Source organism: Lepus europaeus, chromosome X (genome assembly GCF_033115175.1).
Source record: "Lepus europaeus isolate LE1 chromosome X, mLepTim1.pri, whole genome shotgun sequence".
Lineage (NCBI taxonomy): Eukaryota > Metazoa > Chordata > Mammalia > Lagomorpha > Leporidae > Lepus > Lepus europaeus.
In genome coordinates, this window is record NC_084850.1 from 130,121,148 (window position 1) to 130,369,596 (window position 248,449).

General features: G+C 41.9%; 1 protein-coding gene and 2 pseudogenes across 3 annotated transcripts; 1 reads left to right on the forward strand and 2 right to left on the reverse strand.

Moving 5' to 3' along the window:
- Positions 1-11,293: 11,293 nt before the first annotated feature.
- On the reverse strand, positions 11,294-207,727 carry CDKL5 (cyclin dependent kinase like 5). 3 transcript variants are annotated; one of them, XM_062183357.1, is made up of 19 exons: positions 207,657-207,727; positions 129,334-129,561; positions 126,381-126,415; positions 84,253-84,298; positions 70,626-70,762; positions 64,414-64,534; positions 62,956-63,015; positions 59,981-60,071; positions 56,169-56,358; positions 47,758-47,838; positions 41,022-41,173; positions 35,318-36,284; positions 31,332-31,433; positions 30,934-31,039; positions 27,305-27,428; positions 19,121-19,220; positions 15,567-15,689; positions 14,273-14,392; positions 11,294-11,685 (listed from the first exon to the last, which is right to left on the reverse strand). In XM_062183357.1, exons 2-19 carry the CDS (start codon positions 129,395-129,397, stop codon positions 11,299-11,301), a joined length of 3,006 nt encoding a protein of 1,001 aa, XP_062039341.1. In that variant the 5' UTR covers positions 129,398-129,561; positions 207,657-207,727; the 3' UTR covers positions 11,294-11,298. The 3 variants fall into 3 exon arrangements, with proteins under 3 accessions (XP_062039341.1, XP_062039342.1, XP_062039343.1); XM_062183358.1 differs by lacking the exon at positions 15,567-15,689; XM_062183359.1 differs by lacking the exons at positions 84,253-84,298; positions 207,657-207,727 and having other exon boundaries at positions 129,334-129,373.
- On the forward strand, positions 43,907-44,377 carry LOC133753658 (cytosolic iron-sulfur assembly component 2A-like; annotated as a pseudogene).
- Positions 106,890-113,120, reverse strand: LOC133753659 (gap junction alpha-1 protein-like; annotated as a pseudogene).
- Positions 207,728-248,449: the final 40,722 nt, after the last annotated feature.

Sequence of the window (248,449 nt, forward strand, 5' to 3'; positions counted from 1 at the left end):
CAGGGACCAGGGAGGGGCCCGAGCTGTTGGCCTACAGCTCCATTCTGCAGCCCATTCAGGCTGAGAGCCCCAGCTATGGTCATGGCAAGTGAATACATGGGCCAGGCGGCACGCCACGAAGCACTCTTCCTACGTTTAGGAACCCCAGATGACAAGAACGTGCTGGCATTTCCCTTGATCCAGGGCTACTGTTTTCAAGCAAACTGAACATATTTTGACACCAGCTGGGCCCAGGAGTCTGTCCCTGGCTGCTCTCTCTCCAACCTCTGCCTTGTAACACCCAAACACACTAGCTCCTGACATTTCTTTGGGAAGCAAAGGGTCTGGCCTGCCCCTCTTTTCCTGGAGGAGCTCCTTAAGCAGGGAGCCTGGGAGTTTGAGGGTGTTTGTCATCTCCCTGCTGTTTTGGGGCTAGCAGCTTTACATCTGCCATAGCACCTTGCTACTCTCCATGCCATATACCTGACACTGGAAAAATGCTTCGCCCTGCCCAATCTGTTCCCAAATATAAATGTATCACTTCAGGGCCAGGGGGTGGCGGACACCCATCCTTGGCCTCAGGACACATGGACAAATCCATCTGAAGCAGAATGTCTAAAGAGAGACACTTACATGGAAATTAACTTTTATCATGACAGATTATCAGAGAAAATGGCAGCAGCCCGAGTTAAGGACCTTCCACAACTGGCACATCATACACAGGCATAAATAAGAGTACAGTTTAGGTTAAAAAGAAAGTAACAAAACAGTGTGAGGCCAGTGTGAAGGTTCTCCTAGTAATTGTTGGAAATTTTTGTTTTGTAACTGCATTATTGAGATAAAGGTCACATACCACATAATTTTCACTTAAAGTACACAATTCATTGACTTTTAGTATAGTCAGTCATGCAACTATTATCACAATCAACCTTAAAAGATTTTCATCACCCCCAAAAGAAATTCTGTGCCCAACAGCCATCATCCACTAACGCACCTGCCCACCCCAGCTCTAGGCAACCTCTGGACCTTTCCTATAAATGGAATCATATGTAATTTTTTTGTGACTGGTATCTTTCACTTAGCATAGTGGTTCTCACTTTTTGGCTTGTTTATTCGAGAGGCAGAGAAAGAGACAGTCCATCTACTGGTTTACTCCCCAAATTCCCAGAGCCAGGCACTTAATCCAGGTCTCTCACATGGGTGGCAGAGACCCAACTACTTGAACCTGCTGCCCCCCCCCCCCAGGTCTACATGGTGGGAAGACTGGAATTAAGAGATAGGGCCAAGAATTGAACCCACACATTCCAAAATGAGATGCATGCAACCAGCACCTTAACCTCTAGGCCAAACACCCACCCCCAGCAAAGAGTTTTTAAAGTTCACCACTGTTGTATGTATTAGTATTTCATTTCTTTTCATTGCTGATTATCATTCCATTGTGTGGATAGACCATCTTGTTGGTTGTTGCCACTTTTTGGCTATTAGGAATAATACTGCCATAAACATACATTTCATTTATCTTGGATATACATGTAGGAGTGGAATTGCTGGGTCACATGGTAACTATATTCAACCTTTGGAATCACTAGTTTTCCAAGTGGCTGCAGCATTATACATTCCTACTAGCAATGTATGAGTTTTCCAGTTTCTCAGCAACACCTGTTGTTGTCTTTGATTATGACCATCCTAGTATGTATGAAGTGGTATCCATTGTGGTTTTGATTTAGAGTTCCCTAATGACTAATGATGTTGAGCATCTTTTCATGTGTTTACTGGCCATTTACATGTTTGTAGAAATCTACTCAAATCCTTTGCCCATGTAAAAGTCAACTTACAACCTATTGAGTTGTAAGAGTTCTTTGTATGTTCCAGATATAATTCTCTTATCAGATAGTTCATTTGCCAATATTTTCCTCCCATTGCCCCCTCACCCCCAATGAAGTCCTTTGGAGCATAAAATTTTTAAAATTTTGATGTCTAATTTCTTTTTTTCTTTTGTGCTTCTGGTGTCATTATCTGAGACACAATTGCCAAGTCCAAGGTCATGAATAATTACCCTTATGTTTTCTTCTAAGAATTTTATAGTTCCACCTTTTATGTTTAGACCATTGATCCATCTTGTGTTAACTTTTGTATATTGTATGAGATTGGGGGGAAAGGGTGGTCTAACCTCATTCTTTTGCATGTGGAGATCCAGTTATCCCAGCACCACTTGTTTTAAGGCCTTTCTTCCTCCATTGAGTGATGTTGGTACCATTGTCAAAATCAATTGACCTCAGGGTTTACTTCTGGACTCAATTTTATTTCCTTACTGTCTTCATTATTGTAGCCTTGTAATAAGGTTTGGAATTGGGGCATGTGAGTCTTCCAACTCTGTTCTTCCTCAAAATTGTTTTGGCTACCCTGAGTCCTTTGGATTTCCAGATGAATTTTAGGAACAATGAGTCAATTTCTACAAAGAAGTCAGCTGGGATTTCACATTGGAAATGCTCAATACCTCAAAATTTAATCAACAACAAGATACCAAGATCTATAAAAGATTTATCCGCAGGTCTCGGCTTATGACAACATACTGATTATTTACTTCATTCAATTCATGACAGAATGCATAGGAAGTAAAACTTCCACTGAGGAAAATCTGAGGCCCAAAGGGTCGTGAGGTTAAGCACATGAACTGTTTTTGCGGTATCACTTCTTTGTGGGGAAACTTCTGATTAAAAAAAAACCAAACAAACCTGTAATGTAGCAAAAATTCACTCTTACCTTATTTTAACATGTTTACTTTTATTTTGAGAAATGCCAGAATGTGGTCTACACTTGAAGATTTTTTTTAAGCTATGGTAAAACATATACAACATTTTTCAGATTTTAAAATAATTAAATGAAGGGTTATGAACAAGGAAGTAGCATTAAACCAATCTTAAGAAAAAAATCTGAGCGGATTCTGGTACTCAATGTGGGAGGAGGCGACCTGGACTAAGTAAAGGTATTTCAAAACAGAGATGCTGCTATGAATCCACTCTCAGAGCCCGTAAGACTGGCCCCCTACAATGAGCCTTTGAACAGTTGGTGACAGAAGCCCATCTTTTTGTCCAGTTGGAACGTGCTTGCTGAGGCCTGCTGACAAACAACTTTCAAGGGCTGTTGTTTCCCCTGTGATTCCAAAAGTAGCTCCAAGCTGGGCCACTGCTAACCCCAACCACTTTACAGGGCTGACATGAAGATCAGATAGGAAACATGCATCAAAATGCTTAGTGACCACTCACTGGGTTTCCTGTACTTGGCCTTCAAGATTCAGTGACATTCTTTCCCAACGTCAATGGGACTGCCAGCTGGGTCACCAATAGAACAATAAGGTTATAAAAGCTACTATTTAGTGGGGCTTTATATGTAGTGTTCGGCAGGTTATCATCTCATTAAATCCTCACAACAACCCTATGGATTAGGGATTATGACTATCTCCATGTAAAGATAAAGAAACTGAAGCATAAAGACATAAAGTCCCTTGCTTCAAGTCACACTAGATCTAAGTGGTGAAGCCAGGACACCACTCAGGCAATCTGACCCTGGATTTAACCATTTTACCAGAGTCCCTGGACTTCCAGTGACTTGTTTCAATGAAATGGCCATTCTCAAATCAATTCAGTAAGACCACTACTACATTCCACGTCAGTTTCCATACCTGGAGATGCAGTGACCACACTGCTTAGTAGTATTTAAGGGGATGGAATTTGCAGTGCACCTGTTCAGCTTCCAAACAGCCTTGCAACTGGGTGACCTTGGGTAAGTTCACATGAAGTGGATGAACCTGTTTCCTCATCTGTAAAATGAGGATAATACATAGCACCCACTTCATTGGGTTGTTGTGTAAAAGCAAATGTAATAACAAAAGTAAAACACTTGGCACTATGCCTGGCCATGGCAAATGCTATTAATGGATTTAAAAAAGAAAGAAAGAAAAAAAAAGGTAAGCCCCAGATAGTTTGATTCAGTCATGACAAAAGTGTAGCCGAAATCACAGCCCTAAGTTTCTATGCCACTTAAGGAAGAACTGGTTGACACAGTGCTTCTCAGATTACAAAGCACAAAGTTTTATGTCCCACACTTTGTTTAGAAAAAGAAAACTGAACAATAGTTCACATATAAGAGTCCACATAATTTATGTTCTGCTTCCCGTGACTGAGCATTTACTCAAGTTCACCTTCTTACCTATTTAGTTCTCAACTGGCAAAAGGGCCTTCAGTGGGGGTCAGTAGACCATGCTTTTTTGGTAAATAAAGTTTCATCCAAACACAAGCACACGTACTCATTCACATCTCAGCTACGCTGCTCTTGCACTACAAGGGCAGAGTCGAGTAGTGCCAACCGAGACCCTACTGCCCACGAAGCCCCCAATACTGGCCATCTGGACCTCTGCAGAAGAAGTGTGCAGCCCTTGCTCTAGCACAAGATTGACAGCCTCAAGGAGCTGTCCATCTTTGCTTTCTTCATAGCACCAGGCATGAGGTCAGCATCTCCTCCCATCCTCCTCGAACCACCAAGTGAGCAGAGGCGACAGACAACACTCAAGAATAAAAGAAACCAAAGTTTTCAAAATGCAGTAGGGGGAAAAAAAGCTTTATCAATAGAAAAAAAATATATCAGCATCATTAAGTAACAGGATTTGCCTTGCTTTACATTAATTTCTGTCCCTTAAACTGATTACAACTTCAAAGGCCCTTGATCCCTCATTTGAATTCGAATGTGTTCTTTCTTACAAAGAAGGAACTCAAATGGAGCTGCTTGCTGTTCAAAGGCAAAGGACCACAGTGCTCAGGATTGGGACAGGCCTGGCAGTCACATCAGTCAGTGCAAAATCTGCATTTTATTAAAGACATTTGGGAAGATCCATTCAAAAATACATTGTGCTCAGTAAAAATTAACCATTTCATGCTGATAATGAAGGTTACCACGGAGTAGATATTTGTATAATATTTACAGCAACAATAGAAATTTTACAGAAGTTTATAATGGAATACATGCCAGAAAAAACTTGATAAGATGTACCAACACATGATACAAAGAGTTATAGAAACACTTTACAAATGGTTCATAATTAGCTCGTGAGGAATTTAAGTATTCAACACTTTAAATTCAGTTTGGATTCAAAAATTAAAAAGATTAACAACCACATCACATCCTTGCCACAGTAAAAAGTATGGAATTACACTTTATATAATGGATTATAAAGTCTGTGCAATTAAGAATTTCCACTGATTCTTCATCTACCACAAATTGGATGTCACATCACTCTGGCTTAGCCCTAGTTTTGTTTTTCAGCATGAACAGGGCCTCATGAATGTCACCCCGTCCTGTGTCTTCCCAGATACTTCCTTTAAACTTACAAGAGATCGAAGAAGCTCTAATCGTCATCTAAGTATATACAGAATAACTACCTGAATTTAAAACGGCACAAAGCAATTCTTGGAGATAGGAATCTGGCGAAACTATTGTGTTTGGTTTGTTTCTGTTAATCACTCCAAGTTTACAGTGAGAACTTACTCCTTTCAATCACCGCATTACCTCTCTAGCCTGACTCGATCGGTGACCGAAGAGTAAACAAGGACAGGGAAACAGACTGCCCACTAGAGTCAACTGTACATCTCTGATGCAAATGGATTTTCTGCAAGCTTTGCTTTCCATTTTTGGAAAATCGAAGCCATGGTGGAGAACTTAGAAATTCTCCAGGAGAAAAAGCATCACTTGTTTTCATGAAACTCTCCGAGTTTGAACTGCAGCTTTTGACAACTCTGGCAATAAACACTTCAATCCCACGCAGGGACAAAAGTCAAGGCATCTACCTTTTCTATTCCTGGGTTTCTTCTGATTAGACCTGAAGCAGAGCACTAGGACAATCTTGTCTATGCCTGAAATGAATCAGATTAGTCTTTCGGGAAAGTACAATCCCCAACCAAAGGAAGTCCTGAGGAAGTCTTAGCAGTCTGTTAAAACAGAAGGGATGGAGCAGCAGATAAGGCCTCTTTCTCCCTGAAACTCTGCGCTGAAGAGTGGCGAACAAGGCAACTTCTAATCTGCATACAACACGGAGACTGATTTTCAGATTCCAAAGGAGGATCAAATGGGGTTTAGAGAGCTTAGACTTGTGGGAAATGAAGGGCCTTAGAAATGAAGCCAGTCTCACTGCTGCAGTTTTACTGGCCCTACAAATCCAGTGTGTGGACTATCACAAATTTTTTCTGGCGAAACAAGAGACAAATCTCCCTTCAATGTTGGAGTAAACCATTGATGAATGAGAATGCAAGGTAGGTCGTGATCATATTTAATAGCCTACAGTAAATATACAGAAAGGAGGGTCAGCGCCCAGAGCAAGGTGGAGTGAGGCCCAGGCCTAATGTCAATGAGTAAACAAAGCACTATGGGAAGTGAAGACTCACGTAGTAACTGGCTTGCACAAGTCTACCATCTTTTATAGTACATTCAATTTAAAAAAAAAAAAAAAAAAAGGGAATCACATGGGGCAGCAGGCCCAGAGTTTCCTGACTTCGGGTGTCCACAGATGAGGGGCTGCACTTTCTTGAGCGGTTTCTTACTCACGGCTTCCAAGGCAGAATTTTTTAATCAGCCAAACCAGATCTTAAAGATATTCTGAATCTCAGCTGGTCAAGAAGCAAAAGGAAGAAATTATAACTGCTCACAAGGAACTGTTTTCTTTTTTTATAATCTGGCCACTGAAGTCTCTGGGAGCACCTTCTTATAAGAGTCTGTCTCTGGAGATTAGGGACAGGGATCTTGCATGGTCTCTTCTGCAGGCCCTTTCAGAGAAGGCTGAATTGTTTTTGAAGCCATAAACAAATTTGCTCTGCCTACACACCTCGTTAGCGATGAACTAGAAGAGGCAAGGACATATTGCACTATTTTCTGATGTGGTCCAGTATATCACAACACACTGCCAGTCCACACAAGTATGAGTCTGTACTCACGTGGAGCTCCATACCCCTCTACAATGCAGGAGACAATGAACTTCTAGATCTAAAAGCAATGCTCTCTGAAAAACATGTTGTGACCAGGAGAGACTACGCAGACTGACTGAGTCACAGCTGGGCTCTAGCAATGAATGCCAAGGAGCCAGGTGAACAGAAATGGACAATTTGTCTATACACTTACAAGCAATCCTCTGGCCTTTAAAAAAAAGTTGTACACTTATGAATCATTCTCAATACATGGCTAGGAGAAAATAAATGGCTTTTTTTCCCTTATTTACTCTAAAAACTAGTTTAAGAAGTGGGGATCCTATGATATCAACTAAGAGGTGCTGGGAAGGGAAAATGGGCTAGCATTTCCTAGTGTAGTCCACTAATTTTCAGATTAGGATCATGCTAAACTGGCTGACTCTACAACCACAACATACTTTATAATACAGGCGTGACTACAGACTGACCAGCGTAGCTTTTAGCTTAGAATTAAAGTACAGGTGCATATGGTGAATCTTAAAGCAGGTTCTAAAACAGATTTAACCAAAGCATACAGCACAAATACTTTTACAACAGCCACATCACAACCAGCAATATAGACTTTTTTTTTTTGCTTCTAACCAGTCTGCCATATGCTAATATTTGTAAAGAGTTATTAAATGAGTTGAATAAAAAAAAAAAAAAAAGAAGACGACGACTCTTTCGGGAGACATAGCTAAAAGCCATGGATGCCTCACAGCAGTTGGTAAAAATCAAGCCAATCTGCCAGGCTGTTGCTTGCTTCTAAATATAAGCCTCAGGGCTCTATGAAAGAGTTTCTAAAGATGCTAACCTAGAATTTAAATTCTTAAATCTATAAAGTCACTGTGGTCTCCTCCCAAAGTATGCACCTTTTAGCAGGCCCAAGACAACGGAAATGAACAATAGAATGGATTCTAAGGAGTCAAGAATTGTGGCAGAAGATTGTTCAAGAGACTGGAATCGTTCAAGAGATTGAAGGAATCCTTACGTGCAGTTCTGAAGCCTGGAGAGAACAATGTCAGAGCCGAGCTCTGCAGACTGGTGGCCTTGCAATGGTGAAGGGCAGGGCTTCTTACCCTCAGCACTAGTGGTGTCTGGGGCTGGATCATTCTTTATTTGAGGGGGATGTATTATATCCTGTAGAATGTTTAGCAGCATCCCTGGCCTCTACCCACTAGATGCCAGTAGTATACCACCACCCTCAAGTCGTGATAACCAAATGTCTCCAGACATTGCCAAATGTGCCTGGAGGGCTAACATTGCCCCTGGTTGAGAACCACTGCTGCAGAAATAGCTTCCCCGAACCCCTTGGCACATAGCACTCCCTTTGGTCTTGGGCTCTAGACAGAGGTTCAATTTCAGATCAAGACTGAACAAGGTTCAGTTAAAGTTCCAGAGAAGAAAAACGAGGATGGCAGACAGAAGTAAAAACAGTGAAGCAGAATTTCTTTTCAAGAAGAGATCGGTGCTACGTCCATAAAACAAAGTAATTCATAAGCCTTTCTTCAACCTTTTTATTCTTTAGGGTCCTTCCTACTATGATGACAATCTTTGTGAGGTCAGTAATTCTTCATCAACCAGAGGGGAAAACAACAGTTAAAAAGCCAAGAGAGGGCCCATCAGAGCTGAGAGAGAACTTGACCGTCCCCTGGGCAAGCAGGAAGAGAATTACAAGGCTAGAAATGTGGATTGTAGTTCACTTACAGCTTACTGAGAATCAATGAAAAACCAGAGCAGACAAGAGCTGAGAAGAGGATAGAAGAGCTACCTCAAAAACGCTAGTTGCTAACATTGTAGATATTTTCTGGCTCAAATCCAGGAATGTGTGAAAAGTATGTATTGACTCATCAGTCAGGTTGACTTTGCTCTAGGTAGAAGGCAATTATTTTAGCCCTTCTTTGAAGAACCATCATTAATATAAATGTTCCGCAAACATCTGAGATCCCAGTGTTAGCAAGGATGACAACACGGGAAACCAGCCCCTAGGTGACAACGACCCTCAAATGCCATAGTGTGGCAATGGGATTGCGCACTTCCTAAGCGCACAGCACAGTGAGAAGTCTTTCCAGAGACAAAATTGTAGTTTCTGGTTTGCAAGGAGGGAATACAAGGTACAGATCTAGTACGAAAAAAGATGAGCTAAATATATACCTTGTCAGAGTCATTAGCATCCAGGCCAAAACTGCTGAGGGTCCACCTCACTTGTATAACCAAGCAGCTGCCTGGGAAAAGCCAGAATCCAGAGCTACCAAAACAGTACTGAACTGGTGAAAGAAACAAGATAGAAAAGAGCTAAACAGCATGCAAAACTATTGATCTGAATCAAATTGTTTCAATAGTACCCAGTTGAGTTTCATTTTAGTGCCTTATTCCACTTACTAAAGTTAAATAAAAAGCACCTTAAAATGGCCTCTATATATAATCAATACACATCAGTATAGTATTTATATAAAAATGTAATATGCACACAATTTAAGCTTTGAATAAACTAAGACCGTTTTCCTTACAATCGTCTTAATCAGCAGAGCTATGCTTCTCGAAATTGTGGGGAGAGTGAACAGTAAGCCAGCACATTTTGGTTATGGCTGACTTTGATTCAGGGACTGACACTCAGATTTCTGGAACAAGTAATAATAAATACTGACAAGTTACCTCTTCAAGGGCTGGGAGGGAACTTTAAAAGTCTTATTGCTAAGAGACTACTTCTAAAAATCCGCTACCAATGACAGGTGATGGTGTTGAGGTGACTGCTGTCAAGGAAGGCCCAGAAACCCAGGCTGTGACACCTGGGGGCCACAGCCTGCATCATAATAGGGAGCAACTTGGGAATTCAGAGATTGGATGGGGGAAAGGCAGGTCCTGTTCTGATGAGAGAGAAGGAGGGAGAGCGGGAGAGTGTACAGGTGTGCATGATGACCTTGTTATAAATGGACATTCCCAAGATGAAGAAATGGATATAGCAATTTTCTTTACATCTGCAATTGCTTCAGGAGCCTTTTAAATACACTAGAAGGAGCAACAACCAAAAAAAAGCGTTTAGAAATAGAAATGCCACACACCCCACCAGCCAAGAGGCTCCAGGCTAGCAGACTACTCAGGAGCATGGAGTTGGTTTCTAAGTTCTGCAGACAGGTGCCTCTTACAACCTCACAACAGAGACTGTTCACTGGCAAATCTTTGGTCTACGCTCTTCACTACTGCTAAGCAGAAGAGAACTTTCTCTCTACAAAGACCCACAAGTAAAGCCTCAGTCTGTTCTCATGTGCAAGTAACGATATCCCTGGACACGAACAGGAGCCAAGTGCCTGAGGACGGACACGAAGTCTGCTAGAATCCTCACTGGCCCATCTCACTGTCTTCCCCTGCAGGAATGGAGAGATGCTGCATTTCGTCTACTACCAAGGACCACGTCCAGAGGCTACTGCTGGGGCCTAAAGGTTGAGCAAGGTTCGTGCTGTTACAGTCACATGTAGCCACAATCCGACTCCCTTTATTAGAAGTATCATACTCACTTCATATCACAAATGTATAAAAATATGGCAGATAGTGTCATAACGATACTTTTCTTTAAAGGAATATATTTATAAAACAGACAGATATTTACCATATATATTTATATATAGAATAAAATACTCCTGATGCAATATATAAATGTTACTGTTTAGTTTTTATAGAAACTACTGTAGCTGTCCCACTGCTTCACAATGTTCCAAACAGCTCAAAATAACTTTACATTATAACAGAAAAGGTATGATTATAACAGTACAATATTAATTAATTATAAATAAATGTTACAAATCCTATCAAATATGGAAGTTTAGAAAACAATTTAAGACATACAGTTTATCTGCTAACCCTTCAAAGGGATATTCTTGGATTACAATAAACCCCACACTTAGTCTAGGCAGAAAAAAATATGTGGTAAGGGCATAGGTCAACATGGATTTTTCTACCCTTTGCAGTGCCAGGACGCATCCTGGCTTCCCCAGCTTCCACAGAGATTGCACTACAGCGGGAACGGAAGGGGGAGACACTGGCAGGAATTTCTGCTTCCTCCATGGCACACTCTATCCATTCTCACACAAGACCTGCGGGGAGCGGCGCTTCCTCAGCTACTCCCGTGGCTCTAAGATCCCTGACTAGCATTTGTGACTGTGAGGAGCCGGACAGCCCCACACATACAATATTGCACACACCTTCATAAAGCTGAAAATGCTGGCTCACCACCCAGCCCGATCCCTGGCCCACCCCCACCCCAATCCTCCCCTCTCAACTGCCTTGTGGCCCCGCCTCCCCCCACCCCCCCACCCCCCCCCCCCAGGACAAATTACAAGGCTGTCTCTTTTAAATCGTTCAGGTTTGGCATTCGGGAGCGATTTGTTCTGTTATAAGGGTGCCCATTTGGCCCACTCTTGGCACCCAGCTGTTCAGAGTAGGAAGGTCCCTCTGCGGCACCCCTGGTCACAGCGGACACGTGCCAACCAGGATCCATCTGACCCGGCAGCTGGAGAGTTGGCCTGCCCTTTGGCGTGGGCTCCTGCCGGATGTTGCTACTCCCACCAGAGGCCTGGCTCAGGGGGTGAATCCGAATTTCTGAGAAGGAATTTTTGGCTTGTTGAGTTGCTAAGGGCTGGAAGCGGGGGTCTGAGGAGGCCGGGTGATTGGAGGCTGAAGAGAGATGTAACAGCTTGCGCAGGGACTTTAGTGGCTGGCTCTGAAAGAAAGGATGAGAACGCACGGAGGATTTAATTTCGAGTAGCCCACAAAGCTGAGAGCAAACGGAGCTCCCATCTCAGATGACTGGGCACAGTCGGCAAAGGCAAGCACGTGGGAGGAGAGGCTAGACCAGCTGCATCTGCTCTTAAGGTTTCTTCAAACAAAATCAGAGTCATTTTCCTTCATGAAAGCAGCTAGACGCCTAGCGAAGACACCTGGAGCTGGCATGGCGCTGATCAAAGGCCCAGGCTCCTGCTAATTGGCCGCATCCTGTCTTTCTCATGGGTTCTCATGATTTGACCAGCAGGAGAAGGAAAAACAACAGGAGGGAGGTAGGAGGGATATGCTTCCCCTGTTGAGAAGCCTTCCCCAAAGCTCCACATAATGGTTCCATTTAGATTTCACCGGCTAGAACCTAGGCATCGGACCATAACTAGCTGCAAGAGAAGCTGAAATGGATGTGATGTTGCAATTGGGCAGAAATGAATTCGGCTAAGAATCGTAGAGCCTTTTTTATCCTTATGTCCTCAGTTTTCCCTTTTCCTTAATATTACAAAATCTGAACATTCCCCTTGCTGCATTTGTACTTTTTTATTTTTATTTTTTGGGAGTGGTGGTGGCAACACACAGTTTGGGCATTAATAATGCAAAGTACAGAGAAACAAGCAAAGATCCTACAGAACCTACAAGATAATTCCTTCATAGGAGGCCTTCAGTTGCTAACAGGGCTCATAGTGGTGCTACCTGCTAGCACGTCTGTCCAACACGGTTGCTGGCCAAAAGTACCCCAGAGGCCTGCACTGCAGAGGGAGACTGGCTTCCAAGCAGAAGGCCCAGTCGTGCAAGTGGTTCGCGTCTCACTAGCCAACTATTCTCAGGCAGCTGCTGAGCCTCCAGTTCCTCGGAGGTGAAAGGTGGCTCATTCTCTTCCTCTTCCTGCACCTGAGGGTGTGTCAGGGTCATTGTCAGAAGAGATGTGCATAGCACTCAGGCACTCACAACCAGTGCCTCCTGCTGGGCTCCGCTACAGCCCCAGCCTCCGCATGTCATGGTACAAGGGACTTGCACTTAAGGGCTTGGCAAAGTTGGAATAAAGTACTGAAGATTCCAAGGAACACCGTAAAAATTGAAGGCACAGAGCGTTGAACTCCAAGGTAAATGACTTGAGAAGTGACTCACGTAGAAATCATTCCGAGGGAAGTGTCTCCACCTCCACCTCAGTCTTTCTGAGAAATCTCTGAAGTCCCCACAGGGGGACCCGTGGCACTCTGCACACTGAGTGTCCCAAAACGTTTTCTTTGCTTTGACTGCTTGTTTGCTTTTGGCATGACAGCACAATGAGACTCGTGTGCTTTTTACAGACCCTGACGGCATGCACCTGACTAATGGAGTGATTATAATAATCCACACTGGGCTGGAGACACAAAGTTGCTAAAGGAGCTTCATGGCCAAAGAAATGCTTTCACAAAGAAGGTTCTAAAACCCCCAGTTGTTTTTCACTTTCTTTCTTTTTTTAAAATTGGGACTATAGCATCAGGCCCTCACTCAGAGCCATGTGTTCTTGGTTTGGATATGTTCCCAGTAAACTTGGATATGTGGTTCTCTACATTCCCTGTGCCCCTCAGTCTGTATAACAGAAGAAGAAACTACAAATGGCTGGGAAAAGAGAAGGGCCATTCGAGGAACTCCTGTCAGCCGCTTTCAGTAACAGCTTACAGTTAGAATGAATGGAAAAACCCAAGAAAGGTGAACCTCCACCTTCCAAGTCGCAGGTATTTGTGGTCATTTATAGGCACAAGTAACCCTACAGACTACAGAACTCATGAGGGCTGTCAGAAATTATAAAACACTGGAATAATGGCTTTATGAGATACTTCATATGATTAAAAACAGGTACATTACATTATTATGCTCCTTATGTGATACTGAAAAAATGCATTAAAATATTTCCAACCAAAAGAGCTGTTTAACAGAAGATAAACCTCAGTTATCTGAGAAGTTTGCTCATTCAGTTTATGCTTATTCCTCCTTGTGGCAGATAAATGTGTCTGTCTAACATGTAACTCCTAATGTAACTGTCTGCCTGTTTTCTAGCCAAAATAGTAAGGATTTCACAAGCTAGAGTTTTCTTTCAATAGAGCTTACCATATCTGTCTTTCACGGTCCAATTCGTTTGCTACCACCTTCACCACAAACTTCATCTTCCCACCATCTCTGCTGATCTCCCCCAACACTTTATGGCACGACTCACTTTTTACCAAGAGGTACGGTTCTTTAGAGATCTTCTCTCTCTCCTGCAGTGTACAGTATTAGAGGGCTGGGACTATGTGTTCTACGTCCCCTTCTCCCACCCCTCACCAGCCAGGTGAAACCCAATGGAAGCTTGCCTTTTTCCCAGGATAGGGGTTACTGAAGTAAGATTCATCCTGGCTCCCAAGATGCATTTGGCTATCAGTGAGTGTCCATTTAGGGGAGCTCTTGGTCTTGTAACATTGCAGGCTAAGTTACCTGCACCCAGCCCTCCCTTTAGAACAGACAGTCCCTACAGAGTCAGAAAGTCTGGGAGAGGAGCAGGCCCCACTTACTTGGGTCTGTAGATCCGAGATCTTCTCAGGGCGCCACTCCTTGGGTCTGCTGCTTGTCGTGCTAGCAGAGTGAATGGCTTTCTGTAATGTCAGAAGATCAGGGCCATCAGAATTGGGCACCTAGAGCAAAATATGGACAACGATTCAAAAGGCATACCAAGAAGCTCAGGTGAGATATACAACCACACCCAGGAGGAGTACCAAACCAAAAAAGCAAATCCAACCAAACTAAAACTCAAACAAAAGTCCAATTAAAAAAAGAAACCCAAACTCTCCCAGTGTTCAGAATGCAAGTGATGCTAGTTAAATTCTGCTGCCCTCTTAATAATTTTCCCTGCGTGAGGAAAAATTGGCAGATGTCATGCAGCTTTGTTAAAAACCTCAACCCTTAAAGCATTCCCATGCTGTTAGTTCTAGTTGCTGTAAGAGAGAGCAGTTAAATTGGGCTGTACCAGGAATTGCTGTCGTATCCTCATTTCATATTGCAGTTAGGTTATGAACCAGTTCAATAAAATAACATTTTTTTTTCCTGCTGGGAAAATGATCCAAACACCACTTTTGGTGGAACCAAAGAAATCTAGTAGGTTTTCAAGGAAAGCAAACTGGGGAAATATGGTTTGAATCATATTCCCAAACCCAGTAAATCCGGGTCTGGTGTTATACATCCTAGAGAATGCTGGAAATTTGCACCACAAATTCCAGATGAATGCAATTGGTCTATTCACCAATTCTGGTGAACAAAGGAGAGAAATGCCAAATGCCAAGTAAAAGCTGTGGCTTTAAACTAAGTGACCAGCAAAAGCTAGAGCCAGGCAAGGAAAGAGCACGTCACCAACTAAATGAAGCTGTTTTTTTTTTTTTTTTTTTTTTCATGGAGCCTGCTAGCTCACTCAATTTGGTCAATTCAACTTGGTTGCAAAGAAGAAAACTGTTAACCAAGTGTTAACAAACTTTGTGAGCCAAATGCAAAGATATTTTCTCATTATCAATGTCAATTTAATTCATTATAGGAGATAAGGGGTTTCATGAATGCTGTCTGCCAAGAATTGGCTAATCAGACAATCCAAACTAGCCTTTCACTAGTTTAGCAGATTTTATGCTTCGACATCCTTTAACTGGTTCAGAAGATCCAGAGTGTCAAAGGATTTATATCTCAGTGAATTTATGGAACTGGCTCAGGTACTTAACTAGCATAAAGAGAATATGACCCCATGAAAATAAGACATGCCGTTGTCATCAGTAAAACAAGTTTACTGGAGCAGTTTTCAGGGCTACCATACGTAAAAATGGGTACCATGGGTGGAGTGACTACAGGAAGCTTTTTCAAAGAAGAACTATGCTTTAAATGATTCTTTGAATTAAAAAGAGGGAAGAGGGATTTCTTGATGCTTGGATTCTCCCCGGTGGTGGAATCTGTCTGCAATATAAGATAAAAATAAACTAATTGCAAAAAAAAAAAAAAAAAAAAAAAGCTTTTATTGAAACTACTAGCCCTTGGAAGCCCTCAAATGATTAAACATTAACAGTCACTGAAAAAAATCTGTGTTGTATATCTAGAGGGGTTTTGTGTCATTTCTTACCTGGACTTAATGATGCAAATTTAAGACAAATACAAACTTTTTTTAAGGATATAACATACGGTCATGATCAGTACCTATAGCAGGGATGCCTAGAGACCTACACACATCTATTCACATGAAACTTACAAAACACCTAGGAATTTACTATCACAAATATGATTATTATAAAGAATTCTATATAAGGAGCTACCGAGGAACTTCAATCTTCTCCTAATTGTTAAGGGGGACTTTAGCAACTAAAAAAATCTATCATGCAATCTGTCTAATGGGGGGAGGGGGAGGAAGATACTGCAAATCCTTTTGAAATTGGTCAACTCTCGAACCAGAAAACATCATTTGGAAGAGGCATATATCATGATTGTGGGGTATCAACACTGAGTAAGAATCCTTGCTTCACACTGTTAGACGTATTTACCCAGTGGAAAATATCCTGCACAATTCAGATACTGCTTTGGAAGTCAAGAAACAGAAAGTTCAATCTATAAATTGAAGCATCATTACAAGTTGAGATACTAACTAACTAGGATACAATTACCAAGTTGGCAAAGTCACCATATGCTCCGAGGGCTTATGTAACTCTCTGGGTATGTAGCTGAAGCCAGATTTCCTAAGGCAGCTTCCAAATTTGCTTGAATCAAAGCAGGCACCTTTACAATACAGAATTATTTTGGGGCATCACTTTTCCCCGTTTTGGATTATTTCAATAGAGAAAACTAGAATGTGTGTGGCTGTGTATATAATGACTTCTGAGTAAAATCCCCCATAACTTTCCTGTTCTAACGAAAAGAACCCCAGGAAGAGTGTAGCTTCCACTGCTCAAGAGGTCTGAAGCGAGCTCCAGAGGCTCTCCACCGAAGCAGGCCCACGGAACAGACTATGCTTGGTACTCAACTCAGGAGAAGCGGTTCTAGTTCTCCCACCAAACTGTGTGACTTTGGAAAGGTCAAAACTTGCTTGAATGCAGTTCCTATACTAGTGAAACAAAGGGGTTAAACGAGATTTAGGATCCACCTCCACTTTAAAATGTCAGGCTTCTCCTTGAGCACTGGGTATCAGATTCCAAGTTTTGTGAATCTTATGCAAAGGCTACAATGCCTTACATCATTCAAAGCTTGTTTTATTTAGATTCCTTTTGCTGGGTTCTAGCAAGTAAAAAGAAAAAAAATTAACTTTAATTACGCTTAAAAGCTCAAAGAAGGCAGAGTTAACCCCAAAGCAGGCTTAGGAGCCTGAGGCATGGCAGGCTGTCCTGAGCACTCTTTGGAAATCTGACTCTAGAGCCCAAAGTTCTTCTATTTCTTTTTCTTTTAATTAAAAAAAATGCAGAGGTACAAACAACTTTGAGTTGGAAGGCTTAAGGCATTGCAGCCTGTGCAGAGATATTTTGTAGCTATTTTGTGTATTACAAATGAAACTGACGAAAACTCAATAAAAAGATTAAGTGGATGGAAAGGATGCTAGGGAACTGTACTTTTCCTATCTGCTCCAATCTCCAACACGATATAACATTTGACTCAAATCCTGAATGCACTCAGTCAACAGGTATATATACTCTATTTGTGCTATGGTGGGTCGGTGGCTGTAGGGTTAATGCTGCGCAAAGGCAGACAGACATCAAAATCTAAACCTATACACAAAAACACTCCCAATTCCTTCACCCTTACTACTTCCTATCACTTAATCACCTCACAATGGCTGTAGACCTGTGGTTAAGAATAAAAATCCTGAAATAAAAATGACAGTGGTCAGGAGGAGGTAGAGAAATACATTCTACAGTGATAAAAGCTTTATATTGGCACCTTAAATATTTTAAATGTTCCTAGGTTAAATCAAGTCTACAAGTATTTGTTCATCGAGTCTAAATAGCAAATGTAGTAATATCTGACTGAAGAGCATTTTGACTTCACATTGTTTTAAGTGAGCTTCAGTTAGATACAGTTTCTTAAAAGCTCATTTTAATATTATGCAGCCACTAAAATGAAGAAAGTGAAGTTTGTGTAGTACCATATATATATGTAGACAGATATACTATTAAAAGCAAGAATACAAAATTGTACTAAAATTATTACTATTACTTAAACTAAAAGAAAATCCAAAATCCCCCACCTTCTTTCCACAAACACATGCACGGGCTAAAAAGCTAGGAGGAAATACATCCGAACCCTAGTACTATTGTGGCAAGGTGTTAAGCTCAAAAATGATCTTATTCTCAATTTTTCTACAATGAGCTTATATTTATCTAATAATTGAATGTATGAAGTTAATAAGTAAGTGAAAGAAATAATCTAGGGAGATTAACACTGCTAGAACATCTGTAAGACAAAAATCTCTACTTTGGGTTATTCTACACTTTTTCACTATCTTCTCCCTCATTTTTACTTACCACTGAGTCACAATCTTAGAATTTTCATCCTGGAAAGGGCTTCAGAAACACGGAGTCTAATCAACTCATCTTACAGATGCAATCAATGAACTCCATCTGAACAGGCCATTTTGATTATGGCTCCTTCCTCTTCAAATACATGAGAGTAAATCATGTATGAAGTGAAACTAGAAGCACACATTTAAAATGGCTAACTCAACTTTGCCTCATCTGGAAGGTGTCAGAAAGCCAAGGGAGCGACTGTTTGCTCTTGTCACTAGCAGCAGAATCCTGGCTTGGGTGGTTGAGTGGAGTGAGGCACATGGTTCCCGGGAGCCAGCCCTTTGTTCAGGCAGAGCACTCGCAGGAGATAAGGTGGAGTCCTTCCCACAGTGCAATCACAGGGGAAGCATGTTCTCATAGGAAAGCAAGCCCTGAAATGTCACACACAATCTTCTCTGTGACTATATGGCCCAGAGACACACTTGTAAACACCGGAATTCTACAACTAGCCAGCTAAGAATAAGAAATGGTGATTACCAAAACCATTTCCTAAGTTTTTGTGTATCGTTAAGCCCCCAAAGAGAAACAAATCCCATTTCTTCATAGGTTTTTAAACGAATATAAATCCACATGAATAAGAAGTTTATTGAGAAAGGTTTAAAGTGCTCCCTCTCATCCAAATGAAATTTCTTCTATTCCTGGAGATTTTCTGCTAAATCCAGAAAAAGCTCTGGGAGATGAGCACAGTTGTACAGAATTTCAAAAAGAGACATACACAGTCTATGCATGTCAGGCCTCAGTAGGAAAAGAACTCACTTTGATTGCCATGTACAACGTGTAAAGCACCCACAGAATACAGCAGAAACATATGCCATTACATGTGGAAAGTGGCTATGTACTTACTGCTTGAGATTTCTTCTTTTTCTTTTTCATTGACCTGAAAAAGCCTTGCTTCTCCTTCTCCTTGAGTTGTTCGGAGTGACTAATATTTTCGGGACTTTTCCTAAATGAGAAGACATTTTTATCATATTGCTCTTCGATCATTTTCTTGCCAATGTGAAAATAGGAAGAATGAAAAGGCATGACACCAGGGTCAGACAGCCTTGTAGAGCCAAGCACACAGGTAAAGAGCCTCAAAAACAGCACAGGAGGAGCTGAATTTAATCAACCGTGGTTAATGATTATCCTTTGGCACAGGCTCACTCAAACTAGCAATTTGCGCATTATTACAAATGATCTGTAACTGTGCTGCAGGACCATTTTCCCGCTGTTGAAAACCTCAGAGCTAGAGATTCTGAAAAGTGCATGCTTAAAGGATGCTTTTTCAGTAACCCTCTGAGAGAAAGAGCAGAGTTTCCACACCTTTACTTTTCTATTTACGTTTTTAAAACCAGCCCCACAAGGTTATTATTAGTGGCTTGCCAAGATATGGAACCTAAAAATCAATGCTGCTATGGAAACATTATAAGTAAAAATGGTCTGAAACTGGAAATTAAGCCTTTTATCTATTCATTAAAATGAAATAAGAAAGTTTAAAAACTGCAGACAGCCCGAATGTTTTCCTACAAGGCACTCATGGAAAAAAACAGCTTCTAACTGAAAATACTGCCACAGAGCTAAATGCCACTGACACCACCAGGCATTTTAATAAAAATAGACGACATTAAAAGACAGGAAAAAGGACACCTTGGCCTCGCAAGCTGGCTACTTGTGTGTTAAAAGGAGACCTATATTACTTAATTTAACCTACACTCTTTTTTTTTGACAGGCAGAGTGGACAGTGAGAGAGAGACAGAGAGAAAGGTCTTCCTTTTGCTGTTGGTTCACCCTCCAATGGTCGCCGCGGTTGGCGCGCTGCGGCCAGCGCACTGCGCTGATCCGATGGCAGGAGCCAGGTGCTTCTCCTGGTCTCCCATGCGGGTGCAGGGCCCAAGCACTTGGGCCATCCTCCACTGCACTCCCTGGCCACAGCAGAGAGTTGGCCTGGAAGAGGGGCATCCGGGACAGGACCGGTGCCCCGACCGGGACTAGAACCCGGTGTGCCGGCGCCGCAAGGCGGAGGATTAGCTTAGTGAGCCGCGGCGCCGGCTTAACCTACACTCTTTAAAAAGCAACTCAGCTGGTGTTATTCCTGAAAACAATATACGACTGTGGAAAGTCATTTTCTCAAGAGACCGGATTTTTTTATTAGCTATTTCCTAAAATCAAGAGTGGCCAAAATGTTAAAACTGATATGATTAATTCAGATTTATGGCTTTAGAATATCATAACATGATGACATTACTAAAATATCTAAGAAAATATGAGTGAGGTAGCATTTTGCTCTAACTTGATTAAACAGGAACAAAGGAAGAAAACATCTATATAAACTTTTACTAATCCACATGATAGAAAATGTTATAAAAATACATCACATCCTCAAAGAATACTTTACAATATTACTAGGTGAAAACAGCAAGATTCAAAACTTTCTACATGGGATGTACCCAACCATATACAACAAGGTATATACATATACATAAATCTATATATATATGTATGTGTGTGTAGTTTTTAAAAGCAGGAGGAAAAGAAAAAGTCTTGTAAAAAGTCTTCATAGTTGTGAGTAGAAGGATTACTGATTTATAATTTCTTCTTTTTAATTTTCAGCAACAAATACCTACTACAAATATAATTTAAAGGGTTTTGAAAATTACCCAAAATCGATTTTGAAAACCAAAAGCAAGGGGAAGCTGGAGGGGAGAGAGAGAAAGAGAAAGGGGGAAGAGAGAGAAACAGGAAGTAAAAACTATGACTGTTTCAAGGAGCAACACTCATTCCTTCTTCGTAGGGGGAATATCAGGGAAGTAAAAACATGTAATACAGGCACACGTGTTCCTCAAACTCATTAGGACTTGCAATTTAAACCTCACCGAGACAGGACGTAAAAGTTTGATAATTCAACACAACCAATAAAGTAACTAATGCTGGACCTCAGAACAATGCACTTACAATTTTAAAAGCCAGAACACTTCAAACATGAGGGAATGGTTAGGAATGGGTGAGAATGGGATGGTGAAAAGTTCAGAATTTTTTTAATATGCAATATTATACTGCTGGGAGAAACACTTTTGTGCCCTTGGCAGACCAGGCCTAAGAATTTGGTCAAAGTTTCTCATAGTATGTACTTTTGGGATTAAGGAGATGAAAACCTCTTGTATGGGACCTAAAGACAGATTGTCCTAAATGAAACTCCATGCCGAAGCCTTTAGTCCCTGCAGGTGCTAGGGAACACAGAACGGTAGAGCTCACTGGAACCACAGAAGTACGACTCCTTGGATTAAAAGGAGCCTCAGAGAGCATCTAGTGCAACCAGCACTTCCAGAAGCGAACGAACGCCGTGCTTAGGATCCAGCTAACGTCCTTCCGTAATGGCGCCCATATAGAATATAGGAACACAACAGAATATTCCGATTGACGGGTAAACTGCCAAAGGCGTGCTGAGGGGAAGAGCACTTTCTGCCAGTCCAGCACATCTTTGAGGGGAACATGTTACTGTGCGAATGCTAATGGTGGCACCAGAGCAAATGAAGCCTTAAGCCGCCCATGCTAGGAGGCGTGGTGGATTCTGTGTGGGAAGAGAATGCATCCAAGATGAAGCAGAGAATAAGATGAAGCTGAGAGGCTGCAGAAGAGGAGAGTAAGCGAAGAGAAGGGGAGCAGGCAAGTCAGCTCAGCGCTTGCATTTTGGGTTGCTGCAGTGCTGGGTCCCCCACACACAGCGGAGATGGGCCTCAGACTGCTCTCTCCAGAGGCACTGGAGACCCAGAGTCCAGGGGGAGCAGGAAGAATGAGGAGGAGATATTTTCAAGCTGAAGCCGAGCAGAGATGGAAGGTCTAAGATCCAAGCAGAGAAAGAGCACAGAGGCCAAAAGAAAAAAGGAAATGAATTGCCCTTGAACGAGAGGTGGAAAGCTAGGAGTCAAGCTGAGGATGACCGCATGGCAAAAGACAGAGAGGGAGTCAGAGAGGAGAAAGGGAGGGAGGCACACATAAGGAAAAAACAAAGTGAGGGAGACACAATGCAGAAACATACGTACCCAGAGAATCAACAGAGAAACAGAAGGAAGAAGAGTGGGCGAGCCACAGGGCTGGAACGTGAAAAGTCGTGTAATGTACAAAGGAATGAAGGAGCTTTGGGCATGGGCAAGCGGCGCCATGCCAAATGCACACGAGTGTGGCAGGCACTCTGTCCTGCGTGCATGCTGGCCCACACCGCCTCACACTCACCTGGCACAGCCAGCAGCTGTGTGCTGAGCAGGCAAAAAGGAGCTGTGCAGGGGAAGGGTGAACTAGGGGTTTGCATAAATCTCAGAGATGGAAGATTTAAGACGGCTCACCCATCCAATCACCTGACCCATTATCTCGGGCAGCAGCTGTGATCAAAAGAGTACAGGCTGGGGCCAGCACTGGGGCATAGAGGATTAAGCTGCTGCCTGTGGTGCCAGCCTTCTGTATGGGCGCCAGTTAGAGTCCTGGCTACTCCACTTCTGATCCAGCTCCCTGTTAATGCGCCTGGGAAAGCAGCAGAAGATGGCCCAAGGCCTTGGGTCCCCTGCACCCATGTGAGAGACCTGGAAGAAGCTCCTGGCTCCCGTTTTCAGCCTGGTCCATTGCTGGCTGTTGCAGCCATTTGAAGAGTGAACCAGTGGATGGAAGAGCAATCTCCATCTCTTCCTTTCTCTCTGTAACTCTTTCAAATAAAATAAATAGGTCTTAAAAAAAACAAAAACAGTACAGGCAGAGGAGGCAGGGGACAAGGGGTATAAACAGGCACCTTCCCACGCAGGGCACTCTGACTTTATCTAATACAAGAGGTACCTCAAGAGGGTCAAGAGGAAAGACAGAATCCCAAAGATTCAAATAAATGAAAGAATTCAAGTGGTCTTAATCAAGAGTCAACCAACATGGACTGAGTATTTTACAAGTGCCAGGCCCAGTGTTAGCTGCTGGAGACACAGAGAACATTAAAACATTCACTTAAGCCACTCACAGATTCACAGAAAGTGGGGCAAGATAAGACCTAGAGATTTGACAGCTAGGGACCAAACAGGCAGTGGGGTCAGACAGCAGGGCTGGGACTTTAGCAGCATAATCCCTTGGGAGCATGGTAGAAGGTGGCTTGAAGAGATGAGGCGCATTATTCTGTGACACTTCCACCACCACCACCCCTTCTCTGGCAGTGTGACTAGGGTAGTTGGCCAGTATCTGAGAAGAGAGAGTCAGTGAATAATTCTATGGAGTAATTCTGCAAGTTATGGTACCAAGCACTGATGGATACCAATACAGTGATCACTTTATAAGGAAAAAAAAAAGAGTGGCACTACAAGAGTGAGTTATAGCAATTCTTCACTCATTGTAACTACTGGGATTTCAAATTAATTTGGTTGACTGTGTAAGCATCAATTTTTAAGCCTTTTGAAATGCTTTATACACTGACTTTTTAAGCAAAGTAGAAGCCATTTATTTTCTAACTATACACTCTACACGGATATCTATGATGTGTATGATTTTCCCACTAGAGGCCTGAGAAAAGACAGAAACACCTGCTGCTCTGCGCAGTTCATTCTCTGTCCGCACACTGTATTCTTACCTGGCACTATTTCTTGCCCTTACAACCTCAGTGCCAAACACTAGAATTGGGCATAAGAGAACAGACAGAATCTAAGTGAGGACGGAGGTGTCATCCTATCATAAAGATGATGAATCTGACTCAATAAGTCTATTTTTCATGTTCTGAGATATTTCTGGCTTATCTCCCAGTTCTTAAGTGTATTCTTAGTTGAGATAGCCAAAATAACAGCTCTGGATATTATACTACAGTATGTACTTATCACTTTAAAATATGACATAGTAGTTTGATTTTTCCATGACCAGAACTGGGGACACTGCATAAATATTCTCTTCTTGCCATCAAGGAGAAACAGAGTGGCCTTAGGTTATGTGCTAATTTGGGACTATCAACTCATTATGTCACCATAACAAGACTCTTTTGTGTTTTTGTAAGAGTTATCAAATGTGCATTTCTCTCACATATAAAGACTATGGTCAAACAATTAGAGATTTGTCTTCAAGAAAAAAAATCCAGGTGTGTCAAGTTTCATTTATGACTTAGACTAAGTTCAATTTGATACAAGAAGGAGAAGCATAATAGAGCATTATCATTAGGGGGAGTAGGAGCAAAAGAATAGGGTCAATTCATCATTGACAAACTGGAACTCTCTCAATTCTCATCACTACAATACTAGAATAAGGACGACCTGATGAAGGGTGGACTGAAGTTCAACATCGCATTCATACCTCTGATGCCTTTAAAACAACTGTTTTCTGGTTTCTACATATATCCATGAGTAAGCAAATTCTACTCAAAATGATACTCAAAAAGACAGAAATAGTACATTACTAATGCATACCTACATTCAGATTTAATTTGGGTTTGTCCTACCTAATTTTCACAGGACTACCTGTAGTTTGTAGTTGATAATCTTTTAAACCATCACCACTTCTTTATGTAATGACCAAGAGAGAACCAATCCTTTCTGTACTTCTATATTGTCACCATTAAGAAACTATTTTCATAGCTTCTCAAAGTCAACACTGGTAACTAAAAGGAGCTGTGCCTGTGCTTTTAGGTTAATGCCCAGCAGTCCTCCCTACATAACATGGGAGGATAAACAGTCACAGGAGGAAGAACATGCCAAAGGAAGAACATGCCGACTAAAGCGAAGGGAAACACCTGATAAGTCATACTGAGGTCAGATGACATAAATAGTAACTGCAGCCACTAACATTTTGATTGATTGACTTACTTGATAGGCAGAGAGAGAAAGAGAGCGCAAGTCTCCATCTACCGGTTCACTCCCCAAATGTGACAACAGTCAGGACAGGGCTGATGCTGAAGCCAGGAGCCAAGAACTTAATCCAGGTTTCCCATGTGGGTGGCAAGGACCCAGCAACAACATGGGCCACCACTACTGCCTCCCAGGGTCTGCATTTGTAGGAAACTGGGAGTCAGGAGGTGGAGGTGGGTATTGAATCCAGGCAATCCAATTTGGGAGGCAGGCATCTCAACAGATAAGGCTAAACGCCCATCCCACTGTGGTTAACACTGATGAGCGCTTGTGGTGCCAGGCCCTGTCCTACGTGCTTTTTATGTACTACCTCATTTAATTGTCATATGAACCCTATAGAGGAGGCATTATTCTCAGCCCTATTTTACAGTTAGGGAAACAGATAAAATCATATGGCTAACACTTGACATCGATCAAGATACTGTATTCCAGAGTCTAAACTCTTAGTCACTAATGTCAACTCTATTTCATTTAACAAAAAGGTAGTGGACTGGGGCTGGCGTTGTGGCACAATGGGTTAAGTGATGCCAGCATCCCATATGAGCACAGGTTTGAGTCCTGGCTGCTCCACTTCTGATCCAGCTTCCTGCTAATGTGCCTGGGAAAGCAGTGGAAGATGGCCCAAGTTCTTGGGTCCCTGCCACCCATGTGGGAGACCTGGATGAAGCTCCTGGCTCTTGGCTTCAGCCTGACCTAGCCCTGACCATAGTGGCCATTGGGGTGTGAACCAGTGGATTGAAGATCTAACTCTACATTTTGAATAAATAAATAACTAAATAAATGTTTTCTTAGAAGGTAATGGATATAAAGTAAGTTTATGTAGAAAAAGTATATTTATAGCTTTTGAAAAGTTATTTTTAAAGATTTATTTATTTATTTGGGAGGCGGAGTTACAGATAGAGAGAGGGAGAGACAGAGACAGGTCTTCCCTCCGCTGGTTCATTCCCCAAATGGCCACAACAGCCAGAGCTGGGCTGATCTGTGAAGCCAGAAGCCAGGAGCCACTTCTAGGTCTCTCACGTGGGTATAGGGGCCCAAGCATTTGGGCCATATTCTACTGCTTTCTCAGGCCATAGCAGAGAGCTAGAATGGAAGAGGAGCAGCTGGGATACAAACTGGCACCCATATGGGATGATGGCACCACAGGTGGAGTCTTAACCCGCCATGACAGAGCACCAGCCCCAATATTGTTGTTTTAAGCATTAAGTGATTTTCACATTAGGGCACAATAATACTAAAACTTTGATCTAACCCTGTAAATGTTACCAACACAAAGTCGTTCCTCTACTTCTGGCAACAAACAGCAGGGAAAGACACTAAGAGGCTGGTCTTAAGACTAAATTTGGTGATGTACCAATTTTATTCTCTTGGTGGAGGACTTAATGAAGTTCTATGAAGTGTACATAAACACCTCTTATATCTAAATAGGTAGTTTTTCATTCAAGCAGCTGGGAATAAAAGTGTACACTGTTATCGTAGAAAAAAGTCCTTACACCCCACACATATCTGCTAATGGAACTTGATATACATTGTAATTCTCTTTAGGACAAAAAAAGATAAAAGGATAAGTTTCCACATCATTTATTCCTCTGACCACCATTATACTTTTATGGTAGTGTAAAGAGCTGTTCCCTTATTTCTTTTTACCCTGATGCAAATCAGATGGTACAGAGGTAAATGCCAGGAGATTTGTAGTCAGAACCCATTTGGGTCTGAGTCCTGGCTCCCTCCTTCATGTTACAGGCTGTGCAACACCAAACAAGTTCCTTGACTTTTCTAAGTTTCAGTTTCCTCATTTGTAGAATAGCAGGAGCCTCTACTTCAAAAGATAATGGTGAGAACTGAGACAACGTATACAACGCACACAAAGCATTAAGAAAAGTATCTATATGGGGTTCAACGTCAATAAAGGGAGACCTCAAAAACCACCATTCATGACAGACAAATGCAAAGGAAAATTTATGAGATATTTATTGATCCGGGAGGTTTTTTTATTTTATGCAATATTTAATGTGAATGCTGAACTTGAAAAAAGTTCGCAAATATTGAGAAGTCATATTTACTGATCTAACAATCTTTCTTGAGAAAAGAAGGTATAACAGGAGAAAGAACAGCAAAAAAGCTTACATAAAAATTCTTTGAACTCTTAAATCTACAATTAGAAAAAAGAAGAGTAAAAAGAAACCAAAATACTCACCATGGATCAAATGCTGTTTGTCTTTTTGAATGGTTAGTTCCAGAACTGCTCTCAGATGGTAGGGAAGAGACTCTAGTTGACACATTATTTTCATGAAAAGAATTGTCTGGGCGTGGTGATGGCACTAAAAGAAAAAAATTAGTCCCTGATGTATAATTTTGGTCAAAGCAGTTCTCACATTATTCTGCATTTTCTGGAGCACACATCGTATGAATGCTCAATCTGCTTTTGCTATTACTTCTGTGTTTTCTGAGGGCGGGGGCATTCTAGGCAACATTCCTCCTCCCCCACTGCTTCCACATTAACCCGCAAAGGTCAGCTAATACCAGGCAATAGGTATTCAAAATAGAAACCTGAGCTGTCTGCTGATAAACTGGAGAACATATTTTAAACTATGAATATCATTACCCTCACCACCACCCCCTGCCACTCTTTTGACATTTTTTGAAGTTAAAGCTTTCTTACCATAGACTCAACCATGCAAAATCTATTCTTAGTCTCAAGTAATTTTTAACAATGTGAGCTGGAAGGTACAAGCCATGGTTTAAGTCTTGATGTTTGAGAGACAGCATCACTCACATATTTTTTAAACAAAATACAAAGAAATCTTATTATTTTCCCAAAACATATTTCTCTGAATTCTTACTTCAAAACTGAACAGAGAGGTGGGAGGTGTGGCACAGTGGGTTAAGCTACTGCTTGCAATGCCGGCATCCCATACTAGAACACTGGCTTGAGTCCCTGCAGCTCCACATCCAGCCCAACACCCCGTTGATGCACCTAAGAAGGCAGCAAAGATGGCCTAAATACGTGGGCCTCTGCCATCCTTATGGGAGATTCAGATTGAATTCCCAGTTCCTAGTTTCAGCCTGGCCCAGCCCTGACCTTTGTTACCAACTGAACCAATGGATGGAAGTGATCCAGCAGATGGAAGATCTCTCTTCTCCTTCTCTCCCTTCCTCCCTCTCTCTGTCACTCTGCCTTTCAAATAAATCTTTAAAAAGAAAATGAAAAACAAAAAAAGTGATAATGTATGGAAGTAAATACTTGTCTGTTTTGAAGGGGTGGATCGGGTGGGTGGTCACTAACTTTTTCTGTCTTTATAAGCTTGGTCATAAATCAGAATGTATTCCAAATCTCATCATAAAGAGAACAGGACTATATTAATAGACTATATATCAACAGAAATGACACCAATTCACTTGACTTTTGATCAGCAGGAACAAAGACAGGAAGGATTCCATAAAACAGGTCATTTCAATGATGCCACTCAATCTTCCTCTAGGACTTAGTGGTATCATTGAAATGCCAGATGTCTCTGGATGTTTCATCTAGTTAAAACTTTTCCTTCTATTTCTGAGGATTTTTTAAACAATATTTATTTATGTATTTATTTGAAGGGCAGAGTTACAGAGAGATCTGCCATCTACTGGTTCACTCCCCGAATGGCTGTAATGGCCAGAGCTGGGCCATGCCAAACCCAGAAGCCTGGAACTCCATCTGCATCTATCACATGGGTGACAGGGATCTAAATACCTGGGCCATTATCTGCTGCCTTCCCAGGTGCATTAGCAGGGAGCTGGATCAGATTGTGGAGCAGCCGGGGCTCAAACTGGCACTTATATGGGATACTGGTGTTGCAGGTGGCCACTTAACCTACTGCACCACAATGCCGGCCCCTATTTGTTGAGTTTTTAAAAATTAAAATGTTCTACGTGCCAAATCTTGAAGTGGATTATGAGGTAGACAAATGAGCTGTTTCTCTGATATTAACCAGTTTAAACCACTTGCAATCAAAATTAAAACTGTGTTTCCAGAGGTCCAAGACTAATTAATTTGCAACTCATTAGCATTTTATATTAAAGTATATTCTCCAGCCATCTATAGAAATAACAAGGGTATAATACATTTTAGAATTAAAACTTAAAACTGACAGCAGAAAAGGTTTTTGCTCATATATATTACAACATTTTGTTTTAATTATCTTAAATGCAAATTAAAAGTTTAGTCCCATAAGATTCTAAAGTAATCGTGGTATCAGAAATAAATAGATAAATGCATTACAAGGCACATTCAAGGCCTTATGCGTCCTCCACAGGGGGGTGGCAGGGAAGAGAAGAGCCTAATCAGTTAATGCACATTAGTCCTGACTCACAGTTCTTCTGCATTTATTCAGCTCAGGTTCCTAATGAAAATGACCAAGCAATTCTCCAGGTTCTCCACTGCACCCCTCCCCCCAATTCACGCCCCTTTCCAGCTGTCTTAAAACAACAGAAATAGCTAAAGGTCATGCCATATGGGCACAAGTGGCTAGGGAAGGCTGTGGTGACTCTAGAAAGCTTGTTAGATCTCAGCCTCCTGACCCCAGGGCCTTGCTCCTACCTTGTAGGCTTGGTGTACACTTCCTGCTAGGGTCCTGGGATTCCCAAGGGTTTTGCGGTCTACTATTACAGTTACTCAAAAGGGCTGCCTTTCTCAACCAATGTCTCTAAAGCTCATACAACCTCCAAAGCATCCCTTTTGGTCATCTGCTAAATATCAAAGTGCATTTTTAGGGCTATGCAAGTATACTTGATATTTTTTCATTCAGTGAACGAATCAAATACATATTTATGCAATGGCACCAGGCAGTGTGCTAGTTCATGAGAGTCCAAAGAGGAAAAGATGAAGAGAATCCATATGTTTGAAAGGCTCACAACCTTGAGAGGGAGATGCAGACACAGAATCAGTACAATGAGGTCAGTGTTGTATAAGAGGTATAGACAAGGTACCACGGGCAGAAAAGAGAATGAAATGGTCCCCTTAGTCCGGGATGGGCAATGAAGTCAACAGTGGAGAGCAACTTAAAGAAACGGACAGAAACAAGCTGTCCCAGCAAAAGGAAGAGTGTGTTTCAGGTCAGAGGAGGGCACAGCCTGTCTGAGTTCCACAGACAGAGCACCAGAGAGACTTGGAAGGTAGGAGAGGTATCAGCTGGAGAGGAGGATCAGAGTCAGACCATGGAAAGTCCAGAATGTCATCTTAGGGAATTCAGGTTTTGTCCTGATGCCAATGGGAAGTCAGCAAAGGCCTCTCAATGGGTGAGGGCTTAGGGTACTGAGTGTGGGCCAGCGGGGGACAACGGCTTGTTGTGCTCTATTCATTTTGCCTGTAGCGCTTAGGGTATCTTTGATTGTTCTGTAGAATGATTAAGTTTACTGGCAATCTCTCCTCTAGAGTGTGAGCTCTGTGGGAATGGAGATCTTTGGCTGTTTTGGTCACTGACATGTTGTAGGCTACAGTAATGCCAAGCACATGGGTGACTACAATAAATGTTCTAAGGCTTAACAGAATGAATGAGTGGTATGGTGAGAACACAGTTTCAGAAGGACCATTCCAGTGACTGCTCTGATGGGGACCTTGGAGACAGGGAGGCCAGCTAGGAGGCTACTCAAGGAAGCACGCTGGAAGCTAGGAGGGCTTCAGAGGACCAGAGGTGGGAAAACTGTTGGGAGGCCACTGTATGGGCAAGAATGCTGTGGATCTGAAGTCAGTCAGGGCAGTGAAGAGGTAGTAGAGGGCATGGGCCAGGGATGGCAAGAGAGAGGGAGGAGGGGGAGCACCCTGGTGGGTGCTGGCAACAGGCTTACCTCTGTAAAAGCTACCAACTCTTCTGGGGACAGGGTCATTGTACAGATGTCGATTTTCTTTGGGGGCTGTGCCGTCATCAGAGTGTGGGTCATGATACACTCCACCCTGAGGAAGGAAACACGTTTATGTAAATTAAACCACAGATTCATGACAATGGTGCCTACAAACTTAGAACAGAGCCTAATCAATCTATCATTTACTCAAAGATCTTTTTAAAAAGAAACCCTGAGATCCTGCCATGAGAAAAACAACTTACTTTATAAGCCAGTGCAACTTGGGGGGGGGGGGGGAGGCTGGACATGAATACATTTTAAAAGCTAGGCTGTAATGTTGTTGAATGAACAATCTCTGTGGACACATCTTAACAGACACTGTAATAATTCCGAAGAACTCAGACCTCAGACTTCTGCCGAGTATGGAAAGACGCAGTGCCTTCTCTGGAGGATTCTTTAACGGAAGGTCTGGCCACGGTCATCTCTGGAGGGAGCTGCTCTCCAGGCTGGAAGTGAAATTTTAAGAGAACTTAGAAAAGCATCCTATTCCTGTGCATGAAAATCATGCTTTTATTTGGTGAAAGTGGCTAAAATAAAAATAAAAAATGTTAGCTCAAATAAAAATTGACCCAGAAAGAGCCAATCATCTAGTGAACTTAAAATAAGTCAAATTTCACCGATATGGAAACTAAGTTCTCATCAAAGTTAAGGCAAGCAAGGGAGAAATGGATCTGATAATAGTTCAATTAATTATTGAAAACAAGAAAAACCATCTTTCTACTATCTAGACCGTCATGGCTCGAGCAGCACTCTGATTATAGATTCTATTAGTTAATTCAAAATCATTCTAGCGGGTTTTAGGCTAGGTTCTCCAAAACAGACTATGCAGACACAAAAGTATTTTTGAAGAACTTACAAGGCAGATCAGGCTGAAAACAAATTTTTCTTAAATGCATCAAGGAATAGAATAAGTCTTCCTAATAATTTTTGTCTGAAAATGTCCTAAGTACTCTAGTTCATGTGCTTAAGCCCTCAATCTTCTCCGGGATAAGAACATTTATGTATTTTGTACTTTCTGAACCACAGTCAGGAGTGCTCATCTGTAGCGCCGCTACCATTCCCAACTCGCTCGAGAAAGTGAGTCACAACCTAAGAACAGCATCCGGGCCACAGTGCTGCTCACTGAGTGGGGGAATGGAGCATTTCCCACCCTTGGAGAAGAAGATTAAGGAAGAAGGCATTGGAGGAGTTAGCGGCAGTTGTGTATCTGCACGTGACACACAGAGTATTATCTTAAGCCTATGTGATATATCCAGAGTATTTTATTTAAAATTCAAAATGCCATGCCATCTTTCTCCTCTCACTCCTCAAATGCTGAGCAGGGGTTCATGCAGTGCAGGCTTCATTCTGCCAAGATCTCATTTGACTTTTTCCACTTGTATTGTTAACAAAAGCCTCTAGGAAAGTAAAGTAGAAAACAAACTGTTGGGAGGTGGCGTTTGGTCTAGTGGTTAAGAAGCCACTTGGGATGCCCATAGCCCCTGTCAGAGTCCTGATTCCAGCTTCCTGCTAATGTCCACTTAGTGGCTCAATTACTTGAGTCCCTGCCACCCATGTGGGAGACTTGGAACTGAGTTCCTGATTACTCACTTTGGCCTGACCTAGCCCTGGCTACTGCAGGCATTTGGAGACTAAAGCAGCAGATGACAGATCTGTCTCTCCCTCTGACTCTCTGGCTGTCAAACAAATAAAAAAAAAAATTATTTAAAGGAAAACAAATTGTTTACAACTAACCTAAACTCAATAAGATTCCCCGCCGGCACCGAGGCTCACTAGGCTAATTCTCTGCCTGCAGTGCCGGCACCCTGGGTTCTAGTCCCAGTCGGGGCACCGGATTCTGTCCCGCTTGCTCCTCTTCCAGGCCAGCTCTCTGCTGTGGCCCGGGAGTGCAGTGGAGGATGGCCCAAGTCCTTGGGCTCTGCACCCGCATGGGAGACCAGGAGGAAGTACCTGGCTCCTGGCTTCGGATTGGCGCAGCGCCAGCTATAGGGGCCATTCGGGGGGTGAACCAACGGAAAGAAGACCTTTCTCTCTGTCTCTCTCACTGTCTAACTCTGCCTGTAAAAAAAAAAAAAAAAAAAAAAGATTCCCTATGCTTTTGAAGTTGGCCACAGTACTTTGCATGAGACAATTCCTATGATTCACTCAAGGCTTGTGTTCATTTCCAAGCTTGCCATCCTTTTTGAACCTTTCAACGTGTGTGTATTTTCTTAGCGCTCGGCACTGCACCTCCTCATTGGACTTCAGATTCAGTTCATGGTTGGATCTATGCTTAGCCCACAGTAATTGCCACCATGCTCACAAAAACCCTTTCTCTGGAGTTCTCAGAGAGCTAGACTTCCTTCCTTCCTCTCTCTTTACACTATGCTTAACGCAAGGATGCGTTAGCTAGCAGCGACCTCTGCCTCCTGTCTCTGAGCAGCTGCCAGGATCCAGAGATCTCTCTAGGCTCTAGAGGATGGCTCTTCCCTACCGGGGCTCTTCAGGGGAGCCCACTCATGACTCCACTGATGGCTGTCACAGATGTGCACCTCCTGCCCTCTCCTCTCTCGCACCTGGTGCTGGATGGACTTCCCAGCCTCTGAGAGCACACTTCTGCCTGGGGGCCCACAGTCGCTTCGCCCTCAACAGGTCAGCGGGTATGGGTAAAGGAGCTCTGGCTGCAGCACCCGGAAGCTGCCTCACAGCCCAGTTTCAACCTCAACTGGCTGGGTAAACACTCTCAGCCTCAGCTTGCTCATCTGTGAAATGAAGGGCTTGAAGGAGGTAGCTTCAAAATGCTCTCTTCCACTCTGGAAAGGAACGCCTAAGAAAAAGATCTCAAAGTCTTTCCTCTACTCAGTCTTCCAACTCACAAGTCCTACTGTTTCTCCTTCTGACCCACTCTGTTTTTCTACTGGCATTCATTTAATCCACAACACACTCTACTCACCTCATGCTTGACTTACTATAAAGGCCACTCCAAATCTTGGATTTTTGACTCCAACATGGTGAAGCGTTGCAATCCCCAAAGCATGCTATGCTATTTCACAACCCTAAAATCCTCCTTCTCCCTGCGATGCCCTTTTGTGCCCTCCCTTCAAGTTTCTTTCCTGATGTCATCATCACTTTCTCCCCTGAGTAAACCCTCTGGAACAATCTCGGTTCAGATGCCACCTCCTCTGAGAGTCTCCCACAACTGCTTCCCGACGGTCACAGCGGCCGCCACGGGGTCTCACAGCAGCAGGACAACTGAACTGCTGGCAATGTCCTCCATCAGCCCCTACGCTCCGGGAGGACAGGGCCTCCTCATTCTCTTCTTTTCAGCTAGGCCTCTCAGGGTGCCACGCTCGGGACACGCCTGAACGCATTTTCACTGCGAGCCGGCCAGCCAGAGCGTGCCTATACAACTTAGCCTGCAGCATGAGGCTCCGTGCCCCCTACAGCCATTTCTGACTGCTCCTGCTCCCAGTGACCTCTCCCCATTCCCAACTCCTATTTATAGTCAGTGCCATACCAAGTTAGATCACAATTATTTCATACATAAGTTAATCCTCCCTGAGAGAAGTTTCTGAAGGGCAAGGGCCCTGTCTCAGACCTGTCTGAGGGCCTGAGAACACCAAGCAGAGAGGTGCTCTACAGTCCCCAGCACCACGGAAGCAAGAGCAATACCTGAAATCTGAGACACTTATGCTGTGCTGGCACTGGGCACAGCGCTTGGCACAGAATCATGAAAATATGACTCAGGACACATTCTAGGGTAAGAATGGGACTTCAAAGCAGGTCACTGTCAGTGCCAGAGTCCGACAACCGGTAAGACAGAAGAAGCGGTAAGCTAGAGTTATTGCCTTAAAATTTAAAAACAATCCAAAAGACTGAAAATTAACATTTAGCCTGGCCTGAAGTTCAATTTACCGATAGTTCTAGAAAAATTAAAACTTGTAAATTCATTAAACTCAGTTAAGATACTAAGGTATTAGCAAAAAGGTTTGACTTAAGCAATATGGTTTGCAGCAATTAGAGAAAATACCCATGGAACACTGGATTTTGAGAAAACTAAAAAGTAACACTGTAATAAATTAACATAGATTCTCAAGAAAATATGCCAGAAAGGACTATTTTAAAAAGGAAGCAGATTACTAAAAACAAACTTTTTAAGCTCTCTTGAGCACTCAGCATTTGACTTAAATAACTGGACCACTGTTTTTTAACAGAGTAGTCAGACTAGAGCTTTGCTCTCTGCATCCTATCAAGGATGCCATGGGGAAACTTGCAGATTGGCCTGATTCGCACCCTTTGCACCACCTTCCCAGGAAGAGCCACCAGATCCCGTCAAGGTGCTAAGCTGTACCTGGGGTGATAAGAGCTGCAAGCTGTTGGCTCTGGCTGCCATCCCTTGCCCGATGCTCAAGCTTCCGTCCAAGCCTTTGGCTCTGACTTTATCTCGGGTCACGTACATGGAATGTCTATGAGGACGCTGCTGAGAAGAGAAGGGGCTGGTATAGCCCAGTCCATAAGAAAAGGATTCATGAGGTGCAGACAGTGAATGGGAATGGCTGCTGTCCATGTGTTCGGGTAGCTTCAACTCCTCCATCGTTTTGGAATGCCTGGTGGTGGTTCTGCGTGAGTCTAGAGTGCCCTCACTGCGGTTATTTCTCCCTGAAGGGCTGAGCAAAGTTCTTGTGTCACTGTGCCTGGTGGGGGTTGGGCTGGTGGGAGAGTTCAAGTCCAAGCAGCTGGATGGGAAGTATCTACTGGTATTGGACTCTGAGATCTGGGCCCTGGTTTCAGAAAGGTTGCTCACAGACTTGGAGTCACTCAGTGCCCCGTGGCTTTTGGCCTTGGTTCTATAGGAAGGACTCCTAGAGGACTGGGGTATGGTGTCGATATAGCTGTGCCGGCTCTGCTTCTCACTGGGCTGCAGTGTCCCTGCTTTGCTCTGAGAGCTTTCCATAAATGAGTGCCGGTTCTGTTGAGATCTACTGCTTGACTTGAGGTACTTGGTGCCTGGGCCTTCTGAAGGCTTTGGGTCAATATTAAAGTCAAACTCTGTTTTTGACTTGGCGTCTTTTGGGCTGAGAAGGTGTGGTATGTTGTTGTTAGTGAGATCTTTGCTGGCAGACCCAGGCTGAGTGCCTGCTTGGTAGCTTTTGGTGTGCATTGGACTGAGAGTAGCTCCAGCGAGGTTTCCGTTCAGGAAGCTTTCGTTGGCAGGGAGGCCTTCATCAGCCCGGGGCAGAACCACGCTTAGGTTCTGGATGTCCTTGCTGTTGGATCTGTGGTGAGACTGTAAAGCAGTACTTTTACTGGCTTGGTTTCTGTGTTTAAAACAAAAGAAATGTATCAATTTTTCTCAACAGCAGACACATGTTTAAAAAAAAGAAAAAAGAACACATATTTCAAAGACTGAAAGTATTAATTCTCTCAAACACATGCCGACCAATGACAAATAACTCTTCAGTAAGAAGTCTGTTCCTTAGACCAAGTCATTCTGTCACAAAGCACTGGTCCTGAATTGTTTTGGCATTCATACACATTTGGCTAACTTACTGTCAAAGCAGTTTCTAACTGATCATCTGGTAAAACATGCTTTCACTATGTTGGTGTGTTTGTTACAGAACGCTTGCAAAGAAGAAGAGAGCTGAGGTATAGATAAACTCTTTGGTCTGCGTGAATATCAGAAAACAACATTTACACTTGAAGGTTACTGTGTTCTTTGAACTTCATTCTTTTTTGAAAACCTTGTAGCTTGCTTCAGCAATACAATACTCATAGTGCATACATGTCTTCAGCCTGAATAGTCAAAGAACGAGAATTCCAGCAACTTATTAAAGAAGATGACACTCTAAGAAGAAATGTAAACCGCCCAGTGAGGTTTGTCAGAAAGCATCATGATCAATATGTATACTTGGAAGATGTGGCTCTTCAGATTATCTACTTATACACTAAACAGGAATCTCACACTGCATCAGGGGATCTGAAAGTGTTAATTTCCTGCCAAAAGTCACAATTCATTCTCTTTTTCATTTCACACCTCATTATGCTAAAACTGACTGAGGCTTTCTTTAGGACTCAAAGCTTCATTTCCTTCTAGCTTTAAAATACAAAATATAAATCCCAAGGAAAATGATTTTCTCTATTTGAAAGCGCAAATTGACACTACAGCAAGGTCAGTTTGTTCTCCTGTAACTATTTAAAGACCAAATAGTAGCTTGGCACAGGTTAGAATGTTTAAATATGAATAATGGTTTACACAATTCACAATTCCCTTTTTAACTTACAAATTTTGCTGTAAATATTGCTCTTTCTAAAGATGTCTTGATTTGGAAAAATTCTGCTCCCACTAGACACTAACTGGAAGGAAAATCCCTTTCTGGTTTCATACAGAATGGTAATCCATGAAATTTCCCTCGGAGAATCTGCATGCTCAAGCAGCAAATGGAAGGGCTCTTTTCCTATCCAATTTTTCAGCTGGTGATCTCTGCCAGAGCTACATGAGGATGTCGAAAACTATTTTATATTAAGCCTGTGAAACAGTGTGTATCTCCTAAAGCACTCACTAATCTCTCCCAGCTAGGTCACAAGAATCACAGCGTTAAATAAGGCTACTTCAGTATGAGCTAACTAGATGGCAAGTCCCACACCTAGGAAGAAATTACAAAGGAAGGAAAGTTAAGTTTCATTTTGTGATAAATGAGGTCAACAATCTATCTCCCGATCAACAAAGGACAATCCACGTATCCTAAAGGCATCAGGTTTAAACCATTAGAGTTGTCAATTATCAGCTTGGTAGCTAAAATAGCTACTTTTCAAAAACCCAACAATGATAGCAGTCTCTCTCACAAATCGATCTACATGCATTGGTTATTCTCCATCTGCCCAACCCCCGATCTGTTCTTCACCCCTCTCTCTCTGGTCCTGGATCCCAGGAAGCCAATGTTGTAGACTCTGGCTCTCAACTTCCAGGTGGTGTTGGCACTGTAAGGCATCAAAGGACAAGATGGAAGAAAAAGAAGCTGGGAGATGTCTTCCCCACTCCTTCTGATCATCAGTACCCTGCCTCAAGTCACAGCTGTGTCCCTGCAGAGGATACCTTCCGTGGGATGGGGTTCTTTCAGCCCAGCTCCAACTCTCCTTGGGCTCATAGAATCCTATTTCCTCTCCTTTCTCTTTCAGGCCTAGAGGACACATAATACACAGATATGGGAAATATCCTAAGCTTAAAAGAGGACCAGAAAAGGACAGAGAACAGCCAAGATATCTGCTAGTGCTTCTGAAAATGTCACCTCCACGAGATCTTAGGAAGAACGTACTTACAGCAATGTAAAACACAATTCCCAACATGCAAAGAGAGGTTACAGAGCTAAGGTAGAAATATCCATTGAGAATTTTATTTTTGCTATTATTATTTTGGTACAAAAGAGCCTAAACCATGATTCTAAACATTTATGTCTCAGGATGAATCAGAAGCCATTGAATTTTGCACGTAATTCCTATGTAGAAAGGTTATTATATTACCTTCGAATTGGAGTTCTGCCAAAGCACAATAAAAAACAGGTTTGAAAATTCCATAGATATCATTGACACATAACTGTGAAGAATCTGTGTTAAACTGCCAACAATTTAAGATGGCACATATAAGCCCTACTTAAACGGCTGGCAGTATAGACAGATGAACAGACAGACAGGTGGTTAAAATTGTTTGTTTAAAACAAGTTTGAAAAGCAAAAGTCAAAGGTGCAGCAAAGCTATATTTTTATGGGAAAGGTTGGTGAAGCAGGACCCATGAGAGTGGTGGTGTGGGGCAGGCTGAAGTACCATCAAGCCATGGCCGAGATGAGAAGATCCTCAGGAGACCCAGAAGGAATAGGGATCGGGGGAGGCAAGTAATGAAAGAGTCCATTGCTCATGCTATAGAAAAAACAACTTAGAAGACAGGGTATGTGAGAGTGTCTGCGTATTGCCAAGGTAGGGGAGGATGTAAGTGGCAACCAATGGATATAGCACTGTAATCATCTAGAAAATGGTCAGAGGAAGTCCCAGGGAGCTACAGTCTATGTTGAGATATAAGGAGAATTAGTGTCCCTAACAAGAAGGACTTCCATGAAGAAAGTATTGACCATAAACAAGTGTGGAGAGAAAGCTCCAGAGCACATGTGAAATGGGATAAGGTTATTCCTACAGAAACCATTCAGGATTTTTCTTTAATATATTTAATACAGTGTCAGGACCCTAAAATGAACTCTTCCAGAGATTTTTCTTTGCTTATAAATTTCTATTCTTGAATAATGTCAAAAGGGGGTTTGGAAGAACTTTTCAATGACTCATACAAATCATATCCTATGTGCCTCCTAAGAACAACACACATATCCCCAACTATCCTAACTATCCAACACACATATCCTAACTAGTTTCTCAGGGACAGCCTCAGGTCCCCATTGGTTAACCCCCAAAACTCTCTCATGTGAGTCACTGGAAGACAAATACACATGCCCCTTTTCACAGTGCGGATTGTACCACTAATCAAAACTTCTCGTGGGTTTACTAAGCTTTATCCCATTGGGATAATTTTTCTTTGTAATCTAGAAGAGCCAAGTGACAATTAAGTGGAAGGGAAACAAAAGTCCTTGAAGTGGGAATGACCTCAGGGAAAACAGGAATAACCTGAATGTCTCACATGCAAAGGAGCAACCAAATGATCACTACTATTCCCTGACTCCATGTACTAAGATCTCATGGAAAGAAACAATAAACAAAACCCAGCTAATATGGTCGTTAAGATGTGAGGGGAAACAACAACTGAAATGTCATTTTAAAGAAGAGTAAACAGTCTACACCACAAGCACATCATTACAGTTCAGAAGAGCAGATACGAGTAAATGGTTCTCACCAATTTACGGATGTGCTCCCAAACCTAAAAAGTACCAGATCTTGAGCTTTCAAATTTCTGATTAACAATTGCTATAGGAAGGAAAAATTTGGGAGTGTGGGAAATGAAATTCAAAAAGCTTCATATTAGGAATTATTGTTTCCTATTACTTTTCTGAGAGTAGATGAGAGAAATTATTTCCTAACTCCCATAATCTATCAACCCCAGATGCTAAGATCAGCTACTCAGGAGATGACGGCAGACAGGGAGATCATGTATCACCCTCCTATAAGTGCAGCCAACTGAATTAAGGAATGTCAGGACTGGAAAGACAACCATTGTATAGTTCAGTCCTCTGTGTACAAGAAACAGTTTTTCAAAAGACTATATGGAAAAATATTATTTTAAAAGCACCACTTTTATTTTTTATTTTTAACTTTTATTTAGTAAATATAAATTTCCAAAGTACAGTTTATGGATTACAATGGCTCCCCCCCGCCCTGAATAACTTCCCTCCCACTCACACTCCTCCCATCTCCCGCTCCCTCTCCCATTCCATTCACATCAAGATTCATTTTCAATTATCTTTAGATACAGAAGATCAATTTAGTATATATTAAGTAAAGATTTCACTTAAAAGCACCATTTTTAATCACTGACTTCACTATTTCCACATTCTTATTCTCATGAAAAAATTTCTCAACTCAATGATTAAAACACAAGAGCAACAAAAACCCAAGACCCTTCTATAGGGCCAGACATACTTGTCAGTTGCAAGGACTATCCTAGGTAACTTCCCACCCACCTGTGTGTGGCATCCTACTCACCCTCCAGGATTCTCCTTACTCTTAACCCATTCTTCTTCTAGCCATCACTCCTGGGTCTCATCCACACAGAATCTTTCAGCTCTTAGGGCGGAAAAGCCCCTTAGATGCTAACCCAATGCTATCTCTTTCCCAGCAAATGCACAGGTTTCCATACTATACTTGTTAAAGATAACAAAGTCTTTAAGACCCACACAACTCTTTAATTGTGGTTCTGAATCATGTAATAAGCATAAGGAAGATATTTTTGAATAAAGAGGGCTTTCCTTCTTTTCTATAATTGCATCATTTTAACAGCCACCTCTTCCACCTACTTGTAAGACCAACACTGCATCTGCATTTCCTTAAAAGGGAATATTTACCTATTAGACAATGTGCTGCTTTCCACATGGTAAGGTTTTCTTTTTGCTGACCTTGAAGGGGAACGATCCAAAAGTCTCTGGGTCTGAAATGTGGGATGATTCAAACACTGTTCTGTCAAGTATCTGTCAGCTGGGTCCAACTGCAGTAAATTCTAAGGAAATAAAGTTTAGGAAGGGAAAGGATATTAGAAAGTCAAATGTAAGTTCAAATAAAAACCTTTTTTTCTTCTTATGCAACAAAGACATGATCTCTAACAAACACAGTTTGGGTGAGGGATAGGGAGAAGACTATCTAAATCACTCATAATCTCACCATTGTAGTCTTCTTGCTATATATCTTCCCAGCACTTTTGTGAATACCATAGAGACATACTTTTCATAATAAATTCTGGCTCATATTATACACATAAGTTTTGTATCCTGTACTTTTCACTTACTAATCAAAAACATTTTAGCATAATCCAACCATTTAAAATATTTTAGTAAGTATACACTCATATGAAAAAATATACATTATTTATCTTTCTCCTGACCCCCAGCTTCCCAGTTCCCTTCTTTGGGAGCAGCCCAGGTTACCAGTTTCATGTTCATCCTTCCATAGATGTGCATGTGAGTGTGTATGATACCCATGGAAGGATGAACATATATAGATCTGTTCCTTTTATTCTATCCAAATAACAGCACATACACAGTTGTCTACACTCAAGTTTCTTTCCAAAGACATAGTCTTTAAGAGAGATCTATTGGTAAAGACACCATATTGGTAAAGAGTTTAAACTCTATGGATGTAGCTTAGTTTGTTTTTAGCAATTCCCTAATAACAAATATTAAGGTTGTCTATTATTTTAACTGTACATTACGTATTTACTATTGTTTTATTGTTTATTAACTATATATTTACTATTCACTATTATGCATAATGCACCAACAAATAACCTTACAACATGCTTTTTAATAACTCCATGTATACACCATGATGCACACAGCCAACCTTTTACTACTGGAAACATATTGAATGGCAGCCAGTTTTCACTATTATAATTAACGTTGTGCTGAACACATGAAACCTTTGCACATATCCATGATCCCTTTCTTTTTTTTTTTTTTTTAATTTTTTTTTTGACAGGCAGAGTGGATAGTGAGAGAGAGAGATAGAGAGAAAGGTCTTCCTTTTGCCGTTGGTTCACCCTCCAATGGCCGCCGCGGTAGCGCGCTGCGGCCGGTGCACCGCGCTGTTCCGATGGCAGGAGCCAGGTGCTTCTCCTGGTCTCCCATGGGGTGCAGGGCCCAAGCACTTGGGCCATCCTCCACTGCACTCCCTGGCCACAGCAGAGAGCTGGCCTGGAAGAGAGGCAACCGGGACAGGATCGGTGCCCCGACCGGGACTAGAACCCGGTGTGCCGGCGCCGCAAGGCGGAGGACATGATCCCTTTCATAGGATAAACTCCTAAGGATGGAACTAATAGGGAAGCATTTTTTTTTTTTTTTTTGACAGGCAGAGTGGACAGTGAGAGAGAGAGAGATAGAAAGGTCTTCCTTTTATTTATTTATTTATTTGACAGGCAGAGTGGACAGTGAGAGAGAGAGACAGAGAGAAAGGTCTTCCTTTGCCGTTGGTTCACCCTCCAATGGCCGCCGCGGCTGCCACACTGCGGCCGGCGCACCGCGCTGATCCAATGGCAGGAGCCAGGTGCCTCTCCTGGTCTCCCATGCGGGTGCAGGGCCCAAGCACTTGAGCCATCCTCCACTGCACTCCCTGGCCACAGCAGAGAGCTGGCCTGGAAGAGGGGCAACCGGGACAGGATCGGTGCCCCGACCGGGACTAGAACCCGGGGGAAGCAAATTTTTAAGGATCCTTTTCTATGTGTTGCCAAATTATCCCCTCAGAAGGCTCTCAGATCATATTCTTTTCCGTAATGGGGCAAGTCTGCCAATACCCTGGTACTCTAAGCAGTTACAGGCATTCTCATTCTCTTTAATAGTTCTAAATTAGGTATTTTAAAAGATGGTAACTGGAAGCAGTTTTAATTCACATCCTTGCTTACTAGTGAAGTTGAATATTTTATATGTTTTTTAGCTACTTACGCTTTTTAATTTTTCTATATCTGCATCTCTATTTCTGTAAATGTTCTTTTTTTAAAAAAGATTTATTTATTTATTTGAAAGTCAGAGTTACACACAGAGAGGAGAGGCAGAGAGAGAGAGAGAGAGAGAGAGAGAGAGAGAGAGAGAGAGAGTCTTCCATCCGATGGTTCACTCCCCAATTGGCCACAACAGCCGGAGCTGCACCGATCTGAAGCCAGGAGCCAGGAGCTTCTTCCGGGTCTCCCACGTGGGTGCAGGGTCCCAAGGACTTGGGCCATCCTCTACTGCTATCCCAGGCCATAGCAGAGAGCTGGATCGGAAGCGGAGCAGCCACATCTCGAACCATATTAGATTCTCTACAACTAATATGTTTTAGTACGATATCATCTATCTTAGTAATTCAACAAAGTTTTAAAGGGTAAATCATTACTAAAATTAATTTTTAATTATAAATTAGGCAAATATATAAAGAAAGAAAACCTGTATAGCCTAACAGAACACATTAAGACACAGTGAAATTTGCTCTTTGAAAGAATGTTATGCTCCCTCGAAGAAAGGCTGAAAAAATGAAATTAAAGCAGTCATAAATTCATCTCTAGCTCATTTTCACTGGTTTTGCCCATTGCTACTCTTTGTATTCTGTTAAATAGTGAGAGCAATCCTAGGTTTGCTCCTAATAGCCAGACTTCAATTTCAGGTAATACATTTAACCTAGCTCCACAGAAAATTTGAATTCTGATCCTAAAAAGATTCTGCAGTGGCTCGGGTGGGACAGTAGCCACGGGTGGCAGAGCATGAGGATGGAGTGGGTGTCCAGGAACAGAATCCTGTGGCTCTCAGGCCTTTTTGAGCAGGGAGCAGCCCCACAGCCAAGGATCATGGAACACTAAGCGCTAGAGGTTTATGATTTGATTAGAACTATCTGGGAGCCAGAAAAGCCCAATACTTTGGAAGAACTGGAAATGGTAACAGAAAGTTGTGTGGAGGTTCAGGAGATAAATGAAGATGACCATCTGGCTGTTATCAGGGTCACACCAACAGTATCTCATTGCTCTTTGGCAACTCTTATTGATAAGGGTTTGGCTGTGCTTACGAGTAAAACTTCAGTGGTGTCTGCCCTTTATAAATAAGTTGGAGGTCTACGTTTCTGAAGGCACTCACTCAACAGAAGACATCACAAGCAGATCAATGGCAAAGAGCAAGTGGCAGCTGCAATGCAGAACCCCAACTTACAGGAAATGGTAGAACAGTGTGTCCTTGAACCTGACTAATAGCTGTTTTAAGAGCCACTGAACTGTAATTGTTTGCTATAGTTCTTTAAACTCTTTGTAAAATATAAAAGACTCATGTTTAATACATAGGTGATTTGTACCTCAAAGCCTTTTTTAAAGGATTATTTCCAAGCAAGATTTAATTATAAGGTAGGACCTAATTTGTTCAGTGTATAACATTCTCAGGACTTGTAACACTTAAGTGATCAGACAGAAAAATATTTTCTAGCTATTATGTGTAAGATGAGTTGCTATATTTTCTGATGCTCATTCTGATACAAATGCTTTACAAGTCAAATATCTACCATGCCCAAAGGTATTCAATTTAAATCATTACTCTGATCCTGACACAACTCTGAAATGATTTCAATTCTTTCTTATTCTAAAACAAAAACCATGAAGGTATATGAAATGATTTTGTACTCACTGAAGTTAAAAGCTAACATCAAAACGGTTTCAACTGTAAGATACTAGTTTAAAACAAAGGAAAGTTGCCTTGAGTACTCTTAAATTAGAAGTACATATGATTAGAAGATAAATATCTACTATCTCTGGTGCTAATTTATTTGATATCAGCAGTAGAAATTACTACAAAGAACTATATTTATGCTTATGAAGATAGCTATTAATTTTCCAAATATTTGAAAGGGTGAGGTCATTATGAGGAACTTACCCAGTTAATAGTTTCTAAAATTCAGTAACAGTGTGTGTGTGGTACAGAGGGGACCTAATAATTTATTTTTTTAACTAAAATAAAGCCAATTGTGGGGATTTGGCCTAGCAGGTAAAATGCCAACTGGGACACTTGTATCTTTTTCAGAGTGCCTGGGAATAACGCCCAGCTACAATCTCATTCTAGCTTTCTGATATGTGTACCCTAGGAGGCAGCAGGTATTTGTGTACCCTAGGAGGCAGCTCAAGTATTTGTGTTCCTGCCACCCATGTGGGAGATCTGGATTGAGTTCCTGGTTCGAGCTTCATTTGGCCTATCCCCAGTCACTGTGGGCACTGAGGACTGAACCAGCAAACTCTTTCGGGCTCTCAAATAAATAAAAGTTTAAAATAAAAACAAAAGCAGGTATTATCATTGTAGTTATTCTTAAAATTATTAGGGTTTTGAATTAATTCTGGGAATTGTATCTTCACTAAAATGGTTTATAACAGATTTAAGACAAAGATGGCCATTTTAGGAGAGCTATATATGGCCAAAATTATCAAAACAGCTTTATGGAATGACAAAGAGAATATTTTTTTCATGAAAAGATAACTCATATTTCTGATTTTTCAAATTCATCTTCCAAAATACCTAAAGGATAAAGAGAATATTCTATGTATATAACACTCAATAATAACAAGGCAATATTAATTGTTGGTGACAAGTCAGAATTGTGGTTTTTTGGGGCAGTGGCATAAAGCTGGGTAGGGATTTTAAGGAGGCATCTGCGGTGTTAAAATTTTCTCTATTTGGGAAGGGTTACACAAATACATTTATATCATAAAAATTAACTGAGAAGTAGACATAATTTGAGAACCTTCCAAATGTATATTTCAATAAAAATGTTAAAGAAACATGACAGTAAACATATTAAATAAATAGGAATTAGAATGTTTAGCTTCCAATCTGGTAGAAGTGCAGAAAGCTTCAGGATATTGTACTACTTTTATTTATGCTAGCTTTTAATCAGTACAAGCTTTTAATCAGGTACCACACTGATGCTTGGTAATTATACTTGGTAATGATTTAACAAAAATATTCAATTATTTTTAACTAAAAGAAGACAAAAGGCAGAAAACATTTCATTATATTTAATTCCATTTTCTAACTTGATTCTATTTATAAAGTTACCAAATACTTACGGTCCTGATCAATAAGTAATGATTGTGTGAAAGAGCATATTGACAAAACTCAACTGATTTAACTGATAACTTATGCCTAATTAAACTGAAAGAGCTCTGATGGCTCTCTCTCTCTCTTTTTTTTTTTTTTTTGGACAGGCAGAGTTAGACAGTGAGAGAGAGAGACAGAGAGAAAGGTCTTCCTTCCATTGGTTTATCCCCCAAAATGGCCGCTATGGCCTGCGCATTGTGCCAATCTGAAGCCAGGAGCCAGGTGCTTCCTCCTGGTCTCCCATGCGGGTGCAGGGCCCAAGCACTTGGGCCATCCTCCACTGCCTTCCCGGGCCACAGCAGAGAGCTGGACTGGAAGAGGAGCAAGCGGGACAGAATCCGGTGCCCCAACTGGGACTAGAACCCGGGGTGCCGGCGCCACAGGCGGAGGATTAGCCAAGTGAGCCGTAGCACCAGCCTCTCTCTCTCTTTTTTAATAGCATTTCTCTATCTGTGTTCAGAATGTAGTGCTTTGGGGTTTTATATATTAAAAAAAAAAAAAAAACAGTATTCAGTAATTAATTGGCAAACATTGGGAGAGATAGACATGCTTAATTATTGAGATTTCTGAAAGCCTTCATAGATAAATGAATATTGTGAATCTCTACAAAAGATTATATGGTATGTGGACATTTCCCTCGAAGCCACACCTGACTCTCCCACCTCTGCCCACACACCTGTTTCGACTATGTTCCTTGGAACACAGATTAACATAGTTGAAAGTATAGCAAGATTCTAAGAAGGATGCTCAGCCACTTCCAACTGTGCTAAGTATGCCCTTTAAAGGTTCTATGCCTAGCACGACCTCCACTGATTTTGACAGTTGACTGAATGGGCATAAAATAAAATTGATCTATTAACAACTGCTTTTTAAAGGTCTACTATCAAACAACAAAAACTTGCTTATCCACTGGCTGGATAGAACAAAACTGGAGAAAAGTGGAAGATAGCTTTCATTCAAAGGGTTCACTGTCTACTGGGGAAGAAACACTCAAATAAAGAAATCTGAGGATGTTTTTAGTAGTCCAGAGCAGGAAGACAGCTTGACAGGGAGCTACAGGAGGAACACAGGCCACAGTAATACCAGCAACTCTGACATATATAAAGAGGAGACAGAAAGACAAGAACTGGGTTCACTGATCAAATCTGTGTGAACTCTGAGGTGCCTTAAATAGCATGTGAAAGAAAAATCACAGGATCCTCTGTTATTTCAATATTCATTTTAAGATTTGATTCAAAACATATCAATGTGCAACTCTTGAGTGCTAATGGATTTTTATTCTTCTATTTTAGGAAAGTAAATTAGGGATCTCATGGTCATCTATAGACTATGACACACCAAATCCTGTTGCAATTTTAATTAAATGCCTTTCAACACAACATACTCCCCTGTTATTCAATATCATATACCAACTTGAAAAACATTTAATTCATACACAACAGAACCCCCAAACCAAAGGGCATTTTATACAGACAACATCAATTTCTCCTACCTTCATTAGATCCAGTAAAACACTATTTAAAATTCCAAGGTATCTTCTCTCCAGTGACTGAGGATGGTTAACAGCTGGAAACTGTAAGAACAACATGACAGTAAGATTAGCATATGGGGAAGGATATGCTAAGGATATGTGTGTTGCAGAAGGGAACAGATGAGTAGAAGTTACTGCCCCAGTGTCAACACAAGTCAAGTTACATGAGCAGTCTTCAAAAAGTTCATGAAAAATGCCTATTATGAAAAAAATGCATCATTTCAATTTTCTTTTTGCACTAAAATAAACTTGTACTAACTTCTTATAACATGTATCAACAGAATCTATTTTTGAGACACTAAGAAAGCTAAGACATCAGTTTAAAAAGAGGCATTTTCAGAGCAACATGAATTCTGCTAAAACCGAAGTAAGAACAAACATGAAATTGATGGTGAACCTCGGGTAGAAGAATGGTGAAATCACTGATGCTTTACAAAAAGCTTATGGGGACAATGCTGCAAAGAAATCAGCAGTTTACAAATGAACTCTTTTTTTTTTTGTTTTAAAGATTTTTATTTATTTATTTGAAAGGCAGAGTTACAGAGAGGCACAGGCAGAGAGAGAGAGAGAGACAGACAGACAGACTTCCACTCACTGGTTCACTCCCCAAATGGCTGCCACAGCTGTAGCTGAGTCGATCTGAAGTCAGGAGCCAGGAGCTTCCTCTGGGTCCCCAAGGCAGGTGCAGAAGCCCATGCACTTGGGCCATTTCCCACTGCTTTCCCAAGCCGTAGTAGAGAGCTGGATTGGAAGTTGAGCAGCCAGGACTTGAACTGGCACCCATATGGGATGCCGGCACCGCAGGCAGTAGCTTTACCCACTATGCCACAGTGCCGGCCCCAGAAAGAGATCTTCCATCCACTGGTTTACCACCACCACCACCACCCCCCCCAATAACGGCCAGAGTTGGGCCAGATGGAAACCAGGAGCCAGGAGTGTCTGCCAAGGTCTCCCAAGTGGGTGCAGGGGCGCAAGCGTTTGGGCCACCTTCCACTGGTTTCCCAGGCACATAAGCAAGGAGCTAGATCAGAAGTGGAACAGTCTGGACATTAACCAACATCCATTTGGGATGCTGGCATCGCAGGTGGCAGCTTTATGCAAGACACCACAATGGCGGCCCCCTACAAATAGATTCTTAAGAAGAGATGAAATGATGAAGACGGAGTCCACAGCTTTAGGCAGAGCATCCACATTAATTTGCAAGGACTGACAAAAAACTACAGACACAATAGCCAACACCACAGACATCTCAATTGGCTCAGCTGGTACCAAAACTGTTGCACCCAGACCAGCAGCAGACAAGAGCAGAGCTTTCAATGGAAATTCTAAGCAAGTAGGATCAAGATGCTGAAGCATTTTTTTTTTTTTTAAGAAAAATTGCAATGGGAGATGAAATGAGGCTTTACCAGTACAATCCTAAAAAAGCATGATTCAAGCAATGGCTGCCCAAAGGAAGAAGTGGCCCAGTCAAAGCAAAAGTTGACCAGTCAAGAGCAAAGGTCACAGCAGCAATTTGGGGGTTGGGGGATGCTCAAGGCATTTTGCTTATTGACTTTCTTTCTGGAGTGCCAAAGGGTAACATATCTTAAAGGGACAGTGGTGTTTTTGTTTTTGTTTTCAAGATTATTTATTTATTTGAAATTCAGAGTTACACACACACACACACACACACACGGGGGCGGGGAGGTCTTCCATCCGCTGGTTCACTTCCCAATTGGCCACAAAGGCCGGAGCTGCGCTGATTCGAAGCCAGGAGCCAGGAGCTTCTTCCAGGTCTCCCACGTGGGTACAGGGGTCCAAGGACTTGGGCCATCTTCTACTGCTTTCCCAGGCCATAGCAGAGAGCTGGATTGGAAGTGGAGCAGCCAGGATTCAAACCGGTGCCCATATGGGATGCCAGCACTGTAGGTGGTAGCTTTACCTGTTATGCCAGAGTACTGGCCCCAGTGGGACAGTGTTTTGAAAAAAGCTAGCCAAAGCTTTAGAGGGAAACCGCCCAGGAAAGCTTCACCAGAAAGTTCTCCATCATGACCACACTCCTGCTCATGCTTCTTATCAGACAAGGGCAATTTTGTGAGTTTCCATGGGAAACCATTAGATAGCTACCTGATACTCCTGATTTGGCAACTTTTGACTTCTCTTTGTTTCATAATCTTAAAAAAAAAATCTTTAAAGGACAACCATTTTTCTTCAAAGAAAGACTGCACTGACATGGTTGAATTCCCAGGGCCCTCAGTTCCTTAAAGATGGACTAAATGGCTGGTATCATCATTTACAAAGGTATCTTGAGCTTGCTGGAGCTTATCTTGAGAAATAAAGTTTATATTTTTCCCTTTTAACTTTATTTTTCCATGAAGTGTGTACTACTTTTGGTGTCTATGTATTGAAGGTTTGAATGGTAAATAACAGGAGAACTTGCAGGTAAAAGATGATATTTAAATCTAGGCAGATAATACTAAGGTATATAAAAAAACAAAAATATAAAAATTTGAAATTATTTATACAGTTTGCAGGCATTGTATGCTTAAACAATTTTCTATTACAGTTAATACAGAATTTGCTTATATAGAAAATTCTGAATTACTGACAGTAATTGGGGAACTAGCAGAAGGGTTATGATAAGACATCACAAAGAATTCTTATACCTTTTTCCACAATAACATCAAATTATTGCTGAAAATATGAAAGTAAAAAAGAAAAAGGTAGTGAAAACACTGAATTCAAACACATATTCTCTTATTGCTTTTAATATATTCTTTTAATGACCTGTTTTTTTCAAATCCTTCATTTTTTAAGTTGGAACACAAGGCAAACAAAGTCTCTTAGACTAACAGATGCATTTTTAAATAAAATGAGGGGGAGAGGCCCAGTTTATTTAGATGTTCCATCCTTTCCTCTACCAACTCACATTTCTGTAGTCTCTCAGTAGATGTTAAGATGTTGGGTAATATGACTGGCGGAATTCAGTCCATGGACTCCTTCCAAATGTGATGACTAGCTTGCTTCTGGTGTATATTTCCTTTATACCAACCTAAGAGCATTTCAAAATACTGAAATCCCTAAATGTGCTAAATAAGTGGATGAGAGGACTATTTATGTAGTTAAATTCAAAGAAGGTATTTAAGGAGTGATTATGACATCATACCCACACGGTGCTCAGTACAGCAGGAGAGAGAATATCAGGAAGGCCTAAATCTGGCACCTGGGGAATCTGCTGTCTGGTTGGGAAGCAATCAGTGCTAGTCCTGCAGCCCGAACTGCTGACGGAGGCTGAGAGAGAGAGATCAAGGTGGTTTGCGGCTGGAGAAGAAAGAACCCATGGCTGGGTTTTGGAAGAAATGTGAAGATGGAGAAAAGTAGGACAGTACCTTCAAGAGAGGAAGTAGAAAGAATAACATGAACTTAACACAGACGCACACGCAAAACCTAAAACTGAATTCCGAGGGAAGTGATGCTATGCAGCATTTTAGGTATTATCATTCTTATTTTAGAGATGAGGAAGAAGACGATCAGAAAGTTCAAATAACTGGTTCAGGGCAAGTTACATAATCCAAAAGTAGCAGAACTAATATTTATACCTAGGCCTATGAGCCAAACCCACACTTTTTCTAAACCTAGGTGCCTTACCTAAAGGAGGTAAAGAGGTTCTTTTGGATGTTACTGGAATATTAACTAGCAGCCTAAAGAGAGGGACACCTGCCTTGCTGCGATAAAAGATACTATGCCAGTACATTTTAATTTAATTAACACTCTGCTAATAAGGTCTACCTTATGCTACCAGGTATCCCCTCTTTTTCTTTTTCCAGAAGTGATTTTTTTAAAGATTTATTTATTTATTATTTGAAAGGCAGAGTTATAGAGAGGGAGAGACAGAGAGATCTTCCATCTGCTGGCTCATTCCGCAAAGGGTTGCAACAGCCAGGGCTGGGCCAGACAGAAGCCAGGAGCTTAGAATTCCAGCCAAGTCCCCCATGACCATGGCAGGGCCCCAAGCACTTGGGCCATCCTCTACTTTCCCAGGTGCATAAGCAGGGAGCTGGATGGGAAGTGGAGCAGCCAGGACATAAATCAGCACTCATACGGGATGCTGGTGTCACAGATGGCAGCTTAACCCACTATGCCACAATGCTAGCTCCCAGAAGGGATTTTAATGATAAGAAAATTAATGGTGAAATAAAAAATATATTAAAAATGTTATAATAATAAAAAATGACCAAACTCCTAACTTTAAAAAAATTGATTGATATGCTTTTGAATGAGAACTACCATTCTAACAGGAGAGAATTCAACAAATAGGAAAAACTCAAGCAGAGAAATTTGAACAATTTCCCAATCAACACAATGAGAGTACGTCTTTACTGAGTGCTGACTATGTATATGCCAGGCACTAGGTCTGGGCATTTCACTTATAACATTTCACCTTCACATCAATCCCATCACCATTTTACACATGAAGAAACAGAGGCCCGAGATGGTGAAACCACTTCCTGGGTCATTCAAGTAGTAAACACAGAGCAAGGCTTTGAACTCCAGCAATCTAACTCCAGAGCCTGTGCCCTATACTAAGTGACAGCAACTGTTATTTTTCCAAATAACGTTTGTCATTAGAGCAACATTTTGTGGGATTTCCAACCTCTACACAACTGAATGAAATTCTCATCAAACCAGATCATTTACCAGCGAGTCCATGGTTCACAGCAGATGCATGTGCTTAGTTTTATGTCCCAGATATTCTCAAGTGATATTATGAAAGAAAACTTCCCCCCAAAAGATGCTGTTAAACCTCCAAAGAGATTAAAGTAACTTAGTTAAAACACCACAAACACTTTCAAGTGAAAATATAAAGAATAATGTATATAAAAATCAACACGTCACGGAAGCAGCAATTTCAGTAAAAGATACTTCTAGGGAGTGTTGTAACATATCGTCTAGCATTTTACAGATAATATTGTTGAGTGAGAAGTCTGTGAACAGACAGGACCACAGACAAATGAGGAAAATCTATCCTTCCCGAGGCCTCTCTAACCCTTCAACATCCATTTCAAATTTCAAATCCCCCAAAAGGGGCCAGAGCTGTGGCGCAGCGGGTTAAAGCCCTGGCCTGAAGCGCCGGCATCCCATATGGGCATCGGTTTGAGTCTTGGCTGTTCCTCTTCCGATCCAACTCACTGCTATGGTCTGAGAAAGCAGTGGAAGATGGCTCAAGTCCTTGGGCCCCTGCACCCACGTGGGAGACCTGGAAGAAGCTCCTGGCTCCTGGCTTCGGATCGGTGCAGCTCCAGCTATTGTGGCCATCTGGGAAGCGAAGCAGCGGATGGAAGACCCCTCTAACTTCTCTCTCTGACTCTTTCAAATAAAATAAAATAAATCTTTAAAAAAAATTTTTTTTAAATCTCCCAAAAATCTTTTCTAATGAACACCTAACTATGGTTTCTTTCTTTTCAGGGTATTTGATAGACTCATGAGCTAAGCCATATCAACATGTGATACAGTACAGAATGTAGTACTTTATATTACTTTCTTATAAGCTATATTGTTTTCTAATTATTTCAAGGATGAAAATCTTAGTTCTTCAGTTTGTATGTTATTACGTCCAGGTACCAAGTCAGATTTGTTTATACTTTCTTCAGAGACTCCAATATACAACCCCTTTAACCAGGCAAACCACAAGGCCGGCTGTTTCTGGAAGCCAAAGAACAGACAAGTGTGGTAAGAGGGCAGCGGATGAAGACAGGTATGAGAAAAAGGTCAAGGAACACAAAGGGCCTGAATTAGACAAGGTCTCATGGGCTATAGTGAGGAGTTTGGATTAATTCTCAGCAATACAGAAATTTGTTATGATGAACATTATTTATGAATTTAATAGATTTTCCCTTTTTGCTAGACTGAGGGAAAGTCCATTTACTATCTATTTTCAGTGTCTAATACGGCATGTTAAATTAATCTCTTGAACCACATCTGCTATTTGCACCATAAAATAATGGTCCCAATTTGGTCAGGTTTTGGCTTACAAAAGCAAAGATAAAAAGAGAGAGAAATTTCCTGGGGCAACTCAGATTTGGAAGAGAACATAAGAAGGAGATAAAAGAGAAACGTGTGTATGCCTCTGTTCATTAATTTCTTCCACATTCACTGAGCCTAGCAAGAGCTGGGACTTTGCTGGATACTCATGTGTGAGTAGAGGTGCTCTCCAAAGGGAAATTAACTGAGGTCCAGAAAGTCAAAAAACAACCAAAACATGTTGCAAATGGCAAGGTAACATGGTTTGAGTGTGATCCACTTGATAGAAAGAAAGAGGAAGTAGAGGTGAGATTATTTTATAGTTCTCACAATTACCACTAATTGGCCCAAAAGAGTGGTTGAGAACTAAAAAGGTTACTTCGGGAGTGGATGGAAGAGAGAGGTAGCCCTAACTCATTGGCCACTCCAGTAAGGTACCTCCCCAAGCTGGATGTTTCTAATCTGGGGAAAGCTTATGCTTTCTAAGATGCTTTTTAGCATGTTCTCAGAAAAAAGGAAAGACTACATGAGACAATGCACTAGTTTGAAAAGAAGATCTGATGTTCTGTTGTCAACAGTCAAAAATTACCTGCTAGAACAAGAACCTTTAAATCTGTGAAATGCAAATACTCGTGGCCTTTCTCAAATCACTACAAATGCATCTGCTCAACTAATTAGTAGCTGTTCACACATTTTATATCTTTTGAGGATACTTAATATTTTGGATAAAGAAACAGTTTAAGATAATCAAAGTTTAGAATAATGTATACGCTTAAAATTTACAAATAAAAAAAAATTAGCCTATCTTTTAAATTCTGACCATTTCCCCCTACCCTTAAAAAAATTTACTTATTTATTCAAAAGACAGAGATACAGAGAGAAGGAGGGAGAGAGGGAGACACAGAGAGATTTTCGATCTGCTGCTTCAACTCCTAAGATGGCCGCAACAGCCAGGGCTGGGCCAGGCTGAAGCCAGGAGCTTCTTCTGGGCCTCCCACGTGAGTGCAGGGGCCCAAGGAATTGGGCCATCTTTCCCTGCTTTCCCAGGCACATTAGTAGGAAGCTGGATCAGAAGTGGAGCAGCCAGGACTTGAACCGGCACCCATGTGGGATGGTGACACTGCAGATGGAGGTTTACTCTTCTGTGCCACAGCGCCAACCCCTAATTCTGACCATTTAAAAATTCACAAATACTATATATGACTCAGAAATAAAATATTTTATTCTGGCCTGACATCTGGTCATGGAAATCCTGGCTATTTCCTCTCTGTAATCTTGATGCTTCTCTTTGCACCGAGTGTTTTTAATGTCCTTGTTCGTTTTGTCTCTAACAGACTAAAAGCTGTCGAACTCCAAATGGTCATCAGACAAGGCTTCCAGCCCATTCCACTGGACAACCTGAGCAGCCCTCTGGACCGAGCAGGACAGTCTTTCCAAGGCCACTGTTGCACACCATAAGACAGATAGCAAGAGGAAATACCCAAATCCCCCTTGACGCCCACATGCCAGCTTTGAAGAAGTTACAGAAAACGGAACTCCACCCATAATCCCAAAGAAGAATTTTGGGTATTACCTCTTGAGGGGGGGAATGTTAGGTAGCAAGTCAGTTATGAGCTTATGTGTGTGTGACATAAAGGCCTAAAGAGAAGACATCTATGTCCAGCATATGCATCTGCATCTCAAAGTCATCCTGACAATGTTTCAGGGACAGCCCAGAGTTCGCATCCTGCCCTGCCCCCTTCTACCTGATAACCTGCCAGGTGGAGGTCCCCACCCCTGCTGCCTGACAATCTTCCACAATCTCCCAGGTCCAGCCCAGTATCTGCATCTCCAATACCCTGCTCCCTTCCTCCTGTCTGATAACATTTGCATCCATAAAGTCCTTTGTTTCAGACCTTCAAGAGAGAAGTTTTTCTATTTACATCCAAAAAGCCCTTTGTTCCAAGAGGAGCAGAGGTGAGGAAGCAAGACCCATCTCCTTAAAAACCCCCAGCCTCAAATGGACTGCACTCAGCCCTCTGCCTCTCTGCTGAGTCGCCTGCCTGGTCTGGCCAGGTGTAATCCTTCCACTCAACATGTAACCTCGCTCCTTCCCGCCCCCCCCCCCCCCAAGTCTCTCACTCAGGCTCTGTCTGGAGAGGTGCCCATCTGTCCTTACGGATGTCCCTGCCCTAATAAACCTTGCTACTTTACCTCCCACAAAAAAAAAAAAAAAAGAAAGAAAGAAAAGAAATAAAATATTTTAGTAGGAAATTATAGATATTGTAATGAGAAAGGAAATACTATTCAAAGGATAGCTTAATGCAATGAACAATGATTTAAGTAAACACTGTCTTACTGATTCCATTTTGGGTTTTAGCAAAACTTCTTACCCGGAGCCCATGGAAGCGAGGATTACTGTAGAAGAGTTTCATCTGCTCAGAAGGAAGAGGTCCTAGCACTTTCTGTATGGTAAAAAGTTGGTCAATTTCACTTTCTCCAGGAAATAATGGCTGTCCATCACTAAGCTCCCCAAGAATACAGCCCACAGACCACATGTCTACAGATTTTCCATAGGGAGCTCTGAAAAGCAAAGGGAGAGATTTTCTTGGCAAATGAAAAAACACAATGATTTAATAATTTTCAAATAATTTGAACACATTCATGATGGAAAGCATACTTGTGTACTTATACTTAAGGAATGAGGAAAGTACCATGTGGAATAAAGTGAGGTTGAAAATAAGGAATTATGGACATTCAAGTGAAAATTCAAAACACAACTGAATAAACCTATGTTAACAAAGCCTTCAGTTTAGTAAGTTTAGTAGGCACTAATTTGAAGTCTGTTTGTATCTGGGTATATCTTGAACATGAATGGCTTAATCAACTCTAATATAGCACATATGTCTGATGAGTAACGCCTCACTTGGGGAATGAAATGCTCCCAAGAAATGTATTTTCTACATAATTACACTTTAGCTCTCTAAATTTCAAAAAATTCCATCATACCTTTTTTTTTTTTAGTTTGGTCTATTAAATTGTATGACTGATTTATGTGTCTTCTTAACCAATAAACACTATTATTTAACATTTGATTGCTTAGTATCACAGTTTCCAATAGCTAAGATTGTGCTAAGCTCCATCATATCATTTACCTGAATATATTTGGACCCTAAGTATATAGGCTTTGTAACTCAAAATTTCCCTCAAAGCATTTTAAGTTTATTTATGAGTTTACAGCTTGCTCCTAGAGTTTGAGTTTACCAGAGGGTTTTTAGAGTGCTGCTGTTATCAATATATGGAGGCTATACTTAAAAAATCTAGGTATCCTCAAAGCAGTTTTATACCTATACCCTATATATCTACTATACCTATGGTATCTACAGCATTAAGTCAAATTATTTATAGCAAATTAAGTAAATAATCATATCTTCATATATATATATATATATATATACACACACACACACATATTTTTAAAATAAACAACCCAAGCTTTAAGAAGTGGGAAAACCAAAATAAAATATCTGAAAAGTAGTTTGTAATGAAATTCTAGAATCCAATAATGATATAGTACTAATACAAACATTTTAAACTAAAGCACTTTCAACACTATACAGAATGCTTCTAGGATAATAAATCACTGTAACAAGAAGTCAATATTTCATTTATCTAATTCATTTCCCACAAAAATCTAAGAACCATATAAGGAAATCTCATCTAGATATTTTTGGTAGCTTGTTAGGAAGGGAAAGATATAGAACTTTCTTTGACAGCTATTTGAGAGTAAGAAAATTGTTCCATAGTGCTAGATGGAGAAACCCATGGAAAACCTCCACATTCCCACTACAAGCTATTTTTCTTCTGTCTTCTGATTTGAATAATTTATACAGCTGGAACTATTTTGAATGTCAAGGACAAAACCTTGAGAATGTATTAAAATAAATTCTTTTTAAAATTTGTTTATTTTAAAGGCAGAATGACAGAGAGGGGGGAGAGAGGTTTTCCATTTGCTGTTTCTCTCCACAAATGTTTGCAACAGCCAGGTCGGGGCTAGGCTGAAGCCAGGATCCAGGAACTGCATCCTGGCCTCCCACATGTACGGCAGTAGCCCGAGTACTTGGGCCATCTTCAGCTGCCTTCCCAGGAGCATTAGCATGAAGCTGGATTTAAAGTGGAGCAGTGGGAACTTGAAGCAGCACTCTGAGATGCTGGGGTTACAAGCAATAGCTTAACCCCAAAATATGAATTCTTAATATATAATCAAATATCAAATTATTTCAATGGGATTTTACACAAATAATATAGTGTTTCAGCTAGTACTTGGTATCAATTAGCGATACTAAATTTGCTCAAATGAGTTGCACTATCTCCATCTACTTTTGGCAGCTACCACGCATCTCTAAACATCACCTCAGTTTTCCTATAGGAATTATTAAACAGAAAGACTATCTGAAGATTCACAATAAGCTGTCTTTAGAATTAACTCCTTGGAGGAATCTCCCAAACAAAACCAGATGATAAGGAGTCTTTCTACCATACTAAGTCCTCAGATGAAGTTCTAAGAATGATGTACTTCCTAATTCATTCTTCATTGGCTAATAGTGTCCAGTAAATTCAAATTGGAATCCTCCCAAAAGAAAATGGACTATGTATTTCAATGAGTCCACATAGGTACACAGAAGGAAAAAACACAGAAAATCAATCCTAAATCCAAGACTAAAAATTAGCACAGAAATTCTAAACTCTGTCCACACAAATGAAGAGATTAAGTGACTAACCATCATTTGTTTCTCAGGATAAAGCAAGCTTTTGATTAAAAAAAAAAAACAGTAAATCTTTCAATAACTAACACCAATGATTCTTATAGGCTCAAGGTCAACAATGAATCAAGAATTACCAACAGATGGTTGGTAGAGACTAGGAAATTAATAGTTAACACTAAAATAAACCTGCAGAGAGGAATTCACAAATACAGTCACCATGATCTTCAGAAGAAATCCAGGAACTTATACTGTTATTACATAAAAAGTATCTTTTAGAAATTAAATTTCTCATTTCCCCCAGTTACATGTATGGCACACTAAAAGAAATGAAATCTACAGTGTATACACTTGACATCATACCACCATGTCTAATTTATTTTGCAGAGCATGTCTTCTTTCTGTATACTTGGGTTGTTCATAAAGAAGGAAATTTAGGCAAAATAAGAAAACTACAACTAGGCTAGGGAGTAAGTGGTAGAGATCAGGACTAAGGACTAAGGCTCCTTTTTAGGCTCTAAAATGTATTAAAAAGGAAAGAAGAACATTATGAGAAGACTCTTGTTACAGATGAATGAAAGAGCACTGAAAGTGGAATGGTAGAGAAAAAGGAGATGGATGTGGAGATGCTGCTGAGAAAATCATCAATGTGCTACTAGTTTGAATAGCAATTCATTACCAAAAGTGATTTACAAATTTGAAAGAAAAACTGCAACTGGTTCAACATTAACCCCATGTGTCTAGTGAAGTGGTTAGACATAGGAAATACTTGATAAAGTATTTGCTGAATAAATGACTAGGTAAGTCAGACTGTCAAACTCTGTGCATATTCATATTGTTAATGTGGAAGGTTAGTGAAAATGGCTGCAATACTTCTTCCCATTTCTGTACACATGCCACTTTATATATATAATGTGGCTCTACCACTTCTCCCATCAAGAAGACTTGACCTGGGACTTCGGTAGTTTAACAACATTCTTCATCCAATGAGGCAAAAGCCATGCAAACAGAGGATTGGAAAGCACCTTTTGCTTTGGGGCTTACCTTCTTGCATGAAATTCTACTGTTATCAAATAAAGAAATTTGGACTCCCCTACTACAGGATGAGTTGCCATGCTTTACCAACGGTCTGGTCCAGTTGAGGACCCCTAAACCAATCAGCCTCCAGATGCCTTGTCAGTTGACTATAGCTATATGAATGAAGCCAAGACAGATAAGCAGAAGAACCACACAGCTGAACTCAAACTGCTGACACACAGAATTGCAAGCAAATAAAAAGTACTTGTTTCATACCATTAAGATTTTAAGTGCTTTGTTACACTGAATAAATAACTGACATATTTAATAAACTGCAGCTCTCATTTTCCATAGAAGATCTCAAAACCAACAATACAGGATTAGTAGATATATAGAAATCAGTCTACTTTGAGAAGATAACTCACCCAAGTAAGAGCTCTGGAGATCGATACCACCTGGTGGCCACATACTCTGTATAGTTAGCATTGTTGCCTTCTGATAGATTTCTAGCAAAGCCTGAAACAGTAGTAATTTCATGTTGGCAAATATTTCAGTGCTAGTTAATACTTTAAAAGAATATCAAAAGAACATAATGACTGGTACTGAATGAATTTTTCATTAATAGTGTCCTTGTTACTTTAAAAAGTTTATAGAGTGTTCAAGTCAATTAAAATGTGCAATATATTTACTACAAACCTAGTCTCGCCCTTAAGCTAAAGAAATTCATGGTTTCAAAGTCACCCCATGCCTTTATAAGCATTCAGAGCATACTTTTAAATCAGCTCTGCCAATAAATGAAAATCTTAGCAACAAAATGAAGTTCCCACAAAAGCCAGAAGTCAAAGTTCAACCAGCATATCAGATGGTCACTAATTATGCTATGTGAGACTTTACACAGTACTTACATATCTATTGTTGCTGACTAGTTCTGGCCATTATATAAACAGCTGACAATGGGCAGTGATGGAAACAAAGCAGGCCAAAATTACTGCTATCTGCCAGCAACTGAGAAGCATATTACAGACAGCCTAATTACGTTACAGATTCCACCATTACTTTTGTCGCCCACTGTTTCAAGGGCTTTCAGGCTATTGCATAACCATAAAACAAGTCAGCAGGATAAATTAATTATCTACCTAACTCAGTATATTCACTATGAATATAATAGCAATCCCACCCCTACCCCAACCTGTGGTTTCGCCCTCTGCTGTTTCAGTGACCCGTGTTCAACCACAGTCTGAAAACTTGCAGACCAAAACCAGGGCATAACCAGTTGGCATAATCTGCAGTTTCACACATGCACTGGGGTCTTGAAATGTATGCACTGCAAATAAGGGGGTGGGGGTGCTATAGTAGTTAGAGAATCAGAACATCAAAACTAGGGGCAAAAATGAAAAATGGGACAGTAAAAAATAAAAACAATCACAGCAAAAAAAATTCTGTAACTTCAGTTAATAAATACTTCTTTGTAACATATTTTTTAAAAAATATTTTTTATTTTTGAATGGGGTTCTTCAAGCTACACAAAAGAGCTGAGTGTTCTGGGAGGGAGAGCAATCAGGAAGCCCCTGTTGGAGCTGCATGGAACACAGAATGCCACACGTTGTGTTGCCATGAGGAGCTTCCTGGCCATTTCAAACAGCCTTTTCTTTAAGAAATAATGCCAGACCAGGAATACTCTCTTCCTATTATTAGCTATTCTACAGCATTTGTTTTGCGTTTATAACTTGCTTTACAAATGTCAGTAACTTCGAAGCTTAGGCAGATGAGCAACCCATAGACGCATGTGCACACAGTAAACGGTATAAAAGGTACATAAAGTCTCAGCATTGCATGGCAGTCATAATTATGGACAAGAAATCAGAAATAGATATACTGTATCTGAAAACCATAATGCTACAGAAATGCTAGAACTGCCAAGATTGAAATCCTTTAGATACAGCCTTTAACATTTCCTTTTTATTCTAAGTACTTCTTTAAAAATTTAGCATAAAGATTCTTCTTTATAATATTCCTTAACATAAAGTATGAAAAAAATTAAATCTTGTAAAACATTTTTTCTCAGGCCAACAGGTTCATAATATTTAAATTATTTGGACACAATGAGAGAAAACAGCTACCCATTTCCAACTGCCACATTGCACAAAATAGGCATTTTATTAAGGGAGTTCCTAAAATGCTTCTATTTCTTTCTCTTTTTTTTTTTTGACAGGCAGAGTGGACAGTGAGAGAGAGAGACAGAGAGAAAGGTCTTCCTTTTGCCGTTGGTTCACCCTCCAATGGCCACCTCGGCCAGCGGGCTGCGACCGGTGCACCGCGCTGATCCGAAAACAGGAGCCAGGTGCTTCTCCTAATTTCCCATGCGGGTGCAGGGCCCAAGGACTTGGGCCATCCTCCACTGCACTCCTGGGCCATAGCAGAGAGCTGGCCTGGAAGAGGGGCAACTGGGACAGAATCCAGCGCCCCGACTGGGACTAGAACCCGGGGTGCCAGCATCGCAGGTGGAGGATTAGCCTATTGAGCCGCAGCGCTGGCCAAAATGCTTCTATTTCTCATTTGTGCCATCCATCTCCTTACAAACCTATCTAACTGAACCTCTGCTTATGATAAGAAGCATTCTTAGTTGTGTGTGGAGGTTGATGTTGCATTTATGATTGTATTTGAATACATCAAGAAATGTTAAAAATATGAAGTTATTTTTTTAAAAAGTGTCAATACCTAAACATCACAATTATTATTTTAAAATTTTGGGGAATTATTTTAATTTGAATGTTTAATAGCACATAACACAGAGTTAGTCATATGGGAAACAATATGTAATTTTCTATTAGGAGGAAGGACATACTCAAAGAAAACCTTCATTGATACATTCAATAAAGAGTTGGAATATCATGCATCAATTACTAGTGTCATTCATTTAACATTTAGAGGAAATAAATGGAAGTGTTCTAAAAATGTCTTTTGACTTTACAGTTACTTCTAACTATTGAATGTATACAATACATAGGTGTATGTATACAGGCATATTTTTAGTATTTCTGGTTAAACCTGTGACAATTTCAATTAATATTTAAAATATATTTTTATTCTTCTCAAACTAGAAGGCCATAATAGTTCCTAGAATTTTTTTTCTAGAGTAATTAGTTGCTGGGCTTATGAATATATGCAAATGCATGTATTTGCTTTGAATTAATTCTCGTTAAACAAATATTACATCGTGAATCTTTGCTATTTTTGCAGAGTTAGTGATCCTCCAGCAATGAAGTTTTCAGTGTACAACCCAGTAGAATGAATGTTCCTCTGCTAAATTAAGTCAAAACTTTTAATATGCCTTTACAAATTACCTATATACCACATTAAACTCTGTAAGTATCAGGACTCGACATTCTTTTTAACTTACCAAAGTCGCACAGTTTCAGAACATCATTGTGGCTGATTAAAAGGTTTTCTGGCTTTATATCTGGAGTATCAAGATGAAAAGACATTGGTAAAAATGCTCTATGTGTTCTGCGACTGTCTGTTCAATCACTGCAATGGCATCTAATCAGAAATATCTAGAGTACTTAAATAGAGAACTATGGCAGCAAAAAGTAGGGTACATTTTTTGTTGGTACATAACAGTTTTTCAATTAGCTTCTTTTGAGAAGCGTCTCACAGTTCTATTTTGAAAGTTCAGAACCCATCATCTATCACGTGGTAGAGGTGCAGATAAAGGGCAGAGGCAGTGATATCTGCAGATGACAGAATTACGGTTTCTACTGTTAACGGTAATCACCAGTGACTACACGCTTAACAAAATCACAGTATCATAATGGAAATTCAGAAAACTCAGTTCTTCAGTAATATAACAAATCAGAATATTAGAATCATTACCCTAGACACTAGACACCTAGTTACCTGGAGACCTGTTCGTGCCACCAACAACCTTGATAAGGTAGCTGCCATGAGAGTCAAATGCAAGAGAAATACAAAGTGTCTCTTTCCAGACTGGCATTCTACATATGACCTCTAAGTGAGATTAAAAGTGAGATTATTTTGAAACTGGTATCCTTGTGCATTTGTATAGGTAAATAAAAACATAGCATTCATGTATCTGATAATTCAAAGAAGTGTCTGCAACATTTTCTGATAAACATCTTTTAGCTTCATTTGCACCCTATTTACTTCTGTAAAACTCTTCAATGCAAGAGATTATCAGGTGAAGATGAAATGATAGCATGAAATATAACGCTGAGCAAGTAATTTCCTTTTTATTGCTATAAACTACCCACTTCATGGCAGTAAAGGATAAAATAAAACAGCTTATAGAAGTATAATCATGGAATTTATGCAAGGTTGATCATGCCTGCCATATGCAGACAATGTTTACTTTTCACTAGCATGTAGGGAAAATCAGGAGGTAAAGATTTGTACTAGAGAATGTTGGTCTAAGAGAAACAAGAGGTGAAGGCCAATGGTGGTCAGTGACTCAGGGCTACCTATAATGCCTGATTCCAAGTTGTCGCATTACCTGGTTTACCTGCAGCACCAAAGGCTGTGGAGATTATCCCTATCTACTCTCCCACCCACCAAGTAAGCTTCAAAGTCACAGGAGTTGAGTTCACTTGTATCACTAAGTTTTTCCATAGCTGAGAGTGGATCTGGTTAGACAAACACAGATATCTCACATTTGGAACCCATCCTTTTGGAGCTACAAAAGGAGATCTGAGGAGCAAATGACTTCTCATATGCTATACCTTCAAAACATAGCTCATTTAAAGGGAAATGTCAGTGTTTATGGAAATATTCTTAACATATGAAATATTTTAACTTTTCAATATTTTCTTAATATTTTCCATTTCAAAAATCCCATACTCACCTCTATGAACAATATCGTTCTTATGGCACCAGTGAATAGCTTTGATTAGTTGATAGATGTAACTTTTTACTTTTTCAGGTGGAACTCCATTTGGCATTTCTTCCAGTAACTCAAGCATATTCTAAAAATTAAATGGAGATATATTAATCTCCAAAATGATAGGCCCGTGTATTAATTTTTAAAGAATCTTAGATGATAACTCATCCAAAACATAGCATACATTTTTAAAAATTGTTTTGCTTTCCAGCTACAACTTTTTCATGCTGAATCAGGATACTGCATTAAACACAGGTTTTCTCTTATGAGAAATTCCATTTTTACTACTCCCCATGCTGCCCCAAATGATAACTGCACTTTTCACAGCCCCCTAAAGCCTTTCAGGAATCATTTTAGACTAATTTGAAGGAAGAAGCAATACAAAATACAGATATAACGATGTAATGTATGGAGGATGAAAACAGTGCCTCTGGTCCCTCAATGCGGCCACCAGCCCACATTTTTTAAAAATTTATTTGACAGATAGAGTTAGACAGTGAGAGAGAGAGAGAGAAAGGTCTTCCTTCCATTGGTTCACCCCCCAAATGGCCTCCACGGCTGGAGCTACACCAATCCGAAGCCAGGAACCAGGTGCTTCTTCCTGGTCTCCCGTGCGGGTGCAGGGGCCCAAGGACTTGGGCCATCCTCCACTGCTCTCCCGGACCACAGAAGAGAGCTGGACAGGAAGAGGAACAACTGGGACTAGAACCCAGTGCCCATATGCGATGCCGGCACCACAGGCCAAGGATTAACCAAGTGAGCCACGGTGCCAGCCCCGGAAAACAGTGCCTCTAACACATCTTTAATAAAAACTTGCAATAGGGTCAAGCCTTGAAAATATATCTGGGAGATTTGGATAATATTCTTAAAAGAAAACAGAAAGATCCTTTAAGATTAGAAGTGACCAATACATTTAGTACAAAAATTGTTAGAACAGGCTAGAAAATACCACTGAATTAAAAACTCAGAATCCCAAACAACCCAGTATTAAAAAAAAAAAAAAAAAAAAAAAAACCTTAGTTTTTTGGAATCAGACTATTCTAAAATTCATGCAAAATTTTTGTGTTAAGTAGAAATTCTACTTAGCCGTTCTCCAGTGAATTTCCATATTAACCAAACATTCTCAATTCCCTCCTTAAAGCACAAGTTGCAGCTCACAGCACAACCATAGCTTACTACAGTTCTCAAAGTTTAGTCTGTGCATCTCAGGGAGGTCTCAGACCTTAGAGAGGGTCCATGGCATTAAAACTATACTCGTAATAACACTCAGATGTTTGCCTTTTTCATTGTGTTAGCATTTATACTGACAGTACCAAGTAATAATGAGTAAACAAAGAAACTGGATTCTTCAGGCCAATTAACCCTTACAGTAAAAAAAAAAAGGGGGGGGGGGACGGACTGACATTGTGGTGCAACAGGTTAAGTCACTGCCTGAGAAGTGAGCATCCCATATGAGTACTGTTTTGAGTTCTGACTGCTCCACTCCCAATCCAGCTCCTTGCTAATGTGACTGAGAAAGCAGCAGACAATGATGGCCCAAGTCCTTGGGCCCTTGTCACCAACATGGTAGGCATGGATGGAGTTGCTGGCTCCAGGCATTGGCTTGGCCCAATCCCAGGCTCTTGCAGTCATTTAGATAGTGAGCCAATGGATAAAAAATCTCTCTTTCTCTCTGTAACTCTGCCTTTCAAATAAGTGAAAAATAAATCTTAAAAAAACAAAAAACTTGTTTTAGTTAAGGTCAGATGTCCTTAATGAAGCAGTAAAAAACATTAGTTACATTAAATTTCAATTCTTGAGTACATGTCTCTTTAAGAATCTACATGATAAAATGAGGAATAAGACGCTTTTGCTGCATGTTTGCCATCTGCACCATGACTGTCTTGAGGCAAAAGCACTTGGGTGACTGAGATGCAAGCTGAACTGAGTACTTTTTGTAGAACAACATGTTTTTACTTGAAAGAATGACTGACATACAGTTATTTATGTTAACATGTAACCAGTTTGCTGTTATTGCAAAATGAATATTTTCATATTGCTCAGTTTTGACTTCTAGTATGAGAAGCATCAACAGATAAAATCCACATACACAAACAAACCCCTATAAAAATCAGTTGTATTGGCCGGCGCCGTGGCTTAACAGGCTAATCCTCCGCCTTGCGGCGCCGGCACACCGGGTTCTAGTCCCGGTTGGGGCGCCGGATTCTATCCCAGTTGCCCCTCTTCCAGGCCAGCTCTCTGCTATGGCCTGGGAAGGCAGTGGAGGATGGCCCAAGTGCTTGGGCCCTGCATCCGCATGGGAGACCAGGAGGAAGCACCTGGCTCCTGGCTTCGGATCAGCGAGATGCGCCGGCCGCAGCGGCCATTGGAGGGTGAACCAACGGCAAAAAGGAAGAGCTTTCTCTCTCTCTTTCACTATCCACTCTGCCTGTCAAAAAAAAAAAAAAAAGATTAAAAAAAAAATCAGTTGTATTTACTCCTATATCCATATCCATTTGTAATAGATGTACTTGCTATGTTAATATAATTAAAAATGTAAATCAATGAAGCTTTTTTTTTTTTTTAAGTTGCTGTTTACAAGAAAACAAAGTTCCAAGAATGCTTTGGAAAGACTTAATAAAAAAAAACCACTCAACTGTTACTATATAATCAAATATGAGTGAGATAACTATAAAACACTGGCATGGGAAAGGAGCTGATGTGGATAAGCCTAAATACTGAAGGACCCTGCATTGAGATTCACTTTGCAAGTGTTCTTGAGCTTTGGATTCTTTTTTTTTTTCTTTTTCTTTTTTTTTTTTTTTTGACAGGCAGAGTGGACAATGAGAAAAGAGAGACAGGGAGAATGGTCTTCCTTTTCCGTTGGTTCACCATCCAATGGTCGTCGCAGCCAGTGCGCTGAGGCCAGCACACCACGCTGATCCGAAGCCAGGAGCCAGATGCTTCCTCTTGGTCTCCCATGCGAGTGCAGGGCCCAAGCACTTGGGCCATCCTCCACTGCCCTCCCGGGTCACAGCAGAGAGCTGGACTGGAAGAGGAGCAACCGGGACTAGAACCCGGGGTGCCGGCGCCACAGGCAGAGGATTAGCCTACTGAGCCACGGCACTGGCCGAGCTTTGTATTCATTTAAAAGATGCATCATGGGTATGACATAGGTCAGAAAAACCAGTCAGAACTTCAGTCAAAAGAACAATATGCAACAGACCATGACCCGACTTCTAAAGAATGGTAAATGAATGTGCAGTCATCACATGGCATCCACAGGGGACTGGTTCCAGGACCCCCACTCCATGAATACCAAAATCCGTAGATGTGTAAGTCCTTTATATAAAATGGAATGGCATGGAGCTGGTGCTATGGCGTAGTGGGTTAAGCCTCTGCCTGCAGTGCTCGCATACCATATGGGCACCAGTTTGTGTCCCAGCTACTCCTCTTCTGATCCAGCTCTCTGCTTCTGGCCTGGGAAACCACTGGAAGATGGTCCAAGTGCTTGTGCCCCTGCACCCACGTGGGAGACCCAGAGGAAGCTCCTGGCTCCTGGCTTCAGATGGGCGCAGCTCCAGCCATTGCGGCCATTTGCGGAGACAATCAGCAGATAGAAGAGCTTTCTCTCTGTCTCTCCCTCCCTCTGTCTGTAACTGTGGCATTTGCATTTAACCTAGCACAGCCTCTCTTATGTGCTTTAAATCATCTCTAGATTACATATAATACTTAATACAATGTAAATGCTAACAAAATAGTTGTACTATATTTTTGGGGGAATAATGATAAGGAATAAAAAAGTCTACATGTTTGGTACAGACCCAATCGTTGTTAGACCAAAAGAAAAAAAAAAAGCAAAACAGATATAACCATTGTAGACCTAAATATATAGTACATGATGAGCTGCACTTGTTTGAATCCACAGATACACAATCTGTAGATATGGAGAGCCAAGTATATATTTTCAGCTAAAAGAAAATGTTTAAAATATGCATACTTCCTTTTTTATGATTCTTCATTTGAATTGCTGTTTTCAGTTAACATAGGAGGTCACAAATGCACACTAGGAATTACATGGCTTTGTAATATAGGAAGCATCACAGCTCTCCTCTCATGTTCTACTCTAAATTCCTCAGTGGTAGAGCTACTGTTCCCCACTAACCATTCTCTCCTTAGTCTATAGTAATATAGTTTTCAAGTGGAGGCCTAGTTGCCCAAAACGAAGAGAATGTTTCCTCTCTGCCTTGCAGTTAGTTGGCCATGCAACTATATATCCTGGCCAATGGGATATGAGAAGCTGGAGCTCAATACAGTACTGACCTTAAGGACAAGGGCTAAATACCAAGGGTGGTGGAACAGAGAGGCAGAAACAGTCTGGGTGTCCTGTTACAACTGCTGAGCTGCCAGACTAGTCCTGTACTGCCTATCTTTGTCCATGAACTTCTATTTGGTTAATCCACTGTAATCCTGGGTCTTTGTTACCAACTCCATACTCCTTAAAGCATCTTTCTCTTTGCCCTCGTGTGACTCACTGCCATTTGTGGGGCCCTCTCATTGATGAATTGGTGTGATGGTTATCTTCTACCTAAACGCCACAGGGGCAAGGGAAAAATCCCAGGCCTAGGGGTCAGGGAACTAAAATTCTGGAAGCCACTGACCAGCAGAGAGCTCTGGTCTCTCCCAGTGAGGAAGCAGATACACAGAGGTGCTTTCTCTATTTGTTATACTAAATTGTTATTCACCATGAACAATCATCATGAATAGAATAGAAATGAAAACAATGAACTGAAATAGATCTGTCACAATTTTATTACTAGGCTGTGAAAACTGCAAACTGCATGATTATTTGTGACAACTAAAGAATGAGGAGCATCTGATTCTCCCTGGGATACCAGTACAGCAATTCTTTCCTTGTAACTTTTAAAAAATATATATCAACTTATAATGGTTTATTTTGGTGGGGAAGGTACCTTAGGAGAACACCTAAATTGACACAGAAAGAAACTTAAGGATAGAAAATCTGTCTCTCTGCCCTTCAATTAATTAAATAAATAAATCTATCTTAAAAACAAAGAAATTAAAACAAGTTCTAGAAAAGAAACATAAAAGCAATGGTTTAAAATGACAGAGTCTTCTGGTGTTTTTCAAGTTTTGTTAGTAATGAAATGACCATATATAAAATTATGAAAAATAATTTATAAAGGCAGAATGAACTTGAAGCCACATTACTGCTCAGTCGTCTTGGCAACACAGCTTTCCATTTGGTGATGGCAATGGCAGAAATACTCTGTCATTTATAGCCTAACAAGCACCTGGGAACTGATCTAAAGCAAACACAAACCATCTCCACTTTCAATCTTCATTAGATAGCACAGGAAATCCACAGGAACCACCTATTTACTCATCAAGGAAACTTCTAGAAGACTCAGTCTGGCTTCAGTTTTTTGTACTATTGCTAAGGCACTTATTTGTTTACGTTCTTGACTACAACCAGCTGCCAGAGGTCAGCTGCTCTCCCAGAAATTCCTAGGCACACAGTATTTATTACTGCCACATACATATATTTGCCCTAAGGTCACATCATGAAAACCATTACTAATAAGTTCACCATTTGTTTTTAAAGCGCTAAGACCAGTGCACGGACAACTTGAACAATGAATGTTCTTCTTGTTTTCTCCCATGCTTCCAATTCCTTACCTGTGCTCCCATCTACCACCCCAAGCTTCACCTTATGCCTGCACATCTCATTTCCTCAAAGAAAGCCAAAGTCCTGGTGTGCACCAAAGGCTGCTTCAGGAGCCCGCTCATTCACCACCCTAGGTCTGGTTCAGACAGCCGGCTGTGCTTGCAAGGTCTCTGACGCATGCTTCTACTACCCTGTACAACCCCTGTCAATGTATACACTTCTTCAGAAGCCTTGTGCAGCTTTAATTCGATGAAATCAAGTCTAAAAATTACTTGTTGCAGAGATTCTAACACTTCAAGGGGTAAATTAGCATATTGTTTAAACTTAAGATCATCTCTGTATAGTCAGAATTACACAAAATCCTTAAGTATATTTCAGGGTTTCTGATGATTATAGATAATAATTCCATTATTAAAGCCCTCAGATTATGAGCGCATTTGACAAGTGTTAGAAACAGCCCTTAAATAAAGGAAGCAGACAAATCTCCATATGGCAATGAAGTACTTACTTTTTCAACATATTCAAACACCAAGTACAATTTCCCCCTGCGACGAAAGGCTTCCTTCAGCTCCACAATGTTTTCCTGTTTGAGAGTGCGAAGCATTTTAAGCTCTCGTAAAGTCGTTTCCTTGACTTCTTCATTCTCTGGAATGTAAACAAAGGCGAAGAGGGTAAAATGAGAGTTCTCCAACTATTGCCCAAAGAATTTCCAGAACACTGCAAGCATCCCAGTTTCACCTTCTCGTTTCAGTACTTCTGCACAACAAGCCCAAGGATGGAACACTGAACAACCTGCTCTGCGGGGAGAGGAGCTAGAGTCAGAGACTTAGAGGAAAATGCTCCCCAGACCAGCACAACCCTGATTTTCTGCTTGTATTTTCTTACACTCCTTATTGCAAAAGTGTTTGAGGGAATCTTCAAAAAGTTCATGGAAAATGTGTATTATGCAAAAACTATGCATGGGCATGGATTTCAAACATTTTTTTTACACCAAAACAAACTTATTTCCATTTTCCTACAAACTCTTTGGAGTACTCACATGTGTATAAAAACATAGACTTACAGATAGAACGTATGACTTCACTGTCATTTTAACTCTAATACTCTATATTGGGGAAGAAGGAGATTAAAATTGTAATAAGTAAAGAGCTGTCTCAGTGTGCAGAGGAGCCGCTATGCAGCCAGCATCTACAGTGGTGGAAGGTTCCAAGGTAGGCCGGAAGCTTTGGCTTAGAAGAGTATTTTGTTCCTCAAGCTGTATGTAAGTCATCTCAGTGAGCAGAGGGCATGCGCCAGGCATTCACAAGGCAGCTTGTGGCCAAGTTGCAGGCCATTCTCTGAGTGTCTGATATCTCTCTGAACAGCAGCTGCTGCAGGTTCCTGCTGTCCTCCTGCGGCATGTCCATCTGTCCATTCCAAATGGTATAGCTGGTGTGGGGATGGAGAACTTATGCTGAACTCATACATCCTCTTCCATACCATCAACTTCACTCATGGTAACTTCCACAGACATGGAGGAAGGACAGAAGTCACATTAACTCTAAGGGATTAACTGGCAGGCAAGTAGGAAAGATAGTATTTCAGTTCAAATTAATGTCTATGATAGCTTTATAAATCCCATGTTCAAATTAATGTCTATGATAGCTCCATAAATACCATGTTGCTGAATGTGTGTATGGGGTTACAGGTTCACAATCTCTCACCTACATTTCCAAGTCCAAAAATCAATGTAAAAACAGGTATTTTTCTAGATTTGTGACAAACTCATTTAGAAACAAAAAATAAACCAACATAAGATCATTTACAGTCTTTGTTTATCTCACCTAATGTGATTATTCCTCTGTTGTACTACACAAATACTACTTGATTACAAGATGCTATATAACCTACCATATTTCCATCCTAAATTCAAGTTACAAAGCCAAAAACACATTCTGTCCCAAGGTTGTGGATCAGGGCCAGAATTCTAGCCTGTGAGTTTAAGTTCTATGACTCCCAGGTTCGGTCCTGGCTTAAGTGTGAGGAGGAAGATAATGGGGTTTAATGACAGGGCCAAGAAAGACTAATGTCCCCTCCAGGAAGAAATGTTCTCTAAGCAAGGTACACAGGAGGAAAAAAGCTGAATGGGGGTGGGAGCACAAAAGGAGAGGGGAGATTCTAAGCACAGTGCCAGGTATACTTGGATTATTTTGTATCCTAGCCCCCCTCTCCCAACTGCCACTCAGTGGAAAGAAAGCGGCTTTCATAGAAGCAGGAGCTTTGTATAGCACTAGAGTATGTATAACAAACAGGGAACACAGAATCACCACTCCACTGTGAACTGGTGAAGTATTCTCCTACTTCAGCTAGAATACTGTGGGAGAATATGCTGGAATACAAGACCCAGCAGTAAGAAAGACCAATGGCAACATAAGCTGTGAATCAGCTCAGCTCAGCTCACACCATGGGGGAGGTTAACTGGGAAGCTGGGTCATCACACAGCACATGTCAAGGGGAAAGTGCATGACAGTAGATGCCACCTGCCCACAGGGGGAATGGGTGACATGTACTTAGAGGACTTCCCAAAGTGGCTTAGGAGACTGGGAGGTAACAAAGGGCCAACTGTTCTGCAAGCTGGGCTGAATCAGAGATGTGTTTGTCCCCTGAGTATTAGAAACCTCCAGGAGGCCCCACACTAAAGGCTAGGAACACCAGAAACCTCCTAAAGCAGCTACCCCGGGACTGTTGCTCTCACAGTCCCTCTGACTACTCTCAGGCTTGGGCAGTCAAACGGAAACTCAGGATTCCAGAATGCCACGCAGATCTCAAGAAGAGGCAAATGCTCTAACAAGTAATTCAACCTGAGACAAATACATTTACTACTCAGGACCTGGTCCCTTGCCTGCCTCTCCATCCCCAACCTCACCTTATTCCTTCAGCTCCCAAACTAGCCCCAAGCTTTATTTTTCCACCTTTGGGCCTTTGCACTCATTCCTTCTGCCTAGAACAGTCTACTACCCAGATTCCTTCCAGAATAGGCTCTGGTTGGTTTTTTTTTTTTTGACAGGTAGAGATATAGATAGCGAAAGAGAGAGAAAGGTCTTCCTTCCGTTGGTTCACCCCCCAATGGCCGCTATGGCCGGCGCTGCACCGATCCGAAGCCAGGAGCCAGGTGCTTCCTCCTGGTCTCCCATGTGGGTGCAGGGGCCCAAGCACCTGGGCCATCCTCCACTGCCCTCATGGGCCACAGCAGAGAGCTGGATTGGAAAAGGAGCAACTGGGACTAGAACCCGGCGCCCATATGGGATGCCAGCATCACAGGCAGAGGATTAACCAAGTGAGCCACGGTGCCAGCCCCCTCTGTTACTTTTTAAATATCACCCTTCACGGGCCTTTCCCAGGCCACTGAAGCAAATTGGGCCCCATTCTTATTATTCCTTACCACAGCCCTCCTCACCATCATTCTTGATCTATGAGGGTACTCCAAAAAGTTTGTGGAAAATGCTTATATTTAAAAAAAAAAAAGCATGGATTTCAAAATATTTTTGCATCAAAATAAACTTACTTTTTAATTCCAACTTTCCATAAACTTTTTGAAGTGCCCTTGTATTTGTTTGCTCACTGGCTTACTATCTGTGCAGTCACTGCTGCTAAAACAAAAGCTGTAGGAGGACAGACTGAGTGCCTCTGTTCAACAATATACACCTGATCATCTAGGCCCGCAGCCAGCACAAACAGCTGATCAATACCTACTCCTCCAAGAATGCACCACGTGGAGCCACAAGGCAATCTTTGCTTATACATGGCTAGCTCTTACTCATCTCAGACATGAGGGAAGCAGCAACAGAATGACAAAACAGGCGCTTTGCCCTCTTAGTTTTGGGCACAGTACTGTCAATCTTCTCTCTTGAAAACTTTGAATAGGCTACCTATCAGGCAATAAGGCAAAGGGAATTTATCTTCCCCTATTCACCTCTGCCCCCTGGTTGTCTTTTACAACATGTGATGATATGAAAAATGGAGGATTTAGAAAACCAGTGGTACCCTCGGGGTCAAGAACACATATACACATACATATATAATCATTAACAGCATCCCTAAGCTACACTGCAGCTGTGTACACATAAATGTTGCTACAAAATCACTAAGTAAATACAGCTGATGTTTCTTCCCTAGTCAAATGATTGATGAATACTTGGTACCAGAAAAGCAACCGAAAAAAAAGGGTGCCTGGTATGAGCATCAACTTGTGGCAGTTTCACTTTGCTAATTGATAAATCCATCTCAGAACAGCTCCAGAAGGAATATGGGAGTAGATGACCAGTGAGACCTAGACCTTGGACTCAGTATTTTAAACAATTAACCATGTCACTCTGGGCAAGTTATGTAACTTCCCATTAGTAAAATGAATAAATAACCCCTCTCATTTCCTCCCAATCCTATGGCCTTTTCTGAATCTAATAATCCATTACTTCTTTTGATGAAAATTGCATTGATTATAAGCCTAAAGCCTATGGAACTTTTGTATTTTGTTCTATATATATCATTCAACTCCATACTGACTCCACTTAACAATGGTTACAGAGAGAAAATAAAATGAGCTTTCAGAAAGAAGCACACAAAACCACCAACCATTTAGAGCCCAAATAGTCTCATTTCAGCAGCCTCTTTAGAAAATGAAGTCTCTACTTAGGCTACTCACAGGTGTTAAAAAGTTACAGTAAGCACCGAGTATTAAAACTGTAATAAGTAGAGCTATTAATTTCCTAAGTGCAAGCAAAATGTGCACTCTTCATTACTTGATACATCAGATAATTTTGTTTCTCTAAGTACATTTAAGGTTCCTGGCCTGCCCTGCACTTTATGATGAAAACTGCAGCACTAAACAATTAGATGATGGGGGAAAGGAACGCATACTCCACTTCTACAGGCTTTTTTCTGCAGAGGTTCAGAAAGTAGCAAAGCACTTCAGTGAGGGGATTTTTAAAAGTCATTTAGTAGCACAGTCCACTGAAGGAGCACAAAAATCACTGTCTTCCAGCTGAAAGATTCTATGTATTCTTTACCTTGGATAGCGCCTCCAGTTTATAAATGAAGAAATCAAGTCTTAAAAGGATAAGTAACTTTTTTTTCTTTTTAAAAAATATTTATTTATTTGAAAGTCAAAGTTACACTGAGAGAGGAGAGGGAAGGAGGGAGGGAGGGAGGATGGGGGAGAGGGGGAGAGAGAGAAAGGGGGAGAGGGGGAGAGGGAGAGAGAGAGAGAGGTCCACCATCTGCTGGCTCACTCCCCAACTGGTCGTAGAGGCCGGAGCTGTGCCAATCCAAAGCCAGGAGCCAGGAGCTTCTTCCGGGTCTCCCACATGGGTGCCAGGGCCCAAGGGCTTGGGCTATCTTCTACTGCTTTCCCAAGCCATAGCAGAGAGCTGCATCAGAAGAGGAGCAGCCGGGACCAGAACCAGCGCCCATATGGGATGCTGGTGCATCAGGCCAGGGCGTCAACCTGCTGCACCACAGAGCCGGCATCAAGGATAAACAACTTTCACATTCTACCTCATAGCCTGAGTAGAACACAGGGAAAACAGCACTTTGGAGAGTGAGTCACAACCCCCAGGTTCAAGTCTAGACTCTGCTACTATTTAGCTAACTGGCCAAGCAGCACAGTATGACTGAAGAGAATAGTCTCAGTTATCCACATACCAGTTGTGCAATTTCGGGCCTTGGGTTTGTCATCTGTAAATTGGGGGAGGGATTATACTGGATAATCCTGAAAGTCTCTTCCAGCTCTAAGAGTCAGTACTTCTGGGATCAATACTGTGGTGTAGTGGGTAAAGCCACCGCCTGCAATGCCGGCATCCCATATGGGTGCTGGTTCACATCCTGGCTACTCTGCTTCCGATCCAGCTCCCTGCTAATGGCCTGGGAAAGCAGCAGAAGATGGCCCAAATGTTTGGGCCCCTGCCACCTACATGGGAGACCTGGAAAAAGCTCCTGGCTCCTAGCTTTGGCCTGGCCCAGCTCTGGCTGTCACAGTCATCTGGGGAGTGAACCAGCAGATGAAAGATCTCTCTGTGTCTCTCCCTAACTCTTTCAAATAAATAAATAAATAAATAAATAAATAAAGAGTCAGTACTTCTACGTGGTACCTGCTTACATGCATGCCAACCAACTTTGTCATCAGTCACGACTCTGAGGGGGTTCACCTGAATGCAAAAGCAACTGTGACGAAGTTATGTGCAGATACACAGATACACACACACACACACACACCATCAACAGAGGACTAAATGGAAGAGCAGAAAAGGAATGTTAAGCAAAAACAAAAACCCAACCTACTTCTAAGTTTACCAGCAAGGCAAGTAGAATTAAATCGAGAAATCCATTAAAATAAACAGAACACTATTGAAGACGACAGATCACAGGAGCCAAAGAAATGCAAAGATAAGTGATGAAAAGAAGAAAAAAAATCTAAAGATACATAGAAACTCTATTATAACACTATTTTTAAAGGACTGTGGGCTTAGAAAAGAAATCCAGGAATAGCTGTAACCTACTTTATGAAATCACAAACCTGCCATGTTTGTATAGCCAAAGAGACTCCCCCAAATGGACCTTTAAACAGCTATACTAAAAAAGCCAATTCATCCTTATACAAAACCATGGGGGTACCATGTTTGAGTCTGGCTGTCCTGATTGAAGGAGGAACATCAACAGCAGGACAATTAATGTGGCCAGAGAGGCTTGAAGGCTGTGCTGCTGTTATATAAGCCAACAAAGAAGAGGCCCCTTCAATCTTCAGAGATGAGGGACAAGTAAAAGCACAATGGAAACTCAATAAATCCTAGAAGAATTCCTGAAGTCTGAGATCTGTTTTGGACATAAAAAGGAAGCACGGTGAAATCATGACTGGCCAGAATCCTCGTTTAATCAAGGGTTGGAAGTTTTCTTTTAAGGCTTCTCTTACAGAGAAATCAGACTCAACTTTAAGGACTCAATATTATGAACTCTTGTGTTGTACAAAATAGGAGACCAGAGGACTTCGGATCCAGAAATCAGTCTAGAGCTTTCTAGTGTCTGGGAAAAAACAAGAATGAAGCAATTTGGAGGAAAGCAGAGATGATCAATTAAACATTTTCTAATAATTAAGAGCAAGTATGTTCATTCCAACAGAAAAATATTTATAGAAAATATAAGCAACAGCAGACAGGAAATGCAAGCAATTTTCATATAAAAACAGAGACACAACCTAAATTCCATCTTACACTGGACTGCTGCACAGCTGTGACAAGTGGGGAGGAACTCTCCTCATTTCACCATCTGTACATTCAAGGAGAGACTGAAAAGTCCAAAGATACAAAAGGAAGATCCAAATGTATATCAAACAAATTCTAGATCACAGGCTCTCTTAAAGTAAAAGTTGAACAAATTATATTTTTAATTCTTGCTCGTCTAAAGCTGTCTAGTCTAAATCAGTGATCTCGTATTATTTAATAAACTGAACACGGGTGTGGGGTATGGGGGCGGGGAGGTAGGCATTTGCCATAGCAGTTAAGATGCTACTTGGGACAACCGCATCCTGGATCAGAATGCCTGCAGTTGAGTACCAACTCAGCTCCTGATTCCAGCTTCATGCTGATGCACACCCTAGGAGTTAGCAGCAGATGGCTCAAGAACTCCCTGCCACCTACCTGGAAGACTGGGATTGAGCTCCAGGCTCCTGGCTTTGGCCTGGTCCAGTCCTGGCTATTGTGGGCATTTAGAGAGTGAACCAGTAGATAGGAGATTGATCTCTCTCTCTGTCTCTCTCTTTTCACCTTTCAAAAAATACTAAACATTTTCTAAAATTTGAAGACAGGGTCCAGGATTGTGGTACAGTGAATTAAACCTCTGCCTGCAATACCAGCATTCCACATGAGCACTGGTTTGAATCCCACCTGCTCCATTTCCAATACAGCTCCCTGCTAATGTGCCTGGGAAAACAGTGTAAGATGGCCCAAGAACTTGGACCCCTGCTATCCACGTGGAGACCTGGATGGAGTTCCACACTCCTGGAATTAGCCTGGTCCAGTCCTGGCCATTGTGGCCATTTGGGGAGTGAACCAGTAGATGGAAAATTGATCTCTCTCTCTCTTTCTGTGTGTGTGTGTCTCCACCTGTCTCTGTAACTCTGCCTCTAAAATAAAAAACCAACAGTTTGAAAAAAATTGAAGACACCACTCATTTATACACATATGCATGTGAATGATTCAATGGTGACAGATTATCATCGAAACATCAAATTTCAAATTTCACTGTACAAGATTGCAGTTACAGGAAGAGTAAGAGAAGTAGGCTAAGTTTATAATTATATGTAGTCTTAAAAATGTTAACTAATCTCTAGTATCTCTATAGTCTATAGTCATTTTTTCTCTCCAGAAAATCCAAATAATAAGCAGAATTAATTCAATGAAGATTTCTGATGGGTTATATATTAACTAGTCAACATTTCTCTTTGGAAGCCTACATTAACAGACATAATACCGGCCCAGTGCTGTGACATAGCGGGTAAAGCCACCGCCTGCAGTGCCAGCATCCCATATGGGTGCTGGTTCAAGTCCCGGCTGCTCCATTTCCGATCTAGCTCTCTGCTATGGCCTGGGAAAGCAGTAGAAGATGGCCCAAGTCCTTGGGCCCCTGCACCCACGTGGGAAGACCCAGAGGAAGCTCCTGCCTTCCAGCTTCGGATCAGTGCAGCTCCAGCCATTGCAGCCAACTGGGGAGTGAACCAGCAGATGGAAGTCCTCCCTCTCTCTCTCTCTCTCTCTGCCTCTCCTTCTTTCTCTGTGTAACTCTGACTTACAGATAAATAAATAAATCTTAAAAAAAAAAAAAAAACCAGACACAATACCATCATTCAGGGTAACATTAAGAATTATCTGAGGGGCAGGCATTGTGGCACAGAAGTTAGGCTGTTGCTTAGGATGCCTGCATCCCTTATCAGAGTGCTTAGATTATGTCCTGTCTCCACTTTCCACCCAGCTTCCTGATAATGCACACACTGGGAGGCAGCAGGTGATGGCCCAGGTACTTGGGACTAACATTCCTGCTACCCACCTGGGAGACCCAGATAGAATTCCTGGCTCCTGGCTTTGGCCTGGCCCATACTTAGCTGGCAAACATCTGGGGAATTAACTTTTCTCTCCCTCCCCACCCCCTTCTCTTTATGTAACTCTGACTTTCAAATAAATAAATAAACATTTAAAAAATAATTCATTATCTGATACTTCAAATTTACAATGAAGCATCACAAGCAGAAGTCATCAGAACAGGAAAAAAAGTTAACTAAGTAAGCTCAGATAAAAATCTGTCATGCTTCCTTTTAACAGCAGGTTTTTTTTGTTGTTGTTGAAAGATTTATTTATTTATTTATTTGAAAGTCAGAGTTACAAAGAGAAGGGGGGAGGGAGAGGGAGAGGGAGAGGGAGAGGGAGAGGGAGAGGCAGAGGCAGAGGCAGAGGCAGCGGGAGAGGGAGAGGGAGAGGGAGAGGGAGAGGGAGAGGGAGAGGGAGAGGGAGAGGGAGAGGGAGAGGGAGAGGGAGAGGGTGAGAAAGATATTGATCCTCCATCCATTGGTTCACTTCCCAAATGGCTGCAATAGCCAGGACTGGGTCAGGCCAAAGCCAGAAGCTTCTTCACAGTCTCCTACATGGGTGGCAGGGGCCCAACACTTGGGCCATCTGCTGCTGCTTTTCCAGGCATGTTAGCAGGAAGCTGGATCGAAAATGGAGCAGCTGGGACACAAACTGGTACACACATGGGACGCCAGCATCGCAGGCGGCAGCTTTTCCCACGCCACACCAGCCCCTAACAGTTTTTATCCCCAGCAGGAAGAATCATAGGTAAATACCCTGACAAATGATATGATAGTCATATTAGCTAACAATCTAAGGAAAAAAAAAACCTGGAAAAGATGAAGCCAGAAAGATAAGAATATTAAAAATGAGAAGAAGAAAACTGATGAAGAATTTTGTGTATTTTTGAATTAACTCTCTTTTTAGTGTGGAAGTCATTCACTGACCTACAATTTTAGTATAAAAATTTAGTAAAGATTTTAGTATAAAAATTGCTCTTCTTCGCAAAGAGATTAACACTTGATTCTTTCATGTAAGAAATAAGTTTCTATTATAACATAAATTGTGTTATCTGTAAACTTATTTTCATAATTTAAGTTTCATTTTTCCAACTTAAAGTACCAATATAATCTTTTATTTATTATGAAATTTTGGTTCTCATTTTAAATAGTGATCTATTATCCTGGGATGATAATAAAGAACTCTTGAACTAAAATTGTGGCCTACCTTAAAATAGAGTTTCAAAAACATTTCATATAAATTTGTGGAAACATATGAATTTAACAAAAAAGTTTGAAATTACCCTAATCTTTAAAGCTACCAGGAGGGCCGGCACCATGGCTCACTTCCACCTGTGGTGCCAGCACCTTGGGTTCTAGGCCCGCTTGGGGTGCTGGATTCTGTCCCGGTTGCTCCTCTTCCAGTCTGGCTCTCTGTTGCGGCCCAGGAAGGCAGTAGAGGATGGCCCACGTCCTTGGGCCCTGCACCCACACGGGAGACCAGGAGGAAGCACTTGGCTCCCGGCTTTGGATCTGTGCAGCACACCGGCCGTAGCAGCCATTTTGGGGGTGAACCAATGGAAAAGGAAGACCTTTCTCTCTCTCTCTCTCTCTCTCACTGTCTAACTCTGCCTGTCCAAAAAATAAAGAAAGCAAGCAAGCAAGCAAGCAAGCTACCAGGAGTTAATATATACCCTCACAAATTATTCCTTGATATCATCAGTGATAAAACACTTGATTAGCTTGAACTTGGGTCAGATCAAATACAGTTTGTACTTCAGTTTAATAATGTTTTTACAGGATTATTTTATCATCACAGAGATTTTTATGGAATGGATTTAGAATAATCACTATCATATCAAAAGAACATTTTTAGAGTAAAAAAGATTAAAGAGAGCTATATAACAATTAAGGCAATATCATCATGACACTCTGTTAAAACTTTTTATTTATCTGAGAATCAGAGATACAGAAAGACAGATAGACAGCTCCTATCTGCTGGTTCACTCCCCAGATGTCCACAATGACTGGGGCTGGAGCTGCGAGCTGGGAACTCAATCTGTATCTCCCACGTAGGTGGCAGGAACCCAACCACTTCACCACTGCTGCTTCCCAGGGACGGGAAGCTAAAGTCAGGAGCTGCAGCTAAAATTGAACCCAGGTACTCCGATGTGGGACATGGGCTTCTTAACTGTTATCTTAAGCATTAGGCTAAATATTGACTATTTTTATTATTATCATTGGTCTGACTGAAAACTGAGATAATAAATCGATTCAGAATTAAATGGTTTACATAGCGGTTGAATGAACATGTTCACCTGTATGAGACTATGTATACTTCATACTCCAAAAGGGTTGTTCACAACACATGTACCCTTTCTTTCTATTAAGCAAGATCTATTTACTCTGGCAAGAGGAGAAGCGTAGAGATAAAGAACAGAGCACTAGCTCATGCAGGGAAAACTGGAAACAGTAGGAAAGTGGGCCTATAACATGACTAGAACTACAAAGTGTAGGCATACTTGGCTATGTCTGCAGATTCTATCACAGAAGGGTTCTGGCATATGCAGGCATTAATAGGCGTACAGTAGTGCACTGGTGTACAGTGGGTGATCAAGGACAGTGAGCAATAATGGCTTGGCAGAGATGACTGCAGAGCAGATTAATGTTTTGTCAGCTCAGTGAATTATCATTTCCATGTTTGGACTACTCAGCCCCTCCCAGATGCCACAGCTACAAACAACCTCCCCTCAAAATGATATGAGTTCCATATTTGCGTTCAGTTACCGTTCTCTATTCTGATCATTATTGAGTTATAGGTCTTAATTCTACAAATAGGTCAAAAGTTTCTTGAACCTTCTTCATAGCTCTTACAGCACCTGGCTTAGGGCTCACTGAAATTCAATGAACACATTACTGACCACCACTCTGACACAGGTCAAAAATACCATGTACCTGAAGCAAACAATTGGTATGCACAGACTATAGATAATAAAGAATATGGCAGTTTTTTTTTTTTTAAAGCAATGGCATACATGGCCTAGATTGCACTCCTTTTTATAACTTTAATCGCAACTATTATTTCTGTTGATAACTGATGCTTGCTGGTGTGCCCTACAAGATGAATGCACAGCCAGAAATCTTTACATGCATTCGAAGGTGGTACTTTGATCTATTGTAGCAACCACTTTTTTAAGGAGATCATCATTGTCTCTTGGCTACCTGTCTTTGGTCCAAAGTCACTGCTCAAACAGCTCATTTCCAATGCTCTCACAGTGGGTTGGCCTGGGCCTACTGCTTGTTGTTAGATCTCATATACCATTTGAAGAATGTACCCCCCCACCCCCACCCCAGAACAAGCTAAGAGCTGTTTTTATTGCCTTTCATTAAGGCCGAGCACACAATGGCTGCTAATACTACTGAGCCTACCTACCCCGTGACTTTTTTGTTAGCCAGATCTTTGTGTTACTTTATGTGTGCTAAGTATCTGAGGTCAGGGCAATGAAACTGATCTTAAATTTAGAAGCCGGTATCTTAGAATTCTTAGAAAATGTGTGCTGAAGAAGGTAGGTTATCACTGCTATTTTCATGCTTCTGATTAAACCTGAAGGCTGAAGCTATGCTGGTACCTCTTGCTCCTGCACCACTGTTTTTCTTTCGTTTTTGTTTTGTTTTGTTTTTTAAAGATTTATTTATTTATTTATTTGAAAGAGTTACACAGAGAGAGGAGAGGCAGAGAGAGGTCTTCCATCCGATGGTTCACCCCCCAATTGGCTATGTCACAGTGCTGGCACCTTCAGTGGCTCATTTTTTAAATCCATCCAAAGATAGCCAAGTAGAGAAACTAATTGTGAAATTTTGCATGGCCTGTATGAGTTGTAGGCAGCATTTTTTCCAAACATTTTTGGACAGAGACCCATAGTAGAAATGTTATGTCCTAACCCAGTGTCCACACACATACCATACAGTATGTAATTGAAGCAAAAGTGTGTCAAAAACTACTTTATTGCAGTAGTGGAAGGTACTAAATTTCTATTCTCTCCTATTCATATAAATGCCTCTTATGGCATCAAATATGCATTACAGCCTGGTATTTGAAAAACATTGGTGGGGCCGGTGCTGTGGCTCACCGGGTTAACACCCTGGCCTGAAGTGCCGGCATCCCAAATGGGAGCCGATTCTAGTCCCGGCTACTCCTCTTCCAATACAGCTCTCTGCTATGGCCTGGGATATCAGTAGAAGATGGAACAAGCCCTTGGGCCCCTCTACCTGCGTGGGAGACCCAGAAGAAGCTCCTGACTCCTGGCTTCAAATTGGCCCAGCTCTGGCCATTAAGGCCATCTGGGGAGGGAACCAGCAGATGAAAGATCTCTCTCTGCCTCTGCCTCTCTGTAACTCTGCCTTTCAAACAAATAAACCGTTTTTTAAAAATATGAACCACTGAAAAGCTTAATTTTAAGCTTTCTTGACCAGCATAAGGTAATTTTAATAGTACATTTAAAGTGGCCTTGGTGTATGTGTGACCAAGGCCTCCAAGTATGATATTTCTTCTTGAAAAGCTTTCATTCTCCCAATGAGTTATTCAGAATATAAAATCATTCCCTCAATACTGACTACCACTTATCCTTGTATTTCTGACTGTTCCTGGAAGTTGGCAATCACAGTAACCAATACTGAACCTTTCACACAACACTCTTGCATGAACCACAGAAGTATTTACTTCAAATCACTTTTCTTTTTTCATCTGACTTATATTTAGAAACAGCACAAGTAACAGGTTTTCTACACAGCCTTTGGGAGCAAGATTTCCAATACTGATTATACCTTAACATACAAGATGCGTTTTTTTAATATCAAGAAATTTGAAAAGATTCACACAGAAGAAACATTTCTTGGTTGCAAAGCAAAGCATGACAATAAATACAGATTATTCAATTTCTTAAGACTGTGACTTTGCAGTCTCAGAAACAGCCTAATCATGTAGATCCCACCTTTATCACAATTTACAAAAACTTAATAAAGAAGGAGAAAGTATATATATATATACCTTCACTGTCCTTGAATTTCTTAATTGCCACAATTTCATGTGTTTCCTGCAAAGGAAAAGAAACAGAAGGAAAGTCATTCTCTAATGTTTTTCTAAGTGGGGATCCCAATTGCCTGGGAGGTATATTCTAAGACAAACTAGTAAGAACCTAGAATACAAATAAAAGATCAACCTCCTCCCCAGCCTCTCATTTCTTGTTCAAAAATTCGTTTTCTTACCATCCTGCAGACATTGTTAAGGAAGGAAAAGGGAAGAGGGTGGAGGCAAAATGTAGAGATTACAATAGAGTATGCATGACACACATGTTCATTGGGCTTCGAAGACGAAGAAAGGGCTTCTGTAAGACTTTGCTGCTGGTGGCAGAATATCTTTGCCAGCTTCACTTGTCTTTTCCTAACGAACATTACCTAGTAGTTCACCCTACTGATGTTCATGGTTATTGCCAAATCCAAAGTGAGATAAACATTCTGTCACCAATAATCTCCTTCCTCCTGCCTTTATCTCATCTGAATTAACAAAAATAGTTCGGGAGCAGAATTCTACTTTAAACAAGAATGACATTTTTTTTTCTTTTCTTGGTTGAGAGAAGCAAATAAGGGCAGGAAAGGAAGTGGAAATGCTACAAATTACATATTACTAGGCTGAATAAGTTATATCTAGTACTGCTCTATAAAATGAATAAAAATGTTTTGGGAGTAAGTAATTAGTATAGCATCTTCAAAGCTAAGACGTCACATAGAAAGCTTCTGAATGACTCAGGCCTGCTTTTTTTTTACTCTAAGTAGGTATACTTTCAGACCCAATCTTTAAATAAAACATTGTCCCTGCATCAAAACAGACTTTAAAACTGCACACAACACCAGCCAGTAACCAACAAGGTATATATCATTAACTTATTTAGAGCATGAGCTCTTCTCCCAAGCCCTTTCAAAAGCAAAGGGAATCATGGAAGGAAGGGGGCATGAAAGGGAGGGAGGTGGAGGAGCAAGGAGGGGACGAGAGACACCATTCAATCATTGTGTGTGTGTGTTTGTGTGTGTGTTGAAGATTTACTTATTTATTTGAAAGGCAGGTACAGAGCAGGAGAGGCAGAAGCAGAGGCAAAGAGAGGAAGGGAGGGTGGGAGGGAGAGAATGGGAGGGAGGGGAGGAGGAGGGGGAGAGGGAGGGAGAGAAAGAATGGCTTCCATCCACTGGTTCACTCCCCAAATAGCCACAATGGCCAGGGCTGGGCCACACCAAAGCCAGGAGCCAGGAGCTTCTTCCAGGTCTCCCCTGTGGGTGCAGGGGGCCAAGGACTTCAGCCATCTTCCACTGCTCTCCTAGGCCACCAGCAGGGAGCTGGATCAGAAGCAGAGCAGCTGGGACTAGCTCCAGTGCCCATATGGAATGCCAGCGCCGCAGGCAACAGGTTAACCCACTAAGCCACAGCACTGGCCCCTGAATCATTTGGATTTAAGACAAAATGATGCCTATGTATGTAAATCAAACCATTTCTGGTTCTCCTCTGCCTGTTGACAAAAGATCAGCTTTCATATCTGTTACCATTATTTTTATTGTACATTTTTGTGGGGCATGGTGTGATATTTCATTACATGAATACAATGTGTAATGATCAAACAGGGTACTTGGCATTTCCATTTTCTTCAAACTTTTTTTTATAAGTTTTTGATTAGCATGTGATAATGGTACATGCCTCTAGGGTGCCACGTGGCACTCTAAAACAAGTATACAACGAGGAGGAACAGACAGAATTACAGGATACAGAAAACGTTTGGGCTACAACTCATTTGTACATTTGTGGATCTGCTGATTGAAAGACATTCAGGGGCCGGAGCCGTGGCTCAACAGGCTAATCCTCCACCTTGTGGCACCGGCACACCAGGTTCTAGTCCCAGTCGGGGCACCAGATTCTGTCCCGGTTGCCCCTCTTCCAGGCCAGCTCTCTGCTATGGCCCGGGAGTGCAGTGGAGGATGGCCCAAGTGCTTGGGCCCTGCACCCCATGGGAGACCAGGAGAAGCACCTGGCTCCTGCCTTCGGATCAGCGCAGCGTGCCGGCTGCAGTGGCCATTGGAGGGTGAACCAATGGCAAAAGGAAGGCCTTTCTCTCTGTCTCTCTCTCTCTCACTGTCCACTCTGCCTGTCAAAAAAAAAAAAAAAGAAAGACATTCAGTCTTCCAGGTACTTTCTGATGTAACTACTTTATTACTGAAAAGGAGTAACTGTTGACTCCAAGTAACTTGGGACATTATCAGCTATAATATTAGCACACAGATAGTACCTACAGAATAACTGCAAGAACTAACTACGACAAATCTCTTGCTTTGCTCACAGCACAAAGGAGGGGGGAGTATGATGTGCTTCAGGGAATAGAGTCTCTTTCCTCATCGCTCTCTCAATATGGTTTCTGTATAATATTAACTTAAAGAATGATGCCAAATAAATGAAATTTTCTACATAAAATTTATTTGATGTTGAGTAGAAAACACATTCAATTAAGGGCAGAATATGCTAGAAGAATTTAACATTTCACTTGTACTTAAATCGCTAATAAAAATAATATAACTACAGAAAATATAAAAAGAACATAAAGGGTATAGAGACTATAAAGAAGACATCAAAATATTACTCTAATTCTTGCTAACATTTTGGTATATTTTTTCCAATAAATTGTTCTCAATTCAGAATAGTAATACGAGTGTCTTTTATTCAAAATGGTTAGAATCAGAAGTGTTTCAGATTTTAGAGTCTTCTGGATTTTGAAACATTTAAATGGCCTTTACTATTTGAGCATCCCCAATCTCAAAATTCCAAAATTCAGAATCCTCTCAAATTGAAACAATTTGAACCTGCCATTGAAGTTGAAAAACTTTCAGATTTCAGGATTACAAATGCTCAACCTGTTTTATATCTTGTTGTATGTTGCTTTTATTTCACTTGATATTTCATAAGCAGTATTTAGAATGTTTAGTTAATTAATCAGAAAAGCAGAGCGAGCAAGAGCGAGAGATCTTCTACCTGCTTTTTCACTCCCCAGATGCCTACAAAAGCCAGGGCTGAGCCCAGCTGACACCAGGAGCCAGGAACTACATCCGGGTCTTCCATGTGGATGGCAGGAACTCAAGTACTTAAGCTATCAGCTGTTGCCTCCCAGCATGTACATTAGCGGGAAACTGGCTCTGAATTGAAGCCGGGACTCATACGGGATGCAGGGGTCCCAAGCAGGGGTTTAACCCACTTAACAACATTCACTCTCATTTAATAATTTTTTTAATTATTATTTTTTTTTATTTATTTGACAGAGTTAGACAGTGAGAGAGAGAGACAGAAAGAAAGGTCTTCCTTCCATTGGTTCACTCCCCTAATGGCTGCTCTGGCCAGAGCTGCGCCGATCCGAAGGCAGGAGCCAGGTGCTTCTCCTGGTCTCCCATGCGGGTGCAGGGCCCAAGCACTTGGGCCATCCTCCACTGCCTTCCCGGACCACAGCAGAGAGCTGGACTGGAAGAGGAGCAACCGGGACTAGAACCCGGTGTCCATATGGGATGCCGGTGCCACAGGTGGAGGATTAACCAAGTGAGCCATGGCGACGGCCCCTCATTAAATAATTTTTAAAACCACAATTTAAAAATGATTTTAAATTATTAAGTGTATGTATTTATGGGGTACAGTATAACAACTTAGTATCCATATATATAATATCAGGTTAATTGGCATTTCCAAAATATTTGCATTTCTAAAAACATTTTAAAAATTGTTTTAAATTTTTAAATTTAAATGGAAGAGAGATCTTCCATCCACTGATTGACTCCCCAAATACCAGCGACAGCCAGGGCTGAACCACACTGGAGCCAGGAGTTCCATCCAGGTCTTCCACAGGGTTAGCAGGGAGTTATGTACTTGAGCTATCATCCACTGGCTTCCTAGGGTGCACATTAGCAGGAAGATGGATCAGAAGTAGAGCTAGGACTCAAACCCAACATTCCGATATGGGATGGCAAGTATCCCACACAACACGTTAAATACCATAAAAAATGCCCAACCCTAATTGGGACATATTTATAGGGTATAGTATGATATTTCAGTAAGAATATATAATGTATATGGATCAAATTGGGGTAATCAACATTTCCATCTCCTTATCATCACTTCATTGTTTGGATCTTTGAGTTCCTCTTATATATTTACTTATTAAAAATTGATAGGTAGGGGCCGGCGCCACGGCTCAATAGGCTAATCCTCCACCTGTGGCGCCGGCACACAGGGTTCTAGTCCCGGTCGCTCCTCTTCCAGTCCAGCTCTCTGCTATGGCCAGGGAGTGCAGTGGAGGATGGCCCAAGTCCTTGGGCCCTGCACCCTCATGGGAGACCAGGAGAAGCACCTGGCTCCTGGCTTTGGGTCAGCGCGGTGCGCCGGCCGCAGCACGCCGCTGCAGCAGCCATTGAGGGGTGAACCAATGGAAAAGGAAGACCTTTCTCTCTGTCTCTCTCACTGTCCACTCTGCCTGTCAAAAAAAAAAAAAAAAAAGATAGGTAGGGCTGGTTGTGATGTAGTCGGGTTGGGCCGCAGCTGCCTGTGACACTCGCATCCCATACTGGTGCCAATTGGTATCCCAGCTGCTCCACTTCTGATCCAGTTCCCTGCTAATGGCCTGAGAAAGCAGTAGAAGATGGCCCAAGTACTTGGGCCCCTGCTACCCATGTGAGACTCAGATGAAGCTCCTGGCTCCTGGCTTCAGTCTGGCCCAGCCCCAGCCACTGTAGCTATTTGGGGAGTGAAGCAGTAGATGGAAGATCCATCGATCTTCCCTCCTACATCCCCCCCGCCCAACTCTGACTTTCAAAGAAATAAATAAAATCTTTTAAAAAATCGATAGGTCACTATGAGCTATAGCCACTCCATTGTGCTGTAGAACTTATTTCTTTTAGCTGTGTTTTGGTACCCATTATCCAACCTTTCCCTATTCCTTCCTCATTCCCATCTTTCCCAGCCTCTAATAACCACTATTCCACATTCAGGTTGACTGTTTTTCTAGCTTCCATGTAAGACAGAACATGTGGTATTTGTCTTTCTGTGTCTGGCTTTATTCACTTAATATAATGTCCTCCAGTTCCATCCATCTTGCTGCAAATGATAGGATTTCATTCATTTCAATGGCTGAATAATATTCTAATGTGTTTATATATCACATTCTCCTTATTTATTTATCCATTGATAGACTTCTAGATCGATTCCATATCTAATCCAAGCTGATTTAATTTACTTTGGATATATATATATATATATATATATATACACATACATACACACACCAGTAGTGGGATAGCTGGATCATATGGTAGATCTATTTTTAGATTTTTCAGAAACTTCCATACTGTTCTCTGTAACAGCTGCACTAATTTATATTCCCAACAGCATATAAAAGTTCCCTTTTCTTCACATCCTCTCCAGTATTTTTTTTTTACCTTTTTGACTATAGCCATGCTAACTGGGGTGAGAGATTATCTCATGCTGGATTTGATTTGCATTTTCCTGATAGATCTTGTTGGAACATGCTATAACAAATCAGTATGAGTTCATTTTGGTGAAAAAAAAAATCAAAATCTATGCATAGCTTTTACATAGTAAGCATTTTCATAAACTTTTTGAAGACCTTTCTTATATATGGATTTCAAATTTTTCCTGCACTTGAAATTAAATTTTCATAATTGCATAATTTTTTCACATCTGCATCATGAGTGCATAGAACGGAAGGCACACAGTAGGTGTTCAATAAACATTTAATAAGTAAGCATTTATTGACTAAATTATTCAAAACTCCTGCATCAATTTTGTTCTTAATTTCTTCCATCTTAGGTTTCTTTATCTTCCTTCCCTATCTCAGGCAGCTCTGCATTTTTTGCTTTGTTTCAGCTTGTTCTCTCTGTAGAGGTTATATTCTCCTCATTCCCTGTCAGGAGACTAAGCACATGTCTTAACTTCATCTGCTTATTACAAAAAACAATTGTCATAACTATATATTGCTTCTAAAGCTTCACTCTTTTTTTAACCTCATGGCTTTTCACAGTGTTTTCTCCTGTTTGTCCCCCTTTCTTAAACTCATCCTTATTTATATGGAAAGAAACCCATCAGGACTGGCATGTGGCAGCAAAAAGGGTAGTTGGAGTTTTCAGTCACATTAATTTCAAATACAGATTAACATACTGTGAGCCCCATTTCAAAAATGTAGATTCCTAGCCAGCATTCTTCTCCTTGAGGTTGGCTAGTCTGGTACTAGTTGCTTAGACAAGGTTTTCTGAATAAGCCAGAGGAGCACATGCCACTTGCTGTTGCCCACCTAGCATAACATGCTCCTACCATTCCACACCTGCTCACACTTCTCTGTGAGGGACTAAAAATCCTAGGATTGCTGCATGCCTCTTCCAATCCTTCTTAATTTCTTGCTTTACTGTTGCAAAGGAACAAAATCTAAATGCAGCAGTACTGGTTCGAGGTACTTACTATGGAGTCGAGAATGGGAAGTATTGTTAAACCAGGTTTCAGGGATACCCAGCTGAACCTTTTCTGATGCATGTTAATGTCTGGACTGGGCCAAACCGCGATTCTCTAGCTTTTGGCAACCATTTGTAAAGGCTCCTGCTTCCCCTAAATCATCTAGGAACTGAGAATAACATCCAGTCCCGTTTTTATAAAACAGCCTGACTTTTGTTACAATTCCTAACAACTAAATGATGTAACTACCACACAATTTCAACTTTAAATGCAGCCACCATTTTGAAAAACTCAAGAGCAAATTTTCAAGGCTCCTTAATTCTGTTTTCCCAAATTGCAATCCTAATTAGCCTCAAATAAATCTAATTTTTCTTTGTTCTTATCTAGGTTAACTTTATTTGTGGTTGACACTGTATATGGAGTGTTGTGGTCCTGAAAAGATGTGAAAATACAGACGCCAATATGATAGTCAGGGACTAGGAACTGCAGCTCTGGCCGGGTCAGATGACGGTTATCTCGGTGAGACGACTGCCTGTTTTTCAGCACTCATGGGCATAGGCCAACTGCCTGTTTTTCAGCACTCATGGGCATAGGCCCAAGTCTTTTTCTACTCCCTTTGGATACTTTGCCCAATTGGGTCCACAAAGTAGAATAAATAGCTTTTCAATCCATTACTGCTAATGAAATAGACTCTTTCTAGACTTTGCTAATAATCCTTGATGCTTAGTTTCTTAATTTATGAACTGTTACAAGTTTGTTTTTGTTTTAAAATATATTCACAGTGTATAATGGAAGGTAGGAGGTGATACACCAAGCTTTATTACTTTTTCTCTCACTACCCTGATATGCTACATATAAATATAAAGAAGAAAAATATATGAAAAATAATTCTGAAGAACTGTGCTTTAAACTCAATGTATTCACGAAAGGATGCTATTGCCCCCATAACGTCTGCAACAGAATGTCACCAGCTGTTGTTAGCAAGATAGGCATAATCTGCTACTTGTTTCAGTATAGTTACATGCTGACATTTTAAGCAATAAACTAAGAATGTGATAAAATACATCAGTAATTAATTAATGATAATTCCATACCTCACCCTTAATTCTACCTCCAAAATTGAAAATAGATTACTTTGGAATGCAAAAAGAAACATTAGGTAACTTTTAGATAAAAGTTCCTGAACTGTACTACTATCTCCATGAGTGAACAAAGTATATCAGGGATTTAATATTTCCCAAAATAAATTTCCTCAACTGAAAAAAGCAAAATTAGATAAAGAGTGAAAACGAAATGTTATGAGTAATAAATACAAAAATATCTGGAGGGGCTACAGGCCTCACAGTATTTTCAAGATCTCTACCTTAAAAATCAAGCCTCGAGCCCTAAATAACCATACTGGCCAGAGACTGTAACCACAAACTCACTCCTGTTACTGACTGTAAAAACCTCTCGAGTCTCAGTATTCTCCATATTAATTGTCCCTCAAGTAAGGTTCTGGCAAAGCAACTAATTGGTATTAACAGTCATGAAATTTACTGTTATTTAAAATGTAGTTACATAACTTAATTATGCTCTAGTATAGTGAATTGTTTATAACTGATCATACAGTATGTAAGGACATAACAGAAGTCATTGTTTTACATGTTTTGCCAAGTTAAAATTATCCAACACATATCATAAAACAGAAAAAAACTATTGATTCTATTTTGTTATACTATTCATGGATTAAAGCATTTCAAAGATTAGACTCTATCATTCGGTTTCTAACTATTCTCTGAGGTAGCCCTTCCATGGAAGAAATTCTTTTATTTCTTCAGCCAAACAGCAGGGAATACAATATAACAACTAAAGTATTTAAAATGTCTGTCCACATTTTATATGCAAATATCCCAACTGTCTAACTGCTTTCACACAATGAAATGCTCTTGCAGCAGGAGAAAACTCCTACAAACACAGACAGTACGACTTTGTAGACAGGTACAACATCTGAAAAAGCTTTATTCTAAGGTTTTTTCTGGTTTTCAGTTTTGGTTTTAAAGTTTGAGGGACACTCCCCAAATGCCTGCAACAGCCGTGGGTGGCAGGCTCGATAACTTGAGCCATTACTGCTACCTCCCATTCAGCTGGAATCAACAGTCGCAGCCAGGAATCAAACCAAGGTACACCAATGTAGTACACAGGCATAACTGCTAGGCTAAATGTCTGCTCCCAAGGTTATTATTTCAAGTACTTTATCCTACACTAAGTATGCCCTGTGGATTATCTCATTTAACCTTCAAATCTTCACTCAGGAAGAGCTTACCATGCTCATTTTACAAATGAAGATAGTGAGTTTTAATGAAGTTCCATAACCTGCCACCAAGATCACACAGCTAAGATGTAGTACAGTTAACATTTTAAACTCAAGAAGACTGATTTTTGGATGCTATTTCTCAAGCATTTCCATTCTATCCTGTCTTTGTAAGCAATATGTGTGAATTTTATTGAAGAAAAGGATAGTTTCTAGAACATACTTACTTAAACACACTCACACACACACACATATACACTGAGGGAAATCATTATTTTTCTTAAAAAATAATGTTAGCACTAACATATATTTCTCAATAGTTTTTAATGATGTCTATTAAAATATTTATACAAAGTATATGTAAATGTTTTATTATTTTAATCTTTACCTTTACATTCTGACTCATTTTATACAAATCTTCTAAAATAAGTTCCTTTTACATTGTGAGTAAAATTATAAAATGGGAGTAAATTCAAAGACACAATACATCCATATCAGGTAGAGGGACACTACAATAGAGCTAATACATCACATAAAGCACTGTGGTATAGTGGGTAAAGCCACCACTTGCAGCGCCATCATCCCATATAGGTGCTGGTTCGAGTCCCGGCTGTTCCACTTCTGATCCAGCTCTCTGCTATGGCCTGGGAAAGCAGTAGAAGATGGTCCAAGTCCTTGGGCCTCTGCACCTGCAGGGGAGACCTGGAAGAAGCTCCTGGCTCCTGGCTTCGGATAGGTGCAGCTCAAGCAAACCAGCAGATGAAAGACCTCTCTTTCTGTCACTGCCTCTGCCTCTCTGTAACTCTGCCTTCCAAATAAATAAATAAATCTAAAAACCAAAAAAACCTACCATAGTTTGCCAATACTTAGGTCAGATTGACTAGTAAATTTAAGTATTTCAGACCAAAGCAAGAAGGAAACAATAGCAAGAGAGGAGGAGCATGTCAGTCAGTCAACTAACCAATGTCTACTGGGCATTTACTTTATGTATGCTTCTCTGTTGCACTGTATGTCTGACAGGAGCGAGTTAACGAAGCTGCCTCATCTACCCACTTACAACCTAGTGTGTGATTATGCACAGACAGTAAGTTAAAAATGTATGATACCAATTAAAAAGTACAACAAACATTATATGATATGCCACAGGAATTCAAAAAAGGCTACCATGCAAATATACAGAAAAACTACACTCCTTTCAATTTAACAGTTGATACTATTTTTGGTGTATTTGCTTCTGATGTCTCTCTTGCCTTCTGAAATGCTTCAATCATTCCCATTCCCTCTCCATAGAGTAACCTCTATCCTCAAGTTGATGCGTATCATTCTCACACATGTTTTCATTGTTAAAAACTGGAGAGGACCAGGGTTTGCTCCCCACCTCCAGGTCCAGACTTCAGCTTCCTGCTAGTGCAAGCCCTGAGAGGAAGCAGTAATGGCTCAAGTTCTTGGCTTCCTGCCTCCACCCCAACATGGCAGAGCAGGACTGAGTCCCCAGCTCTCAGTTTCTTACCACTACTGGGCATTGTGGGCATTTGGAAATGAACAAGCAGAAGGGGGGTAGGGGGTCAAGAGCTGCCCTTACGCATTCTCTCTCTCTTTCAAATTAAATATTTTTTTCAAGTCAAATGTTCAAGGTAAGACTGTGAGACTTGGGATCACCTAAATGGCTGACATCTAAGTGCCACAAATACAAGAACAAACATACATAAAAGTCTTGGATTACTTAGTTGACAAGTGCAAATAAACCCACACACTCAATAAGCCTTCACAGATACTTCTACATGGACTAGTATAACTGCCGTACTGGTTCAGTATCAATCTGAAGGGGCACTGACAACATCAAAGGATGAAGGGGACTAGTTCACACTTAAAACGGGTACACCTAGGTACATCTTAGGTGAATGTTTACCCTAGTGATTAAGATGTCTGCATGCTATATCAGAGTACCTGGGTTCAATGGACAGCTCCAGCTCCTGACTCCAGCAACTGGGTTCTTGCCACCCATGTGGGAAATCTGGACAGTGTTTCCAGCTTCTGGCCTTGGCTTAGCCCAGCCTCGGCTATTACAGATATATGGGGAGTGAACCAGCAGATAGATGCTCTGTTTATCTATCTCTGTCATTCTCTGCCTCTCAAATAAAAAAAGGATACATCTTATTGTATGTAAGTGGCTACATTTTTGGATGCATAGTAGCCCCCTGCCTTATCCATACAGGATACATTGCAAGGCCATCAGTAGATGTCTGAAACCAGAGATAGTACCAAATCCTACACATACTTTTTTTCTACACATATATACCTATGATAAAGCTTAACTTACAAATTAGGTGCAGTATAACATTGTTGGATTCACAACAATAATAAAATAGAACAATCAGAACAATATATTATAAAAGTTATGCAACTATGTTCTTCCCTCAACTGCCAGTATAATATACAGTGTGGATACAATAAACAAAGGCATAATTCCCACCCTTGGTGGGTCAGCATGAGATTTCATCCCACTAGTCAGAACAGTAATTAAAATGTATTCATTATCCTCCCAAATTCTTTCTATGAAGCCAGCATCACCTTAATCCCTAAGCTGGAGAAAGATGCAGCATTGAAAGAAAATTACAGACCAATATCCCTGATGAACATAGATGCAAAAATCCTCAATAAAATTCTCGCCAATAGAATACAACAACACATCAGAAAGATCATCCACCCAGACCAAGTGGGATTTATCCCTGGTATGCAGGGATGGTTCAATGTTCGCAAAACAATCAATGTGATACACCACATTAACAGACTGCAGAAGAAAAACCATATGGTTATCTCAATAGATGCAGAGAAAGCATTCGATACACCCTTTCATGATGAAAACTTTAAGCAAATTGGGTATAGAAGGAACATTCCTCAATACAATCAAAGCAATTTATGAAAAACCCACGGCCAGCATCCTATTGAATGGGGAAAAGTTGGAAGCATTTCCACTGAGATCTGGTACCAGACAGGGATGCCCACTCTCACCATTGCTATTCAATATAGTTCTGGAAGTCTTAGCCAGAGCCATTAGGCAAGAAAAAGAAATTAAAGGGATACAAATTGGGAAGGAAGAAGTCAAACTCTCCCTCTTTGCAGACGATATGATTCTTTATTTAGGGGATCCAAAGAACTCTACTAAGAGACTATGGGAACTCATAGAAGAGTTTGGCAGGCCGGCGCGGTGGCTCAACAGGCTAATCCTCCGCCTAGCAGCACTGGAACACCGGGTTCTAGTCCTGGTCGGGGTGCCGGATTCTGTCCCGGTTGCCCCTCTTCCAGGCCAGCTCTCTGCTATGGCCCGGGAGTGCAGTGGAGGATGGCCCAAGTGCTTGGGCCCTGCACCCCATGGGAGACCAGAAGAAGCACCTGGCTCCTGGCTTCGGATCACTGCGGCGGCCATTGGAGGGTGAACCAATGGCAAAAAGGAAGACCTTTCTCTCTGTCTCTCTCTATCCACTCTGTCTGTCAAAAAAAAAAAAAAAAAAAAAAAGAGAAGGAGGAGATGTACAATTTAGGACATGCTCAATCTGACTTGCCTTAAATGGTAGAGTTAGAAACGTGCCAGAGGATTCCAATTCAATCCCATCAAGGTGGCATGTACCAATGCCATCTCACTAGTCCAAGTGATCAATTTCAGTTCACAATTGATCACACTGATAGGTCTAAGAGTCAAAGGGATCGCATAAACAAGACTAGTATCTGCAAATACTAACTGACAGAATAAAGAAGGGAGAGAACGATCCGACATGGGAAGTGGGATACACAGCAGATTCATAGAATGGCAAAATGACAGGTATGTAATGAAATGTCCCTGAACTGGGGGTGGGGAGGAAGAAACTCAAAAGTCACAGTTGGGACCGGCATTGCGGCATAGTGGGTAAAGCCACCACCTGTGATGCTGGCATCCCAAATGGGAGCCAGTTCAAATCCCTGATGCTCCACTCCAATTCTCTGCTAATGTGTCTGGGAAGGCGTCAGAGGATGACCCAAGTCCTTGGGCCCCTGCACCCACGTGGAAGACCTGGAAGCTCCTTGCTCTTGGCTTCAGCCTGGCCCAGCCCTGGCTATAGTGGCCACTTGCGGAACCAGCGGATGGAAGATCTCTCTCTCTAACTCTCTCTCTCTCTCATTCTGACTTCCAAATATACAAAAAATAAATCCTTTTTTTTTTTAAAAAAGTCACAGTCCCCTTGAAATATCAGTGCCACGTAAGTCTCCAGCAGTTTGGTCTTACAAGACAACTAGCCAAAGAACATTATGCACCTGAACTAGATTTTGGTATCTGGTTATTTGATGTCAACAATATAATGAAGCATTCTAGTTAAAGTCCTCTTCCAGGGGCAGGTGCTGGATACAGTAATTAAGCTCCCACCTGTGGTACCCACTGCCATATCATAGTGCTTGGGTTCAAGTTCTGGCTCTGTTTCAGATTCCAGCTTCCTGCTAGCACAGATCCTTGAAAGCAGCAGGTGACAGTTCAAGTAGCTGGGCCCCTGCCACCCATGTGTGAGACCAGAATTGAGTTCCCAGCTCCTGAGGAGTGAACGAGGAGATAGGATATCTCTCTCCCTCCCTCCCACCTCTCCCTCTCTGCACCTCCCAAATAAACTTTAAAAAATATTTTAGAAAAAATTCTCATTGAGGGGTCGGCATTGTGGTACAGTGGGTTAAGCAGCGGCCTGTGACACCGGCATCTCATATGAGCACCAGTTTGGGTTCTGGCTGCTACACTTCTGATCCAGTTCCCTGATAATACACCTGGGGAACCAGCAGAAGATGGCTGAAGTACTTGGACCCTGCCACCCAAGTGGAAGACCCAAATGGAGTTTCAGGCTCTTGGCTTTGGCCTAGCCCAGGCTGGCTATTGCAGCCATTTGGGGAGTCAATCAGTGGATGGAAGAACTCTCACTGTCTCTCTGTAACTTTGCCTTTCAAATAAATATTTTTTTTAAAAATTCTCTTCGAATAAAATTTTCTAAAGGTCTCAGTGAAGTCATCAGCTTTGCAAATAGATATTTAAAATACACTCAGCTGTCAATCATGGGAGTTCAGGAAAAGAATGACATATTATATTCCATGTGGCCTGGTGGCTTTCTAAGATTCCATGTTTTGCCTCCCAACTTTAAAGAAAAGCTCCCTAGCTCCTGGTTGCAGCTTCTCCATTGAGCCTTCACATATACTTTTTTATCTGCACATATTCTGCATCAGGCATTCTTTCTTTCTTCATTCATTCATTCACCCATCAATAAACATTTTCAGGTTCCTAGTATGTGACAGGCACTGTGCTAAGCACTGGGGACACATAGAAAACAGGACAAAATTGTCTCCTGTTCTTGAGGAGGTTACCTTCCGGAGGGAAGACATAACAATAAGTAAACAAGTAAAGGAACAAGATAATGGGAACGTCTATAAAGCAAACAAACTGGAGCAATCCAATAGTGTGTGTTTGGGTAGGGCAGTACCTAAGGAAGTGATGTTTTACCTTTACTTAAATGGCAAGAAGCCAGCCCTACTGCTTCTAGTTCATTCCTCCAAAGCTCTGCTTTGGGAAACACTGTAGGATCCACAGTTTGTTATATGTACTCCTCTTGTGCGATCCCAGCACCTTATACACCCCTCCAGCAAAGCACTTAACACACTGGCCTGGAATCTATGATTTGAGATGGGACCTTACGTCCCAGTCCAGACACTAATTAAGATCCATGGGGGCCAGGTGCCTCATGAAACTCTGTGCCCTAAGAACTAGCAGAAGGGCCCTCCAAAAAGACGGAATGGACGAACTAGGGAGTTCAGCCTTTCTACACCCTTCTCTGAAATTCACAATGACCAAGAAAGAAAGAGACAGGGACATACTGAACAAAGAAACTAGATACATTCATTTTACTATAACTAAAAATACGGCAGAAGGTAAAGACTGAAATATTATCTTCTTAAAGGACCAACCACCTGAGTTTTGAAATAAAATGACCTCTGTGTGTATGTGTGTGGTGTGTGTTTATTTTTCATTCTCTGGTACCCTGCGAAGTCCTCAGGGATGGAGAACATGCCCCATCTAGAACGTGGGCTTTCCACAATCACTGACCATGCTCTTTCTCATCCTTTATCCCAAACATCCAGAATGTGAGAGGATTGTAATAACAATTCATTCCATCTTTTTGGAGGGCCCTTCTGCTAGTTCTTAGGGCACAGAGTTTCATGAGGCACCTGGCCCCCATGGATCTTAATTAGTGTCTGGACTGGGAAGTAAGGTCCCATCCCAAATCACAGATTCCAGGCCAGTGTGTTAAGTGCTTTGCTGGAAGGGTGCATAAGGTGCTAGGGATCACAAAAGAGGAGTACATACAACAAACTGCGGACCCTATTCTTACTACAGCACTCTACATGTCTGATTCATGACTTAGTTTTAAGCTTTAAAACTTACTTCTGTTCTTGAGCCTGAACTAACAAAGAATCTTTTTATATTAACAAAATGTATCCAAATGGCATGGGAGAGAAATCAGTATGAACTTGAAAAAATATCTACTTCCGCTAAATCACAGAGTGGCTAAGTGTCTGTGGAAATGAAGAGCCAATGGTATGAAAACAATGCAAACTAATGGATGACTTTAAGAGAAATTATACGTTATTCTGTAACAAAATACAGCAGAAAAATTCTATTCCACAAAATAGAACTATAAAATTATACTAACAAGTACACAGAATATGTATATAAATGAAATTTGATTGCATATTTGAAATGAAGACAAATTTAAACATTTTCACTGAAAAAGCAAAGTTAAAGGGCAACATGAATGTTTTCTGAGCAGAGGAACTTGGAAATATTATAACTGCTGTACACTAAGTCCATGAAGTAGAATTCAAATCTACTGGCATGGATAATATTTATATAATGACTTGTGAATCATGTCCTTCAAGTTATTCTACTGCCTGCATTGAACAAAAAGGTATCTGAAGCAATAGAAATTATCACAAATGTGTGAAGAAATGTGACCTATAACACAGGTACATTATCAGAATCTGGTTAAATTTGCTATTGAGCCCTAAACAAATGAACAAAAATCATTACTTCTCACATGCAGAAACAAATCAAGAAAACTTGCCGGCGCCGCAGCTCACTAGGCTAATCCTCCACCTGCGGCGCCGGCACACTGGGTTCTAGTCCTGGTCAGGGTGCCGGATTCTGTCCCAGTTGCCCCTCTTCCAGGCCAGCTCTCTGCTGTCACCCGGGAGTGCAGTGGAGAATGGCCCAAGTGCTTGGGCCCTGCACCCCATGGGAGACCAGGAGAAGCACCTGGCTCCTGCCTTTGGATCAGCGCGGTGCGCCGGCCGCGGCGGCCATTGGAGGGTGAACCAACAGCAAAAGGAAGACCTTTCTCTCTGTTTCTCTCTCTCACTGTCCACTCTGCCTGTCAAAAAAGAAAACCTGACCACTAGAAGGCTATACTGCAGAGTTGAAAATGTAAGCTGTGAGCCCAGCACTGTGGCATAGCAGCTAAAGCTACTTCCTGCAGTGCTGGCATCCCATATGCACGCCGGTTTGAGTTCCAGCTGTTCCACTTCCAATTCAGCTCTCTTCTGTGGCCTGGGAAAGCAGTAGAAGATGGCCCGAGTCCTTGGGCCCCTGCACCTGCGTGGGAGACCCGGAGGAAGCTCCTGGCTTCTGGCTTCAGATCAGCGCAGCTCCAGCCATTGCGGCCAACTGAGGAGTGAACCAGCAGATGGAAACCCTCTCTCTCTCTCTCTCTCTCTCTCTCTCTCTCTCTCTCTCTGTCTCCGCCTCTCTTTCTTTCTCTGTGTAACTCTTTCAAATAAATAAATAAATCTTAAAAAAAAAAAAAAGTAAGCTGTGTACTGGTTATTCATCATACTCCTATTGCCTAATCCATCTACATGGCTTTTTAAGAAATAAAAATTACTTCTATTTAAAAGCATTCTTTAGTACCAGTTAATTATATGAAACCTTTCAGAAGTCAAGAAGCACCTCTTTTACATACCAACCTTGATTTCAAGTGAGTAATAATAAAGTAAAACTTAAAGGTTGTAACACCTCCTAAAGAATTTAAGACCCTCAGCTCTGGAGGCAAGCTGCCTAGATTTGAAATCCTGGCTCAACTACCTATTTCCTGAGTGGTCTCAGGAAAGTGACTTAATTGCCATGTGCCTACATCTCCTCTTTAGGAAAATCAAGCCTAACAATAGCACTTATTGCTGAGGTTGCTCATGGGATTAAATAAAAAGACGAGTAAAATGTTGAGGACATGTGTTAAATAAATCTTATGACTATCATTATCATCATTATCATCATCATCATCATTATCATCCTCAAGAAGGAGTGCAAAATGCTCTACTTTTGGGCATTCCCAAGTCATCAAAAACAAGTTTCCAAAGGAACCCAGAGGTCTGGCTTCTCCTGCCCCGGAGAGAAATAACAGTCTTTATTAATATAGCCCAGACTCACAAAGGCAGTACAGCCAAACTTCCTCTCCAATAGATCGATGTCAAGGAGGGCTGGGGTTCGTCCAAGACTGGAAAGCTGATGGGACTGCAGCTTCTGCACCAGACAAAAGGGTGTCTGATGGTGGCGGTACGAATAGTGCTTCTTCCCACCTGATCCCTAAACGCATGACCCGGAGAGCTGGCGCCAGGGAAGCACTGCCCCCTGGATGGCAGCCCCTGGCAAAGGATTTGATGGTAACCAGAGTAACAAGTTATGGCAAGAAGGATAACAACAAAGCACTGAGTACTAGGCACCTCTCCCATATGTCAAGCACCTCACAGACCAGCCCATGGGAGGGGAAGGAGTTCTAGCAGTATCACAAGTGCGGTAGCACAGGGTTGCATTCAGTTTTCTTTCTAAAACAAAGAACTGTGTGTGTTTTCCACCCAAGTGTCATGCAAGTTAAACTTATTTCAGAAGTATTTGAACTCAATAAAGTTGTAAGCTATTTTCAAGAACTATGCCTTAGTCCTATCTAGTCTCAAGGGTTCATCACAGTGCCTGAAATATATTCAAAGAATGAACTAACGTTATCATATAAAATGTTGCTTACAAGATTTATTTTGCAATTATCATTGTAGATTACACACAACACACACACACACACAAACTTCTGGCTTTGGTCAAAACATGGCATTTCACCTATAAGAGAAAACAACAGGAATGCCAATGTATTCTCATCAGAAACCACAAAAGTTAAAGGAAGTAGCACAACAATTTTCAAGTGCTAAAATAAAAGAATTGTCAACCAAGAATTCTCCATCAGGTAAAAATATCCTTCAGGAACAAAGGGAAAATAAAGACATTCTCAAAAGAAAAGGAAGAGGAGTTGCCACCAAACCTACCCTTAAAGAATAAGTAAATGGGGGCCAGCACTGTGGCGCAGTAGGTTAAACATCTGCCTGAGGGGCCAGCATCCCATATGGGCACTGATCCACTCTACTCCACTTCTGATCCAGCTCCTTGCTGATGGCCTGGGAAAGCAGTGAAAGATGGCCCAAGTCCTTCGGCCTCTGCACCCATGTGGGAGACCCGGAAGAAGCTCCTGGCTCCTGGCTTCAGATCAGCACAGCTCTGACCGTTTTGGCCAATTAGTGAGTGAACCAGCGGAAGGGAGACCTCTCTCTCTCTCTGCCTCTGCCTCTCCTCCTTTCTCTGTGTAACTCTGACTTTCAAATAAATAAATAAATCTTAAAAAGAAAGGATAATTAAATGATAAAGAGGCTTGGAACATAAGATTATAATGGGCTGCTAAAGTAAAAGAGAGGACAAATAATACAATTCTTTTTCCTCATGAGTTTTATTATCATATTTGATAGTTGAAGCAAAAATTAGAAAGTATAACATCTGATGTGTTGCTCAATGTACAGAAAATATTTGGCACATGTATTTAAAAAGTGAGGTGAACCTAAATGAAGTCAAGTTTTCTGTACTTCACTTGAGTGGTAAAACATCAATAACAGTAGATTGTAAGTTACATATTTACATTGTAATACCTGCCATCACTGACTAGGAATACAATATAAACTAATATATTAAGAAACAATATAGGGGCTGACGCTATGCCATAGCAGGTAAAGCCACCCCCTGCAGTGCCGGTATCCCATAAGAGCACTGGTTTGAGTCCTGGCTGCTTCACTTTCAATCTAGCTCTCTGCTATGGCCTGGGAAAGCAGTAGAGGATGGCCCAAGTCCTTGGGCCCCCCTGCACCCACGTGGGAGACCAGGAGGAAGCTCTTGGTTACTGGCTTTGAATCAGCGTAGCTCCGGCCGTTGTGGCAAATTGGGGAGTAAACCAGTGAATAGAAGACTTCTTTCTTTCTTTCTCTCCCTGCCTCTCCTTCTTTCTCTGTGTAAATTTCAAATAAATAAATAAATCTTTAAAAAATATACTTGGGCTGGCCGGTGCCGCGGCTCAATAGGCTAATCCTCCGCCTTGCGGCGCTGGAACACCAGGTTCTAGTCCTGGTCAGGGCGCCGGATTCTGTCCCGGTTGCCCCTCTTCCAGGCCAGCTCTCTGCTGTGGCCAGGGAGTGCAGTGGAGGATGGCCCAAGTGCTTGGGCCCTGCACCCCATGGGAGACCAGGAGAAGCACCTGGCTCCTGCCATTGGATCAGCGCGGTGCGCCGGCCGGCCGCAGCGGCCATTGGAGGGTGAACCAACGGCAAAAAGGAAGACCTTTCTCTGTCTCTCTCTCATTCTGCCTGTCAAAAAAAAAAAAAATACATATATATATATATTGAGGCTGGAGCTGTGGCAGAGTAGTGCCAGCATCCCATACAGCAAAATATGTAGAAACCAGCTAAAGCAATAGTGAAAGGGAAATTCATAGCACTAATGGTTACGTTAGAAAAGAAGAAAGCTCTAAAATCAACAAGCTAAATTTTTACCTCAGGACTAGAAAAAGAAAATAAATGCAACTCAAGAAGAAGGAACAAAAGATAAAAGTAGGAATCAATGAAATTTAAAACAAAATCAACTGAAAAAACCAACTAAGCAGAAAGTTGAGTCCTCAAAAACTTCAATAAAACTGATAAACTTCTAGCAAGATTGACATAATTTTAAAAAAGGCAAAAATCAACAATATTGGAATGAAAGAGAAGATTCCCTATTGATTCTGAAGCCATTAAAGGAAATAAGGGAATACTACAAACTTTACACTCACAAACTTGATAACTTTAGTTCCTTAAAAACTAAACTACCACGGGCACAAGCAAGATGAAATAAACAAATAGTCATATCATTATTAAATAAATCAAACATGTAATTATGTAGTTTCCAATCTAAGAATGCAGGCTCAGATGGGTTCACTGGAGAATTCTATCAAATACTTTAAAAATAATTAACAGCAATCCTACATAATCTCTTCCAGAAATTAGGATAGGAACAGACAGTCCAGAAATGGAGTCACACCAAACTGCCCACCTGATTTTTTACTGCAAAAGGAACTCAAAAGAAGGAAGACAGACCCTTCAAGGAATTGTGTTGCAACAACTAGACATCAATGGGAGACCCGGGGTGAGGATAGGGAGAAATGACCTTTAGCCTGTATCTCATAGACTCTACAAAAATGAACTCCAAGTTGATCACAGATGCAAATGCAAAATGTTAATCCAATAGGTACACACATCCCATTAGTAAATATCAGTCTCACAATATCTTTGTGAAAAGATACTTTCTGAAAGACTGATCATTTAACTAAGAGACTGAGTTTTCCTGATGAGACTGTTGAAACTGTCAAAGCAAGATGCTGTGAGGATTGGTGGGTTTAACTTGTCCCTGTCTTCTCCTTCCCCCAGTGCCCTATGGATGGCATGAAGCTTCTGATGAAGAGTAGATCACCTTAAAGAAAAACAAAACAAAACAAAAAACGTAAAACAATAAAAACCCACGAAGCTACGTTTTTCTTTTTGCATATCTGAAAGAGTGGTTATATCTGTGACCCTGCTACACATAATAAAAGATGCTAATACTGAAAACTGAAAAGATGCTAAAACTGAAATACTGTAGCTGCTGTAATTCCATTTCTAAAATTCTGATGCTAAGATATTTTGCCTAAGATATACCAAAACTAGGAAAGATCAGTGCAGGTGGAATCTCTCAGAGCAGACAGATACGCAGGCTGTTCTCTCAAAAGTATACTGAATAAAGAACACTCTACAGAACTTACAATATGGTAGACTAGTTCTGCATTGCATACAATGAATTTGAACATAATAGTAATTTAACATCAAGTGTTGGGGCTGGAGCTGTGGTTTGCCAGTTTGAGACCCAGCTATTCCACTTCCGATCCAGCTCTCTGCTGTGGCCTGGGAAAGCAGAAGATGGCCCAAGTCCTTGGACCCCTGCACCCACATGGGAGACTCAGAGGAAGCTCCTGGCTCCTGGCTTTGGATCAGCTCATCTCTAACTGTTGGCGGTCATTTAGGGAGTAAACCAGTGGGCAGATGGAAGATTCTCTCTCTCTCTCTCTCTCTCTCTGCCTCTGCCTCTCAAGTAAATAAAAAAAATAATTTTTTTAAAAAAATCAAGTGTTAAGCAAATTAATGTTTTTCATTGTACAAAGCGGTTTATGTATCTGCTATACAGAATAAAATTATGATGTTCAACATTTTTGCCAATCATCTGTAATGAGCTTTAATAAAGGCATTATACATTTCAAATTAGTTACATGGGTACTACTCAAACCTCTTTAAATCTCTTCTGCTTTCCACATAAAATCTTAGTGTAAACAGCACAAAATTCAGTCACCCCAAAAGATAGGCTGCCAAACTCAGAGCTGAATACAAGGTCTGAATTAATGTGTATTAAGCAGAACAAAGCCAAGAACTATCAGTTACTGCCAAACTCATGCAAGCACATTTAATAGTCCAGTTCTAAGCATTTCAGTTTCTCACATTAATGAGTGATACTGACAGTACTAAGATGCTATCTTTCAAGCATCAATGATTATATTTCAGAAAAAGAAAAACACTTATGTCAGCAGTAGCATCACTACTATAGTCTACAAAAGTGAAAAAGGAAAAGCAAACCAGTCATAGTATAAAAAAAAAAAAACAAAAACAGTATCTACAATAGGATATATGGGAAGGAGGAACATTTCAGGGGAAAAAAATTGTACTTTATTTTTACAGCAAGAATTATGTAAACATCATTTTGGTACACAGAACACAATTTATGAGAGGCTCAAATTTGAACACTATGTGTGCATTTTAAAATCTATGAGCTTATTCTGTATCCACTTGTATCAATAAGTGGCAAACATCACTTCCACATACACGGAACCATTCTAGGGAGTATGGGACAGAGAAATCCCTTATAAATACATTACTTAATAAAACTTTTATTTGGAATTTAAGTTGAGTCACCAATTAAAATACAACATGCATTTCCTTTAAACCCTCTCTCTCCACCCTCCTATCCCAGACACCCCCAAAGGAATCCTGGTAGTGTAACGTCCTTATGTCTGCTAAGTCTCATGACTAAGGTTGTTAAGTGACATACCTCCACTAGAGCAAAGGTACACATTCCAAAGTGCCTACCTTCTCTTTAACAACTGAGCAAAATCCTACTGCTTTCAAGCATGCATCTCAATCTCTTGGTCATCAGGCAACTGCTGGCTCTGCAGGAGGCTGCTGGTCTGCAATGGCGATTGTCCTATAGCTGAACTCTGCTTATCAGCAGGGAAGTCAAAAGATTATAGGCCTCAAAGTTGGCACTTCCTGTCTGCCCCATTCAATTTAGCTGTGTATGGCAACTGGCACAGTTTTGCTCACTTCCTTACTTGCGGTAACCAGTAACCGCAGTAAGAATTGTTTCTTTCTGCAAACTTCAGCTTGTCCTCAGAGAGAGACACAGCAGAGTGCTCTTAAATAAGACACAGAATAACTCAACGATGTCCAAGGCAAGATACCAAGGACACACCAAATGAAGATGCTTTTCTCCATAGGACGAGAGCAGAGACAGTCTTCCTGTCGTGGGTCTTGTTTACCAGTGTAAGCTGCACTCAGGCTGTATACACAGAAGTATCACTGGACCAACAGGATGGCCACCTCAAGACCTGAATTAGATACTATGGGTGTGCAGGTTTGCAGCAAGCCTCCTCATATTTTTGCACCTCACAGTATCCTTCAACGCCATACTTCTACTTCATTATTTCAACTTCCAGCAAGTGCATCTCGACATCAAGGCCATCTATTTGACAACTGGGTTCTTCCTCTCACTTGTTTAATTTTTTTTTCTTTCCCAGTACATGGTCCACATGTACCAGCTACCAGAGTGTGGTCACAGACACAAACACAATCTGCAGGACCCAGAAGAGCATGGGAGAGATTGGGAAAGACCGGTCAGAGCAGACATTTTCACAACCAGACTGCTGAGTGCTACAGTGAAAGGCAAACTGCTCATTCCAGGCTGACTCAACTGCAGTCCAGGAGCAGGAACTGGAAAATAGAAAGGACTGAGGGCCACACTTATCCTCCAGTTTTAGATAGGCTTGATCCTTGTCCAAGAGCTAGCCTAAGGCACTTCAGTCATTCGTTGTGCCTGTTCGCCTTTTTTTTCACTCAAAAGAAGTAAAATGAGTACTCCAAGTGACTACACTCTTTGGAGCATGAAGTAAAACTAAAAAGGAGTCAAAAACCATCTAAAAGTCTCCTGCTATGGGCTACCTTCCTCAGTCCTTACCCCTAATGATTAGAAAAATGTTGATAGCGGGTAAAAGCTCCTGGGGACTCGTTTTCCTAAATATGAGCCAGTATTCCTAAAGAAGAACATACACATATCTATAACAGGATGAGTTACATAAATGCTGAAACAAAACAGGCAAATCTAAAGGTCTCCTTCAATTCCAGAATAAAGCAATCTCCAAAAATAGTGACTCAAACACAGAAACTGAATTAACAATTCATACTCATATATCAACTGATTCATCTTCAGAAGAATTAGGGCCAACATCTCCCAAATAACTATATTCATTCAACCATTACTTATTCAGTGCCTATTGGGGGCCAGGTACTGTAGTGGGCACTGGTTCCTACTGGTGAGCAAAACAGAATTCCTTTATTTGTATACCTCACAATCACCCATAGGGGAAACAGACAATTAAAAGTACGATATGTTCTTAAATCTAAAACATAACTGATAATAAATCCTTATTTTACTTACCACTCAGAAAGGAACCAAGGTATCCAATGTAAGGCACATCCTAATTTCAGAAATATTGGAAGGGGGCAGGGATGTGTGTCTTAGGATGCAGGAAAAAGGCTAAGTGAGCAAGTGAATATATAATTGCAAATTTAAATAAGTGCCAGGGGGGAAAAATATGGGGCACTGATAGGGAATGAGGGACCTCAGACCAGACTACTAGACAGAGTCACCCAAGCAAAGGGTGGGCAAAGTGCTACATGTGAAGGAAGTAGCAAGTACACAGACTTGAAGGGGAAGAACTCATGGGATTCAAGGAAGTAAAAGGCAAACAGTGCAGTTAGCAGGCAGCAGGCAGAGGAACTGATGGCATAGTTTGAGACTGGTGCCGTCGTGGGCTACCTCAGGCATCCACTTGGCAGCAGCAGAGAACTCCAGGGGAAGAAAACAAGATTATAGTGTGAAGAAAGGTCTCTAAACAAAAGCACAGTGAAAGGTTTCTGCCTTTAATTCAGAGCATGCTAGACAAACAGATCTTACCTTAAAGTGAGCCACAGCTAATTGATTATTACATGGCAAAAAACAATTATTTTCAACCAATCCTTTCAATACAGCAAATCATTCTAAAAATATATCTTACTTAGTATATTAAAATTATAATGATTTTTAAAATTTTAAATCTTAATTCTCCCTCTATACATAAAAAATCTTCAGTCCTCAAAGATTCATTTTAAACAACTGGGAAAATTAAAAAAGGAAAATATTTCTTGAGATAAACATGGTATGAATTTGCTGATGACTATGCAATCTTATATGCCCCGCAATTAATTTGCTTCGTTGTTTACTGACTGTTCCTCACAGTAGATTCACTGAGAAAAATAAAACATAAAGGAGCAAGGTTAATGAAATTTACAATGTCTTAACAGCCCAAGGTTGGCTACAACTGTTAGCCAAGATAAGCACAGAGGCCTCTCCCAATGCAAATTTTTAGCAAGTGATCAAGTTATAAGACTTTAAAGTACACACAGTACTTTCTCAGTTGCCTAAATAATACGTTTTAGCCAAATTATCCTCTATCTCACAGATTCTGAAAGTAATCCTATTAAGTTAAAGTCACCAAGATCTATAGTTTATACTTAATATATTCTTCAAGGTTAATTGAAAATAAGTTATTGGCAGCATAAGAGTTCTGCACTTATTCTCATTAGTTTCTCAAATTTAAACTGTGCTTAGCCTCTAGAGACTTCAAAATGCTTTAGAAAACTGAGTTCCTTCTCCCAAAACAAGTGGGGTGAGATAATAAGTGAAGAAAAGATCCCTCACAATGACTTCAGCATGGTTTATATAAAGTATCTGATATAACAAAAACTGTATTGGAGGGGGAATAATCATTAGGTGTAATCATTCTAGGGTAAAGTCATTGGCAATTTTCAACAACTACGTAAAGTTCTTAAGTTTTTCAAATATTTTGTTCTGAAAAACTTCTTGCTAAGCACATGAAAATACAGAAATCTAAGATTTAAAAGGATGAAAATGACTGAGAACGAGTCATCTCAGCTAAGCAAATGGATCACAGCAAAGTTTAAAGTGAACAAGATATTTCCAATTTTAAAATATAAACGTAGGACTTCACCTCGGACACTGTAGTAGTACTTGGATATCCATCATCTTTGACCTCACAATAAGAAAAAACCCTATACATTTAAAAATCAGCATTTTTTTTCTTAGATCCATTGGTGAACTGAGGTCATGGGGTCTCTTGAAACTAGAGAGACAGGCAAATCCAGGAACCACATCCACAATCAGCTTACCTGAAGCAGACAAAAGTGGAGTTATATACTAGTAAGAAAATTTAAATGATAATTTTGACAAAGGCTAAGTGAGACTAGCTTGTGAATGAGAACTCCTGGGGACCCAACGAGAAAGCCAGCTTTCCACAGTGGAATCTCACCAGGCTCTGACTGGTAAGATACAAGAAAAAGTTCCAAAAGAGGAAAGGCAAAGTAACCATTCTGAAATACACCCAGGGGTAAAATCCACCCCCAACCCCGCAAAAAAATCTCTTATTTTGGGTAGGAGAAGGGGCAAGTAATTATTTTGAAATGTAGCCAAAGGAAAAGTAAAGGTTTAGGGGGGAAAAAGCCCAGCATGTTCTTATTAACAAAGGCCAATACTCCAAGGGAAAATTTACTGGAGGTTCACAAGTCCTAGGAGAGGAGGAATTAGCCAGAAACAGGCCCTCTGGCCTTCCTGCTTCACTAAACAAGTAGGGTAAAAAAGGGGGTGGGGGAGAAGGTTATAGCTAAGCATTTAGACCAAACAAAAGACTAAAATTATACCATATTTTCCCTTCTTCATACCCTTCAACCATTTCAACAGGGCTCTAGTGCAAGAACAGTGGATTGCACTCAATGAGTTCCAAGACACAGACTTCATTTAAAAAGGAGTTCTTAGGGAAACCCAAAGACAAAAGGGTAGGAAAAAAAAAAAAGAAAAAACAAAGGCACTAGAAGAAACTGAAGCTTCTAAACACCTAAACCTACAGCAAACATTAAAGATGATCCAGCTCATAGCCAAACTAACCTTATACCTCAGTTCCTATTACCCAACACATCATATACAGCTTTTTAAAAAAACTATAGGAGTAGAGTAGGCATTTGATCTGGTGGTTAAGAAGCCGCTTGGGGTGGGGCCAGCACTGTGGCGAATAAGGTTAAGCCTCAGCCTGCAGTGTTGGCATCTCATATGAGTGCTGGTTAAAGTCCTGGCTGCTCCATTTCTGACCCAGCTCCCTTCTAATGCACCTGGGAAAGCAGTGGAAGATGGCCCAAGTCTTTGGGGCCCCTGCACCCACATGGGAGACCTGAAAGACGCCCCTGGCTTCAGCCTGGCCCAGCTCCAGCTGTTGCAGCCATTTGGGAAGTGAACCAGAGGATGGAAGATTGATCGATCTTGCTCTCTCCCCTTCTCTTTCTGTATCTCTGCCTTTCAAATAAATAAATAAATCTTAAAAAAATAAAAATAAAAAAATAAAAAAGAGGAAGAAGTAGTCACTGATCGGTTCACCTGTATCCCTTACGGGAATGCGCAGGTTCAAGTCCTGGCTCCACTCCCAATTCCAGCTTCCTGCTAACAAAGACCCTATGAAGCAGCAAGTGATAACACAAGCAGCTGGGTACTTTGCTACCAACAACAGACTGAATTCCTAGCTTTTGGCTTTGGCCTGGTCCAACCTCAGCTGCTGCAGGCATTTGGGGAGTGAACCGGAGGCAGGGAGATCTGCGCCTGCTTCTGTCTACTTGTCTCTCACATTAAACACACACACATATATAATTATGAGGCAAGCAAAAAGACAAAAAAAAACATAGTCTGAATAAGCAAAATTAGCCTCAGAATCAGACTCAAATATGGCACAGATTTGGGAATTATCAGATAGGAAATTTAAGTAACTATAATTACTATGTTAAGGGTTCTAATAAAAAAGATGACAAAATTCAAGGACATATGAGTGATATAAGCTTATACAACTCTGAAAGAAGAACTAAAAGGAAATGCTAGAAATCAAAGTCACTGTAACAGTGACTCGCCTGGTTCCCGCAATATGAAATGACCCATCCTTCCTAACTGTTTGACCTGTCCTGGAGGAGGCCTCTGCCTGGGCAAAGGTGCTGAAGAGAAAGGCTGTCACCTGAGTGATGCTGCTGATGTGGCCCACACACAGACAAAAGGCCTGGCAGCTGCCCTTGTCACCGTAAGTTGTGACTCTGGGTTTTACAGATTTTCCAGTTAGTAGGATTGGCTCTGAAGTAGTCGAACTATGTAGTAGTTACACGAAATCTGCATTCTAACCAATTTACTTGGCTTTGCGAAGAAACTGGAAATGTTCATTAGATGACAGGAAGCCAATGAGAGAGCCATGGCCTCAGGCTGCGTGTCAGGCAGGGGCAGGGGCTAAAGCCCACCCCTTGGAGCGCAAGCAGCTCTGCCACCCCAGTGCCTCTGCTCTGCTAGGAGGCCCTCAGGATTGGTGCACTGCCAACTTGCACCAAGTGCTCTGCTCTCACCTTCTTCTCCCTTCTCTCTCTTGCTCTGAGAGAAAGCATGCGGCCCTTCCTCAGAGAACATCTCTGGCTATCGTTTGTAAAAACACCTCCCCACCCAACAACTCTGGCCTCCCTTGGCCCCTCTTTCTTCACAGTACTTATCCCACTTGTAAGTGTGTATGTGTTTACTTTCTGGCTTGAAATATTAGCTATGTGCTGCCAGCACCAATGTCTGCAGCTCACACTTCTTTCCCAAACGTCAAACTTGGAGAGGCAGCCGCCTAACTCCTAACTGCCCTTTCCACTCGATGCCTCATAGACAGCAGCCGCCTGAACTCCGCATTCCTCCCTCCCCCTCCTCTCCAGCACAACAAAAAACAGGACCTGCTCCTCCCAAAGTCTTACCAGTCTCAGCTGATGGCATTATCTTTCCTTTGGTTTACACACAAGCCTTGGTGTTGCGCTTCACTCCTCTTTCCTTTATGAACCAACAAGAACCCACTCTGCTGTAATCACACCTGCAGACACCATCATTTCTGGCCTCATTTCCGCACTAGACCCCAGGCTGCTCTCTACCCTTGCTATTCGGCATCTGTTCACAGCAGCGTAATCCTATTAGAAAACATTAGACACTTCTGACGTAAAGTCTCCAGTGGCCCCTCAGTTCTCACAGAGCAAAAGCAAAAATCCTACCTGATGCCCCCTGTTTCTTCTTTGACTCATCTTGCATTGCCTTATGCTGGCTTACTCCTGGAATCTCCTTAGCTTGCTTCTGCTCCAAGGCCACTGCTCCGGCTCTAACTTTTGCCCAGAATGCTCTACCTACCAGATAGTTACTTGGCAAACTCAACTGCCGCTCAGTGTTCCACAGCATTTATCATCTTCAAATAGTTAACCGATGTTTAATGTTTACTATCTGTTCCCCATACTAGAATGTGAACTCCCTAAAGCAAAGACTTTCTGCCTGTTTTGTTCACTGATGTGTCCCTAGCATCTAAGACAGTAGCATATAGTACAGACTCAATAAAAAAAATCTTTTGGACACATAAAGGCATTGACAATATCCAATATCCATTGGTGATTAAAAAAATATATATCTTGGCAATCTAGAAACAGGAATTTTCTCAAACTGATAAACAACATCTACCAAAAAAAATCTATAGCTAACATTATACTTAATGGTTAAAAACTGCGTACTGTCCACCCAAGAATGAAGAACAAAGCTGACCTTTTACCATTTGTATTCAACACTGTACTGAAAGACAAGAAAAGGAAACAGAAGGTATAGACTGGGAAAGGAGAAATGAAATTTGTACTAGTAAATAACTATAGCAAGGTCACAGGAAACAAGGTTAACATATAAAAGTCAATTAATTACTTTCCTTTATACCAGCAATGAACAACTAGAACTTGACATTAAAAACACAGCATGATTTACATCAGCACTTGCAAAACAATACTTATGTATAACTCCAAAAACATATTTACAGGATCTGTATATGAAAAACTACAGAAGGCTGTTGAAAGAAATCAAAGAAGATCCAAATAAATGAATTAATATTCTGTGTCCATGAATTAGAAGATTCAGTATTATTAGGATGTTAATTCTTCTCACCTTGATCTACAGATTCAATTCAATCCCAGTCAAAATCCCACAAGGCTATTCTGTGGCTACTGACAAACTCATTTTAAACATTATATGGAAAGGCAAAAGATCCCTAATAGCTAACTCAATACTGAAGAATAACAAAAGTCAGAGGAGTGATTCTCCCAACTATAAGATTAACTATATAGCTACATTGTTAAATCTACAACAGGAGTCACTGGGTACAGGCAGGCTCCCCACGTCCTTAATGTGTTTTACTATGAAACTTAAAAACAACACTACTAGTCAAACAATACCCTATACCTTGTGCGGTTGTGTGAGGGCAGCCTGTTGAAATCCTTGCTTAGTATATACTAAGTTGATCTTCTGTATATGAAGGTAATTGAAAATGAAACTCGATGAAGGGCGGGATGGGAGGAGGAGTGGGAGAGGGGAGGGCCGCAGAAGGGAGGGAGGTTTGGGGGGGGGGAGCCACAACAATACAAAAGTTGCACTTTGTAAATTCACATTTATTAAATAATTTTTAAAAATTTAAAAAAGAATAAAAAAAAACTATAAAGCTACAGAAAATTGAGACATCATAGTATTGGTGAGGAATAAAACACATAGGATCACTGGAGCAAAACAGAGCACAACACACTCAACACAAATACAGTCAGCTGATCTGTGATAAAGGAGCAAAGGCAATCCAACAGAGAAAGCACAGTCTCTCCAATAAATGGTGCCAGATATCCATATGCAGAAGAGAGAATCTAGACACACCTTACAACTTTCACAAAAATTAACTCAAAATGAATCACAGATCACAGCTACACGTAAAATGTAAAATTTCCAGAAGATAATCTAGAAAATTTATGTGACCTTGAGTTTGGTAGTCAGTTTTGAGATACATCAAAAGACGGTCGATGAAAGGAAAAATTAAGTTGGACTTCATTAAAATTTAAAACATCTGTTCTGCTAAAAACAGTCACAAGAATAAAAAGATATGCTAGAATCTAGGAGAAAATATGTAAAAAACATATCTGAACATTATCAACAAAAATGGCAGAATAGGGAATGGTTAGAAAGTGCATGCTGCCACACTTAATAGAAGGAACAAGGCATAAAACGTTCCCTTTTACCACTTGTATTCAGTAATTTCTTCTGTTATAGATATGAGGATTTAAAGAGAAATGAAAATAAAATAGCTAGTACAATGCCTAGAAGAGGCACTTGAAACACGTTATTACTATTTCTTCTTACCACTTGAATCATATTGGGAAGATATTTCAAATGTTCTCCTCCAAAGAATTTTATTCTTCATATTTGTGAAAATGTCCTCTTAAACTAAAGAATTTTTTCATAGCTTCTGTGAAAACTGTTTTCTTCTTGGTATTCATCTTTGGGTGGAAAGAGAGCTAGCTATTCAGCCCAGACTTGGGACAAAGGGTGAAAAGATTGTGTGCCTCTGCCCAGTCCCCAGCAAATTCCACTGCTTTGTTCCAACAGTTGATACATGAAGAGGTAACCAACACAAAACTTCCTCCCCAGCCATACAAATGATTTACCCAAGTGGTATCAAAGGAAATATAATTTTCAGTAGAAGTCCCCCAGCTCATTAACTTTGTTCTTCAGGGAAGAAGAAAGAGACATATACTGCTTCCATCATATTATCCCAGTTAGGGCTTATTCAACTTCAGAAATCAGCAAACTTTTTCTGTGAAAGCCAGGTAATTAGTATTTCAGGCTTTGTAGGTCATATAGTTTCCGTCACAACTTCTGTTTCTGTATCACAAAAGCATCCATAGAAAATATGTGATGTGTGGCTGTGTTTCAAGCAAACTATAAAATTTGGCCCACAGGCTACAGCCTGTGTACCAACTCCAGATCTACACTGTCTGGGTAGCTGCTCCTACGCATCCTATTGTGAGATGGTCTTTTTTTTTAAAGAAAATTTTTATTTAATAAATATAAATTTCCAAAGTACAACTTTTGGATTATAGATGTTTTCCCCCCATAACCACCCTCCCACCCACAAACTCCTACTCCCTCTCCCATCCCATTCTTCATTAAGATTCATTTTTAATTATCATTATATACAGAAGATCAACCTAGTATATACTAAGTAAAGATTTCAATAGTTTGCACCCACACAGACACACAAAGTATAGAGTACTGTTTGAGTACTAGTTTTACCATTAATTCCCATAACACATTAAGGACAGAGATCCTACATGGAGAGTTAGTGCACAGTGACTCCCATTGTTGATTTAACAATTGACACTCTTGTTTATGATGCCAGTAATCACCTGAGGCTCTTGTCACGAGCTGCCAAGGCTATGGAAGCCTCTTGAGTTCGCCAACTCTGATCATATTTAGACAAGGCCGTAGTCAAAGTGGAAGTTCTCTCCTCCCTTCAGAGAACAGTACCTCCATCTTTGATGGCCCATTCTTTCCACTGGGATCTCACTCACAGAGATCTTTCATTTAGGTCATTTTTTGCCAGAGCGTCTTGGCTTTCCATGCCTGAGAAACTCTTGGGCTTTTTAACCAGATCCAAATGCTTTAAGGGCTGATTCTGAGGCCAGAGTGCTGTTTAGGGCATTTGTCATTCTATGAGTCTGCTGTGTATCCCACTTCCCATGTTGGATTGTTCTCTCCTTTTTAATTCTATCAATTATTATTAGCAGACACTGGTCTTATTTATGTGATCCCTTTGACACTTAATCCTATCTTTATGATCAGTTATGAACTTAAATTGATCACTTTAACTATTAAGATGGCATTGGAACCTGCCAACGTCCCATGGCACGTTTCTAGCTTTACCATTAGGGGTAAGTCCGAGTGAGCATGTGCCGAACTGTCTCCTCCCTCTCTTATTCCCACTCTTATTTTTAACAGGAACCAATTTTCAGTTGAATTTAAACACCTAAGAATAATTCTGTGTTAAGTAAAGAGTTCAGCAGATGGTATTAAGTAGAAAAAGAAAATACTAAAAAGAATAAAATAGTAAGCTGCTCCTTGACAGTTAGGACAAGGGCTGATCAAGTCATTGCTTCTCATAGTGTCAGTTTCACTTCTACAGGTTTCCTTTTAGGTGCTCAGATAGTTGTCACAGATCAAGGAGAACATATGATATCTGTCCCTTCGTGACTGGCTTATTTCACTCAGCATGATGTTTTCTAGATTCCTCCATTTTGTTGCAAATGACTGGATTTCATATTTTTTTTTTTTTTACCGCTGTGTAGTATTCTATAGAGTACATATCCCATAATTTCTTTATCCAGTCTTCTGTTGATGGGCATTTAGGTTGATTCCATGTCTTAGCTATTGTAAATTGAGCTGCAATAAATATTGAGGTGCAGATAGCTCTTTTATTTGCCAATTTAATTTCCCTTGGATAAATTCCGAGGAGTGGGATGGCTGGATCGTGCAGTATGGCTATATTCAGATTTCTGAGGAATCTCTAAACTGTCTTCCATAGTGGCTTTACCAGTTTGCATTCCCACCAACAGTGGATTAGTGTGCCTTTTCCCCACATCCTTGCCAGCATTTGTTGTTTGTTGATTTCTGCATGTAAGCTATTCTAACAGGGGTGAGGTGAAACTTCATTGTGGTTTTGATTTGCATTTCCCTGATGGCTAGTGATCCTGAACATTTTTTCATGTGTTTGTTGGCCATTTGGATTTCCTGTTTTGAAAGGTCCTTAGCTCATCTCTTAAGTGGGTTGCCTGTTTTGTTGCTGTAGAGTTTCTTGATCTCTTTGTAGATTCTGGTTATTAATCCTTTATCTGTTGCATAATTTGCAAATATTTTCTCCCATTCTGTCGGTTGCCTCTACACTTTCCTGACTGTTTCTTTTGCAGTACAGTAACCTGTGAGATGGTCTTAAAGGAAATGATCTGGGACCCCTGGATCAAAATTCAGCTGTGCTACTTTAAGGTTCTACACTTCATCGTTATTACTCAGAGGTAAAAAGAGGTTCACACATTATTGTTTTCAGCCTGTCATCAGCTAACAACACTACTTTCTATTTCTCTTTCCATCTTTGTGGCTGTCCTTGTGTGGCTCTGAAAAATACTTTTTTTTTCCTCTTTATTACTGACATGAATTTTTCCTAAGCAGACTTCAATGGAGAATTTATTGAATAGAAGGGAAAGAAGATTTCACCGTAACTTCAACTATCACAGTCTTTCAAATTTACTTCCTCCCGGCTCTATTTTTAGGCTCCTGACAGTAGAAAACATAACCTTACAGTTGTTCAATTATACATGCTAAACTAAATTCTTCAACAGTAAGAATTGCACCTTTCTGATTTTCATAGAGCTAGTGACTAGTGAAATGTCTCATATTTGTAGGTATTCAACAGCTTTTTCTTAAATAGACATTTGGTTGAAATTTACTTTACAATGCCATGCATATAACACAGTGTTTTAAGTACAGGAAGTAGCTAAAATATTTTGTTAACTGTTAAAATTAAAACTTTAGTGATTTAATAAATGAAGAGCAACGTCTAAATTAAGAACTATCAACATTAAACTACAAAAGCATTATAGAATATGAGCTCCGACTCTAAATTATACAGTATTCATACAGTATTCCAGGGCTAGAGTACTTTTGATGTAGGAACAATTACCATGCACTAGTTTTTAGTCACTAGTTCTCACAAACTGACAGAGAATTAGACCTAACTACTTAAGAATGTCCACTATATGGGCATTTGTTAGTGAGTTCTTTTTTTATATTATCAGTGAATATACCTTTCAGGCCTCATTGGAAAAGTGATCCACAGTCATTTCTGCTCATGAACTCTTAAAGAAAAGTGGCATTAAGGAGCTAGTATAAATCACTTACGCACAGGCATTTATCAGAGATTTATAAAAATCACTCCTCTTAAGAAGGTAAAAAATGACATCTTCTTTGAACTAATTATGTTTACGATTAGCATAAAAGACACTTTAAAGCCAACCTAGACATGTTCAATAAACAACATTGACTTAAAGAACCTAAACGAAGGACACGGTGGAGAGCTGTCACAGACTAGCAGGGATTGTTGCAGAGGGAACAAAGATGATGCCAAGGATTTGAACATGGTACACCAGAAAGCATCCCAGCCAACTCATCCTCTAGATGAGAGGGAGGAAATGATGATTTTCAAAAACTGAGACTCTAAGGGTCAGCATTGTAGCTCCACAGTCTAGGCTGCTACCTGTGAAGGCAGTATCCCATATGAGCACTGGTTCAAAGTCCCAGATGCTCCATTTCTGATCCAGCTCTGTGCTAACATGCCTGGGAAAGTAGCAGAAGATGGCCCAAGCATTTGAGCCCCTGCTACCCGCGTGGGAGACTCAGATGAAGCTCCTAACTTCTGGCTTCGGGTTGGCCCAGCCCCGGCTATTGTGGCCATCTGGGGAGTGAACCAGTGGATAGAAGATCTCTGTCTCTCCCTCTGCCTTTCAAAATGAATAAATAAAACTTAAAACAAAATAACAACAACAACTGAGACAATGTATAAAGGATGAATGAGGCAAACTCTTCCATGTTGACTGAACTAGGATTGAGTACTTGCTGTGCTGATAAGGCTAGCAGCATTTCCTTACCTCATTTACAGAAAGAAAAAGAAAACAAAAACTAAATCCAGTAAGAACGATGAAGATAAATGCAATCAGGAAGTCTGCGAAGACCCAAAATTTTTCTAGTTTCCTAAAGTAGTCAGAGCTGCCTAGAAAATGACACATAAGCCCTCATTCCTTTTACTGATAAAAGGCAACAGAAACATGGGTAGTTTTTCCTTAAAGATCAGCATGATCTAAAATACAAAATATTAGACTATTAGAAATATTTAGGTAAGACTTTTGCAGTGTTCCAAAGACTGTTTTACAGTTAACTATTGTATCAAAGGGAAAAACCAGGTCAAGAGCAGAAATCACACAGAAATATTGACTCCATGTGAGTGCTTTTGTACGAGGAGACAGAAGATCTTTTTTCCTCGTTAATGATTCCTGCTCTCTTTATTCCCAACCTGAGGTCCAGTTTACCATTGGGATCTCATTAATCTCTACCATTGGTAGTAACAATGTCATTTAGGAGAGAGCAATTACTTAAATAATTATAATGAAATAATACAGAAATATTTTAAGCTTCTTACAAGCTTTATTAAAAACCTCAAGCTTCTCTATAATTTTCTTCAAATACTAGAAATTTTGCACACAAAAAGCAAGAATCCTCATTTTATTTAAATAAGGAGGAAAGGAATGAGGAAGTAAATAATATAGCTAACCTCATATATTCAATTTCTCATTTACTTATTTCTTTAACTTTTATTTTAAAAACTCAACTCACATGTAAAACCTAAAGTTAAAACTTGTTTTAGTAGAAGAACATAACTATGGTTTTAGATGGGAACCATTTGCCCAAGGCAACTATATCCTCAAACAACTGTAAGTAATAATGTTAAACTGAGAATGGTTCACTGACTGTTCAAATATCTTCTTAAAATAGTGTGGCTTGGGGCTGGCGCTGTGGCATAGCAAGTAAAGCCACCGCCTGCAGTGCCGGCATCCCATACGGGTATAGTTTAAGTCCCAGCTGCTCCACTTCTGGTCCAGCTCTCTGCTATGGCCTGGGAAAGCAGTACAAGATGGCCCAAGTCCTTGGGCCCCTGCACCCGAGTGGGAGACCCAGCAGAAGCTCCTGGCTCCTGGCTTTGGATTGGCGTAGCTCCAGCCATTGCGGCCAATTGGGGAATAAACCAGTGGATGGAAGACCTCTCTCTCCATCTCTGCCTCTCCTTCTCTCTCTATGTAACTCTGACTTTCAAATTATAAATCTTAAAAAAAAAATAAAATAAAATGCAACCAAATCCTCATACAGCATTTTGGTGGAAAAGCACAATTAATTTGAAAAAGACAAAAAGAATCATTAATTCAAAATGTATAATGCTTGCTAAAATTAAGTTTAATAGCGTGAATCATGAGAAATGATAACAAATAGCCAGCCAAGAATGCCTTTTAGTAGGGGGAAAATACAGGTAGTCCTGACTAGTGAATATTTAGGCAAGTCTGCCTTTTGTAATGTTCTCAATCTCAATTCCTCAACTCTCAAAGAGAAAAATGGCACAACCCAGGTTTTCTCCACGTCCCCTCTTCTTAAACTCTTCTAATCTGGCATCCAACACACCATTTGATTTAAAGACATTATTAATCAAAGCCACGGCTGCTAGCCTCTCAAGCCTCATCATCAGGGATCTTTCATTTCATGGGTTCTTATACTGCTGGTGAATATCAGCCTTAAAACATCTCCCTTCCTTGCTTCCAAGAGGTCTGCCTACCTCCTCCTTTCAGTCTCACCATTTTAAACCTCCCTTCCCTCTGCTTGGCACTCCCTCTTTTTCTTTCTTTTTTTTTTTAATTTGACAGGTAGAGTTACAGACAGTGAGTGAGAGAGAGAGAGAGAGAGAGAGAGAGAGAAAGGTCTTCCTTCCATTGGTTCACCCCCCAAATGGCCACTACGGCCAGAGCTGCGCCGATCCAAAGCCAGGAGCCAGGTGCTTCTCCTGGTCTCCCATGGGGTGCAGGGCCCAAGCACTTGGGCCATCCTCCACTGCACTCCCAGGCCACAGCAGAGAGCTGGACAGGAAGAGGAGCAACCGGGACTAGAACCCGGTGCACATATGGGATGCCGGCACCACAGGCGGAGGATTAACCAAGTGAGCCACAGCGCCGGCCCCTCAGCACTCCCTCTTAGAATGCACGTATTATTTCACAGCTCCACCTCACTCTGTTGCTGGAGTTATATCAAAGCCTAGTTCCACCACTTATCAGCTACATGATCTTGGTCCTGTTACACAGTCACTCCATGACTCAGTTTCCTCATCTGTGAAGTAGGGATAAGAGTAAGGCTGTTGTGAGGATGAAAACATCCAATGGTTAAGATGTTCAGTATGTGGTAATTATTAGTATCAGACTTTATAATCTACTGCCATTTTTATTCTTTACTATTAAAGCCAAACTCCTTACTTCTCCCTCCAAAGTTATACACCCTTTAAAAGTTTTCTAGTTGGGTAAATGATACCAATGCTTTTCCAGTTTCCCATATTCAAGTCCTTGGGGTCATTTTTGATCTCTGCAGAGACAAATCCTTACTACTCTGCAACAGCTTCCCACTGTACCCTTCATTCTCGGTTCTCTGATTTAAGACAGTGTGATTATTTATTGAACACTTACAGGCTGTACTCCAACAATGGACTGTTCACAGCTTTGTACAATTAGCTACCTCAACAGCATGTGTCTGTCACCTACTACTTCAAAACAAACAAGCAAAAACTTCTCTTAACCCCAGCCACAGGAAAGAACTACATGGACCAGCACTTGCCTCTCCTAGGCTCAATAAGCTTTAACCACCAACCTCCACTAGGCTACACAACTTCTCCTTCCTCAAGTTCCAAACAAATTGCTCTATCTCAACCCCACTCACTTCTCTCTACCTTGTCACCATGACCTTTTTGGGCTTCTACTAAGAAAACGTGTTGTAAAATGCTTTACAGGGATAGGCACTTCAAAGCAGACAAACAAAAAATAAAAACGCTAACAATGCACTAACAAACCAGAATTTCTTCTAAATGTGCATATGTAGAAGGAGTCACAGATAAAAGCTTAATAGTCACTGATAAAAGTTTTCATATATAGGTCAATGTATATACATAACAATAAAGAGAAGTTGTCAAAAACAGGGTATAAGCTATATATATTTTTTTTAATTGGGCAGTACTTATTTCAGTAAATTAAGAAGTATGGTCTCTGGTCTAGAATAGCTCAACATCACATGTGTTTACAAAAGATAAGATATACCTGTTAATAAATAAGACAGCTAAACTCTTGAAACAGTACAGATTAAAATAAGTGATTTTCTTACATATTTATTCAGATACACAATATGCTAAGAATTATTTAATTATATATTATTTAATATATTTAATTATATATTAATATATTTATATATATATACATATATATATGTATACACACACACCTTCAGTGAATCTACTTAAAAAGAAACCCAATTTATGGATAAGTAATCACAGATCTATGCATAAGTAATCATAATTTATACAGTTATAATCATAATTTATACAGTTTTATAAGCATGCTTTTTTAAAGGCACCCAAAATATACTGGTAAGAAATTTTTACATATAATGCTTACATAGGAAGCATTACAATCACTTTTAAGTATAAAATGAATTTCAAAGTAATTCATTTGTTTGATCCTTAAGGATAAATCTTACCAGAACCATCAAATTCTCTATTTTTGGACAATGGGATATAGATTTGAAGGTCTGGTTTTAGCTAAGAAAAAGATCTACTATAACAAATCTAATGACTAGCAACAGCTGCAGATTCTAAAAAGAGACATATTATTCTGAGTTAGGCACTAATTTATGCTTTAAATTTTCCATCCAGTAATATCTTTTTAGATGCATGAAAGGAAAAGGCAACAATGTTTAGAGAGCTACTCTGTGGGTCCCTCATTTAGTGAAGCGCAGCAAAAAGAAAAATGTTTTAGATGCAATTTTATTTGTAGCAACATTACAGGTCATTTTTTGAACTATATATACTTCTATTTCTTCAGATAAATCCTAAGCCACATAAGGGAAGAAAACTATAGTTTTCATTCTTCTACTACAAAGAGCCCTCCATATATCCACCAGGAATCAGAGTTCACATTTAGAGATAGTTTCCTAAAAACAAAGATACGAATTCTCATCCACTTTCACTCTGAGCTTGTCTTGCTGGCATTAACAGCGTTATGAAAATCAGGTACACAGAACTGTATTTTAACAAATGAGGAAATGCAAAGATAAAAATACACTAGACTAATAAATTTTATTTTTACATAAACGACAAGGAAGACTTAGATAAGATTAAGAGATAATATAAAGAAAAAGATCATAGGCTGAAGTGTGATAAAGACTGGGAGAAATATCTGGGCTATTTGCATTATATATAATATATATTGGATATACACAGACATAGGAGGTATTTCAAAAAGTTCATGGGATATAGAATTGAAAGATACATTTATTTTGGTATAAAAAATCTTTGAAATCCATGCATATGGGGGGTCTTCAAAACATTCAATAAAATAAGCACTATAAAAGAACTGCAGAGATTTCAAATTGTCTTGCACCAAAATAAACAAATTTTTAATTCCATTTTCCACAGACTTTTGATGTGTCTTTGTGTGTGTACAAGCATGCATTGTGGGGGTAGAGAGATTTAGCTTAGAAATCCTTGGGTTTTTAAAACACAAGACTAGGGGCCCATGCTGTGGTGTAGTGGTAAGGCCTCCACTTGCAGAGCTGGCATCCCTTAAGGACACCAGTTCGAGACCTGGCTGTTCCACTTCCAATCCAGCTCTCTGCTATAGGCCTGGGAAAGCAGTAGAGGATGGCCGATAGTCCTTGGGCCCTTACAACTGCATGGGAGACCTGGAAGAAGCTCCTGTCTCCTGGTCGGCACCACAGCTCTGGCCGTTGCTACCATCTGGGGAGTGAACCAGTGGATGGAAGACCCCTCCCCCCGCCTTGTGCCTTTGCCTCTCTGTAACTCTGCCTTTTAAGTAAATAAATAAATTTTTAAAACACAAGATTAAAATAAAGAACAGAAGTTTCTATTTAGTATGCTTTAGAAATGAAGTCATATTATGGAAGGGGATGTTCATGAAAAGGTCAAATTTAACCTGGAAACTAAGCCTCTAAGTCATATCCACCAAAGGAAAAAAAAAATGTTTAAGCTTTAGAAAGTTACCATAATTCATGGTAACTCATTAAAAGCATAGCATTTCATTAGAGAGTTTTCCATTTAATTTCAAACTGCAGTAATACTTCTTAATAAGCTGTTTAGGTACTAAATTTATTTTGATTACATTTAATTCATTACTATGAACTCTTAATCATCCTTAATCAAGAACCAATAGTATTTAAACCATTTTTGAGGATTCACTGGCAAAGAGATCTTCGGGTAACTATTATCAACACAAAATAATTCAAAGACTCAATTTCAAAACCGGTCATCGTGTAAAAGTATTTTGTGATTTAAAATGCAAAACTATATTAACTGTCACAGAGCCTTACATCCAAAAGGTGGGTAGTGTTTTGTATAATAGGAAAGAAAAAGCAAACATAACAATGACACCATCTTTATCTTCACATAGGTATTACTCAGAATGATGATAGATTCAACAGTTCAAATTAAATGTGTTAGGTTTTGATCATTACACAATGTACACATGTATTGAAACACCACACTGTACCCATAAATCTGTAAAATTATTATGTGTCAACTAAAAACAAAATAGGAGTAGGCATTTAGTTTAGCAGTTAGGATGCTGACTGGGATGCCCACCTTTAATACTGGAACACCTAAGCTGAAGTCTTAGCTCTACTCCTGAATCTAGCTTTCTGCTAATCACTCTGGGAGGCAGCAGGTAATGGCTCAAGTGCTTGGGCCCTTGTTACCCAAGCAAGATACCAGGATTGAGTTTCCAGGTCCCAGCACTGGCCTGACCCAGTCTCTGCATTTTGAGCATTTGGGATATGAAATGGTGGAAGGGAACTCTCTTTGTTTGTCTTTGTCTCTGTGTCTCTGTCTCTCTCTCTCAAATAACTAATCAGTTAGCTATTTTTTAAAAATTTAAATAAATGAAATGTTTTAAGCTAAATTCCTAGAGCTCATCTAGACAAATTATATCACTACAAAATATCACACAAAATCCAAACCTTGATCTTACTAAATTATATGCAAAATAACACAAGTCCAAATATTAATATTCAGCCTAGGCATACTATAATGGAAAATATTTAACGTAATGTTTTCAATTATTGCAGTTTCAACACTTACTGTCTTAAAGTCAGTCTCTGAGTAAAACATTCTCACCACTAAGCAACAGCTATGGAAACTTCAAATACCTTCCTTAAATAATTTGTGATTATCATCATAGTCAAATCAATATATAGTAAGATCCACTGTTGTTGAGTTCAAGATTGTTCAAAGGTGATCAACTATAGCCAGTAATCATAATCATATATTATTATCCCAAGCCTTAGGCCTTAACCAAACACTTAGCTACTACCCTTCAAAATCTGGATCCAACTCCACATCAAGCAATCTAAGTTACAGGGTCTACATGAGAAGCAAGGAACAAAATGCCTCCTTGTTTAAATATCTGAGCATGAATTAAATCGCTCACTACCTTGTTTCCTTCCTCTCATCCTGCCATCTTTTCTCTCTTCCCTTCAGCCAATTTTTCACCTATACATATGTTGGTTGAGAAAACAGTGTGTGACTGCAAAGAGCTAATGACTACTCAACTGTGATCAAGTTTATCCAAAAGTAGTCCCTGTTTTTCTGGGTTCACATGTTAATTCTGCTTCCTTAAGCAGCAGCATCATAGCAAGATAGTTTGAATTATGTGCTCACAGAGCACTGCATACATTTCAAAACATTTTAAGCATACATGGATATTTTCTTTTTAAAAACCATTTTCTTACCTTATGTCTGCATTTAAGTACAACTCCATACGCTCCTATAATAAAAAGATGTAAACAATCAGTAATATGTATACAAACTATGGCTCTAAAAGAAATCAAACTTCTGCTATATTTATATATATTTCTGATATATGTTATAATAATGATTTCTAAAGTGACAATATTTTATAGTGATAATGTAATAATGAACCACATAGAAATAGGGCATGGATATTTCATTACATATATTTTTAATAAATGGAGAATATAAAAAAATCATTTCCCCCAATCAGTATTTTTTAATGTTTATCTTTTTAAAGAAAATATCACGTGGAGACATTTGAAAGTTTAGACTTAAGTATTTTTGGAGAAAAATATGGTCATAAGAACTTTGAGAGTAAATGAAAATTAACTCAAAAGATTCTAAGTAACTTAAAACTTAAGAACTAATGACTTCCGAATAGTAAGCTCAAGCACAGAGCCTACCAAATATGCTATCTATCCAAGGAGACATGTAGCTCCCCTCCTAGGATACTGGACTATCTATCCAGAGTGGCAAAACTGTACAAGCCTTAGTGTTCCAATTAATAGCGTGTGGGAGTTGCTACTACCTTTCTGCCATAAATAAAGACTCAGTTCAAGGGCACAGGCCACAAGCACTACCACTTTTTTCAGTGTATTTCAATGATATCCAGTACTACCTTTTGGGATACTTACTCTATTATCTAGGAGAAAAACCACTTCTTTGGAGGGGAATACAGAGTTGACAGCAAGATACCCAAGAAATTGAGGTTAAAGTTATACTGTTGTCTAATTAAGACAATCAAAATGTAATATATGGCAACTGAATTTTGTAGCAATGCCAAGAACATTGACAGTAGCAGACAAAGCCTGCATGCAAATTCAAAAAGGAGATTTCAAGGAGACAAAATAAGAAAAAGTGTCTCCCACATAATCTAGGGAACCTGAACAAGTCTCCCTCACTTTAGTAGAGCTGTATGAATCTTACTTTCATAGTTGGGATGGAACCAACCATTATAACCATCCAGCTTAACTCCACCATCCCCAGAGAATCAACCAACCCTCACTTAACTGCTCATGCCAGCTTTTCTGTAAGGTGAAAGTGCACTATGTAGGCTACAGGAATTCGAGCTTGCTGGAGAGATTTTTCTTAAAGACTTATATGTATTTCCTACCCAATGAACACCTGAGGTAGTTTACAAAGAAAAAAATATACAGCAATCAAGGTTCTGATCTGAACTTGAAGTAATATGAGTCTTCCAACAGTTCACAAAAAATGTATATTATGAAAAAAACTATACACTGATTTCAAAATTTTTCATCAAAATAAACACCTTTTAATTTAATTTTTCTACTAACTTTTTTTTAAACTTTTTTTTTTTTTTAGACAGGCAGAGTGGACAGTGAGAGAGAGAGAGAGAGAGAGAGAGAGATCTTCCTTTGCCGTTGGTTCACCCTCCAATGGCCGCCGCGGCCGGCGCGCTGCGGCCGGCACACCTCGCTGATCCGATGGCAGGAGCCAGGTGCTTAACTTGGTCTCCCATGGGGTGCAGGGCCCAAGCACTTGGGCCATCCTCCACTGCACTCCCTGGCCACAGCAGAGAGCTGGCCTGGAAGAGGGGCAACCAGGACAGGATCGGTGCCCCAACCGGGACTAGAACCCGGTGTGCCGGCGCCACAAGGTGGAGGATTAGCCTGTTGAGCCACGGCACCGGCCAATTTTTCTACTAACTTTTTAAGTAGCCTCTATATTCTATTTATATAATGCTTGGAAATGTTGGTTAATCTGAGCCAATCCCTGAGAAGATGTTAATTTAATATTAAAATCTTGATCAACGTTGCTGTTCATATATAAAATATGAAATATAAAATTTTTTGTCATTTTCTCAAAAGATATAAATTTTATGAAGCCATAATTATAATCACTTACCCTTGTTAACAGAATCTTTTATTAAAATCTCCATAGAATTGTCTTTAAAACAAGAAGAAAAACTACCAAGGAGGAAAAGTCAGGAACTAATGATTTTTCTAAGAGTCAGCTTTTAAAAACTGAATTACCATATTTCCTCAAATCAATGGATATCATTAGTTACAAGAAATATTCTCAGGTTGGTGCTGTGGCACAGTGGGTTAATGCCCTGGCCTGAAGCGCCAGCATCCCATATGGGCACCAGTTCAAAACCCGGCTGCTCCACTTCCGATCCAGCTCTCTGCTGTGGCCTGGGAAAGCAATAGAAGATGGCCCAAGTCCTTGGGCCCCTGCAGCCGCGTGGGAGACCAGGAAGAAGCTCCTGGCTCCTGGCTTCGGATCTGCGCAGCTCTAGCCATTGCGGCCATCTGGGGAGTGAATCTGCAGATGGAAGACCTCTCTCTCTCTCTCTCTGTGTAACTCTGACTTTCAAATAAATAAATAAATCTTAAAAAAAAAAAAAAAGAAAAGAAATATTCTGTGGACTACAAAAAGGAAAGGTGCTGTTGATTAACCCATGGCATATTGATTTCAGGACTTATTCTGGTTTTGGAGATATGAAAATAGGACCAAACTACATGCCTCAAAATTTATAAAATGTGTTTGTTGATCTCAAAGAAACAGAAGTTATTTATTCATTAATTTACCATGTAGTTAGCAAAACTTAACATATACAAATAAATTTTAAGCTACTCAAAATAAGCCTAGCTAATATAAAAAAACATGACTGCTAAGGAAAAGAATGAAACAAATGCAGTCTTGAGAAATCCTTGATTTATTAAACTTTAAAGAGTTTAAAATGTTACTAACTTTTGACTGGACAGTAAAACCCATATAGCCTAAGAGTAATTTTTAGTAATACTTAGATGCATATTTGAATTGCTATAGGTTAAATTAACAGAATCTGAATTAGTGACCTTTATGGTAGTAGGTATTAACAGTACATTGCTCAAAAATTCAAGGAATAAAAAAGTTCCAACTTACCTTCACCTACAACCCCAAGGATCTCAAATTTATTCATCACATTACCAATGTTAGGAATCTTCATGAAGACAAACTCCTCTTTTGATAGAAGCCACAGAACATGGCACCAAAAAAGGAACTTCTCAGCAAGTTGTGCAGAAAGTAGAACAAACAATGTCTAAAGGAATTCTGAATGGTTGGCAGGAACTTTCACATACTTGTTCTAATAGTGAAGTATTAAATGATTCCCTGAAAGAAGAAAGACAAACTGTAAGTTTTATACTGCCGTACTCTAATAAACTATCCTATCTTTTTGTGTAGTTCTTTTAAATCCACGCTGTTTCATGAGCTAAAAAATTAAAAAGGAAAAAAAACAAAAAACAGTAACAGGAGATAAAGAACCCAAAATGGAACGAACACCTCACTCTACTTGAAATGAATAACATAACTGCACTGAAGAATGAATCCCAGGTAAACTTTTGAAAACAGCATTACCCACTCTCCTCAAGCTAGAAAGAAAAAGAAATATAAATAAATATTGTGATTTACTTAGCTACTTGTTTTTATGCAGCGATATAAAACTTCTTCATGTGTATTCTAGGATTGAGCAACGAAGTAAACACCAGAATATTGTGGATAATGAGATCTTGGTTTCTTACTCTGGTAAAAGGGAGTTAACAATATAACCTCAGTATTTAATACATTGATCCATATAAATAGATGAAATGCATGTATAAATATTCACATTCTCATATATTTATTCGCTAGTTCTGTCCACTGAGAGGGACTAGAAGTGATGACAACCTGAGAAGAACGAGTGCTCCAATAAAAGGACCCAGGGCTCTGGAGAAATGGCTGATTCCAATGCAAGGACAGGAAAAGTACAATGTGAGCCCAGGATATATATATATTTTTTAAAAGATTTATTTATTTGAAACTCAGAGTTACAGAGAGAGAGAGGGAGAGAAAGAGAGAGAGCTCTTTCATCCACTGGTTCACTCCCCAGATGGCTGCAATGGCCAAGGTTGGATGAGACTGAACTCAGGAACCAGGAGCTTTATCCAATTCTCCCACATGGATGGCAGTGGCCCAAACACAGGCCATCTTCTGCTGCTTTTCCCAGACCACTAGAATAGGATAGGATAGGAAGTAAAGCAGCCAGGACAGGAACCAGCATCTATATGGGATACCAGTGTCACAGGTGGAAGCTTAACCCTCTATACTATAATGCCGGCCCCCCAGGATATATTTTTGTGGTTCTAGAAAATAAGCAACTGCTCAAAGAATGTGGGTAGCCATGAAAAGGACACAGGAGGGGTAGGCGTGGTGGCACAGTAGGTTAAGCCACCACTTGGGATACTGTATCCCCTATCAGAGTGCTGGTCTGAGTCCAGGCTGCTCCATTTCCAATCCAGTTTCCTGCTAATGTGTACCCTGGGAGATGAAGGTGACTGCTCAAGTACTTGGGTTCTCTGTGACACATGTGGGGACCAGGTTGGAGTTCCTAGCTCCTGGTTTCAGCCTGGCCCAGTCCCAGCTATGGTGGGCATTTGGGGAGGGAACTAGCAGATGGAAAAATCAATCAATCAATTTAACTCTCTCTCTTTCTCCCTCCCTCTCCCTCTCTCATTGCTCTACCTTTCAAATAAATAATCTTTGAAAAAAGGGAGAGATACAGTCAACTTAAGGCAATTCCCACTGACCAAATGGGGACAATTTGAACAGCAAAATAAATAAGGATAGTAACAGATTATAACATTTTTATTATACCAAAATAAAAATGCATGAGGCCTTATTGACAGAAATAAATGGAGGAGAAGGGAAACTTCTTTTGTATAATTCCAAAGAATAAGGGTGTGATACAATTAGAAAAGCACTATTTGGCAATCACTTTTATAATAATAATTTCAGGCAAGTGTCACATTATATGATAAAACTAGTGGTTGAAAAAGTTTGACAGAAAAACAGAATATTAACTAATCTCAAAGGATGTCCTCACAAGATAACTATTAATTACAAAGGGGAAAAATAGTGATTTCAGAAGAAAGAGTCAAGAGGTTCACCACCGAAAGTAATCAAAGTAAACATCATCAATAATGGGACAAATCAACATGATATGCCTCCTGATATATCACATCACGTCTGTGGCATTCCTGACAGACATGGAGAAGCTGAACCCAATCACAAGAAACAACATATAAGGCCCAAGGTGAGGCCTAAATAACTGTCCCATATTCTTTACTTTTTTGGTTTTGTCATTTTAATTGATTTGAAAAGCAGAGAGAAAAACAGAAATAGAGAAAGAGAGTGTACTTCCGTGCACTAATTTACTCCCCAAATGCCCACAACAAGGACCAGGCCAGGCCAAAACCGAGAGACAAGAATTCAATCCAGGTCTGCCACAAGGGCAGCAAAGACTCAAGCAGCTGAGCCATCGCTGCTGCCTCCGAAAATGCACATTAGCAGGAACTGGAACGGAGAGTGAAGACAAGCCTTGAACCCAGGCACTCCGATACGATGCAGGCATCTCAAGCACCAAGTTAACCACTGTGTCAAACACTCACTCGTACATTCTTTAAAAATGTTGAGCAACTGTACAAGATTAAAGAAAATTAAGAGAAATGATAGCTAAACACAATGTAAGATACAGAATTGGATTCTGGACAAGAAAGAAACAACGGAGGGTGGTTATAAAAAAACAACACTGATAAAAATTTCAATGTGTACAGATCAGATATTGTATCAATGATAACTTTCTGATTTTGATAATAGTACCATGGTTATATAAAATAACATTCTTTTTTTAAAAACAGCACTAGGGCCAGCACTGTGGCATAGTGGGTTAAACCGCCACTTGCAATGTCAGCATCCCATAAAGGAGTGCTGGTTCAAGTCCCAGCTGCTCCATTTCCAAATCAGTACCTGCTAATGCAACTGGGAAAGCAGTGGAGGATGGCCCAAATACTTGGACCCCTGCCATCCACATAGGAGACCAGGATGGAGTTTCTGGCACCCAGTTTTCAGTCTGTCCCAACCCTGGCCATTGTGACCACTTAGAAGAGTGAACCAGCAGATGGAAGATCTCGCTCTCTCTGTCTCTCCCTCTCTCCTTCTTGTCATTCTACCCTTCAAACAAATGAATCTTTAAAAAAAAAAAGTCTTGGTGGGGCCGGCGCTGTGGCACAGCAGGTTAACACCCTGGCCTGAAGCACCGGCATCCCATATGGGCGCCAGTTCAAGACTTGGCTGCTCCACTTCTGATCCAGCTCTCTGCTATGGCCTGGGAAAGCAGTAGAAGATGGCCCAAGTCCTTGGGCCCCTGCATCCTCATGGGAGATCCGGAAGAAGCTCCTGGCTCCTGGCTTCGGATCGGCACAGCTCCAGTCATTGCGGCCAATTGGGGAGTGAGCCATCTGATGGAAGACTTCTCTCTCTCTCTCTGCCTCTCCTCTCTCTGTGTAACTCTGACTTTCAAATAAAATAAAATAAATCTTTAAAAAAAAAAGTCTTGGTGAGTTTCAATCAGCCCAGTAAAGTAAAAAAAAAAAATAAATGAATAAAATGTATGGGATTGGAAGGAGAAACACAAAACAGAATTTGTAGACATTATTGTCTACATAGAAAATTCACAAGAATTTATAAATTATTAGAATTATAAATGTTTAGCAAGGTAGATACACATAACTTTAACATCAACAGCATCTGTAAATACCAGTAAGAAACAAAAAATATAAATTTATTTCAAAAAAGTTTTTTTTTTTAATTTATTTATTTGAGAGCCAGAACTCCCATCCACTGGTTCACTCCTCCAAATACCTGGACCAGACTGATGCCAGGAGCTAGGACCTCAATCTGGGCCTCTCACATGGGTGGCAGGAACCCAATTACCTGAGCCATCAAGGCCGCCTACCAGGGTGTGCATTAGCAGACAGTTGGAGTCTGCAGCTAAAGCCCAGTATCAAACCTAGATAGAAAATGGAATTCTAAAAATTCAGATTTACAATAAAGAAAAAAAGTAAGGCACTTAGGATTTAACATGACAAAAAACATTCAAGACCTACATTTGAACAGACATAACTTTATTCAAAGGCATGAAAAGACACAAATAAATCAATTTATCTAGATTTTAAGGCTAGGGAGATTCAATACTATAAAGATGTCAATTCCTTATGTATTGATCCTATAAGAACAAGGATAAAAAAGAAAAAAGCAAGAAGGCTAAGCCTTGAGGGTTGGATCTAGCAGGATGCCCTACCAAATATATTGAGGATATATAATAGAACTATGGAAATTAAGACAGGGTGGTTTGGGCACAGAAACAGACAAATTAGCCAGTGGAATAGATGTGAGAGTCCAGAACAGATCACACTTCAATATCCTCATAGCTTCTAATGGTCCCAACAGAAGTCAGTATAATTCTTTAGGCTAAGTTAGAACTTGTCACACATCTCACTCAAAAGGCATTTCTAATGGCTTTCTATATCATTAAGAATGAAAGGCAAAGTTCACAGGAGCTCCAGGCCTTGACCTCCTAGCCTTTGATACCATCTCTTCTACCAGACTCTCCCTTGGCTTGCTTGACTCTTGCCACACTGACCTCCTTTCAACTATACTTATGTTAGAAAACTTAAGTTTAGTTCAATTGAATCACAAATTTCTACAGGGTTACTATGACATTTAGAGAAAAGGATATCACAATTTGAGAATATTTACTGTACTTATTCATTAAACAAATAATTATTGGCTATCTCCCATGTTTCAGGGAATGGGCAAATAAGATACACAAGACAGTGGTGAACAAGATAGCAAGGTCCTTGCCCTCATACAACTACATTTTTGCTGAGAATTTTTATCAGATAGCGATATATGTTATGAAGGAGGGGAGACTAACTACTCAAGACAGGGAGGGCTTTTCTACAAAGGTGAGGGGTGGGCGTTTGGCACAGTGGTTAAGATGCCACTTGATCTTATCTTTGATCACCGACTTCCCCACATCCCCTATCACAGTGCTGGGTTCAATGGTTAGGTCCCTGGGGCCGGCATTGTGGCATAGCAGGTAAAGCCACAGCCTGGGATGCTAGCATACCAGGTAGGCACCAATTCTTGTCCCAGCTGCTCTACTTCACATCCAGCTCCCTGCTAATGGCCTGGGAAAAGCAGAAGATGGCCCAAATGTTTAGGCCCCTGCCACCCACATAGGAGACTGGGATGAAGCTCCTGGCTCCTGGCTTCAGCCTGGGCCAGTGCTGGCCACTACAGACATCTGGGGAATGATCCAGCAGATGGAAGATAAGTTCACTTGCTCTTGTGCATTCGTTCTCTCTCTCTCTCTCTCTCTCTCTCTCTCTCTCTGTTATTCTTTCAAAGTAAATAAATCTTAAGAAAAAAACTTGACCACATTAACATACAAACCATAGCAAAGAACTACTATGTTTCTCCTCCCCAAGTACATACACACCAGTTACAAAAATTGATCACAGGCTAGACTAGAAACAATTCAAAATAAATTATAAAGATTTAAGTCAGAGGATGTTCTCTTTCTATAACTAAAGTATGAAAGAAATCAATCACAAAAGAAATAATTAGAAAATATTCTTGTTTGAAATTAATAATTTCCCAGGATAATACATAATAAATACTTACAAATAACAAAAATACAAATGTATGGGAGGACGCTAAAGCAATGGTTAGGGAGGGAACTTGAGAATCTTATGTGTCAGGAAATAATAATTAAAAAAAAAAACACTGAAAATTAATGAACTAAGTATCAATCTCCAGAGATTAAAAAAAAAAAAAAAGAAAGAACTACAAAATAAATCCAATGAAAGTAATATAAACACAGAAATATTTAAGAGTAGAAATTCAGGGACTGGCGTTGTAGTACAGTGGGTTAAGCCACTGTCTGCAATGCCAGCATCCCATATGGGTGCCGGTTCAAGTTCTGGATGCTCCACTTTCCCATCCAGCTGCCTGCTAACACCACTGGGAAAGCAGTGGAAAATGGTTCAAGTGCTTGGGCTCCTGCACCCACATGGGAGACATGGATGGAATTCCAGGATCTTGGTCTTGGTCTGGCCCAACCCTGGTCATTGCATCCATTTAGGGACTGAACCAGCAGATGGAAGACCTCCTTCTCTTTCTCTCTGTAACTCTGCCTTTCAAGTAAAAAATAAATAAATCTTTTAAAAAAAAGTAGAAATTCACTAAATAGAAAACACACGAACAACAAAGTGATCAAAACAGCAGAGTTGGATCTTAGAATAATACAACATTGACATCATCAAGAAAAAAAGAGAATTTAGCTCAGCTGACAGATTAATTTCAGCATTATGATATCCTGAGCAGAGAACACAGCCATTCCAGGCCAGACTTTTTCCTTATTAAAATTTCTATTTATTTATTTGGGAGAAAGAGTTTATCTCCCAACATTGGTTCACTCCCAAAATGCTTGCAATAGCAAGGGCTATGTCAGACTGAAGCCAAAGCCTGAAACTCAATCCAGGTGTCCTAGAAGGGTGGCAGGGATCCACGTACTTGAGGAAGAAGCCTGAATTGGAAGTGGATCCAGGACTCAAAAACAGGCACTCCAATATGAGATATGGGTGTCCCAAGCAAAGTCTTAACCTCTGCATCAAACATCCATTCCCAGGCCAAGCTTCTGATCTCACAGAACTGTGCTCAAGTATATGGATGTCATTTTAAGTGGCTAAGCTTATAGCAATTTGTTACACAACAGAAAACCAATACAAGTGCATTGATTCATAAATATACAGTCTTAAAACAGGCAGAACTGAACTACAAACTACATAAACATGCAAATATAAGTGGTAAATCTATAAGAAAGTGACCAAAGAAGTGTTTATTGTAAAAACTGGGGTATTAACTACCTTCAGGGAGGGGTTTCAGATTGAGATATAACACAAGGCTTTCTGGGACACTATTTCTATTTCTTGATTTGAGGGATAGTTAGACATTCACTTAGAATTATTCATTATACCAGGGCACTTCAAAAGGTTCATGAAAAATATAATTAAAAGATAAGATTATTTTAGTGCAAAAAATTTCAAAATCTATGCATACAATGGTCTTCAAAAAATTCACAGAGAGCATAGGCATTTGGCCAGATCCAACAACTACAGTGCCTATGTTCAATGCTTGGTTCTGGCTCCTGACTCCAGCTTCCTACTAATGCAAACCACCCATGTAGGAGACTTGGATTGAGTTCCTGGCTTCTGGTTTTGGCCCTGTCCCAGCCCCAGCTGTTGTGGGCATTTAAGGAATGAACCAGTGGATGAAGTTCTCTATCTTGCTTTCTCTCTCTCTGCCTCTCAAGTAACATTTTTAGAAGTTCATGGAAAATACAAAACTATGAATTTATTTCAAATTTTTTACAACAAAATACTTATCTTTTAATTCCATGTTTCTACAATTTTTTGAACTCCCCTCATATTTGTTTTATGTATTTCTATGCTGTTATATTCTATAATAAAACAAGATTTTAAGAATGTGAAGAACTTCTTGGCTGGCGCCGCGGCTCACTAGGCTAGTCCTCCACCTGCGGCGCCGGCACCCCAGGTTCTAGTCCCAGTTGGGGCACTGGATTCTGTCCCAGTAGCTCCTCTTCCAGTCCAGCTCTCTGCTGTGGCCCGGGAGTGCAGTGGAGGATGGCCCAAGTGCTTGGGCCCTGCACCCCATGGGAGACCAGGAGGAAGCACCTGATTCCTGGCTTCGGATCGGTGCAGTGCGCCAGCCGTAGCGACCATTTGGGGGGTGAACCAACGAAAAAGGAAGACCTTTCTCTCTGTCTCTCTCTCTCTCTCCAACTCTGCCAGTCAAAAAATTTAAAAAATAAAAAAAAAAAGAATGTGAACAACTTCTGATAATAACATCTTATATATAAATACATCCTTGGTAATTTATAGAGGGGTTGAAAGGTAAAGATAATTCGTTGAAATAGTACATTGAACAAAAAAAGTTTAACTGCATTTTCTCTCTCCAAGGCTCAGATCATACTATGTGTAGTGCCAGGTATCACAACAAAACCAAAAACTCCCAGTGACAGGTAATCTGGATGCTGGCCACTCTTTTGAAACCATGCCAGAAGAGGAACAGCTGCGGGAACTGAGTTGCGCCTGAGAGATGACTGAAATTCAAATGTCTGAAGGTTCTGAGAGAAGAGGAAGTAAGTAGATGATTTGACTTATTTCAGGAGGCATAACTAAGATCAGCAGTAGAAATGAAAAGGACACAGATTTCAGCTCAATAGTAACTGGACAATGAACTATCAACGGTTATACACTCTTATTTATATTTGCCAATGGGCCAACCGTTATGGTAGATGTTTCAGGATACAGCGGCGAACAACACAGACATAGCTCCTACTTTCATGACGCTAAAGGGAAATAGGCAATAAACAAATAAACATTAAACTGTCAGAGAGTGACAAGTGTTATAAAGAAATAACACAGAGTTCTCTGAGAAGAGTCATGGCCGTTGGGGGAATTGGGGAGGGGGTCTTTAAATAGGTGGTCTGAGAAAGGCCTGTCCAAGGAGGCAGTATTGCAGAGATTTGTTTCAGGTAAAGAAGCCGGACACGGGCCCAGGACTAACAGAGTCCTATCCAAGGCAGTGAAAAGATTCTTACAGAGCTTGGTAAGTTCAAGGACAGAGAAGGCTTGTAAATCTGAAGCAGAGCAGACAAGGAGGGGACGGCCAGTGGCAGGATGGATGGCAGTGAGAAATTTGTCCCTGGTACAAAGGAGTCTTGTACTAAATTAGATGTACTCTACATGAAGATTCTAAGACTTTTCAAAAATCACTTGAGTTTCTGATTATTAACCATTAACTTTGTAAACAAATAACCAAACACATTCTAAAGTGAATTTGTCTCACTCTAAGAAATACACCTAGAATTAAGAAATTGTGTCTCTGCATTAGCAAGTAAGCAGGTACCTACAAGAACTGACATGAATGCAAGGCTTATAATTTATTTCATATATTATTAGTATTGAATTTAAGAGCTGCCTGGTTCTTGAATGTTTCCTTTGTTGCTGAAATTATAATCTTCTTCTCAACAGGTGTTTTTTTCTTCCCAAAGAGAGTACAAAATCAGTTGAATCATGAGTTTTGTTTTTGTTCCTGGCATTGTTTTTACACACACAAATGAAAGAACCATTCTGTCAGTGAAAACTGCATAAGAATAAATTTGGTACATGATTAAACTCTGTATAACAAGAGAACCCAAAATGGTCTGAAAGCATCTTAGAACTCATGATCCATGTATGGAAGGAAATCATTTCTATGGAGAGCACAGCCCTGTGAAAAACATCCTAATTAATTACCCTCTTATAGAGACCTTTCCATGTTGAATACAAATGAGGAGATAATACACTCACACTTTGTTTTCTTCCTTGATGGGACCATCTGACCCATAATTAATAGGATTTTCATTTTGCTTTGTCCTCTCAATAGTGGAGAGTAATTTGATTTATCAATCCACTCTTTATAATTCAGTTCCAATTATTAAATCAGATACTTGACAATCATGAATTACACACAATTACTAGCATAAAAATTTCAAACTACTAAACATGTTTAAGCTTGCTTTGATCTTTAAAATCTTTCCACAAGGTAGGAAATCCAGTTGCAACTCAATATATCTCCTACCAACCACTTGATACTTCTCCCAACACTGCCAAGCTGCCAATCTTACTCTCAGCCCTTCTTCAGAATCTAAGGGTCTTGATGTTCAAAACAATAAACAAACAAACAAACAAAGAAAAACTAAAATAAGAATAGAGATTCAGAATTCATATTACTACCGAGCTGTGTATGACACCTATTGGTTAAAAAGGTTTTGAAGGCAGATTCATGAAAATGTAAGGATCAACTTTAACATGATTTCTATGGGGCAGTATGTTTTGAATTCGAAATTGTAAATAACTGAATTTAAAATCAGCTTACAGAAGCTAAGGACCACCTAAATTTTGCTGCATTGGTATCAGTCAGAAAACATCTACATTACTCTCCACTAAACTCAAGAAAAATAACCTTCAGATAAAAAAGCATGGAAGGAAATGAAGTCTAAGACTGCTGACAAACACCTATGGGTACCCAGGAATTCAGATTTCATGCTGAAATGCTTTGCAACTTTTAAGATGAGATTGCTGAAACTTACTAGTCTTAAGTCACAGAGAAAGATGAGAACAAAGACTGGCCAAGAGCAAATGCAGTCACATTTTTTTCAGAAAAACAGTACTTCAGCGAACTTTATGAGAACTTATAACTAGGCAGTCATTAAATAAATATATCTTGAGAGTTTATCATATGTTAGGCACCATGATAGACTTTGGGGACAAAACAGTAAAGGAAATAGATAAGATCCCTCATCCCATTTGGTTTAATAAAAATAAATCATACAGTAAGTATAAAACAGCCAATATTAGCACTATGAAAAAGAGATACAAGGAGGGCTTGTGACAGGGGTTGTCCTAGTTAGGGAAGGTTGGCTCTTCTAGGGAAAGCAATGAGTGAGTAGAAACCTGTAGGATAATTAGACATAAATTTATGGTTTAAGAGGGATGCTCTAAGGGAAAGAATTATGCAAAAGGCCAAAATCAGGAGAGAACTCGGTAGGCACAAGAGACTCAAAGGAATGGGGGAGAGGGAGGTAATAACCTAGTATAAGGTGAGGCTAGAGAAATAGCAAGGTGAGCTCTTTTTATAGGACCATCTTTATCTTGAGACATAAGGAGCCACTGGGAAGTTCTGAACAGGAATGGGAGGGGTAGGTTCAGGTAGCGTCGTGACAAGCAGATGATTTGCATTTCAAAAAGATCAGAGAAGAGAACGTTTCAGTGCCTGGAAGGGACGATGCTGATTTGGGGGTAGAACAGCTAGGAAACCATGACAGCCACCTGGGTCACAGATGAGGGCAGGATGAACTAAATTGGTGGCCATGAAAAGAAAGAGATTGAATGACTGGAGGGAAACCAGTAACGGACTAGAGATAAGTAGTGAGGGAAGAGGAGTCAAGGGTAACTTCTGGGTTTATGACAGTTGCTGTTTGTTGAAGAGAGGACGACTAGAAGAGAAACAGGTTAAGGGAAGAAGGAAAACCCAGGATTCCACTTTATCCAAGTTTGAGTTTAAGACATGCATAGAAATGAAAAGCACAAAAATCCAATGAAAACTATAAGAGCAACAGAGGAAAAGAAATCTGCAACTTGTATCACAAACCGTTAATATCCCAAGACATATAAAAGACGTCTATTCAATAGGAAGGAGAGAAATCCAATTTTAAAAATAGGCAAAGTGATATGAACAAGTCACTCGAGTTCACATATAATTAAAAGTGAAGGGGCTGGTACTGTGGTGCAGTGGGTTAAAGCCCTGCAGTGCCAGCATCCCATATGGGCACGGGTTTGAATCCCAGCTGCTCCACTTCTGATACAGCTATCTGCTATGGCCTGGGAAAGCAGTAAAAGATGGCCTAAGTCCTTGAGCCAATATACCCACATGGGAGACCCAGAAAAAGCTCCTGGCTCCTGGCTTTGGATCAGCACTGCTCTCGCAGTTGCGTTCATTTGGGGAGTGAACCAGTGGATGGAAGATCTTTCTTTCTCACTGGCTCACGTGCGCGCTCTCTCTCTCTCTCTCCCTCTCTCTCTGTTACTCTGTCTTTCAAATAAACAAAATAAATCTTTTTTATAAAAAATTGAAGAGTAAAACCACACTGAGATACAATTTTTCAGATAAGCAACAATAAAAATTAACATACCATATATTTTTGGGAGCAGGAGAGAATTAAACCAGCTCACACACTGCTGGTGAGAATGCATACTGACAGAATTTTTTGAAGGCCAATTGAACATCTTTCAAAACTAAAAGCAAATATATTCTTCTGACACAGTGATTCCATTCTAGAAATTTATCCTCAGAAACACACACACATGGGGCTAACACTGTGGCACAGCGGGTAAAGCCGCCACCTGCAGTACCAGCATCCTATATGGGCGCTGGTTGGAGTCCCGGCTGCTCCACTTCCAGTCCAGCTCTCTGCTGTGGCCTGGGAGAGCAATAGAAGATGGCCCAAATCCTTGGGCCCCTGCACCCACGTGGGAGACCTGGAAGAAGCTCCTGGCCCCTGACTTCAGATGGGCACAGCTCCAGCCATTGCAGCCATCTGGGGAGTGAACCAGCGGATGGAAGACCTCTCTCTCTCTCCGCCTCTGCTTTTCTCTCTGTGTAACTCGTTCAAATAAATAAATAAATCTTTAAAAAAAAAAAAACATATATACACATACACACACACAGTATGTAAACACATAATTCACTGTACCATTGTTTGTAACAGAAGGAAAACAGCGTAAATATATACCAATGGGGCCTGGTTAAATGAATTATGAAATGTCCATTCAATCATTTTAAGCTAGAGACAAGTGAAATACATATAAACTCTAATATAGTATTTTACAAATTTAAGTTATATTCTGATTTATTTTCTAATAAATTGAAAATATGCTTAAAACTATTCTCATTATCACTTAGATTTGTTTTGTAAACTGTGGTTCAATCTAATATTATACTGAAAACGGGTTTTTAAGAAGATTTATTTATTTATTTGAAAGAGTTAGAGGGAGAGAGAGGAGGAGAAAGAGAGATCTCCCATCTACTTGTTCACTACCCAGATGGCTACAATTTGGCCAGGGCTGAACCAGGCCAAAGCCAGGAGGTACAAGTTTCTCCAGGTCTCCCACGTGAGTGGCAGGGGCCTCAAACACTTGGGCCATCTTCTGGTGCTTTTCCCAGGCCTTTAGCAGGGAGCTGGATCAGAAGTGGAGTGGCCAGGACACAACCATATGAGACACCAGCAATGCTGCAGGTGGTGTCTTTAGCGGGAAGGGGAGGTGGGGGGGGGGGGGGACGGCTGCAGTTTGCAAAGCTCTGAAAAGCCATTTGTTGAAAAGCCTAAGAGTACACAGTAGGGAGTAATGGTCCTCAAGATATCAAACCATTTCAAACCCTGTCAATGACATGGAAGATTCACAAAAGATGCTTCCAGGCTATACAGTTTGGGGAGGAGAGAGGTTGTTTGAGTTGCAGACAGAGAGCTCCCATCCAATGGTTCACTCCCCAAACATCTACAACAGCCCCAGCGGAAGCAGAGTCTGGACCCCAATCCAGGGCTCCCACATGGGTGGCAGGGACCTGACTACATGGCAATCATTGCTGCTTCCCAGGATCCCTATTAACAGTAAGCTTGAATCAGGACATGAAGACAGATATCAAACCCAGGTAATCTTATGTGCAACACAGGTTGCTTAACCACTAGGCCAGATGCCTACCCTTAAACAGTATTAATACTTTGACAAACTGACCTTATCAAGTCTCCAGATTTCTGCTCCTTGTAGTTGCATACTGAAAATTAGATGAGTCTGTGAAACCTAGGTTTCTCTCACAAACCAAAAATATCAGATTTACAGTTTACTTTGACAAATTTTGATTTTGTAGTTAAAAAAAATAAAGCTCCTTGGGATTTGGCATAGTAACTAACACACCTGTATCCCCGTATTAGAATGTTTTGGTATGATGCCCACCTTTGGCTCCTGACTCTAGCTTCTTGGAGACCCTGGGAAGCAAGTGATGGCTCAAGTAATTAGGTTCCTGCTATCCATGCAGGATACCCGGACTGAGTTCCCAGCTCCCAGCTATAGCTTCGGCCCAGTCCCAGCTGTTAATCTAGAACATTTGGAGGGAGGGGTCAGTGCTATGGTGTAGAAGGTTAAGCCTCTGCCTACAGTGTCCGCATTCCATATGGGCCCAGGTTCAAATTCCAGTTGCTCCACTTCCGATCCAGCTCCCTGTTAATGTGCAGAAGATGGCCCAAGTACTTGGGCTCCTGCACCCATGTGGGAGACCTCGATGAAGCTCCTGGCTCCTGGCTTTGGATCAGCCCAGCTCCAGCTATTATGGTCATTTGAGGAGTGAACCAGCGGATGGAAGGTCTCTCTGTCTCTCCCCCATTTCTCTTTCTGTTTGTAACCCTTGCCTTTCAAATAAATAAATAATTCTTAAAAAAAAAAAAAAAATTGGGGGCCGACGACGCTGTGGCGCAGTGGAAGATGGCCCAAGTCCTTGGGCCCCTGCACCTATGTGGGAGACCCAGAAGAAGCTCCTGGCTTTGGATCGGCACAGCTCCAGCCATTGTGGCCATTTGGGGAGTGAACCATCAGATAAAAGACACTTCTCTCCCTCTCTCTCTCTGCCTCTCTTCTCTCTGTGTAACTCTTTCAAATAAAATAAATAAATCTTTTTTAAAAAAAATTGGGAGGTGAACCAGCAGGCAGAAATGTTCTCTCTCTCTGCTTCTCAAAGTTCCTCTATTTCTATTAGGAGAACACTGTGACCCCTTCTAACTTTTAGGACCCATAATTTCATTGCAAAACACTTGGGACCCTTCAACCTGACAATGAGCAACAAAATCCTTTGTTAATCAATTCAAGATAAAAGACCAATTTAAAATATATACTCATATAAACTACCCTCTCTTTTCATGATTCCAAATCATATACCAAGGGAAATTTCCAGAGCAAATGAGTAAAATCATCTTATAACAAGGGAAGGAATAAAATGATTACCTTTATCATTGCAGGACAAGAAAAAGAATGGAGTGATTACCTTCCAGCATAGTTCAGAAAAACAACAAATAAAAATAATTCACAGAATAAGTGAAATACTGCTGGCCAAACAGCTGGTGATTAAGTTATTCCTGTGTAGGTCATTTATGTTAAAGGGAAAAAACAAATAGTAATAATGACAAGACAGCAGCAACTTTGCAAGGCACAGACAGGAAGTCTGGGATATTTTCCAACTAGATTGGGAGGAAGTTATTTTTATTTATAGAGATATTTCTGTCCTATTTAAAATATAGAAGAAATTGAAGAAAATCAAACTAAAAATCTTGCATTTCCTCAGCTGTTTTTGCTGCTAACTTGAAAAGTAAAATTACTTTGATGAAAGAAAGAAGTCAGAATTACAAGCAATTTCATCAAGACCATTAACTGTTGAAAATAATTCAAAAGAGAGCTGAGCACCTGACATAATGAATAATAAAGATTTAATGTTAAAAGAAAAAAACATAGGTCCTTTCCCTCAAGGAGACTACAAACAACAAAACAACTCAGATATGGTTAAGAACACTTCTGATTTATAGCTGTGCCCCCCTTATCCTAATTTGGAACTGAGCAATCTCTTTGAAGCCTTTTTATCAGTTTCCTATAAAGGATACACACCTCAAGAACAGTCAAAGGGAAAAGATACACAGGATAAGGAATGGGGAGTGGGGGTGTTGATGCAGAGCTTCCAGGCCTTCTCAGTACTTGCCACCCTCCCAGCACCTCTCTGTGGTCATCAACCCAGAAGTTCCCACCTGGGGACTGGCACTGTGGCAGGTTAAGCCGCCAGCATCCCACATCAGAATGCCAGTTTGAATCCAAGTGCTTCACTTCCAATCCAGTGGAAGGCCCAGGTACTTGAGCCCTTGCCTCCATGAGAGACCAGGATGGAGTTCCTGGCTCCTGGCTTCAGTCTGAATCAGCCCTGGCTGTTGTGGCCATTTTGGGAGTGAACCAGAGGATGGAAGATAGATCAATCAATCGATCAATCTGCATTTCTCTCTCTAGCTCTCTCTCTCTTTCTCCCTTTTTCTGTCACTCTACCGTTCAAATAAAAAAATCTTCAGGAGAAAGAGTGTTCGCCAATAGCGGTCCTTGTACTAACATGGTAACTCGTACTAACAAATGTAGAAATGGGAATTTGGTGCAGTGGCTGAAACACCGCTTGTGATGCCTGCATCTCACATCTGAGTGCCTGGGTCTCTGCTACCAGCTCCAACTTTCTGCTAAATGCACACCCTGGGAGGCAGCAGGTGATGGCTCAAGAACTTAAGCCCCCACCACCCACATGGGAAACCCAGATTGAGTTCTCCGCTTCTAGCACTGGCCTGGTCTAACCCTGGCTGTTGCAGGAATTAAGGAGTGAAACTGTGGACAAAAGATCTTTCACTGTCTCTTTCTGTCTCTCTGCCTTTCAAATAAAATCTTAAAAAAGATTTAAAAAACAATAAATGTCACATTTGTTGTGAATTACATGAAATTCCATTAATTAAGACAACTCCAACATATAAAACAAAGAATTCTGAATTTCCAGATTTAATAAATTCAGCTGAAAATACTGAACTCTTAACTAGCCATTAGGAGTTGGAAATGTCTATACTGCCACTGAAGGTGTGTCAGGGGATTCCAGAGGAAATCTCTCTGCCCACTACTATGTAGTAGGTTTTATCAAAATTTCTTTAATCCCAATTATAAGCTCATTTTCAATTTATAAAGTCTTCAAATAAAAAGAGTTCTACAACCTGATTTATATGACCCTATAATTCCAACATATTCTTGTATACTCTTCATTAACAAGCTTATATTGTAGACCATTTAACATTTTAATGTCCTAATGCATATTTCCAAATGATATAAAATTTTAGTCATCTTCCTAAATATAGAAAAAAAAACCCTCTAACTTATGGCCACTTTATGTCTCTCCAAATATGTTATTAAACATCAAAGCTTTGTTACACTTCATCTCAATTTTTTAGGTTTCATAATTTCACTGTCAGTCTAGCCTTTTTAAAGGTGCTTTTTCTTGTTTTCCCTGATGGGAATAATTCTCATTTCCTCTACTATTCTGTAACAGAATTAAGCAGTAATGTAAAAAGGACAATTAGCAGAAAAATATCATTTAGCTTCATCATCATACTATTAAAGCAAAAGAATTCAAATAATTTCATTCTTCCACATTAGGGTAGCTGGGAAGTGATCTAAAGGTCAAAAAATGACTGTTCTTAAAATTAAGTGCACATACTAAAATATAATTACATTGCCTAGGCCCTAGTCTTAAGTCTCGATCCTCAAACTACTCTTTTTTTTTTTTTTTTTTTTGACAGGCAGAGTGGACAGTAGAGAGAGACAGAGAGAAAGGTCTTCCTTTGCTGTTGGTTCACCCTCCAATGGCCGCTGCGGCCGGCGCACCGCGCTGATCCGAAGCCAGGAGCCAGGTGCTTCTCCTGGTCTCCCATGGGGTGCAGGGCCCAAGGACTTGGGCCATCCTCCACTGCACTCCCTGGCCACAGCAGAGAGCTGGCCTGGAAGAGGGGCAACTGGGACAGGATCGGTGAGGAATAGCCTAGTGAGCCGCGGCGCCGGCGCGTAAACTACTCTTTTCTTCTCTCCCCCTACATGCCCCCTACCTGTGGAAATATCTGCCTCTACCCTAGAGTTTCAAAAGGAATGGTAATCTCCTAATCTTATTTCCTGAATAAAACATTCTAATCTTTTATACCTTTTTCAATTTGAACAAAGTGATGTGAAACTTAGTACCGAAAGAAAACAGCTCATTCCAACTTCAGACATTTCTAATTACTAAAGTCTTGCTCACAAGAAATCTGCAAAGACATTTCTAGCTCTCTGAGCCTTAGTTTATTCATCCATAAAGTGAGGAAGTTCTAAAATCTCAATAATCACTTACAGCATTGAGAGTCTAAATAAAATAGACCCTATTCCAGTTCAACAAACATTTACTGAGCATGTATCGTGGCATACTTGTTGCTCATATATGCAATATCTAGCCTAACCACAATTCTTGACTGAGGAAAAACAAGAAAATTCACTTGTCTATTTTCCTTATGATCCAAGATATTCAAGTTTGGTTTGGCTTGGTTAGGAATTAGAAAAAAGATATAGCTAAGTGATACCTGGAAAAAAGAGAATAACATACTACATGAGGAAAAGAGATAAATTAATTCACCATTTATGTATTCAATAAAATAGTCATCAAGTACCTCTTTGGGGGCTGCATTAAATATAAACCTGAATGAGAAATTCCACCAAAAATGTTTGGTTTGTTTCAGTCAAGGCACCTTACACAATCATACATGTATGTCATTAATTTGCTACCTTTTATAAAAATGGTAATACATAATAATCATAATATACATTCAATCCTTTAAAATCAATCACAAGATGAAAATTCAGTACTCTAATAATGCCATCTACTATACTGAGATATAAAGGATTTCAGCTGGGATGAAAAGATTTAATTTCATAATTTCATAATCGAGTTAAAGCTGTGTGTCATCGAGGTTAACTACCAATTAAGCAAAACTTGAGTTGTTTTTTTTTTTATGAGAAAGCAAAATTAGACAATTAAAAGACAAGTCAGTATTTATCTGGTTCAAACATTTTAAATGCAAGTATAACTCATATTGGAGGTTTTAAGTTGAAACTGATAGTGTTGAAATATAAAAAAACTTTTTGCTTTCCAATGTGAAGATACTAGAAAAGCAAAAAAAAAAAAAAAATTAACATGTTCTTGAGACAAGAACAGAAGTTTAACTGATAAAACCAAATAGTTAAAAAATTCTTTGAAAATTTTGTACAAAAACTTAGACCAAAAAACAAGGAGTGTTCAGAGAATTCAAGTTATTCAGTTTATCTGAAATCCAGGACACAGGACCAGACATGAGAGACAAGGCATAAAATAAATTTTAAAAAAAAGCTTTGTAAACACGCTAAGGAGTATGGGTTCTCCTGCGGGCTAATGGTGTTCACACTTGGCCTTATATGGCTCAAGGGGCTTTTTGACAGGGAGAAGCAAGCAGAGTTCCCCCACCTTCTCATTCTGCTTCAACCAGACACCAGAGCTGTTCACTTTTTAAAAAAAATCTATATAATTCGGCCGGCGCCGTGGCTTAACAGGCTAATCCTCCACCTTGTGGTGCCGGCACACCGGGTTCTAGTCCCGGTCGGGGCGCCGGATTCTATCCCGGTTGCCCCTCTTCCAGGCCAGCTCTCTGCTGTGGCCCGGGAAGGCAGTGGAGGATGGCCCAAGTGCTTGGGCCCTGCACCCGCATGGGAGACCAGGAGAGGCACCTGGCTCCTGGCTTCGGATCAGCGCGATGCGCCGGCCGCAGCGGCCATTGGAGGGTGAACCAACGGCAAAAAGGGAGACCCTTCTCTCTGTCTCTCTCTCTCACTATCCACTCTGCCTGTCCAAAAAAAAAAAAAAAAAAAAGAAAGAAAGAAATCTATGGAGGCAGAAAGAGGGTTACAGCAAAGACACTAGTCAGAAAGTTGTTGAATGATAGAGGTCAAGCACAAAATGATGAAAATTTGAAAGCAGCAATAGTGAGAACAGAGAAAGGCAGATAGAACTGAGGTATTTAAGAGGTATATTCTGAAAACTGACAATTTAAAATAGCTAATGAATGAGAAATAGAGAAGTCTAGAGGATTCCAAAACTCCTGCCTTGACTACTAGGTGTATCACAGCACTACTAACTAAACTGACAACACGGAAGGGGCATATGGGAAATAATATGATTGACAATTATGGGGGCGGAGGGGGGTGTCTTACTTAATTGTTACTTATTATGGGAAGTTTTATGCCTCACAGTATGAAGATTACCCAGATACCTGAATGAACACAAAAATTGGGACAACGGTAATATAAATTCTAACATTTCATAAATAAGAATTGACTATGTTTATAATAGCAACTGACAGAGACTGAACCTGTAAACAATATTACTCTCAATACCTGTATGCAGAATCTCCAAATTCATTCTACCATAGAGTTTTATAGTACCAACTAACTTAATTGCTTATATTTTTAATGCCATGCAAATGACATGTAAAGTCCTTTGAAATACAAACCACCATCTTCCTGTTTAACGAAACACAGAATCTGAAAACTAGAATAAATCCTATGCATTCATTACACAAAGACGAACAGCTTACTTCAGGTCTCTCAATCAGCTTTGTGGGAGAAGCCCTGCCCTGGCTCGCCTGAAGGACCTTCTGTCTCTATTCCCAACAGAACAGATAGGAAAACTAGAAAGCTTCTTGGTGCCCCTGGATCCTGCTTCTCAGCTCATTATCATCATTTCCCTTGAAATAATTCATTAATTTAATCAGAGCCACAGGATTCAATACTTTAAAAAATATGCACATTCCAAATTTAATTTTTTAGTTTTTCCTTATTTGATAGGCAGTGACAGAGAGAGACAGAGACAGGCAGACCTACGGATCAACCAAGGGCTCCCATTCACTGGTTCACTTCTCAAATGGCAGGGGCTGGGCTGACACCAAGGCTAGGAGCCATCTGGGGCATCACTGCTGTCTCCCAAGGTCTGCATTCTCAGGAAGCTACAGCCAGAAGTTGGAGGCAGACATCAAACCCACAGGCACTCTGATATGGGACATCAGTGTTTCAACTAGCATCTTAACCACTAAACCAAGCACTTGCTTCCAAATTTAAATACTGTCTGTTACCTTCTAATTTCAATTATTCAGGCTAATAAATTCTCATAATTTTGAACATCAGAAGTGACTTTATTTTCTTTACTTTGATATGTCCTCCCTAGAAGATGAAAATCATAATATCAATGATCCAAGACCAATTAAGATGATGAATAATCAGTCCTAGTGCACTACTTGTTGGCACAAACCCTTCCTCTCCCTGGACTCCTCTTTCTAGTTCTCTGAGAATACTGACAAACATGAGTGTCATCCCTCACTACTTATGCGACCATACATACATACATATACGTATTTAACCTCTGTAAGCCTATTTTCTCTTCACTAAGAGGAACTGATACTATCCAATCATAAGCAAATGGGGAGGGATTGAGATTATATAAATAAAGCCTCTAATGAATAGTAGCCACATAATAAAGAACAACTATTAGTACTAATTAAATAATAATATTAATGTAACACAATTGATGACAGAGATAAGAAAGCTAATACCTCTAGAAAGCAAGATTTATCATCTTAATTATGAGCCTGCACTTTCAAGAATTCTGCAAATGAGACAAGTAATTTATGTCAAGACCCAAAAGTATTAATAGATTCATGAAATATCATTAGTATTTTAAGAACAATATTTTTATTAAGGAAAATAAAATATTTTTAAGAGAAGCAACATTTTAGTGTTGCTAGCTCTGATGACAAATTATTTGCAAGGCACTACCATTTTGTTAGGTTGAACAATATCAGCAGAAAATTTCTACTCACCCTAAACAATTTAGAATTGTTCTAAATCTAGAACCACTTCTGATACTGCATTGTATTATCACTATTACTGATAATTTCTAATCATGTAAGTAAAGATATTTCTTAGTAACTGCATGAATGGAAACATTTTCCATTATGCCAAGAAAAACAAGAATTGACAAATCAAAGAGCACCTAACTGTAAGCTGAATTGCTGAGGTTTTTGCTTTGGAAGAAATCAAAGCATGTGACTTGGATGAAAAGCGAATGTGCTTCAATTACCTTTAGCCCCAAGAAGTTTCAGGGGGAAAAACCATAAAATACAGAGAGAAGAGGAGAGCTACAGAAAGAAATGTTATCAATTACTATCAAAGGATTTAGAAAACATAATGAGGCAATAAAGAATTCCCTTTAGAATGGGGGACATGCATTTTCCAATCACTATTTCCGTGATACTTTATTCCAACAAGATTAAACCAAAGGGAAAGCACTTCCAAAATGATAGCGTGAGGAATTCTATGTGGACCTTCTCCCAGGTGAAACTGGCAAAAACAATATAAGAATTCACAGGCTCCAGAAATTGCCTAGGCATATAGCAAATGCAGAAACATTTATTCAAGAAAATCTACTAAACCTTGGTAAGAACACCAACTCTGTGGCATTTCAGTCATGACCCACTCCTTACTCTGCCCTGTCCCAGCAGTAGGTGTAGCCAAGAAGGGCATCCTCTCAGTCTAGCTCCCTGGAGCAGCAGGTAGCCTGCATTTCATTCCTGGCCTCCAGCTCCAAACTGCAGAAAACTCTATTCCAGTTATGCACAGTTGAGAAGATGGTCTCCCAGCCTCTAAGCAGCCCCCAGCCCTCACTCAGAAGACAACAGCTCTACCCTAGGCAAGGAAGACAGAATACAGGAAATGGAACCAAATGGAGGTTTTGGAATGGAAAAGCAAATAACCAAAATGAAAATTCATTAGCATCCACATAGTACCCAGATCCTAGTTTCTAATACCATCCTCCAAAAAAAGGAACCAGAGCTCTTTTGTTGAAATGGCTGAATCTAGGACTGGGACAAAAATGTGCAAGATGACCCTGGAGCATCTTACAGTGCCAGAAAGCCATGTTTTTTTGTTTTGGTTTGGTTTTAAACCCAAAAAAAAAAAAAAAGGAGCATGTAAAATAACACAGGGGCCAAATGAGCTCCAAGTGGCCAAAACAGGAACAATTTGAAAACAAAATAAATACAGCAGTACTGGATTTGGATTATTTACCTACAGTATAAAATACACGTAAGTCCATAATGATATATAAAAAAATAAATGGGAGCAGGTAGACAAATCTCTTGTGCAAAAGAATTCTAAAAAATAAATGTAGATACTCCACCCTTAATGTAGATCTTCCACCCTCCAAGAACCTTAAATGCCGGCAGCACATCGTGACTTTCTCCCAAAGAAAACAACATGGAAAGGACAAAAGAGCAGTTTTATAAAGGAGAACCCTGACAAACACTACCTCAGCCAGGTGGTCAAGGTTAACATGGACATTGACATGCAAATGGAACCTTATCTATGTGGTCTTCCTCCAAAAATCTGTAACACCAGTCTGATCCCAAGAAAAACATCAGACAAAACACAATACAGGGACACTCTACAAAACACTCAACCAGTATTACTCAAAACTGTTAAGGCCAGCAAAAACAAAGGAAGTCTGGGAATCTAAAATAGCCAAGAGGAACCCAGGCCTTGATTATTACACTACAATGTGTGTACTTTGATCTTTAAGCATTTGAAGATTTCTCCGGAGAGTAATGATAGCACTAAACTTCTAAATCAGAAAGCACTGTTGGGGAAGGGGTCTGGGGAATGGTTTGAAAGAGGCAGAAACTTGAGAACCGACAAAATAGACTATTGCAAAAGGCTTCGTGAGAAAGGATATGGACCTTAATTAATACAGTGGCAGAAGCGATAGAAATAACACATACTAAATCCTTTTTCTGTTACCATACTAGACAGCAAATAATCACTTTTAGAAAGGCCTATAAAAATGAACAAAATTTCTACTGAAGCTATAAAGGGAACAAAAAGATCATTTTATTCAGTATACATTTTATTCCATAAGAATCAAAATTCCCTTATCAAAAAGACAAAAAATAGGGGCACACGTTTAAGATGCCACTTGGGATACCTGCACCCCATATCAGAGTCCCTGAGTTTGAGTCCTGGCTCTAGAAGTCTTCCAGCTTCCCTGCTAGTGTGCACAACAGGTGATGGCTCAAGTGGTTGGGTTCCTGCCAGCCACCTGGGAGACACGGATTGAGTTCCCAGCTCTTAGTTTGGGCCTGACTCAGCCCTGACTGTTACAGGCATTTGGGGAGTGTCCGGTGGATGAGAGAACTCTGTCTCTATCTATATCTGTATCTCTGTGTATTTCAAATAAATATAAATAATTTTTTTAAAAAAGACAAAAAAACAAGTGCTGGCAAGGATGCAGAGAGTTCTCATATGCTCTTGGTGAGAATCGAAGCTATTACAGCCACTGTGAAAAACAGCATGGATATTCCTCAGAAAACTAGAAATAAATCTATCATATGAGTATCACTGATGTTTCAACAGTTTCCAATTTCAGAGCATTTTGGATTTCCAATGTTTGGGTTAGGGAACCTGTAAACAGTCTTCAATTGTGTGCATGGTACATATAAAATAAATGTTCTGTGAAGCTTTAATTTTTCCTTTTTACAGGAAAGCATCCAGAAGTACTTTTCATATTAATTCAGTTTTGATCTGCATTTAAAGAAAAAAAGAATGAATAAGAATGATACTTTTCATTTTCCACAAAATGATATCTATGCATGCTAATAAACATTCCTAATCCCAGTCAATATGTCATCTATAGCCACAGGGACAAAGCCCAATTGACATTCTATAATTTAGAAAACAAATTTAGTATGGAAGAATACTCCATTGCCAACTTTATCCAAATTGTTCCAGAATAAAGTGCCAGACAGAAGATACATTATCAAACAAATAATATAAAAGGAACAAACTCTAATTCCTTTGATCACAATCTTTCCTGTCTTGTCAAATAACAGAAATTACATTTTTCAAACTGCATAGTGTATGATTCACAGATTTGACATTACTGTATATTGCTGAGTAATATTAACATTTTATTTTAGGGCTTATGGCCTAACCTACACTAACAGGACTCCTACAACATTTCAAATATTTTACCTTTTCAAATGTTACAAAATTTATGAAACCACTAAATAGTAAGGGAATATTATTAGCACATTTCAAAAAATATTGTCTAAGTTTTTGCCTATACAAAGTGCCAATCATTTGTACTCTAGCCTTACCAAAAAAAAAAAAAACACTTATGGTCCCAGATGCCAGTCCTACATACCATGTGGCATTGCCCCTGTCTGTAACTTACTGGACTAGAGAGAAACCCCTAGCCAAAGCTGGACATACCATAATTTCCTTCCTGGGAAATGGGAATTCTGACTCAGAATTCAAGACAGTAATTTGTGGGGCCAGCACTGTGGCGTTAACAGGTAAAGCCACCGCCTACAGGGCTGGCATCCCATATAGGCACTGGTTCAAGTCGCGGCTGCTCCACTTCTGATCCAGCTCTCTGCCATGGCCTGGGAAAGCAGTAGAAGATGGCCCAAGTCCTTGGGCCCCTGCACTCACATGGGAGACCAGAAGCTCCTGGCTCCTGGCTTCAGATTGGCTCAGCTCCCGCTGTTGCAGCCATTTGGGGAGTGAACCAGCAGATGGGAAGACCTCTGTCTCTCTCTTTCTGTAACTCTGCCTTTCAAATAAATAAATAAATTCAAAAAAATATAGTAATTTGCTATTGAGACCTCATTAGGAGCCCAGGCTGCTTTTTGGAGGCAGCACTAACATACTATCTGCAACTGGATGAGTGAGAAACTTGAAAATTACTTGGAGAGTAGTAATTCTGAGAGACAGGCAAGAGAAGCAACCGCGTGATTATTTTCCCACAATTGCTTGCAGGAAGTTATCTTGAATTCTTATAATACAGCTTCATGCTGCTTATGTTTTGTTGAGAAAGTTTATATTCCTACCTAATCATATGAAGTACATTAAATTCATTTATGTGCAAAGGGTCTTCAAAAAGTTCATGGGAAGTACAAATTATGGAGAAATCATGCATGGATTTAAAAAATGTTTGCATCAAAATAAACTTATCTTTTAATTCATTTTTCATGAACTTTTTGAAATATCTTTGATTAGATAATCAGCTAAGCTGCTCTAACAGAGACCTAAAATAACAATGGTTTAAATACAACAGAAGTTTATTTCTCTCTCATGTTAAAAGTCTGGGTGATTCTAGCACTGCATCTCACAACCTGTTTTCAGTTCTCATCATTTTGCCTGCATCTCAGCCACAGAGGAAGAGGAAAAGTGGGGTAGGTACAGAAAGGGCAAAAAATAGAATAAACACCCAATATTTCCATTAACAGCCTACTGGATAAGACTTAATACTGTTCCCACACCTGACTGTAAAGGAAACTGGGATTTGGGTCTTTATCTAGATAGAAAACACCTACCAAAAAAAAGAAAGAAAGAAAGAAAAATCAATTACTATACTAAAAGTGAACAGATACTAGAATCTAACTTAGAATATATTAAATATCCTAAGACTATATAAGAGACATGCGTAACTCTTCAGAATATTTCAGGCATTATCAGTGAACTTTCTTAAAGAAATTAGAAGAGATTCTCCAACCCCAGAAAGGAACAAAGAAAGATTAAATGGGAAAGAGACAAATGAACCCCCATTATGGACTGCAGGAAGGAGATAAATGAAAACTATTTTCAGCGCTTTCTAAATTTTACCATGTCCCTATTTCCTTACCTCCTCAGATCATCTATTCAAAAAAAAAAATAAAAACTAATAGGCATATAATGTTATACTTGTACTGCTTAAGACAGCAGGCAGACCAGAGCACAATGTTGTGGGAGTCTGAGAATAGCAGACCACTTAATTTTGCTGGTTGAATTTATCAACCTAGCTGAGAAAATTCCAAGGCTCTGTATTTCAAAGAACCTAGACGCCTCAAAGTAAAATCTCTTGGAAAAGGTCACCTTTTTCTCACATTGCCGGAGTGTGGTATTAACACTTCAGAAAGACAGCTCAAAGTCCCAGGGTACAGTTGGCTTTTTTAAACTCAGATCTACCAAAAACCATGTAAAGTTACTCATATTTAAATATTATACCCATTTACCTCTCCAAAATTGGAATGATACTGACTGAATGCACCTACAATGATTATAAAACTTTAACAATGAAAAAAATCATTAAATAAGATATAGACAAAGTATAAAATAAAATACATTAGGAAAAAGCCATGGTATTAATAGGAAAAAAAGAGAAAAGTTATGGAGAGTATAGCATCTTAAATTCTCCAGTGTTGATAGCATATGAATATTTCCTCAGTAAATACTTATAAGGATATGTAAATCTTGAAGCTCAAAGTGTTATAACATTCCAATCAGCTACTGATGAGAGAGGTCAAAAAAGATGCTTAGAGGAGAAAATTCAGTACCTTGGGTCAGACTATTGAGAACCTAGTCAAGCTGCGAACCGCTTCCCAGAATTCACTTCTTGATATGGTATACTGAGTACACTGAGACATTTAAACTTTTGAAAGGATTTCATGGGCAGAAGAGTAAACACAAGTGTAGAGGAAACTGGTAATTTCCAGCTTGTTCTTGCTCTCCTCCAGTCCCTCTAACCTAACCAAGAGTGGCTCAAGACTCAACAACAGATGCAGGCTGTGGTACAGAGAATCAACTGCCTCCCAAAAAGCCTCTTCACATTTCCACTTGGGTTATTGTTACATACATGGCTATTTAAATAAAAATTTACCAGGAAGTTCTGACTAATCAAACTGTACCAGTGGTTCTGGAAGCTCACTGAGACTACTGTTTCTGAATCGTCCATTTCCAGATAGTCCCTTCTCTAGGCTCTCCTACAGTGTGATTACTACAATAAATTCCTTTCTCCCTAACACACACAATGGTTCTATTTCTCCAACTGAATCCTGACTAATATATGCAAAATCCAGCCATTTATTTATAATCCAGCTGTACTGACTGAATGGCTTTAATCATGGAAAGCTATTTTCCTGTTACTACTAAGCTTAATTTTTCCTGAGACAACCAGGTTCACTTTGCTACTTATTTCTCTATGTACGAAATGCTCTCTGCTGGGGCCAATGCTGTGGTGTAGTGGGTTAAGCTACCACCTACAGTGCTGGCATCTCATATGGGTGCCGCTTCAAGATCCAGATGCTCCACTTCTGATCCACCTCCCTACTAATGCACCTGGAAAAGCAGCAGAGGACGGCCCAAGTCCATGGGCTTCTGGGAGACCCAGAAAAAGCTCTTGGATCCTGGCTTCAGATTGGCCCAGCTCCGGCAGTTGTGGCCTTTTGGGGAGTGAACTAATGGATGGAAGATCAATCTCTCTTCTCTCTCTGTCTCTCTGACTCTCCCTCCCCAACTCCTGTAACTCTGCCTTTGAAATAAAATAACTAAATATTTAAAAAAAAAAATGTTCTATGCTTTCTATCAGGTGATGCCTAAAAAGTCTGCTGCATTACTTTTACCTTTAATCATTTCCTTACATACGGTACATAAAAAATACACATAAAGTAATCCAATTTATGGTATTCACTCTAAGTTATTTTAACAAAAATAATGTGTTAATATTTCAGTTTTTAAATGTTGTTTTAATCAATTTGCCACTTGTGCACATGCTAAGACAAATGGACTAAAAATTTCTCTTGTTAAGTCTTCTCTGATTTAAATGAGCCCATGAATTCTAATCATAAAATCATAAAAATGTCAAATACATGCAGTAGTCATTAGAAAAATCTTCTCAGGGCTGGTGTCATATAGTGCAGGGGGTTAAGCCACCACCTGCAATGTTGGCACCCAATGAGTGCTGGTTCAAGTTCCAGCTGCTCCATTTCCAATTCAGCTCCCTGCTAATGGGTCTGGAAAAACAGCAGATGATCCAAGTGCTTTGGGCCCTGTCACATGGGAGACTCAAATGGATTCCAGGCTCTTGGCTTGGGCCTGGCCTTTGCAGCCATTTGGGGAATGAACCAGAGGATGGAAGATCTCTTTGTATGTCTGTCTGTCTGTCTGTGTGTGTCTGTTAACTCTGCCTTCCAAATAAATAAATCTTTTAAAAAGAAAAGAAAAGGGCTGATGCCGCGGCTCACTAGGCTAATCCTCCACCTGAAGCACCGGCATCCCGGGTTCTAGTCCCGGTTGGGGCACCGGATTCTGTCCTGGTTGCTCCTCTTCCAGTCCAGTCAGCTCTCTGCTGTAGCCTGGGAAGGCAGCAGAGGATGGCCCAAGCGCTTGGGCCCTGCACCTGCATGGGAGACCAGGAAGAGGCACCTGGCTCCTGGTTCCTGGCTTTGGATCGGCGCAGCGCGCCAGCCGTAGCGACCATTTGGGGGATGAACCAACGGAAAAGCAAGACCTTTCTCTCTGTCTCGCTCTCTCACTGTCTAAATCTGCCTGTCAAAAAAAAAAAAAAAAAAAAAAGAAAAGAAAAAAAAAGAAAAGAAAAGAAAAGGGTTGGTGTTGTGGCGTAGTAGGTAAAGCATCCCATATGGGTGCCACTTCATGTCCCAGCTGCTCCACTTCTCATCCAGCTCCCTGCTAATGCACCTGGGAAAGCAACATAAGATGGCCCAAGTGCTCCTGGCTCCTGGCCATCTTCCACAGCTTTAACCAGGCCATTAGCAGAGCGCTAGATCAGAAGTGGAGCAGCATCCATATGGGATGCTGGCATCCCAGGTAGCAGTTTTACCTGCTCTGCCACAACCCTGACCTCCAACGATTATTTCTAAAGTCATCTTTTCTCAAGACTCCTAAGGTTCTATCTGGACTTTCACAACCATAACAGCCTAACACTTATTTCCATACAGCTTTTATAAATTACCACTTGTTTCTTTCATGATTACGACATCAGATATCCAGCAGTTACCCTGCCATAATCAAGGGCATAAAAACCACTCAAAATCACAAACACATTTTGCTATAAGAACCATAATTAAATACCAAATTCAGGTACCAAGCACCAAAGCACTACTTGTGATTGAGAAAATGTTTTATATAAGAAAACCCAATCCTATAAGTAGCTACACTTATTGGGGGATATTAGGAGATATTCATGCTAATAAATTAATCTTTTTTAAAAAAAAGGATTTATTTATTTGAAAGGCAGAATTACAAAGAGGGAGGCAGAGACAGGGACAAAGATCTTTCATCTGCTGGTTTGCTCCCCAAAATGGCCACAATGGTCTGGAGCCAGGAGTTTCATCAGGATCTCGCACATGGATGCAAGTTCCCAAGCACTTGGGCCACCTTCCACCACTTTCCCAGGCCATAAGCAGGGAGTTGGACTGGAAGTGGAACAGCAAGGACTCAATCAGTGCCCATGTGGGATGCTGGTGCTGCAGGCAGCAGTTTAACCTACTATGCCACAGCGCACCAGCCCATGAATTGTTTTACAAAAAAATATACCTCAGGGCCGGCGCCTTGGTGTAGAGACTGCTGCCTGCAGTTGTGAAGAAGTGGCTGCTCCACTTCTGATCCAGCTCTCTACCATGGCCTGAGAAAGCAGCAGAAGATGGCCCAAGTCCTTGGGCCCCTGCACTGACGTGGGAGACCTGGAAGAAGCTCCTGGCTCCTGGCTTCAGATTGATGCAGCTCTAGCCGTTGTGCCCATTTGGGGAGTGAACCAGAAGATACAAGACCTCTCTCTGTCTCTGCCTCTGCTTCTCGGTAACTCTAACTTTCAAATAAATAAATAAATCTTTAAAAAATATTTATCTCATAATTTATAAGGATACTTCCAAAAGTTTGTGGAAAATGGAACTAAAAGATATTTACTTTGATACAGAAAAATCTTGAAATTCATATATAGATTCTTCATAATACACGTTTTTTCAACTTTTTGAAGACTACCTGTATTTGAAAGTATGGAGTCTTCTAATATGTTTCAAATTGTTCCCACTTAGAAAAACTTCTCAAATCATTTAACAAGATGGCATTATTCTATAAAAAAAAAAAAATAAAAAAAAAAACCACAAAAAAATGTAATGCCAGAATTGTGCTTACTTTAGACCCACCACTAAATCCCCACCACAAAATGGTACTGGACTTATATTTTGGGTGAGAAGAATTTCTTCAGCTACCCTCATAAATTCTCAACTTAAGAAAGGCACATACCACTCTAATAAGAAACAAGCCACACTTCATGTGGCGTCCTATACAATAGTTTACTACAGTTTACATTTACCATGAAGACAAATTTTATTTACAGTATCAGCATATTTTGAACTAATAATTAAGGTCACCATTTTTAAAACTTAAATCAGTCTTACATCCCATTCATGTGCTGATTATAATTACAGCTGTAACTATTTTTTCAAACTGGAAAACTGCAAATTGAATTCAAATATATCATGCTCCAAAATTAGAAAAAGATTTTTCTCTAAACTTTCGGTAAAGATAACTAAAATTTGGCCGGTGCCGCGGCTCACTAGGCTAATCCTCCACCTTGCGGCGCCGGCACACCGGGTTCTAGTCCCGGTCGGGGCACCGATCCTGTCCCGGTTGCCCCTCTTCCAGGCTAGCTCTCTGCTGTGGCCAGGGAGTACAGTGGAGGATGGCCCAAGTGCTTGGGCCCTGCACCCCATGGGAGACCAGGAGAAGCACCTGGCTCCTGCCATCGGATCAGCATGGTGAGCCGGCCGCAGCGGCCATTGGTGGGTGAACCAACAGCAAGGGAAGACCTTTCTCTGTCTCTCACTGTCCACTCTGCCTGTCAAAAAATAAAAAAATTAAAAAAAAAAGATAACTAAAATTTAAAGAAACCTGAACACCTTTGAACTTAATCACTTGTAATTGTTTCTAAAAGTTTTCTAAAGTTTTAATGATTATTCACACATAGCACTGACATTAATCAAGCAGTTATTATGTGTAAAGCACTATTCACTATTTGTGTATAAAGCATTAATGACACAAAAAAGGGGGAGGGGATGTTTTGCTTTTCAACACTAATTACAGTCAGTTTTGCCCAAGCCCATGATCCCAAAACAGTCAACAGAGCTCTTGCTCATTAAACTGCCTTTTGCAGGTCCATCTCCACAGCTCCACAACCCCATGATGTCAACGCTGAAATGTCAATCGGGATGGTTAGAGCCCCGCAAGGGGCAGCCCCTGGCCGTTTGCCGTTGCAACCCCTTTCCTGAGGCTGCTCAGCATCTGTGGCTATCCTTGAGGGCGGCGGTCCACAGACTCCTTGGGCTCACAGGAGCACTCACGACATTGGCAGAGGACAATCTATAACAGTACTCTGAGTTCTCAGCAGAAACTCATCAAATTACTAGTAGACTTGGAATTTTCCTCTGTAAAACATTACCTGACACTTGCCCACACTCACACACACACGCTACTTCTCTCCCCACACAGTGTGCTGGCACCACATAGCATTACCCAAACAAGCCAATGCGCTCTGCAAATGTGGAGAGCTCCCAGGACTACCTTGTGCAGGAGGTTGATAACAATGATAATTAAGAAAAATGAACACATCAGAGGTACCTTACAGTCTCACTAGTGGCTGCACCACTACTAAGAGGAATTTTTAAACTACTGATAAGCTTTCATATGAAGTCCTTGAGATACACATTGAAAGTACTCACCATCAAAATTAAATTTTAAGCATTTAAAATAAAGATTTTATAACACGTGTTTATATAGCCCTTAGGAACATTCATGACATTGTCTCAAGATACACCTTTAGCTTTCACAGGGCCTCAAGGCTGTTGAGGCACCTAGAGATTTGGGTTTAAACTCAGAGACATTCAGAAATGAGAATGGGATATGGTTTTAATTTTTAATGTAGGAAGAATTTCTGCTTCCAATAATGCTGACTAGGTAATACAAATAAATCCCTCCACTGCAAACACAGAAAGCTGCATAAAAGTGAGGGCTGGTAATGAGAGAAAAGACTATTGTTATTCACAGATTGTATACATAGAAAATCCAAAATGATCTACAAATAGACTGTAGAAAAAGTGAGTTTATCAAAGCTGAGGGATATAAAAGGCAATATTAAAAAATCAATAGTATTTATACATACCAGCAATGGTTAGAAATAAAATTTCAGTAACATTTTTAATATCACAAAATATTAAATTCCTAGAAATAAAAAGAAAAGTGGCATAGCGGGTAAAGCCACCACCTGCGGTGCCAGCATCCTAGCATCCCATATAGGCAACGCTTCGAGTCTGGCTGCTCCTCTTCCAACCCAGCTCTCTGCTATGGCCTGGGAAAGTAGTACAAGATGGTCCAGGTCCTTGGGCTCCTGTACCCACGTGGGAGACCCGGAGGAAGCTCCTGGCTTCGGATCGGCACAGCTCCAGCCGTTGCGGCCATCTGAGGAGTAAACCAGCTGATGGAAGACCTCTCTCTTTGCCACTCCTTCTCTCTCTGTGTAACTCTTTCAAATAAAAGAAATAAATCTTAAAAAAAAAAAAGTGGAAAACATCTACGTAGAAGCCATTAAAAAAGTCCTTAAACGAGACAGAAAAAAAATGAAAGGATATACCATGTTCTTGGTATTTAACATTATAAAGATGTCAATTGTATCCAAATTGATTTAGAGACACAAACCAATCCCAACAAGTTTCTTATAGAAATTCACAGGTCAATTTGAAAATGTATACAGCAATGTAAATGGACAAAGCCAAAAAAAAAAAAAAAAAAGATACCCTTGAACAAGACTTCCCTCTAGATATCAGGACGGTCATTAAGACAGTAACTTAGACAGCCATATGAAAGAAAGAACAGAGAATCCAGAAATTGATCATACGTGAAATGTATGGTTGTTGTACAACAAAATTGGCAATGCATATCAGACCTTTTCAATAAATTACACTGTAATGTGGATAACCAGAAGGGAAAACAATCCAACTTGACCTTCAACTTATGCCATACAAAAATATTAAATTCAGGTGGATTATAGATCTAAATGTAAAATGTAAAACAATAAAACTTATAAAAGGTAATACAGAAGAATTTTCTTTGTAGATAAAGTAAGCACCAACAATAAAGGGAAAGACAAACTAGACTATGAAAATTAAGAGGGAAAGGCATTTGGCTGAAATGATTAGGTCCACTGCTTAGGAAGCCTGCATTCCATATCAGAGAGCTTGGTTAGAGCCCAGCCACTCTGCTTTTGATCCAGCTTCCTGTCAGGGAGCTCGAGGTCACTGCACCCACATGGGAGACCAGGATAGAGTTCCGGGTTACTAGTTTTGGCCCGGAACAGCCCTAGCTATTGTAGGCATTTAGGGAGTGAACCAGCAGATAGATGATTTGTCTCTTTGCCCTACAAATAAAAAAGGAAAAATTAATACTTTCAACAAAATGAAGAATTTATATTTGTCAAAAAGAGAGAACTGGTAAGCCAGAGAGTAAAGCAGATGATACACACATTGAAATTATTTAAATGGCCAACACAAGGCAATAAGAAAAAACAGACCAACTTCTAGGCAATGGTTTTATTGATTGTAAATTGTCTAGAGAGGTCGGGGCTGTGGCATAGTGGATAAAGCCTCTGCCTGCAGTGCTGGCAACCTATATGGGCATCAGTTCGAGTCCTAGCTGTTCCATTTCCAATCCAGCTCTCTGCTATAGCCTGGGAAAGCAGTAGAAGATGGCACAAGTGCTTGGGCCCCTGCACCAGCATCGGAGACAAGGAAGAAGCTCCTGGGTCCTGGCTTTGGATTGGCCCAGCTCCAGCCATTGCAGCCATTTGGGGAGTAAACCAGCAGATGGAAGATTCTCTCTGCCTCTGCCTCTCTGTAACTCTGCCTTTCAAATACATAAATAAAAATCTTTAATAAAAAAATTGTCAATAGAAGATGCACTTTATTCCTCCCTGAACCTGAGGCAGACCCAATCCATCAACACAACCTTTGTTACACCACTGATTTCTGGGGTTTTGCAAGGTTTAGGTTTTCACCTAGTCCTCTTACACAAGTCTTAGTTTCATGATAATCCACTGACATGCTATATACCTTATTGTTTGTTATGCTTCACTATACAGTAGTTTAAAAATTCAATGAGTGATTTCCAAAATGATTTAAAACGAGATACCGTGAGGTGGGCACTTGGCACAATGCTTAAGCCACTGCTTCAGACGTTTGCAACCCAAATGGGAATGCCTGATTTCAGTCCTGGCTTCTCTACTTCTGATCTAGCTTCCTGCTAATGCACACCCTGTGAAGCAGCAGATGGTTCAGTGAACTGGCAGATGGAATATCAATGTCTCTGTCACTGCTTTTCAAATAAATTAAAATAATTTTTTAACAATAAAAATAAGGGGCTGGCATTGTGTAGCAGGCAAAGCCGCCACCTGCAACGCCAACACCCGACATGGGCACAGGTTTGTGTCCCGGCTGCTCCACTTCTGATCCAGCCCCCTGCTAATGGCCTGGGAAAGCAGCAGAAGATGGTCCAAGTGCTTGGGCCCCTGCCACCCACATGGGAGACCTGGAAGAAGCTCCTGGCTTCTGGCTTCAGCTTGGCCCAGCCCTGGCCATTGTGACCATCTAGGAAGTGAACCAGCAGATGGTTCTCTCTGTTTATCCCTCTCTGTAACTCTTTCATATAAATAAATATTATGTAAATAAAATAAAAAGGAAAATTTCAGAACTTGGTGTTGACCAATGTAATGAGACCTTTATGCCCAATATTAACTGGTTTTTATAAAACACTGGAATAACCTTATTATTTTAATAAAAGCCACAAGTATTTCAGTTTTTTAAATATTTGGTATTTATTTGAAAGGCAGAGTTAGAGAGTCAGAGAGAGAGAGACAGACTTCCATTAGCTGGTTCACACTCCAAATGGCCACAACAGCCAGAGTTGGGCCCTGTCCGAAGCCAGGAGCCAGGAACTTCTTCCAGGTTTTCCAAGCAGGTGTGGGGGCCCAGGCACTTGGCCACCGTCCACTGCTTTCCAAGGCACATTAGCAGGGAGCTGGATTTGAAGTGGAGGAGATGGGACTTGAACCAGCACCCACATGGGATACCAGCATCACAGGCAGCAGCTTTACCTGCTCCGCCACAACGCCAGCCCTCATCTTTTTCTTCTTAAATGCTCTTAAGAGTTCACCCCAGTCTAACAGCTGGCACACCAGGCATCTCGACTACTTCACCCCAGATTTCCTCTTTAACAATTGATGCAGACTGGATTGCAATCTTTACCAAATAGCTGCTTGCATAAACACTCTGTTGTCCAGATATAAAATCTACCAATTTCCAAACAAACACTGACCTCAGGTATACTCTATCATGTATGAAGGACTGACATGTTTTCAGCATCAATTTAAGACACTTTTGGTTGCATAATTCAATGTATACACAACTGAGTTTAAATCAACAAATGTATACTGAGGAGGCGGCAAGATGGCGCAATAGGCAGGAAGCACACTTAGTCCGAGGGGAGAGAAAGTTTAATATAAGTGGAGATACTGCAGTATCAAGGAAGAGTAGGGGATGAAACAGCAGAGGAAACTCTTCCGGAACTAGTGATTCACAGTGGACCTGCGTGGAGAGCGTGGGAGCCCAAGTTCGGGACACCAGCAGCAGACTCAACGCACCAGCGCTGGAACGCGAGGTGAGCCGAACCTCCATAGCCCGAGATACCAGCAGGCAAGCGGAAAGAGGAGGCTAGAGGGAACGAGGCTTGAAACTCCGTGGGGAAAAGTTCACCAGGCTAACTAGAAGAGAGAGAAAAAAAAAATAAAAAAAGTGACTGATACGGACACAAGTTTCTCTCTCTCCGCTCACCTCTCACAGGCGAGCAAGACAGAGCAGGCGCCATTTTGGACATACGTCATAAGCAGGGCGACCTCAGGTCTGCACCAGCCCTGAGCCTAGCAGAAAAACCTGACTCTGTGGGGAGGGGTGAAATAACAGGAGATTAGCATCTAACTTGGCAACCCAGTGGGAGACTGCAGGAGAATTGGAGCCCACACTGAGGGCAGCAGAGATTCCCTGTGTGGTCCTTGGGAAAGAGCTTCCGATCTCTGGCTCCTGTGGGTATATCATTTGCCTGCTAACTACCTCCAATTACGTTCAGCTGTGCGGAATTACTTCCCTTTTAAATCAAAAAAAGAAAGAGAGATTTACCACACCTAACCTGGGAGTGTCATCCTTGACACACCCTCAACCCTGAAGAACCAAACACAGCTCTCAGTCCACACTCATCTCAAGCCTCTAAGGCTCCACTGAAAGCAGACAGTCCACTTAATATAGAGCCATAGTGTAACAAGAAAAAACACCACAGTGAAGAAACCAAATATCTCCAACATGCCAAACAACAAACGCAAAAACCAAGCTAACAAGAACAAGGAAGAAACTATGATGCCCCCAAATGAAAAAGACACCCCAATTTAAGATTATGAAGATGATGAGATCGAAGAAATGCAAGAAGCGGATCTCAAAAAATTGATAAGAATATTAAGAAGTTCTCAAAAACAAATTCTTGAACTACAGAAATCCTTCATGGACAAGATAGAAAATCTCTCTCGTGAAAGTGAAATATTAAGGAGGAATCAAAATGAAATGAAACAACTAGTGGAACAAGAAACTCTGATAGTGACTAGAAATCATAATGAAATGAAGAGTTCAATAGATCAAATGACAAACACATTAGAGAGCCTTAAAAACAGAATGGGCGAAGCAGAAGAGAGAATATCAGACTTAGAAGACAGAGAACAGGAAAGGAAACAGGCAAACCAAAGAAAAGAAGAAGAAATTAGAAATCTAAAAAATATTGTCAGGAATTTACAGGATACTATTAAAAAACCCAACATTCGGGTTCTAGGAGTTCCTGAAGGCATGGAGAGGGAGAAAGGATTAGAAGGCATTTTCAGTGAGATACTAGCAGAAAATTTCCCAGGTTTGGAGAAGGACAGAGGCATCTTAGTACAGGAAGCTTATAGAACCCCTAATAAACATGACCAAAAGAGATCCTCACCACGACATGTTGTAATCAAACTCACCACAGTGAAACATAAAGAAAAGATCCTAAAAGGTGCAAGAGAGAAACGTCGGATCACTCTTAGAGGATCTCCAATTAGACTCACAGCAGACTTCTCATCAGAAACCCTACAAGCTAGAAGGGAATGGCGAGACATAGCCCAGGTACTAAGAGAGAAAAACTGCCAGCCCAGAATACTATATCCTGCAAAGCTCTCATTTGTGAATGAAGGTGAAATTAAGACTTTTCACAGCAAACAGAAACTGAAAGAATTTGTTGCCACTCATCCTGCCCTGCAAAAGATGCTTAAAGATGTGTTACACACAGAAACACAGAAACACGGTCACCAATATGAAAGAAGGTAAAGGAAGGAAACCTCATAGCAAAAGATCACAGGAAGCTCAATTTCTCTTTGACATAGAATTAAACTCTGATGCTCTGTTAAAGCAATGTGTTAAAGTAATCTATTATGTTCTCTTGATGTCTGTTAAATTCTAATTGTTCAAAAACAGCTGAATTTTTATTAAGAGCAATGGGTTATTTAAATATGTGCTTTTTTCAAAAATTTGAATATCTGCTGCTCATAAAACTAAAGCGTTGTTGGTTCTGTGTTTAGCTGTCCTCCTATAGGTTCCTATGGACTTTTTCCAGCCACTTTTATTGTATTCAGTACTTTGGGATGGCTCTGTAAACAGATGAAGCCAATAATGTATTAACAGTACCAACTGAGAGAAAGTATGGTTAACTGAGGTTACTAAAAAGAAAAAGCAATTCAAATCAATTGGCAATCTACAAAAAGAGTTAAAGATTTTAAAAGCTATTATTAAAATTGATGTATTGGTCTATTATGCTATATTATATGTGTGTACATATTGTATGTCCACATGGGGAAATTTTATTAAGAGTTTTATTTTAATTGGCTTAAGATTAGATTGTCCATAAATTTAAGCTGCTAAAATCAATCAAAGATACATTTTAATTTGTGGGACCTGAATCTGTGTATCATATGTTTTAAACTTGTTGGTAGAAAGAAACTAAAAACATTTTAGATGGTTGTGCTTAAGTTTACTGGCTAAACAAACTACACCATGTTAGATATTTAAGAGGTGTTTTCAAATACATGATTCTTAAAATTTATAGAAGGCATTGGACCTTCTGGTAAATGTTTTCTTAAGTTGTTATCTAATGGTTGAAACGGTTTGCTAAGTATTCATGTGATATTGCTATTGTCAGCAAGCGATCTAGGACTTGCTCCCTCATTTCTCTATTCGAAGCCCAACTTGTTCTTTCATTTCTCTATTCTCTTCAAGGTAGGAAACTAATTCTATTATGAAGGAATCGGTAGGATGCACAATTTAATCTTTAGACCTTATAAAAGAGATGGCTAACATTTTTCTGCAATAGCATAGCCAAAATAAGAACTCAAATAATAATCTCATAGCTAGATTCACTTCGCCATCAGCGAAGTATACAGTAAGTAGAAAAAACCTCCCTTTCAGACCAAAGGGAAAGAAAGTTTTAAAGTGAGAATATAATTTTCCTCATGGGCATTGTCTACCTTAGAAAAACTACTACAGAACATGCCTGTGACTATAGACTTGTAGTTCAGGCCACCGAAGATTAGAGATGGGAAACGGGCACTCCCTTGACTTGCATCCTCTGGTCTGCTTTAACACAAACCAGGAGGAAAAGAAAGCTCGCCATCAGAAGCAATGGGTGGCAGGCCTATTAATGGCTGATCTGTACAGTGATCTGCCCTCAAGGAGACCCAACAGGCCAGTCCACTGCAGTGGCTTTCAATGTGGTAAGCCTGGGCTTCAGCAGAAGTCAGCTTGTGAAGAGCCCTGGCAGCTCTGCCAAGAGTTGGATCACTGGAAATGGACCTGCCCTGGAGTCGAAGGATGCCCAGGTCAGAGCCACAGATCTTATTGGCTCTAAGCTGAAAAGCCCTTCACTCAGCCCAACTTCCAAAGTGACCACTGCAGCTGAGGGGATGGTCAAGTAGGGTCAGCAACATTACAGGCAGAACTGTAAATTTCTTGTTAGAGATGCCCCCTGCCTTGACCTGGCCAGCTCTCCTCCCAGGCCAGCCAAGTAATGAAAGTCAACAGAGTGCCTTCCCCTAGGAGGTTCACACCTCCCTTAGGATATACCCCATGTGAAGAGATAGATAGGTCTGGGCCTCTGAATTTACAAGGCCTAAAGCCCACCAGATTATTATCAAGCCCCTTCTATCAGGTTCTATTTGCCTCTCAATCAGAAAACTTAATTGTAGCTTAGACAGCACCTTTCTTAGCTCCTCTAATAATGACTCTGTCCTTTGTTCTAGGCCCTGTCTAGTGCACTTGGGCCTCATTCCTTTGTAATCATAACCTCTACTCTACCACCAATGGCTCTACTCCCAACATGTGTGTACTGATGGTCCTCTTCCCCACTTAATGCTGTATAATTGTTCAAACCTGGTAAATGCCACTCTTAGGATCATTGGTTACTATCCTCACTCTGTCTTTTATGACCTTGTCTAAATATGATCAGAGTCGGCAAACTTGGAAGGCTTCCATAGCCTTGGCAACTCATGACGACAGCCTAGGATGGTTACTGGCGCCATAAACTAGAGTGTCAATTTGTTGGGTCAACAACAGGAGCCACTGTGCACTTGCTCCTCATGTGGGATCTCTGTCCTTAATGTGCTGTACATTGTGATTTAATGCTATAACTAGTACTCAAACAGTATGTTTTACTTTGTGTTTCTATGTGGGTGCAAACTGTTGAAATCTTTATACTAAATTGATCTTCTGTATATAAAGAGAATTGAAAATGAATCTTGATGCAAATGGAAGGGGAGAGGGAGCGGGAGGGGGGAGGGTTGCGGGTGGGAGGGAAGTTATTGGGGGGGGAAGCCATTGTAATCCATAAGCTGTACACTGGAAATTTATATTCATTAAATAAAAGTTAAAAAAAAAAAAAAAACAAATGTATACTAATATATATATATATATATATATTTTTTTTTTTTTTTTTGACAGGCAGAGTTAGAGAGTGAGAGAGAGTGAGAGAGAGAAAGGTCTTCCTTCCGTTGGTTTACCCCCTAAATGGCCGCTACGGCCGGAGCTATGCTGATCCGAAGCCAGGAGCCAGGTGCTTCTTCCTGGTCTCCCATGCGGGTGCAGGGCCCAAGCATTTGGGCCATCCTCCACTGCCTTCCCAGGCCACAGCAGAGAGCTGGACTGGAAGAGGGGCAGCCGGGATAGAATCCGGCGCCCCAACCGAGACTAGAACCCGGGGTACCGGCACCACAGGCGGAGGATTAGCCTAGTGAGCCACGGCGCAGGCCACTCATAAATATTTAAACTGAAAAAAAGTTTCTCTTATCTCTATAAAGTGGGATTTGAGGCAATTCTTGCTTTCCTGTTCCCCTTCTTGATTTTAACTTATCTTTTAATTTCATTTTTCCACTAACCTATTTTTTAAAAAAGATTTATTTATTCATTTGAAAGGCAGAGTTGTAGAGAAGCAGAGGCAGAGGCAGGGAGAGAGGTCTTCCATCTACTGGTTCACTCCCCAGATGGCCTCAACAGGAAGAGATGCGCTGATCCAAAGCCAAGAGATTCTTCTAGGTCTCTCACACAGGTGCAGGGGCCTAAGGACTTGGGCCATGTTCTACTGTTTTCCCAGGCCATAGCAGGAATCTGGATTGGAAGTGGAGAAGCCAGGTCTTGAACTGGCACCCATATGGGATGCCAGCACTGTAGATGGCAGATTTACCCACTACGCCACAGCACCAGCCTCCACCAACCTTTTTTTTTTTTTTTTTTTTTTAAGATTTACTACTTTATTTGAAACGCAGAGTTACAGAGAGGGAGGGAGAGACAGAGAGAGAGAGAACGAGGTCTTCCACCCACTAGTTCACTCCCCAGGTGGCCGCAATGGCCAGAGGTACTCTGGTCCATAGCCAGGAGCTAGGAGCTTCTTCTAGGTCTCCCACCTGGGTGCAGGGGCCCAAGGACTTGGGCCATCTTCCACTGCTTTCCCAAGCACATGAACAGGGACCTGGATTGGAAGTGGAGCAGCCAGGACTCGAACCAGCATTCATATGAGAAGCCGATGTCGCAGGCAGCAGCTTAACCCACTGTACCACAATGCCAGCCCAAAGTGTCTGAATTTCTTAAACTTAGCTTGTTTTCACTGGAGAATGAAGCTATCATGCTTGTAGACAACATCCCCTTGCCCCATCCCATTCCTTGCACCATGTGGTTCTTCTACCATCTGTCTGCACAACCATCCCCTCCCAACACCCAAGTTGATGGTCTGAGCTACTTCTGCAGCTGCTGCCTCTTTCGTGACAACTTGGCCAGCTGGCTGTCAAGGCTTACCCACCCCACATGGGTTGCTCCTCCAGGCAGCAGTTGCAGTTCAATTCTCAAGGCTGCTCCTCCCCTTGTGCCCTTAGTGCTTCCAATATCCTTAAGTTTTAATTCACCTCACAAACATTTATGAGCTTATTCGTCCTCGGTAAACTCCAAGGATGTCCCTGCTTTCACTCTAATGGCTTCCCATCGCCTATATGCTCACACCTTAATATTCAAGATCTTTGCACTATGGCCCCTGCCTTTTCATCCTCATCATTTCTTTTCTCAAACCTTACTCTCCAACCAAGAGCAATCTACTATTCACTAGCGTAGACCAAACATTAAACACATCATAATCACCTAGAGATCTTCTTAAAACCCAGATTTCTAGGATTTCCAAGAGTTTCTAGGATCAGCAGGTCTGGAGTGGGGCCCAAAAATTTGCTTTTCTAACAGGTTTCCAGGGGATGCTGATGCTGCTGGTCTGGGGCCCACCCACACTCTTGAGATCACTTGGTACAGACCATACTTTCCTGTTTCATGGCTCCATCCAGCACTTCCCTTTACCCAACATATACTACAACCACAATTAAAATCCTTTCAAGATTGATCTCATATGCTATCCCCCCTCCATGAGGTATTTTCTCTGCAAAATAAATAGGATGTGACATGGAAGCCCCATGGCACTTTATTTGTGATTCTAGTGACAAATCTAATTGGCCTCGTATCATTATGTGTGTCTCCTATTCCCATTAGATAAGAGGACAGGGAGATGCCTAGGACAGAATGCTGCAAATATCAAAAATCCAGTTGGAAGCAGGCTGACTTATTATGTTGAACTAGTCTAAATTCAACTTTTTTTTTTTTTTTCAAATTTATTTATTTGAAAGGCAGAGTTAGAGAGAGGCAGAGAGAGAGAGAGAGAGAGAGAGAGAGAGAGAATGCTCCCTTCCGCTAGTCCACTCCCTAAATACATGCAACAGCCAGGGCTGTACCAGGCTGAAGTCAGGAGCCAGGAGCTTCTTCCAGGTCTCCTACGAGGGTAAAAGGGACCAAGCACTTGGGCCATCTTCCACTGCTTTCCCAGGTACATTAGCAGGGAGGTGGATAGGAAGTGGAACAGCCAGGACTCAAACTGGTGCCCATAGGGGGTGCCAGAACTGCAGGCAGCGGCTTTACCCACTACGCCACAGCATTGGCCCCTAAATTCAACTTCTGAAAGGGTTTTGTAGGTCAGACATTTGTGCTTGGAACAATCACATCCTGTATCACAGTGCCTGGGTTCAAGTCCTGGCTCTGCTCCCAATTCCAGCTTCTTGCTAATGCACACTCTTGGAGGCAGCTCGAGTACCTGGATCCCACCTCCTGCATGAGACCCAGATTGAGTTCCCAGATCCTGGCTTCAGCATGGCACAGCCCCAACTGTTGTGAGCATTTAGGAAGTGAACAAGTAGATGGGAAATATCTATCTCTATCTCTTTCTCCTTCAAACAAATAAACAAAATTTAAAAGAGTCTTGTTCTTTATTCTGTTATACACTTCACACTGTAAGCCCTCAAATAGTAGCTAGTGATGACAGGCCAAGTACATAAGCAGAAAGCAACAGGAACCCAGCACTCACCAGAATCAATTTACAAAAGCAGGAACAAGTTTCTTCAAAGATCATGTGTCTTGCAAGTCAATCAAGACTGTCAATGGCCGGGGGGGGGGGGGGGGGGGGATAGAACACTTGGTTTCTGTACTCTTTGAGGAGCATTTCAATCACAAGGTAGGTCTGTATTATTTTCAGATTTATTTGTAAGTGCCTCCAAAGGTCTGTGACATGCAGTGATTAATGACTTAACTGATTAAGTCACTCAGATAGTAAAAATGCATACATGACACTTTAATCTTGGGTATCAAAAAAAGTGACAGGGCCGGCGCCGTGGCTCAACAGGCTAATCCTCCGCCTTGTGGTGCCGGCACACCGGGTTCTAGTCCCGGTCGGGGCGCCGGATTCTATCCCGGTTGCCCCTCTTCCAGGCCAGCTCTCTGCTATGGCCCGGGAAGGCAGTGGAGGATGGCCCAAGTGCTTGGGCCCTGCACCCGCATGGGAGACCAGGAAGAAGCACCTGGCTCCTGGCTTCGGATCAGCGCGATGCGCCTGCCGTAGCGGCCATTGGAGGGTGAACCAACGGCAAAAAGGAAGACCTTTCTCTCTCTCTCTCACTGTCCACTCTGCCTGTCAAAAAAAAAAAAAGTGACATAAATTCATACAGCTACCTGGAAATTTGTTTGGCATTATCTATATATGCCATGGCCTAGCAATTTCTCTCCTAGGTATGTACCCAAGAGAAAGGGAAAGTATCTGTATACCCAAAAATATTCATCATAGTTCTACCTGTATTAGCCAAAACCAAGAAATTACCGAGCTATTCACTAACAACAGAATGGATAGTTTTACCATACAATAAAATGAAAACAAGAAAAAGAATCAGGAAACTTTTGTGGAAGCACATTCCCAGACCATTGCTATCTACCAGAATATTCTGCAACGATTAGAACGCTCTACACTAGTCAAATGTGGCTACTAGGTACTTGAATTGTGGCTAGTGAAAGAGAACTCTTAATTTTCTTCACTCTAACTTAAATTTAAATCTAATAAAGTTAATGTCCAATTAATCCAGTTTATATTAATAATACTAATTTGTTATGTTATTTATTTATATTTAAGTAACTACATGTGGCAAGAAGCTACCATATTTGCCAGTGCAACTCTGCACACACTTTTTAACCATAACACCATTGATATACACTACAGTTCCCAAATTATAAGGTTCTACTAGTTGTAAGCATCAACAATAGCTCATGAATGGGGAATAAAAAACCATGTTAAAATACATGTCAGGGGTTAAACTCACCTGCATTTCAGAAATGCTAAAACATGGAGAGGAAAATGCACCTTAGAACAGAGGAAACCCAGGGGCAGGCATTGTGGCACAGCAGATTAAGCCACCACTTGGTACTCCTGTATCCCATTATCAGAGTGCAGATTCCTGGCTAGCTTCCTACTAATATGCACCCTAGAGAGCCAGTAGGTGACTTAGGTACTTGAGTCCTTAACAGCCACATGGAGTTCCCAGCTTTGGCCTCACCCACACCTGACATTTGGGGAGTAAACCAGAGGATGGAAGATATTTTTTCCCTCTACTTTAAAAATAAGCAAACAAATTTGGGGGTGGGGGGTGGGGAGGAGAACAGAGGAAATCCAGTAGCAGCAGCATTTTCTAGGCCTCATCCCCATAAAGATGAGCAGCCAGTGGAAAAGGACTCTGGCTATAATATGTCCATGCTTACAATACTACACAGCACACCCGAAGTGCTAATTTTAATAATATCTGCTCAGTGAGGTGTCAATGGGGGCCGGCACTCTAGCACAGCAAGTTAAGCTGCCATCTGCAGTGCCATCACCCCATACGGGTGCAAGTCTGGCTGCTCTACTTCTGATCCAGCTCCCTATTAATGAGCCTGGGAAAGCAGCAGAGGATGGTGCAAGTCCTTGGGCCCCTGCACTCATATGAGAGACCTGGAAGAAGCTCCTGGCTCCTGGCTTCAGCCTGGCCCAGTCCTGGTCATTATGGCCTTTTGGGGAGTAAACCAGCGGATAGAAGATAGCTCACTCACTCTCTCTCGCTCTCTTTCTCTCTCCCTCTCTCTCCTCCTCCTCCTCTTTCTGCAATTCTGACTTATAAATAAATAAAATCTTAAAAAACAAAAAGGTGCCCAAATAAGTGTCTCTCTCTCTCTCCCCACCTCACTGATACTCTAAGAACAAGGGATGTAGTATCTGTATTCCTACCACCTACACAGTGCTTAGAACATACTATGCACTAAATAGTATGTGTTTTTTAACTGGCACGCAATGACAAGAATAGAAAAAAAAAAATGGTGTGGCTACAAATGACATTTTTAAACATGGTTTCTTTATTTTTTTTCTATTTATTTGAGAGACAGACAGACACACGATGGTGTTGGAGAGGGGAGGACCTCCCATTTGCTGGTTCATTCCCCAAATGCCCAAAACAGCCCCTGGCTAGGGCTCAGAGGCCACATTTGGGAACTGAATCCAGGTCTCCCATGGGTGACCTGGCAAGAACCCAACTACTTGATCCATCATTACTGTCTCCCTTCCTCCAAAGTGCAAATTAGCAGGAAGCCGGATCAGGAGCCAGAGGCAGGTATGGAACCCAAGAATTCTGATACGGGATGCAGGCATCTTAATTGCTACCGCCTACAAAAAACATTTTGAACACAGAGAAGCAGAACTTGCTGACCAGAATGCAGAACTGAAGTGAGAACTCTGGTACTACCATCAAGAAAAAAAGGAAAGTCTAGAAGAGGTGCTAAGTTTGGGGAAAGAAGTTACATTTAAGAAAATAGCATGTAGTGCCTGTTACTAAGAAAACTACATACTAGATTATTTAAGAACTAAAGATGAAACTTGCCCTGGAGAAATCATGGCTTAGTAGAGAATTTTTTATATATAACTACAGTGCAAAAAATATGATAAGTGCTACTATAAAAGGAATAGTGAAGTGTTGTAGACTTGAAGAAGAGATACAGATATTTCCAGAAGCACCAGGTTAGGGTTAAAACAATAAAGTGCTATACTAAGGAAAGAAAAAGGAAGAAGATGGCCAAAGGCATATTATTAAATAAGACAAAGATATTGCAGAGGAAGAAGGCTAGAAATGGAAGTAGGAATATATGACAGAAAGAAAGGAAAAAAGTTTGGATGAGATCCAGGTTATCAAATGCCATAAAGCAGTGAACACTTGCCAAAAAAATCCTAACTGTTACCATCCCCAGTCTACTTCAGGTCCTGTCTACTCTCAAACCCTCTCGGATTCCTCCAAGCTCTAAGTAATCTCTCCTCCCCATATAATCCCACTGTACTAATAATAACACATCCACAGATAAGAAACAAGGATTACTAAACTCAGAACACTGCATAGCATCTTGGACATATGGAATATAATACACTCAATTGAGTATAATTATACTGAAATATTTTCTGGGCTAAATTTACAGACAATGACAGCTTATTTTTCTGTAGCTCATCAGTAAAAACTACAGCAAGATTAGTTATGACATTTGTTTAAGGAGTCAGAACTTCTCTTTCTGTCAATTTGCTGGGCACCAACTATGGATCAGACATTGCATACAAAAGCTGCTCAGAGGAAGAGCTCATAGAATTTGAAGGGGTTAATGAATTCATTCCAAATGAGAAGTGCTAAAGCAGTGGTATGTGCAAAGTCCTTTATTTACATGCCTAGAAGAGGTAGAAAACACCTGGGGGGAGGGGGGCAAGGGCAAAGCAACTTGGAGAATAGGCTTCACCGAGATCTTAGTTGAATATTCTCCAGGCATTCTGAATAACAGTTATCTTCTGTTACATTGAAAAAAAAATGTTATTCATGGAAAATGGGCCTTTTGAAAAGTATAAAATTATTAACAAAGCCCTTTCGCACTGCGCACTCCAGCCATGTTGGACTCCAGCAGGTCTGTCCAGTCTCCTAATGGACCTACCAGCAACTCCCCATCACCTCTGTAGAATAGACTGGCTGATGCCCACAGTACAAATGCTTCTGGCTCACAGAGAACTGTTTGGTTCAACTCTACACTTCAGCCCCTTAAACTGAGCTGTTATGTTTTGCATCCACAGTCAGTTGCATTCCTTCTCCAAAACTGTCAATTTCTCTTGTAATAATCATTACATGTTTTTCAATTAAATAGTATGCAAACTAATTAAAAGAGATTTGTCATTTCTGTAAAAATTTTGTCAGATCCTTTGGCAAAACTCAACAAAGGTGATGAGTCACTTTCAAAATGTGGCTGTCAAATTAGATATGGGTTAGATAATACTAAAAGATGGGAGAAAACTATAAAAATCTACCCTTCTGCATTAAATGGTTTCATAACTTTCTAAAATATTGCTCTATTCCCAGGAAATCAAAACTGGACCTACTATACAGATAAGGTAAGATGGATTATAAGTATGTTTCATATAAAAATGATTAACACGAAGCTTCAATAAGCTGAAAAAAGCCAGGGACCTACATCAAAACGCAGGTAAATAAAAAAATGCCTGATGGCAAAATAGTTATGTAACACATTTATTCTTATTTAATTAGAGCTTTACCAATTTTTAAAAGTAACTTTCCAATTACCAACGCCAATCTATCAAAAAAGAGAGGCTTGCAAGAGAAACAACCTGCTGACACTTATTCTTTCAAGTCAGGCACAAAGGCCACCTCCTAAGAAAAGTCCTCAGGTGCTAACTGCCTCTTCAAAATTGCCTCGTGGGATACCTGACTGCTATTGGTTGTAGCCTCAAACTGTTTTTAAAACCCAAATTCATTATGGATGATGTAAATTCTGTTATTCTCTTCTTTTGATCTTGGACGCCCCAAAAGTAACAAAATGCTCTCAATAAATCACTGTAGGGACAGAGCTTATAAAAACAACAAGCATGGGAAATGGTAGGTTTTCCAAAATGATTTGTGACAATTCAAGGCTAAGCAATTTAAGATAGTATTTCTACCTTTATGGAGAAGTAGGCAGGCAATAAACTGAAATATCTGAAAACTGAAGATGAAAGAAATAATATATATGGACCAATTTTTAAGAATATCCCAATTATCACAGACAACTACAAGTGTGGTTCTAAAAAGGAAAATGGTATTTTAAACACAATTTTAACACTAATGACACATCAGCTAATCACCCACTGCCACATTTTATTATGTATAAAGGAATCATTCATAAAACCATGACATACACATCAGTCTTTTCCTTAAAGTATCTTATGATCCAGTTTTCAAAACTGGGATTAATATATGAAAACTTCACGCACAGAGATTAGGACAATGTAAGCATGTCCAATAAATGTGTGCTGCTTTATTAAGAGCTAAATATCTCAAGATCCTAAGTAATACATCAAGGCAACATGCAAAATGAGACTATTCAGATTCATGATTAGCAAATGAACTACACAAATCAAAATGGCTATAAATGTTCAAAGAAAGAAAGAGTTTCAGACCTGGAGAGGTTGTTTCACAAAGGAGACATGGGCTTACATGAAATGGTGCGAGCAAAAAGAAGAGGGAGCATTCCAACAAAATTTGTTTAAAAACACTAAAGGATTATTGCAAATTATATTGATAACATTATAACATTTTCCAAAGTGCTTTCATATTTACCATTTCACTGATTGGCCACCACAATACCCCAGTGAACTCACAACCCTGAGAATCATACATTTGAGCTAAAAGACAGAAAAGGTATATCTTGTCAAAATCACATGTTCTAAAAAAGAAGAAACTTAAAACTTGGGTATGGTAAAATTCCATAGGTTTTTCAATGCAAAACTAAGAAATTTGGAGTTTAGTCTGCAAATTTTAGAAACTTATCAGAAGGTATACTACAATTTTTTTCAGTGGCATAACAATAAAAAACCCACTTGTACCAGAATATCAGCAAACACAATTCAAGGAAAAAGGAACATTCATCATTTACTCAACCATTCTACAAATATTTACTGAATGAGTATTCTGTGCTAGTCATTATACCACATGCTAGAAACACAGCAGTGAGCAAAACAGATTAGACTCTGCCCCTTTCGGACATTAAAGTCCTAAAAGATGAAAAAAAAAAAAATCCAATAGAACAAAATACTTCAAATTTTAAAATCTGGTGGCATGGAAGATTTTCAAATATGATAAAATAAATTAAATAATAACAGCTATAACATATAACACTGTGTACTAAGCACTGTTCTAAATGTTCTTATTTATATAATTATTTAATACTCACAAGAATGGCTCTTACTACCAGAAAGCTCCTTTTACGAACAAGGAGTCTAACCATGAAATCAAATAACTTGCCCAAAGTCACAATGCCAGTGAAATAAAACTGGAATTCAAACCCCAACAGAAAGGCTCCAAGAACTCCCATACTCAGCTACTATGAAACACGCAGACATCCTCAAGGCATCAACTGCACCCCTTAGAACTGTGTATGCAGCACATACACAGCACAAGCAAGATGTTAGGTATTTTTATGTTATCACACTGAATCTCAGCAGTGTTTCTAACGATATGAAAACAGCTCCTGATAAATACCTTGAAGAAGCAAGGAAGAAATGTCAAGGCTGGAATCAAAGGTTTTTTTCAGCCCCTCAAAGACAAAAATTAACAATTAGATTATTTTACAAGACAATACTTTCCTCCAATATTTTCTTTTCCAATTATCCTCCCTACTAACCATTTTAATGCTTATTTTTACCAGATAAAATATAGAGTAAAACAGGAAGAAGTAGAGACAGAATTTAAGAATGGGTTTAACAAGTCATTAAATAAAAGATTATTCATTCATTCAACAAACATTTATTCAGCACCTACTGAGATTGGAAATACAATGGTTTGCATTCTTCTATATATCCCAATATATCCTATTTTTACCCCTGCCAGAAGCTGGGCAGATCACCCTTCAGTGCCCCCAGCTACAAAATGGAGCTAATAACTACTCTCATAGAGATGTAATGGATTAAATGTGGCAAACCAACCTTTAAAGTGTTCTGTGCTCAAATAAAATAACACAGTTCAAAGACTGAAAGGTTTTCAAAACAGCATGTTTAAAAAAAAAAAAAGGCCTAGAAATGTAAAAAACAAAACAAAACAGAAACACACATACATAGTAAGCTAATGTTTATCCTTGGACAGGAAACAGCCTTAAACATCTTGGTATCCTTCAACATATTTGGCATGCTGCCCTTCATTTAACAAGGGTTCAGTAAATACATGTGATTTTTTTCCCCTCTCTCTAAGGTATGGAGTACTGTAGTTACTTTAATAATCTGGCAAAGCAAAAAAGAATGAACAAAAGGAACTAATATTTACTGCTATTAAGCACCAAGTACTATATTGGACCTATGTGATTTCATTTAATTTTCATAGTCACCTTATAAGGTATGTATTATTAATCCAAAAAACCAGGAGTGGGTGTTCATTTTCCTAGAATCAGGTTATAAAAAATCTAAACTTAGAAAAATGAGTAACTCATCTTCCATTTGGCAGATGTGCTTATTTCATGTTGGAAGAATTAAGGAAATCCCTCAAAAGGGTATTAAGGAAGAAAACAAAACTACTAACTTATTAACATATAAAGAAAATGGAAAGAGAAAAATATAAAGGGCTAATAAATGAATCTCGTAAGTGTTCCATCGTACTAGTAATTTTGAAAACCCAACAAAAATAATAATTAAAAACCATCTGGGCACACTGATGAACACAATGAAAATTTTGTAGTGGGCAACTTTTTCTTCAAGTCAGTCAGCACTGTTTCTTTTATACCCTTTGCAGGTGTGGCATACTCCCACCCAAATCATCGACCATCACCTTAAAGGTTTCTCAAGGGGATAAAAGCCAGTGTTCTTAAAAAAAAAATCAGTCATGTACACCAGAATTTACTTAAAAAGACGCTCTCTGTCATGTCTACAATAGATAAAAGTGGAAACCACATGAAGTACAGAGCACTGAAGTTCTACTTTAAAGTAGCTAGCCACACACACACACACACACACATTTACCTTACTTCCAATATTAAAACACAATGAAATAAGCAAAAGAAGATAAAAATAAATCCTAGGAATCTAGGAAGTACTCCCAGGAAACAGAACAGTGAGAAATTCCAAGGAGCTGTGAAGCAAGTGAAGAGGAAATGACTATTAACAGAGTGCCTAATTCAAGTCCTGACTATTCCACTTGTGATGCAGCTTTCTGCCGTGCCCACCCTGAGAGGCAGTAGTGATGGCTTGGGTGCTTGGGTTCCTGCCACCCACATTAGAGACCTGGACTGAGTTGAGGACCCCTAGCATCAGCCTGGCCCAGTCTTGGCTCTTGTAGGTGGTTGGGAAGTGAACCAGCAAACGGAGGATCAATTCGTTCTTATTCTTTCTCTCTCCCTTTCTCTCTCTCTCTCATAAATGAAATAAATATAAGTCTGTAATATTTAAAGGAACAGCATCGAAGAAGAGAGAAATGAAGATAAGTAAAAATATCTACTAAAAACTCCCGATGGAGGGGGCCACAAGAGGTTAAGCTGCTGCCTGTGACACACGCATCCCATAGAGCCCAACTGGAGTCCCAGCTGCTCGGCTTCAGATCCAGCTCCCTGCTACCATGCCTGGGAAAGTGATGAAACATGGCCCAAGACCCACATGGGCGTCCTGGATGGAGTTCCAGGCTCTTGGTTTCAGTCTGGCCCAGTTCAGACCATTGTGGCCATTTGTGGAGTGAACCAGCAAATGAAAGATCTCTTTCGAAGTTAAAAAGTCTTAAAAAAAAAAAAAAAAGAAGAAGAAGAAGAAGAAGAAGAAATAGATAGCAAAAACCAACCTAACTGATGAACCCACAACTTCTAGTAGGCAAAAGATATATTTTTCAAAAGGGGCGTTTTTCCAGAAGAATTCCTGAAAGCTGATACAACTGGAGGTAGCAAACAAGAAACGGCCAGTAGAAAGCTTCATAGCTTCAGCAAGACTAATGCCAGCATTTACAAGGCCTGGCTCTTTAAAATGACAATTCAGACAAGGAATGCTCCTCAGTAATGCTGAGGCCAGGGAAGTGGGGCAAAGTGCAATTCACCGCAGCTCCCAGGAGGATGGGGAGTCTCACCACTCAGAAGGCAAGTGACCCACACTCTACAAAAATATTTTGCATTCCAGGCAAAGGAGATAGCATAAGCAAAGATGTCGTGTTTGCCACAGAATTTTAGAGGGAGGTACACATCTCGGAGCACAGTGTTTGAGGCAGATAGAGAAAGGATGTGAGGCTGGAGAAGTAGGAAAGCAGAAAGCAAATCAAGGAGAGCCTGCTGAACACTATACAGGAGTTCGGTCTCTCTCCTGCCTTCCTTTTGTTACCAAGAACACCAAAGCAGACTTTCCAGCAGGTCGGTGATGTGACCAAGAACATATTTTATATCCTACTGGCAACAGCAGATAATGTATCGGAGCTGGACAAGACCCAACAACCTATCTTGGGAGGATGAGTGGATGTTGGAACCATGAATAACCTTTTTTAAACAGAAAAGAGGAATAAGTTTGAGGAAAGAATGATGTACTTCGTATTATACTTGCTGAGTGTAAAGTACCTGTGGAATATCCAAGTACAGATTTCCAGCAGGTTACTGAGTTTAAAACTTACAGGGGAAAGTCCAGGAAGAATTCAGAAATTTAGAAAAACATCTGCATATAAGTGGAACTGAAACTCTGTATAACAGATATGTTATGAAGACAATGGCCTATGATAACCCTCTGCCAACAAGTCAGTCCCAGGTAACAGCAATGTATAGCAAGCAGATCGATAAGAGCCCACAAGGGAGACAGGGAAAAACAAAAGAGAAAGATACTGGAGAACAAGGATGACAAGGGAATATACTGTTTCAAGGAGATAGTGATTAACAGTGTCAGGTGCAACAAAAATGTCAAGTAAAATTAGGAGGAAATGGATCCACTAAATGCAGCAATATAAGGGGTTGCATGCAAAAGCAGCACAGTCTGCAAACGCCATTTAAGGAGTGATGGGGATGGAAGCCAGAGAGCAATAGCTGAGGTTTAAGAAGTGAAGGAGAAATGGATAGACCACTCTTTCCGAAGTTCAGGTGAGAAGGGGAGAAAAAGGTTAGGAGTGGACTTGTGGTTCAGGAAAGGTTTTCTAAGACGAAGGGAAAAAAAAAAAAAAAAAAAAACAGAATCAAGAGAAAAAGAACTTGAACATGAGACTTCAAGGCTGCAGTAAGGTTACTCAACCCCGGTACTACTGACGTCATGGACTAGATAATTCTTTGTTGTGGGAAACTGTCCTGGGCATGTTTGCCAGCATCTCTGGCCTCCACCCACCAGATGACAACAGCACACACATGACCACAACCACCACCCCAATCCCATCCCCACCCCTGCAGTGCGAAAAACAAAATGTCCCCAGGAGGCAGAATCCCCCTTTCCACCATCCCACTTGAGAATCCCTGGGAACAAGAAGAGGAAAAAGGGGGGGAAATAACTTAGGACGGGAAAAGACTGCCAAAGCAGCAGCAGGGAAGCTGAGAGCCCCTGGCAAGGGACTGGCTCCAAAGGCAGAACAAGCATCTCGCCCTCTGAGACAGGAGGAAAGCGCAGCTCTGGGGAGGGAGGGCTGATAAATGTGTACATGGAGCCAAAAGATGAAGAAAACCAGCCAGAAGGCTCAAGGTTCTCAGTGGAGTGGAGGCCAGGTCACGCGCTGAGTTGCACTGGTGGTAATTTAGTGGCAGTTTTGAACACAGTGGCTAGGTTTTGTGACAACTAACAGGGCCTGGCAGCCGGCAGGTCCCACAAGACAAGACAAACTGCTGTGGCTTGACTGTCCCAGCTGGAACCAGGTTGAAATGTTAACTGCCATTGTAAAGTATCCAGAGGTAGGACCTCCAAGAGGTGATTAAGTCATAAGAGCTCAGCCCTCATGAAAGGATCAATGCTACTGTCACAGGAGTGGGTTCCTGATAAAAAGGATGACTTGGGCCCAACTTCCTCTCTGTCTCCCTGATGCTCACTTGTCCTTCAGCCACGGGATAATGGAGCATGAAGGCCCTCGACAGATGCTGCCACCAAGTTCTTGGACTTCCCCGCCTCCAGAACCATGAGCTGAATAAATTTCTGTTCTTTTATTTTATCCAGCCTATGAGACAGTGTTATAGCAGCAGAAAATGGACTAAGACATCAACCCAGGTTGGGAACTACCATCCTCCCTTCTCATCAAGACTGTCAACACGCACCATCCGACAGAAATCGCCTCCTATATACCGATTACAATCCCAAAGAGTTTCAAGTCTATTCAGATCTCAACTGCATTACAGAAGTAACAGATTTCTGAGGACTAACTGGGAAACTAATCCATTTTAAAAAAATAATATACTTATCAGAAAACATGAACTGTGTACTACATAATCAAGATCTAAATGAGTATTTTCCAAATAACCTGTTCAAGCTAGAGGGTGCTTGTGGTTATAACTAACTCTAGTTCTTAAACTTGTGAAACTACTTCCTGTCAATCAGACAGAAAGAAGACTAGAAGAGAAACAGATGGAATGCAAAGACAGAAAGCATATTAGAGGGCCAGCGCTGTGGCGCAGTGGGTTAAAGCCCTGGCCTGAAGCGCCGGTTCTAGTCCCAGCTGCTCCTCTTCCGATCCAGCTCCCTGCTGTGGTCTGGGATAGCAGTGGAAGATGGCCCAAGTCCTTGAGCCCCTGCACCTACGTGGGAGACCCCGAGGAGGCTCTCGGCTCCTGGCTCCTGACTTTGGATCAGCGCAGCTCCGGCCGTTGCGGCCATCTGGGGAGTGACCCAGTGGATGGAAGACTTCTTTGCCTCTACCTCTCTCTGTAGCTCTGTCTTTTGAATAAATAAAATAAATCTTTAAAAAAAAAAAAAAGAAAGCATATTAGAAATTGTTCACAGGTCAGAGACCTGCTCACTCCTGCCTTCTAAATGAAGGGCTGCAAACTCAAACGATCATAGGACCAGGAAAGCAGGATTACTGCCTCAGTGTGCGCATGGGAAGCTAAAGTGAAACATCAACAGAAAGCTGAGACACAAAAGGCTGTCCTTGGTGAAAAACAAAAAAAACAGAAGCCATACACACCAGCCCAGGGCTGTGTCTATAAAGAGTGATCAAAGCAGAAGGGGAAACCCAAGTCTTTGCTCTACACAGATATGGAATCCAAATGCACATTACTCCTGGGGTATCACAGACCATCTGCGAGTAGATTAGAAACTCCAGAAGCAGTGAACCCAAAGAGTCCCATCAGAGACATATGCAAGATGACCCAAAGGAGGGGCCAGTGCTATGGCGTATTGGATGAAGCCACCGCCTGCATTGCTAGCATCCCATATGGGCGCCAGTCAGAGTCCCAGCTGCTCTACTTCCAATCCCGCTCTCTGCTATGGCCTGGGAAAGCAGTAGAAGATGGCCCAAGTTCTTGGGCCCCTGCACCCGTGTGGGAGACCCAGAGGAAGCTCTAGGCTCCGGGCTTCGAATCGGCCCAGCTGTAGCCATTGCAGCCATTTGGGGAGTGAATAAGAGGATGGAAGACCTGTGTGTGTCTGTGTGTGTGTGTGTGTGTGTCTGCCTCTCTCTCTGCCTCTATAACTCCATCTTTCAAATAAATGGATAAATCTTTTTTTTTTTTTTTTTTTTGACAGGCAGAGTGGACAGTGAGAGAGAGACAGAGAGAAAGGTCTTCCTTTTTGCCGTTGGTTCACCCTCCAATGGCCGCCGCGGTAGGCGCGCTGCGGCCGGCACACCGCGCTAATCCGATGGCAGGAGCCAGGTGCTTATCCTGGTCTCCCATGGGGTGCACAACTCAGGCACAGGCAAACATTTTCCAAACTGTCAAATACTGTAAGCTACACAAAGAAACAAGTAAAAAACTTGGAGGGAGGAAAGATGAATGGGAGAGTTCATGCCTCAAGAACTACTGCTAATTGGCCAGTGCCAGTGTTGTGGTGCAGCAGGTTAAGCCATCGCTTGTAACCAGAATGCCTCTTTGAGTCCTGGCTCCTCCAATTCCAATCTAGATTCCTGCTAACTCTGTCTCTCAAATGCCCATGTCCTATACTGGAGTGCCATATTTGAGTCCTAGTTACTCTGCTTCTAATCTAGGTACTTGCTAATGTATACCCTGGGAGGCAAATGATGACTCAAGTACTTGGGTCGCTGACACCCATGTGGGAGACCTGGATTGAATTCCCACCTCCTGGATTCAGCATGGCCCAGCCATTGCTGTTGCATACTTTTGAACTAGTGGATGGCATATCTCTCTCCATCTGTCTCTATTTATGGCCGGAGCCGCGGCTCACTTCCCTAATCCTCCACCTGCAGAACCAGCACCCAGATTCTAGTCCCGGTGGGGGTGCCAGATTCTGTCCCGGTTGCTCCTCTTCCAGGCCAGCTCTCTGCTGTGGCCTGGGAGGGCAGTGGAGGATGGCCCAAATCCTTGGGCCCTGCACCCGCGTGGGAGACCAGGAGAAGCACCTGGCTCCTGGCTTCGGATCAATGCGGTGCGCCGGCCACAGCAGCCATTTGGGGGGTGAACCAACGGCAAAGGAAGACCTTTCTCTCTGTCTCTCTCTCTCACTGTCCACTCTGCCTGTCAAAAAAAAAAAAAAAAAGATTTTATTTATTTGAGAGGTAGAGTTACAGAGAGAGGAAGAGACAGAGGGAAAGGTCTTCCATCTGCTGGTTCACTCCCCAGATAGCCGCAAAAGCTGGAGCTAGGCTGATCTGAAGCCAGGAGCCAGGAGCTTCTTCCAGGTCTCCCACAAGGGTGCAGGGGCCCAAGGAACTGGGGCATCTTCTACTGCTTTCCCAGGCCACTATCAGGGGACTGGATCAGAAGAGTAGCAACCAGGACTCAAACCAGAGCCCATATGGGATGCCGGTACCACAGGTGGAGGCTTAGCCTACAACACCACAGCATGGGCCCTAAACAAAACTTTTTAAAGTAAAAGCAAAACCACACATATCACAAAGAAACTGCAGAGCAAAAGCAAGAAAAAAATCTTTCTTAAAAGATGCATTTGAAGCCGGTGCCGTGGCTCAACAGGCTAATCCTCTGCCTTGTGTTGCCGGCACACCGGGTTCTAGTCCCGGTCGGGGCACCGGATTCTGTCCCGGTTGCCCCTTTTCCAGGCCAGCTCTCTGCTGTGGCCAGGGAGTGCAGTGGAGGATGGCCCAAGTGCTTGGGCCCTGCACCCCATGGGAGACCAGGAGAAGCACCTGGCTCCTGCCTTCGGATCAGCGCGGTGTGCTGGCCACAGTGCGCCGGCCGCGGTGGCCATTGGGGGGTGAACCAACGGAAAAGGAAGACCTTTTTCTCTGTCTCTCTCTCTCTCTCTCACTGTCCACTCTGCCTGTCAAAAAATAAATAAATAAATAAATAAAATTTTAAAAATTTAAAAAAAGATGCATTTGAGGCCGGCGCCGCGGCTCACTAGGCTAATCCTCCGCCTTGCGGCTCCGGCACACCGGGTTCTAGTCCCGGTCGGGGCACCGGATTCTGTCCCGGTTGCCCCTCTTCCAGGCCAGCCCTCTGCTGTGGCCAGGGAGTGCAGTGGAGGATGTCCCAAGTGCTTGGGTCCTGCACCCCATGGGAGACCAGGATAAGCCCCTGGCTCCTGCCATCGGATCAGCGCGGTGCGCCGGCCGCAGCGCGCCAACCGCGGCGCGCCAACCGCGGCGCGCCAACCGCGGCGGCCATTGGAGGGTGAACCAACGGCAAAAGGAAGACCTTTCTCTCTGTCTCTCTCTCTCACTGTCCACTCTGCCTGTCAAAAAAAAAAAAAAAAAAAAAGATGCATTTGAAAGGCAGAGTTACAGAGATAGAGAGAGTGAGTTTCCATCCACTGGATCACTCCCCAAATGGCCACAATAAGCTCTAAGAGTGGGCCAGACCTAATCTGGAACTAGGAACTCCATTCAGGTCTCTCATGTGAGTGGCAAGGGCCCAAACGCTCGAGCTATCTTCCACTACTTCCCCAGGCACTTTAGCAAGGAGCTGTATCGTAAGTGGAGCAGCCAGGATATGAAATGGCATTCATATGGGATTCCAGTGTCGCAGATGGCAACTTAACCTACTGCACCACAAGGCCAGCCCCCCTAAAAATCTTAAAACTAGCCCAAAATAAAAGATAATTATCTATCTAAAAAGAAATTACATCTCAGCTAACTACAGACTTCTCATTTAACAAAGGGACTTGTCAAAACACAAGAGAGTATATTATCAAAGTGCTGAGGGAAAATCATTGTCAACCCAAAATTCTGTAGCCAGCTCAACAATCATTCGAGGGAAAAAGCAAAGACCCTTTCATGGGGCCAGCACTTTGGCGTAGCTAGGTAAAGCCACCGTCTGCAGTGCCAGCATTCCATATGGGCGACATTTGGAGTCCCAGCTGCTCCACTTTCAATCCAGCTCTCTGCTATGTCCTGGGAAAGCAGTAGAAGATGGCCCAAGTCCTTGGGCCCCTGCACCCTTGTGGGAGACCTGGAAGAAGCTCCTGGCTCCTGGCTTCGGATAGGCACAGCTCCAGCCATCGCAGCCATCTGGAGAGGGAACCAGCAGATGGAAGACCTCTCTCTCTCTCTGCCTCTGCCTCTGCCTCTGTCTCTCTGTAACTCTGCCTTTCGAATAAATAAAATAAATCTTTAAAAAACAATGACCCTTGCTAATTATATACTGAAGTGATCTTCTGTATATAAAGAGAAGTGGAAATGAAAAAAAAAAAAAAACCTGGTGTTAAAATGGAAATGGCATAGAAAATTAATTATTTTGAAAAAAAAAATTATGTAGGATCTCTGTCTTTAATGTGCTGTACATTGCTATTTAATGCTATAATTAGTAATCCAATGGTAGTTTTTTCACTCGATGTTGCTATATGGGCAAAATGTTGAAACCTTTACCTAATATATACTAAATTGATCTTCTGTATACAAAGAGAATTGAAAATGAATCTTTACATAAATGGAAGGGGAAAGGGAGCGGGAGGGGGGAGGGTTGCGGGCGGGAGGGAAGTTATGGGAGGGGGGAAGCCATTGTAACCCACAAGCTATACTTTGGAAATTTATATTCATTAAATAAAAGTTTAATAAAAAAAAAAAAAAAAAAAAAAAAAAAACAATGACCCTTTCAGAAACACCAAGTTTACTATTGTCAGGCCCTTACTGAAAGAATTACTTCTTTATAAAGATGGAAAGTGAACCAAGACTAGGGCAAATGAAGAACAGTAGTCAAAAAAAATTCTTTTTCTTGAAAATCATGTTGGTGAGTATTCACTATTTTTTAAGCTTAAGGTAGCTTAAACAAGGCAAAATTAATGCATAAATAACATTAAAATGGAAGAGGAATTGAGGGTTAAGAGGTAAACCATTCTGCTTATCTAGGATAGGAATAATAATTAAGCTTATTAAATGTGCGTGTTAAAATTTAAGAGTGGCCGGTGCCGCAGCTCACTAGGCTAATCCTCCGCCTGCGGCGCCGGCACACCGGGTTCTAGTCCCGGTTGGGGTGCCGGATTCTGTCCCGGTTGCCCCTCTTCCAGGCCAGCTCTCTGCTGTGGCCAGGGAGTGCAGAGGAGGATGGCCCAAGTGCTTGGGCCCTGCACCCGCATGGGAGACCAGGAGAAGCACCTGGCTCCTGCTTTCGGATCAGCGCGGTGTGCCAGCCGCGGCAGCCATTGGAGGGTGAACCAACGGCAAAAGGAAGACCTTTCTGTCTCTCTCACTGTCCACTCTGCCTGTCAAAAAAAAAAAAACAAAAACAAAATTTTTAAGAGTGACCATATTTCTGACTTCAGCCTTAGAGTAAGAGCTAGAAAAAGCATAGCTGCCCCTCTTAGAATGAAAAAGAACTGAGCTAATTTCAAATTCATCACTTTCTTTCAAACCAACAGACAGCAAAGTTGACTCAAAAACGAAGGAGAGACAGTACCTGCTGGAACAGAGAAGACAGCCACATGCTCACTTGGGGTAGACGGCAACTGGACATCAAGAGGAAGTATTCTGGTAGACTTGCTGATAAACTGGTGAAAAATGATGTGGCTTACTGAAGGGAAGCAGGGAAACCGCTGGGGAGACCCCCAACCTTTTACAAGATCTTCCTCCACCAACCCCCTAACAAGGCACTCAGTGAGGAAGTGCCCTGAGCAGTGCCCACTGTGATGCACCACAATGCACTGTGATGCAATGTGATGTGTGCCCAGGGCACGAGGCAGCAGCTCTGCCTGATGGCCAGATGAGATGCCCTGCCTAACAATTCTCCCCTGTCTCCACTGTGGAAGACAAGCTTTCGAGCGTATAGAACAATGATTATTGCTTGCTTGAAAACCCACAGCAGGGTCGGAACTAGATCACATCCCAATACCCCTCCAGGACAACATATTTCCTAGAATAGCAACAGCAGATTCTAGTGGGAGACAGGAGAAATTAACACATAAAGAGATCCTCACTAAGGCACACTGAGACCTGAAATTCTGAATGGACCAGACACTGTCCTGGTAACCAGCTCAACATTAGCCCAACTCTTAAGTATATTAATTCAAATCCCCTCACTAAAGGGCTGGCAGAAGGAATGACTTGCCCATTTATAGACATAAAATTAAGACTCTCAATCTCAATCAGACTTGCAACAAAAGTCAAAAGGTCTAAAAAGGTAAACAAAAAAAAAAAAAAAAAACTCAGAAAAGACAAAGACATTATCAGAACCAGAACCACAGAATCAAACAGATGTTGGAAATATCTAGCTCTAAGCTCTAAGCTTTAAACTCTAAGTTCTAAGCTCTAAGCTCTAAGCCAAAAGGAGAACATGCAAAATCAGATGAGTAATTTCAGCAGATACATGGAAATTCTAAGAAAGAATAAAATGAAAGTGCTAAAAATGAAAAACAGTCAAGATAGATAAAGACTGCTTTCAATGGGCATTCAGTAGACAATTCAGTCAAGGAAACAATCCATGAACTTGAAAATATGTCAATATAAATTACTCCAACCAAAACCGAGAGATAATAGTGGGAGAAGGGTGGGAGAATGTAGCAAAAATCTATGGGACAATATCAAGGGTTCTAACATATTGGTAACTGGGATCACAGAAAGGGAAGAGAATGGGGCAGAAAAAATATTTGAAGAGTTAATGGCAGAAAATATTCCAAATTTAATGTAAGACATCTAACCACAAATCTCAGATAATCAGAGAAAGCAAAGAAAGATAAATTTAACATTTATATATATTAACATTTATATAATATATAATTTGTATGTTTATAATAGTAACATTTATATACATTTATATAATATATAATTTATGTATTTATAATATTAACATCTATATATTTATATTATTAACATTTATATAATTTTTATATTTATATTAACATTTATATATATTCAATATTTATATATAGAGAGAGCGAGCGAGCACACACTACCAGTTCTCAGCACATATAAATAACACTTGGGACTCAGTTTCATAAGCCCTGCCATTGCCATTCCTTTAAAACCAAACACCTCTGTCAACACCAGGTCATCAATTCAACTACTCACGACTGCTCCTCCCACAGTGCTCACTTCTGTATACAAGCCTCACTCTGCATTACTTGCTGGCCAAACTGAGGGCACAAGCCTATATCCCACCTGCAAGAAAGACTGTGGATACAAGCTTTCTAGGAAAGTGGGTCCCATAAAATAAGAAATTATCAAAATGCAGAATGGATGTTTAAAAACACCGGGCAACCCCAAATGGCAAAAGTCTACTACAGCATGCTAAAGAATCCTCCGTCTAACTAACCAGTATTGTATGGTAGATCCTTTAGTAAAATCATCATTCCCCTAAAGAGCATTTTTTATAAGGAAAATATTTTACCTCAATGTGGTGACTTGTTTAAAAATCAGTTCCCCAATCTAAGGGACATAAACAATAATCTAAGGATGTGGGAAGCCACATGATAAATAAGCAACATCTTTGCAGAATGCTGGTTTTGCCTAATGGTAAGTAATGTACAATGCAGATGCGCACGCGTGCACACACACACACACACATTATGGAATGGAAATCAGCATTTCAAATATTTCATACAATAAATCATAAAAAAAAAACTCAGAGATGTCATTCCTTTATAGTTGTTAACTTCACCCTACCCCCACCCCCATCTGCCATATTGTAAATGCTACTGTAGAAGGAAGAAGGAAGGCACAGACATGAGGAGATGGGCAGCAGAAAAGGAGCCCTCCTCATAAGAGAAGTACCTATTATTTTCTATGTGCCCGGCAATGTGTTACATATCAAGGCTACAGAAGCCCCCAACGAGCTTTCGGTAGAAAACAAAAACCATCTACTTTTCCATTTTTCCTAAGGCCCACCCCTACATAAACTCTCAGTTTTAGAATTCTCTTCATATACTCTCAGGTAAAAGTTTAAATAAACAGAATAAAGGCCACAAAGAAAGAAAACCAAGATTCTGGGATGTAGCTGGGGTACAAGCATCAAAGCAAAGCATCCGACAAGCAAATTCATGTCAATTCCTGCGATTCTCCCAGCTTTGTATGTCTGTTCTTAGAGCCATGCCTTTTAAACTCTTCACTCTACTTGACATTCTGGGCTTCCTTTCAAACCCATCACAAGCACTCACTGCCTTTCTCAAGCCCTAGGTATAGCTCTTTTGGCCTAAACAAAGTACCAGCATCCTGCATTTCTATGTGTACATGCAGACCACCAAGTACTTTACTTATTGTTTTCTGCCTTTTCTGCTGATTTACAAACTCCATAAGGGCAGAATACAGTAGTTAGTATGTCTCTGTATTCCCATCACTTACCATAATGTTGATACTCTTGGAGCTACCAAAACAGTAATACTAGCAAGATATCCAAAGCATTAAGTCAAGTTTAGGGCTGGTGCTGTGGCACAGCAGGTTAAAACCATGGCCTGCAGAGCCACCGGCATCCCATATGGCCGCCAGTTCAAGTCCCAGCTGCTCCACTTCTGATCCAGCTCCCTGTTAAAGCACCTGGGAAAGCAGTGGAAGATGGCCCAAGTCCTTGGGCCCCTGCACCCAAGTTCTTGGCTCCTACCTTCATCTTGGCTCAGCCCTGGTTGTTGTAGACATTTGGGGAATGAACCAGCGAATCTAAGATTTCTCTGTTTCTCCTCTCTCTAACTCTGCCTTTCAAATAAATAAATCTTTTTTTTTTTAAAGGAAGAAAGAAAAACTAGTTTAGACTTCTTTTACCAACCCTGCACATAGGCCAACCCTGTAAACAGGGACAGAATCAAAAACACAACTCCAAACCAAGGACAGGAGCTCTGGATACTATAGAAACCACTGGCATAAAAACATCAGTATCAAACTCTCAAATCTGAAATGCAGCAACTCCTTTCAAATAAATGCCCTGGGTTGGATATAAAGTGGAAACAAAAAGTAATGGCAGAAAACATTTACAAACTCTTCAAGTTACTAGTGCAAGAAAATAAAAAATTCAAGCAAAAAGGGAAGAATACAGAGCAGGTATAGTTCAAAAAAGCCTAAGAACTCATTGCAAGGTGAGCTGCATTAAAGGGCACATAAAAATACAGATTTGAAAGGAAATATTTGAAGAAAGAGGTGATGCTGTGGTTATTTTTTGTATAACCACACCAAAGGAAAAGTAAGCAACAGAATTCTATACAGGCACAAAATAATCACTTTACACCAAGGAAAACCCGAATGACTGCTCAATCATCAAGCAAGCCAAAATTTAGCATGGCTGAAGATTTCCAAATAAGAGCTGAGCATGTAGGGATGCTTACTGTAAAAATAAGAAACAAATCAGGATTTACAAAATAACACTTTTATAGCACTTTCCTTTACATAAGTTCACTTGAACATAAAAACTCTGACAGAGACTAGTTTAATATAAAAGATGAAGGCCACAGAATGTGAACCAGACTTGAAAATTATACTCCTGGGGCGAGTGTTATGGTGTAGTAGGTAAAGCTGCTGCCTGTGACACCAGCATCTCATATGGGCAGCACTTCATGTCCCAGTTGCTCCACTTCTGGCCCAGCTCCCTGCTAATGGCCTGGGAAAAGCAGCAGCAGATGACCCCTGCACCCACGTGGGAGACCTGGAAGAAACTCCTGGCTCCTGGATTCAGCCTGGCCCAGCACTGGCCATTGTGGCCATTTGGGGAGTGAACCAATGGATGGAAAATCTGTTTCTCCCTATCTCTAATTCTGAATTTTAAATAAATAAATAAATCTTTAAAAAAGAAAATGGCACTCTTGCTGAAGATTAATGCTCCTCAATAGTACTAGCAAAATCCTTTATAAATATTGTAGGTGCTCAAATGTGATTTCATAAAATACAAAATAGGGGGACCAGTGTTGTGGCACAGTGGGTTAAGCCACAGCCTACAACACCAGCATCCCATTTGGATACCGATTCAAGTCCCAGCTGCTCCATTTCCAATCCAACACCTTGCTAATGTGCCTAGGAAGGCATTGGATAGAAGCCCAAGTACTTGGGCCCCTGCCACCCACATGTGAGACCTGGATGGAGTTGCCGGCTCCTGGCTTTGGCCTGGCCTAGCCCTGGCCATTATGGCCATTTGGGGAGTGAAGCAGTAGATGGAAGATATCTTTCTCTTTCTCTCTCTCTCTCTCTCTGTCTCTCTCTCACCACCCTTCTAATTCTGCCTTGCAAATAAATAAATCATTTTTAAAAATAAAAAATGAAAATAAAATGAAATATAAATATTGAAAAAGATTAAACTAGATTTAAGACACTGTATTTCAAAAAAAAAATGAATAAAGCAAATTTAATGTTGATATTTAATTAAGCATTTTGCTAAAGCCTTAAATACCTCAAGCAGATTAAAAATGTCTGAGTGGAAAAAACCAGAAAAGGGTTTTAAGTTTAAATATGGAAGAGAGTCAAAACTGTTAGCAAAACCATTTTAATTATAAATAGAAAAGACATGCATATATAAGGTTAACAGAATTATGAAAGATAAAAGAAAAGGTGCATTTAGAAAATTAAAAGGTAATTTATAGAAAAGCAATGAAGAGTATCACAGATGACAATCAATCAAGGAAGCAGCCACAAAGATTTTCATGAGACGAAGGAAGAATATGTTACCTTGCAGAGACTGTGACCTTTCTGATAAATTATCAGGTTTCTACTGTGCTAAACTCTTGGTTTTTTTAGCATTTCATGTCACACCACCGCTTAAATCTTCAATAGTTTCTCAAGACGCAGCCCCTGCCTATTTCTGTTTCATCACCTGCTTCTCTACTTTCCGGCCATCATGAATTTCTTTCAGTTCTTTAAAAGGTACTATTTTTCCAAAGTCAATCTGCCTCTGTTTCCGACTGTCTGTCTGTCTCCTTGCCTCATGGCATTTGTACCTTCTGTCAGGAAAACATTTCTCCAATGACAACATGTCCTTCTCATCTTCCTGGTCTCACATAAATGCTACCTCCTCCAAGAATAAATCCGCCCCCCTTGTTATATACTCCCAGGGAGCTCTGTACTTGCCTGCTTCCATCTGGAGAATGCATATCCTTTGAGGGCAAGGATACTTCCATTTTATCATCAGCCAAGGCAGTCTGGCACAGGGCAGATACCCATTAAGTATTTGCTAAATTAATGAACAACTTTAGGCCCCTTGTTTGGAGTCTGGCTGGCTCAGAACATCGCCAGTGGCTGCCGCTCAGCCACCTCTGCCCTCCCTGTAGAAAGGCTTTTCCTCCTGCATCCAGCTTCCTTGACACTGGGCTGGAAATAGCCAGGGCTCAGAGTTGTTTGGGAGTTACTTGGCCAAGGCCTTTTGAACAGTAGTGTCCCAATAAAATGCTAGATATAATTTATGTAACAATGAGCACTCTTTTTTTTAACAATATAATACCCTTTCAGAAATTTCTAACTATGGGGCTGGCACTGTGGCTTAGCGGGTTAAAGCCCTGGCCTGAAGCACCAGCATCCCACATGGGCGCCGGTTTGAGTCCTGGTTGCTCCACTTCCGATCCAGCTCTCTGCTATGGCCTGGGAAAGCAGTACAAGATGGCCCAAGTCCTTGGGACCCTGCACCTGCATGGGAGACCTGGAAGAAGCTCCTGGCTCCTGGCTTCAGATCGGCTCAGCTCTGGCTATTCCAGCCATTTGGAGAGTGAACCAGTGGATGGAAGACCTCTCTCTCTCTCTCTCTCTCTGCCTCTGCCTCTCTGTAACTCTGTCCTTCAAATAAATAAATAATTAAAAAAAAAAAAAGTCTATATTTTCCAAAAATAAATAAATAAATAAATATATGAAGAGCAAAGTGATCCTTGGGATTTGTCATTTTAGAAAGAAATAACTGGGCCGGCGCCGTGGCTCAACAGGCTAATCCTCCGCCTTGCGGCGCCGGCACACCGGGTTCTAGTCCCGGTCGGGGCACCGATCCTGTCCCGGTTGCCCCTCTTCCAGGCCAGCTCTCTGCTGTGGCCAGGGAGTGCAGTGGAGGATGGCCCAAGTGTTTGGGCCCTGCACCCCATGGGAGACCAGGATAAGCACCTGGCTCCTGCCATCGGAACAGCGCGGTGCGCCGGCCGCAGCGCGCTACCGCGGCGGCCATTAGAGGGTGAACCAACGGCAAAGGAAGACCTTTCTCTCTGTCTCTCTCTCACTGTCCACTCTGCCTGTCAAAAATAAAAAAATAAATAAATAAATAAATAAATAAAAGAAAAAAAAAAAAAAGAAAGAAAGAAATAACTGGGCCGGCGCCGCGGCTCACTAGGCTAATCCTCCTCCTGCGGCGCCAGCACACCGGGTTCTAGTCCCAGTCGGGGCACTGGATTCTGTCCCGGTTGCCCCTCTTCCAGGCCAGCTCTCTGCTGTGGCCAGGGAGTGCAGTGGAGGATGGCCCAAGTGCTTGGGCCCTGCACCCTATGGGAGACCAGGAGAAGCACCTGGCTCCTGCCTTCAGATCAGCGCGGTGGAAGGAAGGAAGGAAGGAAGGATGGAAGGAAGGAAGGAAGGAAGGAAGGAAGGAAGGAAGGAAGGACGAACTGGATTCAAGCAAGCAAAGTTTTCCTCTGGAAAGAATTCTGTTCTGAGTTGTTGAAGGAAATTCTTGCTTTCAGTGTCTTTGTGACATCCTCTTTCTAGAGTATTCTTGTTAGAGTGGGACTGTAATGCTCTCTAAATTCTTAACCATGTCTGTCTCCTAATATGATAGATAATTAACACAATCTCTGACATAATGAGAGCTTCTAGTCATATAAGGGACACTATTGAGGGTATAGAATGAGAAGCATGGAAATAAAATGTTTTGGTTAAGTTGGCCTATATTACATAAATAAAAAATGTGTTCTGCTAATTTAACATTTTAATATTTAATCATTATAATTTAGATACTTATATTCATGGCCAATTAGATGACATATTTTTCTGTGTTTTAGCATCCTGTTAAAAATAAACTTATAAAACAACCACACTATAGGGCCAGCGCTGTGACACAGCAGGTTAAAGCCCTGCCCTGCGGCACCAGCATCTCATATGGGCGCTGGTTCAAGTCCCGGCTTCTCCACTTCCGGTCCAGCTCTCTCCTGTGGCCTGGGGAAGGGGAAAAGGATGGCCCAGGTCCTTGGACCCTGCACCCACGTGGGGGACCCGGGGGAGGCTCCTCGCTCCTGGCTTCAGATTGGCTCAGCTCCGGCGGTTGCGGTCATTTGGGGAGTGAACCAGTAGATGGAGGACTCTCTCTGTCTCTGGCTCTACCTCTCTCTGTTACTCTTTCAAATAAATGAAATAAATCTTAAAAAAAAAACACACACACACATACACAAAAAAGAAAGAAAGAACTGGAAAGGATGAAATATCAATTTACACAAAATTAGCTTTTGTCTATTTCAATTATTTTCAACAAACACAATTAGATCAAACTTTTTGTTTTCATTTCCAATTTGAATTTAAGTGGTAATATTAAAACTAATTACTAGTAATTAAAGTTAACATGTCCCTCAAGAAGCTGCCAAACCAGGGTGGGGTGCCCAGTTAAATTTCAGGCTATGTCACAACTGAACCAGCTCTGGTAATCTCTTAAAGATTCTACTCATCAGGAAACTAGTTTCTATAATTGGCCAACGTCAGGATAATTGGGCAAATCCAAGTCAGTAAGTTGTTCTCCAACTATTACTTATTTTTATTTATTTTTTTTTTTTACAGGCAGAGTGGACAGTGAGAGAGAGAGAGACAGAGAGAAAGGTCTTCCTTTTTTCTGTTCGTTCACCCACCAATGGCCGCTGCGGCCAGCGCACCGTGCTGATCTGAAGGCAGGAGCCAGGTGCTTCTCCTGGTCTCCCATGGGGTGCAGGGCCCAAGCACTTGGGCCATCCTCCACTGCACTCCCGGGCCATAGCAGAGAGCTGGACTGGAAGGGGAGCAACCGGGACAGAATCCAGTGCCCTGACCGGGACTAGAACCCGAGGTGCCGGCGCCACAGGCGGAGGATTAGCTTACTGAGCTACAGTGGCACCAGCATCATTTTTTTTTTTTTAGCATGAACAAATAGTAATTTATTCTCATAACATCTGGTTCAGGAGACTTTTTTTAATCAGCTTCCATATTTCATATTCACATTTGAAGCTTTTTATAACCAAGCACTAGACAAAATGAGGATTACTGAAGTAAATTTTAAATTACATTTTTTTGAACAAGTGAATTTAATTTTTTCCCAGAAACCTTTTGCTTAAGGAATACTTGCCCTTATCTTCCTCATGGGAGTGTATGTGCTTTCAAACTATTATAATACATTCTCATACTGCCAATAATCTAATCTTTAAGCAAAATACAAAATCTAAAACTGAGATCTAAAATTACAACTCACCTAAAATAATTTATGGCAATCTGTAAAAAAAAAAAAAAAGTATTGATCCATATGTTTTGTTAACTTCCAGAAACCATTCTTATAATCAAAATATCACTCACTATCTCCCACTAAGTCAAAAAGCCACTTTGCCAGAAAACACTTCATGTTACAACTTGATATTAGGCCTTTCTCTCATGAAGGCTACCAAGTACCAACAGAGAGGCCAGCACCGTGGTATAGCAGGTTAAGCTATACGGACGACGGTTCGAGTCCCAGCTGCTCCACTTTCAATCCAGCTCCCTGCTAACGCACCTGTGAAAGCAGCAAAAGCTGCTCCAAGTGCTTCGGCCCCTGTGATCCACGTGGGAGACCAGGAAGAAACTCCAGCTCCTGGCTTCAGCATGGCCCAGGCTCAGCAGATGGAAGATCTCTCTCTCTCTCTCTCTCTCTCTCTAATTCTGCCTTTCAAATAAATAAATCTTTTGAAAAAAATCTTCAAACACACACACAGTACCAATGGAATCATACAGCCATAGTTGTTGACAGTCAAAAGGGGGGGAGCCTATTTCAAACCACTGATGACTGAACTGACAGTAAACTTTTTTTTTTTTTTTTAAATTTTTGACAGGCAGAGTGGACAGTGAGAGAGAGAGAGATAGAGAGAAAGGTCTTCCTTTGCCGTTGGTTCACCCTCCAATGGCCGCCGCGGTAGGCGCGCTGCGGCCGGCGCACCGCGCCGGTCCGATGGCAGGAGCCAGGTGCTTATCCTGGTCTCCCATGGGGTCCAGGGCCCAAGAACTTGGGCCATCCTCCACTGCACTCCCTGGCCACAGCAGAGAGCTGGCCTGGAAGAGGGGCAACCGGGATAGGATCGGTGCCCCAACCGGGACTAGAACCCGGTGTGCCGGCGCCGCATTAATACCAGGTAAGTGCTGTACATCTAATCTGTTACTAAAAATCCACAATCTACCACACAAGGAGCTATTGATTAACTTGCCTAGTGCTTTTAAGGGTCACTTTCCATTGAGAAATCTTCATCTAAAAGCAATGAAATTCAAACATGGTCTCCAAACAAACCATTGCATCCTGTACTAAAGTGTACCCCAAAAGTAACATCTGTAAGCAATCCTAACAGCAGTGCCCATCTACACAAACAATACACTAAGCAGATAACACCTCAAAAAAAGGAGGAGCCCGCCTCCATCGTAGAGTTATCAGCCTCTATGTTCTCACGCTGGCTTTACTCCCCAGACTGCTTGAAATGGCAACGAAGGAGAAAATAATGCAGGCTGGTAAAAGCTGCCATAAAATCTTGTACATTAAGCCCTTTCTAAATCCCACAACACCCAGTGTGAAGCAACACAGACAGCAGACAATGTGTTTGAATGCCTGAATATGACGGAGTCTACTGGATGGCATGCATAACGGACATGGAGCTGGCAAGGAGGACCAGAGCTCAAACAATAAAACACACAATTACTGGCTTAAAAGTCAAGAAAACCAATTATTTTGCCCATGGTGTTAAATCTGAAAGTAATTTTTTTCTCGTATAATAATAACAATACTTTTACCTTGATTTCTTTCCCTACATTTCCAATATACCACTTAGAACACTGTACTTTATTTGCTGCTTAAGAAAGTTAAAAAATAAAAGCAAAATGAAATCAAAACCACAAACACAAGGTAACTCATACCATTTCCAGTATAGTCCTTTATATTCTGCTACATACTATATTTAGGCAAAAACTTTTGAAAACAGAAAAATGACAGTATTTAAGAAGACATTTTTTAAAACCAAACAGAAAAATGACAGTATATGTAAGAAGACATTTTTTAAAACCAACACGATTTTGTTTATCAGTGTTTGATGATTAAAGGGATCTGGGTGATGCTGGAAAATCAAGTTTAAAAAAACTTTCAGGTTAATAGGAGAGATGAGGGGTGTGTGACAGAAATGTTCTAAAGCTAGATTACAATAATGATCACACAACCCCATAAATTTACTAAAAAAATCATCAAATGGTACACAAAAAAAGGGTGAATCTTATGTAAATTTCATCTCAATATTAGAACTTATATTGAAAAACTATACATTTATAAAGAAATTAGGGCCTGCACTGTGGCATGGTGGATAAAGCTGCCACCTGCAGTGCCAGCAACCTATATGGGCACCAGTTCGAGTCCCAGCTGCTCCACTTCCTATCCAACTCTCCTGCATCCAGTATCAAGTCCCTGGACTCAGGTCCCGGCTCCACTTGCAAGTCCAGCATTTCTGTTAATGTATACCCTGGGAATCTGGCTAAAAAGTCCATGAGAGTTTCTCAGGCATGGAAAGCCAAGACACTGTGGCAAAAAATGACTTAAATCAAAGATCTCTATGAGATCCCAGTGGAAAGAATGGGCCATCAAAGAAGGAGGTACCTTTCTCTGAATAGAGGAGAGAACTTCCACTTTGAATATGGCCTTGTCTAAATAAGGTCAGAGTTGGCTAACTCAAGAGGCTTCCATAGCCTTGGCAGCTCATGACAAGAGCCTCGGGTAATTACTGATGTCATCAATAAGAGTGTCAACTGTTAAATCAACAACAGGAGTCACTGTGCACTTACTCCCCATGTAGGATCTCTGTCCTTAATGTGTTGTACTATGGGAATTAACGGTAAAAGGTAAAACTAGTACTCAAACAGTACTCTATACTTTGTGTGTCTGTGTGGGTGCAAACTGTTGAAATCTTTACTTAGTATATACCAAGTTGATCTTCTGTATATAAAGATAATTAAAAATGAATCTTAATGAAGAATGGGATGGGAGAGGGAGTAGGAGATGGGATGGTTTGTGGGTGGGAGGATGGTTATGGGGGGAAAACCTCTATAATCCAAAAGTTGTACTTTAGAAATTTATATTTATTAAATAAAAGTTTTCTTAAAAAAATGTACACCCTCAGAAGCAAGAGTGCTGGCTGGGTCCTTGCAACTCAAAAGGGAAAGGCAGATCAAGTGGTGCTCCTAGTCTTGGCCTGGCCCAGCCCTAGCTGTCGTGGCATGAACCAGAGGATGAAGTGCACTCTCTCTCTCTCTGCCTCTGTATCTCAGCCTTTCAAATAAATAAATAAACAAACAAATAAATGTTTAGGTTTTTTTTAAGATGTATTTATTTATTTGAAAGGCAGAATTAAAGAGAGAGAGGAAGAGACAAAGAGAAAGATTTCCATCTACTGGTTCATTCCCCAAATGGCCTCAACGGCCAGGCAGAAGCCAGGAACTTCATCAGGGTCTCCCACGCGGGTAGTAGGGGCCAAAGCACTTGGGCCATCTTCTGTTGCCTTCCCAGGAAGGCAGGGAGCTAGATCAAAAGTAGAGCAGGGGCCAGTGCTGTGGCACAGTGGGTAAAGTCACTGCCTGCAGTGCCGGCATTCCATATGGGTGCTGGTTGGAGACCCGGCTGCTCTACTTCTGATCCAGCTCTCTGATATGGTCTGGGAAAGCAATAGAAGATGTCTCAAGTCCTTGGGCCCCTGCAGGCATGTGAGAGACCTAGAGGAAGCTCCTGGCCCCTGGCTTCAGATTGGCGCCGCTCCGGCCAATGCAGCCATCTGGGGAGTGATCTAGCAGATGAAAGACCTCTCTTTCTCTCACTCTCTGCCTCTGCCTCTCTGTAACTCTACCTTTCAAACAAATAAATAAATCAAAAAAAAAAAAAAGAGGAAGAAGTAGAGCAGCCAGGACACAAACATGCACCCATCTGGGATGCCAGCATCGCAGGCAGTGGCTTAACCCACTACACCACTAGTCTGGAGGCTTTCTTAATTTTTTCTTTTTTAAGATTTATTTTATTTATTTGAAAGACCGAGTTACAGAGAGAGGCAGAGACAGAGAGAGAGGTCTTCCATCCTCTGGTTCACTCCCCAGATGGCCGCAACAACCGGAGCTGCGCCAATCCGAAGCCAGGAGCTTCTTCTGTGTCTTCCACATGGGTGCAGGGGCCCAAAGACTTGGGCCATCTTCTACTGCCTTCCCAGGCCACAACAGAGAGCTGGATCGGAAGTGGGGAGCAGCCGGGACTAGAACTGGCGCCCATATGGGATGCCGGCGCTTCAGGCCAGAGCATTAACCCACTGCGCCACAGCGCTGGCTCCCGTTTTTTTTTTTTTTTTTAATTTTTAAAAACTCAATCACAAGTTTTTAAGGAACAAAAAATTCCTCTTTTGAGTAGAAAAATTTCCATCAGAGTCCTACCTGTACGTATAAGAGGTCTTCAAAAAGCTTCTGGAGAATGTGTACTGAAAAAACTGTGTGGGGCTTGCACAGTGGCATAACAGGTAAAGCCACTGCTGGCAGCGCCGGCATCCCAGCTGCTCCACTTATGATCCAGCTCTCTGCTGTGGCCTGGGAAGGCAGTAGAAGATGGCCCAAGTTCTTGGGCCCCTGCACCCACATGGAAGACCAGGAAGAAGCACCTGGCTCCTGGGTTCAGATCAGCCCAGCTCCGGCCTTTGCGGCCATTTGGGGAGTGAACCAGTGAATGAAAGACCTCTCTCTCTCTGCCTCTGCCTCTCTCTAACTCTGCCTTTCAAATAAGTAAATAATTAAAAAAAAAAAGACAAAGAAAAAACTGTGCATGGATTTCAAAAGTTTTTTGCACCAAAATACATTTTCCTTTTAATTCCGCTTTCCACAAACTTTTTGAAGTACCTTCATATTAAAAAACAATAACATGCTTCTGTAGACTTCACCTGCAGATTTAATTTCACTGAAGTCAATATAATTACAGAAGAGATACCCATCTACAGATGGTAATGGCTGCCATTTTACTTCAAGAACACATCTAAACCACAAAATTGAATTCAACCAGTATCTACATAGCCTTTATTAGTGTAGCAAATTTAATCCAAGTCAGTCAAAAAGTCATATTGGAACACACAGAAACATGCAATACCTACTGACTAATCAGAGACAGTTATTTTATTTTGGGCAAAAATGATACGTACAACCTTCATTTATGAAGAAACAGTGGTACCAAACGACAGCAGTGTTAGGAAGGTTTGTCCTTCCAACAGTTCAGATCCCCATGAAACTGAAGATCACGTGACCTTGCCAGTATAGCTCGTGAATTCAAGGAAGCGTATTTGAACTTCCAGTATCACCACAGGCACCACGTACAGTGGGTACTGAAACCACGCTTGGCGAACCAGATGCAGAGAGCAGGGTTTTGAAGAGCACGGCTCTTCAAGTCAGACAGGTCTCGACAGTGAATTCTGCCTCTTCTGCTGACCAGCTGGGTAATCTGGGCAAAGTGATTTCTCTGAGCCCATCTGACATTTATACAAGAAATAAGGAAAACACCTACCTCGTAGAGATGTGAGAACACACATACACACATATATTCATGCAAATAAATGATTTGCCATGGTACCTGGCATTCAGCAAGGCTCAGTAAATGGAATGTAACTATTATAGAGAACACTGCCCAAAGAGACCACACCCAAAATTTGACCCTGATTAGAACTGCTCAAACACAAATGTTTCTAAGAGCTTAATTCACAGGACCTATATGAGCCAGGTCCTTTAAATCTAACACATAACTGCTAATCCCCAAATCTGACATGTTTAAATGCCACTGATCTCTTTAGGTAGAAGATCCTCACACTCTGCTTTCACAGCCACTGAGAGAATTCCACCTAAGTTCGTATCTCGGAATGAGGAAGTGTACAAACTTAAGGGAGAAATGAGAGCAGATCTCTGAGTAATTCTACCATACATTAACCGATCAATATAAAGGAAACTTCCTAAAGATCCTCAAAAATTGAAGCCCAGGAGTCCGCATTCCCTACCAGAGTGCCTGAGTTCAAGTCCAGGCTTTGCTCCCCATTCCAGCTTCCTTACTAACATGTACCCTGGGAAACAGCAGGTGACGCCTCAAGTACAAGGGTCCCTGCCACCAACATGGGAGACCCAGATTGATTTCCCATCCTGGCTATGAGAACATTTAGGGAGTAAACCAGCAGATGGGAGATACACCTCTCTCCCTCCCTTTCAAACAAATAAAATAATTTTTAATTTAAAAAAACCTGAAATCCAAACACTACAATCATGCTTTACCAACAAAAGATTTCTAATGAGAAGTTTAAGATAAAAAGCAAGTTGGAAAACTCTCCAAACAGAAAATTTAGAAGTAGTATTTTAATTACATTATTTTATTTTCCTAGGTTGAAATGTGTGTTCCAATTGATACCATCATCAGATGATAATGAACCTTTGAGATTCTCTCCCCCATCAAAGAATTTAATATTATTTATTTGATTTTGAAAAAAAAACACATTTAAAATCTAAAATGATACAATTCCAAGTAAACAGGCTTTTCTAATTAGAAAGCAACCTAATACTTCAAACTTTGCTATTCTTATGCCAAGGTTAAGGGTTGTCTAAAGGATTTCCCTTACCTTTTAGATCCATGTAAGTGGATTAATTTGTTTTTAAAATTCATTATTATTTGATATCAATTTATTACATGAAAATGTCATATCCCCACACTAACCGCCAAAAGCAAAGTACTATATTAGTACTATATTAGTAGATCATGTAATACCTGGAAGAAATAAAGGCGATAACCACCAAAGTTATCGAAATGGGAAGGAGGAAAAGGTGACGTTTTACCAGACATGCTGAAGAAAACTTATTTTCCCTGCTCCTGTCTTCACAAATTTCCTACAGCCAATTTCTCAGGTATTGCTGATTTTTCTATTATAAAGTAAACTGAAACGTAAATCATAATGAAAGGTTAACTCTCTACAAGAGAAGCCACTGTCATTTCCAACCATGCAACTCTTGTTGAGAGTCTCTCATAGACTCCTGGGCACCCTGGTGAAAAAAGGCTGGGGGATAAAAGCAACTTAAAGAATTTCTCCACCTTGGTATTACAGTCTGTACTGTGACAAAACTGCACCTTCCAAATAGAAACACCATGTAAAATCTGGTTCTCATTAAGTGAAACTGCCTGAACTCCATGCAGCATATTTGGAACGGAATACATCTGATTCGCAATCAGTCAACCTTCTATTACTCATCTACTGGGAGATGGCCCTGCAATTTCTTTCAATGGGAGTCTTTCCTTTTAAAACCCCAGGGAACACAGTAGAAGCCACACTCTCTGATTTAAATGACTCCAAGAAAATTATAACGAAAACAATGGTAGATCTAGTTAGGGAACTTGCGCAAGTAAAAGTCAAAAACCTGAGATAAAGGGGTAAAATATGCCTACCACAAGATCCTAAATCATGAATAAATCATAAGATGAAGCAGGGGAGAAAAGGAATGCTCTCTGGAGAAAGAATGCTATTTGTCATCTTTTAATCTATCAAATCTTGTTTTTAACAAATTTAGCCTTAGGAAACAGCCTAAACAAAACACTAAACCCTTTTTTGCATATATATAAATTAATCGTTGCATTATGTTGAGCAGTCAGGAGAATCCCATGGGATTTGACACCCTCCCCAACTGAGGACCCTCCAACTACCCTGAAATGGGAGATTATTTAATATTCTTGAAACGGTTAACTTTATTTAGTATGCCTCCTTTGAAGTTCTATTATTTAATACAGCCAAATGGAATTTTGGTTTTTTCCTAATTAGGTTTCCTTGTACTTGTGAAACGCTCAGCATACACAGGGCTGGCAGCTCTAGTTCTACAGCTCCTGTCTCTAGCTTCTTCCCCCCTCGCCCAACCTCACCCCCCCCCCCAGGAAAAAAAAAAGATTTCCTTCCCAAATGTTCTCTTCTCTGCATTTGTCAACAGAAACACCCACTGGTGGTGTCAAACTGGTAATACTGCTGCAGGCTTCCTTACTCCTGTTCCAGTGTCAACGCCAAAATGCTCAAACCTAAAATAGTGCTCTTAATAAAGAAATTAAAAGGCTTGCTAGGTACTCAATTATCATATTCTCAAAAAGAAGCACACACCATTTTAAAAAATGTATTATTAATGAACACTTATTGGATTCTTAAATATAAGATTATACTATCCCCTCCACCACTGGGACAAGTAAATATAGCCTCTTCACATTCTATGATGAAAATATTTTAAAACAGTTAAAGGAATCAAAAGCAAATTTACATGTAAATATCATTCATATGCAATTCCGAATAGCCTCAGTGAAGGTGTCTTTTTTGTGACCCTACAGCAAGAAACAAACTGGATCTATTCCAGCAGATGTTACCTAAAACGATAATCCTATTCTGTACATATTTGTCTCCCATTTCAAATGCTCTCAAATTAATTTGTGTAATCGTTCACATTAACTACATAACCATTATGTTCAAACAAACCCAATTCAGATGCACCGAAAGACATTATTCCGTGTCAACAATACTTTCTAAAATCAGCTTCAATTTCAGCCAGTTAAAACAGATTGTGTTCACAGAATACTGATCTGCAACTACTTAAATATCGCAGCATCCGTCTAATCTCACTGTAGAGGTACTAAGGTCAGGCTTTTCTTATCCTGTGCTTTAACACTCAAGAGAAGAGAAAAAACAAAACCCTCAAGAAAGATCTGCCTTTACACCGAAATACGTTCAGATTATTCTCACCTCCCCCCCCCCCCAACGTGGGCACAAAACGTGTCAATGAGAGAGGGACCTGTCGTTCTGGGAGACAGTCCCCAATCCCAGCGTTCGATCTCTATGAGGGTCCAAAGGGTATAAAGGTCTGAGAAGGGGCCAATTTCTGCTTCTCCCCACTATGCCAGCCGTGAACTTCATAGCAACGCCTGAAACTTGTTCCGGGGAGGCTGCAGGAGCTCGTAGCTGCCGGCCGGTCACTCGACCACCCTCGCGGGCAGCCAAGGTCAGAAGGGCCGGGGCCGCGGCTCGCAGCCCCAGGCTGGTGCCGGGCTCCCTCGGAACTTGGGCAGGGGGCTCCGGCGCTCAGGTTCGTCCTCGGGGCCAGCGGAAAGGGGCTTCCCTCGCCGCAAGCCCCGGGGAGCTCGCGCCGCGGAGGCGGCGGGGCGGGGACGCCGCAGACCCGCAGCTAAAGGGAGCCCCGCGGAGCGGCCTCGACCCGCCGCCCCTCTTTCACATCCTCTGGCCTCCCCTCATTCCAAAATAGAGCCCCAGCCCCTCCAGGGGAGCCCTTCTAGCAGCTCAGTAGAGCGCCGCGGAGAGGCCATTCTGGGCTGGGACGCCCTCGCCGTGTTACCCGGTTCTGGGGGTACCGGCGCCGCCGCCCCTTCGCTCACCAGCCCGGGGGGACCGGGTGGGTCCTCTTTGAGAGCAACGAAGAGGACGTGGGACTGACGTGACTGTAGGAAGGCCTGGCGGGCGGGTGGCAGCACAATTACTCACCCCGCCGAGTCCCCCACCTCCAGCCGGGGACCCCACAGCTCCTGAGACCGCCGTCTCCGCTTTACCTTCCCCAGCGGCAGCGACAACTAATCGAAACCTCTGGCCCCGCCCTCTCGCAGAAGCGGTCGCGCAGCCTAATTTGCTAACTGCCCCGCCCAGGCCGGCCCTCTCAGACCAATAGGAAAGCTCCTCAGGCCCCGCCAGGCCCCGCCTCCGCCCCGCCTACCGCTGCAGAGAGCCAATGTGGACAGAGTGCTCGTCCTCGGGCTCGGGTCGCGCGCCCCGCCCGCGCTGCTCGTGCTCGGATCCTCGAAGTCCAAAATCGAGAATTCCTTGTAGCTGCTTGTCTGCGCGCGCACGCGCGCGCCGCGCCCCCTCGTGCGCTAGGTTTGGTTGCCCCGCCAGACCCTAGCAACCTGGCCTGGGAGGGTGGGAGGGGCGGGGCCCGAGCAGGGAGCTGACGCCGGGGGGAGGGGCAGGGGAGCGGAGGGGGGAGATCGTGACTGAGAAAGGGGTGGCTGCGGGGGTGGAGAGGGGCGAGGAGGCCCCGGAATCCGCCTGTCACTGCGGAAAAAAAGGGGGAATCCTGCCTGCAGCGCAGCTATCCTGGCCTCCCTCCCAAGGGACCTGTGCCGGGAAAAGGGAGTGGGAGGAGGGAGAGCACATTTGGGGCGGGAGCAAAGCTTGGAAATGAAGGATGAACGATGGTTTATCTTTGTCGTTGGTAAAAATGATATCGAAATCCATTGCGCTGATGCTGCTGCCCAACTGTTGCAGCTGAGCCTGCACACACACACACACTCACACACGCACATGCACACATGTATACTCATCCAGCAGTTTGTGATCCCTTGGGTAAGTTAGGAGCAAAGAACTAGCTGCCTGAGGATTCCTTAAACAGCAGCTGGGCGCAAGCAAACGGTTGTTGCAGCAGTAGCAGCAGCAACGAAGCAACCCACGGATCCGCTTCGGTCCGATGCTCTGCCACGCAAGATTCCCCAGCTGGCATGAGAGCAGTGAAGTCATCGCCCAACCAGTAGAAATGTAAAGAGCTTAATACCCACCACGGATCAGGTTTCCAATGAGGATAAAGAGCTGATGAAATCCAAGAAGATGCATTTGCAATGGCACTTTTTGAAATTAAAAAGAAGAATTGTTAAAAGACACTGCAGGCAAATGTATGCAAAGCTGCATAAGAATTTAGGCAAAGAGGAGAAATAGAGTCTTTTCTGGTTTTTAGGAAAAGGACAGAAAATAGGCAGTATCTGAGGTCATCGCAGCGACCAAATTAGAAATATGCAGTACTGTAATAGGACATAGATATCTTGGATAAAATCCATTTTAAACCATTCCTGTCATGAATCTGCTCAGATTATGTAGCAATATGCTGGGTTTGGCCACTAGGTGCCTGGCCAGTGGGGTTTTCTTTTTCATAACATGCTGAATATTTGATGAGGAAATGAAGGCGCCTGCTTTCTCGGTAGCTTTTCAGGAAGTATATTCGGAAATGACAGGTAGGAGCACGAAATTAACAGTGGGGGAAAATGGAGTCGGAGGCAACAGCAGAGGGCTTTGCAGTCTCCTGCCTTCTCCAGATGCCAAGCAACAGCGCTGTGACCTCAAGCCTCACCCGCTTGGAGCCAAAATTCCTGACGCGCTCACTCCATTCTCATGCCTTTATGTTAGTGCCTTTGTCCAAGGAATTTCTGCAGCATTGCATTGGCGTCAAGAGAGGAATGGTTTATCTGAACAAAATAAGGAAAACGCAGTAACTGTATCTAGTAATCTAGTAACATTAGATGCTTGATCATGTGCCATCCCATATATACATGTATGACTTTCCACTTAGGCACATTTGCTTTGATCTGATTTTGAGTAGCAATGGGTGAAGTATTTGTTGGCACCACTTCCAAGTCAATCCGTTCCTGTTGTGGTCAAAAACTAACCTTTCTAGGTTAGTGACTTTCAAATTATCCTAGACCTCATAGTGCCATCAGGACCTGGGAGAAAAGCTTAAGAACCTAATCAACTACAAATCTGTAGTGTTTATGGAACGAGATGACCATAAGTATATTTTAAAAAATTATTTGCTGTTTATCTGAAATTCAAATTTAGCTAGGTGTCCTACTTTTTTATTTGCTAAATCTGGAAACACTACATATATTTTTTTGTTTAAGATTTGTATATTTATTTGAAAGGCAGAGTTACAGAAAGAGAGAGAGAGAAAGAGGTCTTCCATCCGCTGGTTCACTCCCCAATTGCCCGCGCTGGTTCATTCCCCAATTGCCTGCAACGGCTGGAGCTGTGCTGATCCAAAGCCAGGAGCCAGGAGCTTCTTCCAGGTCTCCCATGTGAGTACAAGGGCCCAAGGACTTGGGCCATCTTCTACTGCTTTCACAGACCATAGCAGAGAGCTGGATCGGAAGTGGAGCAGCCAGGACTTGAACCGGCGCCCATATGGGATGCCGGCACTGCAGGCAGCGGCTTTACCTGCTACGCCACAGCGCTGGCCCCTACAGGGAAGTATCCATCCCCTCCACATTTCCAGGGACTCAGTCACACTTCCAATTAGTCTCAGTCAATATGTAGCCCAATTAGACTGAAGGAAAGAGCATAACATCCCATGATATGAAAGAGAAGTTTTCTCTGTCTACCTTACTGGATGAACAAGGAAGCGAATAACCTGGTTACCACTGGCAGCCATTTTATAACTAAGAGGAAAATCAGCCTTAGGTCAAAGGCTATACATGAAGTAAAGGAGTGTTGAAAAATAGAAGAAAAAAAAAAAAAAAAACCTGGGCTCTTGATGAGATGATAAATTAAACAAATTCTATCTTGTCCTTGCATTTCAGACAGTTGAAGTCACAATTTCTATTAGATGCCACAGAGGCATCCTGCTACAGCTGTCAGAACCCTGGAGGGCTGCTCATTACGGGTCTCAGTAATGAATAAATAAGTGGTAGACGACATATGAGACATTTTTATCCTAGACGTATGTGGCCCAAGCCAATAAGTCTACATAAGCCTCCTCCTCCTTGTCAAAAAGCTTTTGTGAAATGCCCACCTGGGCCTAAACTTCATAATGCACTCAGGACTCTGGGAGAAAAGCTGAAGAATCGAATCAGTGTGTAAATTTGTCGTGTTTGCCGGAAGAGGTGAACACTCATTGTTCCTCGGCCCTGCTCGCAGCCTCAATCAGACTGACAGATCTTACATGTTTTCTTTTGCAATTTATGCTATTTGGGAAAAGGTCATTGTAGAAAGTCAAGTCCACCATCTCCTTTTAAACTGTTGAGCCTCTATCCCTGTTTTCCAGGCACTACATTTAACCAGAACAGTGTGGAAAGATCAGAAACAGCAGACTCAACCCTTTAACCAATTTTCTTCTGCACCTTGAACACACCTTACGTCACAGTCATGTCTCTTTATTTATTATCATTGTTGTTTTTGAGAGAAAGAATATGCTGCTGTCTGCTGATTCACTTCTCAAAAGCCCACAACAGCTGGGGCTGGCCCAGGGCCAAGGGCAAAGCCAAAGCTGGAGCCAGGAATGTATTCAGGTCTCTTTTATTTTTTTAGTAAGAGAGAAATTTTTTTAAAATATTTATTTATTATTTGAAAGGCTGAGTTACAGAGAGGCAGAGAGAGAGAGAGAGATCTTCTATCCACTGGTTCACTCCCCAAATGGCCTCAATGGCTGGAGCTGTGCCAATCTGAAGCCAGGAACCGAACCGGGAGATTCCTCCAGGTCTCCCATGTTAGTGCAGGGGCCCAAGGACTTGGGCCATCTTCCACTGCTATCCCAGGCCATATAGAGAGCTGGATTGGAAGAGGAACAACTGGCGTCATATGGCATGCTGGTGCTGCAGGCGGCAGTGGCTCTACCTGCTACGCCACAGTGTTGGCCCCTCAGGTCTGTTTTTAAAAGATATGTTTACTTATCTAAAAGGCAGAGTGAGAGTGAGAGAGAGAGAGAGAGAGAGAGATTGAGATTTTCCATATGCTGGTTTATTCCTCCGATGGCCAGGGCTCAGTCAGACCAAAGCCAGGATCCATCCATGTCTCCCATGTGAGCGACAGGGCTCTAAGCACTTGGGCCATCTTCTGCAGCCCTCCCAGGTGTGTTAGCAGGGAGCTGGATCAGAAATGGAGCAGCCAGGACTCAAACGGGACTCATAAGGGATAAGGGCATCACAGGTGGTGGCTGAACCTGCTGCACCACAGTGCAGGCCTGGGAACCCGGTTCATAGGCCATCACCTGCTATGTCCTGTAGTCTGCTTTAGCAAGAGGTTGGAATCAGGAGCCAGAGCCAGCAATGGAGCCCAGGCACCTGGATATGGTGAGAGAGTGTCTTAATCACTATGTTAAATGCCTGCCTCTTAGGAATATCTTTTCGTTTTAGTGTTTTTTTGTTTTTTGGTTTTTTTTTTTTTTTTGTCTCCAGGGAACAAGAATTTTGGTGCAACAGTTAAGATGTCAGTTGGAACGCAGGCATCCCTTATCAGGGCGCCTGGTTTGCAATCCCAGCTCCACTCCCAATTCCGACTTTCTGCTGAGGCACACCCTGGGAGGCAGCAAGTAATGGCTCAGCTACTCGGGTCCCTGCCACCCTTGTGGACACCCAGATTGAGTTCTTGGCTCCTGGGTTCAGTTCAGGTTGAGTCTGGCCCAGCCACAGCTGTTCTGGTCATATGGAAGGTGAACCAGCCGATGGGAGCTCTCTGGCTCTGGCTCTGGCTCTGGCTCTGGCTCTCGCTCTGTGTGTGTGTGTGTGTCTGCCTCTCAAATAAATAAATGCAAAAAGAGATTTAAAAGTTTCAGAACATTGTTTGGCTGACCAAATGAACTGTATGATGACCACAATCACAGACTATGAAAGTTGGCAAAGGAGCTATAAATAGTAACTAAATCTTAATGTCTTGCAGGAGTTTGGTAGTAGGAAGTAAATAAAAACACTTTTGCCTGCTCTATATTAAAATGATTTAAGGAAAAAAGAAAGAAAAGAAATATCCGTTTCAAAAGGCTCAATAAAGAAAACCATACCAGTATAGAATGCCATGTGAAACTGGTTTGTTGCCATAGCAGTGTAGCTTAGTGGCTAAAACCATAGACTGAGGAGTCAGATTGCCTGAGTTCAAGTGCTAGCTCTTATGTCCTTGGGGAAATTGCCCAACTACTCTATGCCTCAGTCTCCCACTCTGTAAAATAAGGACGATGAAGATAATGATCTAAACCTCATAGGTTTAGATGAGTGGCTATTTATGGAATGCTTAAAAGAGTACCTAGCCCATAGCAAGAGCTTTATAAGGATTAGCTGTTACTGAACAGGCTGAGTTCCGCGGAATATAAACTTGAAGTGGTTTATTTGTCCTCCAATCACTATTTTGAAGCATGTTTTTATAGCAAATTTGCCTTTCATGTCTCTTCATATCTTGGGTAATTTTTCTTTTAGGTTTTTTTGAGCTGTTAAAATCAATCCAGTTTAGGGGCCGGCACTGTAGCATGGGTTAAAGACCCAGCCTGCAGTGCCAGCATCCCATATGGGCACCGGTTTGAGTCCCAGCTGCTCCTTTTCCGATCCAGCTCTCTGCTGTGGCCTGGGAAAGCAGTAGAAGATGACCCGAGTCCTTGGGCCCCTGCACCCACGTGGGAGACCAGGAAGAAACTCCTGGCTCCTGGCTTCAGATCAGCTCAGCTCTGGCTGTTGCAGTCATTTGGAGAGTGAACCAGCAGCTGGTTCTGTCTCTCTGGCTCTCTCTCTCTCTCTCTCTAACTCTGTCTTTCAAATAAATAAAATAATTCTTTTAAAAAAAATTGATCCAGTTTAAAATTTAAATGTGATTGATTTAAATCCCCCCCCCCCCCCTTCCCACCACCATTACCTTTGAGGCTTGTGGCTCAAGACATAGGAAGTAAGTAGGGGATGTGGTGGGCCCTCTCATTTCTACTCCAGTTCCCTCACTGAGCCTGACTCCTCTGACCACAGGGGTTTCTAGGAGGCAGCGGGGAGAAGGAACCACCAGCTCTTGGCTTAACAACCCAGGGAAGCCCCTTTGAATGTGGGCCACACTTAGTGACTCACTTATGACATACAGACTATGGCAGAAGAGATTGTCAGAGATGGTGGTGACCTGAAACTAGGTTGCAAAAGATGCTACAGCTTCCTCCTCGCTCTCTCTCCCTCTCTCCCTTAAATCACTCCCTATGGGGAAGTCAGCTACACGACATGAGGGCACTCTCAAGATGCGTTATGGAAAGACCCACGAGTTGAGGAACTGAAGCCTCTGGCCCACAGCCATGAGCTCCAGCGAGTCCCTTGATGCCTGCGGCCCCTGCTGACATCCTAAACACAATTTCAAGGGAGACACTGAGCCAGAACCTCTCAGCTAAGCCACTCCTGAATTCCTGACCCAAGGGAACCACAAGATGACAGCACTTGTTGTTTTAAACCACCTTTAGAGTAACCTGATGCAGGAATGAGTAACTAATACAACTGGTTCCTATCTCCATTTTCCAGATAAGGTTTCAGCAACCTGCCCAAGCTCACCCAGCCTCTAGGCAGGAGAACCAGGAGCCAGGTGACTAACTCCAGGAGCCTCACTCCTAGCCATGAAGCTGTATGTCCCAGCAGTAGAAACCGTTTATGGAATTCTAACATGTTCTGCAACTTTCCTTATGTTGTCTCATTTAGTGTCACAATAACTCTGCGAGGAAGATTTCTTCTGCCTTTCACAGGTTTCAGAGTCAAGTTGTTATCTTTTTGTGGGAATCAAATGATCATGGCATTTTTAAAGGGTTATGAGGATCACTGCTGTCCATTTCATTTTGTCCTTTACTTACTTGTTTAGCTCAAGTGTGAGGTGATTTGATAAGCATGTTGCTAATATGCTTCTCTCAAAGGGTCTTGAAGTTTAAGACGCCCCTAAATGATGTCCTTTCCTTGAGCATATGTATAGAGACTGAGGTGTAACACCTAATGTATTACCTGATCTCAAGATTTTAATTGAGAATGGGAAAAAAATAAAAACATAGCATCTAAGTTGTAAAGGAAACAAATAAATTTGCAGAGTAGAAATACTAAAATGTAAGAAAATGATTGTACCTTTCATTTTCTAGGTTTAATATCAGGCCTGATTCAAAGGAGTTTTACAGACTTTGTATAAGATGTCTTGGAATTCTGGGACAGTTTTAAAAAAACATACATAGTGGAAAACATATTCTTTCAAAATGTTCTAATATAATAATCATTAGCATAATGCTGGTCAGAAAAGTGAGGGGAACACTTCTAATGGGTCTCCATTATCCAGTTTTGTAAGCCCTAGTGATCAACGTACAATATTAGCCACTTTGCCTTTAAAGTATGAAGTGTGGGCCTGTGTTGAAGCGCAGCAGGTTAAGCTGCCACTTTCGTATCAGAGTGCTGGTTCAAGTTCAATGACCATCATCTGCTGCCTCCTTGGATGCATTAGCAAGAAGCCGGATGGGAAGCAGAGGAGTCAGAACTCAACCCAGCACTCCGGTGATATGGGATGTGGTTTTCCCAAGTGGTGGTTTAAACCCGCCATGTCACAATGCCTGCTTCGGAGATGGAGATTTTTGAAAACCATTGACACCTATCAATAATCCAACTGTTTCATTCAAACGAATTCTGTTTGTGTCTCACATAGGAAACCTTTTTATCATGAGAATCACTAGCAAATGGCCAGGTTGGCTTGAGTTAGCCTGTCCAACAAAGATTATTGAGTACCTATTATACAGAAAACACTGTACTTATCACAGTGGGGATAGAAAGTGGAGCAGCCAATCATTATAAGCTATATTTTCCTGATGACTTCTTCTCCAAACTTCTAATACTCATAGACATAATCAAAGAGAAATCCTGAGGGTTCGGCTGATTAAGCCACTGCTTAGAATGCCTGCATCCCATCTCGCAGTGCCTACGATGGAGCTCCACTGCCACTTCCGATCCAGTTGCCTACTGATGCACACTCAGGGAGGCAGCAGGTGATGGCTCAAGTACCAGCTCTTGCTCTGGCCTGGCCCAGTCCCGGCTGCTGAGGGCATTTGGAAAGTGAGCCAGTGGACAGAAGCGTGTGTGCTCTCGCGCTCTCTCTCTCTCTCTCTCTCTCTCCCCTGTTGCTCTGCTTTTCAAATAAATAAAAATAAATAACATTTTTATTCATGAAAGAGAAGGCGAGAAAAGTCTGGTCCTTGCCTGATTGATAAATAAGTCAATCAACTTGTGAAAATATTGCATAGACGAACCAAAGAAAAATAAAACATAATTTTATTTTCTCATTAATTAAGTTCACTAGTGTAAGATACTGTCTACAACTTCAAGGCTTTGTGGATAGGAGATTCCAGTGTGTCTTGCTGTCTATTAATCAGCTTCCAAGCAGAAGAGCATCTAACCAAACATAGCAATCAAACGGTTACATTATCATGGGCTCCTTTGGGAATTTTATCTATAATGAATGTATTTACACCAGGCAGTAGCATTGGTTTTCAGGGTCCCTGCCTGCCTTTTTGCTCCTCTTCCCATTTGCCCACAGTAATCTGCTACCCTCTCCCTCTCTACAGGAGTTCTGAGAAAACGCTGGATAAATTCATTGAAACCAGTCTATAATGTTCATGTCTTACATGTCATCTTTCCTGGCAGTTGGCATTTTAACAGTACAGTAACCTCTGATCCAATCAATAACACAGAAACAAAACTTCGAGTTCTAAAAACCTAACATTGAGTGAGACTACCGACGTTAGTTATAATAGTCAAAAAATGGAAATAATCGAAATGTCTATAAACTGATGAATGGATACACAAAATGTGGTATAGTCCTTTGATGGAACATTCTTGGTGATAAAAAGAAACAAAATCTTAATACTTGCTACAACATGGGTGAACCCTGACCACATCATACGAAATGAAAGAAGCCGGACACAAAATATTGTATGATTCCATTTACATAAAATGTCCAGAATAGCTAAATCCATAGAGACGGAAAGTAGGTTGGTGGTTGCCTAGGGCTGAGGGGAGGGACTGGAGGGAAATGGAGAGGCATTACTAATGGATATGGGATTTCTTCTTGGGGTGATACAAATGTTCAAAAACTGATTGAAGGCACAGCCATTGACATTGCCACTTGGGACACCTGCATCCCATGTTGGACTGTCTGGCTTTTCCACTTCCCACCCGGCCTCCTGCAGATGATGGCTCAAGTACATAAATCCCTGCCACCCACGTGGGAGATCTGGATGGAGTTCTGGCTCCTTGCTTCAGCCTGGCCCAGCCCCAGTTGATGCAAGCATTTGGGGAGTGAACTAGCAGTTGGAAGATCTCCCCCCCCCCCCCCCCCGTTGCTCTGCTTTTCAAATAAATAATTCTTTAAAAACAAATAAGACAGCAGATGACATTATAGGACCGCAGGGGTTGGAGAAAATATTTTGGAATTAGACAGTGATGATCAATGCACAAGTTTGTGAATATACTAAAAATACTGAATTGTACAATTTAAAAGGATAAACTTATGGTATGTAAATGATGTATATTTCAACAGTTATTTTATTTTTTAAAATTATTTATTTATTTGAAAGGCAAAGAGACAGAGAAAGACAGACAGAGAGAGATTGTCCATCTGCTGGTTCAATTTCCAAATGCTCAAAAGAGCCAGGGCTGGGCAGGTTCAAAGCCAGGAGCCTGGAACTCAGTCCAGGTCTCCTCTGTGGGCAGCAGGAACTCAAGTACTTGAGTCATCACTTGTTGCCTCCCAGGGTGCACATTAACGGGCAGGTGTAATCAGAAGTGGAGCGAGAATCCAGCCAGGCACTCTGATGTGTGATGCAGGAGTCCCAAGTGGCATGGTAGTTGCTGAACCAAATGCCTACCCCCAGTCAAATTGTTTTTAAAAGGCAGTGACACACACAGGAGAGGCATTTTGTAGAGCAGGTCATGGAACTTTGCAGTGCATAGAAATTCCACTTAATCCATCTCTACCAAGGTTTCTCAACCTCAGCATTAACGATATTTTGGATTGGATCAATTTTTCTGTTAGGACGGGGTCGGGGGTGGCATGTGAAAAGGGGCTGGCTGTCCACTGCCCTGCAGGAAACTTAGTCACATCCATGGCCTGTCCCCAGTTGTGACAGCCAACATGCCCCCAGCAAGGCAGACATTGTCATACGTCCCTCGGGACACAACACCACCCCAATTGAGGACCACAGATGCCTGCCTGAAATTATTCCTGCCTTTGGGATAAGGAAGCTGTTTCCTAAAAATAATCTGTGATGATTCCCTGATTTGAAGAAGATTTCCTCTGGTCTTTGCTCAGTGGAGATGGTAAATAAATGATCAAGTTCTTGTAAGTACTTTTCAGATGCCTAAGGCCTTTCTGTATGTCAGAACTTCAGTCTTGGGGCTGGTGTGGTGGCGTAGTGCCAGCATCCCATATGGGTGCCGGTTCGAGTCCCGGCTGCTTCACTTCCAATCCAGTTCCCTGCTAATGTGCCTAGAAAAGCAGTGGAAGATGGGCCAGTCCTTGGGCCCCTGCACCCCCATGGGAAACCTGGAAGAAGCTCCAAGCTCATGGCTTCAGATTGGCTCAGCTCCAGCCATTGCAGCCATTTGGGGAATGAACCAGTGAATAGAAGACCTCTCTCTCTCTCTCTCTCTGCCTCTCTGTAACTCTTTCAAGTAAACAAATAAATTAAAAAGAAAGAACAAACTTCAGCCTTGTTAACTAGTACACCTCATAGGCTGTATTTTCCAAGTCTGAATTATTTTTACAACTAGTCATTGACCTTTATCTGTTTCTTGGAGTTTATTTTTAAACGAGAAGCTACAAGTGAGAGGTAGTATTCCTCCTCATCAGAATCCCAGCAGGCAAACAGGACGCTCTCTAGGTATAGCAAGTAGAGAGAACTCGTCGGAGGCGAAGGTTGAAGCGCAGCTCCAACAGGCTGCTGAAGAAGCAGAATGGGCAGAGCGAGGCTGCACAGAGGTAACACTGGTAAGAAGCCTTAGGGCCCAAGGCCTGGGACACAAATGGGAAAATGGGCTCCCCAGAGCCCAGGAGGGCTGTGCCGCTGCTGCCACACGCAAGCCATGCACCTGCTCCCACTGATGCAGCCCCAGGCTGACCTCACGGAAGGAGTTCTTTGTGACACGGAGGAACTAGAATACAATGCTCAGTGAAAAACGCAAAACGCATATGCTGACAGCAGCTGCCTCTGTTGAGCCATCACTGCATATCTGGTTTCAGGAGCTGCAATTCTTAGAGACCCTATAGGGTGGGCACTATTATCTCCACTTGACAGGTGGGGAGGAGGAGACTTGGAGACAGCCTCAGTCTCCACTAACGTGTGAGCTCCTGTTCGCCCCCGAAGAGCCTCATTTGCACCGGGCAGCTGTAGCCAAGATAAGGTCTAAAGTCTGCTTCTTCTCAGAAGAATGTGCACATGTCAAGGCCATTCCTAGCCTGCACCTTCCCTGAAACAATGTCATCTCCTGCAGACCTACCCTTCACAGTGAGGGCTCCGTTTCTCAGCCATCTGCTTGCCCTGTGCCCCCAGGTTTCAGCCGACTGGTCACTAGAAGACACCTGTGTTGCTCTCCAGATAAGATACGGGGAAAGCCAAAGTCCGAGCATTCTTCTGAAACAGATCACATTTCTCAAATGCTTCTGGAACCGGAGCGGAACAGAGGCAACACGGAGACCACGTGCCACCCTGGAGTCGACCAGGAAAGAAAGAAAGTTGCCGGAAGCAGGTGGACTATGGCCAGGTGCAGCTAAAGAGCCACGAAGGGGGTGAGGAGCATCCCAGGCCTGCACCCTCTCGAACTCCCTGCTGCCCCCAGGTCCCCAGGCCTGCTCCTAGCCCATCCCTGACTGCTCACTGTGTTGCACACCTGCACTTCCAGGCACAGATGCGCCCATTTGCAGCTTGGTGCAAGAGAAGTGACCATGTTCACTGCCCTGTGGTGGGGAGAGAGGGAGAGGAGAGTCCACAGCAAGAAAAATCTCTGGCCTTTCTGCTCCCCCTCCCCGCCCCCTGCTCTTTCTCCTCTCTATTTACAGGTGTATAAAGACACGTACATATATGTGTGTGTGTGTGTGTGTATCAGACATTAATCAAAGGCCATAATCCTTACAATTTTCTAAAAACACAGGCATGCCAGAGCCATGTGTTAAACGCCTACCTCCGCGAGTTAAGTTGTGGCAAATTTCTAGGTGTGGACAGAGTGTATATTGCTAGAGAAGCTGGTGTGGGAACTCCCCGTGGCAGTTCTGTGTTCAGATTGCACATGATCCCCTGAGCTTTGCCACCCCCTCTGCCCCACCCCTGTGGGGTAATCTTGGACAAGACCCTTCACTGCTCTGGGTCTCAATTTCCTCCTAACGGGGTTCATCAGAGCTCACAAAGAATCAGGTCTCATGACTATGGTGCAGCTAGCACTGAAGTGAACACAGCCAGGCCTCTGGTTCATTCATCAGTGGGTTTCTCTGCGTCTATTGCAGGTTAAATGTGGCTCCAAAAGGTTTCTCTGAGAATGTCAGACTGGGGAAAAGAATTAGCCCGGGTTCAACAACTGGAGGGGAAAATGGTGCCAGTTTCCTGCTAATTCCCACTCTGGGAGGCGGCAGATGATGGATGGCTCAAGTACTTAGGTCCCTCTCACCCACGTGGGAGACCTAGATTGAGTTCCTGGCTGCTGGCTTCAGCCTGCCCTGGCCCTGGCTGTTGTAGGCATTAAGGGAGAGAACCAGCAAATGGATGATCTGTCTCTCATTCTCGCCCTCTCCACCTTTCAAATAAAAATGAATAATTAAAAGCGTTTTTAAACCAAGAAGTTGCCCTTGAATAGAAGTTCTAGATAGAAGCACTGGAGTCGGACGCGCTTGTTCCATGCTTTTCAGGCCTCCCTTTTGTACAGTACCAGTCCACTTACTTTTATCAGTTCAGGCACAAAAACGTCAGGGATTCAGTGAAGGATCGGTTTAAGTAGTAATGTATTTGGCATGATGGTTTTCTCAACTAATTAATGTTAATTGCTACTTAAGAACACTTTTGATCCTTCCAAAGACATAAAAACAAAAGAAAAGAAAGGCAAACTCCTCCCCTTGGTGCTTCTGCTGCAAATCCTGCCCGCTGCCTTGCTAGGCAGCCCTGCCAAGGTCCTTCCCTTTGCAGTTCATCCTTCCACTCGCTACTGCCCGCAGGTCTGCACGACCCTGGAGAACCCTTTCACTGCCTCCTCTGCTTTCCATCCCATTTCTCTCCGCTCTTCACTGCCCCACTTCTAGAACATGGGGTCGCTATCCCCTGCTTTTCTGCTGACAAGATCACGGTGCAGAGTGAAAACATGGAGGCAAGGGAAGAATGACATGTGGAGCCAGGGGTTTTTTGCAAAATCTGATCCAACTCAAAAAATATTCATTGCATTCTTCACTGTGCAAGGCCCCTGGGGCACAAATTGAATCAAATGTGGCAGGTTCGGTAATTGGCTCAAAGTCATAGATAATAACGGATGGAGCCAGGAGTGAAATCCAGGGGTGCGGCTCCACAATGAGCTTTGGGCAGAAGTCTTTGATGGCCAATGCACAAGGCTCAGAGGGTGGGCTGAAGGTTGTAGAGGAAGGCACATCTCATTGTTTGGGTCATTTCGAGAGAGATGGGAGAGAACTGGCAAAGCGACAGCTTCCTGAGAATGAAGATTGGAGACGATTCCAGGGCCTGCTGGGCCTCTGTGACTGGTCGGCTGCAGAGAAAGCTAGAGGCCATTGGGAGTTCTTGGGGACTTGATGCTGCCCTGCCCCGATCTCTTTTCCCTGGCTCCTGGTACCGTCTTGCTCTTTTATTCTCCAAGAAATGCCTTTTGTGTTCCTTAAAAAAAAAAAAAAGATTTATTTATTTGAGAGGCAGCATTACAGAGAGGTCTTCCATCCACTGATTCACTTCCCAAATGGCTGCAATGGCCAGGACTGGGCCAGGCTGAAGCCAGGAGCCAGGAGCTTCTTCTGGGTCTCCCACACGGGTGCAGGAGCCCAAGCACTAGGGCCATCTTCCACTGCTTTCCCAGGCCATAGCAGAGAGCTGGATCAGAAGCGGAGCAACCAGGACATGAAGCGGTTGCACATATGGGCTGCCAATGCCACAGGCAGAGGCTTAACCTACTATTGCTCAGCGCTGGCCCCTTGGTGTACCTTTTTGTCTCTTAAACATTTCTCTCAAAAACCATGGATGGCAATTCCGTGGTTCGTAAGATGGCATCCAAACCTGAACGGGCAGTCTGACTTGCCTCTCCAACCCCCGGGCTCAAAGCTTCATAACAGACTGGCCCTGGCTGCCATGTTAGGACACCACTTTTCTCCCGACCCTCAGAGTCCTCTGCAATTTCTTCTTGTCTTCTGGACATAAGAGTTGCTGAGTTCTGTTGCTGATTTCCTGGTTTCCATTTCTTTCCTTCTGTCTGCTCCTGGGGCCGTGGTCCTTGTTCCGGCCACGACCTCCGCACGTCTTCCAACAATGGCTTTGGCCTCCCAACAGTTGGCTTTGCTTGTCTAGGGCTCTCTCCCCTTCAGCCCATCTTGTGTGAAGTTGCCAAGCTAGTCTGCCTAAATCACAGCTTGGATCGTGTCACTGCTTAGCTAAGAAAAGCTTTATGACTGCCTACGCTCTACAAAGAAAGATCGGGCTCCTCCTGGATTCTGGAGGCCTTTTGAAGGCTGCTCTTTGCCTGGTAGACAGAGGCCAGAGCAGAAGGACCCAGGTGAGGCGCAGCTTTGGGCTTAGTGGAGTCCGGCTCCAGCGGGTGCTCCTTCCTGATCCTTGCAAACGCATTGCTTAGCACGTCGGCACCCGCCATCTGGCTTCGCTGTGCTTCATCAGTTTCACGGCGCCGAGTGCTGAGCCTCTTCTGTCCACGCTGCCATTCCCAGTTATCCGAGACCCCATTAGGTCCCACTCGTCCCTGAAGCTCTCCCAGGATCTCCAGCCCAGCGCCCCTTCCCTCTCGGGAGCATCTCTACAGCAGTTTAGGTTTAAGGCCGCTCATGTACGAATCAATCTTCCCCAACGTCACAATATGAGAAGCACCGGCTTCTCATATTGTCAGCTCGCTCTACATCTTTGTATGACCCATGCCATGTAAGCACTTCGGATGTCATAGAAAATGCTACATTTTAGGGGTGGGCATTTGGCACAATGGTTAAGAGCCTGCATCGCTTATCACAGTGCCTGGGCTGAAGTCCCAGCTCTGCTTCCAGTCCAGCTCTGTGCAAATGCGTGCAGCAAGTGATGGTCACATGTGGGGGACTCACATGGAGTTCTTGGCTCCTGGCTTTGGCTTGGCCCAGCCCTGGCTGCTGTGGGCTGTAGGTGGGAGAGCTTTCTGTCTCTGCTTCTCAAATGAATAAAGAAAACTTTTAAAAATAAAAAAGTTGTATTAACAACCACCGTCATGGTAGTTAACTTTGTTAAATTTAAAAATATTTCAAAGGTATAGAAAAGACACCCACGTAATAGTCTTACGGCAACGCCTAGATTTAACAGGTGTTTTTGATTGCACATTTGCACCCATCAGTAGTCAGATCTGCCATTGTTGAAGTTTTGTGCGGATACCGTCTGTGCCTCTCTGATTCCAACGCGCCTTTTTCTCACCTCAGGTTTGCTTTTGACGTTTGTTCATGTTGGTGCGTTGATGCGTTCCTTCTTCCCGCCGGCTCTTCACAGCACCCTTGCGACAGAGAGAGAGTTCACTGAAGAAAGATTTACCTGGACAGAGTTCCCAGCAGGGGCTCCTTCTAGAGATGGGAGCAGGATTAGGGACCCATCAGGAAGTGATGGCGCCCCCGAGCGGCATGGGTGGTACATTGCAGGAGGGCCATCCATGGAAAATGTGCGTGATCAAAAAGCCATGCATGGAAATCTAATTTCTTTGGTACCAAAATAAATTTATGTTTAACAGACATTTAATTGCAAGGCAATGAGAGAGAGAGAGAGAGAGAGAGAGATTGGCAAACGGCAAAGGCTCCCCTCTACTTGTTCACTCCCTAAACTCCTGCAATGGCCCAGACTGGGCCAGGCTGAAGTCAGGGGCTGGAAACTCAGTGGAGGTCTCCCACATGGGTGGCGGAGAGCCAGCTATTTGAGTCATCACCTGCTGCCTCCCAGGCTGCACATCAGCCGCAAACTGGAATCAGGACCTGGAGGTGGATACCCTAAGGATGTAGGACTTGGGTTTGGCATCTTAACTGGTGGGCCAAACACCTGTCCCTGATACTTGCTGTTAATTCCATTGTCCATGAACTCTTTGAAGTACCCTGGTGTAGCAGCCAGCAGGTTCCCCTGCCATCCACCTGCAGTGGTTTTTGCCTGTTACCCTAGAGGCAAAGTCAGAGTACAGATTTCAGGTAGGTTCCAGTGGTGCAGCACCATGGTGACTCTCTGTAGTTCAGTGAGCCACACTCCTCCTGTCCCAAAGAGGTCAGGCTCTCAGTCCTGGAGTGGGAGGCTCTCTTCCCAGGAGCAGCGAGTGGCTGGACCTCCTGTCAGCTCACCCCATACTCTCTCAGCTCTCTTACTTCTTGCTCCCCAATCTCTCCTTACTCCAACCTCCCCTTATGATGACCGATGCATTATATTAAGCTTCCTCTGTTCAAATTACTGTGTGACTTCTCGCTCCTGATTGGCCCAAACTGATACACAGTGGTCACTGCCCCCCCCCAACCTGAAGGACTGAGGGGAGGGGGCAGCCACTGAAATTCAGGACAAACAGAGTAATGGGACAGGGGCTGCCTCCTTTGGAGAATGGACGAGCCGAATAAATGGAACTCGGTTGGAACAATGGAATACAATATAACCCTTGTACTGAGTGGTCTCCATTTTTCCTCTCACAGCTTCTGAATCCTTCAGCCTGCTCTGTGCCCAGGGCACTGAGAGTTAGGCCCTGACAACTGGCTAAGGGCACCATGGCGGGGACGATGCCCCTGCTTGGCCGTGGTTTTTCATTTCTGTTGCGTCACTCGGTGGCCAATTTCAATCTATCAATGTGACGTCACTGAAAAGAGTCGGGAAGAAATGGTCATGATTGGCTTTCCCCAGTGATCCCAGCTGAGCAGCTAAGAGCCAGCTCCAGGCTCTGCCCCCAGGAGCTCCGAGGATGACAGCCATCCTTCCCCTGCACCCTCCCCAGCAGACTGTGGTCTGGGTGAGGCCTGACTTTCTCTGTTACACAACAAGGCTACATCCTGTGCTAGTCATCTTGACCCCAGGCTGGGGATTTCTCTAGCAGTAGGGGTGTCAGACGAAATAAAGGCAGATACGAAGCTAGATGCTAATTTTAGGTCAATTTCAAATACGTTTTGTTCCAACTATTGCATGGGGTATATTATGCTAAACATCATTCACTGTTTATGTGAAAATCAAATTTAACAGAATGTCCTGATTTTTGGTTTGGTTTGATTTGCTAAATCTGAAAATTCTACCTAGGAGATTCCTGAAATAATGTCTCCAGCATGGCTTGGGTGCTGTAAATCTTATTTTATTTTTCCTCATTTAGGAGAATTTCTGATCTGCTAACCTCGGGGCCGTAGATTGTAAAAAGGTAAATTGAAATTGCGTCCCATCATGTCTGTTTCTCTGGCTTTCCTCCTAGCTGCGGGAACTATAGTTGTCCCACAGCGCCATCTGCTGGCTTCAAGCGGCAGGCGCTCGCAAGTTAATTTACTGAGTATTTTACAAGAGTCTTTTTTTTCTTAAAGGGGACAGGAACTATTTGTCTCGGTTTGCTGGAGTTTGCTTTGTTTTGCTTTGCTTCGAAACACGGATGAACTCCTGCAGTTCTACATAATGGAAAGCTTTTCAAAAGCTTTAGGTCGACTAAGAAGGCACTGTCTCAGGGAATCTGGGCGTGAGTCTGCATTTCTAACAAGTCCTTAAATGATGCCAATACTGCTGATCCGACGCCGCATTTAAGTCGGGGGACGGGGTTCAGACCCCAATAGCACACACCCGAGTCTGGGGAACTGGAGGGACTTGGGTGCAGGCTCCGCCCACCCCATCCCCACCTTTCCACTACCGGGGCCTCTCAGACAATGGACACTTGCACAGAAACAACGTGTTTTTTTTTTTTTTCCTCGTTTTCCACAAGGTATTTTTACCTGTCATTATGCCGAACTTTTTTTTTTAAAATCTTCTGACCTTGGGGTCGTAAATTTTAAGTAGGTCCAGATCAGGCATAAAATTGTGTCTGTTTATTGATGTGTGATTATTTTAAAATGTACTATGAGTGAAGTTGACATCTTTTCATTTGATTATTCTGATTCACGTTTGCCTACATACCTGCTGAACTCTGTTGTCTTTACTTTTTACTTTTTGAACTCTTTATTTAGTGGAGCATTAAGCCTTTGGCCATAATGTAAGTTAAAAATATGTTATCTCAAAAATAGAAAAAAAAAAATCATCGTGTTTGATTTTTTCCCCTGTCTTCCTACAAGCTGCAGATCAAAAAAGGCTTTCTGACAGTGCCACAGTGCCATCTAGTGTCTGAAAGCAGCACACAGAAGGTGACTTCATGTTATTTTTCAAAGCAATTTCTTCTCCTTCGTCTGTTTTGTCCATAACGCTTTGTAGTTCGAAAACTTTTCAAGAGCCTATACGTTCTTTAGGAGGATTTAAATAAGGGTTTAAAAAATGTTCTTGTGCATTCTCGTGATCTAAAGTTTTGATTTTTAGTATGTCATCCCCCCATCAAGTTTTGGAGCACCCATTGAGGGCAGAGGGACGTCTTGCTGTCCTGGGGGAAAGGAAAGCTGAGAGTCCCGCCCCCTGTCGCCCTCCCCCCGGGGGGTCCCCAAAGTAATTATCTGAGCTGCTGGCCTCCACAGCAGCTGTGCCTTTGAGCTGGGGTTTTCGGGTTTGCACAGCTTGTGTACGAGCGGTGACAGCGCCTCTCCTGCATCTGGTTGGGACAAGGGCACAAATGCAGGGCCGCTCTTGCCCCAGACTGCTCCAGAGTTTGTAATGAAACTGTTTTCCCACTTCTTTTTGCAGGCGATACAACTGGATGCCGCAGAACAGGATGGCATGGGACCAGGGCCACTAGTGGAGAGGAAGTGGAGAGCTCACTGGTCCCTGAAAGATTGCCAGGCAGGCCACCGCGACAGCAGCCATCCGCTCCCACCCCTCACAAGAGCGCAAGGTCAGCTGACAGCCAGGCCTCCAGGTCTTCTCAGGTGGGCCTGAAGCCCAGCAATGGACCAGGCCTGGGGTCTACTTCCCAGTAGAATAAAGAGGAATTATCAAATATATTCAGTACCCCTGGTCTTCATTTTCTCTGTTACTTGAGATTGGGCTTTTGTGCCAGAAATGATCGTGGACAGATTACCTCTCTAAAACTCAGTTTCCTCATCTGGAAAATGGGCTAACATCTGTATCCGCCTCTTGGGGTGCTGATGAGGATTAAATGGCCATGTACGCTTAGGCGGATACTTCCCCTTGATGAATCCCAATAGCTGTTGGCTGCATTATTTTTACAAGGGGGGGGGCTTCAAAAATTCACAGAACATTTGCATTATCTTTCAATTCCAGTTTTCTGTTAACTTTTTGATGCCCTTTTGGGTTTGTAGAAGAACGAATAAGGACCCTCTCCTTCCAACTCCTAGAATGTAGGAATGCTACCTAATAAGGCAGAGACTTCGCAGATGTGATTAAGCGGGCCGCCACCGTGGCTTAACAGGCTAATCCTCCGCCTTGTGGCGCCGGCACACCAGGTTCTAGTCCCAGTCTGGGTGCCGGATTCTGTCCCGGTTGCACCTCTTCCAGGCCAGCTCTCTGCTGTGGCCCGGGAGTGCAGTGGAGGATGGCCCAAGTGCTTGGGCCCTGCACCCCATGGGAGACCAGGAGAAGCACCTGGCTCCTTCGGATCGGCACGATGAGCCGGCCGCAGCGGCCATTGGAGGGTGAACCAACGGCAAAGGAAGACCTTTTTCTCTGTCTCTCTCTCACTGTCCACTCTGCCTGTCAAAAAAAAAAAAAAAAAATGTGATTAAGCTAAGGAGCCTAAGGCGGGGCGCTCATCGATGTTATCTGGATTCAGTCCTGAATGGAGCCAGCAGGGCCCTGGCGATTTAAGACGGAGGCACACAGATCTGCCGCGCGTGCAGAAGGGGAAAAGGCAGTGCGCCCAGCGAGACAGGGACTGGAGGGATACTGCCATAAGCACATTCTCCCTCGCAGCCTCCATGGGGCGACACCTCGATTCCAGCTTGGGGGACTCATTTCCAGAAACATAAGAGAAAGTATTTCTGTTGCTTGAAGTCACAAGTTGGTGGCAATGGCTTGCAGCAGCCCTAGCCTAATGCAGGAGGACTAGTGCAGGACGATTATGAAAAAAGGCACCTGCAGGGGCCGGCGCTGTGGCGCACTGGGTTAACGCCCTGGCCTGAAACGCCGGCATCCCATACGGTTGATGAATCTAGTTCCGGCTGCTCCACTTCTCATCCAGCTCTTCTATGGCCTGGGAAAGCAGAAAATGGCCCAAGTGCTTGGGCCTCTGCACCCATGTGGGAGACCTGGAAGGAGCTCCTGGCTCCTGGTTCCTGGCTCCTGGCTCCTGGGTTTGGATTGGTGCAGCTCCGGCTGTTGCAGCCATCTGGGGAGTGAACCAGTGGATAGAAGATCTCTCTCTGTCTCTCTCTGCCTTTCTATACCTCTGACTTTGAAATAAACAAATAAATCTTAAAAAAAAAAAAAAAGAAAGAAAGAAACAGCCTACCTTACAGAATTACAGATATTCCTCTTTATTTGGCAAGCTAAAGTTCTAGGAGAACTTGCTGGAAATTTTGAACCAAAGGTTCTCGAGTAGAGAGAAAATGAATTTTTAGATGGCAATCACGCTCTTTGCTCCTGATGACGCAGATGTCCACAGCGCCTGCTCTCAGCAAAAACCTCCCTGTCGCTGTGGTAACACGCTCATTGTGCATCTCTTTCCTGAGAGTCCCTTTAGCAAGCTTCCTTAGAACTTATTGTTTTCACTGAGAATATTGCGAGTAGAATTCATCAGGGGAGCCAAGATTCATCTGAGTCATCTATCCCGAGCCCATTTGCAAGCTTCTCTTTCAGGAATGTAATTAAAATCGACTCTACCAGCTCCAATTCTCACTGGAGGGAGTCTCTGCAGGCCAATCTCTTTTGTGGATTTCATTTAAATTTTATATTAATTGCAAGTTCCTTCTAATTAAAACTCCTTCTTGGTGCCCCTCCTTCTGCCCTCTATGCCTTGATGTTCTGAAGACAGATCTGAGAGACAGTGCTCTGTGTGTGCATTGTACTTTTGCTTTGTTTTGTTTTTTTCTTACCTTAAAAGAGGAAGAGATTTATCAGGCTCACAGTTTTGGAGGTTGAAAGTCTCAGATCAGGTGGCCCCGTCCGGTTGGTGTCTGGGCTGTGTCACAACATGGTGGAGAAGCAGAAAGGGAACGGAAGAGCTGTGCTTCTCCACGAAGGACTTCCGGGCAGCTCCTTAGAGTGGAAATTCACAATTTGGGTCTTAAAATCATATCCTTTGTGCAACCTTTCTGAGCAAATGTTGGCCCCATTGATCAGACGTCTATAGCTCTGATGTCGTGGCTCCCAGCAGGCCGCCCTGTCCTGGGTGGCAGGGCAGGGTCTGTTGGACCTGCAGGCATGGTTGTCTGCGTGTGACTCCACCAACAGCCCAGATGGCACAGCCACAAAGACAGCGGCTTGTGTTACTCATTGAGACTTAACTGTTGTGTGTGGATACCCAAACTAGAAGCAGATTCTACCTTTCCTATTGTGGCTTCCCACTAATGGCATAATGATAGAGCAAATGTCAAAACGTCCAGAGCTTAAAAATCCCGATTTCACAGTAATTGAGCTCCTTTAAAACTGCCAGGAGCATGTGACACAGGGACAAAGGAGGTGCTTTCGAGAGAGAGGCACAAACCTAGCAGAAGCTGCAGCAGACAAAAGTGAGGCAAAAGCAGCCATATGCCCGATACGTAGACACCGTGCTGGCTAGGTGACTAGCCCAAGCCCTCATGCATGCAAGGAGGGTGCAACGTGAGAACGTTTTCAACATCAGCTTATATACTATGGTTTTCAGCGTTTGCAGATTTTTTTATTCATTTATTTTATTTCTTTGAAAGGCAGAGAGAGACAGACAAAAGAAATCTATCTGTTAGTTTACTCCCAAATGTCCCGCGATAGCCAAGGCTGGGCCAAGCCAAAACCAGGAACCAGAAACTCAATCTGTATCTTCCCCTGGGTGCCAGAGACTCAGGTACTTGAGTCATCGCCAGCTGCCTCCCAGGGTGTGCATTAGCAGGGAGCCATAAGGAGCAGAGCCCAAGCTCAAACCCAAGCCCTCTGTTGTGGGATGTGGGCATCCCAAACAGCATCTTAACTGTTGCACCAAGCATCTGCCTGGCTTTGGGGTCTTGATGCCCTTATCTTGCAGATGCGAAATGTTCATCACGACTTAAACATTTTTAAAAATTTATTTGCGAGGCAGAGAGAGAGAGAGAGAGAGCACTCCCATCTACTTGTTCACTCCCCAGATGCCTGCAATGGCTGGAGCTGGGCTGGAGCTGGGCTGGGGCTGGGCTGGGGCTGGAGGCAGGAGCTGGGAACTCAATCCAGGTCTCCCATACGGGAACCCAATTACTTGAGCCATCACTGCTGCCTCCCAGGATCTGCATTAGTAGGAAAGTGGAGTCAGGAGCTGGAGCCAGGTTATCAGATCTGGGCACTTGCATATCAAATGTGAGTGTCTTAACTACTAGGCTGAACACCCACTCCCTTCCATGGTTTTCATTCAGTGGCCAAAAGCATATTAGGCCAAATATTATTTATATTCTGTGGCTGACTGTCTTTGATTTATATTCAGTTTATTCTAAACTGGAAAGAAAATTACATTTTATTAACCTTGACTGCTCAAGGTCAGAGAGTTGGTGGGTAGTAAGGGAAGGTGTGGGGTGGAGGAGGGGTGCTCTTTGAAGCCAACCAGATTCTTCCACTATGCCACACTGCTTGTCCAAGAGGTGGGAAACAGCGTTATCATGTAGCCTATTATTCATCAGAAAACTCCATGGCAATAAAAGCAGGTTGTTGACTATAGTGCTGCAATAATATTTTCTCAAGTGATCAGTGTAGCTACTATGACATGTAATCATCACAATTCAACTTCAATAATGAGTATACCAGTAGCACCGGCTTTATGTCGGGGCTGAGCTATACCTTTGTGTTCCCTAGAGTAACAAAAGTTCTGGTCAACAAATTCCTAGTGCAGAGGAGATTGAATGGAGAGGCTGTTCTCAATGTCTTTAGAAGCAACCAGTTACACGCCACATGTAAACACTTGATGTGATAAATATAAGCCCTCAATCAGTGTGCTGGTGGCAAAACTTTTTGTCTGATAAAATCAGATCTCTGGACAATGCATTATTCGTCGAATTACAGATGCTATAAGTGCTTGAAAGCATGAAAAGATTGCTTTAGATCAAACTATCTCTACTGTTTATAAGCAAATATGCTGTTATAACCTCAGTGTAGTCAAGACTATTTCTTTTTTCTTTTCTTTTTCTTTTTCTTTTTTTTTTTTTTTTTTTGACAGGCAGAGTGGATAGTGAGAGAGAGACAGAGAGAAAGGTCTTCCTTTTTGCCGTTGGGTCACCCTCCAATGGCCACTGCGGCCAGCGCACTGCGCTGATCCAATGGCAGGAGCCAGGTGCTTCTCCTGGTCTCCCATGCGGGTGCAGGGCCCAAGCACTTGGGCCATCCTCCACTGCGCTCCCGGGCCATAGCAGAGAGCTGGCCTGGAAGAGGGGCAACCGGGATAGAATCCGGCGCCCCGACCGGGACTAGAACCTGGTGTGCTGGCGCCGCAAGGCGGAGGATTAGCCTGTTAAGCCACGGCGCCGGTCAAGACTGACTATTTCTAAAGTAACAAGAGTCTAACCCAGCCATCTCATTTCATGAATGCATAAACCAAGGCTCAAAGCTTGAATGATGGAAACATACATCATCTTAAGGAAATGCCATCATTGTCTTAGACCTAGGCAGATCTGTTATGGGTACCAACAAGGTTCAAAGTCATTGCACTATTTCCGCCGTCTCTACTGCCTGCACCCGTTTGAGTAGGGTTGATCAACACCTGGCGTGCGTTTCAAGCTCCTCACAGGTATGCCACAGCACAGGGACTAGAAAGCTCAAAACAACATCCCCCGTCATCCTCTCTGACTCCAGGTTAGGTTCTGCCACTCACTTGAGCTGTGTCAGGTGGAGGCCATCTTCCTACTGCCTTCGAGTTGCTGTTGGCCAACTCAGTCCTGGAGACCTGGCTTTTCTTGTGCACCCAAGCTCCAGTGTCTGGTCAGCCCCATGGATGTCCAGGGGTCATTGTCGCCAGGGAGAACAGAGTTTAGCTGCGTACCCAATGGTTGTAGTAGCAGCCCCCTGCTCTTCCCTAGCCCTTGTTTTTCTCCTATACTGGGAGTTAGGTCTTGGCTTGCTTGGGTTCAGGGGGAATGGTTTGGGGAATGCTGTATTGCATAGGCGGCTCTGTGCTCCTATTGCTGCACAGCAAGAAGCGGATAACGTCTGTGCCCTTCCCTTCCAGGTTGCCAGGGGCTTCGGTTGATGGCAGTCTGATCCACTGATTGTCAAGGTGTTTGTCCTTTCCAAACAGCGAGTAATCAGTGGGGTCATGCTGTGGCACCCTGATAACGTCCGGTTCCATGGCAACCTTTCCTCTACTGGTTTCAGTATCTCCTGAGAGTTACTAGCTACATCATTTATTTCATTAGGAGTGTCAAAATGCTGGTTTTATAATCCTATCCTTCCTTCTGGGCTTCTTAGCTGGCATTCTTTGAAGAATTCCCCCTCCCTCTAGGATTACACTGGAGTTCTTTTACAAAAGCAGCAAGCCTTTCTCCCAGAGAAGGTGCTCATTTGCATACCAATGAGACTAGTCATTTGCATACTCATAGGATGTCTCACCAATCCCCAAACTCATCCTGCTCTTACAAAAAACCTCCTTGGTGCTTTTGCACATTATTTTCCTCAGTCCTTTATTGAAGCTACAGTCACTTCTATTTTCTCTCCTCAATTTTCTGTTATGCAAACTCCAATCGGTCTGTCAAGATCCAGTTCAAATATCACCTCTGAGAGGCTTACCTTTGTTCTCTTAAGCAGAATGGGTCACTTTTTTCATTATAAAACTCACTAATTAATCTGAGAGAGAGACACGCACAGAGACAGAGAGAGAATTTTCCTGTTCACTATCTAAAGCCAGAAAGTTCAATCCCGTGTTTTCGTGTGGGTGGCAGGGACTCACTCACTGGAGCTGGAGTTGGCAGCACAGGAGCTGGAGCTAGGCATTGAACCCAGGCGCCCCAATGTGGGATGCGGGGGACTTAACTGCTAGGCCAAATGCCACGCCTGCCATTTTTTTTTTTTGTGGTTGATCGTCCGTACTTCCTGTATACCAGTTTACTTGCTTAAGTTACTTTAAAAACTCTGAGCTCCTCAGCACTGGGCAATATTCCAAGATAGTTGTGCTAAATAAGTTGAGTGAAGTAACATTGAAAATTGATATTTTCTTTTTTATATAAAGTTGTATTTATTTACTTAAAAGTAAGAGTTACACACAGAGAGAAGGAGGGACAGAGAGAGAGAGAGAGAGAAAGAGAGAGAGGTCTTCCATTCGCTGGTTCACTCCCCAATTGACCACAAGCCTTGATCCGAAGCCAGGAGCCAGGAGCTTCTTCCAGGTCTCCCACGCGGATGCAGGGGCCCAAGGACTTGGGCCATCCTCCACTGCTCTCCCAGGCCTCAGCAGAGAGCTGGATCGGAAGTGGAGCAGCCGGGACTCAAACTGGCGCCCATATGGGATGCCGGCGCTTCAGGTGGTGGCTTTACCTGCTATGCCACAGCACTGGCCCCGAAAATTTTCTTATCTTTCTCCTCTTGGTATTCCAGTCCTTATTCCTTTCTTTATTATGCTGTCACAGGGCCGGCGCCGTGGCGCAGTAGTTTAATCCTCCACCTGCAGTGCCGGCGTCCCATATGGGCGCCGGTTCTAGTCCTGCTGCTCCTCTTCCAAACCAGCTCTCTGCTTTGTCCTTGGAAAGCAGTAGAAGATGGCCCGAGTCCTTGGGCCCCTGCACCCAGTGGGAGACCCGGAGGAGGCTCCTGGCTCCTGTCTTTGGGTCGGCGCAGCTCCAACCACTCTTTGCCATTTGGAGAGTGAACCAGCGGATGGAAGACCTTTCTCTCTGTCTCTCCCTCTCACTGTCTGTAACTCTACCTCTCAAATAAATAAATAAAATCTTTAAAAACAATATGCTGTCACAATATTTTCAAGAGCAATGCTATCATGTTTCTCACAGTGTTTTAAATTTTCTTAGGTAGATTCATTCATCTATTTCTTTCTTTTTTTTTTTAACGATTTATTTATTTGAAAGGCAAAGTTACAGAGAGGCAGAGAGAGAGAGAGAGAGAGAGAGAGAGAGAGGGCTTCCATCCGCTGGTTCACTCCCCAAATGGCCACAATGGCTGGAGCTGGGCCAGTCTGAAGCCAGGAGCCAGGAGCTTCCTCCGGGTCTCCCACGTAGGTGCAGGGGCCCGAGGACTTGAGGCATCTTCTACTGCTTTCGCAGGCCACAGCAGAGAGCTGGATTGGAAGTGGGGCAGCCGGGACTTGAACCGATGTTCATATGGGATGGCCCTCATTCATCTATTTCACTTGAGCCCTTCAACTGTCACGTGAAGATCGGCTCTGCCCCTGCCCCTGCCCCGCCCCATGCGATTAAAAGGATGGCCCCAGTTATAAGTGAGCTGTGCTCTGGTGTGCTGACCCTTGGTGCCATGCAGGCGCAGCGGGGCTCAAAGACAGCGCATCCCACCCCAATTTTTACAATGAAGGAACAGAAACCCAGAATGCCAAGTGCCATGAGATTAGCCACTTGGTAAGAGAATCAGAAGTGGATCCTGGGCTTTCTGACAACCGATGTTTGTTTCCATGATATACTTTTTCTATTATATAAGGGTACTTCAAAAGGGTCATGGAAAATGGAATTAAAAGGTAAATTTAGGGGCTGGCATTGTGGTATAGCCCGTTAAACTGCTGCCTGTGATGCTGGCATCCCATATGGGTACCAGTTTAAGTCTGGGCTGCTCCTCTTCTGATCCAGCTCTCTGCTGATGCTCCTGGGAAGGCAGTGGAGGATGGCCCAAGTCCTTGAGCCCCTGCACTCACATGGGAGACCAGGATGAAGTTCCAGGCTCCTGGCTTCAGTCTGGCCTAGCCCTGGCTGTTGTGGCCATTTGGAGAGAACCAGTAGGTAGAAGATTTCTCTCTCTCTCTCTCTCTCTCTCTCTCTCTAATTCTGCCTTTCAAACAAACAAATAAATCTCTTTTTTTTTTTGAAAAAGATAAGTTTATTTAAGTGCAAAACTTATTTTGAAATCCATGCAATTTTTTCATAGAGCACATTTTCCAGGAACTTTTTCAATGCTCCTTACAGATTCTATGCTCTAGAGGATTCATAGGGTCAACCCATAAAAACAAACTCAAAGAAGATAGCATCTTAATGTGAAACTTTGACAGCTCTCATTTGAATAGGCGACAAAAGACATTCTTATGACTTCTAATTCAGCGTTCTTGAATGTCTTAAATATTGCATAAATTAAAATTTTTTAAAAAGAATCGTTCTACTCTTTTTTTAAAAAAATTTATTTATTTATTTGAAAGTTAGAGTTACTCAGAGAGAGGAGAGGCAGAGAGAGAGAGAGGTCTTCCATCTGCTGGTTCACTCCCCAACTGGCCGCAACGGCCAGAGCTGCGCCGATCGGAAGCCAGGAGCCAGGAGCTCCTTCCAGGTCTCCCACGTGAGTGCAGGGGCCCAAGGGCTTGGGCCATCTTCTACTGCTTTCCCAGGCCATAGCAGAGAACCGGATCAGAAGTGGAGCAGCTGGGTCTTGAACCGGTGCCCATATGGAATGTCAGCGCTGTAGGCAGCGGCTTTATCTGTTACGCCACAGCACCAGTCCCAAGAATTGTTCTACTCTTAACCTTCCAACTCAATATTTTCTTTGCTTCCTGCTCTGAACAATAGATTTGTTGTCATCTGAAAAAAAACCTTGATTTTTTTATTGCTACCATAAAATGTTCACAAAAATTACATTGGCATGCTTCATACATTTTTGAATGAACCTTGTGCCTTTCTAATAACCACATGGACTATTTTTTAAATTACATAAAAAGAGAAAGCTGTACCCAAACGTGTTTTTGATTATTTGCCGGTGCTTGAACTAGTGTAGGCAAATGCATGGATGTTCCAGGACATTCCAGTTCATGATGTCCTTGATATGGACATTCCAGTTCTGTATCATACATGCGCTGACATGGAACCTGGCAGATATTGCTCCACATCGTTTGTGTTCCTAGAGGTTTTTTTGCACTTGTTCCTCTTCTTCTTCAACTGCATCCTCTCCCTGGATGAGCCCAGCCCCTGTTATGGCTTCACCTCCCAGGTGCCAGCTTACAACAGGCAGTGCTTTAACTCCAGCTGCCATCAAAACTCTTCACTAAAAATTCTCTCAGGCTGTGGATCACCTCGCACTTGGTGTTTCAATAAAAGTGACCATGAACTCATTTCCTGCACTGCTGCCATCCTGTCCTCTCTCTTTCACCCCTACAGGGCTACTTACCTCGTCCAGGCCTTTATCTCTGGCCTAATACACCCCAAGAGCATTTAATCTGGTGTTTTGATCACCTGCCTTCCTTTAGCCCATCATTCACATTGCTGTCGCAGTTTTCCTCCTAAACCCGAATCTGATCATCTGATTTTCTTGATTAAAAATCTCCTTTTGATGGCTGGCATCATGGCATGGCAGGTTAAGCTGCCACCTGCGATGCTCGAAGCCCATGTGAGCATCGGTTGGAGTCTCCGCTTTTCCACTTCCTATCCTGCTCCCTGATAATGTGCCTGGGAGGATAGTGGAGGATGGCCCAAGTGCTTGGGCCCCTACCACCCATGTGGGAGACCTGGATGAAGTTCCTGCTTCCTGGTTTCAGCCTGGCTAAGCCCCTGCCGTTGCTGCCGTTTGGGGAGTGAACTAACAGAAGGAAGATCTCTCTGTCTGTCTCTCCCTCTCTCTGTAGCTCTGCCTTTCAAATAAATAAACAAATCTTTTTAGAAAACCAAGAAACCTCCTCTGGGGACAGGTGCTCGTAGTGCAGTGGGTTAAGCCACCACTTGGAAGATCTGTATCCTGTATTGGAGTGCTAGTTTGAGTCCTAGCTACTCTGCTTATGATTCTGATACTCTGCTAATGTGCCTGGAAGGCAGCAGGTGATGGCCCAAGTGCTTGGGCTCATGCTAGCCACATTTAAGACCCGGATGGAGCTCCAGGCTCCTGGGTTCAGAATGATCCAGACCCGGCTGTTGTGACCATTTCAGGAGTGAACCAGTGGATGGAAAAAATTTTTCAAAAAACATGTGATACAGAGCTGTTATCTGAAATATATCAATAGCTCTTTTTTCAAAAATATTTATTTATTTGAAAGTTACAGTTACAGAGAGAGGACACACACATATGGGGGAGGGAGGGAGGGAGAGAGAGAGAGAGAGAGAGAGAGAGAGAAATGTCTTCTATCCACTGGCCCATTCCCCAGTTCCCCAGATAGACACATTAGCCAGCCCTGGGCCAAGCTGAAGCCAGGAGCCAGGAGCTTCATCCGGGTTTCCCACGTGGGAGGCCCAAGCACTTGGGCCATCTTTTTTGTTTTTCCCTGGCCACCAGCAGGGAGCTGGATCAGAAGTAGAGCAGCTGGGACATGAATCATTGCCCGTATGTGATACTGGCATCACACGTGGCAGCTTTACCTGCTACACTATGTCAACCCCTACCAATAACTCTCAAAACTCAATGATAAGTGATGAATTTCTGTTCACAATTGATCATAATGATAGGACTAAGAGTCAAAGGGATCACATAAACAAGACTAGTGTCTGCTAATACTAACTGAAAGAATAAAAAGGGGAGAGAACGATCTAACATGGGAAGCAGGATACACAGCAGGCTCATAGAAGGGCAGATGTCCTAAACAGCACTCTGGCCTCAGAATCAGCCCTTAAGGCATTCGGATCTGGCTGAAGAGCCCATGAGAGTATTTTAGGAATGGAAAGCCAAGACACTCTGGCCAAAAAAAACAAAACAAAACAAAACAAAAAACAACAACAACAACTATATGAAGGATCTCTGCGAATGAGATCTCAGTGGAAAGAACAGGTCATCAAAGAAGGCAGTACCTTTCTCTGAAGGGAGGAGAGAACTTCCACTTTGACTATGACCTTGTCTAAATAAGATCAGAGTCGGTGAACTCAAAAGGCCTCCGTAGCCTTGGCAACTCATGACTAGAGCCTAGGGGATTACTGACGCCATAAACAAGAGTATCCAATTGTTAAGTCAACAACAGGAGTCACTGTGCATTTACTCCTCATGTAGAATCTCTGTCCTTAATGTGTTGTACAATGTGAATTAATGCTATAACTAGTACTCAAACAGTATTTTACACTTTGTGTTTCTGTGTGGGTGCAAACTGTTGAAATCTTTACTTAATATAAGCTAAATTGAACTTCTGTATATAAAGAGAATTGAAAATGAATCTTGGCTGGTGCCGCAGCTCAATAGGCTAATCCTCCGCCTTGAGGCGCCAGCACACCAGGTTCTAGTCCCGGTCGGGGCGCCAGTTCTGTCCCGGTTGCCCCTCTTCCAGTCCAGCTCTCTGCTATGGCCAGGGAGTGCAGTGGAGGATGGCCCAAGTGCTTGGGCCCTGCACCCACATGGGAGACCGGGAGAAGCACCTGGCTCCTGCCTTCGGCTGCAGCACGCCGGCCACAGCGGCCATTGGAGGGTGAACCAACGGCAAAGGAAGACCTTTCTCTCTCTCTCTCTCTCTCTCTCTCTCTGTCCACTCTGCCTGTCAAAAAAAAAAAAAAAAAAGGAAAATGAATCTTGATGTGAATGGAATGGGAGAGGGAGCGGGAGATAGGAGGGTTGCGGGTGGGAGGGAAGCTATGGGGGTGAAGCCATTGTAATCCATAAGCTGTACTTTGAAAATTTATATTCATTAAATAAAAGTTAAAAAAAATAACAACAACAACAACAAAACTCAATGATAGGGGGCCGGTGCTGTAGCATAGCAGGTAAAGCCGCTGCCTGCAGTGCCAGCATCCCATATGGATACTGGTTCAAGTCCCAGCTGCTCCACTTCTGACCCAGCTCTCTGCTATGGCCTGGGAAAGCAATAGAAGATGGCCCAAGTCCTTGGGCCCCTGCATCCGCATGGGAAGACCCCTTGGAGGCTCCTGGCTTTGGATTGGCGTAGCTCTGGCCATTGTGGCCAATTGGGAAGTGAACCAGTGGATAAAGACCTCTCTCTTTGCCTCTCCTCTCTCTGTGTAACTCTGACTTTCAAATAAATAAATAAATCTTTTAAAACAAAAACCTCAATAAGCAAATGAACAGCCCAATTAAAAAATAGACAAAAGACTTGTACTGATTCTTCACCACATAATATATACAGTTTGCAAATAAGCATATGAAAAATGTTCAACACCATATATCATTGGAAAACTACAAATTAAAATAACAATGAGGTACACTACACACCTATTAGAATGGCCAAAATCCAAAACACTAATAATGACAAATGCTGGTGAGGATGTGGAGCAATCATTCACCAACTGTAGGCGTTATTAAGTGCATGTTATTAAGTGAAAGAAGCCAATATGAAAAGGCAAAGGTTATCTACTGTATGATCCCAACTACAAGATATTCTGGAAAAAGCAAAACTATTGAGACAGGACAAAGGTCAATGGTTGCCAGGGATTCAGGGAGAGAGATGAATACATGAAGCAGAGGAGATGTTTAAGGCAGTGAGGCTACTCTGGGTGATCCCACCATGGTGGATACAGGGCCTTGTATAGTTGTCAAAGTCTATAGAAGGTACAACACCGAGTGAATCGTAATGTAGATGAGAAACTTTGAGTGATGATGGTGTGCTGATGTAGGTTATTGATTACAACAAATGGTGTGGAATTTTGATAGTGGATTTTTGCTGTGCCTATGTGGAGACAGAGGGTATATGGGAAATCTTGGTTCCTTTTGCTCAATTTTGCTGTGAGCCAAAACTATTCTAAGCAGTAAAGTCTATTTAAAACAAACAAAAACAAAGAAGAGACAAATCTAACTTTCGTCGATACTCTACCCTCAAAGACATGGAGCTTAACACACACACACACACACACACACACGGGGCTGGCGCTGTGGCGTAGCGGGTAAAGCCACCGCTTGCAGTGCTGGCATCCCATATGGACGCCGGTTCGAGTCTCGGCTGCTCCACTTCCTATCCAGTTCTCTGCTGTGGCCTGGGAAAGCAGTGGAAGATGGTCCAAGTCCTTGGGCACCTGCACCCGCATGGGAGACCCTGAGGAAGTTCCTGGCTCCTGGTTTTGGATTGGCACAGATCTGGCCATTGCAGCCAATTGGGGAGTGAACCAGCGGGTGGAAGATATCTCTCTCTGTGCCTCTCCTTCTCTCTCTGTGAAACTCTGACTTTCAAGTAAAATAAATAAATCTTTTTAAAAAAAAAAAAAGCACACACACACACACAGGACAGTGGGCTGTGCTCAGTGACTTTTCCAAACTGCAGGGTATGGGAAGTGTAAGGGATCACAGATGAGAGGAGTAGCTTTGCAGTACAGAAACCTGAGAAACACTATCTCAGCCAGGTGACCAAGGTCAACAGCACCACTGATAAGTCATGTTGATAGAATGGCCCGTTGATATGATGTGATCAGAACGGCACTTTGCCTCTATAGTCTTCACCATAACATATAGCCTTTGTCTAACCATAAGAAAAGCGCAAGGCAAATTCTGGGAGAAGGATAAATATACTACGATTAGCTGACCAGACCTCTTCAAATCTGTCAATGTCATCAAAAGCAAGAGAGGTCTGAGAAACTGCCACAGCCTTGAGGAGCCTAACTTACACTTGATGTGGTATCCTAGATAGAGTCCTGGGACAGAGAAAAGACATTGGGTAAAAACTAAGTAAAGTATGGCCTTTAGTTAATAATAATGATGTATCAGTTTTGGTTCACCAGTTGTGATAAATGTAGCATGTCAATGTACGCTGCTAAAAGCAAGGAAAACTGGGTATGGAATTACTGGAATTCTACATACCATCTTGGTAACTTTTATATAAATCTGAAACTATGCTGCAATAAAAAATTGCATTTTTAAGAGTTCTGAGGGAACAACCCCTAATTAAACAGGAGAGAAAAACCGACAGACTTTAAAAAAAAAACAATTGGCATGGTTCAGTGAGAGCAAGCAATGTGGACAGCATGAATGTTCACATGCCAGCAAGGTACAGGGCCATGAAGTGGGACTTGTATCAAGTTAAAGAAAGGCTGGTTACTCTGCCATGGCACCAATGTGACTGCAGGAAGTTTTGGATCATAGGGTCAAATATCGTTGACTTTCTTTTTGAGCAACTTTCTCCTTTGCTAATTCTAGGCTACTTCTGGCTAATTCTAGGAGCAGCTATCAGCGTTACCCTTCTGCCATTTTAATGACTCATTTGCTAATCTCTGAACAAATAGCAAGCAGAACTCGGGTCTGGATGCCTACAGGTGAGCATCTCTACTTACAATTTATTTGAAAGTCAGAGTTAGACAGAGAGAGGAGAGGCAGAGAAAGGTCTTCCATCCAATGGTTCACTCCCACTTGGCCTCAACGGCCGGAGCTGCACCAATCAGAAGCCAGGAGCTTCCTCTGGGTCTCCCATGTGGGTGCAGGGGCCCAAGGACTTGGGCCATCTTCTACTGCTTTCCCAGGCCACAACAGAGAGCTGGATCAGAAGAGGAGCAGCCGGGACTAGAACCGGCGCCCATATGGGATGCCGGCGCTTCAGGCCAGGGTGTTAACCCACTGCGCCACAGCGCCGCCCTTCTACTTACAATTTAATAACATGGCTTGTTTTTATGGAGCTCATTCTTACGGCTGTCTTTTATTTATAACACTGTATTGCTTTTCCAGTTAAAGTAGTGGTGACGGTGTGGTGTTTCGCATAGTGGTTAAGACGCCGCTTGGGACACCAGCATCCCATACTGGAGTGCCCGGGTTTGAGTCTCAACTCCGCCTCCAGTTCCAGCTTCCGGCCAATGCAAACGCTGGGAGACAGTGGTGATGGCTCAAGTACTTGGGTGCCAACCTCCCACATGGGAGACCCAGATTGAGTTCCCTACTCTTGGATTTGGCCTGGCCCAGTCCCATCTGTGTGGGCATCTGAGAGTGAACCAGAGGATGGCAACTCTCTCTGTTTCTGTCTGTTTGTCTCTCTGATTTTGCATTTTTTAAAAAAGTGGTGATAACCTTTCTGTTTGCTACTTCTTTATTTATAATTTGGAATAGTAAGCATACTTACTTCATAGGGTTTTTAAAAATTCAGCAAATGATGTATGTGAAATGAAAAAACAAAACAAAATAGGAAAGAGCTCTCCCCTGGCTCCCTGTTACCTATAGAATATGCCTGAATCCAGTCTTAGTGACATCGGAAAGCCCTTCAGAAGCCAACCCCCAGCTGCCACTTCCTTCTTCAAGTAACTTTTCACTGTTCTCCAAGTGTCCCAGGTGTTCAGCCTGTTTGCTGGGTTAATGATTAAGTCTGCCCACAAGGTCCTAGTTAACCCAAACACTCGTCATGTGCATTGGGCTGATCGTTCTCGTTTTAGGGGACGGCATGGGTTTCAACTGTCGGGAAATAGCCAAGTGATCTGCCTTGTCCAGCACCTTACTAAACACGCAGTGCCTTCGGCCTCTGCCACCATGTGACATTGCTTTTACAAAGAACTGCAGTGAGATCAAGGCAGAAAATTGACAAAGAGAAAAAAGCTTTGATCTCTGTAAGTTTTACAGTATAATCTCAATTTTGCAACAACATAAGATACAAATGGGTATTTTTAATAGTTTTTTTTTTAATTTATTTATTTACTTGAAAGGCAGAAGCAGAGGCAGAGAGAGAGCATTCGATCTTCCATCCGCTTGTTCACTCCCCAAATGGCCACAATGGCCAGAGCTTCTTCTGGATCTCCCACACAGGTGCAGGGGCCCAAGCACTTGGGCCATCTTCCACTGCTTTCCCAGGCACATCAGCAGGGAGCTGGATCAGAAGTGGAGCAGCCAGCACTCAAAGCAGCGCCCACAGGGGATGCTGGCACGGCAGGCAGTAGCTTTACCCGCTTTGCCACAGCGCGGGCCCCTTCAATACTTTTTAAAACAAGATTTATTGATTTGTTTACTCAAAAGGCAAAGTGACAGACCAGGAGAGATCTTCCATCTACTGATTCACTCTCCAAATTGTCCCAACACCCAGGTCTGAACCAGGCCAAAGCCAGGAGCCAGGAACCCATCTAGGTCTCGTGCACTGGTAGCAGAGGCCCAAGAATTTGGGCCGTTTTCTACTGCTTTCCCAGGCCATTAGCAGGGAGCTAGATTGGAAGTGGAGTAGCTGGGATGTGGACCAGCATGCTGATAAGGGATGCCTGCGTTGTAAGCGGCAACTTAACCCGCTGAGCCACAATGCCAGCCCCCAAAGTGGGTATTTCTGCATAGGAAAAGAGGAAAACGAACAGGATGGAAATCTATTAAAAGTTAGCTATGCATATTCTCAAACGGTGAATTATAGACATTTCTCTCTTTTTTGTGCTTTCCCATATTTACTTTTTTTTTTTAAAGATTTATTTATTTATTTGAAAGGCAGAGTTACACAGAGGCAGAGGCAGAGAGAGCGACAAACGTCTTCCATCTGCTGGTTCACTCCCCAAATGGCCTTAATGGCCGCAGCTGGGCCAATCTGAAGCCAGGAGCTTGTTCTGGGTCTCCCACATGGGTACAGGGGTCCAAGGACTTGGGCCATCTTCCACTGCTTTCCCAGGCCATAGCAGAGAGCTGGATTGGAAGTGGAGCAGCTGGGACTCCAAGCGGCGCTCACATGGAATGCTGGCGCCACAGGCAGCGGCTTTATCTGCTACACCACAGCCTGGCTCCCCATATTTACTTTTTAACAATTATGAAATAAAACCTACATACAAAAATGTCTATATACAAGTATATACTTTTTATTTTAAAAGAAAAAAAACTCCACTCTGATATAATTGTCAGCCATGTCAATAAAACAGCTGGGGGCCAGCGCTATGGCGTAGCGGGTAAAGCCACAGCCTGCAGTACTGGCATCCCACATCTCTAGTCCCGGCTGTTCCACTTCCAATCCAGCTCTCTGCTGTGGCCTGGGATAGCAGTGGAAGATGGCCCAAGTCCTTGGTCCCTTGCGCTGAAATGGGAGATCTGGAAGAAGCTCCTGGCTTTGGCCTAGCCCAGCCTGCAAAATATTTTGCAAAACTGTTCCTTTTCTTGCCTATGTTCTAACTTTAGGGGAACGCCAATGTCCATCATCAACGCATCTACTCTCGGCTCCACGTTATGCTCTGCCCATAGGGGGCGCCCGAGCACTTCTCGGCTTCCCGTTTGCGTGCTTGTTTCTTCTACCCCGTGCAGCGCCCGCCGCCTGTTCCTTGCCAGTGGCTCCCTGCGGCGCTGGCCGGTGCTATGGGCGGCTCGCGCAGTTCCGCTGAGCCGCTCCCAGACAGGCTCCTGCAGCAGCATCGCCGGCTCCTCCGTCGTGTGCATCTCAGCCTTGCGGGGCTGGGGACCCGTCGGACGGTCCTTTATTCAGCTTTCTCTCAGCCCTAGACGTGGCGCCGCTTTCTGGTGCACCTCTGAGTTCTCTGACTGCATTTCGGTAGTGAGCCAACCCTTGCCTGGGTAACAGTCCTCGCCACTCAGTTTGAAATCACTGGGGTGGCGTTCCTGTTTCCCGACCGGGCCCCGATTCTGATTGTGCCCCCCCCCCCCAACTTTCTATCCCTCGTTTATAAATCTCTCGCGAATCCATGACTTCCAAGTTTCTGTCTCCACTCCTGTCTTTCTCGCAGATTCCAGGTCAGCCGATCAGTTGTGAACTGGCTCTGATTTTCTCCTGCCACCTCTGTCAGGTGCACCACACTGGTTTGCAAGTCACATACCTGCGTCTTCGTGGAATCCCCAAGCGAGCAAGGAAGAGGGAGAGAAATGGTTAATGGCATCCTATTTGGGGGCTCTATCTCCCCGGCAACACAGCTTGTAATTGTCTCTTCCTCTCCCTCCCCATGGTGACTTTCTTAGGTACTCATTAGGGGTGTCCAGACTTCAGACACAGCACCATATACAGGGAGGAGGGCAGCTCTAATCATGTCTTCTCAGTAACCTACGGGGCTCCCCAGTTCCTCAGTAACAACACCCGAATTCCTTTGCCCAACACTCAAGCCTCCTGTGCCATGGAATCAACCTGCTTTTACCGGACCACTCTGCTCTCTACTCTTTGCTCCACCCAAATGGAATGGCTTGCTGTTTCCCACGCACCTCTGAAACTTCTTCACCTTTGTGTTTTGTCTGAAAGAGGCTTTTGGAGCTTCTCCAGATACGAATTTTCCCAAATGCACCCTCTTTAGAAAGAATCCTTATTATTTTTTTTTTTAAAAAGATTTTATTTATTTATTTGAGAGGTAGAGTTACAGACAGAGAGAGGGAGAGACAGAGAGAGAGGTCTTTTATCCGCTGGTTCACTCCCCAAATGGCCACAGTGGTTAGAGCTGCGCCAATCTGAAGCCAGGAGCCAGGAGCTTCTTCCAGGTCTCTCACGTGGGTGCAGGGGCCCAAGGACTTTGCTTAACTCTTTCAACACTTTACTTACACCTGTTCTGGCATCAGTTGTCACATCCCCAGTAGGGGCAAGATCATGATACTCAGCTAGCTGGGAGAAGACCCCTGGAACTGGTCCCTCTCTAGCTGGGATCAGCCTGCTGTGGGGGAGCTGGAAAGACAATTCAACTAGACAAATGAGGGGGCTCAGGGCCTAAGGGGAAATTACCATTTATCACAGACAGGACAGGGGACCCAGCATCCTCTATCAATCACAATAAACCCAGGAAACTGAAGTTTGGAAGTGTAGGTCTGTAACATCAGCGAGCATCAGCAGGAGGGATGTCACAGGGGAGGGATGGCCTAGTGGTTAAGGCCCTAGGTTGGGACACCTGCATCCTGTATTATAGTGCCTGCCTTTGAGTCTCAGCTCTCCTCCCAATTCCAGCTTCCTGCTAATGCGTTCCCTGAGAGGTAGCAGGTGATGGCTCAAGTAGTTGGGTCCCTGCAATGCATATGGGAGACCTGAGCATGACGTTCTTGGTTCCTGGTTTCAGCCCGGCCCAGACCTGGCTGTTGCAGGCATGAGGTGGCAGGGGTGGATGGACCAGTGTCTCAAAAATATATAAATATAAATAAAATATTTTTAAAAGGAAGAATGACAAGAGTGCCTATGGTTAATACTTTAGTTAGCTAGATTATGGGCTGTTATCACAGATGTTTGTGTATGTCCAACCACATCAAATTGTAAATATAGTAAATATGTACAGTTCTTTGTATGTCAGTTATCTATCAATGAAGTTGTTTTTGAAAAGAATGAACAAGGTGCCATCTAGTCACTGCAGTGTGGCGACAGTTTCCTCAGTTCTCACAAGGACAACAGGCCAAAGGAAACATGCACTATAAAAGTTACCATAACTGGGGCCGATGCTGTGGCATAGAGGGTTAAGCTACCGCCTACAATGCCGGCATCCCATATGGGTACTGATTCGAGTCCCAGTGGCTCCACTTCCAATTCAGCTCCTTGATAATGTGCCTGGGAAAGCAGCAGAAGATGGCCCAAGTCCTTGGGCGCCTGCACCCACGTGGGAGACCCTGATGAAGGTCCTGGTCCATGGCTTCAGCCTGGCCCAGCCCTGGCCATTGTGGCCATTTGGGGAGTGGACCAGCAGATGTCTTTCCTTCTTTCTCTGTAACTCTGCCTTTCAAATAAATAATAAATCTTTTATAAAAAAAAGTTACCAGAACCAACATTGAGGGGAAGAGGTCCAGTTAGAATCCAATGACAAAATCTGGAGGCCTCAGTAGGAGACTGAGATGTTAACCAAGTTTGTAGAACAGGAACTCAGCCATTCTGATGAAGTAAGAATCCTGGAGATAAGAATTAAGGCCCTAGATAAGAATTGAATGATGAAGAAGGTGAGCTGGGTGCTTAGGTTGAGCCTTCCAGGGCCTGCAGTCTGTGAAATGCTTCTTGCCTTGGGTTGGATGGATCCTGCTAACTAGGCCACTGGTGATTTGATAGGTGTGGGCAATGTGGAATCCATCTGCACACCTGCAATGAGTACTTGACTTAAAGCAGTTACAGTGGGCAGGGAGAGGAAGGGACAATTACAAGAGCATTGTAGAGGAAGTAGAGTGCAAAGGTGGCCTCCCGATTCTCCCCTCTTTCCTTCCCACTTTCCTTTTCCCTTGGTGGTTGTTTCTGTTGTACGTATGTCACCTCTTGCTCTGGTCTGCGAATTGCTAGGGCCTACTCTTTATCTGGTTCACCCCCCATTGTTCCTACTTCAGTGCATTGAATCCAGCAAAAGTGGTTGACAAATATGAGCGAGGATCTCTGGAGTGAGGGTGGAATGCAAGTGTGGTGGTTGGAACTTGGGTGCACAGGGTGGGATAATTATAATCCTGGAAGATGGAGCATAGTTCTGGCCCCCAGGCCCTGCACAGGCAATGATGCTAGGTGAGGAGTCCGCACTCAGGAACAGTGAGAGAGGGGCCAGGCTGGACATGGCCAACTGGGTTAAAGTGATGCAAACCCTACTCTGCAAGGCTGGTAGAGAAAGGATGATGGGGAAGGTCCTCTGGCTAGCTACGGAGTACCTCCAAAAAGTTCATGGAAAAGGTGTATTACAAAGAAATGATGCACGAGTTTCAAATTCTTTTGCACTAAAGTCTACTTATCTTTTAATTCCATTTTTTCCATGAGCTTGCTGAAGTATCCTTATATAAAAAATATATGTATAGATCTATGTAGAAATAACACATATTTTATATATATGGAGAAGTCAGAGAGCAGCTGAAAATCGAAATGTTCTAATACGTAAGAGATAATTGCATGCACAAAGCAGAGATGATTTACCTTACGTGTTGCTATCAAAAAATAACAGAAAAACAAGGTTCACCAAAACATTTAAAATCTGATTCTATCCCACTGGCATAAACATAATCAGGTACACACTTTTCCAGGAACAAATCCAAAAGTTCATGTTGAGTGTGTGGTTTCTTATTTTTCCACTTTCTTTAATTACAGGATCCTTGATGTGTAAGATGTTTTTAGTGGAACTTAGGTACACAGATTTGGATAATTAGAATCCCTAGATCCTTTCTAGCGGCTCTGTTGCCCTGTCTCTCTGCCTATCTACCTAGCTATCTAACTAGTCTGTCTTCTCCCATCTCTTTCTCTCTCTCTCTCTCTCTCTCTCTCTTTATCAATGTGTCTCTCTGCTTGCCTGTTATCCATCTATCCATCCATCCATCCCTCCATCCATCCTTCTGTCTCTCTAATTAAATTTACAAATGAATAGGCACCAGTGAACCTATCCCCTAACCTGAAAGCTAGGAATTTTACAGCAACGTACATTGAACTAGGTGCTTTTCAGCTTCTCCGGAGCTGAGATAACCCTCTGACTCTTGTGTTAATAATTCTCTTCCTCTCCTTTCTCTTGATATCCAGGCCTAA

Bases quoted from the DNA above. Each gene is read 5' to 3' on its own strand.
- CDKL5 (XM_062183357.1), bottom strand. From the start codon at position 129,397: ATGAAGATTCCTAACATTGGTAATGTGATGAATAAATTTGAGATCCTT. The intron at 126,416-129,333 runs GTAAGTTGGAAC...TTTTTATTATAG, and splicing joins CCTTGGGGTTGTAGGTGAAG to GAGCGTATGGAGTTGTACTT. The intron at 27,429-30,933 runs GTAAGCCTGTTG...TTTTTCTTTTAG, and splicing joins AGTTGGTAGCTTTTACAGAG to TGCCATCACCACGCCCAGAC.